At 44.9% G+C, this 288,358-nt stretch overlaps 1 protein-coding gene across 1 annotated transcript; it reads right to left on the bottom strand.

The window, feature by feature from the left end:
- Positions 1-9,955: 9,955 nt before the first annotated feature.
- LOC147693343 (vomeronasal type-2 receptor 26-like) lies at positions 9,956-206,219 on the bottom strand. The gene is made up of 8 exons (XM_086935942.1): positions 206,190-206,219; positions 202,244-202,291; positions 192,108-192,388; positions 191,895-192,017; positions 179,289-179,577; positions 69,760-69,987; positions 15,894-16,017; positions 9,956-10,875 (listed from the first exon to the last, which is right to left on the bottom strand). Exons 1-8 carry the CDS (start codon positions 206,217-206,219, stop codon positions 9,956-9,958), a joined length of 2,043 nt encoding a protein of 680 aa, XP_086792068.1.
- Positions 206,220-288,358: the final 82,139 nt, after the last annotated feature.

The following is a 288,358-nucleotide window of genomic DNA, read 5'->3' on the forward strand; positions in this document are numbered from 1 at the left end:
TCTTTATACAAAAAACAAATAGCAAATTATGCATAATGTTCTTGGATTTTAGTTCTTGCCCAATGCATTTCGGGCGATGAGCCCTTCTTCGGGCGCTTCAATCTGAAACATAACGAAGGTTTACTTGAAAAAATGTCAAAACACTATTCATACATCAGAAGTAACATTACATGTTTAAAAAGTCACATGTGTCTGGTAGAACACTGTTTAAATCAGTCTTCTCATTTACAGAACCCCACATTGTAATTTGTAACCCCAACACCAAAATCTGAAAGCGAAGAATAAAGGAAAAAACAAAAACAGACCCATCCACGCCACCGTGAAAACACTCACTAATGTCAGCTATGGTTTCAAACTTAACCATAGCTCAAAGTATAACTTGTAGGTCCTCACTGGTCCAACAAAATCGCACTTTAAACGCAGTAGGTTAAAATATGTGAACAAAAATACTGACCTGTGATAAATCCATTACACTGACCATAAGCAGTAAACTAAAGACTTGAGTGTTACACAATGTTAATGTTAATGTTAAATAGACTTGTAACGCGCACGGCTGCCCCAGCCAAGGGGCGTCCCCGTTGAAGTGACCACTTTTGGAGTTTCCAGACTCCCCAGCTTCATACGGTCGAACTATAGGGATCAAAAGCCTCAGCGATGTAACATGATGCTATCGACTACTCTGATAAAAAACTATCCACCCACTCAGACGCTTACAAGCTTACCTCCTTCAAGGTTCCTAGCACATACCCGATGTGTTCTGCGACATACTCTTATCAATACCGCAAGTGCAGGTCATGAAACTGTTAGGGAATAAGAATATGGCAAAATCAGTATTATATGACCACGATGCTCCTCCTTAAGACCTACTCCTCTGCCCAAACGCTTACTGTTTTAGTCTGTCAACATGTATGCAATAAAGCCCAAACTTCAAACAAATGTTAACGTCCTAACACCATTTTCACTTTTATATCAGTGTGCGTTTACATCATCCTATAACGCGGTTCGCTACTGTCGTGGAAATAAACATAATACTCATCCCAGCATCATTGATCCCTTATATGTAGATTCATCAAGCCGAATTCGGCTCGCAAAGGGTCAGATTCGGAGAATCTGGCCCATTCTGAGCGCTATTTTTGCATTTGGGATTCATCATCCCAAATGAAAAAAATCGCAATTCTAGAAATCGCTAAATTGAGATTAATTGCATTTAAGGAATCTCAATTTGAGATTCCTTAAATGCAATTCATGAACCATTTTAAAATTGCGAATTCGCAATCTGGGGCCGCTATTTACCGCGAAGTCTAACTACGTGATAAATAGCAAAAACTTAGAAAAATGCACTTTAGTGCATTTTTCTAAGTTGTATGTTACACACACACATGTCCTTTGGACATGTGTGTGCGCAACACCAGTGTACATTACCATTTCAGGGGTGCTACAGGGTGTCCTTTGGACACCCTGGCACCCTTGAAATTGCTTCCTTATTTGCGATTCGCTAATTGCGAATCGCAAATAAGGAATGACCCCCCATTCATTCCTATGGGTCTTTAGGCCCATAGGAATGAATGGGAAAGCCATTCCTTATTTACGATTAGCAATTATCGAATCACAAATAAGGAAGCATTAGAAATCGCATAAAATATTGTGATTTCTACATGCATCCCGTTTTTTTGAGTCTTTAATATCGAATCCTTAAAATTCGCTATTAAGGACTCACAAAACATGACCATGATGAATCTGGGGGCAAGTCACGAGTGTAAACAGTGATGAAAATCAACTGAGGACAACTTTTCTCAATCACATAAAACCTCTATCCAGTCACCCTACTCTAATATGAATAACCCCAAGAGGTGCTTTTTCATGAATATGTACCAGTCACTGGAATTACCAAGCTCCTTTTACCCTATAAACCTGTTTTCACTTCCCGAAGCTCAACAGTGCTTACTAATGTAAAATCCCCTTGCCACACTTGCTAGTTAAATCTTTAGCAGAGTGATGTGAAACTTTCTCAATTATTTGAAATTTGAATTGCTCTATGCTATGCCTCGTCTCTGCCCTGTGTCTGGCTAAACTGCTTGTTTTATTCTGCATTCTTATCGTGCGTTTATGCTCTGACATTCGGATTTTGACTTTCCTCTCAGTTTTGCCTATATACAAAAGTCCACTGGGACATTTAATACAATATATAATATTGAAACCATTGAAATCAGAATTATGAAAGAGTTTAATTGTTTCTCCTGTATAAGGATGTTGTAACGCATTTCCAGAGATGACATTTGTTAGACCCAACACCCTTGGTGTGGTTTTCCCCTTTCTTTTTGCCTCTGCCTCCTGTATTTTTGATGCTGTGCTGGATTTCGTTTTTGCTGGTTTAGATGCTTTGGACACTCTGCCACTGCTGTCCAGTGCCAGAGTGTAAGTGCTCCCTATGAAAATTGTCATATTGATTGGATGTACCTGATTGGCATATTTGTATCACCACGAAGTCCCTAGTAAAGTGTACTAGATGTACCAGGGCTGGTGATGACAGATGCTACTAGTGGGCCTGCAGCACTGATTGTGCCACCCACATGAGTAGCCCTAAAATGGTGTCTCAGGCCTGCCACCGCAGTGCCTGTGTGCAGTCAGTGAACTGCCATGTCCTCCTAGCCAGTGTCCCCACTGGCTGGGCCTAACCCTTCCCTTTATATACACATTGGTCACCCCTATGGAAGGCTCAAGGTAACCCCTTGGGCAGGGTGCAGTGTATAGGAAAGGTAGAGCATGTACTAGTGCAGGTAACAAGCTCTGGTAGTGAGCAGCAGCCATTTTGTGTGCTCACTGCTGCAAGGTTATCTTGCTCCATAGACTAACATGGGGGAGGCTGGTCCCAATGGATACCAGCCTATCTTCCCATAGGAACAAGATGGGGCATAAGTGATTTATATCCCTGAACTCAGAATTTAATAACACATCTTTTAGGAAAGGTTGTTTTTACATTCTGTGTTTGAGAACAGCACTTTTAGAAAGTGGCTGTTCTCTTGTCTAACCTTTCTGTGTGCCTGGGCCTGCTTGTGGATTGACTGTCTGGTTTGAGGGTGACAGGGGCTGGAGAGCCCCCAGTAGGTTGTCTGAGTCAGCCCGTGGTTGAATGACTGCATCTGCAACTAGAATGGTGGGAGGAGATAGCACCTGGGAGTGAATAGGGCTGTGCCTGCCTGCCACAATGCTGGCTCCACCTCCTGCTGGGCGACTGTCACCTCTGCCCCTCACACTGAAAAAAAGGAAGAAGCCAGGAAGCCCAAGTGCTCCAGCAACACCCAGAACTGGTTTAGACCGGGCTCAGGGCCCACTTGCACAAAGACTTCAAAGACTTTTAGGGGTATAGGAGAAGGACCCCTGACAACAGAAAATCAGATTCTACAAGCAAGAGGAACCTCTGCCAGAATAAGGACCGCTGAAGGAACTGAAGGAAGATTGCCTTGGTGTGTGCTCTAAGGGCTGACCTGTTCTGCTGTCCATCTGAAGCTGAGGAGAAGAGGGACTTTGCTGTATGCTGTGACCCTGCCTGCTTGACCTACAAAGACTTTGCAGTGTGCAGTGTCTTCTAACTGAATCTCCAAGGGCCTGAGAAGAGCTGGCCTCCTGTCCTGGAACCCAGGGTTAAAAGGTTCCAAAGCATTTCCAAACTGCTGTAAAGATTGTGTGGTGCCTTGCCCCAGCGCGTGTTTTTAACTGCTGGCCGTGGGAAGAGATCGATATGCTCATCGGCACATATTCAGGGGTGACCGGAGGACTGTGGTGCCTCCCTGCATCAAGAATCACCCCCAACGAACTGGTGGTCTTGTGGGCGGTCTAGTCATGACCTGTGGCCCTGAAATCACTTGCCGCCTTGTCATCGCCGCTGCCCGAGGCCAGAATCACCCTAAGAAATTCGCCTTCCCTTGCCGGGGCTGCTGAGACGGAGATCGAAGCGGCCGCGCTCCCATTGGCCAAAGGGAATGAGCCCCCTCAGTGAACGCCGCACTGGGATTGGCCCAGCGCCGCCGTGTCATCGTCGAGGCCACGTACTGATTGGCATCATCAGGGGCTTGTCCCAGGAGCCGCACTGCCATTGGCTGACTCCCGGGCGTCTGCAGGGGCTCATCTGGAGAGCCGCGACCTCATTGGTCTGTGTCCCGGAAGCCTTGCCGAAAGGCGCCGGAGCCGTGCCCGAGGCAGAAGAGTGACCCGTCCTCGCCGAGGGAGCCACGAGCAACGCGAGTGTTTACCGCCCCCGGCCTGCCGTCCCAGAATCGAAGTGCCAGGTAGCTCCCCGCCGCTCGCTGGATTGTCGAGAGCGGGCGGAGAGCTGCCGGGACCGGCCGGGGCTTTGTGGAAGACTCCTCTCCCGCCGAGGCTGCCCAAAACGGAGCAATACGGTGAGGTGCCATAGCAGGGCTGGCGCAGGGTTAGCGAAGAGCTGATTTTGGCCCCACAGCACAGCAGCATTATTTTTGGTGATAATTTTTAGAGACTGGAGACCATTTTTGTAAAGAGAACTTCCTAATACCTAAGTGCAACCATCAAGATTACGTGCAACCTTTGATTAAGAGCAATCATCTTGTAACTGTTTATTTTTACTGCTGCAACTAGATAAAGTTATATTTTTATATATACTCACCTATTTGGTCTCAGTTTGTGGTGGGTTTGGGGTCATTGTGTGTGTTGAGTGCATATATTATACACATTGCCTTGGGGATAAGTCTGTCTGCTCGTGCCAAGCTACCTAGGGGGTGAGCCTGGGTTATCTACAGTGTGTATTCCTTCACCCTGACTAGAAGTAAGGGTACCTACTTGGTCAAAGGTACTTACCTCTGCTAATTAGAGAACCCAATTCTAACAACATTATTACAGTGTACACAGTTGGTACATTTTCTGGTGCCACTAAATTCCTGAATGTTAGACGGTCTTGGTTTCATCATTAGTAATTCTTTCTGATTTTTCGATCTTTGATATGCATGTAGAGGTTGATGTTGGAAAATTCCATTGAAATCTGGTTCTAGTTGTAAAAGTTCCCAATGGCGGTTAATTATTGCTTTAATTTTGTTGAAGAAAGTGGTAAATTGTAAAAAGTAAACATTGCAAAAGCTTCAGCTAATGTGCATAATGGTCAAGTTGAATCAACTTGGAATAGAGTGTTTGTAAATAGGTGTGTCCAGGCAACATGTATCCCATTGTTGCACGCTTCAAAGAGCAAGTTTAAAAAAGGGTTTACGTTGTTTCTAAAGAAGAATTTGGTAACAATAGGTGTGCTTCATTGATTAAATAGTGTTTAACTATAAATACACCAGACACAAGGTTATCTCTGACACCACTGACCTTGAGGAGGTAATACAGGAAATCTACAGAAGACGAGTCCCTAACATGGACCTTAAGGCACCTCATCTTAGGAAGTGTGGATACATCACAGTAACATCACCTTCAGCAGTATGCAATATAACAATACCCCATGTCAACCCATGCCCATGTCAGAATAGAACTGTGATGCGCCTATTGGCACATGTTTATTTAAATGATAAATGGAATAATCCCGGCTTTGTGGTGTGCAAAGCAGCATCCTTAGGGCCCCCTTGTGTAGACTATTATGAAGATGGGATTGACTGGGAGGTTGAGGAAAAGTGTGAACAGATATGGTTACAGGAAAATAGAAGGTACAACTCGGGTGGGGAGAAAATGTCCAAACCTAAAAAAGCATTCAAACTAAAGTCACCTATTCTCTGTTTTTTAGTAAATGGCATGGTACATGTGGCCCACAACTCTGGATGCAACAGCACAATTTGTAATTCGGACATGCAGTATGGCACCTCCACTGGGCTTGCGGAGAACGCCTCCATTTCCAACTGCCTCCTCAATGGAATGGATAATGCATCCTGGTGACCATGCACGAAGTTCACCTGGTCATTCCAGCAACCAATATCTCTCACATCTATTTGCAACCAATGACAGTCTCTGTCACCTTGCTCCACCGACACGACGGACTGTTCATTACTTTACCAATGACACCTTTGATGCCATTCCTCGAGAATTACGCCTTTTTCAAATACCCAACTCTTCTTTGGAAGCATCATCCTAATGTTCAAAATAAAAGCAAATGCACGTTGGCTCGAGGTGACCGCTAAGAAGTTATGCGGGCCCTCAACAGTACCAGGGATGGCCTAAATGCTATCAACAAAGAACTGCCCCCCCTGAGGCTTATGGTTCCAGAGCATCGATATGTACTGGACATGCTAACTGCGAATGAAGGTGGACTATGTACAAAGATCGGAAAATCCTGCAGCATGTTCATACCGGTGAACGATGCACTGAATAGTTCGCTCACAAAGGCAATTGAGGACTTGGACAATTTAGGGAAGAAAATGTTTGAGGAAGGAGGTGCCAGGGCAGACATAGCAAAGGACTGGTTCGATTTTAGCTGGATGCCTTCATGTCTGTCTGCCCTCCTAAAAAACTTTGTACCGATGTGCTGTGTGCTGTTGCTCCTGTGTTGCGTCATACAGATAATATGCCATTGCGTGAAAAGATTCAGTACTAAAGTAGTAGGGATAAATTATGCAAGCACAGGAATATACTGGAAGACCATACATGAGGACAATGGACCAGAGAAGGGAGATAAACTAGCACTGTTAGAGATAGTTGAGCTCACAACGACTAGCTCACATTTATTACAGACCCCTGCTGACACCCACTACCAAGTACCTGCTGCTTTCCCACTTCCCCCTGGTAGACACCTAGTAGGGTGATCTTAGCATAGATCCCTATGAATATGTAGCTGACATGCCCGAAGGAGAATATGTCAAATTAAGATCAATGCTAGATAAGCAGGACAAACAGTGTCCCTACATTAATGACACGCCCTGGATGCCCTAACAGGACAAAGGGCCAGCCAAAAACACTGTAAAAGTTTTGTTAAAAAATGAACAAGAGAAGGGAAATGAAGCAGGGTTCTGTTTTACCTTATAAATGCCTAAGGTCAATTCTGCCCTACACCTAAATCATGAGACCCTCATATGGCCCCACCAGCCTGCAAATAGGAATCTGTTAAATTGACCATACTGTTTTCAATTATTTTCTAAACACAGTAGGCCCTATTCCTCTCTGATAGAATCACAACACATCTCCTCTGCAAAGGACACCAGCTCCGTCTTCTTGGTAAACAAACTTACCGAGCCCCCACTCCTTCATTGTTCCCGGAGTGCGGTTCTCTTCTCACAAATACTGACCACAAAAACCGGGAACATCTCGAGCTAAGAGGAACACATGGGGCAAAGTGTTGGGGGGCAGGTACAATCTTTCCATTTCTTCAATATTATTGTATTTTTGCTAGCTTCAAGTATCTAAAGACGAGCACCATAGCATTAGAAAATGACCTATAACCTTTTGTAATCTTCCGCTTTCTTATAAAAATTCTGTGAAGTGACGCACCTCATTTTTGATAAATGTGCAAATTGTGGTATGATTGACGTTTAAACACCTGTCATAAGCTGGACTTGTGGTCAAACAGTTCCTCATTAAAGTGGTATAAAAGAGCTGCCCACAGTCCCCTCGACGGACCACCTTGCACCGTGAAACTACTTGAGTCAGGTGCTGTGATCCCCGGTTAACCGTTGTTCTAATTTTCAAATTTCTTGTTCAAGGTTGCACATTATTCATTGTATTTTGAAACTTATTTCTATCTTTGCATTATTATGATTTTAAGCCTTATTGCAATTGCATGGTTTTACTCACCATTTTAAAAATGTGTCTTTAACACCTGGTCTTTGCTATAACCAAGTAGCTTTATAATTAAGTGTCTCTTGACATTATTGTTTGGAATTGTGTCTTTAAATAATAATAATATTAATAATAATAATAAAGGAATCTTGTCGTGCACAAACTTAGCCCAGTGGGCGTCAAGGCGCCTAATTCCAAAACCAGCTCATAACAAAAGCCTGCAGTTCAACCCATGTAAGCTCTTAAAAAGCACCATGTTTTTAAGGCCTTTTTGAACAGATCTAGGGAAGGTAGAGTTTTGATCTCCATGGGCACGCTGTTCCAGAGCTGGGGGGCAGCGACAGAGAAGGCCCTGGCTCCCCATCTGGTGAGCTTGAAACGGGGGACAACAAGCTGGAAAAGTCCCGAAGATCGAAGACACCTTGTGGGATGGTAGCGAGTAAGCAGGGAGCTGATGGCGCCTTTAGGTCCATCCTCGAGGGCTCTATAGGTCAGGCACAGAATTTTAAAGTAAATTCTGTGCTGAATAGGCAGCCAATGGAGGTCTCTCCTCGCAGTAGTAGCAGAAGATGCCCTAGGAAGATCTAGGACAAAACGTGCAGCAGCATTCTGCACGATTTGCAGCCGATGTATAAGGCCCTTGTTGGACTCCATGTAGAGAGAGTTGCAGTAATCTAACCTGGAACCAACAAGGGCGACAGCAATCTGCTTGCGTGCCTGAAGGGACAAATAGCTGCGAATTTTATTGAGTGTTCTGATTACTCCCCAACAGGTTGCAACCTTCCGATTCACCTGAAGGGACATCGAGAGTGACGCACACCCAGATTTCTGGCAGATTGAGAGGGGGTGGGGCAAGCACCAAGAGAGGGAGGCCACCACTCACTCGACCAGACATCTTGGTCCTTCCCAAAGACCAGCACCTCAGTCTTGTCGCCATTTAGCTTCAGGGAGTTGATGACCATCCAGTCTGCAACATGTTGCATACAAGACCTGAAGCTAGAGGCAGATGTTATGACAGAGGAATGGGTGAATGACACCACAATCCTGATTCAGTTCCTACCTCTCACACATGTATTTCCTTACTTTAGATAGAGCACCACTGCTCAAATTAAGCTGATATAAAAACCACCCTTTAACAAAAGGAGACTATTACCCCAAACTGAACATCCCTAGTGGCTAAGATCAGTTTGGCATTCCCAAGCCCCTGTAAATAAATTGGGGCTTATAAGCCAATACAGAGAGGGACTGGCCCAGGTGTACATAAATGGTAGATATGTTTTATGCATTCAAAGAACTACCACAAGCACACAGACATGACATGATATACTTTTAATTAAAACAACAGTAGGTATAAACATTGTGGGAGTTTGCACTGTGTTTATTTGTAAGCCTGGATGTGAGCAAAGCACAGTCATGACATTTACTGGTTAATTAATGAGGGAAGGAGATGTATGTGGAGTTTGGACGAGATAGTATGCTCTCAATCTAGTAAACTAGAACAATATAGTTAGGTGAGGTCACGTCAGGGTGGAAGGTTAAATCAGATGCTGTTTTGACTTGTTTATCCAGGGTTCCTGCTAGTATTTGAGAGTGTGGTCAAGCTGAGGTTGGGCGCTTTATGTCAGAGACTACAAGGTCTCCATCATAAAAAAGTGCTGCATAACTTCATCTTAATATACACATTGTAGGCCAGCGGAGGGCATAAGTATGTTAAAAGCTGCTATGTATGAAAGCGGGAGAACAAAGACACTGCAAAAAATCTTCTTCAAAATCTTCACACAGGCAGATGGAAGGTACAAGGACCATACTGCATTTCATGAAAACACATAGATATAATTTTCCTTTTGGAGGATTAGCTATATTCTGGACCAAGAGGAGAGGGTTCTCAAGCCATCAACTGAGCATTGTGTTTCAGAGAAGTCCTTTGTGTGAGAAAAAAGAAGGTGCTAAACAGTTCATAGAGGGATCAGTACATGGTAAACAATTGTACAAATAGCCCCAAAAAATGATTGTCACCTCATTGAATTTACTGACCACATGTCACATTCTGTAAACTCCACCCATTCCTTCAGTTTGGCAGACACAAATTCTACTTAACTTTGTAAAACTGACACAAGGGTGATCTGGTCCCACACTAACTCCTTACCTACACCCGCTATTCAGTATGGCGTGACCTCTTGCTTTCTTGCAGTTGTTAGTTAATAAACATTTATGTTCATTAACATTATATTTTATTATCAGTGTGATGTGTCTTTCCTACCAGATGTTGCCTGGAATTACTCTCAGGCTTCACTAGAAGGATATAGCACTTTGGAAAGAATATACAGCTGAGCAGTCCAGTACTGGAGCACAGGATGGCAAACACCTCCACGGCTGCCATGTACTTCCCCCGTGTGCTCAGGTATGCTGGGATGAAGGAGATCCACACACTGACAAACACCAGCATACTGAAGGTGATCAGCTTGGCCTCGTTGAAGCTTCCAGGCAGATTCCTTGAGACAAAGGCCACTATAAAGCTGACTGTGGCCAGGAGGCCCATGTATCCCAGCATGCAGTAGAAGAAGATGGTGTCTCCTTCATTACACTCAAAGATTATCTTCTCATTGTAAGACTTCATGTTCAGTTCTGGAAATGGAGGAGACTTCACTAGCCAAACAGTGCAGATTACAGTCTGGACCAGTGAACAGAAGAACACAATGCAGATTGGGGTCTTTGATCCCAGCCACTTCCTCGCAGAGCTGCATGGATTAGTTGCCTTGAAGGCAAGAACAACAAGAACAGTCTTAGCAAGAATACAGGAAACACTGATGGAAAAAATAATCCCAAACATAATTTGTCGCAGCATGCAAGTGAGTGTCCTGGGACAGCCAATAAAGAGGAAGGTACAGAGGAAGCACAATAGGAGGGCGAGGAGGAGCAGATAACTTAGGCCTTGGTTGTGGGCTTTCACAACAGGAGTATTTCTGTACTTGATAAAGATTCCCAAGACAGAAGCAGAGAAGAAGGTCAGGAGGATAGCAGAGGAGGTGAGTGTTTGTCCCAGAGGTTCATCATAACGTAGATACTCAATCACTTTGTGGACACATTGATCACGCCTTTCATTAGGCCACTGGCTGTCAGGACATTTTAAGCATGTGAGTAGGTCTGAAAAAGAATGAAGATTCTTTGATAAGTTAAGGGTAATGTTTTATAATGATTTAGTTGTTGTAGATCTTAGATCTAGATACTCATAAGAATATATTGTCTAGGAGTTTCTTGTTCTTGAACATTTCAAATGGCAGCAGTTTCTTTTGGTGATTATTTTGAAAAGTTCCATGGGCAATTTTTTAGCACATATTTACAAAGTCAACATATTTACGATTATAAAAATATCCATTGATACACAATTGTATTACACCTTTGCCTTCAGGCACACTTTTATGGCTCAAATAGAACTGAATAAAGTATTTTGACTAACTTCATTACTCCGAAAACCCTTTTTCCCACAACAATGCTTATTTTAGGAGGTAGCACATGACCTAGCTGGAGCCTATCAAAGCAAGCAAAACAAATAAACCATCCATCCCTCCTGAATGCCCCTCCTACTATTATGGCAATAAAGAGGACCGAAGCCCACCACGGTGTAAAGGAATCGAATCAATCAAACAGGATTTATAGAGCACGGCTAATCACCCATGAGGGTATCCAGGCACTGTGTCCGGGCTAGTTTTGTTCAGGTACCGGGCGGATCAAAAGTATTGGTATGAGAAAATTTTTTTTTCAAAGTCAATAATACTACTGGTAAGTAATTGAATCATTACCTCGTCAACCCATTTTCTCTTATTTACTCTGTGACGATATATCAAAGCTATTAACCACAACCTAATTCTCAAATACATACCCATGAACTTCAACATATGCAAACAAAATACTTTAAAGCACAAATCAGGAGTTACAATTGCTGAGGGCATAGCAGACAATAATGTTCTGGAACCAAATCCAATAGAATTTGCTACATCCAACCATTAATGTGAGAAACAAAAGTAGATGCTGTAGCCCAAGAGGACTCTTTGCATATGTCAATAATAGAGGCTCCACAAGTTTCAGTCCAAGAAGCAGCCATGAGTAGAGCGCCCTGAACAATACAAGGTAAAGCTGTGTCATGTGAAGCAAAGCAATGGTAATAAGTGTTTTAATCCTCCTTCTCAAAATAGGAGTAAATGCCTTTTGTCAAAAAAACACCAAAAATAACAAAAGAATTTTACAACTTTCTATATTCCTGTGATTTTGATAAATACATTTTCACAACCTTTAAAACATCCAGTGTGTGAAGAAATGGGATCACAACCTAAAGTATCAAAGGAAGTAAGAAATCCTCATAGTGACCATGGACTCCAAGCTGTCGATGAATGCCCAAGTGGACAAACTAGCAAGATCAAGAATTGTCTCTATAAAAACGCTGCAATGAATTTTCCCTCATTTGGGATTTCTACACAAGGTCCAAGCTACTATCTACCTTGTTTTGTCTAAACTCAATTATGCCAATAGCCTCTACCATGGATCACCTTTAATGACCATGAAAAAACTGCAACAGATTCAGAACTCGGATGCCAGATTACACTGCTTATCAAACCATGAGACCACATCTCACCCGCCTTATAAGCCCTGCATTGGTTACCGGTTGAAGAAGATCTACGTTCAAGCTACTTGTATCACCCACAAAGCAATACATGGAATGGGACTGCTCTTCATCAAGAATAAAATGACCAAACATTTTCACCAAAGGAACCTACGCCCCAAAGAGGCATCTCGCCACAAAATCCCAAGATATAAGACAAAAACACTGGTGGCTCAGCCTTCTCTGTTCAAGCAGCCAAACTACGGAACTCTTTACCCGCAACATAAGATCCACTGACAACCACCTTATTTATCTTCAGAAAACTATTCAAGAATTGGCTCTTCACCACATATGCACCATACACAAACAGAAATTTACAGCATATTCCTCTGTATATAAGCATTTATTTTCGCTATAGATATGTACCTATCTTTGTGTATTGCTTTGTATAAACATGTAGAATAATTATGTTGATGAAAATAAATGAATAAATAAATAAATAAATAGAAATCATCATTGGTCTACATATACTTACTTCCATAGTGCATCTATGTACCTTCCATGTACTTGTATCTGTGTGTCTGTTACTTTTCTCCTGAAAAAGCATATCCAATGCACTACCCTATTTCTCATCCTGTACCTCTATCAATATCTTTAATCAACATATACTTCCCTTGTTGTGCATCTATATACTTATGAATCTACATATTTACTACGTTCTTCTAATTTAGCATTTAAAATGCACCACCCTATTTCTCAGCCTATACTTCTCTCAATATATCTTCTAGCCCAACCTTCTGACTCAACTCAAACTTCTTTCTACTACTATTTCCAATGCACCACCCTATCTCTCACCCTATACATCTATCAATATATCCTCTACTTCCACTCTCTCATTTATCCCAAGCAGCACACCCCTATGATCACAAAAAAAACCTTTCTAGACTCCCTCCTACTCGACCCCTCCTTGCATCATCTGACACCGCTTTTACTATACCGATCTTCCAAAACGAACCTTTCTAAACTCTTCCCTCTGACTCTTCCCTTCAAAAACCCATTTTTACTCATCCAAAAGCCTGCTCCTACTTCTATTACCTCAAAAAAAAGAACAAAATCTTTCACTCTTCTGTCCCTCTACTATCCTTTTCAATCAAAATAACAGACTAACATGTTCACTTCTCAAATTCCATGTTCCACTACACTCAATCACCACTAATCCTTTATGGGTTCTAAAGTAGAGTATTACTTGCCAATAAAGTGTTTCAACACACCATCAGGGTAACCAGCGCTATATAAATGCAAACCGTTTTCCCTTTTCAACCCCTACCCAACCCTTCTCAATCCAAATAATTGACTAACATACCCACCACTCATATTACTTTCATGTTTCGCCATACTAATTCAACAATAATCCTTATGGGTTGCAGAGTAGCGTGCTACTTGCCAATAAAGCGCTTCAAAACCCAATCAAGGGGTAGGAAGTGCTATATAAATACAAACCTCTTTCCCTCTTCTATCCTGCCACCTACCCTTCTCTATCCAAATAACTGAATAACATATCTACTACTCAAATTACTTCATATTTCAATATACTCATTTTCCACACTAATCCTTTATGGGTACCAACACCCCATCAGGAGTAACAAGCACTACATAAATACAAACCTTTTTTTCTCCTCTTCTATGCTTCTGCTATCCTTCCGAATCCAAGTAACTGACTAACCTATCCACCAGTTAAAATGTATTTATGTTTCACTATACTAACTCAACACTAATCCTCTATGGGTCCCAGAGTAGCATGCTACTTGCTGAAAAAGCGCTTCACACCTCATCACGGGTAGTTAGCGCTATATAAATGCAATTACAATACACTTTTTCCCCAGGAGTAGTAGGTGCTGGAAAAAAGAAGGTGTAAGAAGTTGGATTTTTGTTTGAGAGGTTTGAAAAGCCTATTCAAGCAACAACCACAATCCTTGTCAGGGAGAACCACAAAAGTCACTAAATTAACTTGTGCTTAACGCTCTGGTAGCATGGCACAAAATAATTCAGGCTTAATTTAGCGGCACTGTGTTGAACATTTATGCAGCAACAAACACTAATAGGGTGAAAAACCAACACACAAAAAAGAAGAAAAATTCAGCTTCAGCGCCATCTTCTAGCCCTTTTTTATACATCTGCCAGAAAAACAACTCTCAACCAAGTTACACAAAGTTAAACGTGATAAAGCCACCTTCTGACCCCCTACTCACACATCTGCCCAAAAAACATTTCTCAAAGAAGCTACATGAAGTCAAATGTGATAGAAAGAATGTATCTTGTCTTAACTGGACTGTTGTTCAGCACACCTTCGTATTGATCAGATCAACATCAACACCTCTCCTACCCCTTTTCCCATACATGCAAACCTGCCTAATGGTACTCCTCTCACCCCAGGACGGTCCGCACTGCCATTTTGAAGATCATTTTTTCTGTCCTCAGAACAGTGATGACTATAGAACTCTCTGGACCATCACCCGCGATTTTAATCCAATTCATTTCCTGGTGTTTTCCTGGCTCTGACAGTATGCTATCTCTGACCTCTGCTTGGGCTCTGCGGACGATCCTTCCCGATGAGAGCGCTTTCAATTGAGCCTGCCGCATGGTTTTTACCCACCCGATCTGGCCTCAATGCAGCCCTCAGCACATCACTGAACCCATGACCGCGACTGAAACCTGCTGACAACAACCCGTCCTACTGAGGTCACCTTTCAACTGTGCCGGAGGGCTCTGCTTCCTCCTGAGTCTTTCAACATCCCTCCACAAGACAGCCTCCATCGAGTGGGAAGTCTTCGCACAACCTGGAGAAGTGGAGAAGTGTGGCTGAATGGTTAGAGCGGCAGACCCTGATGCAGAGGTCTAGCCCGGGACCAGGGTTCAATTCCCGCCTTGGCAGGTCTTGGGGTCAATTTCCTCGGACCTGATAATTCTCGCATAGGTGCCTATTCTGATCATGAGCCCCACTCTGCAACTCTGGGCAATAGCTTGCTTAATCTCCACAACAGCCCCACAACGCTACGGATGCCTGGCCTCCACCTTGGGGGTGCCCAGGAGTGGACGCCTCACAGGGAAAGCTAGGATGGGTTCCACAGCGGTCTTCGTACAAGGGCTTTGAGACCCTTGCGGGTGAGTAGTGGGCTATACAAATACAAATATCAATTTACAACCTATCAGCTCCACCCAAAAAAATGTTAAAACACCTTGATTGTTCCCTTCATATGTGAGATGGGGAGATGCTGAAACAGAGGATGCGAAGCACCAGTACAGGATGTAAGGACAAAACTACAAAATGCATCACATGCACCGAGCACTCTTGAGTTTGCTGCACTCCCATCCTACTGCTCTTTAGTGGGTAAACATCCATGTTAAAAGTGAAAATGCCCTTACAGCTTTATCCGGTTCATCCATCTGCTTCAAATGTGGCAGGCCTAAAGGGATTGTTGTGGTCGGATAAGGTATTTTACATGGGCGCATTCTGCTTGAAACTGATCATTATAAACATGAAGAAATTCACTTTAGCAGCCCTGACCTGTGCCGTTGCTGATCTCTCCCTGGGAGCAGGGGACACAGTTGAAGCAGCACACGGGCTCCCCCTCTCTGGCGGCACTTCTGTACCCAGGAGGGCAACTCTCACTGCAGATGGAGCGCGGAACCTGCGGAGAAGCAAAAAGAAACTATTAATGCCAGACAGAGTGCAGGACCTGAGGGAGGAGCTAAAAGAAACTACTAATGCAAGACAGAGTGCAGAACCTGTGGGAGGAGCAAAAAGAAACTATTAATGCAAGACAGAATGCAGAACCTGTGGGAGGAGCAAAAAGAAACTATTAATGCAAGACAGAGTGCAGAACCTTTGGGAGGAGCAAAATGAAACTATTAATGCATGACAGAGTGCAGAACCAGTGGGAGGAGCTAAAAGAAACTATTAATGCAAGTCAAAGTGCAGAACCAGTGGGAGTAGCTAAAATAAACTATTTAATGCAAGACAGAGTGCAGAACCTTTGGGAGGAGCAAAATGACTAAGACTAAGCCCGCGGACGATCCGGCCTGCAGAGACAGCAGTTGCTCTCTCCGGAGGAGTGCCTGGAACCTATGGTGACATCAGGCAAACCAGGTGAGGTTCGATGAGACGGAGGCCTCATTCTTGTCAGCGCTGGGAGGGAGGTCAGGGAAGACGCGCCGACAGGGAACAGGCAGAGGCATAAGTCTAAGAGCACCTACCACCCTACTCCACGTCGCAAGGCTGGACTGAAATCTGCACCACAGAGTAAGTGTCTAGAGGCGCAATTTCATCACCTGCGCAGTGAGTAAGTGACACAGTGGAAGAGTGTGAAGTTAAAGGAGCGCAGAGAAAACGGAAAAGTCGAGGTGAGGAGAAGTGATGCGCATTGCTCAGGGTACCGGGCGCGAGGCTATATGATAGAGGGTCCTTGCAGAATAGTGAAAACGCGATCCACTTTGCAGGAGCGGTGGGTCACCGGCTTGTGACACGAATATTGCAGCGCTAGCCTGTGGGATCTGGGATTTTCCTGGTGGGCAGCGTGCTCTCCATCACACGACATCACGCTTGAGCGCCACATTGGTATCCCGCGGACAGCAAGATGGGAAAACCGGAGCAGGGCCAGTTCAAGCTCCCCTTTGCCCAAAAGAGTGCTAAACTACAGGAGAAAGCCACAGGTGGTAGTAGCAGACCTTCCTCCCCTATAGAACAAGAACAAGACATCAGAAGCATGCTGAAGTCAATGGAGAAAGGGCTACAGGATGGTATTTCATTGCTCGGGGCGAAGATGGATGCGTTAACGTACAGAATGGATAGAATGGGAGAGAGACTTGATAAACATGCGGAGAGATTGGACATGTCAGAGGAGGATCACAGAAGTTGAAGAGGCGCAAACAACTATCGACTCAGATCATAAGCAACTGGGTAAGGTCCCGACACAGTAACGTGCGCATCCTTGGTCTTCCTGAAACTACCCAGATGGGCAAGATGGAGCCCTTTATAGAGCGCATGCTGACGACACTGCTAGGAGAGGAGGTCTTCTCTACCACGTTTATTATTGAGTTCAGTCCTTGGCCCCACGACCAAAAGCCAGGAGCACCGCCGCGACCAATAATTGCAAAGTTCCTCAATTATAGAGACAGGGATGCTGCCCTACGCGTCGCCAGAGAAAAGCAAACATTAATGTATGAAGGCTCAACTATTTCATTGTACCCTGATTTCACGGCCAAAGTCCAAGAAGCAAGGAAACCCTTTGTTCCTATGAATAAACAATTGTGTGAACAAGGCCTGGAGTATGCTATGCTATACCCAGCTAAGCTGAAAATCAACAGAAATGGACAATCACATATCTTCACAGATCCTAGAACACTGCAAAAGGTACTGAAAGACTGGGCAAAGGAACGGTGAAAAACGCTGAACGGGAAGTACTGGATTGGGCATCAGGTGGCGGATTGGAGGAACAAAACTGAGAGATGGTACGAAACAGGATCTCTGATTAGACACTAAGGGCCTTATTTATGAAGGACTTGCGCCGCCGATGCGTCACTTTTTCCCATGTTAAAAGTGACGCACCGGCGGCGCAAGTCCTTCATAAATAAGGCCCTAAGTGGCTAGAAGTGCAATTCCCTGTGGTGAAACGCTGGCTGCTAGAAGGAAGTTATTTGAGACCAGCGTTGATTCCAGCAGAGGAAGGGAAATTAGCTGTTGGCTGGAGGAGGGGAATTGAGTTTCAAGTACTGTGTTTACATTTCGTTTTTTTTTCTGGTGCAGAGCAACCTCCACCCACATGTGTTGACACTGTGCTGGGGGAATTTGGTTGGGAGGTTAGGGGAGGGGGGGCAGGCCCGGGGATATGACTTTTCGCGACCTAGTTGGGGGTGGTCCGCTGTGGGCAGGATGAGTGGGAGAGGAAGGGAGAGAAGTTCTGAGGTTAATGTTACGAGGTGCCGCCCATTGCCCTTTCGATATCAGATTCTACACCATAGACTACAGTGGGAAAGACAATGACAGACACTGTCGAATATGCAAGGGGTGCCTAGTGGTCCTGAGGTAGACAATAAGGAGGGAGATCTGAGAGCTCTGACGTGGAATGTGCGAGGGTTGAATGACTTCCGAAAGCTTCGCAAGGTTTTTAATTATTTAACGAGGCACCATATAGACCTGGCTTTAATACAAGAGACGCATTTGCCCGCGAACAGTCTTAGGTTGCAATCAAGGGACCTGAAGGGACAGATTAATGCGGCAGGCTTCACGACCCATGCTTGCGGAGTGCTAACATGGGTAAACCCGAAATCTGATTACACATGGAGAATGTTATTTGCAGACCCGGGGGGCAGATATGTCATATCGCAGTTTGGTGGCAGAGGGATAGAAATCCTATTGGTGAATGTATATGGACCTAACTATGACAGCCCTGAGTTTTATAAAAAGCTGACTGATATAACTATGGAATATCCCAGTCTCAATGTCCTGTTGGGGGGGACTTTAACATGACCAGGTGCCCAGAAGTGGACCGATCGAGTGACCCAGACAGGAGACAAGCAAAAGGCAGCTAGGGAACTTGACAGGATACTAATTAGCGAAGACCTTGCAGATGTATGGCGCAGCTTATACCCAGAGGTAGGAGGATACACGCATTATTCAGCCTTTCATAATATACACACACGTATAGATTATTGGCTAGCCTCAACAAGACTTCTCTCACCGGAACGCAAATGTCAGGTGTTTCCCCGTACACACTCAGACCACTCACCTATTCTGTTGATGTTTACAACGCCACAGAAAGTACTACCCCCATTCACATGGAGATTTCCGCCATACTCATTACAGGACCCTCTATTTAGAGAGGCATTGCATGAAGCGATAGAGACGTACTTTGAAGCTAATATAGGGTCTGTGGATAGCTTCCAGACTGTATGGGAGGTGTTTGAAGTTTACATTAGGGGGGTGGCCATGAGTAAACACTAAGGGGTTCTCCGTTCGATTCATCATAGATTGTCACATCTGGAGCGGCAATTGGCAGAGTGTGAAGACCGCCAGTTAAAAGGTGACACTGATGCTGCCCAGGAGGAACTGAAAGGACTGCTGGCGGAATATCAGGCAGAGGCAGATGCGGAGGTTAAGCATTTGGGCAAATATGCTACAGCTAGAGTGTATGTGGAAAAGGATAGACCGGGAGCGCTACTGGCCAATATGGTAAAACAACAGAGGCGTAAAATAGCGGTTACGGCCATCAAGTCGGTGGAGGGTGCCTTACTTACAACTGAAGAGGATATAGCACAGAGATTTAGAGGATACTATTCGGATTTATATGCATCACATGCAACGGGGAGTGAGGAGGATATATTAGACTATTTGGAATATATAAAACCTCCATTCTTATCGGACGTGCAGAGAGAATTTTTATGCACCCAATAGAGCATGATGAGATACAGGAGGCCCTGGGAGGGATAAAGGCAGGTAGTGCACCAGGGGCAGATTGGCTCAAGGTTGGTTTTTATAAGACATTTTTGGACCTGCTGCTACCACATCTTTCGGCCCTGTTTGCAGCTATGAGCGACATGGGTAAAAGGCCAAAAACCATGAGAGAAGCGATAATAGTGGCCATCCCTAAGCCGGAGAAACTTCCGGAGGAATGTAGCTCTTATAGACCATTGTCGCTACTAAATGTGGACACAAAAATATACGCAAAAATCATTGCAACTAGATTGGCTTTGTTGGCGGCTCCTGAACAAGCGGGGTTTGTGACAGGCAGGAATATTACCTACAATTTGAGAACGGTTTTTGGTGCCCTTCAACACACACGTCCGGAACAGAAGGCGATAGCAGTCTTTTTAGACATGGAAAAGGCCTTCGATTCCGTGGAGTTGCCTTTTTTAAGAGCGGTGCTCACGAGACTCGGCTTGGCCAAGTGTTACTCCAGAGGATTGCAGTGCTTTATAGAGACCCGATCGTCCGCATTAGACTCGGGAACCACGTCACGGAACCGATACTGATAAAAAGGGGCACCCGCCAGGGTTGTCCCTTTTGCCCACACTCTATGCCCTAGTTGTTGAATCACTGGCGTGTGCGATGCAAGAATATCACAGTCACCGAGGACTACATTTCCCTACTTATCAACTAATCATGACAACATACGCGGATGAGTCTCTACTATATGTTAGGGAACCAGAAAACAATCTGGCGCCACTTCTGCGGGAAATGGAGAGGTTTAGTGCCCTCTCTGGGCTGACAGTGAATTTAAATAAATCAAAAGTGTTCCCCATTACCGCTGCTACAGAGCAGTTTGATATGGAATACCCACTGAGATGGACCAATGAACCTGTACATTATTCAGGGATACAGCTGCACAATGACCCGGAGGTGGTACTTCGTGAGAACTATGGAACAACCATGGCTCGTCTGGAAGACAATGTGGATACATGGATAGGACTCCTCCTTCCCCTACTGGGTAGGCTATCCATAATGAAGATGGTGGTCCTGCCTAGACTGCTGTATATATTCACTAACATACCAATGGTCTTACCAAAGTGCTTCTTTGCTCAACTTAAGTGACTGATGATAAAACTAGCATGAGCTGGAAAGCAAGCAAGGGTCCAGTGGAAAATACTGCTACTACCATACCAACTGGGAGGTCTGGGGGCCCCAGATTTTGAACTATACTATCATGTAGCGCAAGGGGCACACGTACACAGCTGGATACATGATAGAGAAAATTCGCCGTTTATAAAACTAGAGAGATTTTTTGCAGCTTCAAGGCCACTACCAGCCATAATATTTGAGCCAGCGGACCGACGTGCTGGCCTGCTTGATGCACTAAACTCACCGACCCATGCCTGGCAGGTTTTACTGCAGTACCATGCTGGGGCGATATTGTACTCCCCGTTGATGCCCATTGAATGGGCGGCCTGGTTGGCCCCATGTAGGGACAAAGGTGTGATTCTAGCTCCGAATGCTCTAGGCATAAACACGATGGGAGACATGTTTATTGGGGGGACTCTTAAAACAGTAGCTGATGTGACAACACAGGAGGTAACACCCACTGGTCTGCAGCGCTTTTAATATCACAGAGTAAGAGAGCCATGGTGGGAGCAATTGGGTGACGAATTACAGGAACCCCCAGAACTCTTAGAACTCACACACATTATTAAGACGGACACCCTGAGAAAAATGGTCTCCACTATATATAAGATAGCCATAACTGAAAGGATGACTGGGTACAACATAGCACGCCTACCCTGGCAACGTGACTTAGAAATAGCTATTGATGATGACATGTGGCACTACTGCTGCATCAACACGAGGTGCATCTCCCTGAAAGGTAGACCCAGATTAGTGCATTTTAAGTTTGTAAACAGAGTATTTCACACTCCGGAAAGACTGCATCGGTTTGGTCTGAGATAAAATGCGGCATGTAACAGATGTGGAGCACAAGGCGCAGGGTTTTTATATCTAGCATGGAAATGCCCGGGGGTGCTACAATATTGGAGTACAGCGTTTCAAGAAATAAGCAGGATACTAGAGGCGGAGATCACCCCGAATCCGGCGCTTGCATTGTTAGGGTACTCAAAGTCACTGCCGAAGACTGAACGGCGAATAGTAGATATGGGAATGCTGATGGCGAAAAGGAGGTTAGCTGCGTGCTGGATGAGAGGCCCCCTCCCCAAGATTGAGGAGTGGGATAGAGACTTGGCTTACTGCTGCACACAGTCAGAGAATTAGAGTGAACTGCTACCGCCCAAAAACAGGCCCAATAACTTTTGGGGATTATACCTGGAATACAAGAGACGGCAGGGCATGACGGCAGCAGAAAATGAGCCTGATAGAGCAGAGTTTCCCCCCTCAGGTTAGATGAAAACGGGGCTGCTGGTAATTAGGGTGTCTGAAATAGAGTGGATTCTTTTTGGGCTCGTGCTCCATGGCTGGGACTACCCAATTAGTACATGGCCTGCGGAGGGCCGCTGGGCTTGTATGAAGACAAAATACCACAGGTTTACAGTAAAGACGAAAGCAGGTCTGGCATCTCTAGTTTTTAGTTGTTTATAAACAGGATAAATGTGATTGAAATACTTGATGATAGCACAAATGAGTCTTCCATTGTGAGAGCCAAAGGTGACCCTTAGATTCACGCCGCCCGGCTTTCGGGATTTGGGCAGAAAGGCTATGTGTGGCTCCTTGAATTGTATGACTCTTTACATGGCTGTGTAAGACAAGATACACTTTCTTTTGCATGCACTGTTGAAGTCACCATAAAAATGTTTTAAAAAAAAAAAGTTATTTGGCCCATTGACATATACATGGAAGAAGCACAAAAGCAACTTAAAGAAGCCTCATGTTATCTGAAATTAGCTATGTCTGAATATGATAATCTGAAAACGCAATTTTATCATTATTTGGAAAAGTGGCAGGATGGAAGTCTAATTAGTTTGGAGGAATATAGCTTCTTGAAAACAAAATATTCAAGAATTCCCATCTTGTACCTTCAACCAAAAGTATAAAAAAACATGGAGATTCCCCCAAAGAGGCCAATTATCCCCGCAATAGGCGGCTGTTTGAAAATGTCTCTAGATACGTTGACTACTTTTTTACAACCAATAGTCAAAGACTTACCCTCTTATATTAAGGACAATACTGATTTCCAAAAAAGAATGTTTGATGTACACTGGGAAGCAGATTATTTAATGGTTTGCCTAGATGTAAACTTATCATACACAAGTATTTGGCATGAGGATGGCTTGAAGCTGTACTTTAGTCCCATTCAGTATCTTTGAGTACAATGAAATGTTGTTGAGCATTATTTCTTGGTGTTTGAACAGTAACGTCTTCCTGTTTAACAATATTCTATACAGACAAATGTAAGGGACTATTATGGCACCTGCTTCTCCCACAGCGATGCAAATTTGCATATGGGCTGAAATGGAAGATTGGTCCCCAAATATTGTAATGTGGTTAAGGTACATTGATGATTTGTTTTTGTTATGGGAAGAAGACATGGCATCAGTTGAAAAATGTGTGCCCACTATTAACAATAATGACCTAAATTCGTCATTTACTAGTTGTATCAGCAACACTAGCATTGAATTGTGGATACTAGACTAGAAGTAATTGATTCATACCTAACATTATCAGTGTACAGGAAACTAACCGCAGCAAACACCACCTTACATGCGAGTAGTGCACATCCAATGCCCTTGAGGAACAGAATGCCCTATGGGTAGATGCTTAGAGCCAAGAGAATTTGTAGCTTAGATCAAACCTATGCAAAAGCAGAGAGTGAGCTTTGCATGAGGTTAAGAGAGAGGGGCTATAATGATAGAACATTAGAAGGGGCAAAGATGAAAGTATCCAACCTGAATAGAACAGAGTTACTATTCAAAATTGAACCACCTTCCATTCAACAAGACAGTGAGTGAAGATTTATCACTACATAACCACCTACAGTAGACAACACAAAAAGCTAAGGCAAGCCTTGAATAAACATTGCTACCTGATTAAGCTTGGCACTTTAATAGGTGCAAATGTTAATGCAATACCTAATATAACTTATCGGAAGTCACATTCCATGAGCAATATGCTTGTCAAAACAGAGATTACAACTAGTCATACTTAGCTAAAACCGACTAATTGTTTTAAAAGTGTACTAAATGCAAGACTTGCCAGAATCACAAATACATAACAGAATGTAGGACAGACCTGGGAGAACAGATAGCGATTAATAGGAAACATCCTTTGCAACGAATGTTTTACAACGCGGTACCATTACCACGCAGCTTTTACAACTAAAGTCATTACACCGACTTTCACTGGAGGGTGCTCATCCAACACCTTCCCTACTATCCACGGGGACTGGAGTTGGAATAGTAAATTAAACTATTCACTATCCAGCGCCCCGAACGTTGTAACGACTTGCGTTGTAAATCCTGCGTCGTAACGGTATGCGTTGTGAAAGCACACGTTGTACCGTCATTCATCCCCGATTAATAAACCCCTTAACTGTAAATCTGACTTTGTAGTTTACCCGTTGGACTGTCCGCCCGCTGAGAAATATATTGGTAATACTAAACTACAGGCTCACAAAAGTATCTTGTAGCTTCTACGGGCAGTAAGGCATGCAGATGTTACTTATCCAATGGCAAGACATGTTAAGGACAGTCATGACGGTAGTCCCTGTGCTTTGACATTTAGTATTTTATATCAAGTACAGAAATCTTCACGAGTTGGTGAAAGAGAAAAAGAGAAAAAGGATTGAGAACTTGAGTGTAGGTACATTTTAAGGATGGGTACTAAGGAGCCAACTTGTCTGAATGTGGATGAGATGATGTACACGTTCCTATATGTAATGATGACATTTATTTAGCCCTTCTATACCTCCTTCTTTCCTCTGTTTACTGTATATTGCAATTTTTATGCATCATTTTTCATATTTTGCAGCCTTTTATTGAGTACATGGAAGGACTAATAGTATTTACAATTTTTTGTTTTTTACAGATCGCCCGTGGAAGACACTTATATATAAATGTAGAAGAGCTAAGACAACTGTTTATTTTTCATAGTGTTTTTTTACCTGAATGGGGCTGAATTTCTGATTGAAATTTTGTTTGAAACTTTGGGTGGTTATCGTTCCTTTATCAAAATATGACACTAGTGGGCAAAATGTGTTTTTCCACAGGCAACAACGGCCCAATGGGTCTTAATGATTGTTGTAATGATGATATCATCAATTTCCTTAAAGAAGACATTTGATGCCCAATATGTCATATATTTTGTGATTCATCACATTGTTTAATTTTGATGTTAACTTCTCATTAATCTTATAATTGTGATGTGTGATGGAATAGGACATTTGTTGTATTAAGAGATTGCCTTTTGTTGATAAACATTGGAAATTGCCTAAGCTGTAATCAGTTGTTTACATGTTACAAGATGGCCACCACGTATTGTGTTACTTGTCATGGAGCTATTAGTCCACTTTCTATGTTTATGCACTCAATCCTCTTAATGGCTGTAGACGTATCAGTTGGGCATCGTGAACAAAGCTCAGTGGGAGCCGAAAGGCATAGATGCTTTTGTCTGCAAATGGAGTATTGAAAATAAAATATATTGAAACTGCACTACGTAGAGTGCCTTCTCTGTTGTGAGAAATACGGAGAACCTACTAAATATATATATATTCGCTGAAAAAAACGTAGGTTTTAAGGGTGTTATAGTTAGCTGGACATTTCACTCGTACAACACCATTGAAATTCCTCCGTTATAATTAGTTGTACTAACTATAACTTGCGCGCCCGCAATCCACTGCTGATGCTTACACATATTACATCATTCATGACATGGTCACTGACGTCACTAATGACATCACTGATGACATCTCAAATGACATCACTGATGACATCACTGATAACATCATCCAGTGAATGTGGTTTGGTTCAATATTTGAATAAGTATTATATATATATAGGAATCTGTATTGAAGACTGAGTTGATGTATAATATGTAGATGGAGAATTTAGAAGCACTGTGATTGACTGTGTAAGTGCCTAATGTGTCTCTCTAAATATATGGGATAGTGAATAAACTGTGTGAATATTTGTATCACACTGTCTCTTGTTGTGTAAGCAACTGCATAAGCTGGTTACTACCTATGTGAAACTCTTTATTCGTTTTTAATTTGTTAAGTGAGTATTTGAGTATTTGTATGGGAAAGTGAATGTGTATGTGGTTGGGTGGGAGTTGTGTGACTGTCCAAATATGTGTAAATAGTTGATTTATTAGGTATATGATGTTAAGACTTCATGTGGAAAAAGTTATTTGGGTGAGTGAATCTCTTTATGGGTGTGTCGATGAGTGAATATATTTCTCAATGATACATGTCTAACAACGTTGAAATATAAAAGTTACTGTATGTGATAGTTGGTCTATATAAATAAGTATATATAAGAACCAGTGTGTTCTGAATAACTGTATGGAAAACTGTATACTTATAATAGTGATTTTATAACACACAAGGGCGGCCATAAGGGCGGGATCCCGTGCCTGCAATTAGGATGCGCCTGCCACAGTGGCGGGCGCATCCAGCATTCCTGACATTGTGACGGGTGGTGAAATGAAATGAAATGAAATGAAAAGGGGATTTGTATAGCGCGGCTGCTGCCCGAAGACGTCCAGGCGCTGAGAAGAGGGTGTAGTACTCTGAGGGCGAGAGGGGTGCCTAGTTTTTAAAAAGGAAAGTTTTAAGTTCTTTGCGGAAAGAAGAGAGGATCTGGTTAGATCTTAGGGAGGGGGGGAGGGAGTTCCAAAGTTTTGCAGCGTTGAGTTCGAAGGACCTGCCTCCTGCCCTGGATCTTTTGATTCGGGGAACTGCGGCCAGGCAGGCATTTGATGAACGAAGTTGTTTGCCGGGGCAGTAGGGGGTGAGAAGGGAGTGATTGATCTGAAGGCCAACTCTGTAGAAAGCTTGGCGGGAGATACAGAGGGCTTTGAATTGTATTCTCTCCCTGACAGGGAGCCAGTGGAGAGATTGAATCCCTGCCTTAACTGGTTCTCTACGGGGTATCTGGAGTAGGGTCCGAGCTGCACAGTTCTGGGTCCGTTGAAGCTTGTCTAATACGTATTCTGGTGCTCCCAAGTAGAGGGCATTATTCAAATCCAGCCGAGATTGAATGAGGCCCTGAATGACGATTTGTTTGGCTTCAAGGGGGAGGATAGGAAGGATTTTTTTTAGCATCCGGATTAACGCAAAGCAGGTTGCTGATGTCTTAGTTGCCTGAGTGTTAAGAGTCAGGGATTTATCGATCCATACTCCTAAGCTCTTGATGTCCTCCTTCGGGAATGGTGGCAAGCCCAAGCTGGAGGGCCATAGCTGGGGGATGGTGGTGGGGGAAGGGGGACCGAGAAGCAGGATCTCGGTTTTATCCCCATTTAGTTTTAGAGAGGATGCCGCCATCCAGCTTTTTATGTTTTCCATGCGGGAGGCCATGTTGACCTGCGGGAGCCCGCTGTTCTTTTGTGCCAGAGAGACCATGAGCTGGGTATCGTCCGCATATGAAATGATCTTAATACCATATTGACGAACGATCCCAGCCAGCGGTTACATGTACTCGTTGAACAGCGTGGGGCTTAGGGAAGAGCCCTGGGGCCCCCCGCAGCTCAGAGGTTTGCTGGTGGAGCGGGCATCATCATCGAAGACCTGGAAGGTCCTTCCGCTCAAGAAAGGTCTTAACCAGGCAAGAGCATCTCCAGAGACTCCAAGATCAAGCAGTCATTGCAGCAGGGTTTTATGGCATACCGTGTCCAACCCGGCGCTCAGATCGAGGAGGACCACTGCCACTGATCCCCCTCGATCTAGGATCTTTCTAGATTCTTCCACCATGGCTAGAAGAGCTGTTTCCGTGCCATGTTTTGGGCGGATTCCTGTTAGGGTGGCATCCAATAGGAGATTTTCTTCTAGGTGCTTTGTTAGGTGGAGATTAGCATGTTTCTCCAGTATCTTACTTGCCCAGGGTAACAAAGAGATGGGACGGTAGTAGTTAGAGTCGTTAAGATTGGGTTTTTTAAAAGCGCTCTCACCATCGCCTGTTCCCATATGGGAGGTACGACTCCCTTTTCCAGGGAACAGTTCAATAGCTCTAGGAGGGTGGGTAAAATGATTTGGCTGGCCATGGTCATCGTAAGGGGGTTGCTGGGTCAGAGGGAGAGCCAGATTGTATCTGCTGTGCGAGAGTTTGAAGTGATTCCAGGTCTAGTGGTGGAAAGTTGCTCATGGTTACTCGGCACGGGAGTATTGTATCTGTTGAGAGCTGAGGCCCATTGATGTTTGGCTTAGGGGCGGAGGTGGTGAAAGAAGAGTATATATTGTTGATGTTTTGATGGAAAAAATTGGCTAAGTCATTGCAGCGGCTGATAGGGTTATTCGCTGAAGCTACAGTGGGGGAAATTTTGGAAATGGTTTTGACGATTTGATAAGTTTCTCTGGGTTTAGATCTGGCAGAGAGGATTTTTCCTCTATAATAAGTGGATTGGGCTATAGTGATCCCAAGTTTGTATGCCTTTATGGCTTCCTTGTATTTGGACTTGTCAATGGTAGTGTATTCAATGCGCCATTTCCTTTCCGACCTTCTAAACTGACGTTTTAGTTCCCTAAGTTCTTCTGAATACCAAGGGGCCGTTTTTTGAGCTCTTTTTAGTGCTGTTTTCCTGATGGGAAGAAAGGTGTCGAGAGATTCCTCAATCCATTTGTTAAAGATCCCACTATCAGGTAGGGGGTTCTGGGTGAACGATGGTTTCGTGGCCGTTAGTTGGTTATTCCACTGCTCTAGAGGGAGTTTTGACCAGTTCCTCCTTGTACGTGAGGAAGGAATGTTAGGAGTGACTTTGTGGGTGGACCAAGTGAGGGGGATGAGAAAATGGTTTGTCCACGGGAGGTGTGTGATGGAGTCAACCGATAGGTTGGGACAGTTAGTAAAGACAGGGTCGAGTAGATGACCTTTGTTGTGGGTAGGGGTTTTAATTAGTTGCTCCAATTGGATGGCGGCTAGGCTGGAGACTAGCTCATTGGTAGTATTGTCAGAGCGGTCGTCAAAGTGCATGTTTAAGTCACCAAGTATGGTGAAATTGGAAGAGGACATGGCAGGGACCGCCGCTTGCGAGGGTAGTGACATATGAAGGTTGTTTAGAGGTCCTGGGGGGGCGATAGAGGAGTATCCCTCTTAGACTGTCGTTAGGGGTGAATTTAAGGCAGAAAGACAAATTTTCACAGCCTGGAATCGGATCTGGCGAGCAGAGACACTGATATGCGGATTTGTATATAACTGCAACGCCTCCTCCTTGTCGTTGGGTGCGGTCTCTGCGAGCGATCTGATAGCCAGAGGGAAGTGCTTGGACTACATCTGGATCGCAGTCAGGTATTAACCATGTTTCGGTTAGTAGGACAGTGTCAGGGTTTTGCTCTTCAATAAGCAAATGGATTTCTGCGCTATGTTTCGACAGAGATCTGCAGTTTAGGAGCAGTATGGTGAAGCTTTGCTGTTCCGGGATGTGCCGGTACAGTTTGAGAGTAGTGTTACAATGCGGGCAGGAGATGGGGAGGGCCAGAGGATGGTGGCGAAAATGACAGTGGGCTTCCTTGGCGGGTTTAAGTTTGAGGAGTGCATCCATGCTGTATTGAATCCTAGTGGGGGGAACCAGGGGGGGCGGCCCCTGGCCCCTGTTGGCCGCGGACGGGCGCAGACGGGCTTGCCTTTGGCGCGCCCGCTGCGCGCGTCTGCTGCGTGTCCTGGGAAGGCACATTTTTATGTGAGGTGGGGGGTGTGGCCTCACGTTTGTGGGCGTGACCTGCGGGATTTAGGCGCAATGGCGGCAGTCGCTTTCTCCACCCCGCGGCAGCATTCAGATCGGCTGCACGGGACTACTGAGATCGGTGAGGAGGGAAGGAGGGTGCTGAGGAGGAGTAGTGCAATTAAAATAACACACAAAGTAATTTTTAAAAGTTTTGCTCAGAGATTAGCGTTTTCGCGTGCTCCCGGCTTCCGCCTCAGGAGTAATGCACTCAGCACCGCCCACCACAATGCCAGGAAGGCATGCTGTGCACTTCCATGCACACCATTGCAGGCACCGCACGGTGCCTGCCATGTTGTGCATGGAACTGCTGAGGGTTACTATAGGTACCCCCCATGTGCACCCCCCATTCCCCAGATCCCTGGGGGCCCGCAACGGGGCCCCAAAGCAGACTCTGCATGCCTTTCCATGGCGGCAATGCCGCCACGGAAAGGCATTGTAAAATGGCCATACTAATATGGCTGGCGGTGTCTGATAGACACCGCCACCATATAGAACCCTTTTACGCCCGGTTTCAAGGCGACCGGGCTGAAAAGCGGCGGACGGTCTTTCTGTCCACCGAGGACCCTCCAGCCATAATAATATGATGGGGGGGATCATTCTGGCACGGATGGTGGGCGGATCGCCCCGCCAGGCTGACGGTGTCTACCGCCGGCCTTGCGGGGGCGATCCGCCCGCCATCCTAATGGACTCCTAAGTATGAGTTACTTTCGATAGCAATAAATAAAGTTATGTTTCTATAAGTGTTTAGCAGAGTAAATGTAAGTATGATCAATTATTCGCATAAGTGAGTAAGGTGACTGCATAAGTGAGTAGGATATGTGCTGCTGTGTAATGTTGATATAGGTGAATAAGTATATTTAATATTCTATTAATCTTTGTCATCATGTATGAGTTAATGTTTAGGTAAGTGTTTAGATGTGTGTGTACATGTACAAATCACTGAGTGGGTTTTTAGAAACTTGTGTTGGTGTGTCAATGGTTTCAAAAATGGTAGTTTATATTTTATAGTGAGGGATGAAAAGTTATACTAGTGTATGATGAGGTGTATCTGATTGTCACGTGTATGATGTCATCAGTGATGTCATCAGTGATGTCACTGACCATGTCATGAATGATGTAATATGTGACATCAACAGCAGTGGATTGCGGGCGTGCAAGTTATAGTTAGTACATTTAACTATAACGGAGGAATTTCAATTGTTTTGTACGAGTGAAATGTCCAGCTAACTATAACACCCCTAAAACCTTTGGGCCCGATTCACAGAATGAACCTAAGATTAAATCCTAAACTTACTACTATTTTGGTATTCACAGAATGCACTTACTACTTTCGGTATTCACAGAATGCACTTAAGACTACTAACTTTACGTCCGCCGCCGGGCCGTATTTTCCGCCACAGGGCCGGAATTTACGGCACCGGGTCGGAATTTACGGCATTCTGGCAGATTTTGCGAATACGGCCCGCAATTTATGGAAGAGTGCCGTAATTTATGATTAAGGGCCAGAAAGTCAGATTACGGGCCGGAAGATACGGATTTTGTCAGTTGGTCATGTAATACAAGGGTAAAAACCTGTTTAAGTGCCTACCATCCCCTACCAGGGATCAGCTGATACACTGCAGCCAATCCCAGCCCACCAACATAGATAAATGCAGAGCAGAAACAAACAAACCTTTTCAGAATGTCACTGAATGTGTTCGTAGCACTGCCCCTTGCCATGCGGCAAAACTACTTGAGGAGGAGGAGGATAGCTGAAAGGATTTTCAGGCAGAGGATCAACCTATTTGGAATGACCAGCCAAGATGTAAGGGCCAGGTACCGTTTCCCACCAGAAGTCATATTGGATATGGCCTGTGAGTGGGAGCAGGAACTTGATTCTGTGACCTGCTGCTCACATGCAATACCAGCATATCTCATGATCCTGTCTGCTCTACACTTCTTTGCCACTGGGTCATTCCAAAAGGTCACCAGTGACCTTGTGGGCATTTTCCAGGTGAGCCAGTCGCGGAGCCTGGATCAGGTACTGAGATGCATCACTGCTAGAGCCCCCAAATACATACAAATGCCACATACACTGGCGATGAGACAAACCACAGCAAGAGATTTTTATCTCCTTGCACAATTCCCACGTGTGCTGGGTGCAATTGACTGCACCCATGTGGCCCTTCAGCCACGACGCCACATTGCACACATCGTCTGCAACCGACACAGATGGCATTCCATCAATGCGCAAGCAGTCTGTGAAGCCAGTGGGAGGTTCATCGACGTGCATGCAGTGTTCCCAGGCAGTCCGCATGACAGCTTCATATTCCGCTTGTCACTTCTTTCCAGGCGTATGGCTGCAGGAGAATTTGGCAACTTGTGGCTACTAGGTAAGTACCAAGCACTGCAAATGAGTGATATGTGCAATTGAAATATCTGAATGCCCCCCAATATTAACCATTGTACAATAAGAATCAGGGCCCAACAGACACTGTATGTACGAATGTATAGCTCATGTTCTGTGCAAGTTAAAAAAGGGAAATGTTAACAACTGCCCTTTCTTCCCTCCTCAGGTGATGCTGACTATGCACTCTCCCCACATCTCCTCACCCCTTACAGGCGTGCAAACACTGTACCTCAGCATAGGTACAATAGGGCATTCATACAGACTCGAGCCATCATAAAGCGCACTTTTTGGTTCTGCAGTCGCGATTCAGATGTCTCCACTGTACAGGGGGTGTGCTGCAGTACTCCCCCGAAGTTGTGTGCAAGATTATATTAGCCTGTTGTGTTTTGCACAACATTGCTCTAACGCATGGCTTACACATGCCTCTGGAACCTCGGCTAGCTCTGAATTTGGGAAACCGGGTCATTGCACATGACCGAAGGCAGGGCGTGCAAGTCCGTGATCAGCTCGTTGCCACGTTTTTCACATGAGCAACCTGTAGTGTCATGGACAAAATGTGGTTTGCTGTCTGTTGTCAATGATGAAACTTGGATAGGCATGACAGTGTCAATAAATCCCACCCTGAGAGGACTTTGCAAGCCACATGAACTGCATGCAAATCACAGGCGCTGACAGTAGTCAAAAGGTGGAGTGTGACTCAGGTCATGTTCCCATGTCAGCGATCAGTGTAGCGGACATCCCTAAAACCAACTATCCACGCTGTTGACAAACAATACATGTCCTGAGAGACATACCTGGACCACATAAGGATGGGTCACCAATTCACAAAAGGTTGCATACTTAGGCCTGTGACCTACACAGATTTGACTCCACCACAAACGATGGGCCTTGAATGTGAGTGATGATGTCATGGGAGAATCAGGCACCATGGCCCAGACCTACAGTAATTGGTGCATCCCAGCATATCAGCAGGGATGCCACAGTTATTGTGCCTCACAGCAGACACCCCTAGCACCATCATGGATGTGCTGCATTTACAATGTGGCGTGCCATGGGGCAAGTATAGACAGAAGTGTGAAGGTGAAGCACTGCTAGAGTTGTGCTGCAAGTGCAATGCAGCTCCAGCAAGGCAAGTGGAGACCCTATGCCTATACCTAACATACTGCATCAATCCTTATGCCTCCAACAGGCAAGTGCAGGGTTCTGACGCAGCGTGGCCATTAAAGTGACTGAGTGAAATGTTTTAGATTTCACTCTGCCACTTTTAGGAGGCGTTCCTGTGCTGGATCCCCCCCTGCGCAGGAACGCTCAACTGTGGCGCAGGCCCTTACGACATGACAAATTTCACAGATGCTCACATTGAAAATAAGTCACAATATGGCGTTGGCCTTGTGCTGCCACTGCAATACAAAATTGATACAACTGTGGCGCAAAAGTGGCATACAGGGCTCGTCAATCTGCCCCCATGTGTCTGTGACATATCCACACTGCTCCACACTAATGTTACGTGACACATCACACAACTCTGATACTGAGCACTCAATGTGGACTACATGTCCCATAATGCAAAGAATGAGAAAATGAAACTGGGCTCTGATGGTATGTCAGCCCACCCCGCCTGTGCAGAAATGTCATTAAATGATCTGTTCCCCCTTTAGATACATATTCATGATTCACACCTGCACTGTCATTTCACTTTTTACTACAACACAACAACAGGATGGCAGTGGATTTGGTTACTGATTGTGGATGCACCATGATGAATTAAAAATGGCTGCCAATTACTTCCTGTGACGTATTTCCTGTCTGTATGACCTCTGTATGTATATGTTTCCTGTCTGTATGACCTCTCCTGTATGATTTAATGTTTTCCGGGTCATTTTCGGAAGTTACGGTGCAAAATCGTAACTTCCGGTATCGCGTCGTAATGCGCGTGCGCGTAATTTGCGACCCGGAACCGGAAACTACGATTTTGGGCCGCAAATTCCGAAAATAAACTGGAACACATCATTTCATACAGACAATGTAATATAGGAAATACATCACAGGAATATTGTGTTCATTCTGAGTCATCCTCTATCACTGAACAGATCCTCAGGCATCCTGCTGCTCTCTTAATACGTATTGCCCCATAATGGCTGAGGATTATGAGGAGAGAGCACCCCCTTTCTCAGAAGGGGAATTGGTGGAGGGGGTGCTGGAGAAATTTCCTCAGCTATATGGGGACCCTGAGCACCAGCTGAGCACTGCCGCCCAGGGCAGGCTATGGACCAACATCGCAAAGCGCTGCAGTGTAGTGGGAGTGTCCACGAGGAGGGCTAGGGTGTGCCGCAAGCGCTGGGAGGACCTAAAGCGCTGGGCCCGTCACAAGACTACGGAGCTGGCTGGCCTGTCTTCCCAGCACCATGTGCATCGTCCTTGCCTCTCCCCACTGTACAGGAGGGTCCTGCAAGCAGCCTGGCCGACCCTCCATGCTCAGCTGGAGGAGCATGAGCAGCAGAGACCTAGTAAGTGCATCATATGCAATATTTGTCTGGTAGTATGATGTGAGTAAAATAGCGCTGTACCATTGTGTGTCCCATGCCTCTATTCACCAATTCCGTGTCAAAGCAGCAGTCACCAAGATTGAAGTAGCACATTGTGGCATATAGACTGTACAGGGCAGAGTGTATTTTGGGAGTTGTAGTTTCTTCATGACAACTGGGTATGTGAGCCATACTCATGCATTCATATTGAAATCTGCTCTGCCAGCACCACTGCCATTGAACCAAGGAAATCATTACTGATGTGTGCATTGGATGAGCAATGGTACAGAGACTGTCCTGTGTGCGCATGGCAGGCCATAGGGTATTGGATGTTGTGATTTCCATTGCACCTGTAGAGTTGGGTTCCAATTGAGACAGATCATCATATGCCATGGAGTCAAGACAGACTTTGAGATCCTTGCATCACTCTTAAGTGTTCCTAAATTAGCAAGGTGTGTCCACTGACATACAGGCCACTAAGGGTGAGACGTCTGACATATCACATGTACAGGTAGCTGTCACAACCACCCACCACTGTTCACCAGTGTACTGCACTACAGTTTAACTCAACTAAGACAATATGTGGCACTGGATTGTCCAATGATGTGTGGGGAGGGACAAAGGCTTAACTCACAATGTAGCTATAGAAGTAGTCCAGACCCAATGTGGATGTGTGACCCACATTCGCCTTGTCCCATACAATGCTCCAAAGCAGATGACACTTGGCCAGACGTTGAATAAATGAAAATCCATACCAATGACAAGATTCTATTGAATCTGGACTCTTCATGTTCCAATTTGGTGGACTGGTTTTTGAACATGCCCATGCAGCAGTGACAGGACACACAGATCACAAGAATGCCAAGGTTTAGGTTTCGGAAATAACGTTGCATAAGGCACAATAAAACACATGAGATGTCTATATGGCCCCGCTGGAGGATGTGGTTACCCGCTATGGGATAAAAATAGTCAATTATGCCGACGACACACACCTCGCCGTCTCCCTGTCCCAGTTGGACAAGAACCCTGAAATCCTACTTAACTGCCTGCAAGACATACATACCTGGATGTGCGAATCCTCGCTGAAGCTGAACGGGACAAAAACAGAAATCATGCTTCTGGGCAACACATGGTCCTCTGTGCCTCCCTCAGCCTGGCCAGATTCCTTCGGTGACATCCCTACGCCCAAAACAGAAATTAAAACACTAGGCTTCTGGTTGGAGCAGGACCTCTCCTTGAAGACCCAGGCAGTCAAGACCGCGGGGACCTGCTTTGGTCTTCTCCGCTCAATTCGGAAGATCCTCCCCCTCCTGCCCCCCCTGTCCAGGAAACTTCTAGTGCAAGGGCTCATATTAGCACGCCTGGACTACGGCAACGCCGCATACCTCGGGGCTCCTGAAACAACCCTGGCCAAACTCCAGCGCGCACAAAACGCCGCGGCGAGACTCATTCTCAACCTTCCTCCCAGAGCCCATACCACACCGGCCCTCAAATCTCTGCACTGGCTTCCGGTCCGCCAGCGAGTGGAGTTTAAGGCCATGTGCATCACGCACAAACTCATCAATGGGGTTGGACCTGCCACCCTCAAAGATATGATTACACCTTATAAAGCCCACAGAAACCTTCGCTCGGACAACGAACATCTGGCCACAGTCCCAAGATTCAAGAAGTCGCGTACCGGTGGACGCCGCTTCTCGGTTAAGGCCTCCTCCACATGGAACGCCCTTCCTCGCCTGCTGCGTCTGGAACCTAGCCACGCACTTTTCCGCAAAAAACTCAAAACCCTCCTCTTCCCCAAATAGTTCCTGGTTTTCGCCTGTCCTGGATTTTACAGTCTTATAGCGCGGGGATGCCCTCGGGTCACCAGGCGCTCTACAAATCTCAAAATAAAATAATAATAATAAGTCAAACTCAATTCTGTATATGACAGTGAACACACATGTCATGTAAGTACATAAACAAAATGGGGGTTGGGAGCACACTGCCTCACAGTCCCAGCACAGTTCTCCCCTTTGCATCCTGGTAAATGCAGTACACAGTTCAAACTTACTTCAAATTCATCTTGAATCATTCACCAAAGTTTGTACAGACATTGCTGTATATCTCTACACATGTGTCTGTTTTGAGAGCTTCATCAGTAGAGTGCAGCTGTTTTAGAGAGCAAAGAAAAATCATCCGGGTTTGCTATGTGCCTGTGAGTGGTACTGTGACCTGGGAGGAACTTTGCAGCATTTGCAGCAACCACAGATGATTTTGAAGTAAGTTTGTACTGTGTACTGCATTGACCAGGATGCAAAGTAGAGAACTGTGCTGGGACTGTGAGGCAGTGTGCTCCCAACCCCCATTAAGTCCATGAAGAGTGAGGGGCAAATTTACAAAGCACTTGCGCCACCATTACACCGCCATTGGGTCACTTTTGTGACGCAGTGGTGGAGGTGACAAAGCACCATGCTGTTGGGTAATTACAACGAGACACATTCGGTGCTGGAACGCCTCCTAAAAGTGGCAGAGTGAAATCTACAATATTTTACTCAGTCACTTTTAGGGCCATGCTGCATCAATACTCTGCGCCTGCTTGAAGCAGGTGTAAGGATTGATACAGCATGTCAGCGATCGTGCACCCCCGAGCCTTGCTGGAGTGGGGTCGCACTTGCCACGCACGGGTGGGCAGATGCGTCGCAACTCTTCTGGCATACCTCTGCTGATTAGCAGAGATGCGCCAGAAGTAGTAAATCGACCCCTGACAACTGTAGAGTGTGATCAGAGGAGAAATTAATTCTGACCTTGGCTCATCTATGTATGTGCATTGTCCTTCATGAAACAACCACCACATCAGGATTTTGCTTACACTTCTGCAGGCACGGCTGGTGAGACAGAAGATACACAGGAACAAGTCCGGAGCAGGAGGACATCAGTGTGCCGGCGGCTACACCCTCTTTCCACCAGCGAGGAAGAGGAGGAAGAGGAGGAGGAGGGGCCCTCTACATCTGCAGGCCAGGGTGTTGCACCCACCCGGGATGAGGAAGAAGAAGACTCTGGTACTATGTCTCGGGTGGAGGCTGTGGACATTGTAGGGGTGGTGGAAGGACCGGACACCTCGGGCCATGATGTGGTGGAGAGCGACTCACCACCCACACACTCTTCACCAGTGGGGAACGAAGAAGTGTCCCCGGGGCAGGCCAATATTCAATCTAGGCCTGCCACCTGCCCCTCACGACCTCTAGAGTCCCCCATGCCATCGGGGTTCCAGCTCGATCCCCTGAAACCTGTCCCCCTCCTCATAGCCGACAAGCCGAACAAATCTGCTCCGGACAATGGGCACCACATCCCTTCTGTCCCCCCTCCCCCCCCCTCCCAGTGTTGTTCCTCCTGTGGCTGTGCCAGGGGACTTGGGTTGGATGGTCGAGGGTCAACCTGACAGGTACGCTTGTATGTTCCTACAAGTGTGTCTGGAGATACGGTCTATGCGAGCGGATCTTGTACGATCAATGGACAACTTTGGCACCCACATGCAGTCCATGAGCACAGCTATGTCGTCTTTTGTCTCACAAATGCCCTCCCATACCACCGTCAATGTGTCCCCCTGTCCGTTGCCCCACACAGTTTCTCCCCGTACTCCTCGTGTGTCACGTCCCCATGTGGTGCCTGTTCCTGCACAAACCAGCCATGTGGATTTGTCAGACCCTGAGGATCTAGATATTGTGGTCCTGGAGGATGACCAGAAAGACACTTGACTTTTGGACTGAGTCATTGTTCTTGACGAAGATTACTTTTTCCCCTTGTAAATAGGCTTGTTTCCCTGACGCTCCCTGACGTATTATATTTGTTTTGCCCCACCCCAATCCAAGTTCCCTTCTCCTTCTTCATTAAGATCATCATTTGTTTTCCTTTCTCCCTTCCAAACGGATGGTCAGTTATTTTTGTCTACATAAATATCTTTAAGTAATTCTACTTTGTTTAACTTGTTTGACTTCATTTTGGATGTCTGTTTCCAAAGATGGACACATATTTATTTAGTCATATGCTATGCACATAATAACGTGTTGCTATGATGTGTTACACTTGTAACTGTCACACACACACACACATGCTTACATCATTAGACAGGATATGATACACAACAGGATATTACTTTTGTAGATCTTTATTTTTCTACCCCAACACAAATTGCCCAGTTGATCCTCACTGGCGATCGTGTTTGCGTTTCCGCAATAGTGGGGATGATGAACGCGGTGAGGGGTGAGGTTGTGCTTGTTGCCTTGGTGTATATGGCTGTACTACAGGGTGATCAAGAGGTGCAGGTGGAGTCTGCACATTTGGTGTCTGTACCTGGACAAGGGCTGGTTGTGCAGGTGGTGGGAGTGACTGTCCAGAGGTTTGTGGTGTTTGTTTAGGTGGTGGGGGTGCCTGTCCAGAGGTTGTTGGTGTTTGTGCAGGTGGTGTGGGTGGTAGGGGTGCCTGATCAGAGGTTGTTGGTGTTTGTGCAGGTGATGGGGGTGGTGGGGGTGTCTGTTCAGAGGTTGTTGGTGTTTGTGCAGGTGGTGGGGGTGGTGGGGGTGCCTGTTCAGATGTTGTTGGTGTTTGTGCAGGTGTTGGGGGTGGTGGGGGGGCCTGTTCCGAGGTTGTTGGTGTTTGTGCAAGTGGTTGGAGTACCTGTTCAGGGTGCTGGTGTGTTTGTGTACCTTGGCTGTGGTGCTGTGCAGTTGGTGTTACAGGTGTGGGGATGTGCTGTCCTGCAGGCCGATATGATGGTTCCCCTCCCTGCGTTGGCCGTGAAGATAGAATTTTGATCACTCTCACCATGCCATCCATCATATTCATGGCCAAGGCATGGCGTCTAACACTCTCTTCCCTTTGGATGGATCTCAAGGCAGTCATATTCCTAGATATTTCCTGCCAAGTTCTATCCATCCTGTCCAAAGCTTGGCAAACCCTGTCCACCCCCCTAAGGGATCTGGACCATGTCCTGCAGGGACCCTGACATTACTGACAGTGTAGCCCCTATGGCACGAATGTCCTGCCTCACATCTGCCTGCTGTCGGAAGAAGTCCTGCTCCCACTGGCCACCATCCCCATGTGCAGGCCCCCTCTGCAGGTGTCTGCCAGGGATGAGATGAGCAGGCCGAACAACAGAGGGGCTGGCAGGTGGAAGAATGTGGGCAGGAGAAGAGTGCCCAGGGGATACCTGCACCACAACAGGACTGGTATTTCCCACAGATGGTGGAAAGGGTGTCAGGGATAAACTGAGTAGGGAAGTGTGGGTAGGGAAAATATAATGTTGGTCCCGGACGTGAGGGCTGTGAAGGAGTGATGCCTGTGATTGGATGTGTGTGAGCCATACCTGGATTGATTGATGCCCAGTTTGTTTGAGAGGAGGCAGACGAGCGTTGCTTGGCAGAGGATGTGATGCCGTGATGTCAGTACCGTCATCCTCGGAGTCAATGTACATGTGCTCCTCCTCCTCCTCCTCCTCCTCCAAGTCAACTTCCTCTTGGTCTTGAGCCTCCTCTTGGGCATGAGTTGCTGCCGACATCACTGCCTGGAGGATCAGGGGATTCTCCCCTCTGATTCCCCGTCGTCCAGCACTGGTTGTCGGTCTGTCAACCTCTCCCTCAGCATCATCTGAAACACAGAGCTTCCAAGCGTATTAGTGATTGACCAGGTATTACATGTGCTGAGACACCAGGGTTGTTTTAACTGTACTTTGCATCAGCAGATGAGAATCATGTGATCTGGTCAGGGTACCACCACAAATGACCGCTCACACCATAGCACTGAGGTGTTACACAGAGATGTACATAATACTAGCAAACTCACCAGCTCCAGCCACAACTCTCTGTCCCTTCGCGCTCCCCCCTGGTGTATCCTGCCGCACCTGTCTCCTCATAGTTGTTGTAGACATAGCTGTAGAGGGTAGAAACTACATTCTCAATGATCTGCATCACCAATTGCCAGACAGGCATATGTGACACTCCTGGTTAGTTTTTCACAACTGTTGATTCCATGCAGAAGGGGATCTCGATCTCTGTCATGGCTTAGTAATCTAAGCTGGTGACACACCTCATGCCCGATTTACCTGAAGGACATGTGCGCAACAGTTTAACAGCTGCAGCCAGGATGTCATGCATCCCCCGGGATGGTGTCCGCTGCAGTGGTCTCATCCTGTCAGCAGCTGTGATGAGAAATACATGTCCATATTTTAGTACAACAGATTGTAGCTATGAGCCAACATGTTATTCTCATTAACCATTTGCGGATAATCAAGGACGATGTGCAGCATGTTTACCTCATTGACTTTAAATGTGGGCACCTGCTCACAAGCAGCACTTGGCAGCTGTTACATCCATGCAGCACTGACATCAATAAGATGACACATCAACTGACAAACTTGTATGAGAAGGTTACTGATATTTCAAGGAAGGGGATAAATCACCCTGACTCCTCTGCATCACACTGATTTCACCGTTACCATTGAGACTAACTTTTATCATGGGTGTAATGTTGTCTGTTAACAAGTCAGTAAGGAATTCATGCGTGAGATGTGCAGTTGTCGGGGACATGATCTTGCCCATTTGTGCTTCCTTACCCATGAGGTCACATGGCTCATATTTGAATGAGAGAACACAGATTACTAATGTCAATCCTTTGAGTGTTCTCTGTTCCCATACTCCATTTCCAACATCATGGTACTACTTACATGACAACGGATGGTGTCTTGTGCAGCAGGCATCCAAACCTCTTATGTCAAACACTCACCTATACATGTGAATACGATAGAAGGGAGGCAAGCAGAAAACAAAATTTGGTTATGATCACACACTGCAGATGAGCTGAAAAGCTTTGAGGCTTCCCGCCTGCACTGGATTATCATGTAGCTCTTTAGCCAATTCATTTTGCAGGTGTAACTGCATGAAGAGTCACCTTAGCAGCCCCTACATCCATCTGAAAGGTACACAACTGGCACCAGTGTGTGCCTCGGCCATACCAATTTAATTTTGATTTGACCATGTACAGTTTTCTACAGATTAATCCTATCATTGAATTGCAAGCCTGTTGTGTTTTGGTCAGTTCATATGACACATTGTTCTATTGTATGTCCATTCTGTACACACTTGGCATACATTTTGCATCAGCCTCTCATTTGCCACCAGGGTCTGATTGGCCATGTGTTCAGATGTCCTATGTGAGCATATTGTGATGCAGGACAACAGTGTTATACAACACATACGGTGGAGGTGAAAGGCACAATTGATGTGCATTCAGCCAGGTTGACTTACCTTGGCCCAGCACCGGAGCAGTGTGTGGTCCCTGGACAGATGTCAAGTCCAACCTAGTAGCAGGAGCCAGCGTGCGTCTTTGTATCTGGGAGGACCGCATTGTACCCACAATGATAAGTGTGTTTTGCAACTTTACATTCCTGCTGCCACATGTGATGCTTTCAATTTCTGGCACAGAGGACAAGCAGTTGTGGACAACACCGTTGCAGAAGTGTGTAATACGTAATGCAAGGAGTGCTTCCACATATCACTTGGAATGGGCCCACTACCTTGATGCTACCTATATCACAATGACATGCCTACGGATTCTGAGGTAAGGTCCACTATCGTGTTTTTTTGATGTCCAGAAAATTATACATCCAATGTACGCAGTACATGACCAGCTGTGTGGACTGTGCATTTTAATGTTGGTTGTTAAGATTTGAAGTTGGACAGTGTTTGCATTGTCAATACTACAGAGACTGGTATCTCACTGTTTGTTTTTCATTTCCATATCTGTGCAAATAGACTTTCTTGATAAGTTCTACAGACACTATGACAATATAGTGGCTACACCCTTTTGACTAGTTGTGGCCTTAGATTACAGGAATGGCTTCCCCGGTCTGGGTCTGTTGGTTAAATACAAGTTGTGTACCACATTTACAAAGGTATGATGAGCCAAGACATATTACATTTTCTCTTTGGCTGTTCACAAATGTCATATGGTAAAGGTGAATGACCATTGACAACTCCAATTGTAATGAAGCTAATTTTGCATCACTGGTTGACTTACATATCTGGGCGCTATTTGTCCCTCTGTTGTCTCATGACAATGTATGCATTTTGACCATCTCCTGGCCAGCATGACTTACCAGTTCTTGTGGTTGTCATGCCTTCCTCTGTACGTTGCTGATTCCTCCCATTAGATGCGGTGACCTCTGCTACTGCAGTTGTCCGTGCTCTAGCTGGATGTGTCAATGGGTGAGGATAGAGAAAAGTAAACAAATGTGAAATGTGTTTGTGGAACATTTTGAGGATTTGCCCATATCCTCTGCGTGCTAACAGTGTTGTGAAGTACTGCCGCAGACGGGGCAGGTAGGAGCAGTGATGTGTTGGGGATGTAATGGCGTGGCAGAGTGGAAAATGGACAACAGAATATGTGAATGACATATTTACATCTGATGATACTCTCACCTTCTGCTTTGTGATTCAGGCTGGCACAGGGTGATGTACTCCTTATAGATTTTGTGGCAGGTTTACAAGCCCCTTGAATGAGATTTACACTGCTGTTGCATCACTTCTGTGACACAACTGTGGTGTACAACAGACGACACATTTAGAATAATTCACAAGGTGACGCTTCTATGGTGAAGCGTCACATTGTGCGGCCCTGTGCAACATTGAACCTGCATATTTCAAATATAACAAATCCTAGGCAACTTGAGGGTCCTGAAAATTATCAGGTACACCAACACAATTTGAATCATTAGTACAGTGTACTGAACTTATAACGGCAAATACGTTTTAAAAATATATTGTTCATTTATTAAAAAATAAAAATACACAGGAAAGTTTAAAAACCACATGGGGTGGCAGGAATACAGTGAATGACAATAATGTCTAGAACAATATAGGACATGAAATGACATACAATGCATATATAAAATTAAATGAAAAGACTAAACAACAAAACAGTGGGTGATAGGTAATCTCTACGCGCGTTTCGGCGTTACACACGCCTTCTTCTGGAGAACCACTGGAAGATTCTAAAACAGTGAAATATGGGTGCAAGATGACGCAAAACAAGAATTTCAGAAGGATGAAATGTATTCAGAAAGGTGTGCACTGTGTTGCATGAGCCAAAGATGGATGGCGCCTGCAGTGGGTGAATAAAAGTAGCACACTTTTCATATGTAAGTACTGATCAAATGGCAGATGAAATTCTGCAATTGAATATACCTTTTAACAAATGGCCCAATTATGGAGCACTTCAATATTAAGCAGAAATGATGTACTGCTGGTTACAGGGCAACACTCGGGACCCCTAGTGACCTTAAATAATTTTCCAAGTACATATGATCTTGATGTATCATCGGGTAAGTTTACCAGTTGAGTAAATTATGGACAAGAACATCACGGGCGCAAAGGATTTTCGATATTAAGGGTCCCGAGGCAGAGGACATTGAGCCTGTGTCAGCTCTTGTGTAGCCAGGGTGGGCATTCCTTTGGGATGAGCAGCGTACAAGTGGTTCAGTGAAATCTACAAAGTTTCACACAGTCACATTTCAGAGGCCGCTCCAACGCAACCTTACGCCTGATTGAAGCAGACGTAAGGAGTGGCGCAGCACGTTAGGTATGGGCAGTGCATGGACATTATTGGAGTTGCATCGCTCTTACGACACGACTCCAGCAAAGCCCCCCTACACACCATCCGATTCAACACACATCTCTCTATCCCTGCTCCACAGCAGTGCACCACCATCTAAACACAACGCATCCGTGTATGCGCAAGGGTTGACTTGCATGTCACATTGGTACTGGCACTTCCCTGCTATTAACTGTCAATTGCTACTTTATATTTGTAACTTTATTTAGCATTTCCATATAGCATTGCACATTTTCAGTCAATATGAGCAGTTATTAAATTAGCAGGGTTTTGTATGTACGGCTGCAGTATTGTGTCCATGTTTTCAATAGGGGGGAGGGATTTGCTATTTCTAATGCAAAGGATTCTGGGACTTGAGGTGCTATATACAGAGGGTAACACATGAGTCTCTGACTGACTATGTTTTAATTTACACTTTGGACAAGTTCCTTAATAACAATAACAGTGTAACACAGACAATCCTTTCATGCACTTTTCCTTTTCATTCGACTTACCTGGTACCACGTTGCGGACGTCACTGACAGACAGCCCATGGATCAAGGTGGGGTCTATTGTTGACAGGATATCCTCCTCCAGTGGGGTGAGCTGGATGCGGGGTCCAGGGCATGCAGCAGGGAGGATCCTGCTTAACTCAATCCTCGAGTATTTCTCCTTCACCCTCTGCCTTTCGTCCTGCCACTTTTTTTTTCATGTCCTGCACTGTGCGCCTCTCCACTCCCAAGGCTGAGACAGCAGTGGCTATCTTCTGCCATAGCTCTGCCTTCTGTGCCCCACTGGTGCAGTAGGGTGGTAAGCCATAGAGGCGCTTGTGGTGCCTTACTATGAACTCCACAAGCATGGTGCTCTCTTCTCCTGTGAAGTTCCTTTTCCTCCTTATGTCCATTTTCAGGGTCACTGTGAGTGTTGTAGCCACAACCTCTGTGGAGAAACCGGTTCCTTCAATGTGTGCTGCTTTTATGTGTTTTCTAGTGCTGGTGAATTATTGCTAAATTGCTTCAGCTGGATTGTGGTGGGGGATGGTAGGCACTGGCAACATTCACCATGGCAAAATGGGACTGTTGGCTGGGATTGGCTGCAGTGTAGCAGCTGATCCCTGGTGGGGGATGGTAGGCACTTGAACAGGTGTTTACCCTTGTATTACATGACCAACTGCCAAAATATGTATCTTCCGGCCCCTAATCAGAATTTCCAGCCCGTAATCGTAAATTACGGCACGCTTCCGTAAATTGCGGTCCGTATTCGCAAAATCCGCCAGAGTGCCGTAAATTCCGGCCCGTGGTGAAAATACGGTCCGGCGGCGGACGTAAAGTTAGTAGTCTTAAATTCATTCTGTGAATCCCGAAAGTAGTAAGTTCATTCTGTGAATCCCGAAAGTAGTAAGTGCATTCTGTGAATACCGAAAGTAGTAAGTGCATTCTGTGAATACCAAAATAGTAGTAATTTAGGATTTAGTCTTAAATTCATTCTGTGAAAAGGGCCCTATGTTTTTTTCAGTGAATTTCTAAGGTTTTTTAAATGCTAATCCCTAACTATAACATGTCTCAAACCTATGTTTTTTTCAGTGAATTTCAAAGGTTTTTTCAATGATAATTTTTAAATGTATTTATTGTTATATATTTTTTTCATATCGTTTTACTACTATTTTTAATCTATTTATTTTTAGATAGCTTATTTTTTAAATTACATTACACATATTTAATAAAAATATTGTTTTTAAATAAATACATATGTATATATATTTATTATTTTATGTCCTTTTCAATATATTTTTTTTTCAAATTTCTTTAGGAGTTGCGCACCTCAAGCGCACCTTTCTCGATCACTGCGCGGAACCTAGCCGCCATTTTAGGATTGTTGTGTAGGAGCCGCGTACGGTATGCGATGGGTACGAATTTTCCTACGTGATTGCCATGCGACTGGTACATGCCTTGTGGCGCATACGCGACATGTACGTATTACGCTACATGACGGTCGTGCGGTTCCGAGTGATGTCATATGCGTGTTGGACGCGGTCGGTGCGCGACTCCCGCAAAATGTTTTACTGTCCAAAAACATATATATATATATATATATTTAATATAAATATTAAGGCAAGATATTATCTGAGCTAATCATAAAAATAATATTCTTTTACTTTTAATAAAGTTACATTACTTTTAAATGCAATTTCGCTAAGTCGCACTGGGCGCGAACTGCGTGCGTGCACCCTACGCGGACCTCATGTGACCAGAAAAAATGAGATTTGATTGATTCATAACACTTCCTATTCTAAGTATTGAAGGACCCCACCCATTTCAATCACTCTTCTTAGACCTTCCTTGGGAGAAGACCTCTGCTAAGAAGAACTTTTTTGGGGGGGGATTACAGACCTGGTTGTGCTGAATCTTTCGAAAATGGCTTCACATCAACCATCTTCAGATTCTGAGCACTCAAATGAAGAGGGGTTTGTTCCAGAACCACCACCTCCCCAAAAATACGAGTCCATTTTATGGCGATTTTTTACATACCCAGAGGGACTGAAAAAAGTAAATGCCAAAAAGGTAACCTGAAAAATTTGCAAGGCAGTTCTATCTAGAGGAGACCCCAACAAGATATATTCCTGTGGACCTGCCAGTGTGTTTAAACACTTGCAAAGTTTGCATTCTGTGAATCTTGTAAAAGAGGAATGCAATCTGTTGATTTGGTTTGCCGGGCTCTAGAAAACCATCACTGTTAGACTTTTTTTTTGCCCTAAATTTCATTGCTTTGTTCGTCCTGTTGACTTTTATTTTCATTTTTTTTAAAACACAATGATCAAAAAGTCGTTCAAAAAATATATAGAACTACAAAAAAAGTTATTGTCAGAACTAACTACTTCGATTAAAAAAAGAGCTAAACTTGTATGCTAGTGTGTGAACGTTTCGATGAATGTATGTGTAGTACATAATTGAATGTTGTGTTTGGTGAATGTATAAGTGCAGAACTATAAGGAAATGCTACAGTACGACACTGTAAACTATTTAGGTAAAGCGTGCTGTGGTACTTCCGAAGCACAGGGATGCAACATATGTACATAAATATGTTGCAAGTCTGTGCTTTCCTCTACCCTACTGATTAAACAGAAGCCATGTCGTGACACAGGCACCCTTGCGTCATGGTGTAAGGATATCTGTGTTGTGTGCATTTTGTTTTTGTGCAAAAAGACACACCTTCCTGCACAAAAATAATCTGTGAAGGCATTTTTCTCCTTCAATATATGCTGTGCATTGTAGCATATATTGAAAGAGAAAAAATGAGGAGAAATGAAAACAATTGATGTGCCTTGCTACACCAATTGGAGGTTGGTGCAGCATTCACACAAATGTCCAGATTTATGATTTCTGATAAATCTGGAGATGTTTCTTCTTCTATGAGTGTTCTGTGCAAACACGAACATCAACAGCCATAGAACGCCCTTTCAATGCAAAGTGGTATGTATGATGAGGTTGTATTTACATGGAGAAGAAAAGATACACAGACTGCCTTTTCCTCTCTTTGTAAATATGAAAGACTGTCTTGTGCTATAACTGTGATGTGCATGCATAATATATAAAGAAATTAATTTGTACTAGGGTTAATGGCTAGGCCAATCTTCAACTATATGAGTAATAGGTAGAGTAATTTCAATACTGCAAACAGAGAACAAGATAAATTTATAAGTACATAAGTTTTAGCAAACTGATAGGACACGTTTATATATTAGTGAAGGGAAGGGATGGGGCCTGATGTGACATGTGCAAACACACTCTGTGATGTGTTTTAAGTTAAGGAATTTTGTCTCTTTTAATCCTGAAATTCCCATGGCCCTACTAGCCCACCATATCTCTCTATCGAATACCATACAGGTGTGTTGCAGAGAGGTGCTCTGAAGCTCTGTCCTATTTTATACCTGTCTGCAATGCATTACTCTGCCACTTTTTAAACATATGTGCTGGGTTAGTTGGCCCCATTTGACACTCAGTAGTCATGTTAACTTTATCCTGTAATTTAAAACACCCACAGAGCATCTTTCCACACATATCTACTCCATCCATCTCCTCTTTTTGTCACCTGTGTGCAAACAGAGGCCAGTGTGCATTTTAATACTTAGTTAAACTTACCTTCACAGTAATAGACATAAAAAATGCTACACATTTTATTCAGTTGTTTTTTATAACCTAAATTGCGGTAAATTGCATATTTTTGAATTAGGATCTGTGAAGGAAAAGAAAAAATAGTTATAATATATAATAATATATTTTTAACAGGACAGCATAATTTTAACATTTTACAAACTATTTTGTTTGCCTTTTTTGCTGTTCTCATAATATATATAACATTTCACTAGAAACAGTGATTTCAATCATACTCATCACATAAAAGCGGGCAAGAAAAAAAACAATCAATAGGATTGTTTAAAAAAAAACAAGTATCCAATCTCAACAAAATACCATATACTACAAATCAAACATATATAAAATGCTTACTCCTAAGAAAATGTTATAACTTTAGTTTATAAATACTGTAAATGTTGTTGCTTAAAACTATACGCTGAGACAATGTGCAAGAAAAAGTCCATAATTCAAAGAAACACCTTTCCTCAAGGCCAAATGGTAATATTGAAATCCTTTTTGTTGAAATTTAGCAATAGTAATTGTATTAATACCTATTAATAAATTCTTCAGAGGCTGAATTATGTTCCTAAAACTTTGGCTTTAAAAATATCAGGTAGGAATTTGGTAATTCGTGAGGCAAACATTGTTTAAAAACCAACATAGCATCATTACAAAGTGTCCAGTCTTTTTCACATTTTAGATAGGCAGTGTAATGTCCAGATGTTCTGGAAGGACCGTCATGGAAAATTATTGCTACTGCTACAAAATTCATTCCTGATATTGATGTTTGACTTGCTACAAAATGTTTTATTAAAGTGCCCAATTTTCTTTCATCAGCAGTACAACGTTGCATCATTAAAATTATATATTGTCCATATCTTTGTATACATAATGTTGATAACATTTCTGATTTGCATTGGCTACTCTCCATGTTCTGATTTGCTGCTTTAACTAGTTTATTGAAAGACTCTGATTTACAGTCTGGTAATGTCAAATATATATATATCTTTCAGTGTCTATGTTAGTGCTACATGTAGACATACAATTTTCACAATGTTGTTCCCATTTGTTGCAAAGGCCAAAAAGGTTTTCAATTTCAATGCCTTCATTTTCCAATATGGTAAGCATATACATTAGAAATTCCTGAGAATCTTGTTGGATATTCTGTGTAAATTGTGTAGACCCAGAACATACATCCAAAAGATTACGGATATCACAAACACTTTGTATTTTATATTTATCAGTACTCAATTTTTCATAAACGCAATGCAACAATGAACAAACCTTCAAGAAAAAAAACAAAATTGACAACTACATTAGCATAGCAGTTGACACCTGAACTATTTTTAAACTGATAACCAACAATCTCTTCAACAGGGTCCTTTTTCTTTTTGCTTGCAATAACAACATTATGTTGTTTTTTTCCCCTTCTCTAAACCTTCACTACAGATGTTCTCATACCTTATTTTTCAACCTATCACACGCTTTTCAAATACAGGATATTGACCTAAATTGGGAGCATACAGTCTTCTTAACCTATTATACTCTTTTGCACAGTAACTTTGTATAATCAAAATGAATCAAAAACAAACCAGAAAAATTTCTGACTCTGAACAAAGCAACATATGCCATACCCTCTTTAAACACGGTACTTCCAATGTTCACCAAAGCACTGTCTACACTTAAACCTTGAGATTTATGAATAGTCATATGCCAGAGAAAGTGGAAACTGTTTTCTATGGATATATAAATCTTTAACAAGCAAAAAACGAACTGAACAATGACCAATTTGTTTCACTTCTTCAATCTGATCAAATTTAATTTCTGAAAATTCAATACCATCTTTATTTGGATAATTAACAAAATCCGCAACTTTGCCCATTGCTCCATTAACTAAACCTTTTTCTACATCCAAATGACGCCTTAAAATTACTCAACAGTTTTTACATGCATATATAGTCTTTTCTAAACCAGCAGTTTTAGATATCGATTTTTCTAAAGAATCCAATTTTGTCTTTAATGTTTCTGTCAAAATATTAAACATTCCTTCATGCTCTATTTTATCAATAGCTTCCATTTTTATTATTTCTTAATTTTCCAGTTTCAAAAGTTGTTCATTGAATATAGAACACTCACGCAGTGTTGGCATTGAGCAGATTACAAATTTATTTTCTGCAATTTTCATATGTATTTTCTCAGGAACTAAATCTTCGTTTGGAAACAAATTGGAAAGTAACTGACTACGCAAAGCTTCTTTGCCATGTGTCAGTACTCTAATCCTTATATCTTGAAGAATAGTTCCATAATCAACATCATTTGCCTGTCGCATATTTGTAATGAGTTTTTTTTTGCATTCAAAATATGACCAAATGTTAACGTTTCCAACACTACCCAGAGACTTTCTAGTGTCTTCATGCGCAAGTGTTTTAAATACTGGTTGTCCTTTTACGGGAGTAATTTGCCGTAGATCTCCAAAAACGATGACATATTTTCCTCCAAATAACACATCCTACTCTGGTTTAAGAATCTGCTGCATTCTTAAATGCACAAAAGCAAGCATTAAGTTTGAGACCATGCTTACCTCATCTTTAATAAGAAGTTTCATTTTCTTCAGCACTCTTGAAACTTCACAACAAGCTTCTCCAGATAGCTTGTGATATTCTAATTTGTTTTCATGTTCCACAGGTAGCATCAGTAGTTGATGTAATGAAATTCCTTTTATGTTGTGTGCTGCCAACCCAGTTGGTTATAAAGAAAAACAGTGGTCCTAACCAATTTAATTCTTTTTCAACAACTAATATATGCACATAGTTAGTTATTTTTTAGTGAGCTTCTTAAATTAACCCGCTCCGCTGAATCAATCCAAAAAATGCTTCTTCTAGCAACAATACACAAATTATAAAGTACCTGACACAAACCAAAAATTATTTGAAAAACATATATGGAGTTTAATGAATTACTCCATCTGGGCTTGTTAATTTTATATACATTTATACAATTATATACATTTATTCTAACGGTAAAAGGGAGAGCAAACGGCTTCTAAAGGGGTGCAAGAAAAAAGAAGAAAAGAAAGTGATTGTGAGAGAAGGGTGTAAGCCTCAAAGAAATTTTTTTTGTGACAAGTGAAAATTTAAACAGTTCCAAGATATTGCAGCTTTTATTCGAGTATTCAGTTTATTTAGCAAAAGGCCACAGTAGATTACTGTTGTTTTTTCATTTATACATTCATATATGGCATGTATAATGTTTTGCTAACAGGTGGTCCTATTTGCACATGACAAAGGGGGCGTCGACGTTTCGACCCGTCTTTTGGTGCAAGGGCAATTGGGAGCCTCGACCTGCGGGTCTTCCTCAGGACAGACAAGAACCCGTTTTTTTACCGTAGACTTTTCAAAATGTGACCCACTGTTAACTAATGGGTGGCCTCCGTCCTCCTGTTCCGGGATGGACGTATGATGTAGATGACCGTAATGGGGCACCCAACCTGGGTGGATTAACGTCTGTATTAGATATTCCAAGGATGATACAGACACAATTCAAGAAAGACGTCCCGGACACTTCCATATCACACAGGCGTCCTACCAAATAGACTCGGGAACCTCCATGCGTTTTGGATTGAAGTCCCTGTTCCGTTTTTTGGGGCAACCGCTGAGCGCTTTTCCTCGCGTTTTTTGTTGCCGTTACACCAATCCGCTCTGTCAGATCCACGCCTGGATCTGACAGAGCGGATCGGTGTAGCGACCATGTCATGAATGATGTAATATGTGACATCATCAGCAGTGGATTGCGGGTGCGCGATATATAGTTATTGCAACTAACTATATATGGAATTTCATTGGGTTTTATGTCAATAAAATGTCCAGCTAACTATATAGGAGGAATTTCAATGGTTTTTTATATGTTAATTCCTAACTATATAAGGCCTAAAACCTATGGTTTTTTTAGTGAATTTCATTGGTTTTTTAAAGGCTAATTCCTAACTATATATAGTGTATAACCTATGGTTTTTTCAGTGAATTTCATTGGTTTTTTAAATGCTAATATCTATAGCTCTTTAAATATATTCTTTATTATATGACGCGTCGCATAACCGTGACGTATCAGCTCTGCAGCGTAAACAAAACCCGTAACGGAAGTGCGCCGGTGCACGCTTACAGATATATATATTTTTTTAACCTTAATTAGACAAAATCCACACGTGCAAAAATCCTAACTATAGATCAACTTTTTAATATGCACTTTATCCAGAATTGTGGTTTTAATTCTTGTTTGCATTTTGACTTATATATTATGCAATGCCTATTTTATATAAATAAATATTTATTTATATATTTATTGTGCCGCACTTGCAGCGCTCAGTTTTAGTTCCACCCTATGGGATTGCCCTGCACATGGCATTTTGGTTTTCGTAGTGAGCAGGTTTGTGAGTCCATAGTAGTATGCTGCGATGACTTCACCAAAAACTATCCTCCCTATAGTTTTTGGTGAAGTCATTTATATGCCTGTTTTTCCTTCAAATAGGGATGTGATTGCTGTGATGTTCACTAATGAACAGCGATGCATGTTATTTTTACCTAGCAACCCATTTGATAAATCCAATCCCATGTATCTGATAGACACAACGTTCTGTAACAAACGCTATTGACTAGTATTCTGAAGCTTATTATTTTGTCTAAAGCCTTACCAAGATTAGGACAAGAAGGAGGTATTTTCCTACTAGATACCAGATTGTATGCCCCTTCACACCTCGGGTAACTAGACACAAATAACGTTGCAAAATCGGATTCACATGCCATCGTCCAACTCATTTTCATAACATAAACACTCTTCTTGCAGGGTACAGCTTAACTCTGATAATGCAGTCTTTTCAACAAAGGGACCCTGCTCCCTGCATGCATACAACTGCAGACACGAGATTGTTTCATTATCTAATTACTTATATGGACACAATTGAGGAAGGATGCTTACCCACGGCAACATCGAGTGTCAGCATGTAATTAATGAAGGGTGCCATGAGTTGCGCATCGAGCACCAATCTCTATTAACCTGGAGTGTCTCCGGTTGTTTTTGTCTGTGTAGCAGTGATGTAACCCAGATGCTGTGCTGTTTCTGATGCTGAGAAAATCCACACGTGTTATGCCTCTTGGCACTGGGATTCCTAACAGTGTATGGGTTAATAATGGGTTAATAAGAGATAAACGCTCAGACAAACTGCTTCCGGGACACAAATCCTGTGGCAATGGCTAGAATGATAAATAACAACGAGAGACGAACAAAGAAAATAGTAGGATTTAATTTACTTTTTTATTTTAACTTTTTTGGGTTGCAAATATGCCTACCGTTTGTAAAGGATGAGTAAATGGGCGTGCTGCTCCAAATACCTAACAATGAGACACCACCTGCTTGAGAAGGCTACTGATGAACTCTGGGACGCAACACTTTATTCTACCAGTATTTAACACCTTCCCCTCCACCTCGAAAAATGTCGCGGATCCCCATACAACCTAGGCAGCCGACTGACGGCCCTCCCGGATCCGCACAGCTCCCCAGAATTGTAGTAAACACTATTCAAATAGCCCCTGCATAACATAACACGACAGCTGGAGGGATGTTAATTTTGGAGAAATGCCAAACCTGCAGAATCTTGAAACTATGAGCATAGGTTTACAATTGTAGTAAAGAGTCACGCAGGCACCCATTCCACAAGATACACTTATTAATTGAGAAAAAAGCACAGGAAGGGGAATGTGTGCCACAACGATGTGACGGGGATGTCACACAAGGAAAAACAAAGTCTGCCTGCCAATTCTCTGCTCGTTGTCCACTCATACATATGTATAGGGAGGGCAACACCAGACAGAATTGTCGGTCAATAGGTGCTTGTAATCTGCATAAGAACCTGCAGGATGAACACCGAAAACAAGAGAGCCGCCCAAAGACCGACAGGTGCAATAAGAGATGAATGAAACAGCAGACCCACCGACAAAGAAGCTAATAGAGGAAACATGCTCTACGGTGGATGTGGCACAGTGTGCCCTGGGCTAGTTGTGTGCTTCTTGTACATGAAGAGCAGGCGTCACAGGGGCAGCATGGCGTGGGTCGGTGTCAGCCCCAGACATGCACGCGCTCCATTCTTTACAATACCCCGCACCCCGCACCCCGCACCCTGCACTCCGCACCCCGCACCAACCTACCTACGCCACTGCTCACCCAAAGCGTCTCCTCTTCTCCCGGGGCTCCCTCTGCACACGGGAGCCCCGTACCAGCCCACACTCACCTCGGGCCAGCATCACCCGGTCTCCCCCTCGGCACAGGAGACCGGTCCGGACATCGAAGGCTTCCCCCAGGCAGGGGGAAGCGGAAACCACGTCCTCCCGGCCCCGCCCACAACCAGGCGGCGGCCATCTTAAGGCAGCTCGGGCGGCGGCGGTGACCTCGGAGTGCAAAACGAGGGGTGGGCACCCTCGAAATTAAATTAACAACATTAAAATGAAAGAGAGAAGCCCCCCAAGCCCCCCCACCAAGCTCCCCCCCAAAAAAAAAATCGAGAAAAATCGTGGGGTGCACGCACTGTGCGCGCTTATAGATATATAATTGATTTCTCTTCTAATTTTCTCAGGAACCACTGGAGGGATTTACACTATTTTACCAAAAGCGTGATCTGCATACCAGACACTACCATTTTGACAAGTTTGGTGTAAATCCCTTCAGCGGTTCAAGCTGTTGCTGAGTCTAAAGGTCCTATGGAAATTAACATTGGGAAAACACGTTTTGGGACCCCCCTTTTTTCTCAGCCCCCACTTGACGAATCCCCCCCAAACTTTGAGGGAAGGAGCGGAGCGGAGTGAGCCATCTTCTTTGAGAAATTTGCGAAGATTCATCAACCAGGGCCAAAGTTATTCCCAATAGAATGTTGGGGATTTCCTATGGGAAACCGTCCGAACTATATATACCTACTGGCTATCGCCAGTAGGTAATATATATATATATATACATATATATATATATATATATATATATATATATATATATATATATATATATAAACATATATATATACATATATATATTACCTAGTTATAGTTAGGACCTAGTTTCCATAGGAAATCCACAACATTCTATTTGGAATAACTTTGGCTCCGGTGGACGAATCTTCGTGAATTTGTCAAAGAAGATGGCCCGCTCCGCTTCGCTCCTTCCCTGGGGGGATTTGTCAAGCGGGGGCTGAGAATAAACGGGGTCCCAAAACGTGTTTTCCCCATGTTATTTTCCATAGGACGATTAGACACGGCTACAGCCCGAACAGCTGAATGGAATTAAAAGAAATTTGGCAGAATGGTAGAGTCTGATTCGCAGATCGCCCTTGTTGTTTAAATGGTGTAAATCCCTCCAGTAGTTGTTGAGAAAATCGAATTTGAAAGAATGTATATATCTATATGCGCGCACCGTGCGCACACCAGTACGTGCACCGTGTGCGCATCGGGTGTGCGCGAGCGGAATTCGATTTGCTGTTAGACGTCTGTGAACATTCTATTCGGTGGTAACCAGGAAGTGTTGGCCACCATTTTGTCAGTGTGAGGCTGAAAAGAGGGCAAAATAAAAGTGAAGAACATGAAAAGGTGCCAGGTTAGAGAGTCCCTGACCCCCTAGGCTTTCTCAGGGGATCCTTGAAGGATCCCAAATGCCAAAAGAATACATTTTTAAAAATCGTGATGTGCGCGAACGGTGCACGCACCCTCGAGGCTCAAGAGAGTGAAAAACAAAAGTGGAGAACGTGAAAAGGGGTTAAGGACCCCCTAGGCCTTCTCAGTAGGTCCCTGAAGGACCCCAAAGGCCCCCAAAAACGTTTTTTTTTTTTTAAAAATCGCGAGGTGCGTGCACGGTGCTTGCACCCTTCAGCCGCCATTTTGTGTAGTTTCAGAAGAGAGTGAAAAACGAAAGTGGAGAACATGAAAAGGGAGCAGGGTAGATTCTCTCAGACCCCCTAGGCCTTCTCAGGGGGTCCCTGAAGGACCCCGAAGGGCAAAGAAAACGTTTTGTATTTTTAAATCGCGAGGTGCGCAAACGGTGCGCGCACTGTGGAAAAAAGAAGACAGTTAAATAACAAGTTTGAGAGTTACTCCCTCTTAGTCACTTGCTCTCCCTCTCTTTCTCTCTCACTCTCTTTCTCTCCCTCACCATTCCTGTCTTTCTCTTTCTGTTTCCTTCACTCCTACTTTATCCCTCAGTCTCCATTCCTCTCTCTTAATCTCCTTCCTTCTCTCTCATTCCCTTCCCTCACCCTCATACACCTTCCCTAAGTGTCACTGCCCTTCACTCACCGTCACTACCCTTCCCCACTCCACTTTCTCCTGTCTGTATTTTTCACCCTTTCACTTTCCTGTTCTCTTTTCCTCACTCCCCTTCACTCTCCTTCTCTCACTCCACTCTTTACTCCCCTTCTCTTACTCCCCTTTTCTAAGTTCCTAGATTCCCCCACTCCACTTCTCCACTTCCCATCTCTGACTTTCCTTTACCCTCTTCCCTCACCCTCATACTATTCCCTCACCGTCAGTCAACTTCTCTTACCTTCACTCCCTTCACTCTGCTCTACTTCTCCCTTTTCATTTCTTACTCCCCTTCTCTGTCTCTGTTCCATGCTCCTGTTTTCTCACTCCTCCTCTTTCACTTTTCTTTCCTTACTGCCCTTCCCTTACTCTTTCTCTCCACTTACCTCACTCCCCTACCCTTAGTCCCCTTGTTTCAGTCACTCTTTGATTCCCCTTTCCTCACTAAACCCTACTACCCTTTCCTCACTCATTCCATCAATACTTTTCTCCTTTTGACTCAGTCATTTCAGTCATTCATTTATACACTACACATTCATTCAAAAAAGTATGACACAGTATATAAAGGATATAGCTCTTCTTTGAGAAGTGAGGTTAGTTCTAAAAAGAACTTTTTTTTCTTTTTTTTTTAAACAGTTTTATATTTTTTTTCTTTTTTGAAGTTTTATATTTTTTGTGTTTTTTGTATAAAAAACAGGAAACAAAAAACTGCTCAACAGGAACAAAGTAAATCAAATTAAAAAAAAAAGACTTTCTGGAGCATTGGTGCTGCCTAATCCTGTTTTCGATCAGATTGAGACTCTGCTCTCCATAACAAAGTATTTCAAAGCACAAATTGCATCTCATATGGTCTTTGCTCAAAAGAGGGCAGACATCTAATGCAGATGTTGAAGGAGATGCTGGTGGTGCTCTGGATGAAGTACTGGGAAGAACAGGTGGAACTTGCATTGCGAGAGCTCTTGTTGCAACCTGTGCATATTGGTGAGGGTGTTTATTCTTAACATGACGCAACATAGTATGTATACTAAAAGACTACTTTGGGTGCATTCACCTTTTTTTGCCCCTCAGGAAAGCTGAAGAACTTCCAAATAAATGAGTCCTGCTTCTTCTTGGATGTTGGCTGTTTTTGAGCCATGTCCATATCAGATTCTGAAGAGGAGGAATCCAGTGCCTGCTGTCTCTCTGCCATCTTTTCTGTAGAAATCTTTGAAGAAAACTCCAAGGCTGGAACAAGGAACCAAAGCTCCTTCTGCAAAGAAAGTGCAAGAGATAGTGAGGGAAGTGGGTGTGTTTTTTGAAGATTATGGAACAGGAACTACTATAAACCAATCAAAAGTGTTGTTTTCAAGTCACATGACTTTACGTGCGGGAACAGGTGCACGCACGCATGCGCGCATGGGTGCGCGACCTTCGCATGAAAATGGCATTTTGCCGATTTTTGTAAAAGTTTAAAAACGTGAAAAGGAAGCAGGGAAGAGACTCCTTGACCCCCAAGGCCTTCACAGGAGGCCCCTGAAGGATCCAGAAGGGCAAAAATTCCCCCCCCCAAAAAAAACACGCGAGGTGCGCGCACGTTGCGCGCACCCTCGAGGCAGAAGTCACTCAAAAACAATAGTGGAGAACGTGAAAAGGGGGCACGGTAGAGACTCCCTGACCCTCTAGGCCTTTTCATGGGGTCCCTGAAGGACCACAAAGGCCCAAAAAAACATGTATCTTTAAAAAAAATACATTTGCGGGTGTGCGCACGTTGAAAAAAATCACCAAAAAAGTGTTTATTGTTGATTAAAGATGTAGACTATGCTGTTCAACTTTAACCAAATCTTAAAAATTAGCTGTGCCATTGCATATTACTAGATACAGTCAATCTATTATAATATACAAAGGCAGTTTGTGAGAAAAAAAATATAAAAATTTAAAAATTGATACTGAAATTAGCATGTTAAAAACTCACCGAAAAAACCATATGTTACAGACCTGATATAGTTAGAAATTAGTATTTAAAAAACCTTACAAATTCACTGAAAAAAACAAAGGTTTAACATACGTTATAGTTACAAATTAACATTTAAAAAACCTTGCAAATTCACTGAAAAAACAATAGGTTTGACACATGTTATAGTTAGAAATTAGCATTTAAAAAACCTTAGAAATTCACTGAAAAAAACATACTTTTGACACATGTTAAAGATAGAAATTAACATGTAAAAAAACCTTGCAAATTCACTGAAAAAACCATAGGTTTGACACACCTTATAGTTAGAAATTAGCATTTAAAAAACCTTAGAAATTCACTGAAAAAACCATAGATTTCACACACGTTATAGTTAGGAACTAGCATTTAAATAACCTTTGAAATTCACTGAAAAAACCATAGGTTTCACACCAGTTATAGTTAGCTGGTCATTTTACTCATGCAAAACCATTGAAATTCCCCTGTTATAGTTAGTTGTACTCACTTTAACTTGCGCGCCCACAATCCACTGCTGATGATGTCACATATTACATCATTCATGACATGATCCGTGACATCACTGATGACATCACTGATGACATCTCAAATGACATCACTGATGACATCACTGATGACGTCATCCATGTGACAATCAAATACACCTCATCACACACTAGTATAATCTTTCATCACTCACTGTAAAATAGAAAGTGCCATATTAGAAACCATTGACACACCAATAGAAATTTCTAAACACCCACTCACTTATTCATAGAAATATACACACATCTAATAACTTACCTATAGATTCAGTGTTATATGCAGTAAATAATCAAAAGAACACTATCAAATATACTTATACGCCTATTTCAACATAACACACCAGCACACAATGTATTCACTTATAAAGACATTGGGCCCGATTCACAGAACTAATTTAAGACAAAATCCTAAACTTACTACTTTTGGTATTCACAGAAGTTAGGATTTTGTCTTAAGTTTGTCTTAAGACAGACTTAAGGCAAAATCCTAACTTAAGTCTGTCTTAAGTCTGTCTTAAGACAAATTTAAGACAAAATCCTAACTTCTGTGAATACCAAAAGTAGTAAGTTTAGAATTTTGTCTTAAGTTAGTTCTGTAAATTGGCCCCATCCTTCTGACTTATGCAAACAATTGATTATACTTACATTTACTCACCTACACACTTATACAAACACCACTTCATCTATTTATATAGATAGTAACTCATACTTAGTGTGTTATAAAATCACTATTACAAGGATACAGTTATCCATAAAGTGACTCATACAATCACTAAGTCTTAGGCACACTTAATTAGATATAACGTCACTTACACTGCATTTTTTTCAAGTTTAATGGAGATGTACCAATGAGAGAAATATTTCATCACCACCACACCCATAAACATAAACACTCACTGAAACAACTGTTATAACATGTAGTCTTAATCTCATATACATACTGAATGAACTATTCACACATTTGTTGGCAATCACACCCCCCCACCAAACCACATAGACATTCATTTACCCATACAAATACTCAGTTAAGAAACAAATAACAAATATAGTCTTTAACAAAGCAATTAAGACAAAGCAATAAAGACTTTCATACAGTTTAGTAACTACACATTATATATAGTGAGACTCTACAAATTAGTCAAGGAAACAATCAATGACACTGTTACTAAATCCACCATCCACACATTTATATTTATATATCCACTCTTTCTTCAATGCAAATTAGTGTATTTATAATACATATTTAAATATCAAAGCAAACCACATTCACTGGATGATGTCATCAGTGATATCATCAGTGATGTCATTTGAGATGTCATCAGTGATGTCATCAGTGATGTCACTGACCATGTCCTGAATGATGTATTATGTGACATCATCAGCAGTGGATTGCGGGCGCGCGAGTTATAGTGAGTACAACTAACTATAACGGGGGAATTTCAATGGTTTTGACCAGCTAACTATAGCTGGTGTGAAACCTATGTTTTTTTCATTGAATATATTCTTTCCATAGAAAAAGCATTTATTGATTTGTTAATAACTTTGCTGTCGTTTAACAAATCTTTATGAAATATTCCCAAAAGTAGAATTTTTTGGGTCAACTCCTATCTTGAAATTTTGGGGGTGATTTCTCAAGCAGGGGCTGAGAAAAATGGGGGTCCCACAACGTGTCTTCCCCAAGTTAATTTCTATAGGAAATTTTGCGATGAGCTACAGCCCGAAATGCTGAACGGAATTACCCCACATTTGGCAAAAAGGTAGAACTTGGTTCAGAAAGTGACTTTTTTTTAAATGGTGTAAATCCATTCAGTAGGTTTTGAGAAATTCAAAAAATAAGAGTCAAACTATCTATTTCCCATAGGAAATTTTGTGCAAGGCTACAGCTGAAACTACTGCATGAAATTACCCCGAATTTGGCACAAAGGTAGTGTGTGGGTCAGAAAGCGACCTTTTTTTAAATGGTGTAAATCGGTCAGTAGTTGCTGAGAAATTGGAAAAATAAAAGTTTTGATATCTGGGCGGAGCCTAAGTCCAGTGCACGAGCTTCACTGTGATTGGCTGCAAACACTCCAAACCAGGAAGTGTTGGCAGCCATCTTGTGGCTTGGTAGAAGCGAGTCGCTGGAAAACAGAGAAACAAAGGTATAAAACAAGAGAAGGGCTAGGGTAGAAGCACCCTGACCCCCAAGTTCTGCTGAGGGGGTCCCAGTAGGAGCTCCAGAGCCCCAAAAAAATGTTTTTTGTTTTGTTTAAGTCAGCGTAGTTCACGCTGTGGTCGCAGGTTCCCGGGTTTTATTTTAATGAGAGGTCCCAGGGGCATTTCTTAATAAAGAATAGCGGGGCTTGCTAGGGCTGGTGGGGCCTGCTGGGGTCCCCACAGTCTCAGGGCTTCACTCGTGTTGGGAGGGGTTTGCGCGGCCCGCCTCCTGGAGCCCTCCATCTGCTTATAACTTTGACATCGTTTGACGATTCATTGCGAAATTTTCCCAAAAGTTTCTTTTCTTTGATCAGTTATTATCTTGAAAGTTTAAGGGTGATTGGTCAAGGTGGGGGTTAGAAAAAAGGGGAGTCTAAAAATGTGTTTTCTCCATGCATTTTCCATAGGAAACTTTAGACAAGGCTACAGGTAAAAGTGCTGAACGGAATTATGCCAAATTTGGCAGGGAAAAGGGTTGAAGCGCGCTTTTGTTGAAATGGCGTGAATCCGTTCAGTAGTTTTTTAGAAATATCCAATTTTACAGATATCAATGTTTGAGAATTCTGACATCTGATTGATTGTTTGAGGGGTTACGAGCACAAGCTTGCTGCTTATTGGCTGTGAACGGTTGAAATTAGGAAGTGTTGGCAGGCATTTTGTGACTTAGTCCGTCAGCTCGCATCTCTCCGTGTAGAAGTGATCGGGTCTGTAGTTTTACTTCTGTGAGGTAACAATGGCATCTATGCCTGTGTGAGATACTCCTTTCACGCTGGCTCCCCCCACCTCACCAGGTCACGACTATGCCTTTTGGAACCAGTCCGACGGCTCAGCGCTCTGTGAGTCAGTCCGTCGGCATGACTTCCTACACTACCCAAACACCGCTGCACTACTCCAAACACTAAAACTATTCCCACCATGACCTGAAACACTACCCAAACACCTCTGCACTGGGGTAAACTCTAAAACACTACTCCCATGACGATCTCCTACACTACACGAACACCACTGCACAACCCTGACCCGTAAAACGCTATCCCCAGCACAACCCTATACACAATTCAAACTCCACTGCATGATCCTAAACACTAAAACAGTAACCACAGCACAATCCCCTACACTACAAAAACACCACTGCACTGCTGTAAACCCTAAATGTACCCCCAGCTCGATCCACTACACTACCCGAACACCACTGCACTACCCTAAACCATAAAGCACTAGCAGTCCGTTGGATCACAGCTGTGCATTTGGTAGCCAACAGCCCGTAGCTCTCTGTGTGTGAGCCGAGCCCATGGGTGAGGTTGGTCGATGGCCTGCAGGTCTCCCTGTGGTATCCAGATCACAGTTGTAACGCTACAAACTGATATTGGGAATATAAGGCGGCTCTAAAAAGAGACTTTGTGTTTATTAGTTGAAGCTACATATAAGTGTGGATGCACAGCTTCAGGTTATTCAGAATAACTCGATTTCCCTGATCTGTGAAGTGTACTCCATTACTTCTGTTGATATCAGACATATGAAAACGTATGTTGGTATTGTAGATCAATCCAATTCTATGGTCTTTGAGGTATCCAGAGACAGCTTTGTTGACATTCTTGCTTGATTTTTCAATCTGAGGACAAAATTGGTTTGACCAATTCCACTTCTGTATTTGGCATATATTGGAATATACAAAGACAGTTTGAGGCAAAAGCAACATAATTGTCTAAAGGTGTCCTTCTTTAGCATTTCCAAACCTACCCCAGTCAATGTGCCTAGGTTGTTACCACCACCGTGCACAATCATGAGGTCAGGGGTTTGGAGAAGCAAAAAGGTTTTAACCAAAGGGAGCAATTGGTGCCACTTCAATCCTCTTTGTCCAAACCATTTAATGTCCACATTTTGTAAACCTAGGTGTAATTCAATACGCCTCTGTTCTGTATACCTCTTCAACCAGAAAACATAGCTATGTCCTATGATCCACACTAGCATTTTTAAGGTATGGCTGGAAAGTATGGATAGATGTCTGTAGCTCATTCAGTCCGTTCGTAGAATAAGAGATATGATTAAAGATGGGGAACTACTTTTTTTTCTCATACAAAAGGATGACTGATTGGGTGATGAAAATAATTGTTTACTAAAAAGTAGAGTGCATATTAGTTTGTCGAAAAGTATCTTTGTCATTGGTTAATAAAAAGCAATTTGAACGTGGAGTTCATATGATAGGATAACATTTGCTCAGTTCAACCACACCTGTTACTTGCATTTGGAAGGCACTGTTTGAACTTAAAACATTGTGATCTTGTAACCTGCAGGTGTGTTAAGTGTTTGGGAAAATGTTGCAAAAAAATATTAGTAGATTTGAAAAAATTATGAACTTTTAACCTGCAGGAGTCGTAGAATGTTCCAGAAAGTGTGTTGATAGAATACGTTTTATTCAAAACTGTTTATATTGAAAGTTGAAAAATAACCAATAGACAGAAGTTTTGCAATTTGAAAAAATCAAGGGACTATTCTGATTTGTTCTTTACATGTATTTATGTGTGGAGCAACAGGGAAATTGTGTCATTACTGGTTCCATTCTTGATGAGAGAGGTGCATTACATGTACTGTTTGACAAGGAAAGAATTGCATGCGTTTGTGACATTTGGAATCAATTAAGAACTTAAGTTAAATTATACTTAGTGCGGAAATAATGGTGAAGGGGTTAGAGTAGAACATTCATGTGCTATTAATTTAACAGAGATGGAACAAAAACCAGAAATGTTATGTGAAAAATTTGTGGTCTCATTTTTCATACTGAGATGTAGATTTCATATCAGTGAAGATTGGTGTGTTTCTGGGAGGCTTTGGTTGTTAACAAATGGAATTTTTTGGAGAGCGTTTCTTCAGAAGAATTTTTTTTGTAAATGTGTGAGAGATAAAAAATAAATGAAAATGTTCTGTGTATATTTTCAGTACGATTTAGTTCAGATTACTAAAGTAAATGTGATTATTAGTAAAGGTAATTGTCAGAGGGTGTTTGTCTGCTGAATATATGCAGACATTTAAGTGGTCCGGGTCTTGTCAGTACTGAGCTCCCCAATCCATTTAAGACAGTTGCCAAATTTTTCTTTCCACATAAAGCTATTAATATACGTATAGTAAAGGGATGATAGATAACAAGTTTTGGAATTACAATTTTATTTATTCTGCCCAACTCCTATCACCATTTTGTGCTCTTCCTCTAGGAGCTAGTCCACCTGCTCGATAGTGTCCCTCTGTGAATCACTGGTCGGCTGGCTCGCAGCTTTTTGTCTGCGAGCCGTTGGGCCCACAGTTGTACCTTTGCAAGCCATCACTGAAAATATACCGCAGCTGTCTCTCTATGAGTTATTCCCTTCACGTTCCTTCTCTCCACATTACTGTCCCATATGTATGCCTTTGCAAGCCAACAACCCGCATCTTTCCCTATAGCATTAGGCCCGTAGGTGTTCCTGTGCGGGCCGGGTGCTCTTCGAGCCGAAGGGCCGCAGCTGTTCCTGTACAAGTCAGATAGTCAGCCAGGAGCTCTTCCTCTACAACTGAGCTCACCGGCCCACAGCTCCTCCTCTGCAAACCATTGTTCGGCTTGCAGGTCTTTCTCTGCGAGCCAACCTGCAGTTGTATCTCTGCAAGCTAACACTGAAAATATATAGCACATCTCTCTCTCTATCTGCGAGATACCTTTTCACGATCCCTTTCTCTACATCACGGTCTTGCAGCTATCCGTTTGGAAGCTGACGGCACGCACCTCTCTCTAGACCAGTTTTCCCACAGTTTTCTTTTCATGTTTTAAGAGTAGACACTGGTCCATGGACTACTGTTTGCTTTTAAAAAATTGTTTTGACAAAAATTCACAAAGGGGAAGGGGTCCCTTGGGGGCCCCTTTCCATTTACGAATGGGGTACCACCTACTTGAAGTCGGCGGTAAGAAGCAAATGTTTTGTAAACGCATTATGGTCGCAAACCATTCACACATACCATTGAGATTCAGTGAGATTCAGTATTAGGAAGGGACTCCCTAAGCACACACCTTCCTAATAACAAATCACAAACCCAATTTGCTATTGGGTAATAGATTACTAATTCACAATTAGAGCTTTTCACATGTAAAAAAGCCTTTTTGCATTTGGGACTTTGAACCATAAAAAGCCTTTGTACTTAATAATATTAATTCATATTTGTAAAGTGCAAATATATCTCCCCTCAAGGGTTTCAAAATGCTGGGGGTGGTCACGGACATTAAGGGCTAGATGTAGGAGCCCTAATACCAGTCGGTAACGGCCAAATTCGGCCGGTATTAGGGTTTTCTAATGTAGGGGGCCTAATTTTTACCGAATCGGTAAATCCAGATGTAGCTGGCACTTCAAAGAGTGCCACACGCCCTTTAGGAGTCGGTATTTACCACCCAATCCTATTGGGTGGTAAAATACCGAATTCCAGTGTACATGCACATCTGTGCATGTACACCTATGCCATGTGACACACAGACATGCCCTTGGGGCATGTATGTGTGCCACATGGCACAAAAGCCTGCAATTGGGGTGCTACAGGGTGTCAAAGTGACACCCCGTTCCCCCTGCCAGGATTCGGTATTTATCGATTCGGTAAATACCGATTCGGTATTTCCCATTGATTCCTAGGGGCTTCAAGGCCCATAGGAATCAATGGTAAATACCGATTCGGTATTTCCCATTGATTCCTATGGGCTTCAAGGCCCATAGGAATCAATGGGAAATACCGATTCGGTATTTACCAAATCGGTAAATATCGAACCTTACAGAATTTACCTACTCTTAAATACCGAATCGGTATGATTCGGTATTTAAGAGTAGGTAAATCGGAATTACCTACATCGGGCCCTAAGTGAGTTATTTCCCTGAGTCACATGATGCTGAGCTGATCTGCCGCTGGGGATCTAACCGCAGGCCCGCGCTCCAGATCCGGCCGTTGCACCACACCTCTTGCACCTTAGTTAGATGCACAGCCAATTCCCTGCGCATAAACATTGTGCATGAGAAGCACTTGTACAGTGCTCGATTGTTCGATCAGTCCACCTAAATATACAGTGGTGAGTCAAGATCACACAGCGTTGTAGTAGTATTTCACAGTGTTGGTCTGGTATCACAAAACATAGACCCAATATGACACAGTGCTCGTCAATATACAGCAATGACCCGACTTCATGTATCACCCTAACAATGCATATAGTCCCATAGTCCCACAGTTTTGCAACCACTGCCACTATAACACTGTGCAGGCCGAACGTCGCACTCAGTGATGACCAACGTGCACAGTTCTTAATCTGCCACATTCATTCTGAGGACCCTTTGGCATGGTCCAGTGTGGTCAATGCATACAAGCACAGCACTTCAATATGAGCAATGTATTTAATAGAAAATGAGGATGAACCCCTTCAAATAAGGATCACTTAAAAACTGTGGTGTTGAAGCAGGGTGAAGTCAAGGACAGCACAGATATTGATTGCTATGCTATGCAGTGCTGTGTGAGTGTGTGTGTTGAAGTTGCTGTGCAGGAGGTGTCCCTGCAACCTCCTTCCATGATTGTACAGCTATGTGAAGGAGCAATGACCCCACACATTCCAGACACCATTTCTTGGAGGAGATTTATTGGTAATACCTAAGAGTTATGCTATATGTAATTGTAAAACACACTAACATCAGTGTGGGTAAGAGTTAGAGACATAAATCTAAAGGATTTTATTTTCCTGTTAGCTTTTATCTAAATGAAGGTAAAAGCATGGGAGAAAGTTAAAATGTAAATTTAAGCCAAAAGAATTTTGCCTACAGTTGCGAAAAACAGTGGTTCACTGAGGCCAATAGGAGTATTGTAGAGAAAACACTGTAACTCCAATATATTTGAGGACACAGTATATCATAGGCAAGTATTGAGCAGGACACTTTTTAGCATTGTGATGCAATTAATGTATTCATTGCAAAGCATCAATTCATAAAAAATAAGCTTTTTTAAGTAAAAATAACAACATCCAGTGCTCACAGATAAGCGAAAAAATGTGCAGTGGTGAGTGAAAAACATTACAACATGCATTAATTCAAACAACAAGAAACTAAACTCCTTTAGACATATTTTGTTATATAATAAAATAAGGAGTTAGGTTGTTCTATGGTCGACGGTGTTTCAATCGCATATAATTGAGATCATCATCAGGACAGGTGTGTAAGCAGCTAATTTTTAGTGCATGGTTGGCGCCGCCTTGGGGTAGAATTCCTGAGAAATTGAAAAAACATTGAGTCAGTTCAATTTGCAGTGCCCAGCAGGGCCAGCAATCGTATAACAATGTTAATACCATTGTGTACCTTAAAATGTTTACTTAAATAATACTTTGCAATGAAAACATGAATTGTATCACAATACTAAAAGGTGTCCTGCTCTTTTGGAAATGGCCCTTTTGCAGGGTTATCCCCAAACATTTTGCTTCTTCCTCCTATTTTTATTCTGACCTGTTGTTGTTGGCTATATGATTCTGGGCACTTTACCGCTGCTGATCAGCGCTAACGTGCATATGCTGTGTGTGTAAATTGTTATTATGATTAGTTATCCATGATTGGCATATTTGCTTTACCAGTCGGTCCCTAGTAAAGTGCACTGAGTGTGCTAGGGCTGGTAAATCATATGCTACTAGTGGGCTTGCAGCACTGATTATGCCACCCACATGAGTAGCCCTGAAACAAGGTCTCAGGCCTGCCCCTGCAGTCGACTGCCATGTCGACTTGGCAAGGGCACCCACTTGCCAGGCCTTACTTTTCTCTTTTCTTACACATAGGACACCCCTATAGTAGGCCCAAGGTACCCCCTTGGGCAGGGTGCAGTGTATGTGAAAGGTAGGACATGTGCTGGTGTGCTTAACATGTCCTGATAGTGAAATACTGCCAGTTTCGTTTTTCACTATTGAGGCTATCTTGCCCATAGGACAGAATGGGGAATACTTTGTAACATTTTACAAGCATATCTTCCAATAGGAATAATGGAGTCTGGTTTTCCTGAACTGAGAATGTAATAATGATTGGACAGGGCTTAGACAAGACCCACAACACTAAAACAAGATCTGTGCTCCAACATTACACAGTGCTGGCCCAAATCACAACAGTTGCTCAGGATGACACAGAGTTGAGTTGTGAAGACACATTACTGGCCACATAACACCCACTGTGGGTCAACGTCACATAGTACTGAACCCATATGACACACTGCTCTGCAAAAACCAACTAGATGCTGGCCCATGATTGTATAATTCTGGATCAGCATCCCACAGGGCTTAGCTGAAATCATGTACTTGTGGATCAAAATAGCAGTCAAGATCATGCATCACTGATTAAAGGTCACAAATACCCAGATCAAGACAACATACTTCTGGCATATTATTGCCTGTTGCATTGGTGCAAGGTCACACATGCACTGGCTGGGACACAAATGGTTTACTCCATTGCCTATCGTGAATAAGTTCAACCTGGTCAATTAATGAATTGACAATTGTGCAACCAAGGAACCCCACCGAATGCCCCATGTTAATCCTCTCAATTTACACCACTAGAAGGAGGAAGTGATGGCAACGTTTGTGACCACTGGACAGGTCATAGAAAAAAACAACTGCCACTCCCTATTCTGCCACTGCGATTTGAAAGAGAGTGCTCAGACGAGGGACTCAGTTGCAAAGGATGGCCAGGTTTCGCCTTGGATTTGACTCATGCATGGCAGGTAAATCACTGAGCAGTGTTGGAGGTTCTTTGTCAAACATTTTTTATTAACCCCTGGACTGACTTTGGTTCACTCCTATAATATCAACACAGTAGAATATAGATAAGATAACACATCTGAGTGATTGAGGTCTACCAAAGTCCAAGCAAGAGTCAAATGACTTGTTCTGCTGGGTGCTTTATTGGCCCTCAACATTCTGGAAATGTACATTTAAATTGACAAGTGGTGCCTGGAAAGTTGCTTTCCTCAAGGGTGTCAGAAAGAGGAGATGCACTGTCTGGTTTGTTTGTGGAGAGGAGATGACCCTCTACCATTAACAAGGAGAAAGATACAATTGACAGAAGCCTGGTAATGATTATCTTGAGAAAGCCACCAATCCAATGAATTGGGCTAGGATGTTGAGCATTTAGGAATATAGATTAAGTGACAGAATATATTGTATTTCTTAGACTGCCACCATATATATTAATAATGTAGCATCTGTATCCCACCAGCATGACTGTCATTCTATTTCATTGCTGCTTGAAAGCTGATGTGCTTAGTGGCCCAACTCAGATCTGACACTCTGGCTGTACATTGGGGGCAGATCTCTGGTGTGTGCTTACCTGACATATGCCCTGTACACTACTCACGCATTACCTGAGTATGCCCGACACCCCATAGGATGGCACCAGCATTGATACTGATATCTCTGTCGTTTGGTGCGGTTGAGTCTAACGTGCCCACTTTTACCACCCGGAATTCCTCATCTTGAGCTATCTGCACATTCAGGATATTGTAGGTGGCAGGGGCATCTCCATTTACATCGAAGAATATTTCTTCCCCGGTGTGAGTCTTAAAGTAAATGTGTTTCAGGTAGTGAAGGATCTGGAAGAGAACAAGATAATAATTTACACAGCTTGATGCCTATAATAACTTGCAAGTAAATTAAATGAGAGCAAAAAGGGCACTGGCTCCTCAACAGGGATCCTTTTAGTCATATGTTCATCTTCCCTTCCATATTTCATTCTGCTTCTACTGTGCCAGTTGGGACTTTTTTAGCCAGTGTTAAATTTATAATACGTGTGAGTGTGTGTGCTCAAAATATTTCTTAGGAACGTCCACCATTGTCTCTGGCCACTTCTGTTACTGCACCACCCATTAAACTGTGGGCATCATCCACTATCTGCAGCCACTACCACCAGACCCTTGTGAACCTTCAAAATGGTGGGATGAAATACCTTCCGCGAATAGGATCATGTAATAAATCAATCTAGCCCCCCTGTATTGAATTTTACAGCACAAGTTTCTCATATTTAGACATAAAACTGAAATGTTCAAAAGTTACATTAATGAAATATTCCCAGGCGTATGTGATGTGGCAGGTAAGCCTTTCCCCTCCCTGAGGAATATGCACCTATGTATATGGTATTTGTACAGCACAAACCTAACCAATAGGCAGGGTGGCACTGTACATTGTTAAATGCAATATTACATTTAACAACTGACTACTGATGCAGTTGGAGTTTGAGAAGGGAAGTCTACTGTTCCTGTGTTGTGATGTGGTGTTCATTAAAGAACTGTGTCATCAGCTCTTTTCTAAACTGGAACAGGGCTTGGGGCAGAGATGATGGATATGAGATATTGTCTCAGATACTGAGTATATAGAGGAAAGAGGTATTTCCTTTTTTTTTTTTTTGTACTTCTCCATTTCCAGCCTGATTGTGTCCTGGATGCCGATGTACCAAGAGCTCCCAGATATGGTGGCTTACCAGATAAATAGGCTTTGAAGCTACTGCAGTTGGTTTTGTATAGAGTGTGGGTGGCAGGAAGAACAGAAGGGTTTCTTTAGGGTTTAGAAAAATGTGCTGGGGTTCTTAGGGGTTGAGCCGTGGGGCAGGGTTTTGCCACCATCCAGATGCAATAGTCCAAGAGCTTGAACAGTAGATTCAAAGTCCTTTCTAGGAACACATTCACTTTCTTTAGCAGAAAGAACTGGCATCGCTTCATTTTGTTTGTCTTGGTGATGTGCTACTTGAAGGTGAGGTTGATGTCCAGGGTGAATGCAAGTGACCTTGGTAGTTGTGGTTGGATTCAATCCAGGTTCATTTCGCTTACCTAGGTTTGGAGTGAATATTGCTCGTTGGTATTCGTAATTGGAAGAAACTTGCTGTTGTTATGATTAAGCTTCAGGGCGATGATGTACATTTGTAGATGAGGTTCAGGCAGTGTTAAAGACATTAGATCTCTGGAGTGCATGAGCCTTTCATGAAGTGTAGTGTGACATTGGCCTTTTGTGAATCTGCTGTTATTGGTAGGTAGGGTTCAAAACTGCAAATTTATTGTGACTGATCCATCTACACCAGCCCTTTTTATGGTACTGCAGAAAACAGTAATGGCTCAAAGGGCAGATTTAACTGTTCCAACTGTCCTTCTTTTTGACTGTAATAACTTGTTGGATTTGAAATCTTTGTCCCTATTCATTTCAGTTCTTTCCCGAAAGACAGTCTGACACAATTATCTCCAGTAAAAATGATGGGTCAGATTTACAAGAAAGTGACACAGATGTACAGATCAGTCACTTTCTCTGCACCACACTAAAAAACCCTTGCGCCACCATGGATGCACCTTATTTACAATGCGGCACACCATGGCGCAAGGAGTGACAGGATCTGTTGGGTCTAAAGTCACGTATTGCTGGAGTTATGTCCCAAGCATGCCGCAACACCAGCACTGCATTTTGTGGCCTATTGCCACTACAATGCATCACTCCTTACGCCTGCTTTAAGCAGGCATAAGGTTTTGACGCACTGGCGTCCTAGAAGTGATGCAGTGAAATTGTGTAGATTTCACTACATCACTGTTACGAGGCCTTCCTACGAGGGAACACCCACCCTGCATACATTATACCTGACACAGGTATAATGTGACGCAGGACTTTACATCTTGACATAGTCCCCTAAATGCATCACTTTGTAAATTGGCCACATTTTTTACGCCACAGCTGCATCACATAAAAGAATAGTGACACAACAGCGGCGCAAAAGTGTCGCAAGAGGCTTGCAATCTGCCCCTATGTGAACAAAAAATGCAAACCAAAACTGCTACAGGAAGTTTTGCAGCAGTACAGTTTCTTAAGAGGAATGATATGACCTGACCTTGTAAAAGTATCCAGCACTACTACCAACACTGTGTTTACATTTCAATCAAATCAATCACAAGTTTTGTAAAGCGCGACTACTCACCTGAAATGGTCTCAAGGTGCTGGGGGGGAGGTGCGTGGCTCCGGGATTTTACGGTGCTTCGTTGAAGAGCCAGGTCGTGAGCCCCTTCAAGATCTTGGTAACTGAAGGTGTGTGTCGGCTTTGGAGAGGGAGTGTGTTCCATGTCTTTGCCCCAAGGAAGGAGAAGGAGCATCCTCCTGTTATGGTCTTCTTGGTGTGGGGTTCTGTCGCAAGAGGGAGCTGGACTGAGCGGGGAGATCTTTGGGGTGAGTGGAACGCGAGGCGGTGGTTCATGTAGGCTGGTCCTGAGTTGAGGTTGGTGATTTAACAGTAAAGTCTATGGAAATAATGTTCTAAACTGGACTTGGAGTAGGCAGAGGTTTGAGAAATCCGCCATATGTTGATACAAGGTATTTGTTTGAGTATAGAGTGCACACTTCATGAGAAATTCCTTTAAAAATAAATTCTGGCGAAGCAGGCAATACTATTGGTGGAAAGGTTCCATTATTGCCCCTATTTATAAAGGCGGTGAGAAATCTGCTCCCAAAACCTACCATCTAGTTGCTTTAATTGGTAACAAAGCTAAATACTACGTGGGCACCGTACTTGAGGATCTTCAGCTATGGGCACCGGAACAAGGAATTATACCTCTCAACCAAACCGGCTTTGCTAAAAACACTGTAACTTTAACAAATATCTTAACATTGTCAGTACTCATGGACAAAGCATCAACAACAAAAAAGTCACTCTATCTATGTTTCGTAGACTTTAAGGCTACCTTTGAGAACATCGTGAGAGGCAAACTTTATGAAAAGCTGAGAAACTGGAAGATCCTGCAGGTACTGCTAGGCGCACTAATATCCCCTTACACCGACACCTGGGTGCAGGTCAAACTGGGTGATGGCACATGCCTGTCAAGGCGAATTCCAACAACCAAAGGGCCTAAACAGGGCTGAATGCTGTGCTAAATCTATGTAACCTTCATATGGCCGACCTGACGCAGACCGTAGACCATTGCAATGCACATGCTCATGCTCCAAGGTAGGAGGCAAGGCTCTAAACAGCATCCTGTACGCTGATGATGTAGTCTTAATTAGTAACACGCATGTGGTTATGCAACATCTTTTAAACGCACTTCAAAAATACTCCAATACCAATTATTTGGGAAGTAAATCTGAAAAACGAAATCAATGTCCATTCAAAGAAGAGGGGAAAACCCCACCACTGGCACTTAGGGAACAACCAATCACAGAATACAACAAATTACAAATATATAGGGGTAGTATTTGTCAATATAGGCCAGTTGACAAATAAGCTAGAGTCAATTAAAAGGAAAGGAGCTGCCCTTGTGACAAGCTGAAGCAAATAAAAACCCAGCTCACGGGCCCGAGGCTCTCTCCACTTCTTCAGATTGCGCAAGCCAAAATCCTGCCCGCGATCACATACGGCAGTGAAGCGTTAAAAGGAAAAGGTGCCCACTCCCTGGACAGGGCTCGACAAATCCACTCAACCGCTCGCATTTGCGAGGTAAATTGTATGAGGTCGAGCTATTTTTAGGTCCTACTCGCTCTTTCTGCCGAGTAAGAAAATATACTAACTTTTGTCCTCCGTCTTTGAAAACGGAGCAAATGTGACAAGATAACAAGATTTAAAGGCCTTTTTATTGCTCATGAAGCAAATGAGCAATAAAGATGCCTTTAAATCTTGATATCTTGTCACATTTGCTCCGATTTCAGAGACGGAGGTCAAGTAGTTTACTGTTAGATCAAGGATATTTTTCAAGGTACTAGACCTGCAGGACTAGTACCATTTTTCAGACTTGTCGAGCCCTGACAGCACCTTAATCAGAGCCTACAGTATCATGTTTAACAACAAATGCATCAGCTGCCCAGATTCATCAAACAACAGTTAGCAAGGCAGGGGACATACATAACTTGTTGGCACAAGATCAAGAATGCCACCGTAAACAGTCTAAACCATCTACTGTGGCAGGAGCTACAACAGGGAACAGCAGAAGTGTTACACCTTCCCCGAGTTCTGGGTCTAATTGAACCCCTGAATACAACACTTCATGTGAGGCATCACTCCTCAATCAATCAGTCAATCAATCAGGGAGTTTAACCCCTTAAGTGCGGGGAACATTCAGCGGACGTCGCGTGCACTAACTCGCTAGTGCTGCGCACGTCTGCTGAACGTTCCAATCTCAATCGCTCAATGGAACGTTCCGCACTAGCGCGGAATTTGCAGCGCAGGCAATGGGTTAAAGCGTGCTAATGACCCGTGATAGTTTTAAGGCGATGGGAGGAGGTATACATCGGAGTCTGTCGAACATCCCGGTCTTGAGGCTCTTCCTAAAGGTGTGCAGAGTAGGGGAGCATTGGATGTTGACCTGGAGCTCATTCCAGGGTTTGGCTGCGATGTAGTAGAAGGCTCTGGTTCTGCGGATGTGCAGGGTTTCTGCTAGGGCATGGTCGGTGGAGCAGAGGTTTCTTTTGGGTACGTGGAAGGAGACTCTTTCATTGAGGTATTTGGGTCTGGTTTTGTGGAGGGATTTGTAGGCATGGATGAGTGGCTTGAAGGTTACTCTCTTCTCAACGGGGAACCAGTGGAGGTCTCGCAGGTGTTGGGTGATGTGCTCAAGTCATGGGATGGTGAGGACGAGTCTCGCCACAGTGTTCTGGATGGTCTAGAGTTTGCGTAGCAGGGATTTGTTGATTCCAGCATAGAGGGCGTTTCCGTAGTTCAGTCTGCTTGTTATGGGTGCATGGGTGATGTTCTTTATGGCTTCAGGGGGATCCACTTGAAGGTCGTGCTGAGGATGCGGAGGGTGTTGAAGCAGGTAAAGGTGCCAGCATTGATCTGTCAGGTCATAGTGAGGGAGGAGTCAAGTATGATACTGAGGTTCTTGGCGTGGTCTGTGGGGTTGGGGTTTGCCAAGTGCAGTGGGCCACCAGGAGTTGTCCCATTCTGAAGGGATGGGTCCAAGGACAAGGACTTCTGTCTTCTTTGAGTTGAGTTTCAGGCAGGTGCTGCTTATCCATGCTGTGACGTCTTTCATCCCTTCTTGGAAGCTGAGTGTGGTGGTTTTTGGGTCCTTCATAAGGGAGAGGACTAGCTGGGTGTCATCAGCTTAGGATACTACGCTGATCCATGCAATCCGATGATGGCGGTGAGGGGGGCCATGTAGATGTTGAAGAGCATGGGACTGAGCGATGATCCTTGGGGTACTCCACAGTTGATCTCTGTGGGTTCGGAGAGAAAAGGCAGGAGTCTGATCCTTTGGGTTCTGCTGGCGAGGAAGGAGTGGAGCCAGTTGAGGGCGGTTCCCTGTATGTATGACATACTCATTTTCACAACATGTCACCAGGATTATATACTTTGTCAATAAATACCATGCAAACATCATACTCTGTCACTCACACATTCAAACCTCCTGACTCCAAGAAACATGCAAACAAACCAAACTGGCTCCACTTACAACCCTGCACTAGGCCTGGACACGAAATTCTGATCCACTTGCAGAGTTTGTGGAGTTTTTCCCATGCCACGCTCTGCGCTGAGATACGAAAAACTCCCCTCTGCATAGCAGAACAGAGTATTTTCCTCGCTCAGGCTCAACAACGTTAAGTTCGCAGGTGCAAGTGAGGAAAGTATTACTCCAGACTACTTCCCAGCGAGATTTTTCATGGGGGCAGTCGCGGTCAGTCACTGCCGCCCATGTTGAGAAACCTACCACTCAGTTGAAAATGCTGCTGCTCGAGTAGAACATCTACTTGAGTGGCAGATAGAAGCAGCACCCTCTTTTGCTGTGCATGGTGCCTTCTACACTGCACAGTGCAGGACAAATACCCGGTGCTAAGAATCAGTGTGAACGGTGCAACATGACACACTCTGCTGCTTGCGGAACTCAATGTGGCAGGGTGGAGATTTTCGGTCACACATACAACACTGGAACTCCAGCCAGCCTGCCCTGCACCCACACACATACAACAATGCACCCATCCACATACACCACTGCAACCATTCACACTCAACACTTTGGTCATACACATACAACTCTGCAACCACACACATACAATGCTGCAACCATCCAAATGCAACACTGCAAGCATCCACATGCAGAACTTCAACAGTCCACATATAGCACTGCAAACATCCACATACAACACTGCAACAACCCACATATAACAGTTCAACCATCCATATACAACCCAACAACCATCCACATGCAAAACTGCAACCATCCACATACAACACAGTAGCCATCCACATACAACAGTGCAACTATCCACATGCAACACTGCAACCATCTGCATACAACACTGCTGCCATACACATACAACACTTTAACGATCCATATACAACACTGTAACCATCCACTTACAACACTGCAGCCAAACACATACAGCATTTTAGCACACCACACACCACTGCAGCCATCTACACACTTGGGCAACCACACTGCAGCCATACACAAAACAGCAACCACACACACAACAGTGCAATCACACATGCACAGCACTGCAGCCATACATACACAACAGTGCAGCCATACACACACACACAGCACTGTAACCTCAGACATACAACATACAGCTATTCACATATAACAGTGCAACCACACACACACGCGCGTGCAACCATACATACGCAAAAAATGCACTTATACACATACAATACTGCAGCCATGCACATACAACAATTCAACCGTACAAATACAATACTTCAATTATACACATAAAACACTGCAACCATACACACACAACACTGATTAGAAATTGGGTTGGTGGTTGGCTGGGGTGCAAGCCCTCGTCAAATAGCGACCACAATCCTAGTCAAGGTAAGGCACATGAAAATCCTAAATGAACCTGTGGCCAGCCTCTGGTAGCTTACCACAGAAAAGTCAGGCTTAACTTGCCAACTGCAATTAAGTGCAGGCCGGCTACGGAGATCCAGTTAGGCCTTCTGAACTAAAGTTCTTTAAACCCTGGTTGTGGAGTGTTGCTCCTAATAAAAAATGCATTGCACTGCCAAGGCAATGCTTCAGTTCCGGGATTTGGGGAGGCTGCAGTGCTAGGTTCTGTTGTGTCAACCCATTGATGGGGCTTGCAAAACAAAGGCCTGTGTCGCGGATACCTTGCGCAGCTGAGGTGATGTGTGAGTTCCAATGAGATCTAAGGCTGCGATGCAGAGCTGTAGCATCCTCGTTGAGGCTGCCGGTAATGAGGGATCGAAGGAGCTTGCACCAGGTAAAACGTTGCACAGTGGTGGATCCGAAGGTGATGTGTTGTTCCCAAGATTAGGGTTGTAGCGGTAATGCAAGTCTGTTGTGCAGGTTCCAATCCACGCAGTAGAAGCAATGCTGCAGTTCTTTTCTTTGCAGAAGCGGACATGCATTGGTTCTGCTCTTACAGCACAGGATGTGTCAGTTACATTGGAGCAAACATAGACCTACTTCCAAAAGTTCAGGACTTGGGTGGTACCACTTGGCAGGGCAGACTCGCAGATGGCAGAGTCCAGGAGCATGGTGGTTGGAAGTCTTTTAAGTCCCTGAGACCAGATCAGGATACCAGGCAGCTATCTCTTTGAGTCACTCTCAGTTCAAGTGATGAAGGTACAGTCTTCTCACCAAGGGAGAGAAACTGCAGGCAGTAGGACAACTCAGTAAGGCAGAATTTGAGCAAAGCAGCAGTCCAACAGAGTAGCAGTCCTTCAGCAGCACACAAGTCATTATTCCTGGCAGAGTATTTACAGGTCTAGAAGTGTAAATAAAGTTGTGGCGTCAAACGTCTAGTACTTATACCCAGTTGGATCTTTGAGGTGAGGAGACTTCAAAGACAGGCATTTGAAGTGCACAGAGGTCATGCCCTTCCTGCCCTGGGTCCAGACTTACTACAGGGGGGTTGCTCAGCCCTTGACCATGTTTCAGGCCAGGCCGCTCCCCCACCGCATCAGCACACCCTGCTGGTGCCGTGTCCCTGCCCCTCGCTACTGCTGCTACTGCTATACGTTCGAGGCCCTCCTCCACCCGCAGGCTCCCACCTGCGCCTCATCCCTTGTGGCCCAGAGGTGGGCTATAAGGATTGTAAGTATTGTTCTGCCTGTTTCTGTCTGCTTTCTCTCCTTTTTGCTCATTTGTGCTTGGTTTTCTGTCCATCTGATTGTGTTGTGTCCCTTTCTATCCCGCTTTCTTTCCATTATTCGTGATTCCCCGTTGTGCTGCCTCTGCTCCCCTTCTCCTCCCCCCTGAGTGAATAAAGTTGCCTCCTTGTCTTTTTTGCTTTTTTTCGCTGTCCTTTTCCCGCCGCCCGCTTCCTGCTCTTTCCTGCCGCTGTGTCCTCTGCGGCCCGCCCCTACCTCCTATTGACTCCCGCTACCCGCCTCCCAGCTGCTCCTCCCTCCCTCCACCCCTTCCTAATGCAGACAGCTGCGCGGCCGCCACTGGTGAGCCAGAGGCAAGCCCATCTGCGCCCGTCCGCGCGTTGACCGCGTCCAGCGGTAGAACCCCTGGCCCCCATCAGGCCCAGCACGCACGACGGACCTTCGATGCAGCCACCCTCCTCGCATTCAACACCGGCCGCTCGGCTACCTGCTACCAAGCCACCCCGAAGCGCACTCACGGACCATTCTCCTGCCGAAACTGCTGCTACACCAGAACCCAAACCACCGCCTCCCACACCAGCCCAGGAAACAACAACGACCTGAAGTGCATTCTACTCAACACCCGCTCCATACACAAGCACGCCATCGAACTCTGGGACCTCCTTGACTCAACATCACCGGACGTCGCGTTCCTGACGGAAACCTGGATGAACGCCTCCTCGGCCCCTGACATCGCCATTGCCATCCCGGACGGCTACAAAATCATCCAGAGGGACCGTACCAACAAGCCCGGAGGAGGAATCGCCATCGTCCACAGGAACACTCTCAGAGCCACATCTAGCACTGAAGAAACTCTCAGCAATGCCGAGCACCTACACTTCCAGATCCACACCGACCCCAAGGGCGTAGAACATGAGGTGTTTGTTGAGGTATTCGGGTCCGGTGTTGTGGAGCGCTTTGTGTGCTTGGGTGAGGAGCTTGAACGGGATCCTCTTGTTGATGGGCAGCCAGTGCAGGTCTCTCAGGTGGGTTGTGATGTGGCTGTGGAGGGGGATGTCCAGGATGAGGCATGCAGAGGCATTCTGTATGCGTTGTAGTCTTTTCTGTAGCTTGCCCGTTGTCCCTGCATAGAGTGCGTTGCCATTGTCGAGCCAGCTTGTGATGAGGGCTTGGGTGACAGTCCTTCTTGTTTCCCTGGGTATCCATTTGAAGATCTTTCGTAGCATGTGGAGGGTGTTGAAGCAGGAGGAGGACATGGCGTTGACTTGCTGAGTGATAGTGAGCGATAAGTCCAGGACAAACCCAAGGTTGCGTGCGTGGTCGGTGGGATTTGGTGCTGTGCCCAGGGCGGCGGGCCACAAGGAGACATTCCAGGCGGACGGGGACGGTCCAAGGATGAGGACCTCCGTCTTGTCTGTGTGCAGTTTCAGGCGGCTGATCTTCATCCATTCGGCGACGGCCCTCATTCTTTCTTGGAAGTTGGATTTGGTGGTGACTGGGTCTGTGGTTAGGTAGAGGATAAGCTGGGTGTCGTCGGCACAGGAGATGATGTTGAGGTTGTGTGCGCGGACGATGCCGGCGAGGGGGCTCATGTAGATGTTGAAGAGCGTCGGGCTGAGTGAAGAGCCTTGGGGTACGCCGCAGATGATCTTGGTGGCCTCTGAGTGGAACGGGGGTAGGCGGACTCTCTGGGTTCTGTCAGTGAGGAAGGAGGAGATCCAGTGGAGAAGTGTGGCTCAGGGGTTAGAGGCGGCAGACCCGGAAACTGAGATCGGCCCTGGACCAGGGTTCAATTCCCCGCCCCGACGGGGGTTGGGCTCAATAATTCCACGGACTCGATAATTCTCACTCCGGTGCCTACTCGACTCACGGGTTCACACTCTGCGACTCTGGGCAATAGCTTGCTTAATCTCCACAACGGCCCCTCGCGGCGGGATGCCTGGCTTTCACCTTGTGGATACCCTGCTGGGGTATCTCACAGGGGAATACCAGGACGGGTTCCCTAAGCAAGCGCATAGATGCCTGCGATGTGGGCGATTTGCGCTATATAAATACATGTACATTTACATTTATTTACAGTCCAGGGCCTTTCCCTGGATCCCTGTGTTGTGGAGACGTGTTTTTAGGGTGCGGTGGCAGACTGTGTCGAAGGCAGATGAGAGGTCTAGGAGGATGAGGCCTGCGGTTTCTCCGTTGTCGAGCAGGATTCTGATGTCGTCGGTGGCGGCGATGAGGGCAATCTCTGTGATGTGGTTGCTGCGGAAGCCAGACTGGGACGGGTTGAGGGAACCGTTGGTTTCGCGAAAGTTGGTCAGTTGCCTGTTGACTGCTTTCTCTGTGATCTTCACTTGGAAGCGGAGCTGGGAGATGGGCCGGAAATTCTTGAGGTCTTTGGAGTCTGCTGTTGGCTTCTTAAGGAGAGCTTTGATTTCAGCGTGTTTCCAACTCTCAGGAAAGGTGGTAGATTCGAAGGAGCTGTTGATGATGTCTCGGAGGTGGGGTGCGATGATGGTGTCTGCTTTGTTGAAGATGTGGTGAGGGCAGGGGTCGGATGGAGAGCTGGAGTGGATGGTGTTCATGATCTGGGTGACGTCTTCGGTGTTGACGGGGGTCCAGCGACTGAGGAGGGCGGTGGGGGGCGTTGGTTCTGCGGCTGGTGGAGGCGTCTGGTTTGCGAAGCTGTTGTGTATGTCAGCGATTTTGCGGTGGAAGAAGGCTGCGAGGGAGTCGCAGAGGTCCTGTGAGGGGGGGATGTCGTTGGAGTTGGAGCTTGGGTTGGAGAGTTCATTCACGATACTGAAGAGCTCCTTGCTGCTGTGTGCATTGCTGTCTATGCGCTCGCTGAAGGCCGTTCTCTTGGTGATGCGGATGAGCTGGTGGTGTTTGCGTGTGGCAGTCTTAAAGGCCTCAAGGTTTTAAGCTGTCCGTTCTTGGTGCCAGGCTTTCTCTAGAGTTCGGCTGGATTTTAAGTCTGTAGTGAACCATGTGGTTCTCCTGCTGTTGTGCTTGTTTGGAGGGTTCTTGATAGGGGCGAGGGTGAGGGTGTCGGCTCAGTTGCTGATCCACTGTGTGAGGTTTTGGGTGGCGGTGTTGGTGTCCAAGGCATTGGCCGGGGGGCCTTAGGCGAGGGAGGCGGTCAGCTGGTCAGTGGTGACTTTGCTCCAGCATCTTCGAGGGATCTGCGGCGGTTGGATTTGTGCAGTGAGTTTCTTGTAGGAGAAGTGGATGCATCGGTGGTCGGTCCAGTGGAGAGTGGTGGTGTGGCTGACCGTGATGTTGGTTCTGGCAGAGAAGATGGGGTCCAGCGCGTGGCTTGCGTGGTGAGTCTGGGTGTTCACTAGTTGCTTCAGTCCTACGTTGGAGAGGTTGTTGAGCAGGGTGGTGGTGTTGTTGTCGTTAGGTCCCCCAGGAGGATGTAGTCTGTGGTGGCGAGGGCGTGCGTGCTGACGAAGTCGGCGATGGATTTGCTGAATTGTGGGCGTGGACACGGTGGTCTGTAGATGGTGTTCCTCTGAGGGTGGTCTTGGGGTCGGTGTGGATCCGGAAGTGTAGGTGCTCGGCATTGCTGAGAGTTTCTTCGGTGCTGGATGTGACTCTGAGGGTGTTCCTGTGGACGATGGCGATTCCTCCTCCGGGCTTGTTCGTACGGTCCCCCTGGATGATTTTGTAGCCGTCCGGGATGTCAATGGCGATATCAGGGGCCATGGAGGCGTTCATCCAGGTTTCCGTCAGGAACGCGACGTCCGGGGCTGTTGAGTCAAGGAGGTCCCAGAGTTCGATGGCGTGCTTGTGTATGGAGCGGGTGTTGAGTAGGATGCACTTGAGGTTGTTGTTGTTTCCTGGGCTGGTGTGGGAGGCGATGGTTTGGGTTCTGGTTTAGCAGCAGTTTCGGCAGGAGAATGGGCCGTGAGTGCGCTTCAGGGTGGCTTGGTAGCAGGTAGTCGAGCGGCCAGTGTTGAATGCGAGTAGGGTGGCGGCATCGAAGGTCCGTTGTGCGTGCTGGGCCTGATGGGTGCCAGGGGTTCTGGCGCTGGGCGCGGTCCACGCTCGGACTGGCGCAGACGGGCTTGCCTCTGGCGCGCCATTGGCGCACCAGTGGCGGCCGCGCAGCGGCCTGCATTAGGAAGGGGTGGAGGGAGGTCGCCCTCGCCACCGTACTACGCACCCAAAGAACAACAACAGGCGGCAGATCTTTCTCCTACCTCGCCGCCAAGACCTGGAACTCCTTCCCCACCCACCTCCGACTGACCCAAGACCTTCTCACCTTCAGGAGACATCTCAAGACCTGGCTGTTCAAGTAGTAGCAACACCCCAACAGCCCCCCACCCTCGCGAGTGAGTAGTGCACTCTACAAATGTACTGATTATTTGATTGAGTCCTTTGTGTGGTGACAGCACACAGCCTATTCAGGTGTAAGTGAGGCTGAGCCCAGCTCCTCCCTCCAATTTTCCCAGGTTGGCCCATCAAGTAAGACCTAAATTCCCATAGTGGTTGGCTGTCTAGGGGGAATACACAAAGCCCAGCTGTCACCCACCCCAGGCAAGTGATAAGAGACAGACAGCAGGCACCAAATGGCTAAAATAGGAAAATTGCCAACTTTCCAAAAGTGCCATATTTGGAATTGCAATTTAAAAACAGACCTTTCATAAGTTTTTATTTTACATTATGATTCAAGAGACACCAAATTCAAACGGTTGATCTCTTCCACACTGTTATTTACACTTATGAGATTTAATGTGGTAATTCCCAATGTTATCCTATGTGAGAAATAGGCCTTGCTGTAGTGAACAAAGACTTTGGGAGTGTTTCACTACCAGGACATGTAAAACTTAAAAGTACATGTCCTGCCTTTTGAATACATTGTACCTGAACACTGGGTTGCTGTGGCCCCATCTTCGGGGTGAAATGTGTATAAAAAGGTAAGGTGTGGGTCCGGTAAAGGGTTATTTTGCTAGGTCGACATGGCAGTGTAAAACTGCACACACAGGCTCAGCAATGGCTGACCTGAGACATGGTTAAAGGGCTACTTAAGTGGGAGGCACAATCAGTGCTGCAGGACCGCAAGTAGGATTTAATTTACAGGCCCTGGGCACATGCAGTGCACTTTACTAGGGACTTATAAGTAAATCAAATATGTCAATTGGAGATACGCCAAAAATGCCATGTTTAGTGGAGGGAGCACAATCACTTTAGCACTGGGTGTCAGTGGTAAAGTGCACAGAGTCCTAATATCAGCAAAACCTCGGTCAGAAAAATGGAGGAGGCAATAAAACTGTTGGAGAGAAGACCACCCTAAGGCTGTAAGGTCCAACAACATTCAGCACTGAAACTATACACATACAACACTTCAACCATACACATACAACATGGTAACCATACAAATACAACACTGCAACCATCCACATAGATACAGTAACACTGCAGCCATACACATACAACACTGCAAGCATACGCATACAACACTGCAATCATACGCGCACAACATTGCAGCCAAATACATACAACACTGCAATCATGCACACACAACACTGCAACCATCTACATACAACACTGAACCCATCTACATACACCACTGCAATGCATACACATTGAACACTGCACCCATCTACATACGACATTGCAACCATTCACATACAACACTGCAACCATCCACATATAACAATGTAACCATACACATACAACACTGCAACCATCCATATACAACACTGCACCCATCTACATACAACACTGCAACCATACACATTCAACACTGCACCCATCTACATACACAACTGCAACCATTCACAGACAACACTGTAACCACCTACATACAACACTGCAACCATTCACATACAATACTGTAATCATCCTCATACAGCTCTGCAACCATCCACATACATCACTCTACCCATCTCCATACAAACTGAAACCATTGACATACAACACAGCAATCAAACACGCACAACACTGCAACCATATGAAGGAAAGTGGGTTTATGTTGCACAAACCCCCTCACTTTTTGCCAGACTACTGATGCACTTTTTCCTGGTGTGCCCAGGATCCCTGCCAATCAGGTTCACACGGCCTGTGTTCTTTCCCCAAAACTAACCCAATTGGCATCTTTGGCCACAGGTCAACCCCTGGTAAATGTTACCACAGGTACCCAGGACACTATGACCAGGGAAGACATCTAAGGGCTGCAGCACTTATGGTGCCACCCTTAGAGGCCCTGTACCTTTACACACATACACTGCCTTTGCGGACTGTGTGTTTTGGTGCAGAAACAATTAAAGAATCGACGTGGCACACTTCCCCGTGTGCCATGCCTACAACCCACTGCCCTGGCATAGATCAGTAACCCCTCTAGCTGGGTGTCTTATGCCAGTGGTGAGGGTACAGGTGCATGAGTCCCGTACCCCTACAGTGTCTAAGTCCATTCTTAGACATTGTAAGTGTAGGGCTGCCATTAAGAGAATGTGGTGCTGGGAGATTGTCATTACGAACTCCACAGCACCATGATGGCTATACTGAAAACTGAGAAGTTTGGTATCAAACTTCTCAGCACATTAAACCCACACTGATGCAAGCGTGGGATTTAATGAACAATGCACACAGAGGGCATCTCAGAGATGCCCCCTGCAAACTAACCAAGAACTAGTGTCCAGGCTGAGCGGCTGATTTCACTTGTCACCACCAGACATGTTTCTTGACATCTGGGTCGAGAGCCTGCTGCTCTCTGGGACCTGAAAAAATGCACATCCTGGGACGAGGTGCTGAGTCTCCTCCCCCAGGATTGGCAGAGTTCACGAAGGGGAAGCTTCAGTAGCCTACCGCCTTTCTGAGCCTCCCCAGACCATTTCCTGCTTTCAGCAACTGGTCCCCACTCGTTCTAGTTCCCGCTTTGGATGGTTGAGCTGGCGGGAAAAACAAGTGAGGGAAAGAGGTGTACCTATCTCTGACAACTCCAACCCTCAGGTGGGGGAGGTGAGGCAAAGCACAACTCTTGAGTCCCTGCCATCTTGAGGATGGGGGACCCAACCAACCAGGGACAGGCTCCTGCCCCCCTACCACCGGAGGGTGGTAGGATAGGGGGTGTACCCACCACAGGGAAGGTACCCATTGGTGTCTGCCCTTCACCTACCTCTAACTCCCCTAAATTGAGTATTTAGTCGGGCACCCTGAACCTTGCTTCCTCCGACAACAAGAAGAAAAGAAGACAAAGGACCGAACAACCGTGCAGCCAGCAAACAAGAGCAAGACGCCCACTGACTTCGCACCAGCCCTACCAACCTGTCTTCCCTCGGACCTGCTCCTGCAAAATCCTGGTGTTTCCTGCAGCCAGCAACCTCAAAAATCCCAGAGGACCTGCCTCCCTTCACTTCCAAAGTCTGCTTCCCCATGAACACTAGATTTGTTCAACTGCAACTTATGGCAGTTGCCAGAGACCACAAATCCAGCCCACTCTGCACCCGCCGAACCCGGCCTGAGCTAGAGTGGAAAAACACCATGAGGAGGTTACCCTGGTGATCTTGACTTAAGATCCGTCAACCCCTGACCTGCCTCAAGCCTCCAGCCCGCACCTGCAGCCTAAATCCAGAAGGTCCCCCTAACGGCGACCAGGAGCTGGTAAGAAGATCTGACCCTAAAAGGCACCCCTGCACCCGATGCCCCACGGCCTTTTGTGCCCAAACTGACAGTGCCTAACCAACCCTTGACTTCCCAACGTACCTCTCCAAGTGCTGGTCGCACCCAGAAATCCTTTGTCTCCCTGTCTGCAGTGATTGTTGCACGTTCACTCACAAGGGTCCTGTTGTTTCCATCTTGATGATACAAACTCCCATCTCCCTCGTGGATCAATCGGATAATAAGGATGAGAACGCTTGACTACTCTGATTTATCCCCAAGGGAAAGGGGAAGTGGAGAGAAACAAGACAAACCACTGGTCCTTCTTCTTGAGGATCTCAGATGATGTTTCTCTGGTTGAAGTGTTCTGGGCCTCTTATTTAGATTCTGCTAGCCGGCGAACTCCTTCTAAACAATCAATCAATCAATCAATCAAAGACATTTATAGAGCGCACTACTTACCCATAGGGTCTCAAGGCGCTTAGGGGGGGTGGGTGCCGTCACTGCTCGAACAGCCAAGTCTTGAGCTTCTTCCTGAAGGAGAGGTGGTCTTGGGTCAGGCGCAGATCGGTCGGGAGGGAGTTCCATGTCTTGGCGGCCAGGTAGGAGAAGGACCTTCCTCCTGTTGTCGCTCTACGAATGCGTGGGACGGCGGCGAGGGCGTGGCTGGCTGATCGGAGGTGGTGTTTGGGAGCGTAGAAGTTGATTCGGTTGTTGAGGTAGCTCGGGCCTTGATCGTGTAGGGCTTTGTGTGCGTGGGTGAGGAGACGGAAGGTGACTCTTTTGTTGACGGGGAGCCAATGCAGGTCTCTCAGGTGTCCGGAGATGTGGCTGTTGCGTGGGATGTCGAGGATGAGTCTGGCTGAGGCGTTCTGGATCCGCTGAAGTCTCTTCTGGAGTTTGGCGGTGGTTCCGGCGTAGAGGGCGTTGCCGTAGTCCAGTCGGCTGGTGACGAGGGCCTGGGTGACTGTCTTCCTGGTCTCCGTGGGGATCCACCAGAAGATCTTCCGTAGCATGCGCAGGATGTTGAAGCATGCCGAGGAGACGGCGTTGACTTGCCTGGTCATGGAGAGGGAGGAGTCCAGGATGAAGCCCAGGTTGCGTGCGTGGCTAGTTGGTTTGGGCGCGGTGCCCAGGGCGGGGGGCCACCAGGAGTCGTCCCAGGCGGAGGGCGTGGAGCCCAGGATGAGGACCTCCAGTTCAGTTTCAGGCGGCTGGTCGTCAACCACTCGGCTACCTCCTTCATCCCTTCGTGCAGGTTGGTTCTGGCGGCGGCGGGGTCGTTGGTCAGGGAGAGGATCAGCTGGGTGTCGTCGGCGTAGGAGATTATGTTGAGGTTGTGTTGGCGTGCGATGGCCGCGAGGGGGCTCATGTAGACGTTGAAGAGGGTAAGGCTCAGCGAGGATCCTTGAGGGACGCCGCAGATGACTTCGGTGGCTTCTGACTTGTACGGTGGTAGGCAGACTCTCTGTGTTCTTCCGTCGAGGAAGGAGACGATCCATTCCAGTGCCTTCTCCTGGATTCCGACATTGCTGAGGCGTTGCACTAGGGTGCGGTGGCAGACAGTGTCGAAGGCCGCGGAGAGGTCTAGGAGGATGAGGGCCGCTGTTTCTCCGTTGTCCATCAGGGCTCGGATGTCGTCGGTGGCGGCGATGAGGGCGGTCTCGGTGCTGTGGTTGGCTCGGAAGCCGGACTGTGAGGGGTCGAGGGATCCGTTCGTCTCGAGGAAGGCGGCCAGCTGTTTGTTGACGGTCTTCTCGATGACTTTGGCTGGAAACGGGAGTAGCGAGATTGGGCGGTAATTCTTGAGTTCGGTGGGGTCTGCTGTAGGTTTCTTGAGAAGAGCGCTGAGTTCGGCGTGCTTCCAGGTCTCGGGGAAGGTGGCGGTGTCGAAGGAGGTGTTGATGATGTCCCGCAGGTGGGGTGCGATGACAGCGTCGGCCTTGTTGAAGGCCGACGCTGGCCGACGCTGAAGCCGACGCTGAACAACAATTACCCTTAGTTAAATATCAATGTACCTGTGCCTTGACGTGTACAATTCACTCTCACATGAACATTACATACCGCATTACTTTAGGGCCCATGCCAACACTTCTATAGCTGTGAGGCGACTCTTGGTTGGTTAGTCTTCTACCTTGAGTGCCTTCAATGATATTAAAACAAACATGTAACCAGAAATCATTTAAACAACTGCTAAAAGCAGAGGAATTAACTGGTTAGTATATTAGTTCTGGTTATTTAGAGTACACTCAAAACTGTAGTCCTACCTGACAGCTGTATGATGAATCCTAAAGTTGGGGTTCTGAAATGAAATATAGAAAAACAACAACAAAATATCCGACAATGGCAGTGGGGTTCTACCCTTATTGCTCAACAAAGATTATATCTTTTATATGTTACAATTGGTAATTCACCCTAAACTCACTGCTCCTTGGATTAAACAATGTCCTCGAGACTTTGTCTCTGTCAAAGGTTTTCTGAGTAGCAATAGTCCTTCCTTACTTTACTTTACACACAGAATGATCATTACAATGCTTGTCCCAACACGTTTTATTTAACTTTGCCAATGCTTGATTGTTGTCTTTTATCAAAGCCTTGAACGATTGCCTTTGCCAATGCTTAGTTGTTACCGAAGCCTTGAATTACTGTTTTGTCGATGTTTGTATTTGTCTTTACCAATGCTTAGTCCTCTTGACTATTAGAGAAACATGGTTCCTATCTTAGCAACAAACACTCTTACTTTCTGTTTGCAGGAACAGGAAACGGAAGTCTCTGAAGCAGACCTGAGCTGTATGTCCGGCAGAGGAGAAGAGACGATCAGGAGGCTTCAAGAGTTCAGGGAGGAGCAGAGAGGATCAGGAGGCTTCAGGAGTCCGGGGAGGAGAAGAGACGATCAGGAGGCTTGAGGAGTCCGGGGAGGAGAACAGACGATCAGGGGGCTTCAGGAGTCAGGGGAGGAGAAGAGACGATCAGGAGGCTTCAGGAGTCCAGAGAGGAGAATAGACGATCAGGAGGCTTCAGGAGTCCGGAGAGGAGAAGAGACGATCAGGAGGCTTCAGGAGTCGGGGGAGGAGAAGAGACGATCAGGAGGCTTCAGGAGTCCGGGGAGGAGAAGAGACGATCACGAGGCTTCAGGAGTCCAGGAAGGAGAAGAGACGATCAGGAGGCTTCTGGAGTCCAGGGATGCAGGTAAGTGCAAGAGAAGGGAAGGGAAGATCGTCGTTGCAGGACAGCTGGAGCGGGATGCGGAACGCTTGACTGTAGCGGGAGTACCCCAAGCGCACTTAGGAACCGGGACTGAAATAGGAACGATCATGGTAACGCTTTAGCATAAAGCGAAGCATGGTCGCGTTCCACAGTGGGGTTTTTATAGAGTTGTCATGCAATGTGCTTGGGCGTAGCCTCACGTGGAATCCTGCAAATGTGTTAACGATTTATTCACGTGAGGCGACGCTGGAAAAACATAATGCTTGAGGCACTCAAACAACAAGCATTGCTAGCTACAAGGGGCCAATGCAATTCAGATACTTAGGGCTCGATTCCGATCCGGTAAAATGCGCTCCGAATTGTCGTACGGAGCAATTTTCCCCGTACGAATCGTACCCGTACACGTCCCCGTACGTACAACGAAGTACGATCCGTACCAGGAGCCAAAGACCGTACGATTCGTACAGGACTCCGTACGACTAAAATATCCGTACGAGTCTCACTCGGAACCCGCTGTACGTGACGTCGCAACAGTTCGCGGCAGGTTTTTACGACCCAGCAAGTACGAATCGTGTCGGGTACGCAACGTACAACCGTTTTTTTTACGGGAGCTGGAAACAGCCGTAAACGCATAGTTCGGGCCGAAACAAGTACAGAAGGCCCCCCCCCCCGGGGACGCCGCGTACCCCCCATGATCGCAGGGGTACGGCGCGTACCCCGACGATCATGGGGGGTACGCGGCGTACGGTGTGTATGTCATTGTGCGCTTTTCCGTACGAATCGCCCGTACCTGACGCGGACCGTACGAATAGCGTCCTGATCACCCGGTCTGGATCGTACTCGCCGGGTCGTACGCTGTGTTTACGAGTCGTACGGATTCGGCTACGAATACGATTCGTACGGGGGATTTTTTTTACCGGATCGGAATCGAGCCCCTAATGTTAACAATGCAGTTCTAATGCTTAATGTTAGCAATGCAATAAGGTACTATTACGAAACATAAGCTTACTCATACAAGATACATCATTGCTAAAGCTGCATGCAGCAGAATATCAGCGTTAGATGACCGCAGCATATGAATCCATGACAGTGATTTTGCAAACCGGAGGTTCTTCATAGAAAACAACAGGGCGCCAAAAGTCAAAACAGAACTTGACCGCCCCAGTGCCGCTGAGGGAGCACCTTTGTGCTATTCTGTTTACCCATTTGCTATGACCTTAACCCTAGGAGCTTTGCTCCCACAACCCAGTGGCCTGCTTGCCAGCAACCACCAACCGGAGGCCACCTATCCCCCATTGGATATCTTTGGGCCTCAACATTCTGCACCCGGCTGCCTTAGTGCAGCTGAGAGTACAACAACAGTGCATCCCTGTACCCAGAGGGACCCCTGAGCCTAACCCCGGAACCTTAACTCCCATAGTCGATTACGTACCTGTGAGCGGATAACCTGTTTTATCTCCATAGTATAACATTGACAATTTTGTGTGGACTTTTGAAATCTAAGAATATTCTTTAAAAATCGCACAAATAACCACAACTTATTTACTTAACTGTTTACAGGAAATGTCCCAGTGCTGAATCCAAATATCCAGCACTGAATAAGAAAAGTAACTTACCTGTAATTTACTGAAAAAGCTTAATCATTTCAATGCACAGTTTTTCTTCAAAAAAAAAGGACTAAGGGCCAGATGTAGGTAAATTAGATTTACCGATTTTTAATGCATGCACACCTGAATCGATATTTTACCATCAAATTGGATTTGATGGTAAAATACCGATTCGTTAAGGCTCCTGGGACTCTGAAGAGTCCCACCTACATCGGAGAATTACCGAATCGGTAAAAATACCAATTCGGTATTTTACAGAATCGGTAAATTTACCGATTCGGTAAAATTACCGATTCTGTAAAATTGAGCCCCTACATACCATTTCAGGTATACCGGTCGGTAACGGCCGAAAATAACGATTTTCGGCCGTTACCGAACGACCTACATCGGGCCCTAAGTGTGGAGTTTTGAAATCTAAAGATATTCTTTAAAAATCATGTGAACAACCAAACATAATTACTTACCTGTTGACAGGAAATGTCCCAGTGCTGAATCTAGGTCAAAGCAAGTGAGGAACTTAGTTGAGAAGTAGCGGTCACGCCGGTAAATGGATCGGATACAAGATTGAAAAAGAAACTTTGATGAGGATTGCATAGCCATTGAAGGGCCACATATATAAAAAGGAAACAATTGGTTCACGGCCCAGAAAATTCTACATTGCAGTAAACTCTGGTTGTGAAAGCCTACACTCAAGTGTGAAGGGAATACGAAATTTGAGATGTCCTACATGACAAATAGTCCCGCGCTGATGAAGATCATCACTTAAAAAATCTTGGGTCCACCTATTGCGAAGGTCAAAACACGTTGGCTACCATACAACAAGAGGTCAAGAGAGAATAAGGACTAGAATTCCCGCCAAATAAATAAGGCATCTTTGAGCCGAAAGCACAGGCTTAAACTAGAAATGTATCAATAATCTCTGACCTGTATAGGACCTATGAAAGAGCGGTTATTGAGGACGAAAAAATAAACGTTCCTATATTAGATCCAAACAAGTAGGATTGCAAGTGTTCTTAAAAGAATACTACCTTTCTGTAAAGTGAATGGTTTTGTAACATGTGAAAGAACAATTGATGCAGAGAATGCAGGACAATGTCATACATTCACCCCAGTACAGAGATCTGGTCCTAAATCCATCGTTTTTTTGCTCACCATGCCATTCCAGTTTGGACCCAGCCATATGCAAATCAGTCTTGACCCTTTGCCCAATTAGAACAGTCCAGCCCGAACTGCCAGGCCAGGTCCTCCCTGGACTGGAAACAAGCATCCTAGGACCCGTTTCCGGCTTTTAGCCCTCTTCAGCCAGGATAGCTTGACTCCAGTGGCATGGAGAGCACGGGACTCACGTCTGAGCATACTCGTCCAACACGGGGTGACAAATGCAAAAGAACAGTTGATGGACAGAATGCAGAACAAAGTCATACATTCACACCAGTACAGAGATCTGGGCCTAAATTAATCGTTTTGTTTGCTCACCATGCCATTCCAGTTTGGACCCAGCCATATGCAAATCAGTCTTGACCATGTGCCTCATGGGAACAGTCCAGCCCGAACTGCCAAGCCACGTCTTCCCTGGACCGGAACCAAGCATCACTGGTGTCTGCTATGGCACACTTAAGTCACTCAGTCATTTTTTCCCTCTACTCCCTCAGCCAGCTAAGGAAATGGTGGACTGAGCTCTTATCCTGTCCTGCTTAGACTACGCTAATGCGCTTTTTCTGAGCATTCCTGGCTACTTAATGAACAAACTCCAACTGATTCAAATTGCTGTGGCCAGACTCTTATATACCATCTCTAAGAGAAACAGCATAAGGGCTCGCCTCCGCGACCCCCACTGGCTACCCATTGCCCAGAGCGTGCAGTTTAAGGCTCTCACCTTAGCACACAGAGCCCTGCATGATTCTGGACCCTCCTATATTAGGAAACGAGTGTCCTTCTACACCCCCCATCGCTCTTTGTGCTCCGCCTCGCACCGTCTGATGGTTACCCCTCGCTTTCGACGCTCCAGACTTGGGGCACAGTCACTCTCGGTCAAGGTAGCAGTGCTTTGGAACAGTCTCTCTGCGGCCTTACGCCATACGCAGGATCTAAATGTTTTTAAGAAAATTCTTAAAACTCACCTTTTCAAACAAGCTTTCATTTAAGTCTCCCTTTCACGTGCATGAGTCCGTATCGTGCCAGGATACTCCTGAGTAGTTGTGGGCGTTATAAGTCTCTTATAACATAACATATGGCCATGTCTGAACTGGGGTGGCATGGTGGACAAAATAACGATGGATTAAACCCAGATCTGTGACTGGGGGCGAATGATTTGCCATTGTGCAACATTCCGTTCATCATCTTGTGTGTTTTGCTATTCACCCTGTGTGGGAAGGGCATGCCCAGACGTGGGTCCCTTCCTCACTACGCCACTGGAGTCAAGCTATCCTGGCTGAAGACGGCTGATAGCCAGAAACCGGTCCTAGGATGCTTGATTCCGGTCCAGGGAAGACATGGCTTGGCAGTTCGGGATGGACTGTTCCCATGAGGCACAGGGTCAAGACTGATTTGCATATGGCCATGTCTGAACTGGGGTGGCTTGGTGAGCAAAATAACAATGAATTAAACCCAGATCTGTGACTGGGGGTGAATGTTTTGTCATTGTGCAACATTCCGTCCATCATCTTGTGTGTTTTGCTGTTCACCCTGTGTGGGAAGGGTATGCCCAGACGTGGGTCCCTTGCTCACTACGCCACTGGAGTCAAGCCATCCTGGCTGAAGACGACTGATAGCCAGAAACCGGTCCTAGGATGCTTGGTTCTGGTCCAGGGAAGACATGGCTTGGCAGTTCAGGCTGGACTGTTCCCATGAGGCACAGGGTCAAGACTGATTTGCATATGGCATGTCTGAACTCGGGAGGCTTGGTGAGCAAAATAACGATGGATTAAACCCAGGTCTGTGACTGGGGGTGAATGTTTTACCATTGCGCGACATTCCGTCCATCATCTTGTGTGTTTTGCTGTTCATCCTGTGTGGGAAGGGTATGCCCAGACGTGGGTCCCTTGCTCACTACGCCACTGGAGTCAAGCCATCCTGGCTGAAGACGGCTGATAGCCAGAAACCGGTCCTAGGATGCTTCGTTCTGGTCCAGGGAAGACATGGCTTGGCAGTTCAGGCTGGACTCATGAGGCACAGGGTCAAGACTGATTTGCATATGGCATGTCTGAACTCGGGAGGCTTGGTGAGCAAAATAACGATGGATTAAACCCAGGTCTGTGACTGGGGGTGAATGTTTTACCATTGTGCAACATTCCCTCCATCATCTTGTTTGTTTTGCTGTTCATCCTGTGTGGGTAGCATATGCCCAGACGTGGGTCCCTTGCTCACTACGCCACTGGAGTCAAGCTATCCTGGCTGAAGACGGATGATAGCCAGAAACCGGTCCTAGTATGTTTGGTTCCGGTCCAGGGAAGACATGGCTTGGCAGTTCGGGCTGGACTGTTCCCATGAGGCACATGGTCAAGACTGATTTGCATATAAGGGGGCGTGGCTAGCTGCATGGCGGAGTGAGACGTGCCTCGGCAACGCTCCCGGCAGAGCTGCCTATAATCCGGCGATTTCTATGCCTTTAGCCTAAAAAACGGAACAAAACACGGCGGAGGAGTGGGCGGAGGTAGGAGGCGCAGGCACAGCCCTCCGGTTTGCCTTCCCGCTGTGGGGTGACCGACCTGCTCGAGAGCCTTCCCTCGGGACCCGAGGCGCCCAAGATGGCGGAGACAGCCGGAGCTGGGATCCGGAGCTGACGCGACTACAGGGCTGCGGCGGCGACGAGCGGACCGCTCCCCCTCCCGCGTGAGTGCGGTCGCTACCGGATCGGCTACCGATGCCTGGGAGCCCCCCCGACGGACCGCGGAGGCGGAGGCGGATCGGGGCCTGTGGAGCCGGGGACTGAAGTTGCTGGCCGCCGACCGATCTCCCCGGAACAGGAGTCAAGTAAGAGGCGCTCGCGCCTGAGCGCAACGTTGTTCCGCCGGGGCCTGCACGGGGCTGTGGGGTGGTTGTCCCCCCTCCCCCCCACCTCTACATCTGGAACGGAGAGCACACGGAGCCCTAGACGGGGATCTCGGCCCCCAGTGGCACACGGACGCAATCCGTCATTTTACCTCCCCATCCCCCCCTGAGACACGAGGGGACCCGGTGACGGCCTGGCTCAGGAGGAGGTGCCTGGTCCGCGAAGCCTGGAAGTAGCGGTGGTAGGGGCATCGTAGCCGAATTTGGCGAGACCCGGGGTCAGCCTCGGGGGCAATACCGAGCCGGTCTCCCGGCGGCCGGACTGCGGGCATTGGGGCCCCCCCGGGGTTCAATATGGGTAAAAGGGACCCGCCACAGCGCTCCACCAGGCAGGGGTCCATTGAGTCCTTCACCACCACCCGGACCCCCAAGGATATGGCCGCAGGGGCTCGGGACACGCATGCAGACACCGCCATGCTCCTGGAGGCGATCCAGGCCTCCAGGACTGATATTCAGGACTCCAGAGCTGCCCTTGAAACGAAGATCGGAGAGGTGGGATCAGAAGTCCTACTGCTGCGCCAGGACCTTCGGAACTTGTCGGACCGCGTAGGCGCAACAGAGACCAGGATTACGGAGACGGAGGAATCTGTTTCCTCACTCAAGAAAGATATGGCGGAACTACAGGCCTCCCACAGACAGCTGCTATGGCGGGTGGACGATGCGGAGAACAGAGCCCGCCGAAACAACCTGCGCTTTGTGGGCCTGAGAGAGGGAATCGAGAAGAACGATACGGCGGCCTTCCTCCACTCCTGGCTCAGGACCATGTTTCCACAGGCACCCTTCTCTCCGTGTTTTATGATCGAGAGAGCGCACAGGGCGCTCCTGGCCAGGCCTCCGGAGGGGGCGAGACCCCGCCCGATAATTGCCCGATTTCTGAACTATGCGGACAGGGACCTTATCCTGAGGGAGGCCCGGAGAATGGGGGAACTTAAGTTTGAGAACACGGTTGTAATGATATTCCCCGATTATAGCCAGGACGTGCAGAAGCAGAGACGCTCCTATGATACTGTAAAGGCTAAGTTGCGGTCCCTGAACATATCGTATATGCTTCTATTTCCCGCCAAACTCAAGGTCCTCTACAAGGGAAAATCACTCTTCTTTGCTCGACCGGAGGAGGCCTGGCACTGGCTAGAGGAACGGCCCTTGCTGAGAGAGGCGGAAGAGGAAGGTCGTAGGATCCGGGAGGAGCTCGCGGCAGCTAACTTCGATCGTGCTCGCAGTGGATCGCAGCGCTCTCGCCAACAGCGAGTGGACAGGAAATCTCAACGGACCCCGTATCCATCGCGCCAGGGTGCCGCTGGTAGGAGAACGGGAGACGCAGACGACGCAGCGACACGGGACCCAGATAGGGGATCAAGATTCCGGTGTCTGCTGAACGGGTCTGGCAATGGCACGGACCAAGAGGAAGAAGTGTCTGCGTCGGACGCGGAAGACCGCACGGAACCGTCCCTCCACCCACTGGCCGTGGCCATCCGCGACCTGGAACAGGGTGGGCCGCACATCGTGGAAGGTACTGATCCTGAGACACAGGACTCGCATTCCTGAGGGGCTAAGGACCTGAGATTCTGTTTTGGCAGTTCCCTGCCGGGGACGCACAGGTACTGTTCGATTTGCTCTGAGGGGTGGAAACACTCTGTACTGATACGTGACTTTGGACAACTAGGTATCCACTAGGTGGGTTTGTTTGGAGGGTGGGCGACAGACCTTGCTCCCTGGTATCCTGAACCGTCGATGGTTGTACGGGCGGGATGGCCGGGTAGCGCAGGTGGGGTGGGGGTGGGGGGGGATGGGGTTTGTTTACGTTGTTTGGTTGTTCTTGGGGGGGCTGCGGGGGGAGTCTTGCTTAGAAATCTGGAGAAATGTGTGGTTCCATCATTGCAAATGTATGCCCGACAACTCGGCCCCATGTCCTGGGGTGCACTTATCCTATTGCTATACACATGGCCACTGACAAGCTGAAGGTCCTGACCTGGAATGTGAACGGGTTGGGGAATAAGATCAAGCGGGGATTGGTGAACAATTTTCTGAAGAGGCTGGGCCCGGACATCCTCTTCCTACAAGAGACTCACTTGCGGGGCACCATATGTCCGTTCATAGCGAGAGGGAGATACAAGGTGCTCGGCCACGCAGGGTACACGTCTGACTCACGAGGTGTAGCGATTGTGGTCAAAAATACTTTCCCCTTTCACATCACACGCACATGGGGTGACCCTTTGGGAACATGCGTGGGGGTACAGGGAACGTGGCGAAGGCGCACCTACACAATGATATCAGTCTACGCTCCACCCAAATTGCAGGCAAATGCGCTAAAGCTCCTTGCTTCCATACTTTTGGACACCTCAGACACCGTTCAGATAGTGGGGGGTGACTTTAATGACGTGATGGACAGGGCGGTGGATAGATCCGGAGTGGCTCATGTCCGAGATACTCAAACCCCCCTGGTCCAACTGATGACTGAAATGGGCTTGTGTGATGTATGGAGGTCGATCCACCCGACGACTGAGGCCTACTCCTTTTACTCGGCGGCCCACAAGGTGTTCTCCAGGCTGGACTATATATTTATGCCGCGACAGACGTTCACTGCAGGGGACACGGCAACATATCTGGCGAGGGGTCTGTCGGACCACTCGCCCCTGTTGCTCTCATTGGGCAGGCCAGAAGGCGGGAGGGAGGCCGCATGGCGTCTCACCGCATGGGATCTGGCGAACAAATCGATCCTTGCAGGAGTCAGGGCGGATGTACGTGTGTACCTGGCCGACAACGACGGGTCGGTGGACTCGGCGGTGACCCTTTGGGAAGCGCTGAAACCGGTGCTGCGAGATAGGATAAACGGTAGGCTGGGGGAGGAGAGGAGGAAATTAGTGGAAGAGGTTGTGGCTGTTGAGCGCACGGTTGTCGACCTGGAAAAGGAGCACCTACGTACCAAGTGCAGGAAGACCCTTCGTAGGCTGTTAGATGCCCAGAGGCGATACCGAGAATTAGTGTCGGACGAAGCGAGGACACAGAACCTGGCCACCCTCCATCGTCTCTATGATGTGGGGGATAAATCTGGAAAATTATTAGCGTGGCTTAGTCGGAGGGAGAGGCTGGCGAGGTGGGTGAGTGAGGTTGCGGATGGACAGGGGGGAGTCGCGCGCTCGGACTCGCTCATTGCGGAAGCGTTTGCGACGTACTACGAGGCCTTCTACAGGGCACGGCAACTAGGCTCCTGTGATGACTCACTCCCCTATCTGGTGGACGTAGACCTACCCTGCGTAGATGATGAGGACATACCACGACTGGAAGCGGACATCTCTCTTGAGGAGGTGAAGGCTGCCATTGCGGGGTTGAAACCGGGCAAGGCCCCAGGGCCGAATGGATTCCCCCCGGAATTCTTTAAAAGTACGGCTGACATAGTGGCCCCGCACTTGCGGAACCTTTTCCTTGAGGCCTACGCTGAGGGGGGACTGCCCCCCGACCTCACCCTGGCCACCGTCATCCCCATCTACAAGGAGGGCAAGCCGAGGGAGGACTGTGCCTCGTACCGCCCTATTTCCCTGCTGAACTCGGAGGTGAAACTCCTTGCTACGATCCTGGCGTGCCGCCTTAGGGCGGTTCTGCCTGCTCTGATACATCTAGACCAGACGGGCTTCCTGCCGGACAGGGCCACGAAACTTAATCTCCGTCGCACCCACAACTGGCTGCAGGAGGTGAGGGATAGGGACCCGCCGCACTGGTTCCTTTCCCTAGATGCCGAAAAAGCCTTCGACTCCGTACATTGGCCGTTCCTGGAGGCCACCCTGTATAAGTTCGGTTTTGGCCCCAAGTTCCGCTCCTGGGTACAGCTGCTCTACACTACCCCGAGGGCCCGGGTGAGGGTGAACGGGACACTCTCCCGCGAAATCCAGATCCAGCGTGGCACCAGACAGGGATGCCCCCTGTCCCCTCTCCTCTTCACCCTGACAATCGAGGTGCTGGCGGCAAGGATCAGACAGAACCCGAGTGTCACCGGCTTCAAGGTTACACCTGCTGATGACACGCAAGAAAAGCTGTCCTTATACGCCGATGATGTATTGCTCTACGTCACCGAACCGCCCACCACCGTGCCCGAGCTCTTCCGGGAGATAGATGGTTATGGGGACCACTCCGGGTACGCCATAAATTGGCACAAGTCAGTCCTTTTTGACCCTAAGGGGGCCACGGGTGGTGGCGCCCTCCCGGATAGACTGGTGGTGTCTACGGAAGGCTTTCAGTATTTGGGGGTCTTCATGACGCTGGACGCTGAGGTGTCCCGCTCTAGGAATGTGAACAGGATACTGCAGAATTCTGCCAGTGATATGACACGGTGGCGCCAGCTGCCTTTGACCCTTCTGGGCAGAGCAGCACTGTACAAAATGGTGATACTGCCCAAATACCTGTACGCCCTGCAGAACGAGTACTACCCCATCCCGGGAGACCTCCTAGGCAAAATACACGCTGACCTTAGGTCCTTCATTTGGTTGGGTAAGCAGCCGCGCGTGGCGCTCACCACCCTGCAACGCCACCAATATAGTGGGGGTATCTCCCTGCCGAACCTGGAGGCCTATTACTGGGCAGAGCACCTCTCCCCTATTAACGACTGGCTCCATGCCCCGGCGAGCCACCCCACATATGTGCTGGAACGGGCAAAGCTATCCCCCTCTCACCTGCTTACGTATGTCTATGGGGGCCGGCGGAGGACGCCCCTCCTCCCAGCCACTAATATCACCCTCCGGGCCTGGAGAGTGGCCACGAAACGTATGGGCTGGGACCAGAAACCAACACGGCAGACTCCGCTTTGGCATTGTGCATGGCTACGGGAGCTGAGCAAATTACGCGGCTTTAAACAGTGGGATGATATCGGGATCTCCACTGTGGGTGATGTCATTGCTAGAGGAGAGCTCAAGTCATTCGAGGCTTTGCGGGCGGACTTCGGGCTCCACCAATCGCAATTTTATAAATATGTACGGTTACGGCATGCGTGGAGGGCCCAGGCGATATCATTAGAGGGTCTCCCAGAGTATGCACCCCTGGAAGGTAGACTGCTGCAGGAGCAAATTCCCAACAAGGCTGTGTCCCTTACTTACAGGACACTTACAAACAACATGCTGGGGGATCTAACGAAACTCAGGGCTGCATGGGAGCATGACGTGGGTGGTATGGAGGAGATCGACTGGGAATTAGTCCTAATGCACCCGAGGGAAGTGGCCATTAAATCCCGACTCCGCCTGATCCAGTACAACGTACTCCACAGGACGTACTTTGACAGGGTTAGGTTGTTTAAGATGGGGAAGGCCTCAGATGACAGGTGCCTCCGTTGCCGGCGGGAGGGGGGGGGCTTCTTTCATATTCTATGGGAATGTGGCAAGATTCAGTCGTACTGGACACTTGTCTTTACCGAACTGAAGGAGGTCCTGGCAGTGCCACTCGTCCAGGAGCCGAAACTGGCCCTGCTGGGAATGACCAATGATGTGGACCTCCCCCGCCCTCTGCTAACGTTCCTAACCTTGGCCCTGGTGGTCGCAAAACGAGACATTGCTAAGTATTGGGGGGCGGAGTCGGTGCCTACCATGGAGGAGTGGAGGAGGGGGTTGGACCTCTACATGGCGGCGGAGCGGGTGACATATAAAGCCAGGGGCTGCCCCAAGAAGTTCAAGAGGGTTTGGTCAAAATGGAGGCAGTATCATGGGCTGGAGAGTGGGTCGGGGTAGGGGGCCTATGCAGGGGTCCGGGGTTTGGGGGGATGATGGGGTGGGCGGCGGGCCTGGTTTGGAGGGGGCGCAGTGTGCAGGGAGTGTGCCAATAATTCGACAGTCCAGGGGCGGCTTGTGTGTGGGGCGTGACAGGGAGGGCTGCGGCTGATGGAAACAGAATGCACTATTCTCAAGGATATCCGGACTCACGTTAACTTATGGGATGAGCTCTTACTTTCCCCCGCATTGTTTAGTTGAGTTCAGGGGAGGGGGGGGGGGGGGGTTTGGTTTTGCTACTTGGGTTCGGGGGACAGTTAATGGATAAAAAGGAATAAAGAAAAAAGCAGATGCCCGGATGGACACTATGGCCACCTTCTATGCTAGGGCGGGGCTCCGCCTAAGTGACCCGGGTGCGATGGCGATTTGTTTGTTGTTTCTTCGCAATGTTGAGAGCAGGGGGTCTGATGGGCCTCTATCTTACCGGTGTAGACACTGATTACTGTTTGCTGGATTGCGGAGATGTATTTTATACATGTATCTGTGCATCTGCAATAAAAATGTTTTTTAAAAAAAAAAAAGACTGATTTGCATATGGCCATGTCTGACCTGAGGTGGCTTGGTGAGCAAATTAACGATGGAGAAAACCCAGATCTGTGACTGGGGGTGAATTTTTTGCCATTGTGCAACATTCTGTCCATCATCTTGTGTGTTTTGCTGGTTTTGTAATATACCTTGAATGCAAAAATATGTGTGTATTTATGTGAAAAGAATGTTTACTGTGATGTCTATGTCTCTATATATGTAAGTATTGTAAATATTGTACATGTTGATGTTTTTTGCTACAAAGAAAAATAACGCGGGCTCGCTCAAAATATTAGTTGATAATAGAAACCTTGATTGAAAAAAAGTGTAGAAAAAAGACCTAAAATGAGGTAGCTCAGAGTTAAAAAAAAACCTCTGTTGAACGAAGTAAAACTGAATTTATGGTTTCTGAGGCATCATTTTGTTTAAAACTATGAATCTAGGTATTCAGAACTGAGTTAGAAAAGTAACGTAAAAAGTAACACCTGTAATTTACTGAAAAAGCCTATTGATTACAATGTACTTTTTTGCTAAATGTTGCAACCTGCTGCATCCCCTGTAAATCAAAGTTTCATTGCATTTTCAAACTGTTCTATATTCAGCAACTTATTACTGAAAAGTATTTAATGCTTTCCTGTGCCAGGCTTTCTTGGTTCTAAAAATAAATAACAGTTTATTTTTTATACAAAAAGAATTGGCCTAGAGTTCAGTTCTTGAGTGTGTGAATTCATTTGCTGACTGACTGTGTACATCAAATGCTTAACACTATCTCTGATACTGCCTTACTGCTCGACCACCCTACCACAAATAGATAGTAAGGGTCTATCTAACTTTACCCTCAGCCTACCTCTGGGGCCACCTGGACTCTATACACACTATACCACATTTTGGTGTAGTATATATAGAGCCAGTTTCCTACACCATACACATATAACACTGCAACAATAAGCATACAACACTTCAACTATGCACACACAACACTGCAACTATACACTAAATAAACCTCATGCCAGCTCCAAATACACAAGGCAGCAGCAAAGTCACATAGCTTACTGAACATTACTAGTCTTACAACACCTCTTACCCTGCCATCAGCCAACAGTTCAAACCCCTTCAAGCCAGATATTACTCAAACAAACCCCAAGAATTAGCACACATTCAGCTAATGATGTTACACAAAATAAAAGCTATCATCAAGCTTTGCAATGTACACATGTAGTGGAGTTCCTATAATCCCAATAGGCTCTGCATATTGGAATAATATATCCTATAGATTTGACGTAGGACTTAGGTTGACTAGGTCTCTATCGAATATATTAGACTTAATTGTGAGTGCCAGCTAGCTCAGTGGTCACTAGAAATGTTCTCGAATAAACAAGAAGGTATTCTTTTCTGACAACCGCATAAACATGACAACTTTGTTTCATCAAGAATAAAACTGATCTTCAGAGCTGTGGAAACAATAGATAGATATTTCACTCAGTCAATCGTGAATGCTTCGTTTCATCAGAGGTGCAGAGAAATAGAGAGACAGGCGTTTTTAATGAAAAAGTTTTATTGAACAGTCTTCTTTCTCATGCAAGTAAAGTGAACTGCTACAATTCTAATACTGGTTGCAAAGTATAATGCGTACAGTAAGAAGAGTATTATGAAATATTACTGTAAAAGCATTGTATGGTTCCTAGACCATAGATAAATGCATACATAAATAACAAAGGCTAAAAAGTACTCAACTGGTGCTTCTAAAATACCAATGTACCTAGCCTAAGTCTAGTATAAGGCAAGAAGTAAGTGAGGTGTAGCATAGTTTTAGTTTGTCTTTGCCAAGAACATATCCAAGATTTCTCTTAGGGTCTAATCAGCTCCGTACCTTGGTTTTAGAATGACGGAGGTCTGGTATCTCTGTTTCGGGACTCGATTTCCCAACACCCCGCGTGCAGAGCTTGGAAACATTTGAGCTGGATTCTCAGCGAGAGAAAGGCAGCCTCTTTGTCAGTGCGTCAGCTGGAGGGTCCGCTTCCTCGGCACTTGCTGTAGCAAGCTGCATCGGGCAAGTAGATAGTCGAGCTGCTCCAAACCACCAAGTGTTTGCTAGGGCAAGTGAAGGCATATTTATATCTTGAAGGTGCCTTGTTTGACGTAAAGTCGCAAATAATAACATCACCAAAGAACCCCAGGGGAATGGTAGTTCTTTAAAAACGCCATGATTTCTAGGACAAATCAATATTCAAGCAAGGGGATGTCCCAGACTGCTGAAGCCGAGTTTTCCAAGAAATGGTTGTGGCTTTTTGGAACTAGTGGAAGGAACCATTCCTGTATTTGGCCTGGATGGGTTATGTCTAAATACGGGTACGATTTCTATGCCTATATAAGGGCAATGTGAATTGTACCTATATAAGGGCATGAATCGGTAAATTATGCTTGGATTCCACTTTATTATGTTCGATATTACTTAATTCTAAGCATTTTAAAACATATCTAAAGCATGATGTGTAAAAAATCTCCCCCAAAATACATAAAATGCATTTGAAGTGGCTGTACATGAAAGATGAGCATTTGTGCTGTAAGCATTTAAAAAAAACAATATTTCCTTTCAAAGCATGCAGTGTGACACTGGAAATGTTTATCAGAATGAGTCATGAAATAACATTTATGAAATGGCTCTTAAATACAGAAGAAAGGTCGAGAACATTCCATGACAGAATATATATATACTGTTCAGGTTGTGGATGAGGTTAAATATTTGGAAGCGTTTCAAATATTTCTTGTTCTCTAAGAATAGTTCTACTTTAAGCAGATTACTTTGTGCCCAAAAAGTTCTATTTTGAAAAAAGTCAAATCGGAGAAAAATAGAGTTCTAAATTCGGAAGCTTTGTTTTGAAAAGTGAAGGTCGAATACAGAGTCCCGTAGAACGCTGTGTGCTAACTTCAAAAGTCATTCTCGTTGTTAGGTTAAAACATCAAATATTCTAAGCTGGCAAAGAAATCATCTACCACAGTAGGTGAAAGTTGGACCACTTCATTAAGTAAACCGATAGCACAAAAATGTGAAGCCTCGCCATCAGCGTTAGCCGCATTAGCAATGTTTGTCGGAGATGGAGGTGGTACCTGTGTGCCTGTCGATCCACGTATCTCACCGTCAGCAGTTTGCGTCTGTGAGATCTCAATGAATGCCGCCATCAGGGTTGGTAGCCGCTGGGGACAACACAATGCATGGGCCGTTACTGACCCAAGCAAGGTATCAACATCCGTTGGCAGTGCTGATGGAAGTGTTATACAGACATCCAACATGCATTCTTCTCCACATAGCAGGCATCGTAGAACAGGTAAGATACAATCTTGCCAGATTGGTCGGGATGATGGGAGCCACGTGGTGTCAGTTCTCTTAAGCGAGCCAGGCCCAGGATCTGTATCATGCACTGATGACACTTCATTGCCAGGAGAGTGTTGTCTATGGTAATCTGGGTGTCACTGCTACTGATCGGATTTGGAATATAGGAGCAGAAGGAAAAAGAATAGTATTCCTGCTATGAGTCCAAAAATGAGAGGCAGGCCGCCGAACACAGAGTGCGCAAAGTTTGAAAAAATGCCTAGGACTGCTTCAAAGGGTGCTAACAGTCCCTAAAAAAACTGTCTTAAATACATGTAAAATACCACTGGTATCAGACATGTTTAAGATATGACCTAACATTTCTACGAAATGTACGGGGCAGTTTGTTGAGAATAGGGCATGTATTTCTGAAGAAGACCTTGCAACTTGTAGTTCATACGGCTCTTTAGACGAGGTCAGTGGCACAAGTTTTTGTAAAAGAGTGGCTTTCATTCTGCTTAAAGTATCAATTCGAATAGAAGAGATGTTCAGTGAAGGCCATAGCGGCGACTCCCTGTCTGTCTTAGCTTTAGGAAACAATACTGGCATACAACAAGTGACCCTGGCTGACACAGTTATGAGATAGGCTTTTCCTGGCATCATTCCACAACAGCTATGATCATTCAACATTAAGTAGCTCCCATTAGAAAGCTGCCTAAAAATTGGATCTATCACTGCTGCCGGGGAACCTTGCAGGTGGCAAAATAGGTTGTTCGAAGGACCATCACAGGCTCTGTGTAAATTAATACCCTGACACAAAAGTGTACCACTTAGTGCGCTTTTACATTGTGCACCACTAAGAAATACCTCTTTTCCCCCACTCCAACATTTGTGTGTGTATGGTAATTCCCAGGTTGACTTTACATATTCCTTACCCAGCTTTTCATACACGGCAATTGGTACATGTTTCAAACAGTATTGAAAATTGAAAATTGTGACTGGCAGAATGATTATCCTGTGTAATAGCCTTTCTGTTGCAGGTTTTTCCGAAACAGTTAATGGTAATCTTTCCAGTTTCTCAATGCTTAACACCGTATAGTCTGCTCCTCTCTGTGCCAAAGCGATTTGTTTATCTGTAAGGTTAAATACAGAAAACAATGACACTGTGTTGATTAGACGCCATGGCACATATCCAGAATGAAGATTTTGCAACGTCCAGCCTAAACACATTATAGATAGTAATTGCAACTGTCCATGCTGTAGCATGGGCAAGTCCTGTTCCATTATGTCTATGGCAAGGGATAATATGCTATTCAAAGAATACATTCTGGATGACAGGGTCGTTAACCCATTGTCAACTACAGAGAGTGCTTTCTCTAAATGAATACAATCAATTTCTCGTATTCTTTCTGCAGTCTCTGCCTGTGTCGATTTCCAAGCTTCATTATAAATGGCATATATACCTGCGTATATCAAACGTTAATGACGTTGTCGACCTTGTAAGAAGTGCCTTAAATCAACGCCATCTTTAAGTAAAGATAAGTGGTGTCGTTTAACCTCTGTAAGTGTAGATTTTTGTAGCCACTCAAGGCACAATTTTCCTACACTGTATGTTGTTACTATCCCTGGATGTTGTCTCTGGACATATCTTGGATCTGGCCTAGTTACTGTAACCCTTTTGTCTGGTTCAGGAATCTATCTTGACAGTTATTCATGTCTGTGGGCCAGATTAACCATTTTTTCCCTTCAGGATCAGTTCTGTTTTTTAGAAAAAAAATTACGTCGACCCTCCCCCCTCTGAAGTGTTTTTACTATCAGGTGTAGATGTAGGTATGGATGGTTTGTTCAAATCTTTTATCTTGGCCAGGCCAAGGTAGGATGTCTGTTGAACAGTGTTGTTTAAAAACATTATTTGTTCAGGGATAATGTAGGCTAGAAATAAAGCTTCTATTCCCTGCACCTGCCAGTCTTTTGAGCCCCAGACAGTTTTTGTTCTATGTTGTCACTCCAAAAGTCGAAACCTAATGAGGACAGCTGGGCATAAAAGGCTGATGAATAAATTTGCTTTTTATTTGTTAACACACTTTTCATTCCTGTCTCAGTAAAATGTTTACGGATTTGTGGTATTAAAACCTGAGAAGTATGGAAATTTATCATAGAATGTTTTTGAACTACCTTTTGGTGGCGTTGGACAATGTTCCCATTGATTGAAATTATAAATATTCCTAGGGTTTGCAGATGCGTGCAAGTAATGATGACCGTAGTGATTATAACAATACATGTGTGCATAATCTGATGAACCTTCTAAGTATTCATGTTTTGTGAATTTAGCAGACATTTCTAAATCTGACATCATATTATTAACAGTCTCAAAGTCCCAAGCATCAGAAAACGTGCTGAGTGAAACAAAGTCACTCAAGGAAACCTTAAATTGATGTGGAATCTTCAACAGCTCTGCCGGACCATAAATGTCATAATCAGTTCTGTCCCATGCTATATCACCAGGTATAGGAACGGCTGTGATGTTCACTGATGTCAAGTCTCTTTGTTCACGATGAGATGATTTGTGTAGCTACAGGAGCAAGTTGATGTTCTTACTTGCTGTGTCCATTTTACTATATTTTCCATTTATCAGCATTCCCAAACTTATTACAAGGATTAGCCAAAGTAGGAGAAAGAGTACGCCTAGCACAAACCAAAATTTAACCCATGGTGAAACCAGATTCGTTTTTTCAAGTTGCTGAAAGAGTTCTGTTTTTTTTCCCTTAAAATTTTTATTTGTTGGCGTCATTTCAGGTTCACTAGGATGTAAAACGTATCAAAGTTGATGAAATAGCCATAAGCAGTTCTGTCAATTGTTGGAATTGCATCAGCATTATTTGAAATCACTGGGGCTACTTGATCCTTTGTCATATAAGTGTAGTTAGATGTTGCATCATTGTAGATGGGAGTGTCTTGACGAACTGTAATTTGGGGTTCAAGAGGCACAAGTTCCATTGCTTTACTGCTTAGTCCTTCTTTTCATTCTGCAGATTCTTCAAAGGTGATGAGTCTTTCAGTTTGAACCTCTTGTATTGTAGCAAGATTTGGTCTTCTGCTACATCTTTATAGTCCACTGGGCCTACTACTTATTATCGGCCAAATGATGTGGTTTTACCAGGTCGATGGATACAACCTGTTCTCTTTTCTTCCAGCAAGGGGTCGCTTAGCACAGTTCTTATTCCGTGGATTGCTAGTACAGGTGCTGGTTTTCTGTAAAAGGCTTAAATTCCTTCTTATCCGTGACCTTTTCTCTAACTAGATCCCCAATCTTTGGAATCCAGACAGGCCTTGCTGGGATGGGTGGTTCTCCTTCAGTGGTCTTTAGCTTCTGTATTGTGTTGCTTTGACTTCTCCTTTTCTCGTTTAAGTCCTGCAAAACAGCCAAACGGTCTTTGATATAAAAGGGGTTTTGTTCCACCACTGAAGTGTGACGATTGAAGGTCCTGGACAAGCATTCTAGTACCAAAAAGGATTTCATATGGAGTGATTTCTTGGCAGATTATTTAAACTACGTTGGACACTTATTAGATGTTTGACCCACCTGAGTCTAATACCCTAGCTTTTATAGATTGCTTTATGTCCCGGTTTTTTCTTTTCACTACGAAATTTCCCTCAGGATGGAATGGACTCGAATACCGCATTGCAATGTCCAAATTGGCAGTGGACTCCTTGTAAGCTCGAGAGCTAAACGCACGACCCTGATCAGAATGTAGCGTGCCGACTGTGTATGTGCCGATAAAGATTCGCAAATCTTTTATAACAGTTTGGGCTTCAGTTGAGCACTGACGCCACAACCAAATGAATCTGTCCTAATAGTTATTGGACTGCATTTGTCCATGGGGACGTCTGAATGTAGATAGTCTAATTCTGTCTAACAATGGTGTCTGCACTGGGCTGGCTACACTGTAGTCAGTTATCTGGCGGCGTTCTCTGCTGCGATCTCTGTTGCAGTCAGGGCAATTATTTGCAAATTCATAAATGTGGGTATTCATCCCAGGCCACCAGTATGTCTCTTATTATTCTAGAATGGATTTAGAGATCTCTTGATGTATCAGACCCTCTCACATATGTGCTTCTTGGTACACAGACAAAATATCGAGTTTTAAATTTCGATATACAATTATATCGAAGTTTAAATATCGATGGGACATAATATAGAAGGTAAGTAATATCGACAGTCTTAATATCGATATTAGTATGATATTAGTAATATCGAAGTTTTAAATATCGATGTCAATAATATCGAAATAAATAATTTCGATGTTACTAATATCAATTTTTAAATAAATGTTGTGTATATTATATTGTATTTATTATGTTTTATTATTTATTTTTAATGTAATTTAATTAAATATTGTCTTTTAGTACTGTAGCGGGTTGTGGGTTTATGGGGGAATAGGGTGGGAAGTAATTTAATTATGTTAAATTAATTATTAATTAGTAGGAATTAATAATTAATTAATTGAGAATTAATTTTTAATTAATTGATTAATTGATAAATATGTTCTGTAGCGGGTTATGGGTTTATAGGGGAATAGGGTGGGAAGTAATTTAATAATAATTAATTAATTAATATATGTTTGTAAATATTTTTAATTAATAATTAATTGGTAATTAATTAATATTAATCAGTTAATTAATTAATATAATGTTGTACATATTTTTAATTATTAATTAGTTGGTAATTAATTAATATTAATTAGTTAATTACATTAATTAGAGTAATTTTTTTATATATATACATTTTTGTTATTCTTAATTAATTGGGAAAAAATAATATTAATTATTAAATTTAATTAATTACAGCTAATGTGCTAATATATTTACTTTATTGTTATTGTTAATTAATAATTAATTGGTAATTAAATAATAATAATTCATTTTAGGTAAAGGAGTTTTTTTAGGGTTCAGGGTCAGTTTTCAGTTTTGGGTAAAGGGGTATTTTTAGGGTTCAGGGTCAGTTTTCAGTTCTTGGGTAAAGGGTATTTTTAGGGTTCAGGGTCAGTTTTCAGTTCTTGGGTAAAGGGGTATTTTTAGGGTTCAGGGTCAGTTTTCAGTTTTTGGGTAAAGGGGTATTTTTAGGGTTCAGGGTCAGTTTTCAGTTTTTGGGTAAAGGGGGATTTTTAGGGTTCAGGGTCAGTTTTCAGTTTTTGGGTAAATGGGTATTTTTAGGGTTCAGGGTCAGTTTTCAGTTTTTGGGTAAAGGGGTATTTTTAGGGTTCAGGGTCAGTTTTGGGTTTTTGGGTAAAGGGGTATTTTTAGGGTTCAGGGTCAGTTTTGGGTTTTTGGGGTACAGTCGTACAGGGTAAAAATAAAATAAATTTAAATTAAATCAATTAAATGAAATTAAAAAATATAAAATTACATTAAATTAATAAGTTTTTAATTTATTTTAAATGTATATGTATTAGTTTTAATTTTTTAATTATGCTTTAATATTTTTATTTAATATTTGTAACATTATATGTATTTTATAATTATTTTTACATTATTATTAATACATTTAAAAAAAACGATATTTTTAATTTCGATATTTTTGTACTTACCTTGTTAGGGATAGGATTCCTATATTTTTGACTTCGATATTTTTGTTCCGATATTTTTGTATTTCGATATTTTTGATTTCGATATTTTGTCAGACATTCGTGCTTCTTGTATCAAAGCCCCTCCATGTCTCCTGTTTGGAATTACTCTATCTCCCACTCCAGGGATAGGAGCAAAAGGAACTGAGTTGGCATCAATTATGTATGAATATCCGAGTGGATAGTTTAGAGGTAACGCTGCTCTGCTGCCTTTGCTTGTGGCATTGACAGCTAGCATTGTTTTGACGTCTATTTTTGTTTTTGAACGAGTGATTGCAGCTACGCAAGCCGTTTGCACAGCTGCCTTCGCGGCTTCATCAGCCAATGAATTCCCTGCAACGTGAACGCCATCACGCTGATGACTCAGTGTATGGATCACATGAGTCTTTCGTAGTTCTTTCTGTAATTGAACTACTTGTTCCCAAAGCAATTTATGCTTGATTGTGCTACCTTTTACATCTTTGAAACCGTTTGGAACCCAGTTCGGCAAGTATTCATTATAAGATTGAATGCAGTAATACGAATCGCACACTACAAGTGTGGGGAATTTGCGATCGGTATTTTCAAGCACCATATTGAAAGCCTGTAGTTCAGCTCGCTGAGCTGTACAGTCTCCGAGAGATTGTGTTTTTTTGACCATAGGTCGGAATTTACCATCTCACACGCCGAACTATAAGCTTGTTTACCCCCATTCCGGGTTGTGCTGATCCGTCTTTCTAAATTATACATTCGTACTTTTCCAGATGCAGAATCTCACTGGGCGAATTTTGCGGATCTATGAATTCGCGCGAAATTGGCAAAAAATCCACGAGTTTGCGGATAAATCCGCGAACTCGCGGAATTTACCGATCAGAGCTGCAGATGAGGAGAAAGAAGCTCCTGGTCACAGGAACTGCACGGGGATTGCGCTCGTGAAAGTCAAAAATGCAAAGGCCTCCATCAAGCAGCACAGCTAATTTTCAACTGTGGATATGGGGAAAAAGACCACCTGCCCAGCCTCGACAAAGTGCACGATTTTTGGGGGCTGATTAAGCAGTTGCTGAATTTGAGCTTCAACTCGGGCACCTGCTTTATTTCATATCTGTAGTGCTTCCTGTTGAGGTTTAATTTTTGTGACATGGGCGTCATGCCAGAATAAATCCTGCCCTGCATATTTCCAGCGACCATGTGTGTGTAACTTTGCCATCGCGCTGAAGGGCGCCGGGGTCCCCGAGGGAGCTGTCCATCATAGTGGGTTAAGGGCAGGAAGAGGGCGCACACTGCTAGTGTGGGGGGGCAAACGGGGGGGATTCTATGCGAGTTCACATGCCACTTGTGTGTATAAAAGGTAAGACACCGATCAGAGCAGCAGATGAGGAGAAGGAAGTTCCTGGTCACGGGGATTGAGCCCGTGAAAGTCAGGGATGCAAAGGCCTCCATCAAGCATCAGCAAATTTTCGACGTAGATATTGGGAGAAAGCACACCTGCCCAGCCTGGACAAAGCGCACAATTTTTTGGGGCTCATTAAGGAGTTACTGAATTTGAGCTTCAACTCGGGCACCTGCTTTATCTATATCTGTAAGTGCTTATTGACGTTTAATTTTTGTGACAGGAGCCTTGTTGTCTACTTGTAACTATTCTCTGACCCTGCTTCGAGGGTCAGAGCAGGGTCAGAGAAGAGTTGCAAGTAAGCAACGAGGCACGACTCAGAAAGCACTTACAGGGTTACAGCAGGTACCCAAGTTGAAGTTAATTTCTTTGTAATAAAATCAGCTTCAACTGGGGCACCTGCTGTAACCCTGTAAGTGCTTCCTGAACAAAATTCACCCCACTCGCAGATTCGCGGATTTTGCCGTAATTTCGTGAGATTTGCGGATTGCGAAATTGCGGAAAATCCGCAAATTCCGCAAGCGGAACACATTTTTGGCCCATACTTAATTCCTGCTCATATTGTAGAAATTCTTGAGTTTTTAAGTAGGGGTCAAAAACGTATTCAATGTCTGTTGCAGCAAGAGAGTTAACCTATTGTAGCCATCTTGGATGTAAAGCTTTTACATTTGGAATGCTTGCTTTTGTCACTGCCTCTAAGGCAGGTACAGGAGTAACAACTATTATGTGCTTACCCTGTGCGAGAGCTCTCTCTTTTGCTGCTGCAGTTTGAACCGCTGTCAGAATTTTTTCTGTTGAAGTGAATTTAATTTCAGCTTGTGTGTACAACTGTGATTTGTAAGCAATTCATACTTTTTCACCTTCATTAAAAGTAAAGTATGTGAATCTGCATCTTCCTGGGATTATTCTGATTACAAGGTTGCGTACGTTTACACATGTCTGTAAATGTGATGTTGCTAACATGTCTGTTTGCACTGGATATTTTCTCTTCTAACTCATCTGTGTTGAGCTGCGATAAGTTTCTTGACCATGAGGGGGGGTTAGAGATGGAGGAAAGAGGCATGGTCTGAAGAGGGAGGTAGAATAGGATAAGGTGATGGTCTGACCAGTCGACGGGCAGGATGTGGTCTATGGAGATTGCGTCATGATTGGCGATGATGGCATCCAGGATTGTTCCTTTGTTGTGGGTTTCTTGAGAACAGTGCTGGGAGAGGTTGTTGGAGAGGAGAAGGTCATTTAAGCTTTGTACAGGAGCACTGTTCTTATCATTCCAGTGAAGTTTAAGGTTAAGGTCGCCTAGAATGATATTGTTGGAATCTTGGAGCGAGCAATGTGCGATTAGGTCAGATAGATGTTCTGTGAAAGTGACGGAGTTGCCTGGGGGGGGTATAGGAGGTGGAAGTGCACTAGGTTATTGTTGGTGGTTCATTTTGAATCTGTTTCAGGACATCCGGTATCACCGCCATAGACGGAACACCATGTGTGTTTGTGTAAATTGCAGCAAAGACTGTACCCCAAGTGTCGCAGTCCTCAAGATGTGGTGCGATCCCCATTGGTAAACAGATTGTTAAAATTCTGTGTTTCTCATGAGGTGTACTGTCAGGAAATACTGCCTCTATTTGAGTAATTTTTGTACCTATCCAGAATGGAATTTGTTCCCATTTTGCAGGTAATTTACCAATGACTGATTGTATAGTCTGTGGTGTAATTTTATTTGTGTTTCCCTGGTGAGGGGGTTGTTGTGGAATCTTTGTAGGAGGTTGGACTGTTAGAGTCTGCATTACCTATTGAACCAATTGTCTATGTATTTTAATTAGTTGTTTTTGTTGAACTAATAGTTCTGCACCTGACATTACTTCAATGTCAGGGTGTGGTGTATAGCTGGCTAGTACCTGCCATGTTGCTCCTGGTCTACCTTGTGGTCCGAGCCTGGAAATGTGATTTTGATGATGTAGGGCGCCTTTAAACCAGAGCTGATGCTCTTGGTAAGTTAGTGGAATTTCAATGTCCTCTAAAGAAACGTGTTCCGTTGGATTATCCTCTACTTTGTAGAAGTGAAACACATGCAATACTGAATTTGTTTCAGAGAAATAATCCATGGATAGAATACCTCTGTCTGCCGATATTCATGTGCTTCTATGACAAAAATCACCCTACCACCTCTAGGTGATAGATCATTTGTTATAAGCTTTAAAGCAATGGTTTTCCTTAAGTTTTCCAGGATGATTATAGCATCCGGTCGCTTTCTTGGAAACCGGTAACGTTAAAACCCGGTCGGGCATATTGCCTGTGGGTCCACCGTTCTCTTCATCACTCATTTTGTTGACTGAATGTTTGCAGAGCAAGTTTCAAGGTAACAAAGATAAGGTGCACAATATTTTGGAACACTGTATCCTTCAACGTTGAATCAAACCAAAAACTAATACATAGGATTTTCGTCCTAATCAGTAAAGGCGGATATTTTATCCTTTTACCCACTCCAGAGGTCTATTGGATTATTTTACGGGAGAAAGGGGTCTCTGTGAAAAGCACAACTGAGTTACTCTAGTATCTAGCGTTAAATTATTGCCTTACCAAACGTTGGGCACCATGTAGTGTAGTTCCTTTATTCTTAATAGGCTCTGCGCATTGGAATAAGATATCCTATAGATTTGACCTAGGACTTAGGTCGACTGGGTCTCTATTGGATATATTAGACTTAATCATGAGTGCCAGCTAGCTCAGAGGTCACTAGAAACTTTCTCGAATAAACAAGAAGGGATTCGTTTCTGACAACCACATAAACATGACAACTTTGTTTCCCCAAGAATAAAACTAATCTTCAGAGTCGTGGAAACAATAGATAGATATTTTACTCAGTCAATCGTGCATGCTTCGTTTCATCAGAGGTGCAGAGAAATAGACAGACGGCGTTTTCAATAAAAAGGGTTTATTGAACAGTCTTCTTTCTCATGCAAGTAAAGTGAACAGCTACAATCGTAATACTGGTTGCAAAGTATAATGCGTACAGTAAGAAGAGTTTTATGAAATAATACTGTAAAAGCATTGTATAGTTCCTAGACCATAGATAAATACATACATAAATAAATAACAAAGGCTAAAATGTACTCAACTGGTGCTTCTAAAATACCCCTACCCCAATGTGCCTAGCCTAAGTCTAGTATGAGGGAAGAAGTAAGTGAGGTGTAGCATATGTTTAGTTTGTCTTTGCCAAAAATCTATCCTAGATTTCTCTTAGGGTCTAATCAGCTCCGTACCTTGGTTTTAGAATGACAGAGATCTGGTATCTCTGTTTCGGGACTCGATTTCCCAAAACCCTGCGTGGGGAGATTGGAAACACTGGAGCTGGATTCTCCGCAAGAGAAAGGCAGCCTCTCTGTCAGTGCATCATCTGGAGGGTCAGCTTCCTTCGGCACTTGCTGTAGCAAGCTGCGTCGGGCAAGTAGATCGTTGAGCTGCTCTGAACCACCATGTGTTTGCTAGGGCAAGTGTAGCCATATTTATACCTTGTAGGTGCCTTGTGTGACGTAAAGTCGGACATAATAACATCACCAAAGAACCCCAGGGAAATGGTAATTCTTTGAAAACGTCATGATTTCTAGGACAAATCAATATTCAAGCAAGGGGATGTCCCTGACTGCTGAAGATGGGTTTTCCAAGAAATCGTTGTGACTCTTCGGAACTAGTGGAAGTAGCCATGTCTGTATTTGGACTGGATGGGTTATGTCTAAATATGGGTATGATTTCTATGCCTATATAAGGGCAATGTGTATGATACCTATACAAGGGCATGAATCAGTAAATTAAGCTTGGATTCTCAAATGCTCCACAACAGTACATTAAGCAAAAAAGCAGATGGTTCCCATCAATAAACATTACACTTTGAACACAACTCGCTCCTCACCCAAGCACAATCATATTCATGCATTGCCACTCCGATCAGCAAGAAATCACAGAACCACACACAGTATCTATACTCTAACAGCAAAAAGAGACCATTTAATGATAAAACGTGTTATATAAATGGCAAGACATGATGCAATATTAATAGACAGGTTGGAATTTGCAATTTGGCTGGGAATGCTAGGAAGGTAGCCTGCAAGGGACATCTGTTCATCAACCATCACGAATTAGAAACATTTTTTAGCAGCAGTCTGTGGCCTGTAAAAAGGTAAGATTTGTTTTAAAATGTAACATTTTCTATTTGGTAATACAAGTCTCAAAGTGGAAGTGGCACCATAGAGGCATATTTTCCTTTGTGATAGCGTTGCAATGGTGAGTGGAATATCCCCTGCATAGTAGATGGATACCTTGTGGCAAGTAAATCTGGTACCTATACATTTATTTTGCCCCTGAATCCTGTGTTCTCTCTCAGACCTAGGCCTGAAATTGACGCTGAGACCCAGAGCCTGATTCAGAGGGAGTGCCAACAGTTTAGCCTTTTGGTACCATGACACACCTGTCTCTGTGCCTAAGAGACGCACAGCACACAGTGGTGACAGCATATTGCTCAAATCATCAGCATGGAGACAGACCATTTTCCTGATCCCTTAACTGAGTGTGAGTCTACTGGCACACTCATCCAAAGTTCTGCTCATGTGTCAAAACTGAATAAAGAATTATGATGACATGACACAAGATGGAGGTGTTTATCCAGTCTCCCCAGACAGTGAAGTGTATTGCTTGTAATCCTAAGCTAGAGGATTGAGATGCAGGCACAGAAGTGAGCAGGGTGGAGACAAATATGCTCCTAGTAATTACATGTGGCCTCTTTAGCAAGGGTTTGCTGATTAGTTCTTCTTTACCACTTCCATTTGGATATTGGTGGTAGAATAGGGGTGAGCCAGTAGAAGGGGTTTTATGATGGTACAACACTTGCCTCAAAAACACATGCCTGAAGAATGCAGTCTCAACCATGCCCATGTATTTACCACGCATGCCTTTTCCATTACATGCCTTTACCACGCAATTTAGTGTAAAATACATGATTGGTAAAGGGACATGTGTGGTAGACAGGCCTGAAAACTGTCCCTTTTCCCCTACCTCACCCTTGGACTTAAATATTTACCCCAGACCCTAAAATTTATCCTGACCCCAGCCCTCCCACCCTGAGCACTAAAAACTGTCACCCACACCTGTAAAATTCCCCAACCCAGCCCCCCACCCTAAATCCTAACACTCCCACCAGTCCTGAAAACTGTCCCATTCCTCTCCCCACATGGAGCCCTAAATAATGTGCCCATGCCCTAAAAACTACTGTCACCCAGACCTATGTCTTGAGCCTTAAAATGAGCCCCCACACCTGTAAACTACTTCGACCAAGCCCCCTCCTGTCCTGAGGCATAAAACTGCCCCCAGTACGGAAAACGTTCCCTTCCCTATGCCCTGCTCTGAGACCTAAAAACTACTCCAAAGCCTGACCCCCTGCCTTGAGTCCTAAAAACTGATCCCTTACCCTGAAAGCTACCCTGACCCCCCTGAGCCCTAAAACCCGGCCCCTGCCAAATACACAACTCCAACTCCCCCTGAGCCCTAAAAACTACCCCTACTCTGTAAAACCACCCTCCTACCCCCTCCACAACCTGGCCCCAACCCCACTTACCTGAACAGGCCCTCTCCCAATCCTTCCTCTTTCTGCCCTTCTATTCCAGTATCTAGACCCCGCACTGCCTTACCCTCGTATATGCCTGGTTAAGGCATATGCGTGGTTAAGGCAAGAGTAGTTCAGCTTGTGTAATAAATGCACTTGTGGCTCAGCCCACGTTGTTAAGGCTGTTTCCCAATAGATGGGGTTGTTAGTGGGAGAAAGGCTTCTATGCGGGGACTGGCATGTTTTCTCCAGATGCAGAGCTTTACACTTATTGTGCTTCTGTTGGCATTTCCTGCTTGGCACCAGCATTACCATGACCTTCGGTGAGAGTCATCACCTTACACACTGCAGAAAGAAGATGTTATGAAAGAAACCAACCGAATCCAGTTTCTGAACCTTAGATAGTGGACCCATGCCACCTATGTGGAAACTTCTTAAAAGTGAGACACAAATCATCCCACTTATTTCCAGTTCTGAACTGATTCACTCTGCAAAGCACACAAAAGATCTGCTGTGAACCTATACTGGTGTCTGTGGGACAGCCAGTCTCCCAGAGTTGATGGGATGTTGCATGAGATGTGATGGACCAAGCTGGCTGTGATTCTGAGACCTTGGAGAATGCCTGTCTGCTGAGAAAGAAGAAAGAGAAATCATGGTGCTTTAGGAGCTACCTGTGGAGGAGATGTCCAGCTGCCCAGTACAGAATTGGAGCAGCCCAGATGAGCCACTGTGCCTAAGGGAGTGTGTCAGAGCTGACCTGTGTGAACCTGATGGTCTCCTGAAGTCCCTCTTCAACCAAAGTCCATGTTCACAATTCAGGGGAGTCACATTAGCTCCCTCGACTGTCGCAGTGGGAGCTGAAGGACCTATAGTGAAAATACCTTAACCGTAACTGAAGACTACATCACAGTGCCAAGACTGGAGGGTATAGAATCTACAGCACAAGTACTGGAGCTGTGTGTCCATCATGAGCCACTGTCAGCCAAGGCAGAGAGATGGAGGAGGTACTGCAGAGACTGCAGAGATGAGCCTCAGTGACCATAAGCATGGCTGCTCACTCCATGCAGGAGCACCAACTGCACACACATGAGTATCAATGATCAGTTAACAGCAACTCTTGAGAACATTGACTGTGAACGTTCCAAACACAACTGTTTAGTGGGACTTTTTTTAATACCTCAAACTGCACAACAGAACTGGCTACTCAAGAGTAGGGGCTTACCTGTGGACTGCAGGGAAGCTACTCCATTCTAGCCATATTGAGCCACCTCTACTCTTATGTCAAAGCCCTACCACTATCTGTGTAGTAACTCCTATATTTTCCATAGTGATCATCCCAGTAGTTTAACCCCCTTCTTTATGAACCATGTTATGAGTTGGGGGTGATTCAAGTACTTCTCATTTCATAACAACAAAAGCTGTGTTGGACATTCTGATATTGCGTCTACCGTGTGATTGTTGAGTTCTGAATCTCTACCCCCATACTAACTCTGAGAAGACAGCGACTGTTCACCCTTGCTACTCTGCGAGTCAAATGCCATAGAGGTATACTTGGCCAGGTTTATATTATCACAGGGCAAGGTCAGTGATAAGTGACTTCAACTACCGCAGATAGGGTCAGTGACACCTGCATGACTTGTGGACCCTCAGGAATATGTTCAAATTCAACCTAACCTGACAACCAGTAACTGATCAGTGGTTTATGACCTCAATTGAGGTCACAACCCACTGAAACAATTCATTAGGAATCAAAGTTAGGAGAGATCATCTAAATATTAATTTGCAATTATCCTCAAAATGCATTTTTAAAGTCAGAAAGGCTTTTCGAACTTGCATTCTGGAATTTGTGGTTACAAAGCATGCAGTCAAAATTCCCACTACAAATATTTCCAGCTTGTTGTGAATGTGCATTGCTGATATAGAAAGGTACACAATACATTACTGCTCAAACGTACACAAGTAAACAATATCTTGTTACCTGCCAGGGTTGTATGTCATTAATGTCAGCACAAGAACCGTTCAGAAATGGGCCGTGACCTGGCGTGCAGCTCATGATATGGTGCAGTGCATGCGCAAAGGCGTACACTGCGGTGTAAGCTTGGTAAGTGTAGCACAGATCATTCAGTTCAAACAAGGTCTGAACTGTCTTTTTATCCAGTGTCCGGTCCACTGAACAAAGTGTCTGATTTCTTTCCTGTCCTTCAGCAGATATATGTGTGCTCATATTGGCCTCTGGAAAATAGCAGTGGAAAGCTTTCTCCCAAAAGAGTTTTATAAATATATCGTTAGGATACCTCAATGGTAGTAAGTTGTGTAAAAACTCTTCAAAATTCAACATCTGACCTGAGTAAGGTGCAATGCCCAGTGATCCATTCAGTATTTTCCAGGCCTGGTTGTCCAGGACTTCAGGCGTTATTTCGAAGGAGGCGGAGAAAATCCAGACTTTGCTGCTCACATTCAGTGAGTAAAGAGTTTGCAGTAGCGCCTTGACATGCATCTCTGAGCTGTGGACAATGACCACCTTCACTGTGTGTCCCTTGATCATTTCAGCCAGTCTGAGGATCCTCTCCTTGGAGAACTGAAGGTTGACCTGCTCTATGAATGCTACACAACCTCCCCTGTCTTCGATGCTTTTCCTTATTGCCTGTCCACCTTGTAATCCCAACTCATCATTGGACACGACCATCCCCACCCATGTCCAATGGAAGTGCCCAACCACTCGTGCCAGGGCCATGTTCTGGAATGTAGAGGGAGGCACCATTCGTAGGAAGGATGGGAAATGGAGCTTGTCGCTGAGTGAAGAGAGAACTGAAGAATGGCTGATCTGTCAGAAAGATACGGTGTCAGAAAAGAAGATTGAATGTGGGGCATGTAAGTGACTCTACAATGAAAAAAACTCTGGCTAGATTAGTGAGACTCATGGGTACAGGGCAGTCTAGGCAATACATATTGGCCAGTTATCTCTGGACCCCAGGAGCTAGTACTTGTAAAGCCATACCTCCAAAGGGCAATGGAACTACTGGACAAATGGCCAATCCTTGACACAACACATATATGCAGCACACAACACAGAGATACACAAGATACTGTTGATGCTCAAACTCAACTAACAAATAAATAAATACAGGGTAAGGAGAATACTCAGTTTAAAATATTGAGCTAGGAACATTAAAGAAAAACATACAAGACTAGGCTTCTCCAGTTCACATTTTGTAGATGTATTCAAACATCTAAGTTATCATTCCCAGAAGTAAATCCTAGTTAGGATCCTAGCATAAGGCAAATCATAATATTAGGCCCGAACCCTAATGGCCAATTTGTGACTTGCACTGCCTAGTTCGACAGCATACAAATGAAAACAAAGGCAAGAACATACCTCCTCCCTGAATTACAATTCTTTGATTGTATTATTTTGTAATTACATTTATATAGAGCTTTCTACCCCTGACGAGGCGTTTAAGCATTTATTTTAGGTAGTAACACGCTACTCCGAAACCATGAAGGATTAGTGGTGAACTAGTATAGTGAAATATGAACATTTTTTGAGTGGTGGATATGTTAGTCAGTTATTTGGTTTGCGAAGGATAGTGTATGGGTAGAAGAGGGAAAAATGTATTTCTATAGCGCTTTCTGTCTCTGATAAGGTATTGAAGTGCGTTTTCAGTGAGCAGCAGGCTACTCCGGACCCCATAAAAGATTAGAGGTGAATTATTATAGTGAAATATGACATTAATGTGAGTGGTGGGCATCTTACTCTGTTATTTGAATTGAAAAGAATAGTGGAGGGGTAGAGGAGGAAAGGATTTAGACTTTTATTTTGAAGCACATAGCAGTAGAAGGAGGCTTGGGATGAGTAAAAAGGAAGTGGAGGGGAAGAGTCAGAGGGAAGGGTTTAGAAAGGCTTGTTTGGGATATCTGAATAGTAAAGAGGTATGAGATGATGCAAGGAGGGCAAAGAGTCTAGTAGTGGTATGGGTACTGTGATGAATGAGAGAGTGGAGGTAGAGGAGATATTGGTAGAGGTACATGGTCAGAAATAGGGTATTGCATTGGAAAGAGTAGTAGAATGAGGTTTGAGATGAGTCAGAGAGTTGAGGTAGAGGATATGTTGAGAGGGGTATAGAGTGAGAAATAGGATAGTGTATTGGAGCTGAATTTGAAGAAAAGTAATAAATATATAGATACCGAAGTACATGTAAGAGAGAGATATATATATTACCTTCTGGCGGTTGCGATCCGCGAATCTCACGAAATCGTGGTAAAATCCGCGAATCAGCGGGAAAGAATTTTCAGCCAAGCACTTACAGGGTTACAGCAGCAGGTGCAAAAGTTGAAGCTAATTTTTTGTAACCTTTTACAAAAAGGTTACAAAGGAATTAACTTCAACTTGCACACCTGCTGCTGAAAGCCTGTAAGTGCTTCCTGGCGCCTCGTTGCCTACTTGCAACAATTCTCTGACCCTGCTCTGACCCTTGAAGCAGGGTTAGAGAATAGTTACAAGTAGGCAATGAGGCGCCTGTCACGAAAATTAAACCTCAACAGGAAGCACTGACAGATATAAAAACAAGCATTTGCAATGCAATAGGTCTCGCATTAGGAAAGTTTGAGCTATTGGTCTTGTAAATGACAATTTTTTTTATTTATGTGTTGGTTTTGAAAATAGCTAAATTAATAGCTTTGTCATTTACAATGCCAATAGTTATAACTTTCGCAAATGTGACACCTATAGCATTTGTAATGCAACATGTTTTGTATGTACGTGACTTAGATATATTGATATTACAAATTACAATGGCTTTTAATTTTTTAAAATAATTAATACTTAAATAAAAGTGATTTTAATTTATAATGGCAATAGCTTAAACTTTTGTAAATAACTTTTGTGAAGATTATGTTCAGTGTATTTTATTGTGACGAAAATCCAAGAACAGAAGTGAAATATTAACATCTTTTTGTGACATTTGTAATAAAGCTTGAAACATTGAGAGAACATATTTGAACCAGTTGTTGTTGAATGGTTGCGCAGATTGATGCTGGGGTGGCGTTGAGTGGTGCTGTGGTGGTGCTGAGTGGTGCTGTGGTAATGCTGAGTGGTACTGGGATGGTGCTGAGTGATGCTGGGGTGGTGCTGAGTGGTGCTGTGGTGGTGCTGAGTGATGCTATGGTGGTGCTGAGTGATTCTGTGGTGGTGCTGAGTGGTGCTGCTGAGTGATAATGTGGTGGTGCTGAGTGATGCTGTGGTAGTGCTGAGTGATGCAGTGGTGGTGCTGAGTGGTGCTGTGGTGATGCTGAATGGTGCTGTGGTGGTGCTGAATGATGCTGTGGTGGTGCTGAGTGATGCTGTGGTGGTGCTAAGTGCTGCTGTGGTGGTGCTGAGTGATAATGTGGTGGCGCTGAGTGATGCTGTGGTGGTGCTGAGTGATGCTGTGGTGGCGCTGAGTGGTGCTGTAGTAGCGCTGAGTGATGCTGTGGTGGCGCTGAGTGGTGCTGTGGTGGTGCCGAGTGGTGCTGTGGTGGTGCTGAGTGATGCTGTGGTGGTGCTGAGTGATGCTGTGGTGTTGCTGAGTGGTGCTGTGGTGGTGCTGAGTAATGCTGTGGAGGTACTGAGTGATGCTGTACTGGTGCTCAGTGGTGCTGTGGTGGTGCTGAGTGATAATGTGGTGGTGCTGAGTGATGCTGTGGTGGTGCTGAGTGATGCTGTGGTGGCACTGAGTGGTGCTGTGGTGGTGCTGAGTGGTGCTGTGGTGGTGCTGAGTGGTGCTGTGGTGGTGCTGAGTGATGCTGTGGTGGTGCTGAGTGATGCTGTGGTGGTGCTGAGTGGTGCTGTGGTGGTGCTGAGTGGTGCTGTGGTGGTGCTGAGTGATAATGTGGTGGTGCTGAGTGTTAATGTGGTGGTGCTGAGCGATGCTGGGGTAGCACTGAGTGATGATGTGGTGATGCAGAAGGCAGAATGGCACAAACTGCAGTCTAACAAAGGGCAGAAGGGCAGAAAAACAAGGGAAAAACGAGTCTAACAGAGGGCAGAAGGGCACAAAAAAACAGTCTAACAGCGGACAGAAGGGCAAAAAAACAAAAGAAAAACGAGTCTAACAGAGGGCAGAAATGCACAAAAACGAGTCTAACAGAGGGCAGAAGGGCACAAAAACAAGGGAATAACAGAGGGCAGAAGGCCACAAAAAAAGAGTCTAACAGAGGGCAGAAAAAGAAGGGAAAATGAGTCTAACAGAGGGCAGAAAGGCGCAAAAAACGAGTCTAACAGGGGGCAGAAGAGCAGAAAAACAAGGGAAAAACGAGTCTAACCTAGGGCAGAAGGCAGAAAAACTACAGAAAACGAGTCTAACAGAGGGCAGAAGGGCACAAAAAACGAGTTAAACAGGGGGCAGAACGAATCAAGTCCTGCGTGTTTGTCCACGAAGATGCCACCTTTTTGTGCAATACCTCTACTCAACTGGAGTACGTTCTACTGTCTAATCAGTAAGTGCTCCCTCGTTGGCTAAATGTATAGGGGCAGATTTACAATAACTGGCGCATCCCCAGGGATGCGCCAGTTATTGTGCGCCGCAGCTCCGCCACCTATGGTGCGCCGCATTTACCATGTGGCAAAAACAGCACAGATGGGTCACGCATCTGTGCCGTAAAAGCAGCGCATTGCTGGAGCTGCGTCGCAAGCGCAACGCAGTTCTGCAATGCTCTGGGGGGCCCTATCTCCCCAATGCTGCGTCAAGCCTTGCGCCTGCTTCAAGCAGGCGCAGGGTTTTGACACAGCATTGGCCTAAAAGTGACTGAGTGAAATCTTGTAGATTTCACTCAGCCACTTTTAGGAGGCCTTCCTGCGCAGGAACGCCCTCCCCTGCACCGGAACGCCTCCTGATGGCGCACGGCTTTACAACGTGACGCATCTCTCAGATGCGTCATGTTGTTAATACCCAGCACCATGGCGCATCTTTTGTGCTGCCTCTGCGTCTCAAAAGTGACGCAACTGCGGCGCAAAAGAGGCGCAAGCGGCTTGTAAATCTGCCCCATAGTGCTTTTGCTACACTGTAGCTGCGTAAAGGGCCAGAAGATGTGTCTCCAGTGACCATGTGAGCCTTTGCCTGTGTTACAGGCACACATGGTCACTAGAGACACATCTTCTGGCCCTTTACGCAGCTGCAGTGTAGTAAAAGCACTATACATTTACCCAATGAGGGAGCATTTACTGGATTAGCCAGTAGAAAGTACTTCAGGGCAAATCGGAAAAAAATCTGTGATTTCGTGGGAAAATTCGCGAATTCGCGGATTTTTTTTGAGATTTTGCGGGGAAATCCGCAAATTCGCGGAACGCGAATTCGCAAATTTCGCCCATGCTTAGTTAGGACCTAATATCCATAGGAAATCCGCAACATTCTATTTGTAATAACTTTGGCGCCGGTTGACGAATCTTAGCGTAATTTTAAAAACTGGTGGCCCGCTCCGGTGTGCTCCAATCCTGATAGTCTTGGGGTGATTCGTCAAGCGGGGGCGAGAACAAAGGGGGGTCCCAAAATGTGTTTTCCCTATGCAATTTCCCATAGCAACGTTTCATCGCAGCTACAGCCCAAACTGCTGAATGGAATTACCCCAAATTTGACAAAGAGGTAGTCCTCAGTTCCGACTCATGCCTTTTTGTTGAATGGTGTAAATCTGTTCTGTAGTTTTTTAGATATTAAAGGAAAAATATATATATATCTGGGCGGAGCCTAACAACACATCTCATCATGAGATCTGATTGGCTGTCAGCACTTCATCCAAGAAGTGTTGGCAGCCATCTTGGGACCATTATACATTATAGCACCTCATTAAAAAAGAATTGCAGTTAACAGAAGGTTTTAAGAGTTTAGTTACATTATAAATCATGTGTTGATGGTACCATACTCGTTTTAGGAATTGTGGTGTGTTCTAAGGTGATTTTACTATATGAAAAAGACTTCTGCTTGGATATCATGAATCATGTTTGAGAGAAAACTATTTTCTCATGCTTTTCCCTCAGAGGTTTGGAAGGTGATCTATAGGCTAAACTGAGAGCATATTTTCTGTAAATTCACATTATCTTTCTCAGTCATGTGAGAATGAAGTCTGACATTCTCAGTAAAAGATGTACATCCAACTAGGGCAGAGACTGTCAGTTGATTCCTTTGTGTTCTACTGCAGCTTCCTAGAGTGTTCTAAAGAACAACTAGAGTGCTAACAGCCTTACTTATGAGAAAAGTATAGCACACCTGAAGCCATCTTGATTGTAATAAAGTGGTGACTCTTAAAACATTTAAATTAAAAAGGAACAACATGAGGGGGTTCATTTTGCCATAGATAGTATGATTAGTGCTGCAGAAAGAAAAATTAGGGCACATTTTGAGTGACTTCTCAAATTCTCTTCTATTTCATTAAAAAAATTCTGACATGCAGACTGAAACATGCACGTTGAATACCAGCAGCAGACTTCCCTGGTGAGCAGTAGCTTTACTACAGTGATCTAATAAGCAACAAGAATGCTAACATTCAGAATGTATGGCAAATGTGTGACACATCTGAATGCCTTCTTGATGGAATGACATCACTGATGACATCATCCACATGACAATCTGATACACCTCATAATACACTAGTATAACCTTTCATCTTCACTGTAAAATACAGAGTACCATATTTGAAACCATTGACAGACCAATACCAGTTACTACATACCCACTCACTGATTCCTACGTCTGCACACACAACAACCCATTCAACAACAGAATCACTTATACAGGCAGTTTCTAATTAGTAGAACACTATCAAATGCACATATACACATTTATAGACATTGTCATATCAGCAGTCATCTTAGTCAGTTATGCAGTCATCCTACTCACTCATGAAAAAATATAATCACACTTACATTTACTCACACAATTCTACACACATCTCATTTATTTAAACACATAGTAACTCATAGTTAATATGTAAAAAAATCACCCTTACAGTTATACACTCATTTATATAGATACTCTCACAATCACTGACTCGTACATATACTTATTTATATACACCAACTCTCACATACAATGCCTTTTATTTTTTTACTTTGTTGAAGATGTACAACTAAAATATATATTGCCTCACCAACACACAAATAAATACACGCAATCTCCCCAACAACTGTTTCCATATGCACTCTTAAACCTATACACCTAGTCAATCAACCATTCACACATCTATGCATAGAGCTACACACACCTCATCCAACCACACACAAACCCAGTGACCCATACAAATACTTAACCAACTAATCAATAACTAATAAACACACTCATGTAGTTAGTGACCAACTGATGCAGCATGTTATACAACAACAGAGACAGAGATGCGCAAATTCAAATAGTTTAGATACTAATCCACGTATTAAGTGAGACACTTTTAATTACTCACTTAAACAGACAGTCAGACAGCTACTAAATCCTCCATAGAGACCGTTATATATCCACGTAATCTTCAATACATATTGGTATATATATATATAATACATATTTAAATTTCAAATTAAACCACATTCACTGGATGATGTCATCAGTGATGTCACTTGAGATGTCATCAGTGATGTCACTGACCATGTCATGAATGATGTAATATGTGACATCAGCAGCAGTGCATTGCGGGTGCGCGAGTTATAGTTAGCAGAACTAACTATAACAGAGGAATTTCTATGGTTTTCTACGAGTGAAATGTCCAGCTAACTATAACACCCCTGAAACGTATTTTTGTTTGTGAATTTCTAAGGTTTTTTAAATGCTGATTTCTAACTATAACATCTCTGAGGATGATTGCTGCTGAGCTGCCCTGGTCCATGCGTCTCCTTGCCTCGTCTGTTACAGCTAGAAGGGCCGTCTCCATCCCAAGCTGAGGGCAGAATCCTGTTTCGGAGACATGAAGTAGGTTATTGGATTTCAGATACTGTACCCGCGTGGAATTTATTAAGAATGGGTGGAATTTGCGAATTTGCGATAAGTGAATTCTCGCGAATTCGTTCGCGAGATTTTTGTTCCCAGTTCGGGAACGGGAACTTGCGCATGCGGTCGCAACGGTCACGAAGATGTTGTTTCCACTTAACCAGCCTGCTCGTGATGCCTTTTTCCTGTTTCGGGTAGCAATGACGTGTCCGCGTTAGAAATTTCCTCTTTCGGGTCGCAATGACGTGTTCGCGTTCGCAATTTCCTGGTTTGGGTTGCAATGATCACAGCGTTGCTCGGTCAGCTACCAAAATCCCGCAGTGCACGCGAAAAGGGAGGAAAACTCATCAGCGAACACAGAATCATGGTAAGTCAATGCCGCGCGTGCAAGATTGTATTTTTAAAGCGCGAACAAGAAAGAAAAATCCACCAACTCGCAAATTGTGGATTTTTGGGCGATTTCGTGCGATTCGCGGATCGCGAATTTGCCAAAAATTCACAAATTTCGCGAGCAGAACGAATTTTCCATCCATACTTAGAATTTATGTGTCTCTCAATCACCTTTTTTTAGCCATGGAAGGAGAGAGATCGGGCAGTAGTTGGCCATATTGGAGTGATCTAGATTTGTTTTTTTCAAAAGGGCTTTGACCTGAGCACATTTCCATGCCAGGGGTACCGTGCCCGAAATTATGGAGGAGTTTAAAGCATCTAAAATGACAGGGTGAATGGCATTGGTGACTATTGAGAGGTAGCAAGAGAAGTGTAGAAAGAGACAAGTGAGGTGCATAAGAGAGGCAAGAGAGGTGCAAATAATGGCAGGAGAAAAATAGAAAGAGGCAAGAGGGATGCAAAAAAGGGAAGAAGGGTTCAGAAAGAAGCACAAGAGGTACAGAAAGAAGGAAGAGCAGTGCAGTAAGAAGTAAAGGAGGTGCATAAAGAAAGAAAATTCATGAAGAAAGATACAACAGGGGTGCAGAAAGAGACAACGGGTTGCCAAAAGAAGAAATAAAGGTGCAGAACGAGGCAGTAGAAGTACAGAAAGAAGAGAAAGTGCAGAAAGAAGAAGCAAAACAAATGTGCAGCAAAAGGAAGAATGGTGAGGAAGGACACAAGAGAAGTGCAGAAGGAGGCAAAAGAACTGTAGAAAGAGGCAAGGGAGTTGCAGAAACAGGCAAAACGGTTGCAGAAAGAATGAACAGCTATGCAGACAGAGGCAAGATTGTGCAGAAAGAGGGAATAGGGGTTTAAAAAGAGGCCAGAGTGATGCAGAAATGTGCAACAGGTGCAATAAGAAGCAAGTGCAGAAAGAAAGAACCAACAGAGGTGTAGAAAAAGACAAGAGGGGTACAGAAGCAGAAAGAGGCAGGAGAGGTACACAAAGAGATAAAATGGATACAGAAAGAGGCAGGAGGGTGCAGTAGGAAGCAAGAGAAGTATGGAAGGACGCAACTGAGGTGCTTAAGGAGGCAAGAGGGGTGCAGAAGAGGTAAGAGAAGTGCAGAAAGAAGCAACAGAGGTACAGAAAGAGGCAAGAGGTGCAGAAACAGGCAGCAACAGTGCAATAAGAGGTAACAGGAGTGCAGAAAGAGGCAATAGGGGTACAAAAAGAGGGGAGAAGGGTGCATAAAGAAGCAAGAGAGGTGCAGAAAGAAGCAAGAGATGTGCAGAAAGAAGTTAGAGAGATGCAGAAAGAGGGAAGACGAATGCTGAGACAACATGGGTGCAGAAAGTAGCAAGAGTGGTACAGAAAGAGGTAAACAAAGTACAGAAAGATGCAACAGGGAGACGGAAATAGGCAAGAGAGGTACGGAAAGAGGGAGGAAGTGTACAAATAGAGGCAAGATGGGTACAGAAAGAAGCAAGAGAGGTACAGAAAGAAGCAAAAGTAGTGCAGAAAAAAGCAACAGGGTGCAGAAAGAGGCTAGACGGGTGCTGAAAGAGGCACGAGAAGTGCAGAAAGAAGTAACAAAGGTGCAGAAGGAGAACTACAGAAAGAGGCAAGAGAGTTGTAGAAACAGGCAAAAGGGGTGCAAATGAAACGGGGTGCTGAGGCAAGAGGGATGCATACATTTGCAACCAAGGTGCAGAAAGAAGCAAGAGAAGTGCAGAATGAACAAACAGAGGTGCATAAAGAGGAAAGAAAGGTGCGGAACGAGGCAATAGAAGTGCAGAAAGAAGAGAAAGAAGTGCAGAAGGAAGAAGCAAAAGAAGTACACAAAGAGGCACAAGGGGTGCAGAAAGAGGCAAGAGATGTGCAGAAAAAGGAAGAAGGGTGAGGAAGGAAGCAACAGAAGTGCAAAAGGAGACAAGTTGGATGCAGAAGTAGGCAAGAGAACTGCAGAAAGAGGCAAGAGAGTTGCAGAAACATGCAAAAGGGCTGCAGAAGGGGTGAAAAGCTATTCAGACAGAGGCAAGAGAGGTGCAGAAAGAGGGAAGAGGGGTACATAAAGAGGCCAGAGTGATGCAGAAATGTGCAACAAGTAAAAAAAGTAGCAAGTGCAGTACATAAAGAACCAAAAGAGGTGCAGAAAAAGCAAGAGGGGTGCAGAAGCAGAAAGATGTAGGAGGTGTGCACAAAGAGGCAAAAGGGGTACAGAAAGAGGCAAGAGGGGTGCAGAAAGAAGGAAGAGAAGAGCAGAAAGAAGCAACAGAGGTGCCGAAAGAGGCAAGAGAGTTGCAGAAAAAGGAAGAAGGGTGAGGAAAGAAGCGAGAGAAGACCAGAAAGAAGCAAAGCAAAAGAGGTGCTTAAGGAGGCAAGAGGGGTGCCGAAGAAGCAAAAGAGGAACAGAAAGAGGCAAGAGGGGAACAGAAAGAGGCAAGAGATGTGCAGAAAAAGGAAGAATGCTGAGGAAGTAAGCAAGAGAAGGAGGCAAGTGAGGTAGAGAACGAGGCAAGAGAACTGCAGAAAGATGCAAGAGAGTTTCAGAAATAGGCAAAAGGGCTTCAGAAAGAGTGAACAGCTATGTAGACAGAGGCAAGAGACGTGCAGAAAGCAGAAAGAGTGGTAAATTAAGAGGCCAGAGTGATGCAGAAATATGCAACAGGTACAAAAAGAACCAAATACAGTGCACAAAGAGGCAAAAGGGGTACATAAAGAGGCAAGAGGGGTGCAGAAAGTAGCAAGAGAAGGGCAGAAAGAAGCAACAGGGGTGCTTAAGGAAGCAATAGGGGCACCGAAGATGCAAGAAAAGTGCAGAGCTGCCAAAAGAGGCAAGAGAGGTGCAGAAAAAAGGAGGAAGGGTGAGGAAGGAAGCAGGAGAAGAGCAGAAAGAAGCAACAGAGGTGCTTAAGGAGGCAACGAGGTGTGCAGAAGAAGCAAAAGAGGTACAGAAAGAGGTGTGCAAAAACAGGCAAGAGATATGCAGAAAATGGAGGGAAGGGTGAGGAACGAAGCAAGAGAAGTGCAGAAGGAGGCAAGTGAGGTGCAAAAGGAGGCAAGAGAACTGCAGAAAGAGGCAAGAGAGTTGCAGAAACAGGCAAAAGGGCTGCAGAGAGAGCAAACAGCTATGCAGACAGAGGCAAGAGAGGTACAGAAAGAAGCAAGAGAAGTGCAGAAAGAAGCAACAAATGTACTTAAGAAGCCAAGAGGGGTGCAGAAGAGGCAAGAGAAGAAAGGCCAAAATAAACCATGGTTTAAAAGATGTAAGCAGAACACCCACTGGACTAGTGATTGCGCTAGGTCCGAAGACTCAACTCCAGCCACCATTGCCCCTAAGGCAAATGTTCCCCCTAGTTCAGCTCCCGGTGGTGGTACTCAGCAGAATAGTGTGGTAGGTTTAACCCTGGGTTCTGAGATGGACTCTGGCCTAGTCAGAGTTCCAACTCAGGCTGTACTGATATGTGATGGTGGCATGGATATGTCCTCCTTTTTGAGTCCCAGTAACTTGGGCTAATACAGACAGCAGCTTTCGATAAATGGAAAAGAGGCTCTGGCCTACAGGGGTACAGTAGCAAGTGTCACAATGGTGTCAAAAGACCTTGTGGACCCTGGACAGATCATACTTGGTGAATTCTACCAAGTGACCAATGCTAGCAATGTCAGGACCAACTATGCCCTGGCAGTTGTTAATTTCTCCTGGGGAGGGGTAACTGGCCTCTAGAAGGTTGTGGTAAGTGCAGACCTCCCTGTTGAATGATTGCGTGGCAATGAGTTAGAGACTTCAGCCTGGTCTGATGTGGAGTTAAGGACCCATGCAGAAATGTTTGGAATCTCTGCACATGTGTTTGCCATGACTAGGTCACAAGCCAAAATGTCTAAAAGTGAACAGGCCCTGTATTCTGGAATAATGGACAAGGTGCCGTCCAAGAAAAGGAGTAGTAGGGTAAAGGCAGTGCCTTCCCCCCTGACTCAGAATGCAGATCAGTCTCTTGAGGACGATGATTGTGCTCCTTAAGAAGGAACTGTCCCAGAGGAGCTTGAACCTGATCAGGTTGAGTGCATGGGGCAGGGGGCCCTTCCAGGTCAGATTTGAATCGGGAGCAGCTGAGCTGCCCTTCTCTTGAACCCCTCAGACAGCAGGTGCAGCTGAGGCTGATGTGAATGCTAGTGGCACCAATATGATTTATTGGGATGATGGACTCCTGTATTCAGAGAGTAGGGACCCCAAGCCTGGTACAGCCAGGAGGTTGGTTATACCTTTGAAATTCAGGGCCTTCCTATTGACACTAGCCCATGATATTGCCCTAGCAGGACACCTGGGCCAAAACAAGACTTGTCCCTCACTTTCATTGGCCACATATGTCTATGTCGCTCCTGTGCCACCTGACAAGCCAGGTGGCACTACAAAGGCCCCCCTGATACCACTAATTGTGGGGGTTCCCTTTGAGAGAGTGGGGATTGACATTGTTGGACCAATTGATCCTTAGAAAGCATCTGGGCACAGGTTCATCCTAGTGGTGGTGGACCATGCCACTAGATACCCAGAAGCAATTCCCCATTAGGACCACTACAGCACCTGTGGTGGCAAGAGCCCTCTTGGGAGTGTTCTCAAGGGTGGGTTTCCCTAAGGAGGTAGTATCTGTCAGAGGTTCAAACTTTATGTCTACCTACTTGACTGCACTGTGGAAGGAGTGTGGAGTGAATTACAAATTCACCACCCCCTATCACCCATAATGCAATGGTTTAGTTGAAAGAGTCAACAAAACCTTAAAAGGTATGATCAAGGGTCTCCCAGAAAAGCTCAGGTAGAGATGGGAGCATTTTTTCTAACCTTTCCTTTTGTTCATGAGATACAGATACCTTTTATTTGCATACAGGGAGGTTCCTCAGAAGGGGTTGTCTACAGCCCTTTTGAACTTCTGTTTGGGCATCCTGTAAGAGGACCATTGTGTTTGGTGAAGGAGGGATGGGAGTTACCTCTCAAACCCCCTAAAGAGGACCACCTCACTCACCCTGCAGTCACTCCTCTCACCGTACTCACACACTGTTGCATCGCTCACCTTGCACTCACATGAGCACTTTTGATACCCACACAGTGCAGAGGGGTAATGTGCCTGCTACAAAGAAAATGTATCATGCAGATCACAGAAATTAGTGTGAGTAAATTATGAATAGCGCTATAAAAATGGCATGTATGTAAGAAAGGTGCTATAGAGAGATGAGTTGCATTGTTGCTGAGTGTTAGTGGGGGAATTCATGTAGATGAAGGAAACGGGGGTGGGGCACCAAAAAAGACAGTTACACCATGTGCAACCAGTGGAGAGACTTGAGGTGAATGAGAAGTGCTGAGTGCACAATAGGTGATGGGGGCAGAGAGGCCATGAGATAAATGTGAGACTGTTAGAGATGAGGGCAGTGAAAAAGTCAGAATGGCAAGAGGTGATTAAAGGTGGATTGAGAGGTTGAATGGGGAGAGTTCAGAAGTTGTAAAAACGGGGTGAAAGAAAATGGCCTGCAAAGTGAGAGAGGGATCCGGGGTTGGGAGAGGAGAGAGGGATGGAAGGGAGGGGGTGAGCGGAAAGTGGCATCTGTAAACTGCTTAACCCTTCTTCCCGCTGCTTCTCCCGGCCAGGGTCAGGTGAGCTTCTAATGTGGCAGCACGTATTCCTGCGGAGTGGAAGGCCCTTCACAAAGGTTGACTAGAACTCTTTCTGATGTTAATTGCTGTATTTTGGTTATAAACAGGTACTGATGGGGTGAAATCTTTCCTCAATGTTACCGTGTGTATAATGAATGCTATCCCAAAATACACTGCCTCACATAACATCATATACATTTTCTTCCCACCCAATTTAGACAAGCCTGTCACGTAATTTGGTCCTCACCTGCCTCATCATTCCAGTAGCCCTGCCTCCAGGTTTTTAATTTTTTGTCAGGAGGGGGTCCTTACACCTCAAAATGTTGACAGGGGGGTTTCGGCATCCAAACGATTGAAGACCACTTGAAGACCACTGGTCTAGAGGGATGTGTTTAGATTGAATACATATTTTTATATATATATACCTGGTGTGGTTCTCCTTTCATTTGATCATTGATGAGATTATAGACTGGTAAAACAAGCTGCTTCACATTCCTTCAAGACTTAGCCTGAAGGCTGCTCTCCACAGCTACCACTAGGATAGCTTTCTGTTAAGGTTGTCTTTAACCTACCATCATTAAGGGTCGTTTGGACTGGTGCAAGGTGCCCACTAGAATAGTGGACAGCATATGCCAAGGCAACTTCTCTCAATATGTCACTATCTTTAATGAATTGTGACAGAGCAGACCAGAGCAGCAGAGCAGACCAGATCAGCAGTACAGAAGCAGCGCCAGAGCTGAAGTCGCACCGGAGGCGTGTAGCGAGCCGGCCCCAAGGACTAGGGAAGCCTGTCCGCTTGCGGACCGATCTCAGCCTCATCTTCAACTCAAGGTCGGGGTGCCAACCCGAGCGGCCACATACCTAAAGGTTGGCTCAAGCTCCGTCGCAAACTGTTCCACCTACGGACCAGCCCACCGGCCCGCCTGCCTCCTTGTTTGCTATCTTGGAGCCGCTTGGAGCCTGAAAAGTAGCGGAGAGGAGCGACTTCGCCCTAGGGGGGCATGGAGAGCATGGAGGGCGCTTCGTTACTGGTGTCTGGTGTCCGGCACCCAGCTCTGGGCAGGCAAGTAACGAGTAAGCAATTGCACAACTTAGGAGTTATCCCTCATCCTTGCTGCCTCTGCCATACAGCCCCGGGATTTAAGGGGCCTAAGGGAGTGAGGCCAGCCGTGTACAGGGCGGGGCCCAGGGTCAAAGCACGAGCGCGGCCGCCGTTAGAGGCAGCTGCCAAGTAAGAGCCCGGGGGGCAATTTAGGCCAATCTGACTAGGTCCGATTTGGCGGGAGGCACCCCCTGAGTGCTCCGCTCGTTGCCGACCAGTTCCACTATACTCCTTTTTTCAACTTCTCGCTTCCCCCTTTGATCCCAGTAGCCACCTAGCTACCATTCTGTTACCCCATCTCACAGAGAGTATCACAGGCTAAGGAGAAAGGGGAAGAGATAATGGTCCACCGGGGGAGCAGGAGCAACCCACCCCCTCAATATTCTTTCACACCACTAGAGACCACTAGAGAGCAGTAGCGAGTGAGAACTTCAGAATTCACCAGAACGCAATTTAACATTCTGGTGAACGGATGACGGACGGGCTGCAAGCAGAGAGAAGTGAGCATTAAGATTTGCCTTTTCCCTCACCCTTTCCCCCGGGCCCCCAAAACCAGCATCATCAACACCATCTATGTCGTCAGCCAGCCGCATTAAAGTGGCGGAGGAGCACCAGCACCACCAGCGGCATCAACCAGACCAGAGGTGAGAGAGCGATTTGCCCCATCAGAAGCCACCCCCACGCCCTAAGCCACGGCGCTAGCAAGCGCAGGGCTGTTCTAACAGAAGCACAGCCGTGTAAGAGATTGTTAAGTACCAGTATTAGTGGAAGTTAAGGTAGTGCTCTCTTGCCACCAGCACTTGTGTACGTGTACCAGGGTACGTGCAAAGAAACACAGTGCTGGGTGCCAGCACAGATGCGATCAGGCACTATCCGTCAAGAGGCCACAGCAAGATCACGAAGAAAACAAGGAAAAAAAATAAAAAAACAAAATTAAAAGAACAAGAGGAGGAGGTTTCACAAAACCACATCAGGGAAAACGGAGTGGGTCACAGGGACAGGCTGGTTTCAATCCCAACCCCACTAACAAAGACAAACTCCAAATCGACTCACCAAACAGAGATACAAAAGTTCTTCTTCTTAAAAGACCCCCTTGCGGCTATGTACGCACCCAAAGGGAATCTTCGTTATTGCCAACCCCAATGCAGCCGGCCAAAATAGAACCTTCTCTCAGAGTCACTACGGCCACGTTAGACAGTGCATTATCACAAGTACAACCTCTATAGACTCGGCTGGTACATACAGATGGCAGGAATTTGGTACCAGTAATAGCCCAGGTGCACCAGGCAGCTATCGAAAGGACGGGACTAACTCCCAAAACTAAACCCAGAGACATAACTGAAGCACAAAAAGAAACCACAGCAAAATCAAATATAATCAACACTGGAGACACCGTGGAACCCTCGGATCTAGAGGTCCTTGAGGCCCTAAAGGCTCTTATGGGGACAAGTAGAGACTGTGAAAAATCCTACCCCCTTATTGAAGGTCAAATACAGGAAGTAAACGACCCTTCACCAATACTAAGTAGAAATGTTGGTGAATTTCCCCAAGGAAACAAGGAACAGTGCCCTGCTAATACAAAATGGACTAAGGAGGAAAAAATAGATCTAATAAAATCAGCAGCAAGTCTAGCAACGAAGAAATTGCGGATCAGCAAATCGATTTCTAACATAAGCGAGGCAAATCTAATCGAAGTTTTGGAGTCTATGGAAAGCATGGGACAAATTAGGGAGCAATTAACCCCGAACTCAAAGAACATAACCCCTCAAAGAAGAGCCATTTTGGTCTCATCAACGCCTCTGAACCCTCAAAGAATTCAGCACGTCAACATAATAGAATCACAGGAGGACGGCCACAGTCCCATAACAAAGAAACAACAAATCCTGTCTTCACCAATAACAATCTCTTTTGGAAATGGGTCAAGCCCCAGTTCGCCAGCACAGACACAACACAATGATGATCGCCGTAACACAAAATGGGCTGACAATTTGATTCAAACCTTGGAACAATCGATAAAGGTATTAAACTTCCAATCTGATAAAATGGACGTCCAAATTGATCTAATAAACTTGATGTCTAGTCATGTTGCCGGAATAAATAAAAAACATGACGCAATAACAGTGTTACTAATAAAAAAAGAAACTTTAGACAGGCAGAGTGACACAAATAATCAACAAGCCAACTGCCACTGTAGCCCGATAATAGAGAAACTGGCTACATTACCAGAAATCTTAAAAGATGTTTTAGGGGCAGCCAAACAGTCATTAAAACATCAGTACCAAGGATCATTTCAAAAACCAATTGCGCAAGAGAAAACTTCCCACTTATCTATAGTCAACAATGAAGAAGCAAAAAATAAAATCAACGCTCAAAAAAATCAGATCTTGAGATAAATCGAATCCAACGCAAAGACCAAATAGCGTCACCACAGCCAATAACAAAGGCGGAAGTTAAAATCACAAAACGGGAAAGAAAGCGCGCAAGGAAGGCCAGGCTTAAATACAACAAACAACAAAACATATCCCCGTTAAATATTTTCCACTGTTTACAGCAAATTCGAATACAGAATTGAAAGTAATACCTCGATCTTTATCTGAGGCAGAAAACGCATAAAGGAATCAAGCTCACCTATCACAGTACTCCCTCGCAGACAGCCAAGACTTTAGGCACACGGCAAAATCCTCTTCTGAGTCTCAAAACAAAAATGGAGTCAGAGGCCCAGTTCGCATGGATAAGGCGAGTGGTCAAGAAACCTTGCTGGCGCAGCAACAGAAAAATACAAAACAAGATGAAAACAAATTGGAAGAAGTAGCACACATGGAAAACCAGCAATTGTTAGGACAAAGCAGCTCGAGGGGAGACAAAGTACAAATTAGTCAACATTTGGTACGGCAAGAAGTAGAGTCGCAAGAGGGGCCCAACCAAGCAGAACTCAAGCAAAATAGGCCAGAGGGAACACTATCAACCATCCCCGAAATCCCACTGAAATCAATTGCCGTAATATTAAGGGGGAAGGATCTTCACTGCAAGCTTTTAGTTCAGGAGCAAGCGGACCCACAAAAAAAGACGTCGACCCAAAAATATACGGGCCCTCCAACTGCTAAGTTAGATGTAAAAATTAAAAATCTTACAGAGTACGAACAGGGAGGCAGAGAAGAACCCCAGCAAATCCTCAGAGTGTTAGGGGGAAGAAACGTCAGCATCCCACAGCCTTCTGAAAAGCAAGAAGTAATAGATCCGTGTGAACTGAAGTTGTCTTTTATACCGGAATATTCCTCGAAAGGAACCCAGGACACGCTCAACAGGGGAAACCTTTTGAGACTGTTCCATGAAATCCCCGAACTAAAAGGAATCTGTTCACATGATTTAATTTCAGTGGAATCAAGGAAATACCCTGAAGGGGGGTAGAGGAGTCAGTGACAACGTGGGCGTCCAAGGACCTGGTGGATAACATAATAGCTATGAGGGGAAGATTTGAGACATGGGGAATCAGGCTTCAGGCAGTTCAACACCCAAGGTACCCGTATCCCTTCTTAATCAATCCAAATGTAGAGCAAAGCCCACGAAGACATCAGCACACATGTCTACGCGGAGCACGTTCTATTTCACCAATGACATCAGTGCGAAACAATATGCACCCTAAAAGCGATATGCACAACGGGGAAAGTCCTCAGGACCTCAAGGGCTGGGCCTGGATTGCAAAAACACTGAATGATAAGTATCCCTAACAAAGGAACACAAACATCGGAAACGGCAAGGGAAAATAAGGAATTAATCAACATCTCGCTCTGTTCTTGGAATGGGTATGGCTTCAGGGATATGGGCCAAGATCAAGATACAGTAACCTTCCTAAAGACAAACAAATAATCATGCTTCAGGAAACATGGAACATCGGGGCAACCTCAATACCTGGTTTCATTGAACATCACTGCCTGTCAGAAAGACACTCAAACTATGGCCATCCGAAAGGGGGCCTATCAACCTTCATAACTCAAAAATTGAACTGGGAAACCGAAGATATAGACACTGGGGTAAACTGGATCCAAGTGACCAAGGTAACCGGCAAGGACCAGACTATAATTCTCCTCCTAATAAATGTTTACATCCACCCAGAGAGAAAGAAGCAAAATGGAAAATACATAACTTTAATAAAAATGCTAAAAACATTGCAGAAAAGCCATTCAAACACCCAACTGATGATCGCTGGCGATTTCAACACCAACCTTTTGGCACCGGAATTCGTGCGCAAACTACCAGCACTAGATCTAAAAATTATGAACGGTAACTCCCCGTGAGATTCGCCTCCAGCGGCAACGTATCTGAGTGGAAAAGTCGTTTCGACTATAGACTTTATTATAATGAGTTCTAAACAACTCTCAGAAATAACTAGTTTCAGAATACTTACACGAGCTGAAAGTGATCTTCTGCCGTTAATAGTGAATCTTAAGAATAGAACAGTCTTCGCTCAGAGGAATAACGCCATTTCGCAACACTCAGAAACATTTAACTTGCGCAAAGTAAAATGGTCGAGGAGAGGCTCCAGAACTTATTGAGAATAAAGTAAAGTCATTGATCGAAACCCATGGCCCGGCCCAAGAACGGGCTCATGTAAGACATTGGGAGCAAATGGTCGAGTTTTTACTCCAAACCTTCCTGGTTATCAAGCTACATAGGTCATTAAAAACAGCAAAAAGGGACCCATGGTTCAATCATGATCTGAAAAAGCGCAAAAGAGAGATCGCTAGAGAAGTGCGACGTCTATCCCGAGAGGGAGAAAAGGATCTAAAATAGGAAAAAACAAAGCTGCAGACACTAAGGAGTGCTTATAGAAAGACGTTGGAGAAAGCAAAAACAGAATATAATGAATCGATCTGGCAGCAACTACTAATAGCCAGCAAAAAAAACAATTTCTGGGGGATCATTAACACATCATTAACACGTCAACAGCGGGTCCAACACTTCACCAACAAGCAGGAATCGGTGCAGAAATCTGGTCAGACCATGTAAAGTCCTTGTTCAACCAACCCAGGAGGGACTTAGAACAACATCCCCAGGGGCAAGATCATGAACAGAACGAGGCACAATCCGGATCGTGCCATGCAACACCAAAGGCTAATTCAGCCCATTTAAACTCTGCACTGGCAGCTGGTGGTGTGTGTGACTGGTGAAAGTGTGCACTGACAGCTGGTGGTGTGTTTGTGCCTGGTGAAAGCATGCACTGACGGCTGGTGGTGTATGTGTGCTTGGTGAAAGCATGCACTGACGGCTGGTGGTGTGTGGATGACTGGTGAAAGTGTTCTCTGACATCTGGTGGTGTGTGCCTGGTGGAAGCATGCACTGGTGGTGTTTGTGCCCGGTGAAAGCGTATACTGATGACTGATGGTGTTTGTGTCTGGTGAAAGTGTGCACTGATGGTGTAGTGGTGTGTGGTGGTGTGGTGGTGTGTGGTTGTGTGTGGTTGTGTGTGTGTTGTTGTGTGGTTGTGAGTGTGTGTCATGTCAGACATGGACCTCTTCCCAAGGAGGGATCTGTAAAATGCACCCGACATGAATGAAGCCCGCTGCGCCTCATTTAGATCCAGAACTTGCAGCATCGTAGACAAGAATCACTATGTCTACATACTCAGCCAGCAGCCCAGGAAAGTGAAATATTCTACAGGTGTTATCCCCATCAGCATGTCTTCCAGTGCTGGCACTAACTATGATACTGTAAATATTTATTGCTGTGTGAAGAGCTGTGCAGAACGAGCTGGAGGAGATAAAAGAAGCAGACGATATTTTCGAACAAGGCTCATATTGCTATAGAAGTGTTTGCAATGCAATGCTAAACCTCGCAGGCATTCAAGGATGCAGTGACAGTCATCAGTTAAATAAACGTGGAAATATACTAACTGCAGATGCATGTCAACCCACAAAATAAACAGAGTATCAATTACAAATAGAATTAAGGCTACCCAATCAATTGTGAGCTGAGTGCTCATAACATTAACATTAAACTATTGTTCCAGGAAGCAGTCAGATATTCCATGCCACTATTCACCACACACGTATGCCTTGATTAAAGCAAAAAAAAACATGAGGAAAAAATATCTGTCCTTTTTATCCTAATGCCATTGATGCCAAGTTTCGGCAGCTATCTCAAAGCAAATTTACAGGTCCCAGATTAACATCTATATATCCTGGGGAGTAAAAGAAATCCAAGTAGGTTCAATGAGAAAATAAACTAAGGATCGGAGATAAGGGAGTAAATTAACTGTGGAGAGATGGGGCGCCCACAAGCACTTAGACATTTGTATTTATTTATTTTAATCTGGAGAGTGATTTATGATCACTTTTTTAGGTTGTCTGTAATCCAAAAATAGATGTAGAATACTTTCTTCTCCTAGTTAGAGTCCTGCCTTCTTCCCTAAGTACATGATGACTACAGGATATCAAAAAGGTTTGGAATATATGGCTAAAGTGCAATGATTCCAAATGCACTCCCTGCTGCAAGCAGAGCCAATCTCCTGACCACTCTTCAGCTCGTATTGTCTAGTGGCTCTTGCCTAAGAAATGATAGCCCTGTGTTCATTGGGCAGAGTTAGAGAAGAGAAAGATGATGGTACAACGGACACATTTTGTGACAATGCACGTCTTTTCCAAATTGAAGTAGAACATGTCAAAATGTGACGATGTCTCAACGTGTAGATTTGTTCTGCAGTGAACAGCACACCATCCCTTCTTTGCAGGCATTAATTCCACTTTTAAATCTGCTACCATGCCACTCCAACCATTTTTGGGGAAGACTAAATGTAATCAGTAGGCCACATTTTGCCTCGCTTCTTTCTCGGTTGAATTTTGTCCCGTCTTCTTTTTTTCCACTTACTGATAAAACGCTTCTGAAAGCACAGCTGCTCGTGTGGGCCACATGTTGTATTTTAATCAAGTTTTAGAATATATATGTTTGTGGACTCTCTCTTCCTGCTCACTTTTCGTTCTAGTATCTGTCGGATATGGTTGTCTAATGTTTGCCCTGGAAGACAGGCAGACTTGCAACTGTGGGATAGAAGTGCTGGTGTCCTCACCTATGTACATTACTGCTACACACCACGTGTTTAATTTGAAGTCTAGTAATGGAGTGAGTAGTTGGAACCACTAACACACTATAGTGAACATTGGGCAGATGTACTGTAAGTTTCAACTTCAATACAATGTTAAAATGAAGCGCACCTGCATTTCTCTTCTCACTTGATAGGTCCAGTCCTACAAAAGAGAGTAACAAGCATTGGCTGCGCGTCCGCTAAAGCGACGAGAACGAGACACGCTCTGTGGTGGTGGGGGGGGGGAGGATCGTTAAAGCGCTGCGAACGATGCGCAGCCTCACCGGAAGACAGGCAAGGTCGCCTGTGACGGGGTGGGGCCGCGTCCAGACCGGAAGAGGAGGCAGGGGGAGTGAAAGCATCTCGCGGCCCGGGGCTCCTGTGAGCGGTGGAGAGCCCCGGGCTGCCAGAAGGAGGTTGCGCAAGTGTTGCACATGCCCGGTGCCTGCCGCCTGCGGAGTTCGGAGTCCTCCAAAATTAGGCCGGTAAGTTGAAAAAGCCTAGGGGGGGGGCTAGGTGCACTCGTGTGTGTGTGTGCTCGCGTGTGTAGGTATGTGTGCGACAGCGGGGGGGGGTTCGGTGCACTTGTGTAAATGTGAATGTACAGGAATTTATATAGCGCAAATCACCGAGCAGTTTCTAAGCGCTTGCTTAGAGAACCCATCCTGGTATTCCCCTGTGAGATAACCCCGGCAGGGTATCCGCAAGGTGAAAGCTAGGCATCCCACCGCGAGGGGCCGTTGTGGAGATTAAGCAAGCCATTGCCCAGAGTCGCAGAGTGTGAACCCGTGAATCGAGTAGGCACCGGAGCGAGAAATGTCAAGTCCATGGATATTTTAGGACTCAAGACCCCGCCGAGCCGGGAATTGAACCCTGGTCCCGGGCTGACCTCTGCTTCCAGGTCTGCCTCCTCTAACCAGTGAGCCACACTTCTCCACCTGTGTGTGTGTGCCGCGTGTGTGTTTGCGTGGGGGGGGTGTCTCTGTATGTATGTGCGTGCGTGCATGGGCGCTCGTGTGTGTGTCTCTGTGTGTGCGCATGCGTGGGTCTTGGAGCTTTCCAGGAGAGGAGACAGGAACTGGCCACAGCGAGCGCGTTCGCGTGCGCGTGGCCCGCTCAATTCCCTGCGCGTGGCCAGCTCCTGTCCCCCATCCTGGTAAGCACAGTCACTCACAATAGGTCTCTGGCGAGACCGCGCTTCGCGCGGTTAACTCTGGAGACCTAAAAAGGGAGATCATGGTAACCCAGCGAATTACAGACTAATCTCCTTGATTGACGTGGAAGCCAAATTATATGCCTTGTGCCTATTGAACCATCTGCAATGTTGGATGGAGGAACAAAACATCATCCCTAACTTCCAAACAGGATTCAGGCAAGGCATGGGCACTCAATCGAACCTTGCAACCCTAGCTCTCTTGACGGAACAGGCGCAAAGAAGGAAATTCTAGCCTCTTAGCCTGTTTCGTGGATATCAAATCGGCATTTGACAGAATGAGCAGGAACCTTGCATGGAACAAACTTAAAAGATGGGGCATACCAACCGCACGCTGATAAATGGGCAAGAGTCAAGCTGGGAAACGGGTCGAGCACTACCGGAAGTATTCCTACACAAAATGATCTGAAGCAAGGCTGCGTCTTGGCCCCAAGCGTTTTTAACTTGTATTTATCGGACATTATCCGACACATTGATAACCCAGATTGTCACCCCCCAAAACTGGCTAATAAGCCAGTTGCAATCCTCCAATATGCAGACGACATAGTCTTGTTAAGCCAAACCCCAGTGGGATTACAAAGATCAATAAACAACCTGGCATCCTATCTGGACTCGGAACAGCTAGAGATAAACAAAGATAAAACAAAAATTGTTCGTCTGGTTGACAGAAGGAAATTTAAGTTCAATTGGAGGGTAAAGGGGGCCCACGTGGAAGAAAAAAGTGCATACAAATATCTGGGTGTGATAATCGGGCAGGGCACAAGTCACAAAGAACACAAAATGTCCCTCAAAGCAAAGACTCAGTCCCTGATCTACCCTTACAGATCCTTGTGCAGTAAATTGGACTGCCTAATCATTCGCACTTGTTAAAAGTAATGGCTGCCCAAATCCAACCAAGTTTGTCATATGGTCCTGTCCCCTGGTGTGGCAAAGATTCGCATTTCCTGAATGAATTGCAGTCAAAAATTTATAAATCAGTTTTTGACTTGCCAAAATCTGCTTCGCCTGCCCAGGTACGATTGGAAGTTGGGCTTCAGGACCTTAAATACAGGGCAGTGAGCAACTTCATTAAATTCTGCCACACCCTCCGGTTATCCGAAGAGGACACTCTAAATAGACTCCGCTGGGATGAAGTAAGGACACAGAATAAGCAAGAATCCCCAAACTCTTGGGGGAGTTATCTGAGTACATCCTTGGCCACTTTGGAACTCCAACCAGCTTGGGACAACAAGATGGATCGAGCATCCTTTAACAAAACTGTGAACGCCGTAAGCAAAAATAAATTTTTATTGGAAGATAAGTTTGTGCTCACAAAGAGACGGCATGGATGGACAGTCATACATTCATACAAGTCTATAAAGCCACAAGCCTATTCATCTGCCCATTTCAGTTCCTTTTTAAAGACGTGCTTTCTAAAGTTCAGGATGGGGGTGCACGTCTCCAAGGACCTATCCCCCTCATGGGCGACAGGTTTTAACTCAGAACGTTGTCGCTTATGCGGACTCCAAAAGGAAACTTTGGCCCATTTGCTGTGCGCCTGTCCAGCCGTGCTAACCCAAAGGAGACAATACCTAAAGGCGATTTGTTTCAACCAGAATATTCGCTCAAACAGACAAGCAGTAATAAGCTGGCTGGAGGGCTTGTCATGTATCTTGTCTTGCCGATGAGTCAAATTCATGAGATTAGTGAACAGCTGCCTATTGCAAGCGGATGATCTTTAATTGTACATGTATGTAACGTTTCCCCATACTTTTAATTTGATGATACAACATTTTTAATCTTTTCTGCTGTAACTTGATTGATACATAGTTTTAGATAGATTTTTATAATAATACAATTTTACACACTTGAAATGTACGGGAATCAGAGTACAGAAGCAATTATGATCACTTGCATAACGTCACTCTCAGCTGTTTGTGTACATGAAGTTCACTTATTTTATGTAGGGGGGTATTGTAATGATTTTAATTAATCAAACAATAAACATTAAACTTGAATTGTGACATCTGTACGAATGCTGCTCTTTCTATCAGTTATGTTATGTTATGTTATTAAAATATTTCTAAAGTGCGCTATCACCGATTGGTTTCTTGGCGCTGTGATCAGCAGTAACATGAACATAGAGGAGGGATGCGTTTATTGAAATGCTTGTCTAAAGAGCCAGGTCTTCAAGGCTTTCCGGAAAGAGAGGAGATCTTGACAATTCCGGATCTCCAGAGCGAGGGAATTCCACAAGCAGAAGGCAAGGGTAGCGAACCTACGGCCTCCTGCTCGCTTAAGTTTGAAGGAGGGCGTCTGCAGGAGGCTCAGGTGGAGTGAGCGTGGGTTGCGAGAAGGGGTATATCTGGAAATCAGTTGGTTAATGAATGAGGGGCTTTTACAGTAGAGGGACTTGAAAATTATGCAACCAGTCTTAAAGGCACAGCGCTGGGTTACTGGGAGCCAATGTAGTTTCCTTAGGAGGGGGGTAGCTGCATGACGCCTTGGTTGGTTCAGGATTAGCCTTGAGGCATGGTTCTGTACCATCTGGAGTCGCTTAACTAGGTAGTTGGGAAGACCTAGGTAGATAGCATTTGTGTAGTCCAGATGGGACAGTACAGTTGAAATCACAACCTGGGTGATTGCCTCGGGTGTAAGCAGACGACGTACCTTCCGGATTTTTTTTAGTTGGAAGAAGCACTTGGAGACCACCTGACCTACTTACGCTTTCAGTGATAGGTCGCAGTCCACGGTGACTCCAAGTGTTTTGGCTGACAAGGAGGGTGTTGGAACTTGGCCCAGTTCAGAAGGCCAGTAGTGTGGGCCCCAGTACTTGGCGCTATCGCCAGTCAGGACTAACTCGGTTTTCCCCGGGTTTAGTTTGAGCTGGTTCTGGTCCATCCAAATTTTAATAAAGCTCATGGTAGACTGGAAGTGCAGTATGGAGTCTTCAGTGTTGTCGATGGTAAAAAGCAGTTGTAAGTCATCTGCGTAATTGAAGACTCTCACCTGTCTGTCTCTTAAGGTCTGAATCAGGGAAGTATGTAAAGATTAAATAGGTGGGGTGACAGGGAGGAGCCTTGTGGCACTCCGCAGGTGATGGCATGTTTAGCACCCATTAAGTCACCAAGGCGTAGTGTTTGGTTACGGTCTGTCAGAAAGGATCTCAACCAACAGGCTGCTAGGTCCCGGACGCCGGCCTGTTCGACACGGTCGACCAAGATGTTGTGGTTGACCGTGTCAAAAGCGGCCGAAAGGTCCAGGAGCACCAGGGCCTGTGGGAAGCGTCTGTCGGCGCAGTCACGCAGGGTGTCCAGAACTGTCGTGACTACTGCTTCAGTGGAGTGTGCAGGCCGAAAGCTGCCTGGTGGGGGTCGAAGCAGGAGGATTCCTCAGGAAAAATAGAGAGGCATTTGGCCACGTGTGCCTCCAGAACTTTTGCCAGATAGGGCAGCAGCGAGATGAGTCGGAAGTTGGCTTTACAGGCTGGGTCTGCCCCAGGTTTTTTTAGCAGCGGAATGACTATGGCTTCTTTAAACGCTGCGGGAACTAAGCCAAGAGTCAAGGAGTTGTTCAGGAGTGTAAGGGCAGGGGCTGTGTGTGTCAAGAAGCACTCTTTTAAGATGTGGGGCGGGCAGCTGTCCGAGGGTGCACCGGATTTTACTCTTGACAGTAATTCCCAAAATTGGTCCTGGGTAATAGGTGGGAAGCTACTAAGGATATTGTGATTAGGCTTGATTGTCATACCAGACGTGAGGGGGGACACCGGTTGAGGAATACTGGCTTTGATGTCCAGTATTTTGTCAATAAAGTAGACGTTGAGTGAATCACAAAGAGGCTGGGTGGGAATGATCTTAGGGCGAACAGTGTCTACATTTGTAAGTTCGTTAAGGATGGAAAAGATGTCCTTAGATTTGTTTGTAGATTCCAGGATTATAGAGGAAAAGTAGGACGCTCTTGAAGCAGAGATGGCAGTCATATACTCTTTCCTTGCTTTTATGAAGATCCTTTTTAAATCAGGGTCGTAATTACGACGCCAGTGACGTTCTGATTGCCGTAGGGCCAGTTTCCTCACTTTTGGATCAGTGGAAAACGATCGGTTGGCGTCGGCACGTCGTGCCAGTCTGATTTTTCTAAAAGGGGCGTGAAGATCACTGGCCGTATTTAGCCAGTTGGTGAGCGTGGATACTGAGGAATTAATCTCATGTTGAGGGGGAGGGATAGTATTGGCTAATGACTCTAGGAAGGCTGTTTTGTTCATTGTATTCCAATTCCTGACTAACCCGCCTCCGCCTGGTGCGGTAATAGTGGCAGGGGCGATACATAGTTTAAATTGAAGGAGTGCGTGGTCAGACCAGAGGCAAGGTAGTATGTTTGGGGCAGTTGTACAGGTGGTATTGGACCACACCTGGTCTAGGATGTGACCCTTGCAGTGGGTGGCGGAGGAAACTAATTGATTGAAATTTAGGTTGGATAGGAGGTCCGTCAATTCGGTCGATTGTGGGCCTTCCAGGGGGTCTTTGTACCAGTAGTTTAAATCTCCTATTAGAAAAATCTTAGGATGTTCAAGTGCTAGGTTAGCAATGTGGTCAGCCAGATTCATAGGAAATGATGGCATCAGGGTCGGGGATCTATACAATAGTACATACGCAATTGTCGAGTGGGAGGTAGTAATCTTCAGCACAAGGTTGTCTGTCCCATCCAGCGAGAGGCCAGTGAGGGAGGTGACAATCAAGGTGGAACGAATAATAGCTGCAACTCCTCCCTCTTTCCCGCTGATACGATCTGCGTGGATGATATAATTGTTCGGTGGGAGCGCCGCTATTATATCAGGGGCGGAGTTGGGAGTCAACCATGTCTCCGTGAGCAGGAGAATATCTGGTTTCTCTGTGTCCAGCAGAAGGAAAATGTCCAACTGATGTTTTACCAGGGAGCGAGTATTTAAGTAGAAGATGGTGAGCGATGGCATAGGTGGGTCTCTTTGAGTGTGCTCTAAGGCAGGAGTAGTCAAATGACAGCCCTGAGACAAAATACCAGAGGCACAGAGTCAATTAAGAGTGTCCCTTGGTAACAAGCCCTGTTCCTTATTTCTGTAACTCAAGAGGACGGGCCTAGAGTAGACAAAGGAACGGGCAGCATGGTCTGCCCCTGGTCCCGGCAGGTCGCGGACGGGCGCAGACGGGCTTGTCTTAGGCACGTCTTCGGCGCGCCGTCGACGCGCCCGCTGCGCTCGTCCAATGCGCTTCCTGGGGGGGTTGTTCATTAGTAGCCGTAGAGGTGGGAGGGGCCGAGCACTGTGCCGCTCGCCTGCTCCTCACCTGAAGGTGATCACCGCTAGAGTCCCCGGCAGCGCCTGATCGGCTGCAGTGGGGCGGGAACAGAAGAAAGAAGGTGAAGCCCAACAGAGGCATAAGCGTTCACAACAATATACTTTTAAAAATTAAGTCTTTTAAAAGCGATCTGTATCACAGTTTAAAAATCAATTTTAGCTTAGCATTAGAAATTAATTCGCACCAGGTCCCGGCTTCCGCCTCAAGACCTCAACGTTGCATGCACACTGACAATCGGTGCACGCGCTGTAACTGGGCGTATTTATGTAACCAGAGGTGGGAGGGGCCGAGCACTGTGCCGCTCGCCTGCTCCTCACCTGAAGGTGATTACCGCTAGAGTCCCCGGCAGCGCCTGATTGGCTGCGGTGGGGCGAGAACAGAAGAAAGAAGGTGAAGCCCAACAGAGGCGTAAGCGTTCACAACAATATACTTTTAAAAATTAAGTCTTTTAAAAGCGATCTGTATCACATTTTGCTCAGGAAAGGTCCATTTGTAATGTAAGTTTGTTATCTTCAGTAAATTGGACTATGTAAGACTTTTTGAGTTCTTCTGGGAATTTTCCAGTAGTTAAGAAATTGTTCATGATTCATCTTACAGGTGTGGCAGCACAGGTAGTTAGAAGAATTGTCTTTAAGGTTTGCGGTTGACATGGGTCAGAAGGGCTGCTGGCTGATTGCTTTGAGCCAGGCACATTGCAGCTTTCTAATTTATTATCTCCTTTATCTCTGTATTTCTCTAAGGTGCTTGTTTTCTTTTGTTCTGTTGTGTTGTCTTTAGTGGTATTAGAATATCAAAAGCTTCTTGCAGCCACTCATATAATTTTTGAACAACATTTAGATATGTACTGGATGTTAGTTGTGCTGCTAAGTGTTCCAAACTTAATTGTTGTCTGACCATGTGACAGGAGCCATTGTTTGAAAGGCAACTAGTTCTGTATTTGCAAAAATGAAATCTAGGATATGCCCAGGGATTGTGTGGGTTTTTGGACAATCTGATGCAGGTTCAGTGCGTTGAGGCCAGCAATGGTTGTTTTCAGGTGGAGCATATTGGGTTTGTCAAACCAAATGTTGAGGTCACCCAGAATGCATAGGTCGGAGTGTAGTGTTATGAGGTTTAAGACTGTATCTAGAAGCATATCTGGGAATGTTGGATTGCCAGGCGTACTCTGTAGGGGTGCATAAAATTACAAGAGGAAGACAGTGTAGGATTGCACATGGTGGAAAGGGCCTAACTTTGGTGAACAAGGCCATAATATTTTAGGGAATAAATGAACACAATTTTGTGGCATGACATTACCTAGAGAGGTGGCGCTAAACAGTTATTTGAATAGTAAACCAATCAATCTGTTAATTTGAAAGCCACTCCAAACAACACCTGCTTGTAAATTCATTTAATTGGACAGAAACCTGAGGAATGAAACTTCATACAATATACATTTCTGGACAGTCATAACAATGGTTGTAGAAATGGAGGTTTAGCTAAATAACCTCTGACTGTTTCAAATACAGCACTATGGCGAAGGAAGCTGGAGAAAAAGATACTTTGCGCAAGCAGAGCCAGACAGTAGATGAAGCTTAATTTTGAAGAATTTCCTATAGGAAGAATGAAAGCACCCAAAATGAGGGGACCAATATATTGTAAAACAGCAGAAAAGTAATAAAAAAGAAAATACAGTACATTCCAACCGCCACATTCCTTACTAAGAATCATTTTTTTAGCTGCTTTTCTATGGCGTTTATAGCCCCAAAGGAAACAAAATGTGGTTCTTTCTAAAAATTTTGAGAGAGTGTAATGAGAAATCCAGAGGAATTGTGCGAAATAAATATAGAACCTTCGGTAGGACCAGCATTTTTAAAATGTTAGAACGGCCGAAGAGGGACAATCGCAAATGATCAAGACGCTGTAATAGGGTGTTAATTTGAGCAATAATAGGGTTTAAGTTACGCTCTGGAATTTTTTCTATAGGTAGCGAGATTTTAATACCTAAATAAGTGACTTCAGAAGAAGTGGGAATATTAGCAGGTAGGTTTTCTCCAGTGCACAAAACTTGGGTCTTATCTAAATTAAGTTTGTAGCCCGAAAAGTATCTGAATTGTTTGTCAATTTGATCAATAATGGGTATAGCTGTTTGAACATCTGTAGTAGAAATCACGATGTCATCGGCGTAAGCAAGGACTCGGTAATTAGTATTGGCTAAATGTATGGGTTTAATATCCATTTCTAAAAAAAACCGATTAATTAAGGGATCAATATAAAAAGCAAAAAGTAAAGGAGAACAGGGTCATCCTTGACGGGTACCTCTAGAAATTAATAAGGGTGAGGATAATTGTCCATTAATTCGAATATATGCTTTAGGGGTAATATACAAAGTTTGCAAAGCTTTAACAATCCCCCGACCTAGTCCCTTCCTAAGCAAAATTTCCCAAAGATAATCCCAAGCAACCCGGTCAAAAGCTTTTTCAGCATCTAAAAATACTAATCCAATATTAGACCGAGTTGCTTGGGACCAATCCAAGAAAGAAATCACCCGTCGAATATGATCAGTGGTATCTCTAGCTGGGATAAACCCATGTTGGTATTTAGAGACTAAAGGGGAAATAATATTGGAAAGTCTACCCGCTAGGATTTTAGAAAAGATTTTACTGTCAGAGTTTATAAGTGAAATGGGGCGAAAAGAAGAAGGCAATAAAGGAGGTTTACCTTTTTTAAGGAACACCGTAATGATAGAATCATGCCAAGATTGTGGGGAGTTACCTTGCTGTGCATTTAAACATAACTCTAATAATTCTGTTTTTAATGCATTCCTGAAGTGTTTGTAAAATTCTAGCGGAATGGCGTCGGGTCCTGCAGCTTTTCCTGAGGCTAGGGACATTAAAGAGAGTTCTATCTCCTCCCAAGTAAATGGCAAATCTAGTTTCTCCTTCTCTTCAATAGAAAGAATAGTATTCAATACTGGATTAACAAATTGATTAATCTGGTCTGAGCACTCAGGACGAGCTTCATCCGTATACAATTGAGAATAAAAATCTCTAAAAACTCCCAGAATGTCTTCAGCTCTGCTGACTGTTATCCCTAAATGATTATCTATTTTATTGATACAAGCATAAGCTGCCTTCTGCCTTGCCCTCTTTGCCAGAATTTTGCCTGAATTTTCACCCACTTCATATAGTTCTGTCCTATATGTAGAGATCTGTTGAGCAAGTTTCATAGCATGTCGTTGGTAAATCGTATTTTTTAGAGCTACTAATTTCTTTGTAGTATTTTCCGTAGGTAACCCTTGCTTACATAGTTGCATAAGTTGAATCTCTAAAACTCTAAGATTTTTAAGTTCAGAAGTTACCTGGTTTCGGGTCTCTTTTTGTTTACTCAAAGAATAACTGAGTGTTTCACCCCGAACCCCACATTTAAAAGTATCCCAAACTATTTCTGATGATGTAGTATCTTTATTGTTATGGAAAAATTCTGGGATCCAAACGTTCATGCGCTCCACATAGCCTGGGTCATAAAGTAATTTACGGTCAAAAGACCATGCGCGTGTAGTATTAACCATATTTAGGGCAAGCTTAATTATTAGAGGATTGTGGTCTGAGATGACTTTTGGGAGAACCTCAAATTCAATTTGTGCTAGATCATCGTATAGTCCCTTATAAACAAAAAAGTAATCTAATCTAAAAAATCTTTGATGCGGTGCAGAGAAAAAAGTGTGCCCAAATATGTTTCCTCGCTTCTCATGCCCTACATCAATTAATCTATACTCTTCGATGATCCCTTTAAGTGCTAAAAATACCTTCTTCTTCCTCCCCTTGTACGAAGCCCTACTATTAATGTCAAAAGTTTCTTCCAGATGCAGATTAAAGTCTCCACAAAAGATAATATTGGGTGACCATTGTGCCAGCTCTATATTTAAAAAATCCAATGCACCGCATCGTCCAATATAGCTCCATACAAGGAGCATATAGTAACTAACAAACCTCCAACTTTAAGTTCTGCAATTACCCACCGTCCAGTTGGATCCTCTTTAACTCTTTTAACTTCGCCTATTTCACGTCTCTTAAGTATTGCAACCCCACGTGTATTGGAGCCTTGGCGAGTGCATCCTACCACTTCCAACCCAAGATCTTTTAGGGTCCCTCTATTGGGCCAAGCGATATGGGTCTCTTGAATGCAAACTACATCCACCCGCATAGTTGATCTGGGCCAATATACCTCTTTTTCTTTTATCATTTAAACCACATATATTAATGGAATATATTGATAATTTAGCCATTATAAAGTGTATTTGAGTAAACTAAGCTGAACATAAACAAATGAGCATCCCCTGCCAAAATTCGATATCTGCCAAAACTAAGCCTTACACAAAAGTCAACTAGACATTCCAGCTGTATAACCTTGCACCCCCAAAAAAAAAAATCTTCCCACCCTCCCACCCCGTTGTTCCCCCCCACCCCTCCCTTCCCACACCACCCCCCCACCAGAAGCGTAAGGGCTATTGCCCTCATTGATGGAATGTGAGTATCAGCTATGAGCCCCCCCCCGGATCTGACCCTCCTAGAAAAAAAAATAGCCAAAGAAAATGCAGTAAAGAGAAAAAACAAGAGAAGCATCTAAGCCCAATACTGCTAAGAGGATCTACCTATTCGGGGTAGCTGGATCGTAACCGATTGAACATAGCTTTGTTCCTATAGAATTTTACTACATAGTCTCTAGGTATTGTTGAGCTTTCATCTCTGATACAAAAAATATAGTTCTTCCTTTATGCACAACTTTGAGTTTAGCAGGATTAAGTAGGAAGGTTTGAACCCCCTTAGCTTGCATTGGTGCCATCAACTGTTTTAGTCTCCAACGTTGTTGGACAGTTGCAGCACAAAAATCTGGTCTCACAAAAAATTCATGCCCCAGACCTTTTCTGGGTTTCGAAGGTCTTGCCAAGTCATACAGAATCTCACGGAGAAGATAATTCTGCACACAGATGAGGATAGCTCTTGGATATTTGTTCCTGCCTTCCTGATCAGTCTTTTGGTTAAATGGGTACCGATGAGCTCTTATAATCTCCTTATCCCAGTCCCATCCAGTGAGATCCTGAAAGGCATCCGCAAACAAGTCTATGACAAAGCGTCGAGTGTCTTTCCCTTCAGATTTTTCTCCAATTCCCAGGACACGCAGGTTATTACGTCGAGCGCGATTCTCTAAGTCAGTTAACTTCCAATCCAGGTCTTGCCTGGTGCTATCCAAATCTTTGATTGAATTCTTATGTAGCGTTAGCTCATCTTCTACTGCTGAAATACGCGTCTCCGTCTCTTGCACTCTTGCATTAGTATCCGTGCTAGACTTGGCCAGACGCCGTACTACATTTTGAAGTTTTCGAACTGCTCCCTGAGTCCGAAGACCTTCCGCCTTGGTTTCTTCTCTATGAGTTAATATCATGCGATACATCGAGGCCTGTAGCTTGTATATAGATTTTAAGGTAACCTCCTCAGACTCTTCTAGTAGCTCATGAGTCTCAGAGTTTTCGTCATCAGCTTCATTATTATTAGCACCGGCCCCGTCCCATTGAGGTTGGTCCATAACTGTTGTTGTTTTCTCCTTAGTTTTTCCCTCAAAGACCTTGCGGACTGTGTTTGAAACTCCTTCATTGGTTAGAAAGTCAGGGCCTAAGATATCTTCCTCTGTAACTTGATTACATTCCTCCGCCCAATCTTTGAACTGAGAATGTTCTTCGCTGAGGAGTTCCTCCTCCATATCGCCTTCCGAAGCATCAGATAGATCAGACATAGAGAAGAATTGACCCCCAGACTCTACCGATTCAGCGTCATGCTGTTGTTGCGAGTCATTTGGTCTGGGTGAGACTCTAACTCCCTCTACCGCAAGACAAAGCTCTGAAACAGCGTCATCGTTGTTACCTTCCCCCCTTACACCATCTTCATTGCCATTTAAGTTAGCTCCAGCTAAACCAGTGTCATTTTTGGAAGGTTGGTTCAGATTGGATTTATCAGGGTTAGAGCGTCCGGTAGCCCTTGCTGGGGTCGCTTCAGTTGTAGAGCTTTTATTAAGGGTAGTCGTAAGAGTAGTTGTAGGTTTTTTCTTGAATAGCTCAGGTATTGTGGGCTCTTTTAAAACCCCATTACGAGGTTCCAGATCTACTGCTGTGGTGCTGTTTGCAGCATTTGCAGCACTCGAAGCATTTGTAGGATTGGCTAAATTAGAGGCGTTCTTTTTTGTAACTCTGCCTTTGGGAGCCATGTTGAGTATTTTTATACAAGAGGAATCTTTTTCTCAATGCTCTCTAGAAAGTACAATTTTTTTTATCTAGGCTTTGCTAATTGCCAAACTGCCAAAGGAAAAAAGTACTTTTGCTAGGTGCAGCTAGTTCCGCAGTACACACAATGTAGCAAATTCAAAAGAAAATGATGCGTTCCTCACTCACCGAAGATGTAGAAAATTAAGCATGCAGCAGGAGGAAGAAAGTTGCTACATTTATGAGCAGCTACAGCTACAGTTGCTTGAGCAAGTCGCGTCTATATGGTAACCAAAAGCACCTTCCAAATCCTTCAAATCCTCCTTGAAGTGGTATTGGCAACAAAGTAACAAAGTATCCGCAAAATATCCACAATTGCCCGTGGTGCAACAATGTAGCAACAGACGTCCCTAGTTGTTTCCACCAAACACTCCACAGCAACTCCGCAGCGATTCTGCGATTCAGTCCGCCCGGCCCCACAGCTGACTCCGACCTCCGGGCGCCGTGGCTGAGAACGCCGCGGGCGCTCGAAAAACGCTCAGGCCCCCCACCAGCCGGCAGGGAAGGCGGTCAGCACAATCCGGTAGCCGGGACCGGCGTAGCGTACAGGAGGGTCAGCCGAACCTTCTCCTTTCTTCTTTCTCCTCGGCGCCGCGGAAGGAAACTCGTCAAGCCTCTCAGCTCCACGAAAACAGTCGGCAGCAGCAGCAAAACGCCTCTCTCACGCCAGGACAGGACAGATCTCCAGGGGGAACACGCGCAGCTCCTCACACGGCTGCAGTAGCGGCCGCCATCTTGCGATTGTCCCTCTTCGGCCGTTCTAACATTTTAAAAATGCTGGTCCTACCGAAGGTTCTATATTTATTTCGCACAATTCCTCTGGATTTCTCATTACACTCTCTCAAAATTTTAGAAAGAACCACATTTCGTTTCCTTTGGGGCTATAAACGCCATAGAAAAGCAGCTAAAAAAATGATTCTTAGTAAGGAATGTGGCGGTTGGAATATACCGTATTTTCTTTTTTATTACTTTTCTGCTATTTTACAATATATTGGTCCCCTCATTTTGGGCGAAAGAATTGAACTTGCAGAATGTCAGACCCCATCAATTTATCAACTGCTTTTGGGTGAGAAAGTTAAGGGTAGCTTCTTGAGAATGGTAGAATCCAGTTACTATAAAAAAACTAAATATAAGACTTTGAAATCTGCTTTTGGAATCTGGCAGAAAATTTGAAAACATATTAAACTAGCGAAATTAAATTTCTATACTCCTCTTAAATCAACTGAGCTATTTCCAGAAGTTTTCTTTGATTTAATTATGCACAGGTGGCAGCAGAAAGGAATAAAGCACTTGGGGGACTTATTTTGTAATGGGCAAATGATCTCGTTTCAGGAATTAATAACCAATTTTTCCGTGGGTAGAAATGATTTTTTTAAATACCTACAATTTCGCAGTTTTCTACAGGGCCACCCTCTTATGCCACCGATTAAAAATTCTTTATTAGAGCTTTTACAAAGAAAACCTCGAATAGGCCCTATATATTTAAGTTTAATGCAGGAATTTGGTGATGATCTAGGCCAATGCCAGACTAAATGGGCCAATAGTCTAGGCATAGCAAATGTTGATGTTTTATTGTCAATTAGAATGGCTGCAGAATGTCTTATAACCGGGATGATGAAATCCCAACACTTTATGTGTATCCACAACCTTTATTATATTCCTAAAAAAGTAGTTAAATGGAGTACGATGGCAGGCACGAATTATAGCCGATGCGGACTGTATGCAGCTGACGAATTACATATGTTTTTCTTTTGTCCTAAGTTATCATTATTGTTTCAAGAAATTGAAACTTTTTTATTTACTATTCTGAAATGTAACATAAAGATAACTAATGAATTAGTACTGCTTGGTATAGATCATACTGTAACTTGGCCTAGACCAATCTCTTATTTTCTTTTTCTGTGTATGGCTGCAATTAGATCTTGTATCACCAAAGAATGGATTAGCCAGGATCCCCCTACGTTTTTTATGTGGAAGGAAAAATTATTATTTATGTTTAATATGGAATCGGCTATCTACAAGCTCAAGGGGGTTAAAAAAAGAACTATGGGAGAAAAAATATGGGCACCAATTGCTGATTGGATTAAATTTAAATCTATGTATTCTACAGTCGCTATTCTAATTCTGTTTTCTGCCAAAATTCTGCCATATAACCTGCTTGCTTTTTTTCTTGGAAATAATTTGCCCTTTTATTTACATGTTTTTTTTCTGTCTATGTTGCTTAGTATAACGCCTTGCTGTATTTCCTTGCAATAAAAAAATAAAACTTAAAAAAAAAAAAAAAAGGAAGAATGAAAGCACCAAACACAGCAAGCACCTAACCCATCTAATACATATTTACCTTCGTAGGAAATCTGTATTGTCTATATGGTCACCCCAGATGATTCACCTTTTGCTGGACCTTATGTTTTTGCTGGGTATGGAACTCTGTGCACTTTACCTCTTCTCTGCTGGATAACTGGGCTAGCAAAACTATGTGGGAGCCAGGCTGGTTTTCCCAAAACAGAATCTGCCAGAATAGATATGTAGGTTACTTTAGGCTCATGGGCAGAACATATTCTATTCTTTGGTCCTTGTATCTCTAGAATATAGGGGCGGTACTGGCTCACAGGAGAATCATTGACGGTTCTCAGCGCCCCATTGACTGCATCCTTAGTATTAAATCTCCACTAGTAGGAAAAGAACGGAGAGGGGCAGTCATCCATGATGCCCCAAAAACACTGATTTCTATAGGTACAGCTCCCAAACTGAGTATGGAGGTCCAGATGGAGGGTAAGGGGTGGGGGAAGGTCATTCACTGTTGAGGACAAGAGAGTGAGGAGTTTGCCTACTCTGAGAGAAGATCACCCTAAAACTGACTCATGGACTGGGAGGTACCTGATCACTTTCAGGGTACAGAGCCTGAAATGAAAGACCAGTCTTAAGTTTTGACCCCTGAGATGACAGTATGGAGATTAAAAAGAGGGAGTCTGTCACCTGAGAGGGCAGCCCCCCACTCTGGGGAATGTAAGAGGGCATAGAGACATCGGAAGCAAGTGGTGGACTCTTTGCCATCCTCACAACTGGAAGTGTGGCCTGCCCAAGGTCCCAGACTGGAGCCTCCACCTGGCAATGGATGGCCAGTGGCCTGGCATCTGACACTGATAACTGTCAATTACCTCTGTTGTTTGATAGCATTTTGGACAGAGTTTGCCCTAGGTTGGAGGCTGAAGTCTGACCTAGGGGTCAAATGGACCACATAACCTTGCTGGCCATGATGGGAGTGTCTGCCTACTGGGATACACCTATGAGCAAGCTAAAGATAGTTTTTTTACTGGTAGGATCTGCAGGTGAAGAGAAGGATTTCCCATGTGTAGCTAAGGAATATGTTGTCAGAGGGATAGAGGTAGTTTCAGAGGTATATAGAACAGTAATGTGCTACTGCAGAGGTGGTAAAGTGCCTGTTCTATTGTCTGAGCAGAGTAGTCCATCAAGGGATTTATTAGTCTACACTAGCTCTTAGCAGGGGCAGTCTGTGTAGGATATTTACCTTTTGCAGGACCCTATATGGTTGCTGGCCTGTGGACCGCTGTGAATGTTACCTCTAATAATCAGTATTAAAGCACTTGTGCTTCTAGTTTCAACATTATAAAAAGGAGGACACCCCTAATTGACATATTTAACTTACCCAAAACTCCCCAAAACATGGTAAGAAGTGAACTCAGCGCCAGGGAGATTAATGTTACTAGAGCGCTACACAACCAATTGTGCCACAGCTACAGCATCAGTGCAAACATGGCCCTAACATGCCCCTACCACTGTAGTCTGAAGGTGTGCGTTTAATTGCTGCAATTCTACCTTCTAACTGGCCAAAAACTTCCTTTTAAATAATATTCATCCCTAAATAGGTCTTACTGCCCATAAGGCAGGATGCGTGGTATTTAAAAGTATGACATATAGAAAATAAATGTTAAGCATATCTTTACAGTGACTAGCACCTCAAAACTATTTTCAATCTAGCAAGGCTGGCTGACGCACAGGAAAATACCTGGATGCAATTGTAATTACTAAATCGATATCCTGGGAGAGGAACTAGCTAGAAAAATAATCAAATAATTACTTTTAATAGGTATTAAAAATACAATTCAATGGTGAAATCCTACTTCTAATAAATATTAAGAACAAGTAACTGTTAGAAAGTTAAATTGTCCCTGCCTGAAGTTCCTTGAGGCTTGCAAGCATTTGATCTCCTTCCCAGAGCCCATGATTTGTATTTGAATAGATGTGAATGAGGTGTGAAATTCCTCCCAGGAGCTACACAATAGGTCACAGTGATTGACATGTTGACCTGAATGGGTAAGATATTACTTCTCTGAATTACCAGAATAGGCATTGGGGTGGGGAGGGAGTTTGGGGGGAGTGGTGTGCCTCTTTTTGAAATGACAGTGTCATATCCTACTTAATAGGTCTGCTGGGGTTTTATATACATATTTACGCTGGTGGTGCACATGAAATGAAGGAAACAGGATGACAGGATAATTCTTCTGTATCTACTGTCTGGTTGCTGGAAACTCTTGCTTTTGTGAAACCAGACTTATGTCCCTGGGTTTGTTGTGGGTATAGTACTTGCTTTAAACTCGATTTGAGTGCTAGATGTAGGAAGATAATAGTATTACAATAGTTCACTCCTCACACACCTAATCAGCTCTCATAGCCCAGTGGGAAGGATTGTCCACCGGAACCATAACTTCATTTGTTAGGGCTTGCCCAGGAGTCATTCTCACCCACAAGTTTGTGCCAGGTATAAATGTGGTACCTTCAGGCACCCCCTTGAGCACACTCCTGGACCAGAAAAGGAGCAGAAGATGACAGGGTCTGTTGTCTGTTACTTAGAATCAATCAATCAGTGACACTTGTAAAGCGCGCTACATACCCGTAGGGTCTCAAGGCGCTGGGGGGGGGGGGTGCCGCTACTGCTCGAACAGCCAGGTCTTCAGCTTCTTCCTGAAGGAGAGGTGGTCTTGGGTCAGGCGCAGGTCGGGCGGGAGGGAGTTCCAGGTCTTGGCGGCCAGGTAGGAGAAGGACCTTCCTCCTGTAGTCGCTCTTCGGATGCGGGGGACGGCGGCGAGGGCGTGGTTGGCTGATCGGAGGTGGCGTTTGGGAGCGTAGAAGTTGACTCGGCTGTTGAGGTAGCTCGGGCCTTGGTCGTGTAGGGCTTTGTGTGCGTGGGTGAGGAGGCGGAAGGTGATTCTCTTGTTGATGGGGAGCCAGTGGAGGTCTCTCAGATGTCCGGAGATGTGGCTGGATCGTGGGATGTCGAGGATGAGTCTGGCTGAGGCGTTTTGGATCCGCTGGAGCCTCTTCTGGAGCTTGGCGGTGGTCCCGGCGTAGAGGGCGTTGCCGTAGTCCAGTCGGCTGGTGACGAGGGCCTGGGTGACGGTCTTCCTGGTCTCTGTGGGGATCCACCAGAAGATCTTCCGTAGCATGCGTAGGATGTTGAAGCACGCCGAGGAGACGCTGTTGACTTGCCTGGTCATGGAGAGGGAGGAGTCCAGGATGAAGCCCAGGTTTCGTGCATGGTCTGTCGGTTTGGGTGCGGTGCCCAGGGCGGGAGGCCACCAGGAGTCGTCCCAGGCGGAGGGTGAGGAGCCCAGGATGAGGACCTCCGTCTTGTCCGAGTTCAGTTTCAGGTGGCTGGTCGTCATCCACTCGGCAACCTCTCTCATCCCTTCGTGTAGGTTGGCTCTGGCGGCGGCGGGGTCGTTGGTCAGGGAGAGGATCAGCTGGGTGTCGTCGGCGTAGGAGATGATGCTGAGGTGGTGTTTGCGTACGATGGCCGCGAGGGGGCTCATGTAGACGTTGAAGAGGGTGGGGCTCAGGGATGAACCTTGGGGGACGCCGCAGATGACTTCGGAGGCCTCTGACTTGTGCGGTGGTAGGCGGACTCGCTGTGTTCTTCCGTCGAGGAAGGAGCTGATCCATTCCAGAGCCTAGAAGAGCCTAGAAGAGCCTTGAACTGGACCTGTTCCAACTTGTACACATGATAAAGATGTGAACTTGCGTGGTCATAAGGTTTACCTCCTGTTCAAGCTACAAAGAAGTAGCAAACTACAAGAGGCCTTTCCTGCAACTGCCCAGCTGACAAGTTACAACTGGATCTGAACTAGACCATGCTGTTGGTCCTACCTGACATCCTATGAGTCTCTAACTGCTTTCCTAAGGTCCTGCGGGACTTTAGAATTGTAATCATGTGGTGGATTGGGACTTGAAGGACTAAAGACAGAAGGTAAAATCTTTGACCAGGATGAAGCCAGGATGAGGCTTCATCCTGGTCAAAGATTTACCTTGCACCATTGTGGTCAGCGTCAAATTGTGCCAATGTCCTTTCTACTGGGACCTTTAACTATCATGGGCACTTTTTGCTTCTTGTTGCTATTTCTACAACAAAAAGGTCATACTAATGTTTCCCTTGATTAAATTATTGTCACTTTATTTTTTAAATGTTGCCCCAGATTTCTAATTCAGTTTGGGATTTTATTGTTAAGCAATTTGGGGGCCCCCTGCGTGCCCCCATGGTGAAGGCGAGGTGGGGGGTGCACATGGGGGGTACCTGTGTTACCCCCCTGCATTTGCATACGCAATGCGGCAGGCACCGCGCGGTGCCTGCCGCATTGTGTCTGCAAATGCATACATGCATTTTTAGCATTGTGGTGGGCGGTGCTGAGAGCACCGCCCGCCACAATATTAAAAATGCAGGATGCGCCCGCCACTGTGGCGGGCTCATCCTAATACCCCCCACGGGACCCCGTCCCTTATGGCGGGTGGTCCCATTATCCGATAAGATGGCAGGCCCCGCTCCCAGCACCCGGCCAGTGACTAAAGCGGCGAGCTAGGCTGTGGATGCACACTTGCTGTGGCTGCTGAAAAACTTTTAAACGCTGATTTTAATAGCACTTGTTAAATTACTTTCTTTGTGTCAATGCTCACTCTTACCTTTATTTCGCCACGCTCAGGACCCCGTTCCGCCCCGGCTCTGTGCCGTTTGCGCGGAGGGTCAGTCAGAGGAGCGCCACTTCCTGCTTGCCTGCAACACCACTTCCGCCCTGCTTCCAGTCATCGCAGGTTAGCGGTCTAGTGTTGCCGAGCTTACATATACTTATTCCCGCTCCCAGCACCCGGCCAGTGACTAAAGCGGCGAGCTAGGCTGCGGATGCACACTTGCTGTGGCTGCTGAAAAACTTTTAAACTCTGATTTTAATAGCACTTGTTAAATTACTTTCTTTGTGTCAACGCTCACTCTTACCTTTATTTCGCCACGCTCGTGACCCCGTTCCGCCCCGGCTCTGTGCCGTTTGCGCCGAGGGTCAGTCAGAGGAGCGTCACTTCCTGCTTGCCTGCAACACCACTTCCGCCCTGCTTCCAGTCATCGCAGGTTAGCGGTCTAGTGCTCCCTCACATAGGTATAAAATGGCGGTATGGCGGAAGCGCAGCGGACGAGCACAGCGGGAGCGCTGACTTCGCGCCAAAGTCGCGCACAAGTCAAGCCCGTCTGCGCCCGTCCGCGGCCGACCAGGCCCAGGGCCCCGTCGTAATGCCCATTTTATTACTTATTCCTCCACTGACCTCCTTAATCTTAACCTCCCAGGGCCCACTACAGATCGCGCCATCAGGGCCGCCCAACAATGTGGTATCTTTGCCCCCTCGGATATCCCTGTCCTTGACACTACCTCTTCCCTTGAACACCCTTCCTTTCCTTCGACCTCCACGCCCCTTCACCTGTCCCTCTGAGGGTGCTGTATTTAAATACCCGCTCCTTAGTTCGCCATCAGCTCGAAGTTTTCCAACTTCTGCATGATAGTACCACCGACATCCTCCTTTTAACCGAAACGTGGTTAACCGAGGACTCAGGCCCTGACATCCTTGCTGCTGTCCCTGCAGACTACTACATTATGCAAGTTAACCGCCCTGCTGGCAAGTCCGGTGGAGGGGTGGCGGCCATTATCCGCTCTGAATTCAAATTTTCGGAGCTGACGATGACCCCCATCCCCAAAACTGACTGCCATACTGTTAAATGTTCCTCACCCAAATCTTCATTTGTCTGTGTCCTGGTCTATAGGCCCCCGGATCATATGTCTCACTTCTCCCAACTCTTTGGTGAATCCATCTCCCAGCCCTCGATCAATCATGCCAACATCATGATCATAGGAGACTTCAACTATTGGCCATCTGACACCCACGAAAGCCACCTTTCCGCGGAATTTACGGACCTGCTAGCAGGCATGAACTTCCACCAGCATATTCATACCCCTACTCACTGTAAAGGTCACGTCCTGGACCAAATGTGGACATCTAATCTTGATATCTCCCCTCCTTCCGTACTTCCCTGTCCCTGGTCTGATAATTTTTTTTTTTCCTTCTCCCTTCATCTTCACATTCCCCGCCCACCTCCCCTTACTAAAAACCTATCTGCGCGCAACTGGAAGAAAGCCAGCATAACTGATTTCCATGCCTTATTGGCCTCCTCTGTTCCAGCACCTGCGATCTTGGTCGCCGACCAGGCTGCCCTCCTAGAAGAATGGCTGTTAACTGCCTGTGATAAAGTTGCTCCCTACAAAACCATTAAAGCTAAGCGCCCCCATGACGCTCAACGGTGGTTTTCTGATCAGCTCAAGGCTGATAAACTTGCTCTTCGGCAAGCAGAGCGCCGCTGGAGACGCAACTACGACCCTCAACTTAAACTGGTCTATGTAGATGCCATGAACACTTACAAAAAAGCTATATTATCTGCCAAAACAGCCTACTTCTCTCAAAAAATCCTGGATTCTAACACCAAAGCTAAAGACATCTTTTCTATTGTTAATGAGCTTTCCCTGCCTGACAGGATTACTCCCCAAACCCAAACCCAACCTACCCAAACCTTATGCGACTCTCTGAATTCTTATTTCATAGACAAAATAACTATCATCAAAGACAACACCCCCCCCCTCATCACCTCTCCCTTTACCTCTCCCCCCTATGAATTCTAGCCGTCTGACTCAGCTCCCACCAATCTCTCAAAATGAGTTCTCCACGCTTCTTCGCAAGGTTAGCTCAGGTTCACCTAATGACTGCTGCCCCCCTCAGATGTTTAGGGAAGCCTTCCTGGCATGCCCCGGCCCTCCATTAGCTTTGCTCAACAACTCTCTCGCTACTTGGGAGGTCCCCCGTTCCTTCAAACAGGCAGCTGTCATACCCATTCTTAAAAAAACTAATGCTGACCCCACCATTCTAAGTAACTATCGCCCTATTTCCCTCCTTCCCTACTTGGGCAAAATTCTGGAGACCTATGTTACTCGCTGCTTGAGTACCTTTATAGAGAATTCCTCCTTCCTGGATGCCCAACAAGCCGGCTTTAGACCGCTCCACTCCACCGAGGCGGTCATAGTAGCCGTCATGGATGCCCTGAGGAAAGGTGCCGACAACAACATCTCTCAGGCCCTTGTCCTCCTGGACCTGTCGGCTGCATTTGACACGGTCGATCATACTGTTCTGATCAACCGTGTCTACAACGCCGGCATCCAGGGGGTGGCCCTCGACTGGCTCAGATCTTTTCTGAGCCATCGGACTCAAGCAGTCCATCTATCTACCTTTTCTGCGCCCTATTCATCCCTTACTTGCGGGGTGCCTCAGGGCTCCACGCTCTCACCCTTATTGTTTAACTTGTACCTTCAGCCCCTTCTTGTTTCCCTCCGTAATACCCCGGTTACCATCTTCAACTACGCAGATGATCTTCAGTTAATTTTTCCCATTGACCCCCTTCCTTCCTCTCGTTCCAACTTTCAATCCACTATGCTCAACATCGCTGAGTGGATGCTTCATAGTCAGTTAAAACTGAACCCCACAAAAACTGAGCTGGTACTTGTCGGGGGCTCCACTAATCCGTGGAATTCCACCTTTTGGCCCTCCTCTCTGGGGACTCCGCCTAGCCCAGTTAGCACTGTGAAGAGTCTGGGGGTGATCATCTCTGAGGACCTCTCCATGAGGCCTCAAATCAATGCAGTCACCTCATCCTGTTTTTTCCACCTAAGGCAGATTCGTAAAATCAGTAGGTTCCTCACTAGAGATGCTCTAATCTTAATCATCCTAGCATTTATCACTTCCAGACTCGACTATGCTAACACGTTGTATGCCGGAATTCCATCAATCCATCCCAACCGGCTGGAACTTGTCCAGAACCAGGCAGCCCGCCTGATTTCCCGCCAGCCAAAATACCAGCATGTCACCCCTTTTTTGCGTAGCCTCCACTGGCTCCCCATCACTAAACGCTGCATCTTTAAACTTGGCTGTGTCACTTTCAAAGCCCTATCTGATCTAGCCCCTGCATTCATCTCTTCTTGCCTGACACGGTATGTCCCCCTCAGAGACCTCCGCTCTGCAACTCTCAATCTCCTGGTTACTCCTAAAACCAGATGGAAAAAGCATGGTGGCCTCAGTTTCTCTGCCATGGCCCCCTCCACCTGGAATTCCCTTCCTACTGCACTCTGCCTCTGCCCCAACTACGATCAATTCCGTAAACTGTTGAAGACCTTCCTGTTTCAGTCAACACTTGAGTAACTCCTTCCACCCCAGCTGCCGTTATGTCAAGAGCGCCATGAAACCATTGGTGAACGTGCGCGGTACAAATATTTTTAACGTAACGTAACAAAACGCAGGCGACCTAAGTCCGCCCGTCATCCTAATGACCCCCTAAGTGCTCAGGGATAGTGGTGCAGTAAATATATACAAGGTGATAGTATGTAAAATTTGTTACACCAGGGACTAGAATGCGGTCAGAATGACAGTAGGAAATATCTCTGGTAGACAGAAGGTAAGATTATTGATTTAACAACCATAGATAAGATTGATCTGAACCATACATATTTATCGACGTTTCGACCCTGACAGAACATTATTAGAATGTTGTGGCGGGTCTTCTTTAGGACAAGTGGGAGTGATGACAGCCCAAAAAGTGCGATGACTCACTGAGGCGTCCCTTGCTGGGTGGAAGCCTTCGGAGGTACTGCACAAGTCAGATAAGCTCAGGGAGGGAAGATTGCTTCATAAAGTGCAGCCGAGCACTTTTGAATCAAACACTTCTATTCAGGACTGATGCCTGGCCCCCAGAGGGACCTCATTTACTCTGGCTCCACCACGTTCTGGATTTAATTACCACATCATATTAGGGCCTGTACTTTATGATGCAATCTTCACTCCCTGAGCTTATCTGACGTGTTCAGATTCTCTGACGGCTTTCACCAAGCACCCCCCATGACATTTTAATAACGCTCTGTCAGGGTCGAAATGTCGACAAATATATATATGGTTCAGATCGATCAAATCTCTGGTTGTGAAATCAATAAGCTTACATGCTATCTCCAGCCAGATTTGAATTGTACAGATCCTTGGATCTGAATTGTGGGGTGTTGGGGGATTACCTCCTCCCTGGGCACCATATATTAAAGCATAATGCCAATATATATTATGGTAAAAGTGGCGCCATTTGCACCCAAGACACAATCATCCCTATCAGTTTTCTTCTAAGCTCTTAAGGTACCGCAGCATTCACAGCAGACCTCTACTAGCAGATCAGGTACTGCAGCATAGACTTGTGTCCGCTGCGTTTATATCGCCGGGTCCTCTCTGACTCAAGAGACTTTTACTAAAAGCATAAGGTACTGCAGAGTTTACAGCACAGACTCCTGACTGACTCAAGAGACACCTACTAACAGCATAAGGTACCACAGCGTTTACAGCAAAGACCTGTGTCTGACTTAAAAGACATCTGCACCCCCCCACCCCTAGCGCCTTGAGACCCTTACGGGTGAGTAGTTGCGCTTTAGCAACCTCCTGATTGATTGATTGATCTATTAACGTCTTAGGGTACCATACCATTTAAAGCACAGACTTGTGTCTCATCGAGAGACTTCTAGTAATGGCTTAAGCTAACTCAGAATTTACTGTAAAAACTTGTGTCTGACTAGCGAGACCACAACTAACAGCATAAGTTCCACAGCACTTACAGCAAAGGCTTGTGTCTGACTCAAGAGACCTCTACTATCAGCATAAGTTTCCATAGTCTTTACAGCAAAGACTTGTGCATGACTTAAGAAACCTCTACCAGTATCTTAAGGTACTGCAGCATTTACAACACTGACCACTAACAGCATAAGGTACCTTAGCATTTACAGCAAAAACGTGTGTCAATCTTTATATACCTCGACTCACAGCATAAGGTACAACAGAATTAAGAGCAAAAACTTGTGCCTGACTTGGAAGACTTCTACCAGCAGCTTAAGGTACTACAGAAATTACAGCAAGAGGCGTATTAGCTTTGCTAATGATTTTGCATACTTTGACTTTCAGGGGAGGCGTAGAAAGATCAGTGCTCACCCCTGGATGATCTTGCATGTTTAGAGGCTCAAATTCAGTTAACACAGAAACAGCACTCAATAATTCTATTGTCCAATGAGTGTTATATCCTAAAAAAAAGATAAGGTTTTATTCAAGTTAGGTTTCATAGCTATTGTTCATTCAATAGATTAAAAGTGGTACGGTTTGTTAAGAAATCTGTGGAAGCTGGAATCCCCTTCATTCGTTGACAATTAAGCGGCCTCAGTGAATGAGGGACGAGACACATAAAACAAACCCTGCCATTCCTTTAGCAATATATATAATCTTTGAATGAAACGTTTACAGTAGTTTGAGAGTGTTACTTTTAGCCTTTTGTGCTCTGTTGGTAATGCACTTAGATGTTGATTGATGGAGACCAATCTGCCTCCACAGTTGGATCCAGCATCTTGTGGTCAGCATTCCATGTACTGGTTGGATCCATCAGCTGGTTGTCAGCACACCATGTCAAGGTTGGATGCAGCCACTGGTGGTTAGCACACCAATTCAAGGTTCGTTACTGCAGCTGGTGGTCAGCGCGCCATGTTAAGGTTGGATTCCAGTAGATGGTGGCCAGCACACCATGTCACAGTCAGATCCAGTATCAGGTGGTAAGCACGCCATGTCATGGGTGGATCCATCAGCTGGTGGTTAACGCGCCTTTCTGGTGGCAGCATGAAAAGTTAAAATTGGATTCCAACAGCCAATAGTGTGCACCATGTTACGGTTAAATCCCAGAAGCTGGTGGTCAGCATGCCATGTCAAGGTTGGATGCAGCAGCTGGTGGTAAGCATAATATGTCAAGTTTGGATCCATCAGCAAGCCATTTCATGGTTGGATCAACAGTTGGAGATCAGCAACCATGTCATGGTTGGATCAGCAATTGATCATCAGCACGCCATCTCAAGGTGGACTATCAGAGCAAGGTCATGAGCTTGGATTTGCAGTTCCACGTCTCACAGAAAAAAAAGTCTGCTGGGAAAGTTACATACCCAAAAGACAACATGAAGCAAATAAAGACAAATTGTTTCCTTTTCAAGGATCAGTAAAGCACCCTTTGTAGTCGGCTGGAAGCTGATGGTACAGTTGTGAAAACATGTGACTCCTCGGATCCTTGAGACAAAGGGGAGGAACAGTATGTTGCCCAACCCAAGGTAATCAGACACTGTGCTGATGTCGGTGCCCTTTGCAGAGGTCTCTCCATCAAGGACACAATGAAGGGAAGCTGATGAGATAATCTCCTCTGTGATGTCCCTGCTCTTTTTTGGGGCTGGGCTGTGAAGGCAGGACTCTATTCCTTGGTGTAGGTATCTAGCTCTCTATAAAGTGTACTAAAATTAAGTACACTATACAATGAGTCCAGTGAGTCCCATATTGGTATACCAAGGCAAAAGCAGATAATATTAACTCTCTATTTGTGGTAGTGTAAGCGAGCAGGTAGGCTTATCAGAGGGTAGTGCTAAGCATTTGTTTTACTCACGAAGGCAATAAATGAGACAAACACTCAAGCATAAATCCGAGGCCAATTTAGAAAAATAACTCAACCTATTTTTATAATTACTGTAGGCACCAAAAATCAGTACGATCAGCCAAGTTTTGAAAATGCAGTTGTAAACAGTTGCAGAAGAACATACTTTAAACACCATCTAGTAATACTGGGATGGCCGATCCAGAATACTCGGCTGTAAACTGCATCACCGTCACACCATTTTTATATTGTAGGCTAAGGGAGATGGAGAGGATCGTCGAGAAAAGTGCAAGGGGGTAACCTGCATCACCGTCAAACAACTTTTCTCGTCGGAGATACAGAAAGATGCATGTTTAGACCCTGAGTTTAGGGAATACCAGGTCCAAATATCTATTAAAAATGGCAGTATTCACTATCAGCACATGTAAAACACACCAGTGCGTGTTCTACCTTTCACGTACACTGCACTCTGCCTAAGGGGCTACTGTGGGCCTACCTTAGGGATGCCTTACATGTAGTAAAAGAGAAGGCGTGGGCCTGAAGTGAATACACTTGCCATGCAGAAATTACAGTTTAAAGCGGCAGTGGATGGAACAACCAGTGCTACAGGCCCACCAGTATCATTTGATTTACAGGCCCTGGGCACACAGAGTGCACTTTACTAAGGGCTTGCCAGTAAATCAAATTTGCCAATCATGGACGACCAATCATAATCACAATGTACAAAGGGAGCATCAGCACTTTAGCACTGATCATCAGTGGTAAAGTGCCCAGAGTTAAAAAGCCAGCAAAAACAAAGCCCAGTATACAGTACAAGTGCTCTATTGCAGCAGATCAGTATACGCTGTTTTTCTCTTCTGTAGTTTAAATTAAATTAAATATCCTTTCTAGGAATTACAGGATCTTGTCAGAATGCAATCAGTAACTCCACCTCCTTCATTTCACGAATCTGCTGGGGATTCTCCTGTTAGATAGGAGGTTTGGTTTGACGTGTTTCAAACATAGCTCCGTGCCATTGGTGCATCTAGGTTCAGCAATGAACTTAAGAAATTTCTCCTCCTTCATTCTCTTGGTTTCAAAGGAAGGTACATTTACAAGCATCTTGCAGATATTGTTCATCCTCCTGGTGAAGATAATGATGTCTACCAAGACACTATTATGAAACTAAGAACAAGATTTTACAAGCAACCTAGTTTGATAGTTTTGCTACACAAATGTTTCAAGAGACAGCAAAAGGATGGAGAAGATTGATACATATATTTCTGCTCTACATAAATTGGCATCTGACTGTCAATTTTAAACATTTAATGACCAATTTGTTTGTTATTGTAGGGACAAGCAAATACTTCAGAAATTATTATCACTTTCAAATCCTGACTTAGATGAAACAATAAAAATTGCTAAAAGCATAGAGACTTCTCGAGTTTCCTTGAAAGAGTTAGAGGAGAAACAAGTTGATTCTGTCAACATAGTTTCATCTAACTCTAAGCAGAAACAAAGTGAATTTTTGAAGTAGGACATTAAAAACCCTACATTTAGAAAGACGATCTCAGGGAAAACCTCTGCCATTGCTCGGAATGTCAAGCAAATGTGCAACAGATGTGGCAATCTTCAACATCAAAATGTCGCAAGGTGTCCTGGTGCAAATGTTGTGTGCAGTTACTGTAAAAACATAGGGCATTTTGCGAAAGTATGCTTTAGAAAAAAATTCAATGATCAAAAAAGATCTGTTGCTTGTGTCCAGGAGTCAGATTATGAATCTGATTCTGAAATTGTATCTGTAGTAACTGATAACGTAGAACATGTTTGCTATGTGGAAGACCCCTTTGAATGTATTGATCCCATTGTTGAAATTCTAGTTGGCGGTAAACCTCTAAATCTACTAGTAGATTTAGGAGCAAGAATCAGTATGTTAACCAAAGAATTGTTTTTTGATACATGGGGTGACAGAGCTATCTTACCTCCTGACAGTTCACCCGTCTCCTATGAAGGTCGGAAAATTGACCTCATGGGATGTTTTGAAGATGATCTTATTTTTAAAGGCAGGGAAATCAGTGGTAAGATCTACGTTGCTGTCAAGAGTTTGAACATACTGGGATGATACCACCAAGGCTTGTTTGGTATGATCTTAAAGCCAGGACTTGCTGAACAAGTGCTGGTGATTTCTGAAGGGGAAGAGATTGTCAGGTAGGAAGATCAGTTTCCTACTGTCTTTTCTCATGAACTGGGTACCATTCGTGGGTTTAAACATAGAATCATTGTAAAGGAAGGTTCATCACCGGTCAAACACAAATTAAAAAATGTACCTTTCAGTGTCCGAGAGGATCTTGAGTCTGAACTGAAACAGTTGTGTCAACAAGGTATCAAAGAACCAACCGAGTCCTCTTTGTGGCTCTCTACCCTTGTTGTGGCACTCAAGTAATGTGGGAAGTTGCGTGTTTGTGTGGATCTTAGATATCTTAATAAAGGAGTTTGGGTAGATTCTCACCCGCTACCAAAGATTTGTGATCTATTTTTGAGTGTCAGAGGTTCTCTGTATTTTTCTAAGCTGGATTTGGCCAACGCTTACCACCAAATTGAATTAGAACAAGAATCCTGCCACCTTACTGCTTTTATTTCCCCATTGGGGACTTTTCCACATAAATGGATGCCGTTTGGACTTGCTTCGGCGGCATCAGTTTTCCAACGCATCATGCAAAGTATATTAGGGGAAATTGGTGGAGTTCTTGTTTTTCAAGACAATGTACTAATTCACACCAAAGACATCACATCACATAACGTTCTTTTAAGGAAAGTGTTTGAGATTTTCAAAGATCGTGGAGTGGTTGTGAAGAGAAATGCAAATTTCTTAGCAATGAAATTGCATACTTAGGAAATCATATTTTTGGAGAGGAAATCAGGCCTAGACAGGATGCTATCATTGATGCTCCCATTCCAGTTGACAAAACAGATGTCAAGTCTTTACTAGGATTACTAGTATATTATTCTAAGTTTATCCCACATTATGCCTCAATTGTACACCCAATTAGTTAATTGCTTAGGAATGGGGTTTCCTTTTATTGGTCGGACCAATGTGCTGCATCTTTAAGTACTGTTAAAATGAAACTTGCCAACAGTGATGCTCTTAAGCCTTACGATCCCTCTTTATCCACCTGTATCACTGTTGACGCGAGTCAAGTAGGCTTGGGGTTTGTGGTGACACAAGATTCGCCAAGTGGCGAAAATACTATTGCGTTCGTGTCTAGAGTTCTCAGAGATGGGAAACTTCATTATTCAGTGTTTGGAAAAGAGTTACTGTCCTGTCTCTGGGCTATTGAAAAGTTCCTATCCTATGTCTGAGGAAGACAGTTTTTGTTCAAGACGGATCATAAACCACTCGTTATTATTCTTGGGGCAGGCATGAGTAAATGCAGCTCACTGAGGATTGTTAGGATGGTATCCTGTCTGATGCAATATTAGTTTTATGTTGTTCATGTGTCTGGTGGAAGAAACATTAGAGCAGATTTCTTATCTAGGTTTCCCTCTAGTGAGAATAGAGAAGAATCCCCCATTGAGGATGAGAGTGAAGATGATTCTGATGATGGTTTCATTGCTTCCATTGACTTGTCTGAGCACAGTCTTGAATCTGAAGAGTGTTGGCTTGATGCTCTTTCTCACGATGAAGTACTTCAACAGGTGTGTGAATATGTGAGTCGTGGATGGCCGAGAGAGCTAGTTTTGCCACATTATTTGCAACCTTTTTGGAAAGTGGAGTCAGAAATTCCAATGAAAGGTAGTGTTTTAGTTTGTGCTGACAAACTTATTCCTCCACACAGTTTAAGAAAGAATATCATTGTTAAGGCCCATGAGGGACATTTGAGTTTAACAATTACTAAACGCTGAGTCTGTGATTGTTTTTAGTGGCCCTGTATGGACAGTGATATTTGTGACGTGGTTGATATTTTCTCTATTTGTAAGTGTGCTAACAAAGGGTTGAAAGTTGTCACGCCTCCCCTTCACCCCATTGAATGTCCTTCTTTTCCTTGGTCCAAGTTAGGATAGGATATCATTGGTCCTTTAGAAAGTTTTATTTTTGTTTTTATTGACTACACTTCGAAATGGCCTGAGTTAAAGTTTGTTAAGGATATTTCTTCTTCAAGTGTGATTTCCTTTTTAAAGGAAGTTTTTATGAGGGAAGGTTTTCCTGAAACATTAGTGACTGATAATGGGCCACAATTTATCAGCACAGAATTTGATTTTTTCTGTAAGTTTTGCAATATTAAACATGTACGTAGTTCGTTATTTCACCCACAATCTAATGGTTTGGTCGAACGCATGAATAGAGTTGTAGGGGATTGTATCAGATGGGCAAAATCATCTAACTCCTATATTTTCAATGCCATTAGTAGCATGCTCTGGTTCTACAGGACTACCCCCCACTCTACAAGTAAGATTTCACCTTTTGAATTATAAAGGGGAAAAAAAGCTAACACTAGGTTCAAGCCGGGTTGGATGAACAAGTGGATTCGATCTGTTCATGATGTTATTGGTCTAATGAAATTGTAAGGGAAAATGGTATTGTCTCTCAATCTAAACAAAAAACCTGTTTTGAAGAGAAGAAGTCTGCTAAGATTGTAGCTGTACATGTTGGGGATTTGGTTCGTGTTAAATCTTCCATCCATGTTAAAAAGGGTGAGAGCAAGTTCGGACCACCTGTCTTTGTTATCCATGTTGGGAAAAATGCGGTGCAGGTTGATGGTGGTAACTGGTGGAATGTAGGAAAAGTTGTAAAGGTTCAAAGTACATCTTACGATGTTGGTCCATCTCCAAAGAATGTTGATATCCAAGCTCCTCTGAGAAGGAGCACTAGAATGAAAATGATTCCTAAAAGTTATCAGTTGTGATTCATGAAAGTTGTCCATTGATTTGTATAAGAGATATCTGTATTATTCATGAAAGTTTTTCATTGTCATGTTATGATTCTGTGATTTTTCCTGTTACTTAGTTTTTGTTGTTGTTTTTTTTTATTTTGTTTTACCATTGAGAAAAGAGGATATGTTATATTCTCACTTTTCCTTTATTCTATGTTACAACCCTACAATAATCTTTGGTTGAAGTGTACTGCATGTTAAGCACTGTACTGCTTATTAGGTTATGTCAACTTTATTCTCTCCGTCCGAGTTTATTACTACAATAATGAATATCAATTATTCTGTCTTAGTGTCACTGAATGGGTGATTTTCTATCATTTTAATCACTTCTTACTTTTAATTTATATATTAATGTGTTGTGGAATATTTATACTAAAATAAATATTTTGTTTGATGCAATGATGTATAGCAACCCTATATGCCAATGTCTGCATTCATTTTAGATTTTAAAAAGTTATATATTTTTCTTATTGCTAACATTGTTATATTTGTACGGTAGCTATCTGTATAGAGTGAAAGAAAATACCCGAAATATCTAGAAAGAGATTAGAAGCACAGGTGACAGATCCTCTTTGTCAGAAGTCTCTGCAAACATTACACACATGGAGATTCTCCTGCTCATCCATAAAATGATACAGTACGTTTACCTCCACTGGCGCTCAATTCTGATACCATCTTAAATGGAGCAGCAAATTGTGGGGGAGATGGAACAAGTTGCTTTCAGAAGTCATCATGTGACCGTTATGGAGATGGAACAACTCGCTATCAGAAGTCATCGTGAAGCATTATGGAACAACCCACGTTCAGAAGTTGTGAGACCACAATGGAGGTGGTATAACTCGCTTCCAGAAGTCCTGACACCATGGTGGAGATCGAACTACCCATTAATGAAGTTTTAACCCTTTGCTTTGCTTTGTTGCTAGAGGTGTGGTGCTGGCTCCGTGTCTGTCGTGGGAGACTAAGATCATCTATACAGCTGTCCCATGGTCTGATGTCCAATCCCTTCATCTTAATCACCCTCTATCCAAACTTCTCCCTGGAATTTTCTCTGTAAGGACTGAGGATACCATGAGGAGTGACATCATTACGTCATCCACCAAAAGGCACCTAACAAGCACTGCGCATAGAGGAAGGTTCTCTTTGTTTCGGATGCATGGTCAGGCAGCACATATTTATAGTTGTTCTGTAGTCATGTTGTGGTGCTTCAATAGGTTCCTGATAGGTCTTTGACATCCCAGCCTAGGACTGTGTAGATTTCTAATTACTAAGTGTGTACACTTAAACCCTTCCAAGATGGCCGCCTGCAAGAGTGTTAAGAGATCTGATTTATACTTGGAACAGTAACAAAGTCCTTTGTCTAGTAATATTTTCTCTTCCTAAAGATGGCACCGTCCTGGTTTCTAGGTTTTCCCCATTTAAATATTCCTCTAGTTGAACTCTTAACTGATGTTCAGCAGTGAGACTCCCTCCAGTGTGCCCCCTGTGTCTCTGTGTGCTTTTGTGGCTTCTCTAGTCCTGTATATGTGGCTTCTCTAGCCCTGACTGTTGGCCTCTGTAGTCCTCTGTAGGGTAGTTCTATTGTCCTGGCTTTATTGCTTCTCTAGTCCTACCCTTGTTGCTTCTTTAGTTCTTTATCCCTGGATGTTTGCCTTCTCTAGCCCTGCCTATGTTGCTTCTCTAATACTGCCTGTGGGGCTTCTCCAGTCCTGGCAGTGTGGTTTGTCTAGCTCTGCGTGTGTTGTATCTCTAGTCCTGGTTGTGTGCCTCAAGCCCAGTGTGTGTGGCTTCCCTAGCCCTGCCTGTGTGGCTCTAGTCTTGCTAATTTGTCTTTGTGTTGTAATGAGGGCTCTCATCTGGAGTGCATTCGTCAGGGCTTGTGAAGTCAGGGTGTAATGATGGGGATGTAATGGGTGATGTGAAGGGATTCTAGGAGGTGAGTTAAAGGGGTTTCGTAGTGGTTGAGTGACAGACTGGTAACGATGTTTGGTGTTTCAGGCACATGTTTTTCTCCTGCCAATAAACTGAGAGGAAGATACCTAAGTGTTTTGTGAGGTGATTAAAGCACTTTTTCTGGTGACGAATATGGGAACCACCAAGCACCTGAATAAGGAGAGAGAGCAGCCTGGCTGAGAATTTAGCCCGCGCCACCAGTGAGACTTTCACACTGTGCAGTGAAAAAGAAACGCTCGGAATTTCGTTCGGTCCCTGACAAACCTTATTTAAACATGAAAGATAACACTTCTGTGCACCACCCCCTACTCTTCTTTCCACCACTCGGCGGATGATATGCAAACCGGCCACAAGCCACCATGCAGCCACTGTCCCTCCCACTCTCTGCATGAATCCATGTCTCAAACCTAAACAAACAGAGCAAAGATGATCACGCCATGCAGCCAAGAAGTGACACAGCCATACAAAAAAAAATGAACGGAAACACACTATGAAAAATATACAAAAAAACACACAAAGGCAGCACGGTGATTGAGCATGCAGTCGGTGTAATAATGTCAAGTTTGGGTCCTACGTTACTGGTGATCAGGTAAATCTCTCCAATACCTTCGGGTCGAGTTCGTGCTACAGAAATCTGCAAAAACAAAATATATATATATAGCAGAGCCCCTACCACCACACTGTTCAACACAAGCACACTTCCCATGGTACTATTTGCATTCACTCCCTCGAGGGTCGCCTCTTTCTCCTCGCCAGAACACCTCACTGTCTCAAGGTTGGGGCTCAGGATGTATTTATGTCTTCTCTGTCTATGTCTGTCTCTCGAGGTTGGTGGCCCCGCTATCATGTTAGAGCACAGGCCGCATTACAGTGCAGGAAGCTTTTCATACACATTAGTGTATAAACTACGCCCTATCCAGAATTACCTGTAAACGGCCAGTTGAGCAAGACTGGCCCGCCTCTTTTTTCTCCTGAAATATAGAATTAATTTAAAGGGCTAGCATGCGTGTAAATGTTTTGTGGACTTTTTATACACACTAGACAAACCGGATGTGTGAAAGCACAAGTTTGATGAACGGCCATCTTGCATGAGGTGGAACTGTGAGTTTCAGATGGAGCCGAAGTTTTAACATTCAAATAAATTAAAGATCTGAGGGTGTGGTGAAGATGTGGATCGGCAGTGCACAGTGGCCCTTGTTTAGCGCCTAGAACAGTGGTGAACCTACAGTTCTGAGTGAGGTGAATGTATAATAATGTAGTCAGTTATCCGTGTACAGCGCGAGTGTGATGCACACTGTACAGTGAAAACATTGTGATTAGTGCGACTTTGAACCTGGGTCTGGCTAGAGGTTCAAGCAACCAGTGACTCTAGTTCCCCAGGTCCAAAATTAATGTGTCGATCTGTAATGCAACTGGTGCTCCTGATAAAGAACAAATCTGTGGGCCCGATTCACATAATGAACATAAGATTCAATCCTAAACTTACTACTATTTTGGTATTCACAGAATGCACTTACTACTTTTGGCATTCACAGAATGAACTTACTACTTTGGTATTCACAGAAGTTAGGATTTTATCTTAAATTTGTTTTAAGACAAACTTAAGACAAAATCCTAACTTCTGTAAAAACCAAAAGTAGTAAGTGCATTCTGTGGTTTATACTTTTTTACATTGGTATTGATCAGAATAAGCCCAATGATAATATGTGTGCACTCAGTGAATAGTGCCATCAGTATATATTAGTGATACTTATTCTTAATCATAATTATGGTTATAATGTTATACGCCATATTGTCTTAAAGGATATTTTGGGTTCAACCTTCATATCTCCTTCTTTCCTCTTTTTTAGCACAACTTGAAAAGAGGGAGTAGAACACCTAGTGATATCAGGTGATCTCTGTATCTATTTTTGATTTTGAGCACAAGTTTGTTTCCATAATCACTATTTTGCAGTAGCTATCAGTTAATACGGTCCTGAAGAAAGTAATGACGAACTCTTCACTAAATTGCTGAAACATGTCGACCACATAGAACATTCGGACAGTCCATATACTAGTGACTGTCACTGACTACTTTTTAACATTGGAAGGGCGGGTTACACCTGAAAAAAGTTATTAGTACCCCCCATCCTATTTTATTATCACTTATTTTTGTATTATTTTTTCACACCTTTTGAGCACTGCAACATCAGTCCCTCCATTTTGATATGTGTACTAAAATCCTCAGAACTTGAGAAGCAAGACCACAGTTAGACCTTACTGATCGGCGGTGGAGTTCCTTTCTACATCTGGACCCCTGACCGTGATAGTTGATTGGCTATCCCACTCAGGACAGATCATGAGCCCCTACTAAAAGGATGTTGTACCAATGACATGAACAATCGTGTATTTTTATAGAAGATACCACAGAAGGATTGCAGAGATATGGGTACGGAGTTACAGTGATTAATAGGTCTAGGAACGCTAGTCTGTCCCTTTCGACTTCGATTGTAAAGCGGAGAAAGTCATTCCGGTTGTTCAACCAGGATAAAAATTCATTGCATCTTTCCTCAGTACCCCGCCATACCACTAGGACATCATCTATGTACCTTTTCCAAGTTCTAACACAATCAAACATACAGCTTCCACCACCAGTATTTGGTTTTGACCTTTGCATATGAGTTGAGAGTGAGTGGCATCTCGGTTTCACGTGTGCTAACTTGATTCTTTCAAGCAAGCGATAGTTTGAGTATAGTTAACAGAGTGCTGTATATTTATCTCTTTCTACCATAGAGCGTTGCTTCCCCTTTCCCTGAGCCGTGACCAGGTGGGGCGAGGTCCATACCTCTTACAAGCATGGTAAGATGGTTTATACTTTTTTACATTGGTATTGATCAGAATAAGCCCAATGATAATACGTGTGCACTCAGTGAATAGTGCCATCAGTATATATTAGTGATACTTATTATTAATCATAATTATGGTTATAATGTTATACGCCATATTGTCTTAAAGGATATTTTGGGTTCAACCTTCATATCTCCTTCTTTCCTCTTTTTTAGCACAACTTGAAAAGAGGGAGTAGAACACCTAGTGATATCAGGTGATCTCTGTATCTATTTTTGATTTTGAGCACAAGTTTGTTTCCATAATCACTATTTTGCAGTAGCTATCAGTTAATACGGTCCTGAAGAAAGTAATGACGAACTCTTCACTAAATTGCTGAAACATGTCGACCACATAGAACATTCGGACAGTCCATATACTAGTGACTGTCACTGACTACTTTTTAACATTGGAAGGGCGGGTTACACCTGAAAAAAGTTATTAGTACCCCCCATCCTATTTTATTATCACTTATTTTTGTATTATTTTTTCACACCTTTTGAGCACTGCAACATCAGTCCCTCCATTTTGATATGTGTACTAAAATCCTCAGAACTTGAGAAGCAAGACCACAGTTAGACCTTACTGATCGGCGGTGGAGTTCCTTTCTACATCTGGACCCCTGACCGTGATAGTTGATTGGCTATCCCAGTGGTGGTCTTGACGGAATCCCAAATGATGAAGGGCGGTTCCGTGTGGTGACTGATGGGCATCCTTCTCTGACCACTGTGGGGAGGACCCTTTTTGGATACTCATAGGTTTAGGTTGTCCCAGGTTACCCTTTTAGGATACATTGTGCGTACTTTTCTGTTAGACCCTCCGATATATGTGTTGTTATAAGTCCATAGGGAACATATTGGAGCTTGGTCTTTAAAATTCCCCCTTGTCCTTACTACTGATTTTTGCTCAATACTAAAGACACCATTGTTGTCTTGGAGATATTCAGGAGAGAGGGAAAACCTTCTAAGGAAATGACAGACAAAGGCACACAACTCCTTTGCAATGAGATGCAAACGTTTGTGACCAATGTTGGAGTTAAATATGTGTGTACCTCATTATATAACCCCCAAAGTAATGGACAGGTTGAGGGGGTGAATCGGTTAGTAAAGGGCACTACACAGTTTGCCGGGAAAGTTGATTTAGATGTTCAAAATGCAGTCAAAGATGTGTTTTTGGTACACAGTACAACAGTGAACTCATTACAGGTAATACACAATTCGAAATATGGTGTGGTAGTGAGCCAGGAACCAAATTGGTTCCTTCATAGTTGCAGGATGGTGACATAAAAGTTGTAAAGGGGATGGCAGGAACATGTGGGGGGTAGCATTTGATTGATGTGGGTGATTGGGTAAAAGTCAAGCCAGCTGGTGTGTGTAGTTGTCTGTCCACATGTTGGGGGTCCCTACAGAGTAAAAATGGTTATTAGAAATTGGGCACAATTCTGTACCTCATCTCTTCGGCTCTGAAAATGTAATTCTTGAGTTTAGTGTAAGGTTTCATGAACTGCAGATTCCTGCAGCAAATTTAATCTGGCATCAACAGCACCCTGATTTTAGTTAGTAATGAATAACTATTTAAAATGTAGTTTCTGTATTTCAGTGTTTACATTTGTTTATCATGTTGAAACACATTTTTTAATTTCCATTTATGTAATTTGAAAGAAAGTCTATGCAATTTGTTTTCACTTATTCACATCTTACCTGTGGGTAGTGAAGAACCCCCATAATCCTGGCAATGGAGACGCTCAAAGACGATATTGTTTCCCCGACAATGCCAACCAGCAGAGGCTGTTTTGGGCAGCGGTACCCTGGAACCTGGCTCCTAGTACCAGAGAGAAGATCCAAAACTCCTTGAACTGCTCGACTTTCAGACATGCAGGAATCAAATATCCGGAAACCGAGGGTGATGTTTGGCAACAAAGGCGTTTCATTTATTTCTTTTATGGCAAAAACCATGGCCAGCATATCTCGATAATATCGGATAAGGAACCTGTAAGACAAGGTAGATAACAAATGATAAACTGTTGAAGACAGGATATCTTCAATTACGTTGCAGTCAGATGGAGATCTCAATCTCTGATTATAAGTCTACATTAGGGAAGAGTGAGCATTTGTTCAGACTATTTAATTTATTTATTTATTTATTTTGTGTTTTATAGAGCGCAAACTTGACCCGCAAGGGTATCAGGTGCTTTACAGGATTGGCAAGTGGTATACAAAAGAACTTAGGAGGGGTGGATACATTAGGGATAAAATGGATTGATACTTTTTACAAGAAACAAGCGGTCTCAGACCCCAGAGTGAATACATTTGGGAAGAAAACAGGTAGATACACTTTACACGAAACAACAAGTAGTCTCAGATCCCAGGGTGGGATACCCAGAGGTGCTGGGTGGATATCATCTGGAGAAACCATTGTGAGGCCGTAATAAGAGGCAGAACAAAGTTGCTGAGGTGACTGTTATGCAAGAGTTAGGAGAGGAATTTTCCCATTAGGAAGGTTTTAGCCTCCTTTTTGAAGCCTGCCAGAGATGGGACTCTTCTAATGGCAGGCAAGAGTGAATTTAAATTCTTGGTGCAGCCCCAGAGAAGGCCAGATTGTAAAAAAGATTTCCGCAAGTGTGCTGGTTGGAGCAAGAGGTGGACCAGAAGTTTCTGGCTCTTCCGGATATCATGAGTTTCTGGCTGAGAAGTGCAGGGGAATTGGAGTATAAAGCTTTGTGAGTGATGCAAGCCAGCTTAAGTTGGATTCTGGCCTCGAGGGGAAGCAAATTCAGAGCTTTAAGTTGTAGAGACATGTGGTCGAATTTCTTTGAACCTGTTAGGAGTCTGACGGCAGCATTGAGGCAGGCTTTTAATGCAGTCACGAAGATCTTGGTTAGACAGCGAGGGTAGAGCATCCATATTCCAGTCTGGAGATGACCAGTGCCTGGATTGCCATTTTTAGGTCTGGAGTGTCAAGGAAAGGTTTCAGGTCTCTTGGATAGCTCAGGTGAAATCTTGCTGTTTTTGCCATAGAGTTGATGTGGCCACGCATCTTCAAGCTGCAATCTAGGGTTATTCCAAGGGATTTAGCAGAGTCCACAATGGTTGGTGGGCAGTTTAACGCTGTGACCATCTTGATCCCTTCCTAAATGTCAGGGTTGGTTTTCACTTGGGAGATTAGAAGAAATTCTGTTTTTTAGCGTTAAGTTTGAGCTGGTTAGAGGTGAGGCAATGTGCAGTCAGCTTCAAGGCCTCATTTAGGGAAAGAATGTCCTCAGGAGAAGAGATGTTGATGTAGATCTGGGTGACGTCGGCATATATGTGGTAGGAGATATTGGCGGTGCGAAGCACTTCTGCGAGCGGTTCAAGGTAAAGGTTGAAGAGAGTAGGGGACAGGGTTGATCCTTGGGGGACTACAACTGTGATCGGAGAGGGAATGGACAAGGTACAGTTGAGTAGGAATCTCTGTGAGCGGTTCTGGAGGAAGGACCTAAAGCATTCAAGAACGGGGCTATCCAGTCCCATCCTTAATTTGAGGCGTTCAATGAGATTTTCATGATTGACTGTATTGAAAGCTGAGGATAGATCTAGGAGGATTAGGAGACAAGTTTTGCCTTGGTCAAGGGCTTGGAGGGCATCATCCACAATGTGGAGGAGGGTGGTTTCTGTGCTGTGCCCAGGTCTGAACCCGGATTGGAAGTCGTAAAGTAGATGGAAGTTGGTGATGTGTTGGCTCTCCAGAACTTTAGCTAGGAGTGGGATATTAGAAATAGGTTTGTAGTTGTCAGGGTAAGCAGGATTCAGCGTAGGTTTTTTGAAGATGGGGATGTCTTGTCTGGCTTTCAGAGAGTCTGGTATCAATTCCTGTAGGAGGGAGGCATTGATTATTGCAGTTGAACTAGGGATGATAGCCTGAGAGGCAGCGGCTAGGCAGTTAGAGGGGAGAGGGTCATTAAAGTGGTTGTTCAGGTTTAAGGAATATGGAATTTTCTAAATGCAATGTTCATCATAGACTTTGAAGTTGGGCCAGTGCGTTTGGTTTTTGGGTGATGTCTGGGGGGCAGCGTGGAGAGATGAAGCAGAGCCGGAGGGGTTTGAGAGTGAATGGTGAATCTAAGATTGTTTCCTGGGGCAATGATTTTGTTGGAGGAGGAGTAAAATTCCTCACATGATATTAGAGATTTGGGAGTTTCTTTAGAGGTTTTTGCCAGTTTGTTGGATTGGTGTTTGACCATTTCAGATAGCTTGCGAGGTCTGTTCTTGACGTTCTCCAGTTCTGTTCTGAAGAATTCTTTTTTTTTAGTTGAGGACCTACCTATTATAAGCATTTCTGGCCTGGCAGAGAAGTTTTATATGGGCTGCTAATGGCTGCTGTTTCCAGTTTTGTTCTGTCTGCCGGAGGGATCTCCTCTCATTGTTGAGGGATCCATTGAACCAGGGGTTCCTGTCTTTAATTTGGATTCTTTTTAGTTTTAGTGGAGCAAGATAATCAAGAATGTTGGCAATGCCTCCCCCTTTTTAGGTCTCGTCCTCGAGACCTATTGCTGTCGAGATGAGTCTCAAGGGAGACAGACCGGGGCACGAGCGGGGATTATGGTCTGTGGACGCGCACGTCCACACTCACGGAAGCACACACACACGTGCGCACACACACATGCAGGCACACACACCCCTCCTCCCCCTTACCTCAGCACATCTCTTGTTGCACATTGCCCCGCACCCCACCACCTTTTGTCCCCTCCCCATCCCTCCCTCCGAAACAGAGCCCCCAACCCTTGCATGCCCCCGGGCAGACCGATTCGCCCCTCGCCCCACCTCTCCTGCAAACCTGCCTCCCTCCTTGTCCAGCATGCCCACTTACATGCAACTTCACCACCTGGCTCGAGACAGCCAAGAAAAAAGGAGGCGGGCCGATGGGGGTGATAAAACCATACTTGCAGCCCTGGGGCCATGCTTCTTTCAATTATCTAGCCAAAAACCGAGCTCCACCTACGCACTAGCCCCCCCTCCCCCTCAGTTGGACGAAGCGTCAGTCGCATGACTCAGAGCCAGCACACCGCACCATCCTCGGCTCCAACATGCTGCACAACGACAGCCCAGATGCATCCAGCATCTTAAACCCAGGACCTTACACCCAGGTGTCACAAGCCTCCCCACCCGACCCCCAGAATGCCCCCCGTCCACCGGCCGCTCGTGCAACCCCCTCCTCCCCCTCGTTGAACACAATGCAACTTACTCACAACCAGCCTCCTCGTGTGTCCCCATCCCCAAATTTCAATTTGCCCACCTCTGCTTGTGCACTGATACCACGCAGCACAGACACAGATTTTCTCCGGCCCCTCACGCACTGCAGTGCCAGGGAGATGGTGGTGCCAAACTTCCGCCCAACCTCTGCGGTCCTTCACAGAAGCAGATTGCCAGCTGTTCTCGCCTGATGAGATCAGGTCAGCTTCTGGCACTCTCCTAGTCATTATTTTAGTAAATAAGCACACCACTGATTGGAAAATATATTGAGCTAAAACTCACAATAACATTCTAAATTCCCCTTGTCTGTAGTTATTAACAACCCAGCTGTGAAAGAAAAGTAGGACACGTGTGAAGGGCGGAAGAGACAGACAGGTGCACAAGCAGGATCTGCTCTGTGAACGCGCTCCCACGAGCTGATTCCAAAATGGGAACGCGCTTCCCAATGACAGCTTTTGCCCGTTCAATTGCATTTGAGTGGTCCTCGCAGGAAGACCTGCTGGGCGTTAGTTATAGGTAAGTGCTCCTGTCTGGAAGACTATTGAGCAGGTGCCTTACATGTGTTTACTTAGTATAGCAACCTCTAAGGGAGATGTGCTTCGGGCCCTGGCGGCATGCTGTGATAATTACTATGCTAATTACTTTCTTTGGTTTTTTTCATTTTGCGGCCGATTATTTTTTGCGGCCGCCAATGCTTGTTTAGGTTGTCTCTTTGTGTGCTCTCGTGATCTCCTCTGTGTTCCCATGAGGCTCTGCACTGCCCACTTACTCACAGCAGTGCTCTGCAGGTCAGAGCTTGGGTCCCTCCCTCTATCAGATGCTCTGAAGTATTTTATTGTGCCTTCATCTGGCTCCCCTGACCCGACCCCACTCCAGACCTCCTGAGACATTCTAGAAAACTCACGTTTCAGGTGCTGCCCTTTAGTTGTTCTCCAGCTGAGGGAAGCCGGTGCTGTAGCTGCCTTCCTTACAACTTTTGAGTGTGGGAGGGTTGCACTTTACAGCCTTCCCTCTTGTAATGTTGTGTCTTTGGGAACCTTGACTTAATTTTTAGAGGCACTCTCGGGAATACATTGGTGTACTATTGAATAAATTAACCATCTTCCCAAAAGCATTTCATCAACAGTACCCATGTACTTATCATTTGGGCTCCTGGGCTGTCCATTCTGCAATATGCCCTGCTCTTGGCCCCAGTTATGGAAGCGAGATCACCAACTGAGTCACCCGGTTCCCCTGGCCGCCGACGGATACCATCGAGTAACGCGGCATCCCCCGCCTGACTGTGGGCGGCCGGTATTTCCAACACTCCACCGCCTTTACCCACTGAGGTTAACTGGCATTTAGAGGCTAAATCATTGTTAAGGCTTTCACTGAAAATGTCCTGATGATGGTCCCCATGATTTACCAGGGGTCCGAAACGCCGTCGACCTTTTAAGTGCCAAAAACAAAAACGTGATTACTATGTGTTTAAAGGTGCTTTGTTAAAATACTCTGTACAATTGCATTTATGACAGAAAAACGTGTTTTGCCTTATAAAGCCCTTCTTTGCTCTCTATATCCACCTTCTGTACCCGTTCTGTAAGTGCTGGGCACAGGCTTGTGTTCCACACTGGCTGACTTGTGGAAGGTACTCTGTGTGATATAACTACAAGAAAATTGAGTAAACTATGAAAGACCACTGTCCGGCTGGACATGTCTCTCTTAATATAGATTGACTCTGTCTATATTTTATTCCTTTTCAACTTTCTTGTATGCATGGGACCAATGTTGTTTGAAAAAAATTATGTTCCCCGGGGTCCCTGCTGACTGATTTGGGGCCCCTTGTTGTTGTAAAAATAAGTGTCACATTTGCAAAAGTTAAAAGTATTGGCATTGTAAATGACAACGCTATTAATTTCGCCATTTTCAAAACCAACACATAAACATAACATGTGTCATTTACAAGACCAATAGCTCAAACTTTCCTAATGCGAGACCCTATTCCATTGCAAATGCTTTTTTTTCTTTCTGTTTTTAGGTCTCGCCCTTGAGACCTATTGTCGTTAAAATGCCTCTCAAGGGAGAAGGACCGGGGCACGCGCGGCGATTGGGGTCTGAGGACGCGCACATCCAGCCCGGCGCCGTGCACATATCCTAAACACATTCACAACAAGTCAGCTTCTCCCAATCGCGCGCACCTATAGAGCCACACTCATGCATGCACACACAGACACACACACGCACACACGTGCATGCACACATGCACAAACACACACACACACACACGCACACACACACACACACACACACCCCACCCCTACAACTAAGTAGTCGCACTGGCGGCTGTCGAGTGAGGAGCTCCCGGGTTGGGGATATCCCCCAATTTACCCGAACATCCACCCCCAAACCACTAAAGTCTATTTCCTAGTGTCTTACCAGCCGGAATCAAACTCCTGAGTTCAGACGTCCATTACCTCGACTGCCTCTCCATTCTTCAGCAGGCTAGAGCCCTCTGACTCTGCCTCCCTGCTCTTCAGCAGCACCGAGCCCTCCGACTCTGGTGTTCGCCGAATCCACCGCCTCCAGGCGGATCGAAACTACGGCTCCCTCCTCTACAACGGAGACACCATTTGTTCCTGGAAGTGGGGACACTCGAGCTGCTGGTACTGAATAATGAACAGGATTGCTCTCCTTGTTTAAGAATAGTGCACAGCTTTGCGCAAGGCATGCCGGGCTCAAGTCGGGCCAGTGACAGCGAGGACGCCACGCCTATGAAAACTCGTGTTTTTACTTTCACTTTCTTTGACTAGCGTTGCTCTCTCGCCTATTCGCTGCAAAGCTGTGCACTGTTCTTAGAGTCCTCCCCTCTCCAGCTTGCAAGGCTGGGATGTAAACGCGCCCTGGCACTGCGACTAGTCATCAGCTGCCCCTGTCTTTTCATGGCCCGCATGAGCCTGGATTGCCCTGCGTCGTACGTTGGCTGAGGCAGGAGAATGGCCACCGGCTTCTCGTTCGGGGCCAGTACCGCCACCCTGGGGGCGACCACAGGAGGCACCTCCACAGGTGGAGGGGGCTTCTCATTTAGAGCGTTGGCACCAAGGTAAGGAGATTCGTTGAGTCTGCCCTATTTGTCTGTCTTTCGAAGTTAGATAACCCGAGGCTATTCAACACCAGTGCTGAAGTTCTAGCTCCTTTTTATATGTACCTCCACCCTTGTTGTAGCCCCCATCTTCGAGAATTGCAGAGGATGGCTAGATTTGTTTTATTAAGCTGTAACCTGAAACTTGTTTCTCTTTGTAGCACAGTCTGTGCACCTAGTTTAACTCTTGTTGCAGTCTGGCTGGCCAGTGTGTATTTATCATTTGCACTACGCTCTGCCTGATGAGTGTATTTTTACCTCTTGTTGCCCAATGTGCCCGGCGAGTGTATTTTTACCACTACCTGCTTATTTTGCGTGGCTACTGTATTTTTTCTCTATGCTTCACTGTCTACACACCTATTGTATTATTAACCTTGCTACACAGTCTTCCTGGCTAGTGTGTTTTTACCTCCTGCTGCACATTCTGCCTGGCTAATGTATATGGATCATTTGCTGTGCATTCTTCCAGGTTAGTGTATATTGCCATTTGCTGCCTATTCCGCCTGGCTAGTGTAATTGTACCCCTTGCTGAACATCCTGCCTGGTGAGTGCATAGCTTACATTTTCTGAACACTCAGCCTGGTCAGTGTATGTTTACCTCCTGCTGCACATCCTGTCTATCTAGTGTATATCTATAATTTGCTGCAGATTCTGCTTGGCTAGTGTAATTATACCTCTTGCTGCACAGTCTGTCTCGCTAGTGTATTTTTACTTCCTGCTGCACATTCTGCCTGGATAGTGTATTTTTACTTCCCGCTGCACATTCTGCCTGGCTAGTGTATATCTACCTTGTGCTGCACGTTCTTCCTGGCTAGTATATATTTGACATTTGCTGTATACATGGCCTACGTATTTTCTTGCCTATGTTCCCTGGTTGTGATTGTTTTTCTTGCCTATGTTCCCTGGTCGTGCTTGCTTTTCTTGCCTCTCTTCCCTGGTTGTGATCGTTTTTTCTTGCCTCTCTTCCCTGGTTGTGATCTTTTTTTCTTGCCTCGGTTCCCAGGGGCACTACTGGGCAGAGGTGGGCGTGTGGTGAGGGGCAGTGGGTGTTGAGGGCATGGACGCCAGCGCACCGGCTGACCTGTGGCACTGTGTGTGTGTGGCTCTGTGTGTGTGGCTCTGTGTGTGTGTGTGTGTGTGTGGTTCTGTGTGTGTGTGGCTCTGTGTGTGTGTGTGGCTCTGTGTGTGTGTGGCTCTGTGTGTGTGTGGCTCTGTGTGTGTGGCTCTGTGTGTGTGTGGCTCTGTGTGTGTGTGTGTGTCTGTCTTTGTGTGTGGCTATGTCTCTGTGTGTGGCTCTGTGTGTGTGTGTGGCTGTGTGTGTGTGTGTGGCTCTGTGTGTGTGTGGGGGGGGCTCTATGTTTGTGTGTTGGGCTCTGTGTGTGTGTGGACCATTTATTTATGTTTAAAAAAAATGAAAAGAATGCCATTTGCAATGCCAATAGCTCTAACTTTAACAAAGACAATACCATTGCATTGTAAATGCTTGTTTTTAACTGCCTAGCCAGCCTAACAATGTAATAGTTTGGAGGGACTAAGATGTCTAGGCATGGCGATGAGGACTCATTAAGTCAGATTTTAGGCTCAGGATGAGATCAGCGACATCAATGGCATGCTTTATTGCAGAGCGGCAGTTAATTCGGAAGCCGGAGAGTGGAAGGTCGGAGTGAGGGTCGTGAGGAGGGGCAGAGATGGGTACTAGCACTAGGTTGCTATCAACGACTCCTCTGTTGCGGGGGTAGCTGACCTATTGAGGTTGATTGCTATCTTGCGGATAGATTGTTTGTCACTCAAGACTAAAGGGCATGGGGTTACCAGGGCAGATTTGTAGCTAATGAGGAGGTCTAGAACTTCTCGCTCCGTGAGGTCTAGTGGACTAGGAGTTAGAGGTACAGATTTGTCGGTAAGGAGGAGGGCCAGAATTTCCTCCTCCGAGAGGAGACAAGGCTGGGAGCTTGAGATTTTAGAAGGAGTGTTCGGTGAGATGAAGGATATTCTTTAGGTCCAGGATGGAGTTATGCATGCTCTGAGTTAGTTCGGTTGGTCTGTGGTGGAGAGTTTCAATATTCTGAGAGGAGGGATTGCTCTTGCATACAGGAGGCCGATGGTTTGGGAACAATCCTGATGTAGCATGCGCTGGTAGCAAGGTAGTGAGGCTAGGTCGACCGGTGTGAACCCTTGGAGGAGGTTCAAGTCGACCAGTGTCGTGAGCCTGTAGATAGGATTCAAAAGCCATGTAGGTCAAAGGTTTGGGGGCAATTCTGTTGGCATGTGCTGGTAGCATGGAAGAAGGCTTGTTCGACCAGTGTCATGAGTCCTTACAAGAGATTCAATAGCCAGGTAGGTGGGAAGAGCTTGTAGACCAGAGGTCAGTGGTTTATGCATGATTCTGTTGACATGCACTGGTGGCTTGGTAGTGGGGCTAGGCCGACCTGAGTCATGAGCCCTTGGAGGGGTGGTTTGTGAGTGGCTGAGAGGTCAAGGGATGGTGCGAGGGGAGGGTAGACGAATGAGGGTCGTGCACATATTTTTTGAGGAGGGTGAAGAGGTCCACATATTTATTGAGGTCTTTGGGTGGAGCTTGGATCAGGACAATGCCATTTGTGTATAATGTGATGGTGAGGTCAGCTCGCAGGTTTGAGGATGGTGCGATTGTGAGCTTAGTGCCGTACGGGACATTCCTGGTGTTGCGTATGTTAAGGAGGTTCGAGATGGCTTTGCGCCTTAGAGATGTTTTTCTGGAGTAGAAGATATGGTCAGTGATTACTGTGCCCTAGTCTGTGCTGAATCATAGGTCAGAGATCAGGGTCTCGGGGTGACTTTTCAGGATGGAGCGTTTAAAGGATTTAGTGGCGGTTTGGAGAGATTAGGAGATAGGCAACAGAATAGGAATCGTCACCAGTAGAGGACAGGCAGGGCCCTGCCATGCTAACAAGAGTTGGGAAACTTAGGGACAAGAAGGAGCTGAGGGAGGTTGCAGGAGTGGTTCGAGCAGCGTTGATCCCTACTTTAGGGGGACCGCCAATGAGGTCCACAGAAATGCCGGGCTCGGCAGTGAGGAAAACGCTCCTGGGACTAAACAGGAAGTCTGCAGCCTAGCAGGGCATTCCAAGAGTGACAGGGAGCAGGCCAAGGACCAAGGGCTGGACAGAATGCGTTAGAGAAGGGTATCCTAGGGTAGGACGATCACCCTTATGGAGGCTCCGTTGTAGGGAGCGAAAGATAGCAATCTGTCTACAGCTTAATCAAATACTTCTTAAATATAAATGGAAAACGTATGTGTATCAATCTGCTCCTAAAGGCCATTAAAGTGCCAACGGTGTTTCGACCCCAAGAGTCAAAGGGTCCTCATCAAGACAAAAATAGTTGTGTGAGTGAAAAGCCAAAGAATGACCAGACCATCAACGAAAATAAGGACTGGGCAATTATATCCAAAATAAGTCTTTCCAGAAAAAGTTCTCAGCCAAAACACGCAACTTAGTCATGTGTTGAATCACCTGCGTTCTACAGGCAGTCAATCCCGCACACACACAGTCACTCAGCATCACTATGCTGTGCAATGGATATCAGCCAGGCTCTCATAGGATGCACTTACACACATGTGCACACAGCAACGGAATGCGATGCAATTGAAATCTGGCAGATAAATTGATAACACGATGCAGACCCCGTGGCCCAAGCCTCCATCTACCCTACAAATCACTGACTACCCTACACCCAAAGGGCGAAGATTACTAGCTCCCCCCGATACTAGGCCGCTTACTGCCAAAGTCACACTTAGTCAGGGTCCCAGGGAAAAAGGTAGGGGTACATAGCGGGACTAATTAGGAGTTAGTCTTCAAATACAGGTTTGGCCACCACCCAGAAAGTTCACCCACACAATGAGTTGTAGAAGCAAGTCTGCGGGCAATTATCGGGCACTCAACAGGGTTCAAAATATGCCTTCTGGCACCAGTCCAGTTCTGCAAAGCACAGAGTGGGGTCACGCAGTCTCTTGGCCTGCTTCTGATTGCTCTCTGAATCATTCCTTTAGCTCAGTCAATCACTCTCACTACCCAGGCCTGATACGGGCAACACTAACTGGCATCACAATGTCATTGAGTGCTGGATGAGGAGAGGTCAGTTGGCCGTCTGCAATGAGGACCCAAAAGGAGCAATTGATGAATGGGAAATGAAGCAGGGGAGCCTCTCAAAAGAACGAGGCACCCCGTCAGATACACGTCAATCAGTCACACACAGGCAATCCAGGGACAATGTCTGGTGTGCGGTAATACAAAGCACACCAGACAATTCCGGCTTCACACACTGAAGACTCGCAATCAGTACCCCCCTTCATATGAGGCACAACGTGTGGTGCACATGGATTCCAGCCTCACTAGAAAATTCCGATCACAAACAATGAAGAGTTGCACTCTCATTGCCTCTCTGGAAAGGAGGCACAACGTCTGGTGTTCACTGAGCTGAGTCACACCAGACAATGCCGGTCGTAGACAATGGAGAGTTGCAAATTCGTACTTTCCTGGTAATGAGGCACAACTCCTAGTGCACGTTGATACGGGTCACACCAGACAATTTCAGTAACACACACAGACCCAAATTCAGCAGAGTTGAAAGAGGTAGAATGAAGCACTACTAAAGGTACGAACTCCCCTCTGTGGGTTGTACCCTGTGAATCAGACACCACACACAATGAGCATGCAGTCGGCGTGTCGTACTAGAGCAATGCGTCATTCCAACTAAGAGAGCCACGCTGGATCTCTCAACTGGTGAATCCACTCACCGCCATCAAGACTCTTAATTGTGTTGGGGTGCCCACAATGCAGAGGCACATGCCTGCAATGCAGGCAAGAGTTTTAGGGTTCCACACAAGGCAATTCAGTCTCCAGGCATAGTTCGTAGCTCCAAGCTCATGCCACCCTACCAGTTGGGATCCAGCAGATGATTTGGGCACTTAAGAGGTCACCGCTCTCCAGGTGTCACTTGTAGACATGTGGGTCCCTCATGTAAGGTCTTTTATGTCCCTGAGACCTCCGAAAGAATAGTGGGCAAGCCAACATGCCCTTGGAGAGCACACTTCAGGGTGCCATGCAGCAGCAGGTACTCAGCCCAGGCCAGCCACTATTCAGGAAGAGGGCAATGTCCCTCCCAATAACAGTAATCCTCCCTGTGCACCACACAGTCCAGGATCTCTGGGCCAGCGACCCCATAAGTGTATCTCTGCACTGCTGAAGTATGGCACCAGTAGTTATACTGCAGTGTGCCTTCGAAGTTGGGGGTGGTCCAGAGGGTTTACCTTTAAACCAGAGAAGTCTCACCTAAATGTCAGGCCTGTCTGCCATGAGTCAGTGCAATGCATATCTTATTCTTTAGCGGAGCCATGATGTGGCTCCCAGAGTCCAAGTGTCAAAACCTCTCCTTCTAATCTTTCCAGCTAGGCCCTCAAATGGCAAAGGTCTGTCATTCCAGCTGAATGCCCAATGTTTATAGCTGTCGCTGGGGAAGGCACAGATGTGTTCCCCCAGCCTACAGTGTGGATTGTAGACAAGCCAAAAGGTACACAAAGAATTTCAGAGCAAGGAAGGCCAACTTTCTAAAAGGGGCATTTCCAGGCTAGTAATGACAGAACCACCTTTACCACAGGAAAGGGATTGACATTGTGAATCCAATGATAGGAAACATTTTGAGGCTGCTCCACTGCAATCCACTATTACAGTGTGAGGGAATTTCAACCATTCCCGCATGTTAACCTATGGGAAGAGAAAACCTCATAGGTAGTGAAAACACACCAGGGTAGTAGGCTTCATAATCCTTTCCCATCCCTGGCTCACGGAGCTCAAGTGGTAATGAATTCATCAAGAATCAGTATCGCCACTTTTGGGGCCCCCTCCATGAGGGGTGCTGTGGCTTGCTAGGAGATCTGCGGTGCCTAATGGTTAGAGGCAATAATGAGAGCTGTAGATCACGCAGACACCTCAAGATCACCAACCTGAAGCTTGTGGATCATACGGCTCATATCATCTTCCAAGAGCTTTAAATTTGGTGATTTTAACACCTCCTTAGCTCGCTTTGAAATGGGGTTTTCCTGTCTTTGGCAAAGAAGAACATTTTAAGCGGACAAATAGTAGGCCCCTCCTTTCCCTCCGAGGGAGTAGTCTAACTGATGTCTAGATACCTACTTATGACTTGAATCATTACTGAGGCTTTTCTTGCATTTACGGATCTCAGCTGAAGTTCTTTTTACAGTTCTCAGGCTTGCTCTGCAGGTTTGTCTTATGCTGCTGGCAGACTCGACAGTAGAAGAGGCTCCTGGTTCTCCTTTCAGTTCATACAGAACAGGACAACTCTTCCTGCCTTGTTTATCGCTGAACGATTCTTCTTCGCTGATATCTGTAATAAAGCTGCTAAAAGCAGCTTTAATGCCCCAGCGGCGAAGAACACTTGTAGTATACTTTGGGTGCTATCCACAAAAATTATTTTGTAGCTCGTTTAGTTGTACTACAATAGTACTGCTCGCACGTAACAAAATATGAATCTCAAACCTACATGCATAGCACTTTGCCTCCGTCTTAGTCTCCGCCTCTCCAACGTGTCTTTGCAGAGATCTCTCCCCCAGCTGCAGAGATCTCCACACACGTAGTCCTAAGATTTAGGAGTAAATGTGGGAGGCACAGGGTGACGTGGCTGGAAAATGGAGAATACTTGCTACTAATTGGGAGGGATTTAGAGATACCGCAACAGTAGTAAATGTACTTCAGCTCACACTTGGAGTATTTAGGCAACAACACATGGCCAACCACCGGTAGAAAATTCAGAAACGGGTACTTAAATAACACCCCATCAGCAATAATGTTAAATTTAATTAATTTTTTTTTACTTTTTAAAAATACGTATGCATGTCATTTAATGTTAAAGCAATTACATATGAATTAGAAATATATATTTTAATATAGGATATTTTAATGATTATTTTAACCCCTTAACTGCTGCCGTCGGCCAACGGTCGTCACGAGCACTACCTCCCCAGTGCTGCGCACGACCGTTGGCCGACGGGCCAGCATTCGTTCTTCGAACGTTCAGCACTGGGTGCTGAACGTTCGACGCTCTGATGAGGTTAATTTAAAAATTAAAGTAGTTTAGAAAAATTATGTTAATTGAAATAAATTCTGTAGTAATTATTACTACATACTAAATATTAACAAAGAAATTTAAGTGGGATTTTGTTTTAACAATCTTTAAAAAATAGTTTACATTTCACTTAATGTATTTTAATAATTAAATACCGAATTCAAAATTAAGTTAATAATGCAGTATTTTTCATATAAATGTAAATCATATAAAAATTTAACCTAAATATATTCTACTCATCATTTTAGGTTTAATAACCTTTTTACATATTTTCTTTCCTAACAAGAGGTAGATCCCCACCACCTTGGCGGAGATGTCTGCCAATGTGTGAAAAGTTACAAGTAGTAACTTTAGGATGTACCACGTTACCACGCGTACTTTTAGCACGCATACCATTACCACAGATTTATTACAACGCAGGTCATGTTACAACGGATACCCTTACAACGCAATACACTACAACGCACATACTATTACAACGCATACCATTACAACGTAAGTATAGGTAAGTATATATATTTTTTAAAAAAATATTTTTGCAATATTTAATTTAATAATTCATTATTATATTTAAAATAATTATTTTTTAAATATTTAATTTAATTATTCATTATTTAAACATTAAATAATTATATTAATGTAATTATTTTTAATTGTAATTTTTTAAATATATATTAAAAATACCCCTGTACCCCAAAACCCAAACCCAGCCCTAAAACCTAAAAATACCCCTGTACCCCAAAACCCAAACCCAGCCCTAAAACCTAAAAATACCCCTGTACCCCAAAACCCAAACCCAACCCTAAAACCTAAAAATACCCCTGTACCCCAAAACCCATACCCAGCCCTAAAACCTAAAAATACCCCTGTACCCCAAAACCCAAACCCAGCCCTAAAACCTAAAAATACCCCTGTACCCCAAAACCCAAACCCAACCCTAAAACCTAAAAATACCCCTGTACCCCAAAACCCAAACCCAGCCCTAAAACCTAAAAATACCCCTGTACCCCAAAACCCAAACCCAGCCCTAAAACCTAAAAATACCCCTGTACCCCAAAACCCAAACCCAGCCCTAAAACCTAAAAATACCCCTGTACCCCAAAACCCAAACCCAGCCCTAAAACCTAAAAATACCCCTGTACCCCAAAAGCCAAACCCAGCCCTAAAACCTAAAAATACCCCTGTACCCCAAAACCCAAACCCAGCCCTAAAACCGAAAAATACCCCTGTACCCCATAACCCAAACCCAGCCCTAAAACCGAAAAATACCCCTGTACCCCATAAACCAAACCCAATACCCCAATACTTACCTTTAAACTTACCTAAACTTACGATGTAATGGTATGCGTTGTAATAGTACCTGCGTTGTAAAAAAATGCGTGGTAAAGGTATCCGTGGTAATGGATCCTGCGTGGTAATGGATCCGTGGTAACGGTACTGCGTGCTAAAAAATCCGTGGTAACAGTTACATATCGTAACTTTAGAGTAGTTAATTTAGCTCCACCTCCTAGTTTTAGGGGATGGAGATATCTAAGTCTACACTTTGTAGGGAATTTACACTCTGAAATTGTGAATTATGAAAAGTATCAAATTTATGTGTAGAAATAGTGTAAACGTACATTGTGGAGATTTACTCATGTTTAAATTTACCTTTGTGAATAGGTGCCTTTACCACCAACTTACATAACCTAGTGCTGCTGAGTTTTATGCTGATGCAAAATGATGGCGATTGATGCAAGGTAGCACAAAGTGGCGCAGAGCACTTACAGTGCAGCGGGGAAGGTGCTTTGTGCTGGAAAGCTCCACTTTTCTTAAGGTAAAAGAATATGCTTTGCATTGCTTCCATTTACTTTGAGTCAACTGGGTGTTACTGTGGTGGATCAACACAAAGACCCAGAAGTTTCATCACAAAGCCTGAATTTTTAAGGTAGCCTGCCAGGCTTTCCATGGTACACTAACTCTTCTTAAAGCAGACCTTATTTCTCAACATAATGGAGCCTTGCAGGGACAGGACACATCCAATGCCTGGATCCTACTGCATTTGTCTAGGGGCAGGAGTTTGTACTGGAAGGGTGCGCCTCAGTATAAATTATATGCTAGATAGAATACACGCACTTCTGCACCATTGTCTGCATCTGTGCGGCACTCACGGTGGCCTTGTTGGAGTGCCAGTTCAGGAGACAACAACAACCGCAAAAGAACATCAAATCAGCAAATTTATCTGTTCTTGAAATTAGTAAATCTGAACCCATAAATCTTGTGAAAATTGAACTACTTCCCTAGTAAGGTTTACGTTCAAGGCTGGTACCCAGCAGGATTTACACACTGTGGCAAGTGGGTAATTACTATAAAGCAAAGGGAATATTTATGGATTTGTAAGGCAACGCAGCACAGCAATTCACCTTGCTGTGCTGCATTACAGGAAAGGACAGGAATGCATCCTATTCATTACAATACAGCTCATTCCTGTCCTTTCTCCAGCGCTAGCGCACACTAGCTGCCTAGCACCAATGATGCACCATGGTGTAAAGGTGCCTGCGTTGCATGCAGGATTGTTCTTGTGTAGGATGGGTCACCTTCCTGCACAAAAACAATCCCCCAAGGCATATTACTCTTTCTATGTGTGCTTCAGATTGCAGCACACATAGAATGAGGAAGTAACTAGGGGAAATAAAGATATTTCTCCTCATTACACCTCCCCTTAGAAGCCATATTTCTTTTTTGCACAGTCACAGGTCTACCACTTTTGGTGAATCTGGGAATGCGTCAAAACCATGGGGGTTGGGTAGGAACACCCACGCAATGCTCATGGAATGCCTTCCCAGGGCAGAGTAACACAATGCAGCATTTTTAGCTTTGTTTTTAACTCCAGATTTATGAAGCTTCATGAATCTCATTTTTGAGTTACGTCGCTCTTGCACCACATTGTGTGGTGCAAGAGCGACAAAAGTGGCCTCATAAATATGGACCCAACTCGCGTGAGAAACAAGGGCAAAGAGTGATGAGAAGAGCAGTGTTAGGCACAAGGAAGGAGAGTGAGGAGAAGAGCGGCTTGATGCACAAGGAGGGTGAGTGAAGAGAAGTGCAGCGTGAGGCACAAGCAAGGTAAGTTAAGAGAAGAGCAGCGCAAGGCACACGGGCGGAGAGTGATGGGAAGAGCAGTGTGAGGCACAAGGAAGGAGAGTGAAGAGAAGAGCAGCGTTAGGCACAAGGATGGAGAGTGAGGAGAAGAGCAGCGTGAGGCACAAGGAAGGAGAGTGAAGAGAAGAGCAGTGTGAGGCACAAGGACGGAAAGTGATGAGAAGAGCAGTGTGAGGCACAAGGAAGGAGAGTGAGGAGAAGAGCAGCGTGAGGCACAAGGGCAGAGAGTGATGAGAAGAGCAGCATGAGGCAGAAGGAAGGAGAGTGAGGAGAAGAGCAGCGTGAGGCACAAGGATGGAGAGTGAGGAGAAGAGCAGCATGAGGCACAAGGAAGGAGAGAGAAGAGAAGAGCAGTGTGAGGCACAAGAACGGAAAGTGATGAGAAGAGCAGTGTGAGGCACAAGGACGGAGAGTGAGTAGGAGAAGAGCAGTGTGAGGCACAAGGATGGAAAGTGATGAGAATAGCAGTGTGAGGTACAAGGAAGGAGAGTGAGGAGAAGAGCAGCGTAAGGCACAAGGAAGGAGAGTGAGGAGAAGAGCAGCGTGAGGCACAAGGGCAGAGAGTGATGAGAAGAGCAGTGTGAGGCAGAAGGAAGGAGAGTGAGGAGAAGAGCAGCTTGAGGCACAAGGGCAGAGAGTGATGAGAAGAGCAGCGTGAGGTAGAAGGAAGGAGAGTGAGGAGAAGAGCAGCGTGAGGCACAAGGACGGAAAGTGATGAGAAGAGCAGTGTGAGGCAAAAGGGCAAGGAGTGATAAGAAGAGCAGCGTGAGGTACAAGGAAGGTGAGTGAAGAGAAGAGCAGTGTGAGGCACAGTGTGAGGCAGAAGGAAGTAAAAAAAGGAAGGAGAGTGAGGAGAAGAGCAACATGAGGCACAAGTGCGGAGAATGAAGAGAAGAGCAGCGTGAGGCACAAGGATGGAGAGTGAGGAGAAGAGCAGCATGAGGCACAAGGAAGGAGAATGAATAGAAGAGCAGCGTGAGGCACAAAGAAGGAGAATAAAAAGAAGAGCAGCGTGAGGCACAAGAATGGAAAGTGAGGAAGTGAAGAGCAGCGTAAGGCACAAGAATGGAAAGTGAGGAAGTGAAGAGCAGCATGAGGCACAAGACTTGAAAGTGAGGAAGTGAAGAGCAGCGTTAGGCACAAGACTGGAAAGTGAGGAAGTGAAGAGCAGCATGAGGCACAAGGGCAGAGAGTGATGAGAAGAGCAGCGTGAGGCAGAAGGAAGGAGAGTAATGTGAAGAGCAGTGTGAGGCACAAGGACGGAAAGTGATGAGAAGAGCAGTGTGAGGCAAAAGGGCAAGGAGTGATAAGAAGAGCAGCGTGAGGTACAAGGAAGGTGAGTGAAGAGAAGAGCAGCCTGAGGCACAAGGGCAGAGAGTGATGAGAATAGCAGTGTGAGGCAGAAGGAAGTAAAAAAAGGAAGGAGAGTGAGGAGAAGAGCAACATGAGGCACAAGTGCGGAGAATGAAGACAAGAGCAGCGTAAGGCACAAGGATGGAGAGTGAGGAGAAGAGCAGCATGAGGCACAAGGAAGGAGAATGAAGAGAAGAGCAGCGTAAGGCACAAAGAAGGAGAATAAAAAGAAGAGCAGCGTGAGGCACAAGAATGGAAAGTGAGGAAGTGAAGAGCGTGAGGCACAAGACTGGAAAGTGAGGAAGTGAAGAGCAGTGTTAGGCACAAGACTGGAAAGTGAGGAAGTGAAGAGCAGCGTGAGGCACAAGGAGAGAGAGTGAGGAGGAAAGAAGTGTGAGGCAGAAGGAAGGAGAGTGAGGGAAAAAGTGAGGCAGTGCATTTATACTCCAGCAAAGGACCTCAGGTAAAAGAAGCTTCACTTTGAAATGCATTCAAATACAAAATAGCATCAAATGTGTAAGTAAGTAAAACAACTAGCTGCAGACATAGAATAAAGAAAAAACTCCATATTTGTTCTCTTTAAAAAAGTAAGAAAAAGAAAACAATATTCAACAGTCGTTGAAGATGGCAGCCCTTCACCTTTCCCTTGTTTTTTGTGTGCTTTTTTTGAATTACCGTCCCACTGTATCTTTAAAAGACAAAGGTAAGACCAGATATCTAGTTTGCTACTGAAACTTCCAACAGCCACATAAGAAGCAAGTACGGGCTAGCTTTGAGTATTTCTGTTCAGTGTTCTGGCAGATCTGAAAGGAATGCTGGGTCAAACAGACATCACACATCTCTTCAGTAATGGCAGCAATAAAGATGCTAACATCGAGCCATTATAACAGCTCCTCTTCAGCTTGCAAAAATAGTTTTACATTATGTTAGCAGCATAAGGCACTTGCAACATAAAGATGTTCATACAAAATGCACAAGCACAGGATGGCTCCTCCCTGCACCTGAATGGTGATCACTCGACTTACAAAAGCCACAGCTGACAATTATGGAGTGGGACACTTTAAGACAAAGCATTTATTGATACTATTTGAACAGATGTACAGTTACACATATCTAGTTGTACAGTGATGCTGTGTCCTTTCTGCAGAGTCTGGCTTGTGCATTCGAGGGATACTAACCAGGGACGGACTTGGAACCAAAATAAAATCAGCCCTGGCAAAGTGCTCGTCAGCCCCCTTTCCCTCGTGGGGGGTAGGGGTGCCACCGAGCTCCTTGTCAGGGCAGGTTTTCTGCGGATTTTGTTAGAGGGACGATTTTGCAGCTACGTAACAGGGCCCTGTAACAAAAACAGCCCTCATAGGCCCAAAACCGACCCCCACCCGTGCTGCGCACCGGGGGATTGCCCGGTGCCCGCTATTGCCAGTCCGGCCCTGATACTAACATACCACACAACACTGCATTGTGGAAAAATAACAAGCAGGAAATGTGGCCAGCCCGTTCCCCAGTAATAAAGTCGGCCCCCACTAACTGCATAAGTAACCTCCACCATGCCAGTCCAGCCCAGCGGTAAAACAGCCCGGCCTTGCTAGAAACCGACACTGTCACCCTACCCTGTGCAGCTGCCTGCCACTTTCTGAGCTAGAGCTGAGCTGAAGAGGAGGGGCCTTACATGTTCAAAGCTACACACAAATACAATTAGTAGTGTGCAAAAGGAAAACAATGTATTTTTATGAATCCGCTTTAAATTTTGTTTAATAAAAAATGCTTCCTAGTTGGATTTGTAACTGTGTAACATTTGTTCAGAAAAAAACAGAGCCTAAAAGTCTGCTGTGGGATAAACTTTAGCATGTTTTCGCCATTTGCAAAACGAAACCAAGACAAGCTAATTAAGTGCAAATAAGCTTGATAGTAAAGATTGTAATCTTTTGATGTGCAGCATCTGTGAGGTGCAAATAAGCAAACAGCAGGATACCAAGCTCGTAAAACGAACTGTAGGTCACTGCTAAAGTTCACAGCTTGCTTTCTGTACAAAAGTAAAAGCTGTCATCTGGCTTATTTTAACCAGATCATGCATTAACCACCTTTCACAGGGACGTAAGCACACACAGGTACATGCTATCCAATCCTGGAATGTTTACTTTTTTAAATGTATTTATTTATTTTAAAAGTTTCATATAGCGCTAGCTTGACCCGTAGGAATCAGAGAGCTTTACATACACACAGTTGTTTTTATAGTGCACTTTAACTCGCAGGCACTGTGATCATAAGCGTTGCTTATTTATTGAAGAAGCACAGTTGTGCCTTTTCCTCTCGCTCAAAGTGTTTGCAGTCTCCCCATGCGTGTACATGGTACAGTCTGCTTTAGCATGACAGCCGGCCATGATAGGTGTGCGCGACGGGCAGCTGTGAAGAAAGGTGAAGCGAAGTATGAAGGAGCCGAGGCAGGCAAACAGAGATACGGCACTGGCCATTCAATAAATGTACTAAATAAATAAATGTACGCTGAAAATTCAAGTTACGCAAGCAATGATCAAGGCAGGAGCATCAATTAACAAGGTGGAGCAGCGGGTAGCGATGGGTGACACCAAGGGAGGGTGGCAGTAGGTGTGATGATGGTGGGTGCACAACAGTCGTGCACGAGCACTGCAATGCAGAATAAGCAAGCAACGGAAAAAAAACGAGTTCCAAGACAAACGCTTCATTCCACTAGCAGCATGTTTACAGTAGTTAGGCGGTGCTGCTTAGGCGATCCCAAAGAAATAAAGGAGGAACTAAAAAGTTAATTAGCCTGTGAAGACGAAGAGATTGAAGCAGACAAGCAAAGAATTCAATAAAAAAGCCAATAGGTGGAGTAGGTGGAGTTTCACCACATACACTAATTACTTGATGTCTCTGAGAGACAGCGCATGCATGCGCTCCCTAGGTGAGACCTGAAAATGGAGCACAAGGTTGCATGGAGGTGTACCAAATTGTGTGTGAAATTGAAGAGTAGTACCCTGTCTTGTAAGGTTGTGTGGCAGAGTACGCTAAGATGTGAGTAAGCAGGGTTGTGTAGCACCTTACACAAGAGACAACATGGGGAAGTGTAGTACTCCGTGGTGTTGCGGCTGGCGGTCACAAGTTTTATTTTTGTGTGTTCTGAGACCAGTAATCATTCTATCAAAGTTGGAAGATTTATCATGAGTGACGCACAGGAGATAGAATATGTTTGAAATTGTGTTGTGGTGCTAGCTGCACACTAAGGGACCTATTTACGAACTTCTCATGCAGTGCAGTACAGCAGTTCACCTTGCTGTGCTGCGCTGCGCTGCACTGCATGTCAGAGAAAGGACAGGAATGCAGTGTATTTCAGGCAAAACTTTTCTTTCCTGCCTTTTCTTCAGCACTGGTGCACCTTTGGCAGTATAGCACCAACGCAAACACCATTGCACCATGCTCTCAAATAGGCACATTAGTGTTATCTTTAGCCTAGCAAGTGGTCATATTGATCTGTTCAGCATGTGTCACTAAGTGTGGGCTGTGTGGGAGTACTAGGCTGCACCTTTGTGTGTAAGTATTTGGTGCAGTGTTGTCTTTTGGGGATGTGTATGCAGCTATTGGAAGTTGGAGAAATTGTGAGAATTTTGTGTCTGTGTCACCTGAGTAATTAATAATGTGATGTGGATGTCTGAGGACATTGTATATGAGTGTGGTTCTGGCGACTAGTTTGGTGTTAGAGTCTGGTCAAGGGAGTTCTGAGTTAAGGTAATATATGGTTAAACTTTCTGTTTTGTTTTGTTTGTGCCCTGAATGTGTAGACTTAGGGATGATGAAGACATCTGATACAAGGTGGGGTAGGGGAAAGCATACTGCCTCTCCTCCCAGCATAGTTCTCTCCACTGCATTCTGCTAAATGCAGTACGCCTACTTCAAAGTCGCTGTAGTTTTTCACCAAAGTTGGTGCAGGAAGTGCTGTTAAATTTTAAGTAGGCACTCATTTTGTACTTAATTTATCAGGATGCACAGGGGCGAACTGTGCGGGGATGTGAGGCAGTGTGCTCCCAACCCACTTTTTATGATGAAATCTGATGTTGAAGGAAGTTAGTAGGTTCTGTGCCCTGACTTTTGTGTGACCCTGCATCTGTGACTACATGTCATGCGTGGATAAATGTAGTATTGTGTCATTGTGCATGTGCAGACGTGGCGCTAGGGCCTCATGTCAGAGGAAGTTACATAATTTGTACATTTTGAATCATTGTTCAGCGGTGGTCATAACTAGTTGTTGTCTGGTTTCTTTGTTCGACCTTAAATCTTGACCTTTCACCAAGTTTCTATTACTGCTATTTGTTGTTTTTGTCTATTTGTGTAGGCATTACAATGTAGTAGGTTTCTGTTGAGTGAATGTGTGAATGTGTAAGCTTGACATGTTAGAGATTGAGCGACTGTCCTTTATATACAAGGGAACAGCTGATTTTTAGTTTGTTGCTTGCAAGAAGGGGCTTGTAGTATCCTGTGTGTGTTTGTAAGAAGGGGGGTGTAGTATCTGTGTGTCCCATCCCCTCTGTGTCTGATCTGATGTCCGGAATGCTGAGAGTGATTGATGTACTAGAATGTGTGTGTGGGATGTAGAGGGTAAACTTGGAGACGGGTCACGTTGGAGGGAGGATGGAGTGTAACCCAGGGGCCTAACGCGGAATAAAAAAAAAACACTTACCTCCTTCTTGAGGGACTCCAGACTGTTGTATGAAGACCCTGCCTTCAACTACAAAAGAAGCAATGACAAGGAGGCAACCAGACTAGGACAGGAAAAGACAGCAAAGGGGGCAAGGAGGCCAGACAAGGATATATTGACAGGAAAGGATGCAGATTAGGGTAGGAGAACATGGAGAATGAGGCAAAGAGACCACAACAGAGAAAGACACCAGCCAAGAGGGAGTTAGGAGAATAGGATATAAAGGATGAACACACAGTGATATGAAAACTAGTAAAGATACAGATTAACACTGGGACAGAGAGAGATTGAGAGACTAAACCCTGGGCAGGGAGATAGGATGAACAAGGTGCAGACACTGGGACAGGAAGACACAGAAGCATAGGATTGGGAAGAGGATGAAGAAGGAATCACCGCAATGCATGAAAATGGGGCAAGAGTTCATTGACACAGGCACTGGGACGGAGAGGCACTGTCACTGGGTCACCTGGCACAGATGTGGAGAAAGACAAACAGGTACACTGGGACAGGGAAAAGAGACAAACAAACAAGGGAAATGTGGCAAATCTAAAGGGAAACAAAGAAAGTGGAACACAGATTCAATGATTCAGGGAAAAGTGGCAAAGAAACAAGGAAACAAATTAATTGGAACACAGATACACAGACACAGGGAAAAGAAACAAATAAACAAGATAATTAGAACACAGATACAGAGACATCGGAAAAAGAGGCAAAGAAACAAGATCATTGGAACACATAGAAGCATACACAGGAAAACGAAGCAAAGCTAAAGGGAACAAGGACATTGAAATACAGAGACACATGGTCAAGGAGAAGGGACAACAAAACAAGGACACTTGAATACAAATACAAGGACATTAGGTCAGGAAAAAGAGACAAACGGGCAAGGAAACAAGAATAATGGAACACAGATATTTATGCGTGGGTGCAGGGAAAGCTACAAAGTAATAGGGAAATAAGGACATTGGAACACGGATACATGGCACTGGATGCCACTAGACAGGGAAAAGAAAAAACGGAAACAAGAAGATGAGAACACAGATACACTGACACCAGGACAGCGAAAACAGACAAAACAAGATTCAAACAATGAGCAAGAAACAAATACACGAAAACAAGAAACACATCCACTGAAACAAGAGACACAAACAATGAAACCAGAAACATAGGCACTGACATAAGAAACACAACCACTGAAACAGGAAATACAAACACTGAAGACAGAAACACAGACGCTGAAACAAGAAACACATACACTGAAACCAGAAACACACACACTAAAAAAAGGAACGCAAACATTAAAACAGGAAACACAGACACTAAAACAAAAAACACAGACACTGAAGCAAGAAACACACACAATGGAGCAAGACACACACACTGAAACAGGAAACACACACACTGAAATAAGAAACACACACACTGAAAGAAGAAGCACAAACAATCAAGCCAGAAACACAGACGCTGAAACAAGAAACACAAATAATGAAGCCAGAAACACAGGTCCTGAAACAATAAACACACATCTCTGAAACAAGAAACACAGACACTGAAGCCAGCAAAACACAGATGCTGAAACAAGAACCAACACAGACACTGAAACAAGCAACACAGATTCTGAAATAAGAACCACACACACAGAAGCCAGAAATACACACACTAAAACAAAAAACAAAAACACATTAAAAAGAAAGTAAGAATAAAGGCCCTCGAAAATATAGGCGTTTAAATTATAAATAGTCCAGAAATCAATGACCGAAACACTGAGAAGTGCAGGTAGACAAGGAGACTCGCTCATTGGGACTGGAGCAAAGAGATTCTGACAGGAACAATAATGTGGAAGGACAAAAAGTCATGGACAAAGAGGCAGGTATCCTGAAATCATATAGAGAAGTGGGGGACAAAAGACAGAATAGTTTGTGAACACACAAATTATTTATATGGGTACTCACCAAACTGAGTGAGGTGGAGGGAGTTGGCAGGTTTAAGGTGTGGTTTGGAAGTGGGCCTTTAATGGAATCTAACTTTCCTTGATATGGAACCAAAGCAGCTAGTGATGTTTAAAAGTAGTGGGTAGGGTGCACTGCCCAGGTCTTGTATCTACTGGTGCTGCATATCTGCCTCTAAACCTCAAGCTTTTCTGAGAAATCGCACGTTAACTACTAAAAATATGGCCTGTGAGATGCAAAAGGTGGTCTACAATTTGCTGTGCATGAAGACCTTTCCAAACTGTTAATAAATACATTTTTTTTAAGAAGTATTTTGGAAGGGCCTAAATCTTCCCCTTGAATGTCCAAATACTGGTCTCTTCAAGAACTGTAGTGAAATTAGCAGGATTAGTTGAGCCTGAGATCCTTCTGGTGACAAAAGACTGAAGAATGGATTAGGCATTGGCCAGCTGTGCTCTATGAGCCTCAGAATAACATGTGATGATGCTTATGAGCAGGAAAAGGAGCCATATGGAAAGGTGTTGACTGCAGATCTGTGATACCTTGAAACTAACTGTCACTTTTCTGGTTGATCATTTTTTGTGATCTTGAACAACATGTCTTATCTGCCCAACCTTCACCTCACTAATCTGTGAAACCTGTGAGCGATTAAAAATGGTTCAATTCTGGTATTAAGATATTCCTACTTGTATATAAGTGGGTCCAAGGTAGTTAAATTAAGTTAAGCCTGACTGGATTTTGGCTAAAAGTAGAATTGTCCTTGTGCTCTGAACACCTATATGGTGAAATATGATTGGCTGGATTTTACTCCACCAAGAAGGAAGTAAGAGTGGTCTTTGTCAGTTGCAAAATATTTCAGTCATACCCTTCTCAGCTGCAGTGAGTAGTGCCCACATATCAGTGAGATTTTCAGGCTTCAGAAATGCCCCCAGTCCCTTAGGTTTCCAGCTGTGCCCATGTTGTCCTGACCTTGATTGGCACTTCAAAGGTACATAATAGAAGCGCTACTGCTCCGTACCGGCGAGTACCGGCCCACTTCAAGCATGGGAACACGCCACCTAGTACACCACAACCAGAGAGCTCTCACAAAGAATGCGCAAGACATGTGTAGAGGCTGTACTTTACAAACAGCAATAAAACACAAGAACTGGTTACGTACACCTCGCATGAGATCTGTGCCGGCGCTTCTTCAAGGGGGCGTGCGGGGGACAAGAATCCTAAATGCACCACAAAGACCCCGCCAATGAGGAGGTCTCCCTCCGAGAAGTAGGAGTGTTGTGTCTGGCCTTGAAGGTCACACCCCGGCTGCAGGACCCCCGCTCCTCTGCCAAGGACCACAACAGAGGTCAGGAGGGACACCGCAGACATCCATCGAGCCATGAAGGGTCAAGTCAGTCCCTGGCATCCACCACAGGAGGCAGTAGTGTGAGCACTTTGTCATGGGACCTAGTGCAAGGAAGGAAATGGGCCACTGGCTGCTCTTTGATTTGTAAAATACAGCAATAATTGGGTTTTACGGACCCTGGTGCCACTGCACCCGCTGCACCAATGCAAGCTGAGCCCCTGGCAGGAGGCTCCGTCAGGAGAAAACCAAGAGATGTGAATGGGGTCTCCAAAGTTCAGAGTATTGACCCTGTGGCAGGTCGCTCGCTGCCTAATATAAATTAAATATCCGAGGGGCCTCTAACTCATCCCCTGTCTCCTCTAACTTCAGCTGCAATAGTGTCAGTTTTGTAGTGTCAGGACGGCCCCCAAGGATGGTGCTGGGAGAACCAAAAACTCTCAGGACACCCACCCCCGGTGGTGAATGGATAACAAGATAATCACAGTGTACATGATAATAACTAGGCGGGCTGTAGAACGCCTCATTAATGTCATATCCTCTTTTGTTCTCAAGGGGTTGAGCATAGTGTTAGGATAACACCTGAGATTCTGATGCTGCGTCCAGAGCCCACAACGTCCTAACTCTGGTTACTGACTGAGCCTTCAGACTCATCTTCTTCAGTCATGTATGGATTTGGGAATGTATCTTGTAGAAGTAAGAAGATCATGACAAATACACAAAAACACTTTAGTACAGCTGCAGTCTTCGAACACAATTATTATTGTCCTATAAGCTGTGACTTGTTCCGGCAGAAAGACTGATCGGAACAAAGAGCTGCAGAGCCCGACAAGCAGTCTTGCGTAAACTTTCTTTATGCCAATGATACGGACCAAATACACCAGTTATGAGACTAATATATCAATCTATCTATCTATCTATCTATCTATCTATCTATCTATCTATCTATCTATCTATCTATCTATCTATCTATCTATCTATCTATCTATCTATCTATCTATCTATCTATCTATCTATCTATCTATCTATCTATCTATCTATCTGTCTGTCTGTCTGTCTGTCTGTCTGTCTGTCTGTCTGTCTGTCTGTCTGTCTGTCTGTCTGTCTGTCTGTCTATCTATCTATCTATCTATCTATCTATCTATCTATCTACCTATCTCTCTCTCTCTCTCCCCATCTCTCGCTTGCTCTCTCTCTCTCTCTCCCTCTCTCGCTTGCTCCCTCTCTCTCTCTCTGTCTCTCTCTGTCTCTCTCTCTCTCTCTATATATACATATATATATATATTATATATATATATATATATATATTCAGTCAGTTGCAGGCACTCCAAGTGAAGAAGACCAACACGGAGCTGATGAATACAGGATTTATTGGCAGCCTGCCAGCACAGGAAAAACAGCAGAAACCCCTTCAATGTTTTTAAAACGCCGGACGCGTTTCGGGAATGGCTTCCCTTCATCTGCGGCGAGTGTCAAATGGAAGCTGCTTGCACTAAATCGCGCACCGGTGTTCCAGAAGCCTGCCTCCCGGGCGTGGCTTCATGCAAGGCCTCCTGGCTCTTGTAGTGCGCGTGTAGTTTTACCTCAGTGGGCGTGCAAGTAGTCCAAAAATAAGTGAGTTCTTTCCCCAGTGGGTAGAGGGGAAAACGTGCTGCCAACCCGTGCCCCGCTCTGTGGTCACCTTCCTGGTCAGCGGGCCTCATCCTGCATGAGTACCCGCTCACACTCCGTTCCTGTTCGTCCAAACACCACCAGCGTAAGGACAGGACCTGCATGTAATGCGGTGGGTCTCCCTCGCGACCGAAGCTGGCCGCAAAAATTCAGTCAGTTGCAGGCACTCCAAGTGAAGAAGACCAACACGGAGCTGATGAATACAGGATTTATTGGCAGCCTGCCAGCACAGGAAAAACAGCAGAAACCCCTTCAATGTTTTTAAAACGCCGGACGCGTTTCGGGAATGGCTTCCCTTCATCTGCGGCGAGTGTCAAATGGAAGCTGCTTGCACTAAATCGCGCACCGGTGTTCCAGAAGCCTGCCTCCCGGGCGTGGCTTCATGCAAGGCCTCCTGGCTCTTGTAGTGCGCGTGTAGTTTTACCTCAGTGGGCGTGCAAGTAGTCCAAAAATAAGTGAGTTCTTTCCCCAGTGGGTAGAGGGGAAAACGTGCTGCCAACCCGTGCCCCGCTCTGTGGTCACCTTCCTGGTCAGCGGGCCTCATCCTGCATGAGTACCCGCTCACACTCCGTTCCTGTTCGTCCAAACACCACCAGCGTAAGGACAGGACCTGCATGTAATGCGGTGGGTCTCCCTCGCGACCGAAGCTGGCCGCAAAAATTCAGTCAGTTGCAGGCACTCCAAGTGAAGAAGACCAACACGGAGCTGATGAATACAGGATTTATTGGCAGCCTGCCAGCACAGGAAAAACAGCAGAAACCCCTTCAATGTTTTTAAAACGCCGGACGCGTTTCGGGAATGGCTTCCCTTCATCTGCGGCGAGTGTCAAATGGAAGCTGCTTGCACTAAATCGCGCACCGGTGTTCCAGAAGCCTGCCTCCCGGGCGTGGCTTCATGCAAGGCCTCCTGGCTCTTGTAGTGCGCGTGTAGTTTTACCTCAGTGGGCGTGCAAGTAGTCCAAAAATAAGTGAGTTCTTTCCCCAGTGGGTAGAGGGGAAAACGTGCTGCCAACCCGTGCCCCGCTCTGTGGTCACCTTCCTGGTCAGCGGGCCTCATCCTGCATGAGTACCCGCTCACACTCCGTTCCTGTTCGTCCAAACACCACCAGCGTAAGGACAGGACCTGCATGTAATGCGGTGGGTCTCCCTCGCGACCGAAGCTGGCCGCAAAAATTCAGTCAGTTGCAGGCACTCCAAGTGAAGAAGACCAACACGGAGCTGATGAATACAGGATTTATTGGCAGCCTGCCAGCACAGGAAAAACAGCAGAAACCCCTTCAATGTTTTTAAAACGCCGGACGCGTTTCGGGAATGGCTTCCCTTCATCTGCGGCGAGTGTCAAATGGAAGCTGCTTGCACTAAATCGCGCACCGGTGTTCCAGAAGCCTGCCTCCCGGGCGTGGCTTCATGCAAGGCCTCCTGGCTCTTGTAGTGCGCGTGTAGTTTTACCTCAGTGGGCGTGCAAGTAGTCCAAAAATAAGTGAGTTCTTTCCCCAGTGGGTAGAGGGGAAAACGTGCTGCCAACCCGTGCCCCGCTCTGTGGTCACCTTCCTGGTCAGCGGGCCTCATCCTGCATGAGTACCCGCTCACACTCCGTTCCTGTTCGTCCAAACACCACCAGCGTAAGGACAGGACCTGCATGTAATGCGGTGGGTCTCCCTCGCGACCGAAGCTGGCCGCAAAAATTCAGTCAGTTGCAGGCACTCCAAGTGAAGAAGACCAACACGGAGCTGATGAATACAGGATTTATTGGCAGCCTGCCAGCACAGGAAAAACAGCAGAAACCCCTTCAATGTTTTTAAAACGCCGGACGCGTTTCGGGAATGGCTTCCCTTCATCTGCGGCGAGTGTCAAATGGAAGCTGCTTGCACTAAATCGCGCACCGGTGTTCCAGAAGCCTGCCTCCCGGGCGTGGCTTCATGCAAGGCCTCCTGGCTCTTGTAGTGCGCGTGTAGTTTTACCTCAGTGGGCGTGCAAGTAGTCCAAAAATAAGTGAGTTCTTTCCCCAGTGGGTAGAGGGGAAAACGTGCTGCCAACCCGTGCCCCGCTCTGTGGTCACCTTCCTGGTCAGCGGGCCTCATCCTGCATGAGTACCCGCTCACACTCCGTTCCTGTTCGTCCAAACACCACCAGCGTAAGGACAGGACCTGCATGTAATGCGGTGGGTCTCCCTCGCGACCGAAGCTGGCCGCAAAAATTCAGTCAGTTGCAGGCACTCCAAGTGAAGAAGACCAACACGGAGCTGATGAATACAGGATTTATTGGCAGCCTGCCAGCACAGGAAAAACAGCAGAAACCCCTTCAATGTTTTTAAAACGCCGGACGCGTTTCGGGAATGGCTTCCCTTCATCTGCGGCGAGTGTCAAATGGAAGCTGCTTGCACTAAATCGCGCACCGGTGTTCCAGAAGCCTGCCTCCCGGGCGTGGCTTCATGCAAGGCCTCCTGGCTCTTGTAGTGCGCGTGTAGTTTTACCTCAGTGGGCGTGCAAGTAGTCCAAAAATAAGTGAGTTCTTTCCCCAGTGGGTAGAGGGGAAAACGTGCTGCCAACCCGTGCCCCGCTCTGTGGTCACCTTCCTGGTCAGCGGGCCTCATCCTGCATGAGTACCCGCTCACACTCCGTTCCTGTTCGTCCAAACACCACCAGCGTAAGGACAGGACCTGCATGTAATGCGGTGGGTCTCCCTCGCGACCGAAGCTGGCCGCAAAAATTCAGTCAGTTGCAGGCACTCCAAGTGAAGAAGACCAACACGGAGCTGATGAATACAGGATTTATTGGCAGCCTGCCAGCACAGGAAAAACAGCAGAAACCCCTTCAATGTTTTTAAAACGCCGGACGCGTTTCGGGAATGGCTTCCCTTCATCTGCGGCGAGTGTCAAATGGAAGCTGCTTGCACTAAATCGCGCACCGGTGTTCCAGAAGCCTGCCTCCCGGGCGTGGCTTCATGCAAGGCCTCCTGGCTCTTGTAGTGCGCGTGTAGTTTTACCTCAGTGGGCGTGCAAGTAGTCCAAAAATAAGTGAGTTCTTTCCCCAGTGGGTAGAGGGGAAAACGTGCTGCCAACCCGTGCCCCGCTCTGTGGTCACCTTCCTGGTCAGCGGGCCTCATCCTGCATGAGTACCCGCTCACACTCCGTTCCTGTTCGTCCAAACACCACCAGCGTAAGGACAGGACCTGCATGTAATGCGGTGGGTCTCCCTCGCGACCGAAGCTGGCCGCAAAAATTCAGTCAGTTGCAGGCACTCCAAGTGAAGAAGACCAACACGGAGCTGATGAATACAGGATTTATTGGCAGCCTGCCAGCACAGGAAAAACAGCAGAAACCCCTTCAATGTTTTTAAAACGCCGGACGCGTTTCGGGAATGGCTTCCCTTCATCTGCGGCGAGTGTCAAATGGAAGCTGCTTGCACTAAATCGCGCACCGGTGTTCCAGAAGCCTGCCTCCCGGGCGTGGCTTCATGCAAGGCCTCCTGGCTCTTGTAGTGCGCGTGTAGTTTTACCTCAGTGGGCGTGCAAGTAGTCCAAAAATAAGTGAGTTCTTTCCCCAGTGGGTAGAGGGGAAAACGTGCTGCCAACCCGTGCCCCGCTCTGTGGTCACCTTCCTGGTCAGCGGGCCTCATCCTGCATGAGTACCCGCTCACACTCCGTTCCTGTTCGTCCAAACACCACCAGCGTAAGGACAGGACCTGCATGTAATGCGGTGGGTCTCCCTCGCGACCGAAGCTGGCCGCAAAAATTCAGTCAGTTGCAGGCACTCCAAGTGAAGAAGACCAACACGGAGCTGATGAATACAGGATTTATTGGCAGCCTGCCAGCACAGGAAAAACAGCAGAAACCCCTTCAATGTTTTTAAAACGCCGGACGCGTTTCGGGAATGGCTTCCCTTCATCTGCGGCGAGTGTCAAATGGAAGCTGCTTGCACTAAATCGCGCACCGGTGTTCCAGAAGCCTGCCTCCCGGGCGTGGCTTCATGCAAGGCCTCCTGGCTCTTGTAGTGCGCGTGTAGTTTTACCTCAGTGGGCGTGCAAGTAGTCCAAAAATAAGTGAGTTCTTTCCCCAGTGGGTAGAGGGGAAAACGTGCTGCCAACCCGTGCCCCGCTCTGTGGTCACCTTCCTGGTCAGCGGGCCTCATCCTGCATGAGTACCCGCTCACACTCCGTTCCTGTTCGTCCAAACACCACCAGCGTAAGGACAGGACCTGCATGTAATGCGGTGGGTCTCCCTCGCGACCGAAGCTGGCCGCAAAAATTCAGTCAGTTGCAGGCACTCCAAGTGAAGAAGACCAACACGGAGCTGATGAATACAGGATTTATTGGCAGCCTGCCAGCACAGGAAAAACTGCAGAAACCCCTTCAATGTTTTTAAAACGCCGGACGCGTTTCGGGAATGGCTTCCCTTCATCTGCGGCGAGTGTCAAATGGAAGCTGCTTGCACTAAATCGCGCACCGGTGTTCCAGAAGCCTGCCTCCCGGGCGTGGCTTCATGCAAGGCCTCCTGGCTCTTGTAGTGCGCGTGTAGTTTTACCTCAGTGGGCGTGCAAGTAGTCCAAAAATAAGTGAGTTCTTTCCCCAGTGGGTAGAGGGGAAAACGTGCTGCCAACCCGTGCCCCGCTCTGTGGTCACCTTCCTGGTCAGCGGGCCTCATCCTGCATGAGTACCCGCTCACACTCCGTTCCTGTTCGTCCAAACACCACCAGCGTAAGGACAGGACCTGCATGTAATGCGGTGGGTCTCCCTCGCGACCGAAGCTGGCCGCAAAAATTCAGTCAGTTGCAGGCACTCCAAGTGAAGAAGACCAACACGGAGCTGATGAATACAGGATTTATTGGCAGCCTGCCAGCACAGGAAAAACTGCAGAAACCCCTTCAATGTTTTTAAAACGCCGGACGCGTTTCGGGAATGGCTTCCCTTCATCTGCGGCGAGTGTCAAATGGAAGCTGCTTGCACTAAATCGCGCACCGGTGTTCCAGAAGCCTGCCTCCCGGGCGTGGCTTCATGCAAGGCCTCCTGGCTCTTGTAGTGCGCGTGTAGTTTTACTACTTGCACGCCCACTGAGGTAAAACTACACGCGCACTACAAGAGCCAGGAGGCCTTGCATGAAGCCACGCCCGGGAGGCAGGCTTCTGGAACACCGGTGCGCGATTTAGTGCAAGCAGCTTCCATTTGACACTCGCCGCAGATGAAGGGAAGCCATTCCCGAAACGCGTCCGGCGTTTTAAAAACATTGAAGGGGTTTCTGCTGTTTTTCCTGTGCTGGCAGGCTGCCAATAAATCCTGTATTCATCAGCTCCGTGTTGGTCTTCTTCACTTGGAGTGCCTGCAACTGACTGAATTTTTGCGGCCAGCTTCGGTCGCGAGGGAGACCCACCGCATTACATGCAGGTCCTGTCCTTACGCTGGTGGTGTTTGGACGAACAGGAACGGAGTGTGAGCGGGTACTCATGCAGGATGAGGCCCGCTGACCAGGAAGGTGACCACAGAGCGGGGCACGGGTTGGCAGCACGTTTTCCCCTCTACCCACTGGGGAAAGAACTCACTTATTTTTGGACTACTTGCACGCCCACTGAGGTAAAACTACACGCGCACTACAAGAGCCAGGAGGCCTTGCATGAAGCCACGCCCGGGAGGCAGGCTTCTGGAACACCGGTGCGCGATTTAGTGCAAGCAGCTTCCATTTGACACTCGCCGCAGATGAAGGGAAGCCATTCCCGAAACGCGTCCGGCGTTTTAAAAACATTGAAGGGGTTTCTGCTGTTTTTCCTGTGCTGGCAGGCTGCCAATAAATCCTGTATTCATCAGCTCCGTGTTGGTCTTCTTCACTTGGAGTGCCTGCAACTGACTGAATTTTTGCGGCCAGCTTCGGTCGCGAGGGAGACCCACCGCATTACATGCAGGTCCTGTCCTTACGCTGGTGGTGTTTGGACGAACAGGAACGGAGTGTGAGCGGGTACTCATGCAGGATGAGGCCCGCTGACCAGGAAGGTGACCACAGAGCGGGGCACGGGTTGGCAGCACGTTTTCCCCTCTACCCACTGGGGAAAGAACTCACTTATTTTTGGACTACTTGCACGCCCACTGAGGTAAAACTACACGCGCACTACAAGAGCCAGGAGGCCTTGCATGAAGCCACGCCCGGGAGGCAGGCTTCTGGAACACCGGTGCGCGATTTAGTGCAAGCAGCTTCCATTTGACACTCGCCGCAGATGAAGGGAAGCCATTCCCGAAACGCGTCCGGCGTTTTAAAAACATTGAAGGGGTTTCTGCTGTTTTTCCTGTGCTGGCAGGCTGCCAATAAATCCTGTATTCATCAGCTCCGTGTTGGTCTTCTTCACTTGGAGTGCCTGCAACTGACTGAATTTTTGCGGCCAGCTTCGGTCGCGAGGGAGACCCACCGCATTACATGCAGGTCCTGTCCTTACGCTGGTGGTGTTTGGACGAACAGGAACGGAGTGTGAGCGGGTACTCATGCAGGATGAGGCCCGCTGACCAGGAAGGTGACCACAGAGCGGGGCACGGGTTGGCAGCACGTTTTCCCCTCTACCCACTGGGGAAAGAACTCACTTATTTTTGGACTACTTGCACGCCCACTGAGGTAAAACTACACGCGCACTACAAGAGCCAGGAGGCCTTGCATGAAGCCACGCCCGGGAGGCAGGCTTCTGGAACACCGGTGCGCGATTTAGTGCAAGCAGCTTCCATTTGACACTCGCCGCAGATGAAGGGAAGCCATTCCCGAAACGCGTCCGGCGTTTTAAAAACATTGAAGGGGTTTCTGCTGTTTTTCCTGTGCTGGCAGGCTGCCAATAAATCCTGTATTCATCAGCTCCGTGTTGGTCTTCTTCACTTGGAGTGCCTGCAACTGACTGAATTTTTGCGGCCAGCTTCGGTCGCGAGGGAGACCCACCGCATTACATGCAGGTCCTGTCCTTACGCTGGTGGTGTTTGGACGAACAGGAACGGAGTGTGAGCGGGTACTCATGCAGGATGAGGCCCGCTGACCAGGAAGGTGACCACAGAGCGGGGCACGGGTTGGCAGCACGTTTTCCCCTCTACCCACTGGGGAAAGAACTCACTTATTTTTGGACTACTTGCACGCCCACTGAGGTAAAACTACACGCGCACTACAAGAGCCAGGAGGCCTTGCATGAAGCCACGCCCGGGAGGCAGGCTTCTGGAACACCGGTGCGCGATTTAGTGCAAGCAGCTTCCATTTGACACTCGCCGCAGATGAAGGGAAGCCATTCCCGAAACGCGTCCGGCGTTTTAAAAACATTGAAGGGGTTTCTGCTGTTTTTCCTGTGCTGGCAGGCTGCCAATAAATCCTGTATTCATCAGCTCCGTGTTGGTCTTCTTCACTTGGAGTGCCTGCAACTGACTGAATTTTTGCGGCCAGCTTCGGTCGCGAGGGAGACCCACCGCATTACATGCAGGTCCTGTCCTTACGCTGGTGGTGTTTGGACGAACAGGAACGGAGTGTGAGCGGGTACTCATGCAGGATGAGGCCCGCTGACCAGGAAGGTGACCACAGAGCGGGGCACGGGTTGGCAGCACGTTTTCCCCTCTACCCACTGGGGAAAGAACTCACTTATTTTTGGACTACTTGCACGCCCACTGAGGTAAAACTACACGCGCACTACAAGAGCCAGGAGGCCTTGCATGAAGCCACGCCCGGGAGGCAGGCTTCTGGAACACCGGTGCGCGATTTAGTGCAAGCAGCTTCCATTTGACACTCGCCGCAGATGAAGGGAAGCCATTCCCGAAACGCGTCCGGCGTTTTAAAAACATTGAAGGGGTTTCTGCTGTTTTTCCTGTGCTGGCAGGCTGCCAATAAATCCTGTATTCATCAGCTCCGTGTTGGTCTTCTTCACTTGGAGTGCCTGCAACTGACTGAATTTTTGCGGCCAGCTTCGGTCGCGAGGGAGACCCACCGCATTACATGCAGGTCCTGTCCTTCCGCTGGTGGTGTTTGGACGAACAGGAACGGAGTGTGAGCGGGTACTCATGCAGGATGAGGCCCGCTGACCAGGAAGGTGACCACAGAGCGGGGCACGGGTTGGCAGCACGTTTTCCCCTCTACCCACTGGGGAAAGAACTCACTTATTTTTGGACTACTTGCACGCCCACTGAGGTAAAACTACACGCGCACTACAAGAGCCAGGAGGCCTTGCATGAAGCCACGCCCGGGAGGCAGGCTTCTGGAACACCGGTGCGCGATTTAGTGCAAGCAGCTTCCATTTGACACTCGCCGCAGATGAAGGGAAGCCATTCCCGAAACGCGTCCGGCGTTTTAAAAACATTGAAGGGGTTTCTGCTGTTTTTCCTGTGCTGGCAGGCTGCCAATAAATCCTGTATTCATCAGCTCCGTGTTGGTCTTCTTCACTTGGAGTGCCTGCAACTGACTGAATTTTTGCGGCCAGCTTCGGTCGCGAGGGAGACCCACCGCATTACATGCAGGTCCTGTCCTTACGCTGGTGGTGTTTGGACGAACAGGAACGGAGTGTGAGCGGGTACTCATGCAGGATGAGGCCCGCTGACCAGGAAGGTGACCACAGAGCGGGGCACGGGTTGGCAGCACGTTTTCCCCTCTACCCACTGGGGAAAGAACTCACTTATTTTTGGACTACTTGCACGCCCACTGAGGTAAAACTACACGCGCACTACAAGAGCCAGGAGGCCTTGCATGAAGCCACGCCCGGGAGGCAGGCTTCTGGAACACCGGTGCGCGATTTAGTGCAAGCAGCTTCCATTTGACACTCGCCGCAGATGAAGGGAAGCCATTCCCGAAACGCGTCCGGCGTTTTAAAAACATTGAAGGGGTTTCTGCTGTTTTTCCTGTGCTGGCAGGCTGCCAATAAATCCTGTATTCATCAGCTCCGTGTTGGTCTTCTTCACTTGGAGTGCCTGCAACTGACTGAATTTTTGCGGCCAGCTTCGGTCGCGAGGGAGACCCACCGCATTACATGCAGGTCCTGTCCTTACGCTGGTGGTGTTTGGACGAACAGGAACGGAGTGTGAGCGGGTACTCATGCAGGATGAGGCCCGCTGACCAGGAAGGTGACCACAGAGCGGGGCACGGGTTGGCAGCACGTTTTCCCCTCTACCCACTGGGGAAAGAACTCACTTATTTTTGGACTACTTGCACGCCCACTGAGGTAAAACTACACGCGCACTACAAGAGCCAGGAGGCCTTGCATGAAGCCACGCCCGGGAGGCAGGCTTCTGGAACACCGGTGCGCGATTTAGTGCAAGCAGCTTCCATTTGACACTCGCCGCAGATGAAGGGAAGCCATTCCCGAAACGCGTCCGGCGTTTTAAAAACATTGAAGGGGTTTCTGCTGTTTTTCCTGTGCTGGCAGGCTGCCAATAAATCCTGTATTCATCAGCTCCGTGTTGGTCTTCTTCACTTGGAGTGCCTGCAACTGACTGAATATATATATATATATATATATATATTCACTGAAAAAACCATAGGTTTTAGGCCATATATAGTTAGGGATTAGCATTTACAAAACCTTAATTTACTCGCACAAAACCATAGAAATTCGCATATATAGTTAGATGCAATAACTATATATCGCGCAACCGCAATCCACTGCGGATGATGTCACATATTACATCATTCATGACATGGTCAGTGACATCACTGATGACATCATCTAGTGACTGTGTGTTAAAATATGTCTTACATATTGAAGAATGAGTGGATGTATAAGTGTCTGGATGAAGGATTTAGTAGGTGCATGACTGACTGTATGAGTGAGTGATTAAATGTGTCTCACTGAGTGCATGGGTAAGTGACTAAACTCTCTTAATTTCTGCATCATTATGTCTGTTGTTCTGTAAACTGCTGCATGTGTTAATCAGTAGCTATATGAGTAACTAAAAGGGTTATTGATTGTTTGCCCAAGTATTTGTATGGGAGACTGAGTGTGTGTGTGGGTGGCGGTGAGGTGTTTGACTCTGTGCATAGATGTGTGAGTAGTTGATTCACTAGATGTATGGGTTCAAAAGAGCATGTGGAAACAGCTGTATGGGCGGTTGACTGTCTGCATAAGTGTATTGGTGATTGAATGGATTTCTCAGTGCTACATGTTAAAGTAAGTACATATGTAAAACACAGTACATGTGAGAGTTGACATATATAAATAACTGTGCATAAGAGCCAGTGAATGTATGGATCATTGTGAACATGTATCAGGGATTGTATAAGAGAGCTAGTATATGTTTGAATAAGTAAGGTGTGTATAACTGTATAGTTGAGAAAATGGAGGTGTGATTGATTCTTTGCATGACTGACTAGGTGTGTGAGTAACTCCATGGATAAGTGACAGTCTGTGAGTGTCTGTTTACACTGATTGTATCTAAGGTTATATTAGAGTCTGAAGATGTTCATTGTATTATCACATAAATGATATCATCAGTGATGTGATCAGTAACGTCAAATGAGATGTCATCAGTGATGTCATCAGTGATATCATTTGAGATGTCATCAGTGATGTCATCAGTGATGTCATTTGAGATGTCATCAGTGATGTCATCAGTGATGTCACTGACCATGTCATGAATGATGTAATATGTGACATCATCAGCAGTGGATTGCGGGTGCGCGATATATAGTTATTGCATCTAACTATATATGCGAATTTCTATGGTTTTGTGCAAGTAAATTAAGGTTTTGTAAATGCTAATCCCTAACTATATATGGCCTAAAACCTATGTTTTTTTCAGTGAATTTCAATGGTTTTTTAATAGCAAATACCAAAAGCTGTCAAATGTGAAGTACGTGATAGGTAAAAACATTTTCGTATTTATGCACGCTGATGTACTTTGAACGCTGCCCCCCCCCATCACCCCCCCTCGCTTTTCTCTTAGCAGTACTCTCTCTTTGCAGATAGTGAAGGGTAGTTAACGCAGGCCTTTGCCCCCATTCTAATCCGTCGTGTCTGCTTCTCTCTCCATTTGATTGATTGTTATCCAAGCATTTACTGTTTTAGAATTGGTTCTCTTTGGTTCATTCTCTATTTACAAACAAGCACAGAGTCGCAATACTCTGTTTAGTCTTTGCAGATAGTGAAAAATCGTTTTAAAAAACAAAAGGAATCGAGCAAAATCAGTAGGCCACTAATGGGATCTCTTTTTGACCTAGCTAAAATAGAAACATTAAGAACAACCCCTCATGAGAAATACGAAACTAGTGAGATGAACTGAGCTCCACACGATGATGGCTGCAAGACAGCTCGGCTCCGCCACCCACCCCACCCAAAATAACGACAAACCCTATGCAAATATTATAAATATATACAACACACCAGCAAAGTAACAGGGTAAAACATTTTATTAAATAACTATTTACATAACTATTTTATACTTTTAGTTGCCCGATCCGGCTAGCTCAATCGATCGAGCATGAGACTCATGCACTCTGATCTCCTTGGCCTCAGTCAAGCATCAATAGTAAAATTTTAATACATGAGTGTTCGTTCATGGTTTTGGTCCCTGAGTTGCTTCGATGTCACTGCCTTGCACAAATGGCATAAGTCCTGGATGTTGGGTGCCATACTTCAGAGTTCTGAGCAGCGCTTGTAACACTGTCTAAACCTTATTTGCACCTGCTGCAGCTTCACTATTCTCAAAGTAAGTGGGGGCCGTTTGTGGACCTGACTGCATTTGAAAACAATGTGATACGGTCCCTCCCTAAACCGCTTGACGGAGGCCCCCGAGGGGCGGTGTGATGGCACGGACTCGGAGAAGACGCTTGGCTCCGACCCCCTCCCCAAGTCTTATAGCCCTGGTGTAGCCTGAGATCGCACCCGACATAGGCGGCCGGCTCCCGGGGTCAAGCTGTCTTTGACGTTTTGTAGCCTTTCGAATTCTATCCTTAGACGGCATTGTCTAATTCCCAAATAATCTGCAGTTGAATCTGTGGTGAAATATAATAAAAAATGTTATTAACCACTATTACCAAACAGTAAATCAATAACAGTAAGAACTAGATTCGACAATGCTATAAAAAAAAAAAAGTATGCACAAGGGTACAGGGGGTATCACTTTGACACCCTCTGACACCTTCAAAACAGGCACAGGTGCCATGTGGCAAGCAAACCAGCCCTAAGAGCAGGTCTGCCTTTCACATGACATAGGTGTGCGAGCACACATGTGCATGCACACCGGAATCGGTATTTTACCATGAAGTTTGATTTCATGCTAAAATACCGATTCGTTACGGCCTTTGGGACTCAGAAGACTCCCCTCTACATAACAAATTAACAGAATCGGTAAAATTACCGATTCGGTATTTTACCGAACAAATAATTTTTACGATTCTGTAAATGTAGATTTACCTACACGTGGCCTTGGATTTAAGCCCCTACATACCGATTTGCCATTTAACGATCGGAAACGGCCGAAAACGGCCGTAACTGGTCGGTAAATGGCCTGAAACGACCACCTACATCTGGCCCTAAGTGTGCATGCATTTGATTTCAAACAAAGTTTTAAAACATTTTATGTAAAACAATAATACACCTAGGGCCAGATGGAGGTAAATCACATTTACCGATTTTGAAATACCGAATATTACCGAATTTTACAGATTCAGTATTTCAAAATCGGTAAATGGGATGTAAGTACCAACATCTGATTTATTACCGATTCCTTAAAAATTCAGTATTTACCGATTCGGTAAATACCGAATCGGTATTTGCTATTGAATCCTATGGGCCTTGAAGCCCATAGGATTCAATTCAAATACCGATTCAGTATTTACCGAATCGGTAAATACCGAATTTGTCAAGGGTGCAGGGGGTATCACTTTGACACCATCTAGCACCCCCAAAACGGGCATGTGTGCAATGTGGCACACAGACATGCCCTAAGGACACGTCTGTCTGTCACATGGCATATGTGTACATGCACAGATGTTCATGTACACAGGAATCGGTATTTTACCATGGATTTGTATTCCATGGTAAAATACTGATTCTGTAAGCCATGTGCCAATGGAAAATTGGCTACCCACATTTCAATCTTGCATTTTCGGTAAAATTACCGAATCAGTAAAATTACCGATTCGGTAAAATTACTGAAAACGCAACATTTAAGGGCAAATTAATTAATTTTACACATGGGGGCGTATTTACAAGGGCCTTACACTACAAGGAAAATGACTTCAAATGACCAGACACACATGGGGACGTATTTACAAGGCCCTTGAACCTGGGGGAAGTGACTTTAAATTGCTAAGCACACATAGGAGAGTATCTACAATGCCCGTGCAACACTTATGCATCATTTTTTACATGTACACCGTAATATTAACAACACAATTACATCATATATCTGTTCCGCAAAAGCGACACATTGCAGGAGTCACATCATTTTACCATCAAAAACAATTTCACCAATACCTTAAGAAACATGGAAGTGGTGAAAAAAGCCAAGCTTGACGTTACGACAGCCACGAGGTAGCTAGGCTCCGCCACCCCCCCACTGCTCCAAGCATGTCTGTCCCACCGCCCGCCACGCCCATTAACGGTAACATGAAATAGATACAAATCAGCAGATACCTACCCCATTCCGGAAACTCCCGAAGTGCAACAGGACCACGGTTACGCCCATCCGGAAGATGAGGCCTCGACACGTGCAGGGCGGGGCCCGGCTAACCGCCATCAGCCGTGGGGTGGATGGCCCAAAATGTACTGGTCTCCCGATTCCCTTCTTCTGCCGCCTTGCAGGCCACGGGGGGGGATGTCTTGCCTCTGCCTCCGACCACCCCCTCTTATCGCCTGGTCCGGACATCACGGATATCAACGCCAGGTGTCGGCACGTTTGCTGAATACTGTAAAGGTTTTCCTACACTTGGCGACGTGCTCGCTGCCTTGAATTCCTGGCGTGAGTCCATGAAGTTTCAGTCAACAAGGCCGGAGGGTGTTCTTCTAGACTGGCTCGCTGACCTGCTTCCCACGTGGGCTTGATATGAGCTCCCCGTTCGGGCCTGAAGCGACGCCCTGCAGGCCACGGGCGGGGATGTCTTGCCTCTGCCTCCAACCCCCCGCCTCTTATCGCCTGGTCCGGACATCACGGATATCAATGCCAGGTGTCGGCATGGGGTGTGCTGGGAGGGAGAGGCGGCGCGAACGAGCCTCTCCCACCCCCACATGTGGGGGGCCCTCAGCTGCACCCCTAGCGCTCCACTCACCCAACAAAAGGGTTCCTCCACTCTTGCGATGCAGCGGCGCTGCACTCACCCGACAAAAGGTCTCGTCCATTATTGCAAGGCAATGATGCTCCGCTCACCCAGCGGGGGTCTCGTTCACTGTTGCGGTGCAACGACGCTTCTAGTTTCCTGCGTCCAGAAACCTTCTCCTCAACTTTGAAGATTCTATAAGAGCCACGGGGGCCCCCGACCCCCGATGGGGAATGACTGCCATGATCACCCACAGAACGACCACGACGTAGCCGCGGGACGTCGGCGCGCTCATGCCGGCGCCGGCCTCAGTCTTGAAATCACCAAAATCCTGCAAGACTACCAACTTGATCAGTTCCGGTGGGACACCAGTATGACCCGGTAGGAGAGATTGTTTCCTCCCACCCCACTTTCACTGATGGTTCATTTCACCAGTCCCCTCTGCTACCCTTCAACGAAAACTTTTGGACTGCCGAAAGAGGTCCCGGTCCAACCACGAGTTGATGGAGACATTTTGACTATACTTGGACCTTCCTGACCTCACCCAAAATGGCGCCGGTACAAATGAAACTCTCAACTCCTTGTTGTGCCCCGATTGCTCAGCCTGGATATCATGAGATATGTATGCAGTTTTTAGCACATGAATTGATATGGGATAAGACTGATTATATGTTCGGACAATGAATTGATCCAGGATGGGTATTGATTATACGTTCGAACAATGAATTGACATGGGACGGGTACTGATTACACGTTCGAACAATGAATTGATATTAACTTCTAATGCATCATCGATTACTGTATTTAGTATTGAAGGTTCGAATTGTCGACACTTTTGGTACTTGCTCACAATGAATTATCGATATGATTTTGTTGCACTTGTCGCACTTTTTACTATGAAATCAACGACCACTGACTCTCTGTTATGTTTTCCACAAATAAATCCCCCCCCCCCCCATTTTCAGTTCCAGCCTGCTCCGTGGCCGGCCCACTGGGTTGTAAGCCCGTATTTGGGCACCAACATTTTTATTAAAGGTTTTTGAAAAAGCAAACGTAGTTGTAACGCGTAGATTGGTAGGTTTCGAAGAAATGGCCACTGTTTCCGAGTTGTTTTTTTTTTTTTTAAAAAGCAGTTGAAATGAAGCAGCTCAATTAGTTAAGGGTTAAAAAGTATAGTACGCAGAAACATTGAAAATATGAATGGTCCAGGTTTGTTGTGTGTTTTTCATTTTTCTACAGCATAAAGCAATCGATAAAGATCCTGGTATTTAGCCTCTACTTTATATGCTACCTGTATCAGGGAAGTTGTTTTAAATGCCCCTAAGCCACCCCGAACGAATGTCACCTGCCCCCCCCCTAGTATGAATGAAAACGACCCCGTACCACTGTAGGTTATCTCTCTTCCTAAAAAATGACAAAAATTACTTTCTAGGGCGTTTTGGACATTGATGATTTTCATATGATCTATTTATTAAAGTAATACTCATCTCTCCGCATGAAATTAATTTTCCACATGCTACACAAGTCAATCTCATCTGCCTAAAGTTCTTTTACAGATTTGGGACCGTTTCCCTTGCCTCTGACTCACTTATTGCTAAGTCATTGGTGGATGTTTTTGCCGGTCGGGGATTATCCACCAAATCTCGAAGTTGTGCTTTAGAATAATTAGGAGAGTGCCACCTCTCCATGTGCCGATGCATGGTATGATTACCATAGCTATATTTTTTTTCGGTCCCTCTCGAGAGTTTTTTTTTTGCAGATGAGGCAGGTAACGAACCTGGCATTAACTTTCTTTTCATGAGAAGGAAAAGAAAAAAATTGCCAGATAAAATTCACTTTCACATGGGACGTTCTTGGCATTTCTTTCAGAAACTTTTACATCACTGTGTCATTTCTTTGTCTATCCTGGTTAAAGCAATGTCATGTAAATAGTTGTTTAAAAAGTTTTTTTTAACGTGTTTACTTTGTTGGAGCGTTCTATATATTTATAAGTTATTAAAGTGTTATAATCCTACAACTTTGTTGGAGTGCTATATATTTTTAATGTGACACATAATTGTGAAGACTTTGATGTACAAAAAGGCATCCCTGGTATCTTCCGCTTCAGGCTCGGACCCACACCCTCACAGTGAGAATCCCCTCCCCAAGCACAATACAGGATGATTATCAGATAGTAGGAACGCGTGTGGTGTGACGGATCTCATTGGGTGGGGGCCTTGATCTACTGTAACTCCTTTGAAGAGGGGTGATTCTCTACAGCTGGGGCCATAAACTACATCTGCAGGGCTAGGTGATAGCCTGGGACAAGCCTGGACAATCGGACACAGAGGAAGAGGAGTGTCAGAGGGTGCGGTAGTGAATAGGGTGAAAGGGAGGTGTCGGGCGAGCACAGGGTGTGATTCTCAGGGAAGAGCAGCGCAAATGGGGGGAGGTTTATGGCCCATGCATGAGAGAGAGAGCGGGGGTGACCAGTGCGTGGGGGAGATGCTTGCAAGGGTGGGGAGCCATGCTGAGGATCGGCGGCGTTCAGAGAGTAGGTCTGGTCAAGGCATCTAAAATGGCTGCCGTGCTCAACAAAAGTGTGGCATTGCAAAAAAGGCAAGATGGCGCAGACAATGTTTATCAATAAGGATTAATTTATAACAATTATTTTTAACAAAATATTTACTCGCAAGGACAAAATGGCGGTCAACAGTTCCTGATTTCCATCGAATCGAACGTTAACAGACGTCACGCAGCAAAAAAAAACACTCACGCACAGCCGCTGGAAGACATGTATCAACATATATGAGCCTCCTCAGCCACCCTCAGAAAACATAAGGGGTCAGGATACGTCTCCCGTACCCCCTTATACCTAGTAATTTAATTAAATCGAAACACAAATGGCGAATTCACGTTTCGCTACCAGTTTGCGACCCGGTTCGCGAACCGAGAAGCGCTTCTACCGAGAAAAATCAAATTTTTATTATTTGCCCCACGGGACCCTTTAATAACCCCAACATCATTCCTAGGGGGTCAAGAAGGATCTACCTTGCCCCCTTTCATTAAATTCCCCCTTCGTTTTTCTCCTCCTCTTGTCTCTCGATTCTACCGAGAGACAAGATGGCGGCCGCACCGGACTGTTTAGAATGTTGACAGACACCGGAGAGCCAATAAGCTTCGCTACGCAAAGCTCCGTTACGCGAAAAGTACGCGATCTGGTGCGCTATCTGGGATGCTGTCACGGATATATCTGTTTTTAAAACGTTAATTTCTCAAAATCCACTGGAGAACATATATTGAGACCCAGCAAAGGCACATCGGGCTAAGAGTCCCTATAATTTTGCCAAGTTTCGTGTAAATCCATTCAGCCGTTCGAGCTAAAAGTGAGGCCAAAGGCCCTATGGAAAAATTATTGGGAAAAATGCGTTTTGGGACCCCCTTTTTTCTCAGCCCCCCCTTGACGGAACCCCCCCAAATTTTCAGGGGCTGCTCAGAAACATAATGTGCCATTTTCCTGAAAATTTCAGCCGATTCCATCCACAAACGCCAAAGTTATTAGACATAGAATTTTCAAAAGTTCCATAGAGAAAAAATCCTAACTATATATACCTACTGGCGACCGCCAGTAGGTAATATATATATATATATTCACTGAAAAAACCATAGGTTATAGACCATATATAGTTAGGAATTCGCATTTACAAAACCTTATTTTACTCACACAAAACCATTGAAATTCCATATATAGTTAGTTGCACTAACTATATATCGCGCACCCGCAATCCACTGCTGATGATGTCACATATTACATCATTCATGACATGGTCAGTGACATCACTGATGACATCACTGATGACATCTCAAATGACATCACTGATGACATCTCAAATGACATCACTGATGACATCACTGATGACATCTCATTTGACATTACTGATCACATCAGTGATGATATCATTCATGTGATAATTCGATGAACCTCTTCAGACTCTAATATAACCTTAGATACAATCAGTGTAAACAGACACTCACAGACTGTCACTCATCCATGGAGTTACTCACACACCTAGTCAGTCATGCAAAGAATCAATCACACCTCCATTTCCTCAACTATACAGTTATACAAACTTTACTTATTCAAACATATACTAACACATATTTATCTCTTATACAATCCCTGATACAAGTTCACAATGATCCATACAGTCACTCACACATTCACTGGCTCTTATGCATAGTTATTTATATATGTCAACTCTCACACGTACTGTGTTTTACATATGTACTTACTTTGACATGTAGCACTGAGATATCCATTCACTCACCAATACACTCATGCACACAGTCAACCGCCCATACAGCTGTTTCCACATGCACTTTTGAAACCATACATCTAGTGAATCAACTGCTCACACATCTATGCACAGAGTCATACACCTCCCAGCCACCCACACACACACTCTCTCCCATACAAATACTTGGGCAACCAATCAATAACCCATATAGTTACTCATATAGCTACTTATCAACACATGCAACAGTTTACAGAACAACAGACATAATGATGCACAAATTAAGACAGTTTAGTCACTAACCCATGCACTCAGTGAGACACATTTAATCACTCACTCATACAGTCAGTCATGCACCTACTAAATCCTTCATCCAGACACTTATACATCCACTCATTCTTCAATATGTAAGACATATTTTAACTTTACAGAAACATGCAGTCACTGGATGTTGTCATCAGTGATGTCATCAGTGATGTCATTTGAGATGTCATCAGTGATGTCATCAGTGATGTCACTGACCATGTCATGAATGATGTAATATGTGACATCATCAGCAGTGGATTGCGGGTGCGCGATATATAGTTAGTGCAACTAACTATATATGGAATTTCAATGGTTTTGTGTGAGTAAAATAAGGTTTTGTAAATGCGAATTCCTAACTATGTATGGTTTATAACCCATGGTCTTTTCAGTGAATTTTCAAGGTTTTGTAAATGCTAATTCCTAACTATATATGGTCTATAACCTATGGTTTTTTCAGTGAATTTTCAAGGTTTTGTAAATGCTAATTCCTAACTATATATGGTCTATAGCCTATGGTTTTTTCAGTGAATATATATATATATACATACATATATAAACATATATCATCTGTATATCTATATAAATACAAACATAAATGCATGCATACATATACTTATATGCATACAGATGCATGTTATTTACATGAAAGTTGAAAAAACACTAATAAAAGCAAAGCTAAAAAGCCACCTCATTACAAACAGAATGGCTTTAACTTAAACAAGGGCGAGATCTATTGCATTTTCAATGCTTGTTTACTTTGGTTCCATCAAGAAGGCATTCAGATGTGTCACACATTTGCCATAAATTCTGAATGTTAGCACTCTAGTTGCACATTAGATCACTGTGGTAAAGCTACTGCTCACCAGGGACGTCTGCTGCTGGTATTCAAAGTGCATGTTTCAGTCTGCATGTCAGAATTTTTTTAATGAAATAGAAGAGGATTTGAGAAGTCACTCAAAATGATCCCTAATTTTTCTTTCTGAAGCACTAATCATACTTTCTATGGCAAAATTAACCCCCTCATGTTGTTCCTTTTTAAATTGAGTGTTTTCAGACTTACCATTTCATTCCAATCAAGAAGGCTTCTGGTGTGCCATACGTTTGTCATAAGTAAGACTGTTAGCGCTCTAGTTGTTCTTTAGAACACTCTGGGACATTCTGTGATTGGGCTATACTTGGGGTACATCTGGGTGATATTTGGGCTACATTTAGGCTCTTTTGTCTCTGGTGGCCATCTTGGGAGACTGTATGTCAGAATTGTTTTAATGAAATTGAAGAGGGTTTGAGAAGTCACTCAAAATGTGCCCTAATTTTTCTTTCTGCAGCACTAATCATAATTCATATGGCAAAATATACCCCCTCATTTTGTTCCTTTTTAAATTAAATGTTTTAAGAGTTACCACTTTATTCCAATCAAGATGGCTTCAGGTGTGCCATACCTTTGTAATAAGTAGGACTGTTAGCGCTCTAGTTGTTCTTTAGAACACTCTGGGACATTCTGTCATTGGGCTATACTTGGGCTACATCTGGGTGATATTTGGGCTACATTTGGGCTCTTTTGTCTCTGGTGGCCATTTTGGGAGACTGCATGTCAGAATGTTTTAATGAAATAGAAGAGGATTTGAAAAGTCACTCAAAATGTGCCCTAATTTTTCTTTCTGCAGCACTAATAATACCTTCTATTGCATAATTTACCCCCTCATTTTGTTCCTTTTTAAATTAAATGTTTTAGGAGTTACCACTTTATTCCCATCACGATGGCTCCAGGTGTGCTATACCTTTGTAATAAGTAGGACTGTTAGCGCTCTAGTTGTTCTTTAGAACACTCTGGGACATTCTGTCATTGGGCTATACTTGGGCTACATCTGGGTGATATTTGGGCTACATTTGGGCTCTTTTGTCTCTGGTGGCCATTTTGGGAGACTGCATGTCAGAATGTTTTAATGAAATAGAAAAGGATTTGAGAAGTCACTCAAAATGTGCCCTAATTTTTCATTCTGCAGCACTAATCATACTTTCTATGGCAAAATATACCCCCTCATGTTGTTTCTTTTTAAATTAAATGTTTTAAGAGTTACCACTTTATTCCAATCAAGATGGCTTCAGGTGTGCCATACCTTTGTAATAAGTAGGACTGTTAGCGCTCTAGTTGTTCTTTAGAACACTCTGGGACATTCTGTCATTGGGCTATACTTGGGCTACATCTGGGTGATATTTGGGCTACATTTGGGCTCTTTTGTCTCTGGTGGCCATTTTGGGCGACTGCATGTCAGAATGTTTTAATGAAATAGAAAAGGATTTGAGAAGTCACTCAAAATGTGCCCTAATTTTTCATTCTGCAGCACTAATAATACTTTCTATGGCAAAATATACCCCCTCATGTTGTTTCTTTTTAAATTAAATGTTTTAAGAGTTACCACTTTATTCCAATCAAAATGGCTTCAGGTGTGCCATACCTTTGTAATAAGTAGGACTGTTAGCGCTCTAGTTGTTCTTTAGAACACTCTTGGAGGCTGCAGTAGAACACAAAGGAATCAACTGACAGTCTCTGTCCTTGTTGGATGTACATGTTTTACTGAGAATGTCAGACTTCATTTTCACATGACTGAGAAAGATAATGTGAATTTACAGAAAATATGCTTTCAGTTTAGCTTATAGATCCCCTTCCAAACCACTGTGGGAAAATCATGATATATTAGTTTTCTTTCAAACAATATTCATGATATCACAGCAGAAGGTTTTTTCACATGGTAAAATCACCTTAGAACCCACCACAATTCCTAAAACGAGTATGGTACCATCAACAAATGATTTATAATGTAACTAAAGTCCTAAAACCCTCTATTAACTACAATGCTTTTTAATGAGGTGCTATCATGTATATTGGTCCCAAGATGGCTGCCAACACTTCTTGGATGAAGTGCTGACAGCCAATCAGATCAGATGTGTGGTTAGGCTCCGCCCAGATATATATCTTTTTTTGAACCTAAATTACTCAAAATCCACTGGAGCACATATATTGAGACCTAGCAAAGGCACATCGGGCTAACAGTCCCTACAATTTTGCCAAGTTTCGTGCAAATCCATTCAGCCGTTCGAGCTAAAAGTGAGGCCAACCGCCCTATGGAAATTAACATGGGAAAAACGCGTTTTGGGACCCCCCTTTTTTCTCGGCCCCCCCTTGATGAAACCCCCCCAAATTGTCAGGGGCTGCTCAGAGACAAAATGTTCCATTTTCCTGAAAATGTCAGCCAATTCCGTCCACAAACGCCAAAGTTATTAGACATAGAATTTTCAAAAATCCCATAGAGAAAAAATCCTAACTATATATACCTACTGGCGACCGCCAGTAGGTAATATATATATATATATATATATATATATATATATATATATATATATATATATATATATATATATATATATATTACCTACTGGCGGTCGCCAGTAGGTAGTTATAGTTAGGATCTACTTTCCATAGGAAATCTGCAACATTCTATTGGGAATAACTTTGGCGCCGGTGGACGAATCTTCGCAAATTTCTCAAAGTTCGTGGCCCGCTCCGCTCCTTCCCTGAAAATGTGGGGGGGATTCGTCAAGCGGGGGCCGAGATAAAAGGGGGGTCCCAAAACGTGTTTTCCCCATGTTAATTTCCATAGGGCGGTCGAACTCACTTTTAGCCCGAACGGCTGAATGGATTTCCACCAAAGTTGACAAAATTGTAGGGACTGGTAGCCCGATGTGCCTTTGCTATGTCTCAAGATATGTGCTCCAGTGGGTTTTGAGTAATTTAGGTTCAAAAAAATATATATATCTATGGCAGCGTCCTGGTACGCGCACCAGGGAGCGGTCCGGGCGCGACACGCGAGGTGCGCACGGAAAGCTGATTGGCTCTCGGGTGTCTGTAAACATTCGAAACAGTCTGGACCGGCCGCCATCTGGTGTCTCGGTAGGAAAGAGACACAAGAGGTGGAAAAAAAAGTGGAAAAAAAAAGAGGGAAATGACCATAAGGGGGCAGGGATAGACCCCTCCTGACCCCCTAGGTTTGATGTGGGGGCCATAAAAGGGCCCCGTGGGGCAAATACATTTTTTTTTATTTGCGCGGGGGGAGCGCCCGGTACGCGCACTGGGGAGCGGACCGGGGAGCGGACCATGGGGAAAAAAGAATGACAGATTTTTCAAAAAATGAAGCCTTTTTTTATAAATTGGAGGTAGTTCTAAAAAGAACTGGTTTTTTTCTTCTTTTTGTTGTTTTATATTTTTTTATTGTTTTTTTGAACATTTTTAACTTTTTTTGGTTTTCTGAACAGTTTTATATTTTTTTTGTATTATTCATGGGGAGAAACGAAAAAACAGGGCATTGAAAATGGCTCAACTGGAGCAAAAAAAAAATTAGGGTTTATTGGGGCATTTGTGGTTGTCCCCAGCAAGGACGATGAGCTTTACGCTCTGTTCTCCGTAGGAGATGGCCTACCCACAATGTCTGCAGGTTATACAGAAATCTGCAAACCGTGGCTGAATGCAAGGCATCGTCTCTCTTGCCTCTTGTCCCGGCGGAGTGCGTTGCTTTCTTTTAGAGGTGGTGCTTGTACTTTGGGGAGGGTTTCTGGCCAGTCCCCTCATCTCTGCAGCAGAATAGTTTATTAGATGCTTGCGCTGCATGTGGCGTATCATTGTGTTGTTTCCAAATGAATATTTTTTATTAGGGTTCCCCCTAGAAAGTTCCATGCCACATATCAGGCAAGTCACTTTGGCTGCATTTACTTTTTTCTTCCCCTCTGGCATTGAAAAAAACTCCCAGATAATGTGTGGTCTTGGCTGGTATGGGGTATTGTGTTCTTCAAGCCATCTTCTCCTCCCCTCCTCCTCCTCTTCCTCCTCTTGTTGAATACCAATGAAATCTTGTGGTGGTCCTCTTGGTGGTTGTGGTGGTGGTGGTGGTGCAGATGCACCAGCTGCTGCTGCTACTGAAGCCATTATGGAGATCAAAAAGGTAGAGAGAGGTAAAAAGAGGTCTTCCTCAGTCAAAGGACAAAGTCAGAATAAGGAAAAAAGGTGGGGTCTTTCATCATTTGGAAAAAAAAAGGCCTGAACCAATGAGAAGTGTTATTTTCAGGTCACAAGACCAGGGATTTCATCATTATGAAAGTAAAACTGTTCTCCACCAATTAAAAGTGTTATTTTCAGGTCACATGACCGATGCGCTTACGCGACGCGCCCACGGGCGAGACCAGGGGCGCGCCCCGGGTCGCGTCGCGTAAGCGCGTCGGAGGTTTACGTCGCACGATCGTATTCGCTCGACTGCTTCCGGGTGAGCTTACGCCGTGCGTATCACGCGGACGCGGCTACGCGATACGTCACGATCATGTTTTCGTTCGCGACATTGGCACTAACGGAACACTTCCCGGTTCGCGCACTGGGGCGCTTCATACGACTACGCTCTCCGGGGCGCTCACCGGGGTGCGCCCCGGGAGCGCTCCAGGGTAAAAAAAAAAAAAAAAAAAATTGTTTAAAATACAAACAAAATATAGGATTCATTCATTTTCAAAAATATTACATTTCATAGCTATAGACATTTGCTATTAACCAAATTTTGAACTTCAAAGAAAAAAACATAGGTTTGGGGCCTTATATATAGTTAGGAATTAGCATTTAAAAAACCTATGAAATTCACTGAAAAAAACATAGGTTTCACACCAGTTATAGTTAGGAATTAGCATATAAAAAACCTATTAAATTCACTGAAAAAACCATAGGTTTCACACCAGTTATAGTTAGCTGGAAATTTTACTGACATAAAACCATTGAAATTCCACGTTATAGTTAGTTGGACTCACTATAACTTGCGCGTGTAATGCACTGCTGAGGACGTCACATATTACATCACTCATGACATGGTCAGTGACATCACTCATGACATCACTGATGACACCATCTTTGTGACAGAGTGACAGACCTCCTTTCAGTGTAATGTAACCCTTGAAACACATATTCAAAAATAGAAATTAACATTTTCAAAAAAATGGGGATATCCATACCAGTTACAACAACCAATTCAGTAATTCCACTATCTATATACACACCCACTCATTCACCAACAGTTCTATATAGTCACTTATACATATACTCACTCATCATATGTAGTGATACACCAATACATCCTGTTACACACTGACAGTCATCCAAAAGTTACTCACACACATACTCACATATGCAAATAAACTATTGAACATCCATTTATTTGCATATACAACTATACACACACCACCACCTTACTTCTAAGGAAACTTAGACATACTTACTCCCTTAAACAATCACTTATAGAAACACATACTTATTTAAACAGGAACTCTTACAATCTCACATATACTCACTTATAAACATCAATACTCACATATATTAGATTAAAACATATGTCGTTACTGATAAACACACTAGTGAGACAGTCATTCACTCACTAACACACACATATATACACTCATCCACCCATATAGTCCTGCACCTATGCTGTCTTCAAAACACATACAAACAGTGAGTCAGTCATTGATGCATCTATGTGCAAAGTAATAGCCCCACCAAACCATACAGACACTCATACTGATACTAAATAAAATCTAATAACCCATATACACACACATGTAGCTACTCACCAACCCATGTAGCCAATTATACACAAAGTGAAACACTGATACATATATTTAAATATTTAAACATTACTCGCTAATATATGTATTCACTAAGATACACTTAATAAGCCAGTTAATCAATCAATTTTTTTTAAAAAAAAACATCCATTTAGACACTTATTTAAACATTTATTCTTCCATCGACCTTTACATATACATATATAAACCATATTTATTTTTCAGAAAGACACACATTCACTGGATGGTGTCATCAGTGATGTCATGAGTGATGTCACTGACCATGTCATGAGTGTTGTAATATGTGACGTCATCAGCAGTGCATTACACGCGCAAGTTATAGTGAGTCCAACTAACTATAACGTGGAATTTCAATCGTTTTATGTCAGTAAAATTTCTAGCTAACTATAACTGGTGTGAAACCTATGGATTTTTCAGTGAATATATATATTACCTACTGGCGGTCGCCAGTAGGTATATATAGTTAGGATTTTTTTCCTATGGGATTTTAGAAAATTCTATATCTAATAACTTTGGCGTTTGTGGACGTAATTGGCTGAAAATTTCAGGAAAATGGCACATTTTGTTTCTGAGCAGCCCTTAAAAATTTGGGGGGGTTTCGTCAAGGGAGGCCGAGAAAAAAGGGGGGTCCCAAAACGCGTTTTTAACATTGAGTTTTCCATAGGGCGGTTGGACTCACTTTTAGCTCGAACGGCTGAATGGATTTACACGAAACTTGGCAAAATTGTAGATATGGTTTGCCCGACGTGCCTTTGCTATGTCTCAATATATGTGCTCCAGTGGATTTTGAGAAATTAACGTTTAAAAAAACAGATATATCTGTGACAGCGCTCCGGTTAGCGCTCCTGTTCGCGTACCTGACGCGTAACGGAACTTCACGAAGCGAAGCTGATTGGCTTTCCGGTGTCTGTAAACATTCTAAACAGTCAAGAGTGGCCACCATCTTGTGTCTCGGTAGGATCGAGACACAAGAGGTGGGAAAAACAAAGTGGGAAATGAGCATAAGGGGGCAGAGTACATCCTCCCTGACCCCCTAGGTTTGATGAGGGGGCTTTAAAAGGGCCTTCGTGGGGTTAAAAAATAATAATTTTTATATCGTTTTTTTGCGGGGCGAGCGCTCGGTACGCGCACCGGTAAGCGGTCCGGAAAGTGTAATATTGGGAAAATAGGATGAAAGAATGTTCAAATATTGTATGTTTATTGATTGTTATTTTTGTTTTTTTTAATTTATTTTATTTAAGTACCAACATGTAGGTAACAATGCAGAGTCTAAAAATAAAAATACATTGTTTCCTTTGTAGATATCTTGCAGGTTGTTTCAGAAGTTATTGAGGTATATGGAATTTATAGCGTAGTCTGTCAGGAAAGCAGAAACACCATGGAGGCAGGAGATGATAAAGAGAAGTTAAATACACATTGGAGATGATATAGTGGAAGAAAGGAAGTAACTATGAGCAAACTTAAAGTTGCACAGTATATTTAAAGTCTGATTTTAGATTAAAATCAATTTGCTACTAGTTTAAAAAATACATATAAAAATGAATAATGTCTCAAACAATTTTTGAATTATTATATATAAATTTATTATTCTGATTTATTTTCAAAATTAAAAAGAACTTCTAATAATTCTTGGTCAGATTTTGACTCATTTTCAATTAAGAAATCCACAGCTTCAACATATTGCAGAAGTTCTATGTCCATTGATTCATCAAAGAATTCTGAATCCTTTTCTGTGTCTTGGTTGCATTCTGCAACAATTTCCATGTTATTTTTCTGCTCTCCTTCCATTCATTTTGTATGCTGTAAAATGAATTTTAAAAAAATATATCAGTACAGATAGGGCACTGTTCGGTTTAAGTACAGACAGGTAGTTTGGTTCTTTAAACAGTGATTTTTTCGTTGGGCAGTGTATGGTATCAAACTGGAAGTAGAAATATCAAAAAATGTATGAAATAAACTCTAAGTCAATTCTTAATTATACAAGACAAGTCTAACTCCATCCATAACTAAAACAGAGAAGTCTATTTTATTCTATAAGTATTACAGAGGGATAGTATATAACTATCAGAAAATGTTTACCTTATTAACTTACAGTACAGAACATACTTCAGTTTTTAAAATAACATCTTACCTTTCAAATAGAACTTTAAGTTATCAGTTGAAATGTACTTGATATGTACTTCAAGAAGTAGTAGTCAAAATGGCTGTGTTTCTCTCTCTTTCTTTATATATATTCAGGTACATAACCAATCAAATGTCATGAAATAATAGAAGATATTGAAAGTAGCATTTTGATTGGTTGTCAATTCTAACACTTCATAGGTGTTTTGGTTAGGTAATTTACCTCTGGATATTTAATTAGGCTTACAGCATAATTTTCATAATGAAATTCCATCAAATTTGGGGAAATGGTAGGGACTGCTATGTAGTAGGGGCTATTCTATATTTGATGAAAGTGTCTGTAGTGGTTTTTCTATAAATTACATTCCCACCTTTTTTTATCGAGCGCTTACCGGTGCGCTCCCCGGTACGCGAACCGGCAGCGTTACGGGAGTCCTCCATTTTGAGTATTGGTAGAATTGAGACACAAAATGGAGGACAAAGAATGTTCGGAATGGGTAGAAGGGGGCCCGGTAGACACTTTGTGACCCTCTAGGTTTTCGGAGGGAGGATTAGGATGCTGATACATGCAAAAATAAAGAGAAAAAAAAATGTATTTCGCGGGGGAGCGCCCGGTACGCGCACCAGTAAGCGAACCGGGGAGCGTACTTCGGAGAACAAAAAAAGAATACATTTTACAGCTTTTGATATTTGCTATTAAAAAACCATTGAAATTCACTGAAAAAACCATAGGTTATAGACCATATATAGTTAGGAATTAGCATTTACAAAACCTTGAAAATTCACTGAAAAAACCATAGGTTATAGACCATATATAGTTAGGGATTAGCATTTGGAAAACCTTATTTTACTCGCACAAAACCATTGAAATTCGCATATATAGTTAGATGCTCTAACTATATATCGCGCACCCGCAATCCACTGCTGATGATGTCACATATTACATCATTCTTGACATGGTCAGTGACATCACTGATGACATCACTGATGACAACTCAAATGACATCACTGACAACATCACTGATGACGTCATTCATGTGATAATACGATGAATCTGTTCAGACTCTAATATAACCTTAGATACACTCAGTGTAAACAGACACTCACAGATTGTCACTTATCCATAGAGTTACTCATACACCTAGTCAGTCATGCAAAGAATCAATCACACCTCCATTTCCTCAACTATACAGTTATACACATCTTACTTATTGAAACTTATTCTAACACATATTTACTCTCTTATACAATCACTGATACAAGTTTTCAATGATCCATGCAGCCACTCACACATTCACTAGCTATTATACACAGTAAACACAAAGTCGTCTTTTTTGAATTTATTGTGAGGTTCTGAGCAGAAGTTGACTTTCAGTGAATTTGTTTGAAAGGGCTTTGTGAATAACAGGGAGGCAGAGAGGCTTGTGCACAAAGAATAGACGTGGTTTCAAAATGGGTGTCGGGTTAATGCTAATTTAGGAAGTAAATAGCGTATTTGCATAGGCCATACATCACCGATCCATGGTAGAAAAGGAGACGTAATAGGCAATAATAAAGATAGAGTTCAAATGTCTGAGTATACTTAGAAAGTTGGTATATGAAAGTAGTAGGATTGAAGTGTATTATAAAAAATATAAAGGAAAAAGTAAAAACAATATGGAAAAAAATCCATTCAAGAATAACTTGAGTTTCTTACAAGTCTTGGAGATTCCAGTCCAGAAGTTGTTCAGTGGCTTGAGATGCATAATTTTCCAAGAGGCAATTGTTGCTATAGTCTGAGAAAAGTGAATCAATCCAATTCATATCTTGCGATGTTGTGAAAGGTCGCACATTGCAGGAGATCTTTCGCGGCTGCGCATGAAATCCCGTTCCACTACGATTCCTTTTTGCAATGCGTTTGACATTGCTCCACTGCCAGAACAATCCCGTTCATGGTTTTCAAGATAATGCATTACCTGCTGGATATTGGGAGCGATTGTTGAGATGTTGGAAAGACATACATCCATTTGCCAGTCAAATGGGCAAGTTTTGCAATTAAACAATGGTTGTACTCATAATGCATAAGTGTAGATAAATGTTATGTCATAGCTAGCTCCGATAATAGATAGAGGCAGGTAGCCGAAAAGTTGTAAAGTTTTTTTACATTATTGATGTAGCTTGCCATAGAGGCGTATTCTGTCGGACATATTTATTACCACAGAGAGCGTAGCCATTTCTAGAAGTAGAATTAGTAGTAGGATGGCCGCAAAGAGAGAGAGAATTGTGGGCACTGTTCCTGTTATTCCAGAGATGATCGAATGAATGTAGTCTGCTATTAAAAGAAGAACAGTTTGAAAGCGTGTTAGAAGGCTGTAGGAGAGCGTGTTAAAAAAGTGTGCCAGGCCTTGACTGTGACATGTGTTGTAAATTGTGTAACAATTCACTCTCTCATAACTTTATTTCGATTCATCCAAGGAATCATAAAAGTATACTTTTAGATAAAAACACATTTTAAAAATCAGTACAAACACCGCCTCTTTCCATGACAGAGGAATGCGCCCGACCACGATCGCCCTAAAAACATTAAGTAGTAATAGTGCCCACACGTCAAGGTTACTTTTAAATAAGTCTAAAGGCACTGCATCTGGACCTGGGGCTTTTAATAAAATACCTTTCCTTAAGGCCTCCTCAACTTCAGGGAGGGAAAGTGAGAGACTAAGTGCTAATGCTGTTTCATAATGAGAGTCAATATGCCTCTCACTATGTGTAGGCAAACAAACACCATTTGGATAAAAAATTTTGGCATAATGAACTTCCCAAGTTTCTTCCGCTAAATGGGTAACCATACTACCTTTTTCCTCACTATTGAGGAAAGGGCGGTTTATTATCTCCCAAAACAGCCTACTATCCCTCAAATCTGAGGCTTTCTCCAGATCATCCCAAGATTTATTTTTTAATTCCAATTTCCGCTTCATAATAGTATCCTTATATGATTTCCTTGCACTTTTAATCAATTCCTTGTCCCGAGGTACTTGGCGTAACGCCTTTTTCAATAATGTTTGTGCTGCCGAACACTCAGCATCAAACCATTTGTGCTCCCTTGAATCTCCCTTTCCTATCGGTTTAACAAGGTGAGTGGCCACATTTCCGCAAAGGGCTTCAAAGTTCTGAATTATCATTTCTGGCTTGGATGTTGACGTTAAACAATTATCTATCTCCAGATTATTTGCCTTAAAAATCATTTCCTCCAACTTTCTCACATCAAACCTGTCCCATTTTAGGGTTAGGCCTTGATTTTGGCTATATTTCATTGGTTGCTCAGTGAACTGGCTTTTCTCAATCACAGGGCACAATTTCAAAACAAGGGGGTCATGGTCACTAGCAGGATTTGCTTCTATTTTAAATTCATCAACAAAGTGAGTATACTTACTAGAAACCATAGCAAAATCAATTACGCTCATTTGGCCCCTCGTCCCTTGGAAAGATGGTAATGACAAAGATTCACAAATGGATGCCATATCTAAAATACAAAGGTCATTTATCCGAATGATGTTATTCAATGCCATTCCTTGTGACGTATGCTTAAAATGCGCAAGTGGTTGCTCATTTGTGTCAACCAAGCCACAGGCCCTGGACCCACTAAGTTTGCACAGCGAACAATTGAAGTCCCCTACCCACATAATGAACAGAGAAGATAAGCGATTCGTCACCTTAGCTATCTCCTCTTGCAACATATCAATAACAGATATGGAGTTAGAATCAAAGATGTTATAATACCAATTAATCAAAAGCAAAGGAACTGAAAACAGATTCGTAATCAAAAGCAGTTGGTACCAAGGGGAATCCACTACTTTAAGTGTTTTTACGGTGTTATATTTTACAGAAACATCAGTCATTAATCCACCCTTTGCCCTTCCTGCCTGTGAAGGTTCAGCGTGTACATTGAAGGATTGATATCCATCCAAGTCTCGATCATTTCTGCTCCAAGTTTCCTGGAGACAGATAATGTTGAAACTTGCTATATATTTGGACCATGCCTCATCCTGTAACCTACGAGAAAGACCTGCTATATTCCATGGGATTAGGCGGAAAGTGCTCCCATCTAGTTGGTTACTTAATGTAACTAGGCACACATGTTCCATACTTGGATCAATATCGCTACCAACGACCATTTCTGCAACTGCTGATCTTTCCACTGACAATCTAATTGGGCTTCCAGGAGGTACCTCGCCAGGTTTTATAGCCACAATATCCCCACTTGAGGCATTCACGAGTCAGTCCACCCCCTCCAGCCCTCTTAGTGGCTCGAATCGATTTCTCAAAGGGAGATACTGGGCCGCCCAATCAAATTGGTTCTCACCGTGGGGTCTCCCCCTGCAATAATTATATGTTGGACGATATGGGCTGCGATTCACATAGGGATAAAAATAACTTAAACCTATGGATTGAATGTCTCCCACTCTACCAAACCTTGGTTCTTGGCAAATATGATCAACTACCCAGGGATCTCTAAAGTTGACGATAACGCAATCACCCTCAAGGTCCTTCTTACTGCAACCCAACCAGCTCATCCTTCTAACACTTAAAATCTCTGTATTAGAATAAGGGGGGAGCGTTCTATTTTTATTCAGCCAAAAAATCACTTTATTTTTCAGCTCCCTATGTGATTCTACTGGGTTTGGCCTAATACCGGGGATGCCCGTCAATATGATTGAATATGGTGCTGATACAGGGGGGAGGTTTACACAAGGCAGATGCTGTGTAGAATCATCTTTGCCCAATGATTGTTGTCCCTTTGGCTGTCTTCCCAGTGGTTTTGCAAGCGATGCGGGCTGCAAACTAGCCGCCCTGTCTGCCCCTGTACCCCTATCACTAATAGTGCTTGGGGAATTACTCACTACCGGATTTTTCTCTACACATAATTATAGATTTGATTTTTTAGATCTTACAGCGGTGGGTAATTGAACGGCCCTACTGGATTTGGTGGATTTACTAGGCCCTAGGGATGGGGAAGCCAAGGCTTTTTCTCCTTCTCTCTCCATACCCTTTGTCAACACATCCAACATGGATCTGTTTGCGCTTACTAGCTTTTTCAATTGGTCAAGTTTTAAATTATTACTTTTGACCTTTCCAGTAAGGGTAGCATCAATGATTTAACGAGTTTTTCTATTTTACCCAGTAACCGCTCCTTTGCACTATGTTGAATTGGTTGTTGGGTAGAGACAAGGGATACCTTAGTCAAGCTAGGGGATTGAACTACAGTAGGTGGGGCCTGGTTCACATTTTGTGTTTTTGATATTTTTGCACAACCACCCTTCCGATGTCCTCCACCTCTTTTCCTTTTGCTAGTTGTTAATATGGTTGTAGGTTTTTTACTCACTCCCAACACCTGGTCTTGAACTTTTGGAGGGGATCTCTGTGGTGATAAACATTTAGAAACTATGCAGCTCGTCGTGGCACTTGAATCAATACTGTTTGGGGTAGGGCTTAAGATTGAACAAGCTGTTAAATCATCAGGCCCCTCAAACAATGAACACTAGCGCGAACTCGGGATGACCAAGGGATCTGTTGGTCTACTATGTTCTGGAGTGGCTTCTGACCCAATAGCACCCAGAGCAGAACGCTTCCCAGTTAAAAGGTCTATGGACAGACGTTTTTCTGTGAAGGCTATTTCTTTTTCCAGGATTACAAACAGGCAGGGGGCGGGTCACGAAGGGAAGAGGACACAGCTGGGTGTTGAAGTGGGCTGCTGGTCCTCGCAGTCCCCGGTGAACTACTGCAAACGGCGATAATCCAGGTAAACACAAAGCTGCTGCGAGCTGTAACAATTCACAAAATGTAATAGGAGGTTCGTATTTAAAAGGGTGTGTATTTTACTTGAAGCTTGTGGTATCTGTAGTCGATAATTTTCTTTTGCAGACTTGAAGGCAACTACTGTTCTAAACAACAGGGCTTTTAGTTGGTTTGTTTCTTGAAATCTGTTTTCAAACTAAGAATTGAAGGCCAAGTTGAAGTTTGGGAGTTACTTTGTGTGGTTGGGAATAGACATTGCCACAGGAAGTTACTCTGTTTGAAACAGTAAGGAAATGCGGTTTGCCAGCTCACATTCCTTAGGAGTGCTTGTTATTGAGAAGCAGATAACTGCTGTTAGAAAGCGGTGTGAATGGTAGTCGGATTGTGGGAGTTGGAGTGCTTTTAATAAAGGACGAAAGGCTGTGGGCTGTAAGCTTAGAAACGCTGTGTAGTTGGACATTCGTGGATAGTAATGAATGACTGTCATTGTGGTTGCACTTTTCACCTGTGGGAAAAATTTCTATATGCTCTTTAAGACAGCGATATGTAATTGGGAGAAACCACTTTTCGTGATTAACTCCATGCATGCTGATGATGAGCTCAGCTCATCATGCAGCACGGTGGCCGTGTGCTGGTAACAAGCTGAGGTCGTCATGGCCTCCGTGGAACGCCCACGCGGGGATAATTACCCTGCTGTGCTGGGCGTTCCATTGAGCGGACGTGGCCATGACGAGCTCAGCTCGTCATCGACACACGGCCACTGTGCTGCATGACGAGCCGAGCTCGTCATCAGCACCACGGCGCCACGCACGGCCGCCCTCCCCCCGTGCCACAGGGGTATTAGCCCCACGGCGATGGGGATAAAGGCGCTACCTTATATAATCACATACAACATTGAAAACAACATGTGCACCTAGCAGACACAACAACACTACCTTACAATGCAGAATGCAGGGAGGGATGGAAGGAAAGTATGTGCAAAGGTGGTAAGTAATTATCGATTATAAAAGTATATAATGTAAAGTCTTAAGGGGTTGTGCCAGATACAGTTGAGTATGCAGAGCACAGACATGTACATGTCAACATACACTGATGGTCTATTGAGTGAAGTGGATAGTGGATGCCACCCTGATACTACAGTCAGTAGGGAAGATTACGGAAAGGTAGCGCGTACGTGCCTCCCATCCCCTAAATGTTTAGGGTAGTAGGCTAGCTCGACGTATCCAAGGCTAGCGTAGGGTTTTGAAGAAGAGACACGTTTCTCTGGGTGTGGTTCTCCTCCAGATTGGTGAACGTGTCTGCCAGGTCTGCACAGTTTACACCGCCACCAAGGCTGACACCATGAGCGAAGGTGGCTGCATGAATGATGCTTTTAGCGTGCTGGTATCTAGAAAGCGTAATGGCCGCTGTGACGCATATATGCTCCACAGTTCACCTTTCGAAACCGCCGTATGTGAAAAAGGGCCCACCACGTGCCGGTGGAAGGTCATGGGCCGAGGTCGGCAAGCTCGGAAGGCTCCTGAGATTAACGCTGGCTACTGCAACACAGGCACACAGTGCCCAGCCTGAGGCCCATGAACGTGGAGTGCTCTGTATACTACTAACACAGTAGTCTGACAGGTACCGACAGTGGAACGTGTTTTTGAGACCATAGTGGGCAATGCTAGAGCTGTATCTGAGATTGGAGATAAAGGTACTCCCTTCAACAAGTGCAACCAACTCTACGTCCCAACAGTGGAATGGTGTCTTGATCCCACAATGGAGGATGTCCGATATTACCTGGTGGTTGCTTTTCACAGAGCTCCCTCCGTTGAGTTGCATCAGACTCTGTGATTCCGTAGTTAACAGTTGAATATGATTATTGGACTTGGTTGACTGCAGTTGCTGGACTACACCATGGTACAGCAGGTCCAAACAGTAAAACGGGGTCTTAAATATATGAATGAGAATGTCACAAGTTAAATTTTGTGATGATTTATGTGTACCATGTCCGATGAGGTGCAAGCAACTGTAGGTCCAAACAGCGGAACGCTGTCTTGATCCCATAATGAATGATGTTAGAACTGTATCTGAGAGTGGAGATGAAGGTACTCCCTTCAACTAGCTGCAGCCAACTCTAGGTCCTAACAGTGGAACAGTGTCTTGAACCCATAATGGACGATGTTAGAACTGTATCTGAGAGTGGAAATGGAGGTAGTCCCTTCGACCAGGTGGAAACAGCTGTAGGTCTCAATAGTGGAACAGTGTCTTGATCCTACAATGGATGATGGTAGAAGTACATCTGAGACTGAAGATGAAGGTACTCCCTTCGACTAGGTGTAAGAAACTCTAGGTCCCAACACTGGAACGGTGTTTTGATCTCACAATGGGCGATGTTAGAACTGTATCTAAGAGTGGAGATGGAGGTAATCCCTTCGACCAGCTGCAACCAACTCTAAATCCCAACAGTGGAACCGTGACTTGATCCCACAATGGACGATGTTAGAACTGTATCTGAGAGTGGAGATGGAGGTACTCCCTTTGACCAGCTGCAACCAACTCTAGGTCCCAACAGTGGAACGGTGTCTTGATCCCACAATGGACGATGTTAGAATTGTGGCTGAGAGTGGAGATGGAGGTACTCCATTTGACCAGGTACAATCAGATGTATGTCCTAACAGTGGAACAGTGTCTTGATCCCACAATGGAAGATGTTAGAACTGCATCTGAGAGTGGAGACGAAGGTAGTCCATTCAACCAGCTGCAAATAACTCTAGGTCCCAACAGTGGAACGGTGTCTTGAACCCACAATGGACGATGTCCGATATTACTTGCTGCTTGCTTTTATCAGAAGTTTGTGTGTTGAGGTGCATCACACTCTGTGCTTCCATAGCTAACTGCTGGACATGATTATTGGGCTTGGTTGATAGTGGTTGGTGGAGTATACTGTGGAACAGCAGGTGCGAACAGAGAAAGGCGGTCTTGATTGTATGATTGAGGATGTCATAAGTTATAGTTTGTGATGATTTCTGTGTACTCTCTGTGATCAGGTGTAATCAACTCCGTGCTTTTGAATCGGACGGTATGTGGCTGTGAGGTGTTAATGACCAGTGCATCTGTTCTACACTGCGGTTCGCAGGGTTCACAATTTAGATTGAGTGGTGATTGTTTAATTACAGAATCCAGTAGTTAAGTAATTAGAAAGTCTATTGAAACATACACAATATTGTTTTATTAGAACATTGGAATGTTGGGAGCTCCATTGAAAACAATGGAGTAGCTGTGTTCTTATAATGTCTTGTATAAGCCAGGAGCTGCAACATTGCAAAGTCTTTTTGTTCACAGCTCTGGCTGTGAACAAATGCTTCAGGGAGGCTGAAGGGATTTCAATACCCTTGCACTCTCTTAAGGCTTTGCTCTATTTGTTAGAAGGTTGTATCCTCTAGTGGCAGAATGTTCAAATAGCCTTACTGGTCTTTGTAGCTGGGCTATAGTGGCTATTAAAGTTTATCACATTGTTAAAGGCCCTCACCTTCAGCTTGGGCCTTTAATGCTGGAGAAGGCCTTTAATAGCTGGTATAGCCTGCTACGGCGGGCTATAAGGGTATAGTATACTTAGTTGAAAAAGTTTTACATCAGTTATAGGTTTAGTACAATGACCAAATTCATCTTGCAAATCAAAAGAAACAGTGGACAGATGAAATCCCAATAAGAATTGTTTTAATTTATTTATTATAGAGTTATATGTAATTCATGTTGTTGGATTTTGAAAAGAGTGAGTGAGAAAAAGTATTGATGGTTGTGTGTGTGAGTACTGCCCTCAGATAACAATGAAGACAGTAGTGTTTGCAATTCAGGTTGAGTCGCTATTGTAGCTGATGCAGTCCTGTAAGAGAAGAGATTGCTGTAGTTTGCTCTGTATGCATAACTTATATGCATCATTGCAGGCTCGGCACATGTTTTGTCTGCTTTGTGTATTGCAAACTGTATAGCTCAAGTCAATGCCGCGTGGCTGTGGGCCCTTGCTGACTGCTCTCTGTGGCCTACACTGCAGACAGCAGTGTTCACAATGGAGATTGAGTCCTTATTGTAGATGAGTTAGTCCTGTAGGAAAAGACATTGCACCAGTGCGTACTGTCTGCACTATGCATATGTATCATTGCAGGCTCCGCACACACTTTTTTATTGCTTCCTTACGACACACTGGGCAGCTAAAGTCACCTTATGTAGGTGTGGGTCGCTGCTGACCACTCTCTGAGGCCAAAACTGCAGACAGCAGTGCTCACAATTCAGATTGAGTTGCTATTGTAGATGATGCAGTGTTGATGGCAACACATATTGCTCCTAGTACGGTCTGTCTATAGCACGTATTATTGCTGGCTGTGCACATGCTGAATGCTTTTGATGTGGCTATGTGAGTGCACTCGAACTGATGGAGTGTTTATGATATAATCTTTTTATGTATTATTTTAGATCTATTAATTGTGTGTCAGTATACCACAAGTTGTGGTTCTTGTACGATAGAATTATTTCTATATTATTTCACATGTACTGTCCCTACCTTACTGCAGCACAATTTATTGATTTTTTAATATTGAATATCCGTGTGTGATGCAATGATTACTGTTGTAGATGATGCTAGCAGCAACTATTCCCTGAGGGCTGGTTTACACTCACCCCACACGCATCCAGCACAGATGTCACTGGATATGTGACCCTGGCAATAAAAAGGAGTAGAGCGCACGTGGCCATATCCATTTGCACTATCTATCTGTGTACGATGGTTCAATATGTATGCATGATACTGTCTCTGGGCCATACTATATTAAGTTACGCTGTGGAAAATGTATGCAACCATGTTACCTCTGGTATTGGGGAAAATGTTGGTGATGTAACTTTTAGGTGTATGGCTATCACAGATGGAAGGCTACTTTACAGAGCATGCATATTTATGAAAATGATGGTTGCATGTTGTGTTTAGTGTAAGATATGTGTATATTGCAAAAAGTTTAGAATAAAGCTCCCTAAGCAGAAGATATGTGTTTCATGAAATGCAGTACAGATATTGACTACAATGGGTGGTGTTTTCGAACTGTTACAATGGGAAATGTTATGAACTAATGAAATGTTTTTTTTTATGGTGACATGTCAATCGCGCAGCTAGTGCGCAATGAGATTGCACCCGATGTGATTTTGAGAAAATATATTTACTATAATATAAGTTTATTACAGTTAGAAAAATATAACTGTTTAAAATATTTTTAATTATTGCTTGCTCTCAAGTACAATTTAAAGTTATTTAGATATAATTTTGAGACAAAAAAAATGAGGGAATGGCGTATGCGTAATGATATTGTACGTCTATGACGTAACAAAGGGTGTTGCAGTGTGCATTCATCACATTTGGAATGCGCAGCGGGTGCCACCACATACGTACATGACATAATGCTCCGCTTGGTAGTGCATACCTGTTGCATCCCACAGTAGTAGCTGGCGTGATCTCATACGTATATGTTGTTACGCGGGACTCGTTGTCACAAACCTGTTGGATACGAAATGCGCATCATTTAAATGAGGTGGATAGGATTCACGTGCTGATCGAGTTTGGTAGACTAGCGGTACGGGACTGTAGTTTTCGCCCCCCCAAAAAATAATATACATATTTTTGGGGGAAGATATAAAACATTACATACTTTTTTAAGTTAAAAAAAGGGTAATAGAGTTCCAAAATATTAAAAAACAATTAGAAAAAATATAGATTTTATAAATATTAAAATATGAAACTGACATTTAAAAAACCTGTGAAATTCACTGAAAAAACCATAGGTTTCAGGGACGTTATAGTTAGTTGGACATTTAACTCATATAAAACCAGAGAAATTTTCCAGGTATAGTTAGTTGAGTTAACTATAACGCGCGCGCCAGCAATGCACTGCTGATAACGTCATATTTCATCACTCATGACATGGTCAGTGACATCACTGATGACATTACTGATGGGCAGAGCCACATCTTCCTTCCATAGACTACTCAATACCCAAAAACTATATAAACCACACCGTTGTGCGATTAGTTTCGTTCTCGCAAGTTATTTCTCCATGCCCATTCTATGATGCAGGTTCTGTTTTCCAGCCACAAATTCTCGTTTTGCGTCAACAAAACATATTCCGGAGTTGTAAGTTGTTTGATTATGGCATAGTAGATATTTATAATACATAGATATTTGTCAATATTTAAACATTTCTATGTAGAAAAAAGTGTTATTCCATGTTTTTGCCTTTTTTTCTGTAGCTTCATCAGCTTGTTTTCAGAAACAGACAGATTACCGCAAACATTGCTCCTTCTCTGGCTCCTTTTAGCTCATATACTGTGACTTTGCATATACTTGATGCGACTGGCTGAGACAGGCATTTGTGACCAGGCACTGGATTGGATACATTCATATCTATCCCAAAGAACACAGAAGGTGGCGCTGGGATCTGCATCCTCAACACCCAAAGTTCTTAGTTGTGGCATCCCTCAAGGGTCGGCCCTCAGCCCCCTCTTGTTCAACATCTACCTCGCCCCACTCTTTACGTTGATTGCCAATTGGGGTGTTAAGGCAATTTCTTATGCCGACGACACCCAATTGGTATTTCCGTATTCGGAGACGTCGGAGGAGTCCTTCTCGAGCTTCAAGGTATGTCTCCGGGATGTGGCATGTTGGATGAATACGAATAAATTGAAGCTCAACGCCAATAAAACGGAAGTGATTTTTTTGGGGAAGGGCCCTCCTCCACCCCCAGAGCAATGGTGGCCAGCGGAAATAGGACAAGCCCCCTCGCCCAGCCTGACGGCAAAAAACCTGGGTGTGCGATGGGATGACAGTATGTCTTTTACCACACACATCCAACAAGTAGTCGGCTGCTGCTTGAGTAAACTGAGGAATCTTCGCAAGATTCTGAGACTACTACCAGAGAGCTGTCGTAAAACAGTAGTCCATGCCACAGTGACATCTAGGCTGGACTACGCCAATGGCCTCTATCTGGGCTTACCTAAATACTTAATACAAAAACTCCAGTTGTTTGAAAATGCGGCTGCAAGACTGCTAATGAGGATTCCCTTTAAGCACTCAGTCTCTCCGCATCTTCGATCCAGATCTTTGTTTGGCACCTGTCCTAAATATCTGAAAGCTGGGCTACCGAGATACTTCCAGGCCCGTGCGCTACGCTCCAACTGCTGCGTTCAGCTTGCTGCCCCTAGAGTGAAAAGGGCGAGACTGGGGGGTCGAACTTTTTTGGCAAATGTTGCGACACTGTGGAACACATTGCCCCCAGAAAATTCAGCAAGCCCCCTCTGAAATCTGCTTCAAGCGACTACTAAAAACCTGGCTCTGTACCCAACCGCACTAGGCATCTTCACTTCGGTCCTCTTGGTTGACTGTGTTCTTTCAGCGCCGGGACACCTCCTTGTGAGGTAGCTGTGCGCGCTATATAAAATGGCGCTTATTATTATTATTATTATTATTATTATTATAATATTGACACCATACTTGACCTCTGAGGTGATGGTGACCCGTCGGCGAAAACCCTAAACATTTACAATGAACGTCACCACCTTCCAGTTATTAGTCTGTTTTCCCCTAGGGATCACACACTGTTAATATGTATATCATAATATGAACAGTCATGTTGATCTCAGAGGAGTTCATGACCCGTCGGCACAAAGAGTAAAGATATATAACCAACGTCACCAGCTTCTGGTTTTTAGTCTGTTCCCCCCTTTTGATCATATACTGTGAATATGTATCTTATAATGTTCACAGTATATTGATCTCAGAGGAGTTTATGACCTGTCGCCATGAAGATCAAACTTTTCGAAGTCCTGGAGAAAAGCTCAGAAAATAATTACCGATCGAAAGAATTCTGTTCCATAGATAACTTTATTTTCCTTTTCTTTTTTGTGTAACAATGGTGTCATTCTATATTGTAATAGTCTGTCCTATTGTTACAGAAGAGGAATTGGAGATTTGTCGGCGCCATCTGTAATACATTTTACGAAACATTAGGATGTACTTGATTGAATATTTTTTCAGTGCGCACATTTTACAAAATTGCAGTATGAAAAAATGTAGCTTTCATACATACTTTGTTACTTTAAATATTTGATAAACCCTACATTTATGAATGTTATTTTCTAATTTCTATTCTTGTTAGTTGCGGTTCCTATTCACGTTCTCCCTAAAGAATATAGAGGACCAGTACTGTATATTATATTTGATTTGTTAGCGGAACAGTGTGCGACCTCTAAGCACTATAACAGAACCTTCCTGAATTCTACAAAATACAAATTTGAAAAATGATAATGCATACATTTCTATCTAATATGAAGTCATTTGTGTTTAACTGCTTTTTACTTGTTCTTCTGACCTCAGATAATGTAGTGTGGGAGTGTTTGTTGTAGCACTTCTATTTTACTTTATCTAAAAGTAACTGATGCCCTCTTATATTAACAAGAATATGAGGCAACACTTTTACAAACTATAGCAGAAAAAAGAGGGTGTCGCCACGCTTAACTGATATTTTATGAAATGCCTTTTTTATTTGTCACCCCTTTGATATATACAGCGTCAGTTTCCGAAGAAAGTTTATTTGTAATTGCTAAATAAAACTGTTTCAAACCTAGACTTACATTTTTGCTGCACAACCACACCTCCCCATCAGAAAGGTAAACACCACATTATAAGAAAATAGTGCTCCTGTGAATCATCCCACCCTCAAACTTGATAAAAGGAACACCGCAAGACACTGGTATGTTTCCGCCTTGATTCGTACACCCCACGGCAATTATATAAATGGCCCTTAAAATATATTAAAAACAATTTTTACCTTCACAATCCCTGTCCACCACCTTGTGACCACTGTACAGAGTTAATAGTGTTCCTACCCTCCCCTCTACTACTTTGTTTCCCCTTACTCCTTTGGAAGTGCGTCACAAAATGGCTGACAACAGTGAATCGTTCCCACCCAATAAGGAGCAAACTTGTGCTCGGAACACTTTAGCCAATAAAATGTCCATGTTGTTCCACAGAGGAGGAGAGAATGGCTGCCAACACTTCCACTTTTAATGCTTGAAAGCCAATGAACATTAAGCTTCGGAAGGTCCAGCTTGGAACAGGTTACACAATGAAATGTCCCTAACACTCCGCAGAGAGGGAAGGAATCGCTGACAACACTTCTACTTTCAATGGTTTACAGCCAATCAACATTAAGCTTGGGAAAGTCCTCCTTGGAACGCGTCAGCCAATCAGATGTTTCTCCCACTCCGCGGAGCGGACGAGAATGTCTGCCAATATTTCTACTTTAAGAGGTCGCAACCAATCAATATTAAGCTGTAGAAGCTCCTCCTTAGAGCACGTCAGCCAATCAGATGTCCTTCTGCTCTGCGGAGAGGAAGTGAATGGCTGGCATCACTTCTACTTTCAATATTTCGCAACCAACCAACATGAAGCTCTGGAAGCTCCTCCTTTGGACACGTAAGCCAATCAGATGTCCCTCCTACTCTGCGGAGGAGAAGGCAATACCTAGCAACACTTCTACTTTTAATAGTTCGCAACCAATCAACATTAAGCTCAGGAAGGTCCTCCTTACTACATGTGAGCCAATTAGATGTCCTTGCTACTCTGTGGAGGAGAAGTGAATGGCAGAAAACACTTCTACTTTTGATGGTTCGCAACCAATGAACTTTGAGCTTGTTGTTTGAACACCTCAGCCAATTAAATGTTAATTTTGTCCCACGCACACATACAGAACACACACTCCCACATATTAATACATTTCCTGTAACGAAGTGACTCTATCTGTAACAAAAGTGAACACTGCATAATAAATAAACATTATTCCATATTACATTAAGGAAATGCTACAATACGGCACATTGTTGTTTTCCCAATATAATTTCCACAGCCTACTGCACCCCCCTTCCAACATCAGTGAAGTCCCGGGTTTGCGGGGGCCCCAGCGAGTCCCTGTTATGTTTTTTTAACAAATACCCCTTGGACCTATTTTCACAGCCTACTGAATGCTCCTCTAAACATAAGTAAAGCCCCGGGACTGCGGGGCCCCAGCGAGCCCCCACTATTATTTTTTTAACAAAGACCCCTGAGACCTAGCCACCTAGGGGCCTCATTAAAATGAAACGCAGGAACCCATGACCCCTGCGGCAATTGCGCCGATTTTTTAATGCTTTTTTTGGCCCTGGTGGTCCCTCTGGGACCCTCTGAGCAGGCCTAGGGGGTCAGGGTGTTTCTACCATGCCCCCTTCTCTTGTTTTATACCTTTGTTTTTCTGTTTTTGTGTGACTCGCTTCTACCAAGTCATAAGATGGCTGCCAACACTTCCTGGTTTAGAGTGCTGGCGGCCAATACAATGAAGCTCGCGTACGGGACTTAGGCTCCGCCCAGATATAAAAACTTTTATTTTTCTAATTTCTCAGCAACTACTGAACAGAGTTACACCCTTTTGAAAAAGGTCGCTTTCTGACCCAAGCACTACCTTTCTACTAAATTTGGAGTAATTCCGTTCAGTAGTTTTCGCTGTAGCCTTGCATAAAATTTATCATGGGAAATTGATTTTTTGACTCTTATTTTTATAATTTCTCAAACACTGCTGAACGGATTTACACAATTTAAAAAAATGTCACTTTCTGAACCAAGCTCTACCTTTCTGCCAAACATGGGGTAATTCCGTTCTGCAGTTCAAGCTGTAGTTCGTAGCAAAATTTATTAGGGAAATTAACATGGAGAAAATTACTTTTGGGACCCCCCCTTTTTTCTCAGCCCCCGCTTGATGTATCACCCCTAAATTCTGAGGATAGGAGCTGACCTGGATAGACTTCTTGGGAGAATTTCAGGAAGATTCGCCAAACGAAACCAAAGTTATTAGCAAATCAAAAAATGCTTTTGCTGTGGAAACTAAGGTTCTGACTATAATTCCTACTGGCAAAAAAGGAAAATTATGTTGCATAATGTCATACAGTCTGAAGCAGTATCATTTCACTATTTTGTCATTTTAATGCATATTGATACTGTCTGGGAGCAGGCCTTTTCTTAGAATCTGAAATGTGACCAAGTTAACTTTAACAAAAGCCCTATTACTGTACAACTTCATAATTTGTGCCATTTTAGTAACTTTTGAACCATTTGCTGAAATCTGCACATTATAAAGCGGATGGCAGATTATGTGAAAAACATGGTAAACTCATAAATTTGAAAAAATACATGGAGTGCAAAATTCCATTTGCCCTACCTACATGAACTATGAGGGGGTGAACTGCATTGTGTTGCTGAATTGGTGTATGGTGTGTGGAAGAAAACGTGCACTAACAAAAAAGGATGGACAGTATTATACACATCAAATGCTGTTGATGTAAGTCCCTGGGTTCGCTAGGTGAATCCAAGTTTTTTCAGGAGTATTAAAGACTGAAACTATTGGAGCACTGCTAAACCAACAATGGAGTAACTTATGAGACCTTCCAGGTTTACCCATTTCGTTGTTGTTAGGATATATATAAAATGGCGTGGCTTAGCGCCCGAGACGGATGGAGGGCCCGGGGTAGAGCTCCGTCCACACCGGAGATTCTTGGCGGTTCTACCCTTCGGCGATAACAATGCTTGCAGCGGACGACGTCAGAACACTCCGTGCTCCCTTTAAGCTGCATGCCGCCTCCAGACTCCCTCGACCTCGCCCAGCAGCTCCCGTTTTCTTCCGGTCGCGGCTTTACTTCATCCGCGACCGCCATTTTGTCCATTCAGACGGCGCTCGTCTGAGGAGCGAGTCTGCGACAGCTGCAGCCTCCTGACACCGGCGCTTCACTAGAAATGTCGCAATTTAATAGGAAATGAGGACAAACCACCAGAATCTTCACAGGTGACTTTATTCTCTTTTTGGAATCGTTTTTCTTTTCTCTTTTCACTTGGATTGCTGCCTCCTCCTCAGCTTTGGCAGCCATTTTAGGTTTCCTATTACTCCAACTGTGTACTGCTTTTGCTACAACCTGACTTTCCTCAGTTTTATTGCCATAATCTACCGATTCTCTCAAGCTCTTGTTGGATATGGTGTTGGCTCCTCCTACTATTGACTCTGCTGTGTCCTCCTAACACCTGTAGTGCTCACTGGCTCATACTTTATTGGCGACTCGTTTTCTCTGCGTTCTCATGGCGGAGGGCCCTGGTAAAACCCCCAAACGAAATTTTATTAAAAATTCAAAACTTTTTACTGCGTTGGCTAATTTAGACGCTTCTGCAGATTCCTCCATTGGTGAACCATCTCTCACCATGGATGTTCCTCCTCAACCAGAGTCGAAAAACACTACCAAGAGGCTGAAACAAAATCCACTGTCTCCCCCAAAGTCAACATCAGCCATTTCCATAGAGTTACTCCTTGAGGAAATAAGAGCACTACGTCCATTCATGGAGGAGGCAAATTCCAAGCTGCAAACTTTGACTGACAATTGGTCCTTAATGGATACCAGAGTATCCAAGGTGGAAAATACTGTCTCATCTCTCCAGGAAGCTACCACCAAGGTTGTCCACATGGAAACGCAAATCTCGTCACTCCAGAAGCAGGTGGAGGACCTTGAAAATAGAAATAGGCGCAACAACCTACGCCTCTACGGCCTGAAGGAAGGTTGCGAGGGGAATGATGCCATCGCCTTCTTTACATCCTTCCTTCCCAAGCTTTTGCACCTTCCTGAGGGCACCTCTCTCAATATTCAACAAGCACATAGGCTTGGCCGAGCTCCTTCCACTATCTCCCCTGCGACAAAGCCTAGAGGTGTAATTATGTATTTTCTTGAATACACAGATTTGCTGAAGGTTCTACTAGCGGCCAAAGCTATACCTCATCTTAAATGGTCGGATTCCACCTTATTCTTCGCCCAGGATTATGCCAAGGCTACTGCTTCACGTCCCAAAGCATTTCTTGATATGAGACCGGAACTACGTTCCATTGGAGCCAGATATGGACTTTTTCATCCATGCTTATTCAAAGTCACTCATAACAACAAGACTATGACTTTTGAAGATCCTCTTCGACTTCGAAGTTTTCTGAATTCCTGTGGTACGGCTGACATTGAGTTTTCTGGCCCTTCCTCTTGATTTCCACCCTGACTTTTGTCACTAATATTTTCGGATTACCTTGATACTCATGGTTCCTAGTTTTTGATATATTGTTATGTTCTTATTTCCACAGGTTCCTCAGCTATTGCATAACTTTTACGTTCACTGCCTGTGCTGGTTCATTTCTTGTTACTCAACTGTTTAATCTTGTTTTTTTGTTGTTGTTTTTTTTTCTCCTTTTCTTTATATACCTGCAATTGCGTCGTTCGCCTGTTTCTAATACTATTGTTTTCCTTATCTTTCACAGATTATTTCCCTGTGTTCCGTCACGTCTCTCCGGTTGGACGTCTTGTGGCCCCGTATACCTGTCCGCCGTTGGTTGGTCTTCCCCCCCTCCTCTCATCTCCAATTTTCCCCCTTGTGTCCTGCTATCTGAACGTATCCATTCCCCATCATCCTTTGTAAGTACCGCCCTGTTTTTTTCCTCTTCCATTGTTGACATACTCCCTATTGTTTTACATGTTCTCGTCTTGATTTTTACTTGGTTATTGTTGGATCCTTTGGTATCACTCTTATTCAGGTTGCTCTTGTTCTTCATTTTGATCTTACTATTTCACTCTCTTACTGCTATTCTGCTCCTTCTCCCTTTTTCTAGTTTTACTCTGCAATTTTCTTCTACACCATCTTTCCTTCCCTCTTCCTTCAATTCTTATTTACTCTTATGTAATATTCTACGGCTCTCTCCAATTTCTCTTGTATTTCCAATTCTTATTCCCTGCTTCTCTTCTTGCCTTATGCATGACTTCTTCTCTTTACTCCAATTCTTCTCTCCTCTAATGCCTTTTTATACTGCATTCTTCCTATCTTCTATCTTTACGGCCCTTTTACTTATATGGTATTGTATTGTCCCTCACATTTCTTCTCTGTCTTTTCTCACCATTTTACATCGTTCACCTTCTCGACTTACTCTGCATCCCTTCTCTAATCATCTCTCCAACGTATTTAGGTCTTGCCTGTCGATGCGCATGCGCATCGAGCTTGCAAGACTATGGGGGCTTAACCACTCTTTAACTGACTTGTAAGGAATCGTGGCGATTCCTTGCAGTGCCCGTGACTTTTAAGCTCAATGCGCATGCGCATTGAGCTTAAAAGCGCGTGCACATCAGTTCCCTCAGCCGCACTCCAGGCCCCCGCTCCGCCTCCTCCCCTGCCCGCCGTGTCGCATTTCTCCTCCCCCCTCCCCTTATCTGCCTTCCCTCCGTCTGTTCCCTCTCCCCGCTGCGCTCCCTCCCCTGCCCGCCGTGTCGCATTTCTCCTCCCCCTCCCCTTCTCTCTCTTCCCTCCGTCTTATTTATTTAGTACCAACGTGCTTTTTTATCTGAACATTGCGCTTTAAATTTCGAATACGCTCCGTTCTCCACTTCCCTCCCCCGCTTTGAAGTCGATCACTTTAGCCGTGAGACCACTACCTCTACTCCACATTAGAAAGGAATTTACTGACAACAGCTCCGATTTCTGGGAAACCTCGCTCAGTGATATGTAAAGTTTTTTTTTTTTTTTTTTTACCGGTCGTTATCGAGAAACAACGCAACTACAATCTGTGCCTAAAATACAAATCACCGCCGTTCAACATCGTTAGCTCAGCGGCGTAGACGGCATGTTGCAGAAATCCACGCAACTTTCAGGTGATACAAGCCATTCACAGGAGCACCAAACAGCCATCAGATTTGAATTCTGGTTTCCAAAGTAGGCCCGCTTTTCAACGTTGAACATACGATCCAGTGAGAAAGAATATTACATACGCCGGACATTGTGCAAAGTCGATATTGTAATATGGGTACTTTTTATTTTATGTTGCGACTTTGTAACCAATGTTCCCGAGTCCTTCGCTAGCTCACCTACCCTAAACTATGTTTGCATCAGTACATGAGCAGAGAACTGAATATCGCTCTATCATTTTCGGAAATGTTAACTCTAATGTGTGAATACTGAATAACGGGAACAACAGAAGAGCGTGGTTTAAAGACAAGTGCGCCGATACATGTTTAAAATTGCCTGAAAGGCATTCTCAGAAATTCAGTAAGCAAGGAATTGCAATATTGCCAGGCGCCCCCCGGCACGAAGCCGGATTCCCTGGTGCCGAAAACGAGCGCCCTGCTCAGAGGGCCATGTCCCCACAACACTCGGGCACGGCCTCGCTCCCGCGTAAAATCAAACTGAAAATCACTCCTCGAGCATAACACCCAAATGGCACCGACTTGCGCTCTACCCTACCCTTGCGCAGCCTCTCAATGCATTTGGACGGCCCATTGACTCCTACAGGTAAGCTACTTTCATTTGCACTGCCAAACATTGACAAACAACTGCGTGGAGGCAGGCACAGCCCAACATCCGCGGTCCCGATGCCCCCTTCATCTCACGGCGACCTCTCCGGATCTTCAAGTCACTAACGTGAACCGGAGCCCTTCTCCTAAACTGACGACCCCCGCTGTGCAGACAGAACAAAGGCGCGTCCCCTGCATATGGCAGCGGGACGCTCGCACCACAAGTCACATATTTCTGTGAGGTGCCTCACCCTTCAAAGCTACACAAAGCGCGAACAATCTAAGTATGTAAAAATAATAGCATATTGCCCTACACAAAGCCAGGCTGTGGTCCGAGGGGACAAAGAAAACGAAACCCCTGGATCACAGCCTTAAATACCTCTGGTAAGTTTTGTTTCCTATAAGTTTCGTTTCCCTTGCAGCCAGCCCTTTTTAGGGCTCGCCTGCTGTGCGCATGGCGATTCCACTGTCGATTTCTTTGAGTGCATGTGCTTTTTAGGTCATTGCGCAAGCGCAAGCCCTAAAAAGCGCGTGCACAATGCCACCAGCCGCCTGCCTGCCTCGCATTACCACATCAAAGGCAGCTTCTCAGCGTGCGCTCATCCCCTAATTATTTACGGCCGGCCGGCCAATCATTTTTCTCTTTAATGAGAAAAGAGTGCCAGACCCATTTAAAGCAGTTATTGCCGAGTAGATATATTCATCAATTGGCTGTGAGCCTACAAAAACATGACATCCACCACATCCACCACCACCGCATCCACCACCACCACCACACCCACCACCACTACATCCACCACCACATCCACTACAACCACCATCCCATCCACCACTACCACCACCACCGCATCCACCACCACATCCACCACATCCACCATCACATCCACCACCACCACCACATCCACCATCACCTCCACATCCACCATGACATCCACCGCCACATCCACCACCAGATCCACCACCGCCACATCCACCACCACATCCACCACCACTTCCACTGCATCCACCACATCCACCACCACTTCCACCACCACCGCATCCACCACCACCACATCCACCACCACCACCACTACATCCACCACCACCGCATCCACCACCACCACCGCATCCACCATCACCACATCCACGCATCCACCATCACCACATCCACGCATACACCACCACCGCATCCACCACCACATCCACCATCACCACCACATCCACCACCACATCCACCATCACCTCCACATCCACCACCCCATCCACCACCACATCCACCACCACCACATCCACCACCACCACATCCACCACCACCACATCCACCACCACATCCACCACCACCTCCACATCCACCACCACCTCCACATCCACCACCACCTCCACATCCACCACCATCACATCCACCACCGCCACATCCACCACCGCCACATCCACCACCACCACCACATCCACCACCACTTCCACCATCACCACTGCATCCACCACCACCACCGCTTCCACCACCACCACCCCCACCACCACTACATCCACCACCACATCCACCACAACCACCACCCCATCCACCACAACCACCACCGCATCCACCACCACCACCACATCCACCACCACATCCACTGCATCCACCATCACATCCACCACATCCACCATCACCTCCACCACCACCACCACCACATCCACCACCACCTCCACATCCACCATCACTTCCACATCCACCATGACATCCACCACCACCGGATCCACCACCACCGCATCCATCACCACACCCACCACCACTACATCCACCACCACATCCAACACAACCACCACCCCATCCACCACCACCACATCCACCACAGCATCCACCATCACCACATCCACCGCATCCACCACCACCGCATCCACCATCACATCCACCACCACCACATCCACCATCACCTCCACATCCACCATGACATCCACCACCACCACATCCACCACCACCGCATCCACCACATCCACCACCACCACCACCCCCACCACCACTACATGCACCAACACATCCACTACAACCACCACCCCATCCACCACTACCACCACCACCGCATCCACCACATCCACCGCATCATCCACCATCACCACCACATCCACCATCACATCCACCACCACCACCACATCCACCACCACATCCACCATCACCTCCACATCCACCATGACATCCACCGCCATATCCACCACCATGACATCCACCGCCACATCCACCACCATCACATCCACCACCGCCACATCCACCACCACTTCCACCACCACATCCACCACCACATCCACCACCACAACCACCACCACCACCACCACATCCACCACAACATACACCACAACCACCACCCCATCCACCACCGCATCCACCACCACCACCGCATCCACCACATCCACCATCACCACCACATCCACCACCACCACCACCACATCCACCATCACCTCCACATCCATGACATCCACCGCCACATCCACCACCACCACCACATCCACCACCACCACCGCATCCACCACCACCACCGCATCCACCACCACCACCGCATCCACCACCACCACCTCATCCACCACCACCACCACACCCACCACCACTACATCCACCACCACATCCACCAGCCCATCCACCACCACCACCACATCCACCATCACATCCACCACCACTACCACATCCACCATCACCTCCACATCCACCATGACATCCACCACCACATCCACCACCACCACATCCAACACCACCGCATCCACCACCACACCCACCACCACTACATCCACCACCACATCCACCACAACCACCACCCCATCCACCACCACCACCACATCCACCATCACCACCGCATCCACCACCACCACCACCACCACATCCACCATCACCACAGCATCCATCACCACCACCACTACATCCACCACCACATCCACCACCCCATCCACCACCACCACCGCATCCACCACCAACACCGCATCCACCACCACATCCACAGCATACACCACCACCGCATCCACCACCACATCCACCATCACCACCATATCCACCATCACATCCACCATCACCTCCACCACCACTACCACCACCTCATCCACCATCACCTCCACATCCACCATGACGTCCACCACCACCACACCCACCACCACTACATCCACCCCCACATCCACTACAACCACCACCCCATCCACCACTACCACCACCACCGCATCCACCACCACCACATCCACCGCATCCACCATCACCACCACATCCACCACCTCATCCACCACCGCATCCACCACCACCACATCCACCATACCCACCACCATCACTTCCACCACCACATCCACCACCACATCCACCACCACTTTCACCACAACCACATCCACCACCACCACATCCACCACATCCACCACATCCACCACCACTACATCCACCACCTCCACCACCACCACATCCACCACCACATCCACCCCCACATCCACCACCATCACCACCACCATATCCACCATCACCACCACATCCACCACCACCATATCCCCCAGATCCACCACCACCACATCTATATGTGTGTGGCTCTGTGTGTGTGTAGGTGCAAATGCAATGTTCTTGGATTTTCGTCACAATAAAATACACTGAACATAATCTTCACAAAAGTTATTTACAAACGTTTAAGCTATTGTCATTATAAATTACCATAACTTTTATTTAAGTATTAATTATTTACAAAATTAAAAGCCATTGTTATTTGTAATATCAATACATTTAAGTCACGTAAATACAACACACATTGCATTACAAATGCTATAGGTGTCACATTTGCAAAAGTTAAAACTATTGACATTGTAACTGACAAAGCTATTAATTGTGCTACTTTCAAAACCAACACATTAATAAAAAAAAGTGTCATTTACAATACCAATAGCTCAAACTTTCCTAATGCGAGACCTATTGCATTTCCAATGCTTGTTTTATCTGTCTCCTATGCTTTTTCTCCTTTATTGCTTTCTCTCTTGCCCAGATTGCTATTATCCTCCTATCACGACTTCCTTATTATCTCACAACGTTTTGGGGCCTTCTCTCACTCTCTTCTATCTGTTCTTTTCTTTTTCGAACATTCTTATTCTTTTCTCTCTTGTCCCTCCTTTCTCGATTTCCATGAGGCTTTCTTGCATTTCTTGTTTACACTCTCCCTTTCTAATTGTTCTTGATGTCAGTGCGCATTGTTTCTTGGAACGTTAAAGGTTTAAATTCACCTATCAAGAGGCAAAAGATCCTTTCCCATTTAGCTAAATTGAATGTAGATGTTGCCTTTCTTCAAGAAACCCATCTATCTGATACTGAGGCTGCTAAGCTCCAAAGAGGTTGGGTGGGAACGGTTTTTTCAGCTCCTGGTGATGGCAAGAGAAATGGTGTTGTTTTGTTAATTCGAAAGTCCTTTTCTCACTCTGTATTGCACTCCGAATCTGATCCCGAAGGCAGATGGTTATTTGTTAAACTCTCCTCTAAAGGTGTCCCTTTTTCCTTGCTTAATGTCTATGCCCCCACAGGTGGGAATCCTACTTTTTGGAGTGCGTTTGCCTCTCGTATTACTCAATGTACTGATGACAACTTTATTTTAGCAGGCGATTGCAACCTACCACTGGATCCCTTTTTGGACAGGAACTCCAAATCTTTTTTTGTCCCTAATAAATCCCATAAACTCTTCAAGCACGCCATTTCTCAACATAAACTGACAGACGCCTGGCGACTATGCAACCCAACCAGTAAAGAATTTACATTCTATTCCCCGGCCCATCACTCCCAGTCACGTATTGACTATATTTTTCTCTCTCACCATTTGTCCCAAACTCATACCCAAGCTGAGATCGGCCCTATTGTATTCTCTGATCATGCCCCAGTTCTAATCAACATTGACATTCTACCCAGATCTACTGGTCCCAAAAGATGGCGTTTCAACAATGCCCTCCTTCTCGACCCCAAATTTACGGCCTTCTTTATTGAGTTTACTACCGAATTTTTTGTTATTAATGATACCCCCTCCTTAGCTACTCACACTATATGGGATGCTTATAAAGCTGCAGCCAGAGATTTTATCCTCAGACACGTTGCTACAAAGCGTAGCCTTGCCTGTAAGCGTACCAGTGATCTTTTGTCTCAGATTAAAGCTCTGGAACATGCCTTTTATACCTCTTGCACCCAGGAAAGTTTAACAGCTCTTGTTAATGCGAAAATGAACTATAACAAACAGTCTACTGATGATGCATCATTGTACTTATTGAAATCCAGCTCGAAATTTTATGGTGGGAAGAATAAGGCGGGGAGAGTTCTTGCTAACTATTTGAAGGTTAAACAAAACAAACTGAATATTGAGTCTGTTTTTGATGCTAATTTAGTTCTGCAACATAAAGATGCGGATATTCTGGAGGAATTCTCTCGCTTCTACTCTACACTTTACTCTTCTGGCACTCAACCCTCTGATCACTCTCTTTCCACTTTCTTTACAAGCATTCAACCTCCTCCCAACTTTCCTGTTGACCTAGCCTCCCTTGAAACTCCCCTCACCGTTCGGGAACTACATACGGCACTTCACTCCCTCAAGAAAGACAAAGCCCCTGGTCCAGATGGCTCCACTGTCGAATTTTATCAACATTTTGTCACTCTTTTGTTGCCGAAACTACTTCACCTTTTGGAGTCTTTCAAAACCAGCGGGGCTTCCTCAGGCACTTTTTCTGATGCTTATATTTGTATTATACCAAAAGAGGGGAAAGACACTCAACACTGTAAGAATTACAGACCTATATCACTTGTCAATATTGATTACAAAATATATGCCAAATCTTTTGCCATTAGATTGGATTCCTTTCTCCCAGAACTCCTTGGCCCTGAACAATCAGGATTTGTTAAGGGTCACTTCATTTCAGACAACACTAGACTCCTCTTTAATGTTTTGTCTAAGTCATCACGCTTCAGTAATTCCCTAGCCGCAATCGCTCTTGATGCCGAGAAGGCATTCGACAGAGTTGAATGGTCATTCCTGTTCTCCGCATTAAAATGGTTTGGGTTTGGCCCTAATTTTATTTCCCTCATCTCCTTTCTCTACGCAAACCCTAGAGCAGCGGTCTGTGCTAATGGTCTGATCTCCTCCTTTTTCAGCCTTGGCAGAGGCGTTAGACAAGGATGCCCTCTCTCCCCCTTTCTCTTCAATCTTGCTCTAGAACCTTTTCTATCTAAATTACGTCAAAACCCAAACATTCACGGATTCCCTCTATCTCATTCGCAAATCAAGCTAGCTACCTATGCTGACGACATTCTACTCTTCATTTCGAACCCATCGGTATCCATCCCAGCTTTCCTCGCTGAAGTCAACGTTAAGTGCGAAATTTTACCCCTCACCAAGTTCACCTTTAAGCCTGATTTTGCGGCATCTAACTTCAAATGGAGCCCATCCCATATAAAATACCTCGGTTTGCATATTACTCCTTCTATCTCGGATACTATCTCATTATGCCTTACCAAGTGTACTCAGAAGTTATCTGACCGCACCTCTAGGTGGCATCCCTTATATCTTTCCTGGTGGGGCCGCCTTGATACCATTAAGATGATGCTCTCCCCAATTGTCCTTTATACCATTTCCAATATTCCTGTTTCCATCCCTGCAAATTTTTTTGCCAAAATCAATACCACCTTATCCTCCTTTTTATGGTCTGGAAAGAAACCGCGCATGTCTCTATCAAGACTACGTCTCCCCAAATCGGAAGGAGGGGTTAATTTTCCAAACTTTCCCGCTTATCATAAAGCCTTCCTCCTAAAACAGGCCGCTATCTGGCTTAAAGATCCTACTGAACCTCTTCCCCTTTGGGCTAAACTTGAACACCTTTCTCATTCTCCCTTCTCCTTTGCCGAGTATCTCTCCTTCTCCCGTAAACCCCAATTCGTATCCACTCCAATTCACAAATACACTGCGAAACTACTTTTAGCCTTTGCTCCACCTCCTCCCTCCTCTACCGCTGAACTTCTCACCACCACGATTTGGTATAATAGTAGCATTCTTATCAAACTAAAACCTTTCTACTGGAAAACTTGGAGGCAACGTGGTTTAATCTGGGTCTCCCAACTTTTTACTGGATCTGTCTTCACACCTTTCCCTGTTCTAAGTCGGAACTTCTCTCTCCCCTCCTCCTTTGTCCACAAATACATCTTACTCAAGACTGCAGTCATGTCCGCATATGACTCCCTTTCTCATTCTTCTCCACCTACGATTTCTACTTCTCCGATTTCCTCTCTACACTCCCAATTGCGCTCCAACTCTTCAGCATCTTCCATTTATCACTCCTTCCACAATCCTCCATCACCTCGGCCTAAAACTACGGTGGAGGAGCAGTGGGAATCTGATCTCGCCGTCTCTTGGTCCACCTCTTTATGGGATAACATTTGGATTAAGCTTCACAAGTCTTCCAGAGCTGCCTCTCTTACACAAACACTTTTCTTTCTTTACAATCGACTCCTTTACACGCCATCTCTCCTCCACAAAAGATTCCCTACAACCCCGGACCTTTGCTGGTCTTGCTCCGCCCCCAATGCCACGCTTTTTCATATGCTTTTCCTTTGTCCTCTCACGCAAGCATTCTGGACCAAAGTATGGGATCAAATCAATTCTATCTTCCAAACTTCTATCCCCTTCTCTATCACTGACATTTTCCTTGGCTCACTCTACCCTTCCTGGACCGAAGTTGAAACGAATGTTCATATTATTGATTTGTTATTAGCTGTTGCGTTTCAACAGATTACTGTTAACTCGAAGAACTCTGAGGGTATTACTTTTAAAGCCTGGTGGTTCAATGTATGTTATAATCATAGACTAGACACTGCATTTGTTTATCCCATTACCCTGGCTCCGAAAAGACATGCATTGTGGCTTCCTGTTACCCTCTACTTGGATGTTTGTGCCAAACGCTCATCTCACCTAAGCCCATTTCAGCAAGAGGTTTCGAAACCCCCATGAATTACTTTTTGTTCCTTCTTTTTCTTTAATATTTAACTTCCCGCATATATGTGCATTGTCTCCCGTGGTACAAAGCCTCTTCGAGTGTACACTTTTCATTCCAAGCCTCATTTATTTTTCATTTTCCTTTTTCCTCTTTCTCCCCCTGCATTCTTTAATTTTATGATATTTACTGTGGTACCCTAGTTTATTATCCTTATTGATGCTGTTGTATTTCATGTCGCTCTTTGTAATGACAATTTTGTTTACCCTAATAAAATTCTACTTGAACTTAAAAAAAAAAAAGGATATATATAAAATGGGTTGAAGACATGTTCTGGAAGAGTGCAGAGTTTCTAAACAAACGTAAATGCTTTTTGTATTCGTAAATTTCTGCTGTACTTGATGCTGTGTAGCCTGTATTTTGCTCTAAATCTATGTGTTGATATCAATAAAAAAACAAGCATTTGCAATGCAATAGGTCTTGCACTATTGAAAGTTTGAGCTATTGGTGTTGCAAATAATAATGCAGTGCCAATAGCTCAAACTTTCAGTAATGCGAGACCTATTGCATTGCAAATGCTTGTTTAACTAGTAATTGCATTTGTAGATTCGTAAAGAAAGGGGACTGGGCCTGGAACCAGCTTTTAAAAATCTCACTGGGTACTACTTACCGGAGGTACCAGAAGGTCTATTTGGCCCCCAAGGTCCCCAGGAGTAAAGTGGACTTCATCCCCATTCAGTAGTGCACCATGAGCCATGTTTGCAAAATATAGAAAAAAGGGGCGTGTCCTCCAAACACTTCTTACCAATCCCACGGTGTGGGACTTACTGGAGGTAACAGGAGGAATGGTTGGCCCCCAAGGACAAATTGGGGCCCAACTACTCCTCCTGGTACCTTCAGTAGGTATGACACAGCAGGATTGCTGAGAGGTGATCAGAGGTGGAGAAAGGGGCGTGGCCTCTGACCACCTCTAAGCATTCCAGCTGTGTGGGCCTTACCGGAGCTAATAGGAGGACTAGTTGGGCCCCAAGGAACCTCAAAAGCCTAGGAAACTTTAGCGCCCAACTAGTAGTGCACCAGGATGTGCATTTGCAAATTGGAGGAAAAAGGGGGCATGGTCACAGAAAACATCTCAGCAAACCCACTCTCTTTGGTACCCCCAGTAAGTCCTACAGAGCGGAATTCCTGAGGGCTGGTCGGAGACCCAGTCCCCTTTCTCTACCACTCTGCATGCATGACTACTACTCAAGCAAGCATTTGCAATGCAATGTGTCTCGCATTTGCAAGAGTTAGAGCTATTGATGTTGTAAATGTAATAGTTTTTCTTTATGTGTTTTGGAGTGGAATGGATGTTTGTAGTGTGTTATGGAAATATGTGGAATGTTGTGCAGATGAATCATGTAAATAGAAATGTGATGGTATTTAGTGTATAGGAATTATGTGGAATGTGATTGTGTGTTATGCAGAGTAATTATGTGGTATGTTATTTTGTACTATGGAGTTGTTAGGTATTGGAGTTTTATCATGTGGTGTGCAGTTGTAATTTTGTGGTGTCATGTTAATTATGTGGTGTGGATTGTATGTCTGTGGTGTTTTATGTAATTGTGTTGATTAGTGTTATGTGTACTTTTGTTGAAGTATGTGGTGTAATGAAAATATGTTGAGTTTATTTGTGTGATATGGAACTATGTGTGTAATAAAAGATAATGTTTATAAAGTTTTTAAAAGTAAATGGCACCTTAACTGACCAATTTATACTGACTGGGGTACCAGGCAGTGATGTCCTCTGTCCCCCATTCTATTTTTTATCTCTTGGACCCCCTTGTACAACATTTCCAGGAGCATCAATTAATGAGGAGCCTCCAGTTCCACTGAGGCCTCCTTGTTGCCTCCCTACACGCAGATGACATAATGCTGCTTGTCAGGGACCCAGATACCAACCTACCACCCTTACTCTGTGTAAGTCCATTTTGGAGTGCTCTGTGGCCTTGCGCTGAATTGGAACAAGTCTAAAATCATTCACTTGACAGACACCACAGTCTCTTATCCCCTGGAATCCCATTTAAAATTGTGTCATGACCCACCCATATATCTCAGCATCTATCTCCATCGTCAAAGTACCGAGGTTGTACACTTGAACTATGGTCCCGCAATGGATAGAATAACATCCCAAGTACATCAATGAATTCAATTTCCATTATCCATTGAGGGCCTAATCACAATCATTAAGATGGTAGTACTGCCCAAAGTTTTATACTTATCCCTCAACATTCTGATAGTTGACTAATTCCTTTTTTGACCCTCTATGAGGCATGCTAATGTGCTTGGTATGGGCGGCAAACAACCCAGGGTCATTTGGCAAACACTGACCTTACCATATGAACGCAGTGGGTTTGGCACCCCTGATTTTCACCTCTATTCTTTAGTGGTGCCTGCACACTTTGCATACCACTGGTTTCATTATGATGCACGCCTGCAATTCCTGAAGCCGGAATGGTCGCAGACCCATCCGTACCTACTTTCCACAATCATACCACGGGGCCTACCCAGAAACGCTTCTGAAATACAAACGCTCCCAAGCACGTGCGGGGCTTGGACTAGACACCAATGGTAATCCCAGTCTACCGATAACAACTGCAGCTCTTACCAAACGCACCTTATTCGGTTGTGGATTACTATGGCTGGGCGACCTCTTTGTAAATACACAAATACGCTCTGTCACATCACTAGTGGAAGGGCATAATGTGTCGTACATGGACAGATTCATACTACATTGCCTATACAATACAGTACTCACCACGATTCCTGATTTTCCATTATTGTCACTGGTCATCACAGCTACGAATAGTTCTCATTTAGTCCCCTGGTTATATCATGCTGCTCTCAATGAAACCTGTAGCAGATAGGGCCGCAGGTGTGGTATGGGAAAGAGTCCTGGGAAGCCCAATACCTGATGTGACATGATACTTCTGCTGTGAACAGACCAGACTACTTCCAAACAATCACTGGCATAAACTCCTACATTTCAAATATCTACAACGCATCTATACTACCCCTCATTTATTAGCCACATTTGGTCCCACTAAGTCACACTGCTTTACCAGATGCACCATAGAACACGCTGATTTCTCGCATCTAGCGTGGAACTCTGCGCCAATACTTTCCTTTTGGGAAGAGGTTTCCATACTTTTTCACAATTTTCGAAATGTAACTAGTTCCGTCTATGCTTATGCCACTGTTGGGATATTTTAAACCACTCCCTCCTGGAGTTCAGTGTTATGCCGCTATTGCACTTTTGTTGGCGAAGCCCCGGGTATCTTTAAACTGGGGTGACACATCAGTTCCCATGGTCAAGGGATGGGTCCAAGACCTAGTGTGCTGCGATACTTTAAGTGATACTTACGGCACTTTACACCCTCCCACTTCCAGGCCTAAAAATGTATGACAACCACTTTGCAACTTTTTACCGCTTTTCTCGGCTGTTGACGGGGTGCTTGCCCATGCCTGAGGCACACTCGGATCCAAGACGCGTACTCCTAATCACACAAAATGGCTACATAATCCCACAATAGCATGTTTGGCATGAGACCCATTGCAACAGCCCCCTCGAACGAGTTTTACTTTCTGGATGTTTGCCCCTCTTGTGTGGGTGCTGTGTGTCCCCCATGTAATTGGTCAGCTTCCTGCCCCACATTCTCTCCTCACTACAACTATTTATCACTATACATGTCCATCACTGTATTTGCTCTTTGTTTTACATTGAAGCACAAATAGATAGTACGTTTCCGTGTGCCATAAATTCCTCACTTGCTTGATTTTTTTCAATCCTACATGTAATGTTTTTGCAATGTCTGTTCTTCTTCAAAAAATCCAAAAATAAACATTTTAAAAAACAAAAACAAAAATCAAAATTGCACCCTTATTTCATGCCCCTATTTCAGATGCCCCCAAACTGTCCATGACACAGAGAACCTACTTTTACACTTTTTGGAAAAATTTCATGCAGATTGGTCAAATGACATTAAAGTTAAAGGTAAGTCAAAAATTATTTTCCTCTGGAAACTAGGTACTAATTATAACTACTCATTAGGTACATAAATGTCAGTATGGGAGAGTGACAGGGTGCATAATTGATTGTATGAGTACTGCCCCTTCCCTACGTAGCCATGCTTGTGCCCGCCCTCACAAGTCACATGCACCATGAGCATTGATGTAAGAAGGCAATTCAGGAGTCCGTTGTCCAAGCTCCTCAAGTTCCCCTAAGACTTTTCTGAGCCTCGATTGGGCACACAACCGGATTGTGACCTACGCCTTCAAAGCTATTTTCCTCTGCACTCGGCCCAGCCTCCTTGTGATTTTCTACATACTGGAAGGTGCCGCCAAAAGCTACCAGAACTGCTGCCACTCCTGCCTACTGCTACTGCACCTGGCCCACTTGTGGAGATGGGTGGGCATAGGTGTATGGCAGGGCAGGGGGCTGTGGGGTGGTGGCCGTGCTGCTCTAAGTTGCAGTACGGCTGCGGTGCAACTCTCCTGGCACCCTTGGTTTTTCTATAATGGACTCCCATGACCGAGGGTAAATGGCTGCTCTCCAATCTTCAATTGGGCTCACAGCCAAGGAGGCTAGATGGTACACTAACTAACCAGCAGACTAGCCATCTAACCAAGCAATACTGGGAAGTTTGATGGCAAGGTGGGTTGCCATCTCTGAGACCAAAGACTTTTATTGGGCCTGCCTGGTCTCTCTTGACTCCTTTTGTGTGCATGTGGTGACGGTGACTCTTGCAAGATTTGGGGGATGAGGTAAGTGGATGTCTGTTGTTACTGTTGCTATCATAGGAGCCGCTGGATCTTCTCAACCGTCTGTGTTCTTTTGATAATCTGCGTGTTTCATCGCCTGATATCCTAACCTGCGCAGATGAGCTGCATGGGCCCTGCTATTGCCATGGTTGTTTTTCCATTTTTTTTACTTTCACCTGTTCTTGGCAATCTTATTCTCCTTTGAAGGACTGGGTTCTTTAAGACCCAGCGGTGCCAGGGCACAACACCTGAAACCTTCGTGGGTAACCTGCTCCGGCGTACGAATGACAGAGACACGGGACACTTCCTTCGGCGTCAAAGATTCAAGGTTTATTTGCTGCAGGGAACACAGAAATCACAGGAAGTACATCGAGTGTAGTTCGGGGAGACTGCTTCAAATTGGTTCTGTGGATCGCTCCTTTTATACAGTTTTTACCCATAGGACAACATGGTACACAAAAGTTTACAACCCGGTTCCCACCATTATCCCCCAGAGGGGTCGCTTTGGTCACTTTGATACACATGAGGTCCGGAACATAAGTGCGGAAACATTTGGTGGTTCCCAACTGTAAAAACCATCTTCCCATTATTAGCGAATTCCAATCAGCAGTAAAACAGATCGTAATAGGAACAAGGACAGGTGCAGAGGAAGACGGAGACAGTGGGGAGATCGGAAAGGGTGTAAAAGGGGAGGTATCGGGAAACACGAGATACAGGCATCAAAGGGACGTGCCTAATGAGATGCACGGCTGAGACAATAAACCGGTACGGCAAGATGAGCCTCGAGCGGGGCCATCTGCCTTCAGTATCATCCCCCTCGTCATAAAGACACCTACGATGAACATGTGTCTTCCGCAAATATCTGGGGAGTCCCAGGGTCGCGAAGCGGACAGCGTCCGTTCGCTGGCTACTTGAGGGCAAGAGACAAAATGGATGCCGTATCTAAGATGGAACCCGTGGGTACAGATGAAAAACCCGCATAACAAACGAACGGTTTAAGTTAGCACAGCGAAACCGCGCACACTTACTAAACTCGTCATTTGCGGTTCATAGATACCAGACTCCACCATATTCGTGCGAGTCGAAAACACCACTTACAATTGTCACGGAACCTCAGACGCTCCTTTTGCCCTCATGTAGGCAAGCACTAGTCGGAATCATATTCGATATTCATCAGACCATCTAGATGTTGCTGTAGCATAGCTCTGTCCAACCGAGTCCCCTTGGTAACAGGTGGTTGTCTCATACACGTTGCAGCACAGAGGCCACACAAGGCAGGACCACACTGCACACAAAGGCAACACGTGAACAGGAACACTACAACGACTCCGATGATCATCAGAATCTTCCAACCCCAAGTCGACATCCGGCCCCAAAACCACCCAAGTAGCGTCCAATCCCCTACATCCACGTGTATGGATTCGGAGATCTTATGCAACCTCGAGATGGCTTGATAGACAGTAGGAGCATTATCTGGAATAAAAATGCAGCAGCTCGAATGGATCACCTTACATACCCCACCTCGATCTGCTAAGATGACATCTAAAACCATATGGTTTTGTAACGTCATAAGTCTCTCCGCCTGAAGTTCTGTGGTGATATTACCAAGGGCACTGGCTGTAATATTAGCTGTCGATTCTACCACTCGAGTCAACTGTCTCAGGTTCCTACTATTAACCATAGGTCCCCAAAACGGGAGGAAACCCTTGAAAAAGTCTCCTGCCTCTTGACCGGCAGTATCCTCTTCGCTAATTACGCCTCGCACAACTCTAGTCTTATGATAATCGGCATCTACAGTGAACGTCGGAGGCAACAAATTTGCAATGAAACATGAGCCCATGAAGTCAGCGGGCAACCATGCATATGCACGATCATAACAGATAAAGTATGTACCCTTGGCGGCCAGGAATACAGGGGACGAGACCATCGGCAGTATGTAATTTTCAGTGCAAGCACTTGCTCCAAGTCGGGCTTGCGATCTTCGGCCACGACCCATGAGACAAAAATTACCAGTGTGGGGTACGACCCATATCGGAGGCGAGCTTTTAAGCTGCTTTTCGCTAGTGAACACACTATATTCACCTCTACTTAGGACCCTATAGGCCTGTACCTCTTCTTCGGGAATAAGCGAGGGATCATAGATATCGCTATCTAAATCCTCTATTGCTATCGACAAAGGTTTTTGATACGAGGTAGGACCAGAGTAGGGGGAACGTGGTTCTCGAATGGGGTGGAAACCCAGTGCGCTTTGAAACATTGTCTGAAATGCTCGAGCTGACCCTTGGGAACTATACGGTAACACCAGATATGGAATTCCCTTATCCGTAGTATGTGGCATCAACCCATACACCCAACAATTAGTAGTGTTAACCACTAACTGATGCTGATGAAGGAGCTGAATAAAGGAATTATTGCGGAATTCTACACGTCTAGCCTGTTCGTGTTCGGGTAAGATATGAAAGGAATGAGGAGAAACAGTGGAGGTAAGTTTAGGGTCAGGGGCAGGAGTAGGTGTAGCAGTAGGTAAGAAGTAAGACATCGTATAATACACCCCACCCGCCAATAATGCAGAAGCAGTCAAAAACAATACAAATAGTTGGAATATAAAACATTTGGTACGACCGAGTTGCTGCAGCTTGAATCTATGAGCCTGAGCTCCTTCCAAATCCTTCAGCTTCGAGAATGCCATTCCCTACGACCGTCCGCAACGTTTCTTGACGCACTTCGTTCTGTGTAGCAATAGTCAATCCCTAGGAGTTCCCAGGAACCGACGGCCTTTAACCTAGCGTCAAGACCTACTATCCAGAAGGAAGTACGCGCGCGGCCCTACGGCCTTTAATACACAATATGTATATATGCAAAAACAAAGTCTCTCAGCTGCGAAAGCAAAAAGTATAAGGAATGAAACTCAATATATATGTACAAAATAATTACAATGGTACGAATGTTTAAACTGATCGTGGAAAACGGGATAATGCAATTATCAATACAGCAAAGCAGGATCTTTTATTAGTCTTTAGTGCTAGATCGCAAAAAGTATCGAGTTTTCCCAGGACGTGTCTGTTCGTCGAACAAAGGATCTGTTGAAAGGACAGCGTCCTGTTGATCAGCTGAATGTTTTGGTCTTGAGTTCTTCTCTGACAATTGTTCAACAGTGTCTCTCTGCTGCACTGAGGATTCTCCGACAGGTTGTGCGTCGCTAAAAGGTACAAACGCCGGCAATCCTTCGATTTCAGTTGATGCAATGCCTTTCCTCACCCACGAGTCTGCTGGCAACGGAATGGGGACTTTCTTTGTATGGGTGGCATGCACCCAATTCTTCCGCCCCTCAAGACGAACTGCAGTTCTCGTGGCAAGGAGGACCTGATAGGGTCCGATGAACCTCGGGTCCAAGTTGTTCTTGCGCGAAAAGTTCCGCGTCACCACCCAATCTCCGGGCTGGAGCTGGTGGCCTGGACCCTCCGTCCGCGTCGGCAATGCTTCGTGAACCTGTTGGTGAATTAACCTCAGTTTAGCAGTCAAGTCATGAAGATAATCGATCAACATTGGGTACTCAAGATCACAGAAAATACCTGGCCTAGGAACCCCCCACACATTCGCAGGACGACCGAACACTATTTCATAGGGACTAAGCCCTACTCGGGAGTGTACAGTCGCCCTAGTTGAAAGTAATGCTAAAGGTAAAGCGTCAGGCCACGAAAGACCAGTCGTAGCCTGAATCTTCGCTAGCTTTAGTTTAAGGGTGCCGTTATACCCTTCCACCAGGCCAGCTGACTGGGGATGATTGGCGCTGTGGAATTTCTGATTAATTCCAAGGCCCTTACACACACTCTTCATCACACTACCCACAAACTCACTTCCGTTATCTGACCACCTACTCTAGGCATTCCATACCGAGGAAAATATTCCTTCAGTAGGATTTTCGCAGTAGACAAAGCAGTACTGTCTTTGAGAGGATAAGCCTCAATCCATCGGGAGAATGCGCAAACCACAACTAAAACGTATTTCAGGTTATTGCATCGCTCCATATGGATAAAGTCCAATTGAATCACCTCAAAGGGACATGAAGGGGGAGCAAAACTGCCAGGAGGAGTTGGGGTTCCTTTGCCAGGATTGTACATCATGCACACCATACAATTCTTTACCAGACGTTCAGCACATTTCGTGATACCATCATTCTTCCACACAGGAGACAATAATTTGCAAATACCTTTCGCGCTAATATGTGCTAACCCATGCGCCATTGTCACAACGGCCAGCACATACGCATCCGGTAACATCCATCTTTTCTGATCCGACAAATCAATCCAACAACCATTCGCATCCAACTTTCCCGTACTTTCTTTCCACTTCGCCTTTTCAGTCTCGGTGGCCTCATTCTGAATTTCTTTCACACTTTCGATAGTGTCTTCACACATGCTCGATTCTGTAGGCCACCTAACCGAACTCGTCACATACATTCGAGTGCTAAGGTTCCGGGCAGTCTCCTTAGCAATCTCGTCCGCAAACGCATTACCACGACCAACATCATCTGTGACCTTACGATGCGCACTACATTTAACAATCGCAACTTGCTTAGGCAACGTCAGTGCATCCAAGAGATCATTCACAAGCTGGCCATGCTGAATCTTCGTACCATGCGACGTCAAGAAACCTCTCTCTCTCCACAATCGTCCAAAACTATGTGCGACGCCAAATGCGTATTGGCTGTCGGTAAACACATTCACACGTTTCCCTCTCGCTAACACACACGCTCTAGTAAGAGCAATCAGCTCTGCAGCTTGGGCAGAATTCTGATTTAATCTTGCAGTCTCAACAACAGTATTCAACGTTACAACAGCATAAGCAGTAGTCACATCACCATTCGGCAACTTAAAGCATGACCCATCCACATACAATGTACCATCCGGATCTTCCAATGGGGTGTTTTTAAGGTCCACTCGACCTTTTGTTTCTTCCTCTGTCCTCAAGTAGCAATCATGTTCTGCTACTTCATTTGACTCTGTGCTAATTGGTAACAAAGTTGCCGGGTTCAGAACATTACAACGTTTTATTTGAATGTGGCTTGCCAACAGCGTCAACTCGTACCCAGACAACCTCGCACTCGTCAAGTGCTGAGTTTTCGTCCGATTCAAAAGAGTATCGACTGCATGCGGAACCATCACCGTAAGCATATTATCCATGACCAGTCCTGCTGATTGTCGGATGGAGACCGCGGGTGCCGCTGTTGCTCGTAAACAACTCGGCAATGCTCTAGCTACCGGGTCCAAGGTCGAGGAAAAATATGCACATGGACGTTGCTTACCGCCAAAAGGTTGCGTTAAGACACTCAAAGCACAACCTTCTCTCTCGTGAACATATAATGTAAACGGCTTGCTGTAGTCGGGAGTACCCAACACAGGAGCCGAACACAATGAATCACGTAGTTCAGAAAAACTTTTCTGACATTCTTCCGTCCATGGTAAAGGAGTCGTAACATCCTTGCACGTAAGAGCCACTAATGGTTTCGCTAGCAATGAAAAATTCGGAATCCATTGCCTGCAGTACGACGTAATCCCTAGAAAGGCACGCACATCTCTTTGGGTTGTTGGCACAGCCATGCGTGCAATTGCTGCAATTCTCTCTGGGGTCAACCTCCTTCCCTCCTTGGACAATAAGTGACCTAGATAGGTTACTTCTTGACAACAATATTGTAGTTTAGAAGGTGACACCTTGTGATTCAACTCACAGAGATGTTGCAGCAACGACACCGTAGCAATTTTGCAAATGTCCTGAGTATCTGCAGCTACCAATAGGTCATCGACGTATTGGATTAAAGCCGCACCAGCCGGCAACCTAAACGCATCCAGTTGACCCTTCAAGGCTTGACTGTAAATCGATGGACTTTCACAGTAGCCCTGAGGAGCGCGCTTGAACCGGAAGCTGCGTCCACCGAGAGAGAAACCGAACAGGTCTCTGCTCTCCTCGGCAATCGGGATGCTGAAAAACGCATTTTTCAAGTCAATCACCGAAAACCATGATGCAGAAGCTGGAATCAGAGTCAGTAGCGCCGTGATGTCAGGCACAACGGGGAATTGAGGAACCACAATTTTATTCACCTCCCGTAAATCGATAACAAAACGATAAACAGGCGGTTTTGAAGGATCAGTCCGTTTAAGAATGGGCAGTACAGGACTATTGCACACGTTTCCCCGAGTCTCTTCAATAACATCTTTCTCGATCAAATCATAGATGATCGCTAACAGTGCTCGTTCACCATCAAGGGAGATACGATATTGGGGAATACGTGGCAATCGCACATTAGATTTCAACTGAACAACATAAGGGGAGATATCAAGTAGGCCCACATCATTTGGACCCGTTGCCCACAAAGACGCAGGAAGAGAACTCAATTCCGGTGGGAGCTTATCGAGGGACAAGTACATGGGAGAGACAACCCTCTCTCCTAACGTAAGCTGTACACCCGCAGGCGAACAATACAAAGTTGCATACAAACGTTTAAGCAAATCCAGGCCCAAAAGATTTTCACCACAACCCGTGGTTAAAATCAACGGAGCTTGGAGTTCACGAGGCCCAATTTTAAGGGGCAAAGGGCACGAAACTGGATTGCTAACGGGGGCGCCAGAGAATCCGACGGAAACATTTGTTAAGCCAGACAAAGGTGCGCCAGGGAGTTTCGAATGCTTAATGGAACTTTTCGCTGCACCAGTGTCCAACAGAAAAGGCTCAACGACGCCCGATGTAGCAACTGCGACGTAAGGCCCTCTCTGATCAACCGGAACTGATACCACTCCCTCTCCTTGTCTAAGGCTGTCCTAGTAATTACTGTCGTCAGTTCCCTGATCAACGTAATAATCGTCTACATTGTATTGCGCAGATCGTCCTTGCGACGGTCCACGTTGATCAAAACAATTGTCGGAATTTGATGAGTTATCTGAGCGATCGTTCTGAGCACCACGACCGCTACCACGTGGAGCCTGCTGTGAACCACCACGACCTCCTCTAGATGAGTTACCACTATTACGTTCATTTAAAACAGGACAATTGAATTTAATGTGACCCTCTTGTCTACAATAAGCACATTGATTGTACCCTAACGAAGATCTTTGGGAGGAGGAGTCATTACGAGTTTGAGATCGGTTCGATTGCGGCTGCGATCTATTCTGTTGCGAAGTATTCTGATTTGAGCGTGGAGGATACGCTTGCTGAAGCAACACTTTAGTTTTTAGCTCTTTGGTCTTTTTATCAGCACGGTCGCTCTCTTCTTTCTCTCTGTTCTCATAATATTGTGCCGTAGCCAATATCTGAGCTGAAGTAGAAACGGCCCATGCACTTTCTGAATTCCTCAATTTGTTGCTCAAATCGGGCAGTAAGTTCGAAACAAATTTATCCACGAACAACCTTTGACCACCCTCGGTGCCCATATCCTGTCCACTATGATCAACGAATGCCTCCTCAAACCTCGTGAAGAAGTCGGAAACACTCTCGTCCTTCTTTTGCTTACAGGCCGACAATTTATCCCAGTTCACCTTCATAGCTGGCATAAGAGTTTTCATTAACGCTATTATTCTTTGAGGGAGAGCAGTAATCATCTGCTCGGGTTTAGCTCCACCAGTTTGTAAAGCATCAGACGCTACAATGGCAGCCCAATCACCACCTAGTTCATTCGGATGATTTTCCTGACGAATCTTAGCCCATACCGGTTGCGGTACAACATTGCCAAACAGCATGTCAATATCGGCAAGATTCATTATCGTAGCATCTACAAGCTGCGATAATTCCTTATAATACCCTGCAGGATTTTTGCGAGGGTCAGGCAAAGATTGCTTCACCTGTAACACTTCCGAGCGTTTCCACGGGAGATGTATCCACACTCTCTGGATGTATGGAGGAATAATGGGGTTAGCAGTAGGATCGCCTGGCATCCACACTGGTGGAACCTCACGCATAGGAAATTGACCAGACCCATCTGTCTGTCTTTCGACATCCTCGACAAACAAGGCTTGAGGTATAGGAGTGGGACGAAAGGATAACAACCGTTCAACAGCGCGTCGAACGTTGGTATCCACTATCAGTCCAGCCGAAAACTGAAGCTGTAGATCAGACAACGCAGTCAGCACCTCGTCAGGTGCGTCGGCCGATATCTGATCACGAAGGACCTTACACATTTCCTCGAACACAAATCTCTGGGTTGGTATATTGAACTGACAAAATGTGTCGAGTATAACACGTGGTGGATTTCTAAGGGGGTGCGTCATCCAACCCATCGCCATATTATATAGCGAAGCACGTTCCCTATTACCTGGAAGCTGACTACGTCTCTGAGGACCATCCGAACCAGCGGACCCAAGGACAGGTCCGAGCGAATGAAAGAAACTAGCCACAAGAGGAGAATTACGACTACGAGTAGAGGGAGAAGTATAGGACACAGGACTAACAAGTGAAGGAGTAGAAACAGAAACAACAGCAGGGGTTAACAGAGCAGGAGCAGTAGCGTGAGCAGGAGTATGTGGAAGCGGAGGAGCAGTAGGAATAGAAACAGATGTAGGAGCAGGAACAGTCGGAAGGACGGGTGCAGGTTGAGGAACAGGCAAAGGAAGAATAGGTGCAGGAGCAGGTACAGGGGGAATCACAGGGGCTGTGGTACCCTGTACGTACGGAGGTGGCGACTTCATAAGATAGGACATTAAAGGATCCTCAACTGACTCATCCTTCTTTTCCGGCTCCGTAGGCAAAGTAGGATAGCATTTATCTATAGTCATACGCTGTAATCTGTCAAACACTTCCTTTTCCCTAACCTCCTTATCATGCTGGAACTGCTCTGCTTTCTTTACAATGGTACCAGCACTATCTCTCTGATTTCGCTTAGTCTGTCTGATTTCTTTCTGTCGGGCTTCTTTACGCCACAACCGAAAGGCATCAAACATGGCCGGCCTTGACTTTTTCGCGAACAATTTAACCTCTAGATTATCTAAGATCGGGGCCTCGAAGCTACCATGTGGTGGCCAGCGAAGGTCTCATTAGCATTCTTCTAACACGCACAGTTGGGTGGATTGGGCAGGGCCGGGTAGATCATCCAGGGGATTCTAATATTAAAACTTTAAAAATCCCAATGTGGTTCATAGACTATTATCTAAAGATGTACAAAGATATGCACAGGGGTCAAACATTGTGCTTCGACCCCTGGGTTATTTCTGCAATCCCAGCCCCTACCTAGGATATTACCTCCATAGGCCACTGCCTTTGCCCTTGCTTCCTCCCCCCACTGTCTTTCTCAATGACTAATACAGCTTGAATAGGATATACAATCTACCAGTTTTTAATCATTTCAATGCCATGGATAGAGTCGGTTGACTAACTGATGGAGTTGGCCACCGGAGCAGTAGTCCTACAGTAGAGGCTACTGATCTCTGCTTCATCGTGAAAGGGTCTCTTTCACAGGGAGAGGGAGCAGGGCAAACCTCACCATCCAGATTGTTAAAACAGGGGCCCAAATTAACCCACATTGTGAGCCTACTCTTAGTCTTTCAATTACTTCTCCCACAGTGTCACAACCAGATCCTACACTCCAATTTCTTGAGATTGCTGAGCGCTACCACTTGGGTCCCACAGCTTGTGGAGAGGTTCTTACACTTGATGAGTTTTCTTCTCCAGATGACCATGCATCTGGCAAATTGATAAAAGGCTGCAGCACCCTCAGCGACTTGAGCTCTCCCATTTCTGCAACCATGATCCCTCACAGTGGACCTGTGGGTATCCGGCTTGTGAGTTGGAATATAGCAGGCATCAAATCCACCTGTCAGATGCAAATTGGGGTCATTTTATGGAGGGATTTCAGATTTGCATGTTCTAAGAAACCTGGGCAGTAGAAGAGCATTGCAAGTATAGCTATTCCACATCCAGTATTGACACTCTTCCTTCTATAGCAGATAGACCGTCCGGTGGTCCTCTTATTTGGAATAAAGTTCCCTAGAATGTTCAATCAAGGTCATTGATCTTGATTCTCCCGACCTCCTTTCAATTGAGCTGCCCCCAAAGCAGGGTATTCCCTTCCTCTTGATGAATGTGTACAACAAGTCCTATCCCTTCAATAAGTTGTCACACACAATGGATATTGCTGTTTTGAGCCTTAACAACCCTTGCTAGTTTTTATACGGCTGGAGGATAACTTTTGGGGGTTGTGGTACTGAAAATTCTGGACCCGTGTTATAAACATCGTCGTATCATGACGATTTTGGTATCAGCAGACCGGTAATGATTGAGATACTATGTACAAGCATTTCCTTCATATTCGAGTGACGAAATCACCTTGAAATCAGAGTTTCCGTCCTGAACCCTTGGGTTCCATTTTGTGAACGGCAGCCATTTTGTGATTGCCCTCACCTAGGCTAAATGACTAAAGCCGAAATCGAGTCAGAAGGACACGTATACCTTTGCTGACTCCTCTGTGACCTGGGCGAGCTGAGTCCACTGCCTGAAGCCAAACCTGTTCGCCCGGTTCCTTTCCCAGTGGCCGAATGAGATTAACATCAAAGCACAACATGTCATAAACCTTTCATTGCACACAAACTATGCCTAATCTTACACACACCTGTCCCTGTTTCTTTCTTTATGACTTGCTTTACGAGGAGGAGGTGCCCGTTTTTATTAGGGGTCCGTCGATATCTGATGAAAATACTGGGCCTTACCGAGTAATTGATTGTGGGCTGAACAAACTGAAATATGGGCTTGTCATCATGACTCTGCTTTTTCTTTGTAGTGAAAATATGTGAATGGTCAACTGTAAAATAAGGAATATTTGCCCGAAGCATAATATTTTGTATAAAAAGAGAAGGCTGGCTTTGTAAGATTGAGCAGTCTCCTGAGAACATACACTGTGTTGTACTTCTAGGATACCTGTTACTGGCTGCAGCCAATAAATACGATCTTTGACTTCACCTAGAAGACTCTGTGTTTCTGTAGTCTGAAACAGGAAGGGCTCAAAGTCTTCGGGTGTGTCCCTGGCACCGCTGGGTTCTTAAAAACCCTGTACTTCAGTTGGCGCCCAACGTCGGGCGATTTCAGAGGTACCGGTCCAAGCCAGAGGTTCGTGAGGAGCTTCGTGTGAAAATTCTGGAGGAAGGCCGCCACTTCATCGACCCCTGTATGTCGGCGTGGTCCGAAAGTCTTTGCTGCGAGGTTCCCCACTTCCCGACGGCTACGAAGGACTGCTGCCCTGACTATCGCCCTGTTTTGGACCCTTGATGATTGGTAGAGCGAAACGTTAGACGAGTCTTCTGGTGACGTCATCAATACCTCAGTTAAGTATGAGTGGAGCGTCTCCCAGTCCTTAGTTTGGTTCTTAGTTTGGGTACCCCCTTGGGATCGCTTTGATTTGGAACTTGCAAGTGCCAAAGCCGAGGGACTCGTGTATTCACGAGACTATCGTATTCGATAATCCTTTGAAGTTTGAAGCTAGACTAGAGAGCGAAGATGCCTGGTCTTAGCAGACTTGGAAATATGTTTTGTCTTGGTTGTAATAGGGATTCCCGATTGGAGGACTCGTGTCCGGTTCCTCCGATTGGAACTCCAACCTATGAACTCTATGTGAAACATGGAGTAGGCCCCATCGCATATAATGAAGTATGGATCCGATACACCAGGAAAGATGCTGTTTTAAAATGGCCCCAATATGGTAGTTTTGACACGGAGATTTTGGATAATCTAGAGGTTAAACTTTTTAAGAAGAAAGCCTGGCCGGCAATGTTTGACTCTTTTTGCATATGGCGCAAAGAAGCCAAACAGAGAGAAATGAAATTAGCGAAGAAAAGTAAACGAGAACGAGGAATGTCAATGGTACAAGCTGCTGTTGCTTTTAGGGATAATGAGGAAGAGCAAGAAAGCGAACAGATGCTTAGGGTGAAGAAGTTAGCGGTAGATAGATGCTACCCAGCTTTGCTGCGTAAAGAACTGAAAGAAAGGAAAGATCTTGAGAAAGATCCTTTAATGTCACATCTCTTGAGTTTGCCACCCCCTTATGCACAGAGTGCTACGGCACCACCGCCACCAGCTGTGATTGCACAACCCCCAGTTGTTGTGCCACCTGTGATTCCACCACAGCCAGCTCCTTTTCCGTTGGCTACTACTCCATTGGCGCAGCCTCCTCAGGGGCCGCCACCTTTGCCTCCCACTTTGGCTGCTACTTCTACGCATGTTCTTAATGTTTCCTCCATTCCGACTTTGAATTCTTCTGTTACTGTTCCGTCTTCTCTTATTCTTTCACCTTCTCCTTCTGCTAGACAACAAATGACTGCTGCAGTTACTGGTTTCTTTTCTCCTTTGTTTGGACAGTTGGGTATGTCCCCTGTTACTGAGCGTAGACAGTCACGTAGTCAGTTGCCAAATATGGATGAGCGTACGATTTTGGACCATATGGCGCATAAATGGATTATGTACGATAGGCGATATGATCTTGAGGGTGTTATGCATGTTTTACTTCAATGGGAAGCACCGAAGCAACGGTACATTTTCGATACGAATTGTGCTTTTCTTGTTGAGAAATGGGATGAGGAAGTAGGGCAAGCTCCTGATAAGTTGTATAGCATACGTTCCGAATTTGCGAAGGGAACGATTGTGAGTCCATCTGATGTTGAGAAAGCGGTTGCGACGTTGTTGTCATTTAGGAGTGAGTCCCCTTCTCGACAATTGTTTGGCCCTGATTCTTCGGTGGGAGAAAGGCACGACAATATCTGATGAGAGAAGTTCCTCCTGTGTGGAAGGAAGAAGTAGTTGCTGGTCCAGGGAATAATCCGCCAGCTGTACCGGCTCATTTTCAGCGTGCCTGTGTACATGTTCCATGGAAACGTGCTGAAGTTTTAGCTATTAAGCAGTCTTTGCCAGATCCATGCAAAAATCCAGCAGGGTACTATAAAGAGTTGTCTCAGACTGTGAGTTCGTGTATTATGAATTTGGCGGACATCGACATGTTGTTTGGCAATGTTGTTCCACAACCTATTTAGAGTAAGATCCGTCTTGCGGATCATGCGGTTGAATTAGGTGATACATGGGTTAATCTTAGAGACGCCGACAATAGACAAGTAGGCGGTGCTAAGCCTGAGGATTTGATTACGGAACTTCCTGATAAAATTATTACGTTTATGAAGATTTAAATGCCCGAATTGCGTGTCAATTGGGACAAGTTGTCTGCATGTAAGCAGAAGAAAGACCAAACGGTGTCTGACTTTTTCACGAGGTTCGAAGAGACCTTCGTCGATCATAGTGGCCAGGATATGGCTACGGAGGGTGGCCAGAGATTGTTTGTTGTCAAATTTGTACATAATTTGCTTCCTGAATTGTGCAATAAGTTGAAGGATTCTGAAAGTGCTTGGGCTGTTTCCACGTCAGCACAAATTTTGGCTACTGCCCAGTACTATGAAAATAGGCGCAAAGATGAGTTAGAGAAAGTGGATAGGAAGACTAAGGAATTGAAGACTAAAGTTCTTCTACAGCAAGCTTATCCACCCGGTATTACTAGTCAGCGCGATTATCAGCAACCTCAGCAGTATTCGAGAAACTCGCAAGGAAATGAGTCTTCTCAACAGCGTTTTCCATATGGGCCTAATCAGTGTGCGTATTGCAAAGAAGAGGGTCATTACAAGAATAGTTGTCCGGTTCTGTTACAACGCACGAATGGTGCTTCTGGTGTGCGAGGCAGAGGTGCTCAACAAGTGCCTAGAGGTAGAGGTCGCGGACAGAATGTACGTCCTTTGCCTCCGCAGAACTCGATGAATAGTTTTGAACAACAGCAGAGTTCGTCTGGTAGGACAGCACAGTACTACGTGGATGATTACTATGTTGAAGGTGACGTAGCAAATGGTAATGATTGTTAGGACAGCCATGGACAAAGAGAGGGAGTTGTTTCAGTTCCAGTAGATCAGAGTGGACCTTATGTTGAAGTGATTGCATCAGGTGTGTCAGAACCTTTTCTGTTGGATACTGGTGCTACACAGAGTTCTATTCTGCATTCTAAGCTCCCTGGCGCACCTTTGTCTGGCCTTGATAATGTTTCTGTAGGTTTTTCTGGCGCCCCCGTTACGTATCCGATTTCTGCTCCATTGTCTCTTTCTGTTGGTCCTCGTAAGTTCGAAGCACCCCTTCTTTTGACTACAGGTTGTAATGAGAATTTGTTGGGATTGGATTTGTTGAAGAGATTGTATGCGACATTGTATTGTTCTCCATCAGGAGTACATCTTACTTTGGGTAAGAGAGGGATCTCTCCGATGTACGTGTCGAAAGATAGTCTTCCATCTGAATTGTCTCTCTTACCAGATTCATTGTGGGCTACTGGTCCAAATGATGTGGGTCTATTGGACATTCCCCCATCCGTCGTGACACTGAAGGCGAATGCTAAGTTACCGCGCATTCCACAATATCGTATCTCGAGTTATGTTAAATGTTATGTTATGTTAAATCAGTTTGTTAAGCGCGCTAACACCATTAGGTTTCTTGGCGCTGTACAGAGGGAGTCGGGAGGAGAGACAGAAAATAACATAACAGAGGAAGAGACTAGTGGTAGGCTACCGTAAACAGATGCGTTTTGAGGGAGGATCTGAACGTGGAGTAGGGGGAGAGCAACCTAAGAGAAAGAGGTAAGGAATTCCAAAAAGACGGGGCTGAGAAAGAAAACCTAAGACCACCGTGTTTCTTCCGCTTGAATCTGGGGACAGAAAGTAAAGCCAATTGGGAAGACCGAAGGGTACGGGAAGGGACATAAGGATGAAGCAAGGAAGAAATGAAGGAGGGGCCAAGACCAGTGAGAGATTTGAAAATGATGCAACCGAGCTTAAATTTACAGCGGGCAGAGACCGGGAGCCAGTGGAGACTTTTTAGGAGAGGTTGGACATGCTGATCTCTAGGTTGATGGTAGATCAAGCGAGCAGCTTGATTTTGGATCAGCTGGAGTCTCCTGAGTTGGTATGCGTGCACTTTTAGCGATTATTTATGATCTGATCGAAAAGGGTGTCATTGAGGAAACGAGAGGTAATGTGTGCAATAGTCCTGTTTTGCCTGTTTTGAAGAGAACTGATCCTTCCATGCCTACTGTATATAGGTTTGTCATCGATCTTCGCGAAGTGAACAAGATTGTTGTTCCACAATTTCCTGTTGTGCCTGATATTACAGCCTTGATGACTCTGATTCCGGCTACTGCCACCTGGTTTTCGGTGATCGACTTGAAGAATGCTTTCTTCAGCATCCCGATTGCCATGGAGAGTAGGGACATTTTTGGATTCTCTTTAGGAGGTCGCAGTTTTCGCTTTAAACGTGCTCCTCAAGGCTATTGTGAGAGTTCATCGAGCTATAGCCAAGCTTTGAAGACACAACTTGATCTGTTGATTCTACCTGATGGTGCAGCCCTTATTCAAAACGTTGATGATTTGCTAGTTGCCGCTGATACTGAGGAGATTTGTAGGGAAGCCACTTTGTCGTTACTACACCACTTGTCTGATTGTCATCATAAAGTTTCTCTTTCCAAGTTGCAATTTTGTCGACAAGAAGTACCCTACTTAGGTCACCTCTTATCGAAGGAGGGAAGGAAACTGACCCCAGAAAGAATTCAAGCTATTGCGAAAATGAGTGTGCCTACGACACAGAGAGAAGTATGTGCGTTTTTGGGTATTACGTCGTACTGTAGACAGTGGATTCCTAATTTTTCTTTGTTAGCGAATCCTTTGATAGCTCTTACTGTTAAGGATACTCCAAATCCTATTCCTTGGACTGACGAATGTCAAATAAGCTTTTCTGAATTACGCAATGCGTTGTGTTCGGCTCCTGTGTTGAGTACTCCCGACTACAGTAAGCCTTTCACATTGTATGTCCACGAGAGAGAGGGATGTGCATTGTCAGTTTTGACTCAGCAGTTTAGCGATAAGCAACGTCCATGTGCGTACTTTTCGTCGACTTTAGATCCGGTAGCTAGAGCATTGCCGAGTTGCTTGAGAGCTACGGCGGCAGCGGCTGTTTCAATTCAACAGTCTGCTGGTTTGTTTATGGATAACACGTTAGTTGTCATGGTTCCACATGCAGTGGATACCTTGTTGAACCGTACGAAGACACAGCATTTAACCAGTGCTCGGTTGTCGGGTTATGAGTTAACGTTGTTAGCGAGTCATGTGCACATTAAACAATGCAACACGTTGAATCCAGCCACGTTGTTGCCGATTTCAGTTGAGACAGATGATGATAGTGAAGAACAGCATGACTGTTTTCTGAGAACTGAAGAAGAAACGAAAGGGAGAATAGATCTTAGGGATACTCCTCTTCCTGAATGTGATGGTACTTTGTGGGTTGATGGTTCGTGCTTTAAGTTGCCGAATGGTGATACGACTGTGGCATATGCTGGTACGACTTTGCATACGATTGTTGAAACTGCACGTATTCCACATAATTCAGCACAAGCAGCAGATGATTGCACTTACGAGAGCGTGCGTGTTGTTGAAAGGAATGAGAGTGACCATATATACTGACAGCCAATATGCTTTTGGCGTGGCTCATAGCTTTGGACGTCTGTGGCGTGAACGTGGATTTTTAACTTCGCATGGGACGAAGATCCAGCATGGACAGTTGGTGAATGAGCTTCTTGAGTCACTGACTTTACCGTTACAAGTTGCGATTGTGAAATGCAGTGCACACAAAAAGGTTATTGATGATGTTGGTCGTGGAAATGCATTTGCTGATGAAATCGCAAAAGAAACAGCAAAAGATGTAACAAATCGAATGCATGTTGCAGGCCCTGCAAGATGGATTGGTGACGTTGGAATGTGTGAAGATTGAGAGTGTGAAATCCATTCAAGCTGAAGCTACAGAGAAAGAGTTGAATGAATGGAGAGAAAGTAAGGGTAGATTGGATTCGAATGGTTGTTGGACTGATTTGTCAGAGCATCAGAGATGGCGGACTCATGCCTCTCTCTTACTTTATAGGCTGCACTGGCTCCCCTTGAAACAAAGAGTCGAATTCAAGAGCATGTGCATTTGCCATAAAGCAATCCATGGCCAGGCGCCAGCCTACATAAAAGATAGGCTCAGAATCTACGAACCTAAGCGCGCCCTCAGATCCTCCGATTCCCTCCTGCTATCCTGCCCACGTTTCAAACTGGCAACAAAAGGAGCCAGAGCTTTTTCAGTTCAAGCACCCACCATCTGGAACAAGCTACCGGAGGTGCTCCGGACAGAGGCCAACCTTCTCCGGTTTAGGAAAACCCTGAAAACTTTACTCTTCAAGGACGCATTTACATCTCCGTAGTTAAGTTAACATCTTTTCTTCACTTCGTCCTCTTGTCGCTGTACTTTGTCAGAAGCGCTTTGAGACCTGTAGGTGAGTTGGCGCGATACAAAACTCAGTTACAAATTACAAATTACAAATTGTTACCCGATGCGTATGTGCTTGCAGTGGTGACAATGGCTCATGGAATGGCACATATTAGCGTGAAAGGGATTTGCAAGTTGTTGGCTCCGGTTTGGCAGAATGCGGGAATTCCAAAGTGTGCAGAGAACTTGGTGAAGAACTGTATGGTGTGTTTGAAATACAATCCTGGTAGGGAAACACCAACTCCAGCTGGTCATTTTGCGCCTTCAACTTATCCGTTCGAGGTTTTGCAGCTAGATTTCATCCACATGGAAAGTTGCAACAATTTGAAATACGTACTCGTTGTTGTTTGTGCCTTTTCGATATGGGTAGAAGCATATCCTTTAAAAGACAACACTGCCGTATCCACAGCTAAAGCCCTTGTCAAGGAATTCTTCCCTAGATTCGGAATGCCAAGAATGGTCTGGAGTGACAATGGAAGTGAATTTGTGGGTCGAGTGATGAAGAAAGTATGTGAGGGGCTAGGCATCCAACAAAAATTCCACGCTGCAAATCACCCCCAATCAGCTGGACTAGTAGAGTGCTATAATGGCACACTAAAACTGAAATTGGCCAAGATCCAAGCGAGTTCTGGTCTTAAATGGCCTGACGCTCTGCCTTTAGCACTCCTATCAATGAGAATGACTGTGCACTCGTGAGTGGGACTTAGTCCCTATGAAATTGTGTTTGGCCGTCCGGCCAACATATAGGGAGTGCCAAGGCCAAAAAAATACAGTGAACTCAAACACCCTGTACTGCTTGATTATTTGTATGAATTGACGGCTAAATTGCGTGTTTTACACCAACAGGTTCACGATACCCTGCCTCCGGTCTCTGAAGCTCCAGGACATCCTATCGATCCTGGATCGTGGGTGCTGATCAGGAACTTCCAGCGGACAAAGAATGACCAGCCCCGTTGGACCGGACCTCACCTTGTCCTTCTCTCAACAAGATCAGCTGTTCGAGTAGAAAGGAAAAAGCACTGGCGTACACTGTAAGAGGGTCCCTCTGCCTCTTCCGTACGACCGTAGGGTCCAGGAGGGTATCGCTGACTCTGAAACTGAGACTGTGCCTCGTTTTTTGCCTTTTAGCGATGCACGTGTAAAAGGAACAATTTCTGAACAAGAAAGCGACAATATCTTGCAAGAAGCTGTGCCACCGTCAATTCGATTGAACACTACAGAGCCTGAACTCTTGTTTCAGAACCAGACAGTACCTGGAAAAAGTCGTTATAATTTGAGACCGAGAACTATGGACAAATAAAAATTCTTTTTGCTATTTTTGAAAGTGCAGCTCTCCCATCTGAGAAACTTGCTTATTTTTGTTTTTCGAACTGCCATCCGGGTTCAGCTGCTAGGGTCGCTGTTGCTTAAGTCTTTGGAGTGCAGCTGAAGACGTTAGGTCGACAGTTCTGGTTGGTCTAAGGGAGTTGCCCTGAACTGACAGAAGCATTCCTTAGCATAGAACACCCTACCGCCGCGGGCAGCAATTTAGAGAGGATGGAGTTTTTCGAGATGGAGAGACCTGCCAAACAAATTAACTTTAACCCCTTCGCTGCAGCGGCTATTCCCCCGCAGCGCTAAAGGGGCGGGGCGGCCACGCGGCGGCCGCATGCTGGTGACGGAGCCGCTCCGTCACCAGCCGCGGTTGAGCTATGCTGGTGACGGAGCGGTTCCGTCATGGCCCGCCCCGCTCATTAGAACGCCCACGCAGGCGCGAAATCAGCGCCGCGCAGGCGCGAAATCAGCGCCGCGCAGGCGCGGCGGCTGGGCCATGACGGAACCGCTCCGTCATCAGCACAGCGCACCCGCAGCTGATGACGGAGCGGTTCCGTCATCAGCATGCAAAGGGTTAAAGCCAAAATGTGTACATTGATGACAAAGAAACGATTTTTGATATTATGTATTTTCATGTTGCTTAGTGTAATGACGTTTTTAATAGGATATGTTTTATTCTCTTTTCAAGTGACCTTTGCACCCACTACACAGCCCATACCTCCTTCTACTGTTTCTTCGCATTTTTTTAACTCTCTGCCAGAGCATGAGTCCACTAGAAGATTAGAGTTTATCAATAACTCCTTCATCCAGCTTTTACTCCAACACCAATTAGTAGTGAACACAACTAATTGTTGGATGTGTGGTCTTATGCCACATACAACAGATAAGGGTATCCCATACTTGGTCTTAACATTTAGCTACAATGGTTCTTTGTGGGCGTTTCAGACGATGTTCATATATGCCATCGAACCATATCCCCCGCGTTCCATGAGAAGTAACTCGAGCAATAAGGCATTGGTAGTAGGAATTACAAATATGAGCAG

The sequence above is a fragment of the Lissotriton vulgaris genome, chromosome 8 (assembly GCF_964263255.1).
Source record: "Lissotriton vulgaris chromosome 8, aLisVul1.2, whole genome shotgun sequence".
In the NCBI taxonomy this organism is placed as follows: domain Eukaryota; kingdom Metazoa; phylum Chordata; class Amphibia; order Caudata; family Salamandridae; genus Lissotriton; species Lissotriton vulgaris.

Coding starts and splice junctions, on each gene's coding strand:
- LOC147693343 (XM_086935942.1), bottom strand. CDS start 206,219: ATGACTGAAGAAGATGAGTCTGAAGGCTCA. Junction 192,389..202,243: donor TGGAGTCCCTCAAGAAGGAG/GTAAGTGTTTTT, acceptor TTTTGTGGATAG/CACCCAAAGTATACTACAAG. Junction 16,018..69,759: donor GGGGTGTCGGGCATACTCAG/GTAATGCGTGAG, acceptor GCTTCTCCGCAG/GTTCCGCGCTCCATCTGCAG.